General features: G+C 40.0%; 1 protein-coding gene across 3 annotated transcripts; it reads left to right on the forward strand.

Moving 5' to 3' along the window:
* The first annotated feature begins 83,549 nt into the window (after positions 1 to 83,549).
* NLK (nemo like kinase) lies at positions 83,550 to 220,242 on the forward strand. Of its 3 annotated transcripts, XR_013815055.1 has the most exons (12): positions 83,550 to 85,215; positions 152,368 to 152,497; positions 161,135 to 161,190; positions 190,595 to 190,701; positions 192,127 to 192,212; positions 196,000 to 196,209; positions 199,324 to 199,425; positions 209,302 to 209,388; positions 214,192 to 214,390; positions 215,288 to 215,381; positions 218,428 to 218,554; positions 219,680 to 220,242. XR_013815055.1 is itself a non-coding variant. In XM_079797862.1 (11 exons), exons 1-11 carry the CDS (start codon positions 84,758 to 84,760, stop codon positions 218,480 to 218,482), a joined length of 1,584 nt encoding a protein of 527 aa, XP_079653988.1. In that variant the 5' UTR covers positions 83,550 to 84,757; the 3' UTR covers positions 218,483 to 220,242. The 3 variants fall into 3 exon arrangements, 2 of the variants coding, with proteins under 2 accessions (XP_079653988.1, XP_079653989.1); XM_079797862.1 differs by having other exon boundaries at positions 218,428 to 220,242; XM_079797863.1 differs by lacking the exon at positions 218,428 to 218,554.
* Positions 220,243 to 225,319: the final 5,077 nt, after the last annotated feature.

Below are 225,319 nucleotides of genomic sequence, written 5' to 3' on the forward strand. Positions count from 1 at the left end.
TTAAAATCAAGGGCCAAGGAGTTCTTAGCTATGGAATTCTATGCTTTTATTTGGGCAGAAGACAATTCCATGTGGCAGGTATAGGATAGTAAATACATAGGGAGATATTCCCTCTTAGAACTAAGAAAGTTCCCACACAGAACCGACCATGGGCCATGCTTGAGCACAACTGTGCAATGCAGGCATCTTATCTCTGTAGAGTTTCATCTTTTCTATCTCTTCTTGTCCCTCCCTGACATTAGGTTTTTCTATCCTCTTCAGAAATTGGACTCTGGGGGGCCCAAGTCTAGAGATTGGGATTGTCTGGTTGGGCAAACAGCTCCTCTCCGTGTCAATTCCAAAAGCTACTCTCCACTTCCATACCCAGTGGCAGAGATTTATAATCCAGGCCGCATGATCCTAGCCTGAAAATTAATTTGGTGGTGCTTGAATGATACTGGTTACGCCCTGGGGTTTGGCTTCTCTCTGTCTTTATCTGTCAATGTCAGTGTCAAATTAGGGAGAGAAATAAAATAGGACAAGCCAAGGGCAGCCTTTCTGGGAGTTGTGCCAGGCTGGCAAGATGAGGCAATGGGCTGGCAGGAGGTCACGACTGGGTCAGATGACAGAGGAAGAGGTGTGTGCAGGGACAGATGTGGTTCTCTGAGTCCAGAGAACCGAGCGATGGTCAAAGGTCGGGGAGGCAAATTGGAGTCAGCATTCAGAAAACTAGCCTGCGCAGGACAGTTGTGATCGGAGCATGAAATCCAGGCTAGTCACAAGGAAAAAACAATCAAAATGCCACCACATTTCCCAGGCCTGGGGATAGAAAAGGAACGGGGTGCCTGGACAGTTACAGAACACATTTCTCTGATTCACATCCCTGTCAACTCCTTCAGAGCCACGTGGCCCCTGCGAAGACACTCCGACCGCACCTTCCGGTCATTTCCAGAGGGATTCTCAAGTGACGGCCTCTCAAATAAGTGCTATGGTGACCGGGAGGCCTTCATTTCCCCTCCCCAGGCTCCTTTCTGTAAGATTCCCTGTTGGAGCCTCCACTGCCCTGACAGCAGGAAGCACACGCTTCCACACCAGCAGACCCCCACACGCCAGGCCCGCTGCCCCGGGGTGAACACTGCTGTCCCCAGCACCTGCCATGTGCCCGGATCTCTGTCGTACCCTCTGCAGGGCTCGCCTCTCCCCTGGACCTTCCCGCTGCAGGCCACACCTGCATGTCTGCATCTTTTGGTGGGAGTGTTTTCTCTGTGGGTGGGACCCTGCTCTCCACACAGCAGGATGGGCTGAAGAGTTAACGCCACAACGGCCCTCAAACAAAGGCTGCAGAGAGTTGGCGTCAACATGCCAACTTCTTCATCCCTGGGACATGATAACTTGAAGATGCATGTTCTACCCTGGTCCCCGGAGTTCCTCAGGAGAATTAAGCTCCAGTTTTCCACAGGGGTAACTCACTTAATGCATCTCTTATTGATTGATTGTCCCTCCCTGTCCCACTTCCCTACATCTCTACGGGCATTTTTCCGGGGTCCCCTCCCAAATAAACTCGCTGCATTTAAATGCTGGACACAGGTTGTGTCTTTGGGTGAACCCAGTGTAAGACACCTTCCAGCCTATCTCCCTCTGCTCCCACTGTTGACTCCTCACATAGCAACCTGAGTGGCTTTGATAACATCAATCAGAGCAAATCACGGCCTTGCTCAAAACTTTCCAATGGTTTCTCCTTACATCTAGAATTAAAAGGCAAGCCCTAGCTGGTTTGGCTCAGTGGATAGAACGTCAGTCTGCGGACTGAAGGGTCCCAGGTTTGATTCCAATCAAGGGCACATGCCAGGGTTGCGGGTTCGATTCCCAGTAGGGGGTGCACAGGAGGCAGCCAATGAACTATTCTCTCTCATCATTAATGTCTCTCTCTCTCTCTCTCTCTCTCTCTCTCTCTCTCTCTCTCTCTCTCTTTCTCTCTCTCTCCCTTCCTCTCTGAAATCAATAAAAAAATATATATTTTAAAAAGGCAAGACCAGCCCATGTGGCTCAGTGGTTGAGTGTCAACCTAGGAACCAGGAGGTCACGGTGCAATTCCCAGTCAGGACACATGCCCAGGTTGCAGGCTCGATCCCCAGTGGGGGTTGTGCGGGAGGCAGCCGAGCAATGATTCTCTCTCATCATTGATGTTTCTATCTCTCTATCCCTCTCCCTTCCTCTCTGAAATCAATAATAATAATTTTTTTTAAAAAAATATGAAAAAAGCAAGACCAGCTAGGGAGCTGGAAATGCTCGTCTGTATCTTGACCTGGGAGTGGTTACATGGGCATACATATATGTAAAAGTGCATCAAGCTGTACATTTAAGATGCGTATATGTATATAATGTGTGTGAATTAGACCTAGTTTTTTTAAAAAGTGAGAAGACAATAGACTGAGAAGGAGACTGGGAGTTTCTTCCAGAACCAGCATAGTTCCCCCATTAGGCTTAATATCACAGCTGCTGTGGACATTTGGCAAAGAAGAAAAAGCAGAAACTAAAAAAGGCTATCACAATTATTTATTTATTTATTTTTCAGTTTTAATTAGGGCAGTGATGGGCAACCTTTTGAGCTTGGTGTGTCAAACTTTGCCAAAAAAACAGCATAACTCGGGTAGTGTGTCACTTTGAGGAAAAAACTAACTCCAAGACTCTAGTCGCAAATGTTTCATCCTCAGGAGCAGCAAATGTTTCATCCTCGGCATGCGGCCACGTGTCATCAGAAATGGCTACGCGTGTCAGTGCTGACACGCGTGTCATAGGTTCACCATCACTGAATTAGGGTTTTTAAATTTTTTTTTTTACATATTTTTATTGATTTCAGAGAGGAAGGGAGAATTCAAGAGAGACAGAAACATCAATGATGAGAGAGAATCATTGATCGGCTGCCTTCTGCATGCCCCACACTGGGAATTGAGCCCACAACCCAGGCATATGCCCTTGACCAGAATCAAACCTGGGACCCTTTAGTCCGCAGGTCGATGCTTTATCCACTTGAGCCAAACTGGCTAGGGCCACAATTATTTATTAATTACAAAGTGAAAATGGTAACTTTATAGTAAAAACACTCAAATATCCAAAGCTAATATCACCAATACTGGAACAAACCAAACCAACGTCATGTGCCCACTGATATGAGGCACTGAGAAAGACACTATATCACTTCAGTGACATTTCTGCCAAAAATGTAGAGCCTGAATCTAATCATGAGAAAACACCAGAGAAGTACAGATTTAGGTACATTATACCACAAAACAGGCCTTTAATCTTCAAAAATGTCAAGGTAAAACCACAAAAGAAGGCTGAGGAACCATTCCAGATGAAAGAGGCATAATAATTTCATGCAGTAAGAAATTCTAAAGGAGTTATAGATCTGGAAAAATATCCATAAAAAACATTATTGTAATAATTGGGGAAAAGTTTGAATATGAATGATCAATTAGATAATACTTTTGTATCAATGTAAAATTTCTTGATTTTGATGACTACTGAGGTTATGTTTTTAGGAAACATACACTGAAATATTTAGGAGTAAAAGAGACATGATGTCTCCAATTTGCTTGTTTTAAAAAATAATTTTATTTATTGATTTTTTGAGAGAGAGAGAGAAATATTGCTTTGTTTTCCCGCTTATTTATTCATTCTTTGGTTGCTTCTTATATGTGCCCTGACCGGGGATTGAACCTGCAACCTTGGGGTATCTACTAGGTAAATTATGCTCTAACCAACTGAGTTATCCTGCCAGGGCTATCCAGCATGCCTTTCAATAGTTTAGAAAAAAATAAAGAGAGAGAAAACAAGGGGCAACATGCGAACTACTGGTGCATCTGAGTGAAGGTTACGTGGGAATTCCTTGCACTATTCTTGCAACATATCGGTAAGCTTAAATTTACATCTAAACAAGATGTTATTCAAAAACTACAGCAAAGCAAATTAATAAACAAATTAACATCTGTCTATATAAATTTTCTAAATAAGGGAAATGTGAAGTATCTGTCCCTTTCCTGGTGAAGCAAAGGGCCAAGGCCAAATTTGTGAGAGACAGAGGGAAGGGCACACCCTTTCTGCCCAGCTTAACATGCCTTTCTTGGTTTGAACCAGGAAATGAAAGAGGCACTCTTGTTGCAGCATATCTGGGCGAACAAGCAGAACACACCAGACAGTTAAAGGATCATGGGGAGTTCCTGGTTAACCTAACATGACATTACAGAATTTTCTTAAGTCTAAAAAAAAGAAAAATCCTGCAGCAAGGGACTGGCTGTGTTCAACCTGAAGTGAAAACATATATCAGAGCAGTTAAGGTCACAAGCGTTGGAGTTTGTTTGTCTTGGGTTCAAACCCTGACTCCACCACTTACCAAAAGGATGACCTTGGGAAAGTCCAATTGATCTCTATGGAACTCACTTTACTCAACCTTAAACCAAGCCTTTCAATAGTACCCACCTCATATTGTGAGAAATAAATAAGATAATGAATGACAGGTACTTAGGACTATGCCTGGCATATAGAAAGTATTCAAAAAATGGAAATAAACATTTAGACAACAACAATAATAATATAACCCTAAGAGTCAGATAGGTTCAGAAAACTGGTTAGATGCTGAAGCGTCTAAATATGCCTATTGCATATTTATTCCATACCTGGCACTGCAATACTTGATTTCATTTAATTTCCACAACCACCCAGTAGGACAAGTATTATTCCCATTTTACAGATGATAAAATAAGACCCAGAATGGTTAGGCTGCTTGCTGAAACTCATCCAGCTAACAAGAGCTGAATCTACTACAGAGAGTTAAGGCAACCCCGCTTGATTCAACGATAAAGAGGCAGAAGGGTGAGCACAGCCAAGTGTCCGTCTCTGAGGTTGCCCTTCAGCTGGTTACCTGGAAAGTCCTGACCCTTTGGATGGGGATCAAGTGAATCCCAGGGTCAAGGGAGTTTCAGTTAAAGGAAGCCAACAAAAGCTATTGCCTAAGATAACCCAGCCTGAGTCCTAGAAGCTTACACCACAACAGTGATGACTCAGAAATGGGTCTGGCTGTCATAGGAAACAGGACCCTTGGCACAAATAGAGCAGCTTTCAACCCTGGGCACTGGCAGCCTCAGCATAGAAGTTGACGGGCATCAGCAGTCATGCATCTTCTGTTGGTATCAGCAGGAAACACCTAGTGACAAGCTGGAGTCAGAGCAGGAATGTGGAGTTGGGGTGGAGGGTGGGGGACAAGAGGACCAGACCCAGGGACACATGTTAGCACCACTGCCAGGGACTGTCATCACAGTGGCAGAGGAATTAGCCAGAGGGTGGACTTCCTAGGGGAAGTGGAAGCAGAGAAAGACTACTTGATAAGAGGACTATTTTTATTCTCTAGACTAAAGAGGCTGGAGGATTGATTATAGTTTACATGTCAGAGAAGGATTCTGATGCTCACATTATGTTCGCTAGCCAGACAGTAGACAATACCTGGAAAATTTATTTTCTTGTTTCTTACTTTAGTGAAAGATTGGGGGGTTTGTTTGTCTAATAACAACTTTCATTTAGATCTTTGCAAACAGGCTTGAATGAGAAATATCCTTATCTGTCTAGGAATATGCCAGATCTGGAAGGGGCTTTCTTGGGATAAGACTCACCCACTGAACTTCAAAGGCACTGACTCCTGCCTCCGCTGTGAAGGGGGAGAAGGGGAATCCCAGACTAAATTTTAAAACAGGATTTCGCTGTTTTTAAGACCTGCATTATAGGGAAGAAGGAGGAAAATGCTTACCAGCTAGGGCCCGGGCATCCTCATACCAGCTTCTAACACACTTATTTTACATGCAACCTTTCTTATGTACCTGAGTATCCCTAAGACCCACCCTCTAAGTCCCAACCTCCCAGAAATTGCTTTGTGGTCCACAGGAAAGAGAGGCACAGTGCTGGGGGAGAGAAGAGAAAACTGATAACTTGCATTTGCAAACAAGTCAAATATACATTGAAAACAAGGGCAGTCGGCGTATTCTGAAGAAGCCAAGGGGAGTGTGTCATTGAAGATCTATGAAGTGATCATGATGGTGGATCAGAGGAATAAAATATTAAGGATTATTTCTGTGGGTTTAGTTTTAATTGAATATGTGACCTGAATTGCTGATTTTGGAGAGGTTGGTGCCCTCAACACCTTCTGTGATTCTGCACAACCAAGGATCTGTTTTCAGGCTGGATTCTAGCAGAGAGTGACTCCTGGAGGGAATAAGGGCCTGACATGTGGGTCCAGCCCCCTTCCCTGCCACCTGGCTACCTGCAGATGAAGCAGTAGAGAGTCCTTTGCTTAGGAGCAGAGCATTGCAAACCTCTTCGCCCCAGCTAGGAAGATGCAAAGAGGAAAACAGGTGGACTAATAGCAATCTAGTTCTTAAAATCTGAGCATTGAGCAAGTAAAGAACCACATTTTTGGCTTTAATGATGAAAGTCCGGGAGGGAGAGGCAGGCTGGGCACCAGCTCCAAGAGCTCACGGTAAAGCAGTGGGAACCCAGGGAGAAGCCCTAGCTGACCAGCAACTGCTGCCAAAGTCATTCCAGGCCACAAGAGCCACCACTCCTTCTGGAGGGGGGACCTGCTGCAGGAATCACTGTGAGGTCATTTATAGCCCATGAATATGTGTCACACTCTCCACCTATGTCTCATTTCAGAATGTACATCAACTCCACATCCAGACCTCAGTTATCCTTAACAAATCCTTTTATCACTTTCAGAAAGTCCCAGCTTAGGCCCTGGCTGGAGTGTGCTCCTGATATGCCAAGGCTTCAGGTTTGACCCCAGGTCAGAGCATATACAGGAGACAATGAATGCATAAATAAGTGGAACAACAAATCTCTCTCTCTCTCTCTCTCTCTCTCTCTCTCTCTCTCTCTCTCTTTCTCTCCCCCCTTTTTCTCTCTCTCTCAAATCAATAAAAAAATTTTTTTAATGAACCTGCTTTTGAAGAAAGAAACAAACAAACAAACAAAGTCCCAGCTTAGAGAAACCTACTGTTATAAATAGGCACCCAGACCCAGGGAACCATGCTCATTAGAGTCAAGATGCTGGTGGTGAAAGAGAGCAAAACCCCTACTGTCTAGCTTATAGGATATTGTTGTGTAAGAACATATATATATGCCTAAGCGACCATTACGACCGGTCGACCAGTCGTTGTGATGTGAACTGACCGCCAGGGGAAAGATGCTCAATGCAGGAGCTGCCCCCTGGTGATCAGTGCACTCCCACAGCCAACCTCCCACAGCCGGCCAACCTCCTGCCATCCCTCCCCTCAGCTGGCTGGCCCTGATCGCCAGCCAAGCCAAGGGAACCCATCCATGCACGAATTCGTGCACTGGGCCTTTAGTATTGTTCTATAATTTTGGTCAGCATGTGCTATATACAAATATATCACATTTTTCTTATGTTTATTTTGTCATTGGTTAGTGTGTATAGTTAGAAATCTTTCAGTTACCAATGATAGAAACCCCAATTTAAACTGGCTTACCCAATAAAGGAACTTTATTACCTCATGTATTCAACAAATATTTATTGGTAGCCTATTATGTGTCAGGCAACTAAAAAGTTTGGAGGAAGTAGTAGCTTCAGGCAAAGCCTGAACCAGCAGCTTAAACAGTTTCACTAATGACTTGATTTATCTGTCTCTCTGCTCTGCCTTCTACATGTTCATTCTTAAACGTCACATGATAGCTGTTCCACTCTCACTTCACCACAGCTCATCTTCCTCACATTACACTGTCAAGTAGAAGAGTCTCCCCAAATATCTCCCTCAGAATCTTAAGGACTTATGTTGCGTGGTCATGTGCTTGTCCCTGACCAATCAGACATGCTGATTGGCCTAAACTGATGAAGACCCACCCCTGAAGCTACGCCCACCGAAACCACTTGGAGGAGAAAATAAGGATGCTGTTGACAAAGGAAGGGTGAATGAATGCTAGAGAAGCAATCAATAGTCATTATTGCATCCTATCATTCTTCCAGCTACATGGAAAGTCCGCATAGTGGTTGAGAGCACAGACTGGAGCCAGACTCCCTTAGTTAGAATCCTGGCATCACGATTATGAGCCGTGTGACCTTGAGCGAGTTGCTTAACTTCTCAGTGCCTCCGTTTCCTCGTCTGTAAAGTAAGGATAATGATAGTACCTGCCTCATTGGATTGTGATGAGGATTAAATGAGGTAGTATTTGTAAAACAGAACAGTGGCTGCCACTTAACAAGCATTTATAAGCATATGTTAAATAAATGTGTTCAAAACTAGTAGAAGGAAATTGCGCATACAGTAGGGAGTCCAATAAAAGCTTACAGAGTGAATGGAGTGAGAGACAAAGCTGAGAGCAGGCCTCTACTGTCTAGACTCACGCCCCCCACCCCCACCCCACCCCGCATCCAGCCACTACATCTCTCTGGGCTGGTCCCCCCTGGCCTTCATCCATTGTTTAGGAGCTGTTTCCCAGGAAGCTGGCAGCTGGGTAGAGATGAGTGTACCCCCTCCACCCATGATTAAGATGGCACTGCCCTAGAAGGCATCATTCAAGCAGCATCTTTTCCTACAAACTGACAAATCCTTAGGGTGGATCCTGGGGGGCCGTTAAGGCGCTTCTGGAATAAATGATCTATGTGTTTCACAATCATCTGGTTGGCAATTTAGAACTGGTTTATCCCCGGCCTGTGACTTTTCACGCTTCTCAAGCTGTATAAAAATGAACTGCAATAAGGCTGATCTATAGATAGACGGTTCCTGTTTCTGAGCATCCTGAATGAGGGTGGGTGTGTTTATACATTTGCATAAAGCTGATGGATGTAGAAGGCGATGTGTGTGTGTGTGTGTGTGTGTGTGTGTGTGTGTGTGTGTGTGTGTGTTTAAAGAGGGGGTAGGGCATTCTCTCAGAAATGGTGCCAGAAAAGGTGAAAAGAAGGGAGGTGAAAATAGGGAAGAATCACAGCTTTTCTAAATGAAGAGGAAGGAAGGAATAAATACAAGATAAAGGTTATCAATTCTTTCTCTGTAAGGAACAAATGAGAGAGTTAAAAACACACACACACACAACTGACTAACAGGTGAATGTGAGGAACAGAGGAAGGAGTGTGTGAACCGACTTTCCTGTCTGCCTCCTCCCTGCCCTTTTCCTGTATATACATAAGCGGAAGATGTACTCGGCTCTGTTTTCTGTGTTCAGGGATGTTTAGATATGCAAATGAGCACAGCTTGTTAATGAGCTGAGGGCAATTACACTGCGGGAGCTGCCAGCCCCGGCAGAACAATAGGTAAAGGGAAGCCAGGTGTCTGCAAAGGGGGGAGAGGATTATTCTGAGCAACCCCCCCCCCCCCCCCCCGCCGGCCACCCTCTTCCCCAGCCCTGCCTCAGTGCCATGGATCTGTCTGCAAAAACGAAAAGTTGGGTCAGGTTCTTCCTGATGTTCCTTCTAGCTCCCAGATTCTAAATCAAATGAGTTAAGATGAGAAGTGGGAGACCAGCTAAGACCTGGGTCTTGTCAGGGAACTGCCCTAGAGGCTACGGAACGTAACCAAGGGCAGGAAGGGTGGGTGCGCAGCCTCCTCAGGTGGCACGCATCACCTGGCAAGCGCAGTGGAACTGGGACCCACGCAGGAGAAGTGGGACCCTGTGGAGTGGACAGGTCACTTTGTAAGCATTTGATGGAAAGATGCTAATTGGGAATCTGCATGCTTTTCAGAAGTCAGGGCAACGCTTTCCTGTGGGAAACAGGAAATAGAAGAGTCTGACCTGGATGTCTAGGATGCGATGCTCAGTATTTTTAAAAGGGTGTGGATCCGTCATTGTACAGACCTGCGTTGGTTGAGCCAGTTCCACCCGCCCTGTTTTACCTATAAACCCTGGCTAACTAGGTGTGCATCTAACCTTTCCCTACTGGTAAGATAGAGGACTTGGCCTGTCACACATCACTGTCCTGACAAACCCTTGAGGGTTACCTGGCAGAGGAGGCAATGACGAAAGAATCTTATGAATACTTTTGTTTTGCTCAGGCAGATGCCTGGCCTGGACATCCTGGGTTTGGAGAAGTGGTACAAACCCAGCCAGCTCAAGCAGGATCTGCAGTGCACTTTCTGAATGGCTGTTCTGCGAGCCACAAAATAGGACACTGTCATTTCCTGTCAGCCTCCGGCTGTCTGTGACACCCAAATAAAGAAGCATGGGCTTTTCTCCCAAAATGAGATGTCTCTGGCCGAACTTTTATAGATTCCAATGAAAGGCTTGAAGCTGTCTCAAACAGCTCAAGTCTTTGTTAAGTCCCCTGAAATCCCCTCCATCTGCTGTGTGACTGAATGGCTCCAGGATGAGGACATGTCCCTAACCTTCTATTAAGGGCACTCAACTTTGCACCATGTCACTACAGCATCACTCAACCCTGTCTATAAATATGGATGTTATGCTAACAGGACATTGCTAATTTAATGGCTGCACACATACACAAGAATGCTATTGAAAATGTAATTAGAGAGTTTAATAAATGGTAATTTGCTCCTCCTCGCTGCTGCCTCTGTCGGGGTTGGGACAGATGAAATAGACTGGGGCCCTTCCGGAAAGTGAAATGTAGGTAGCGGGTCTGCCACGGCAACTTAATTTTGATTGTAATATTGCCCAGGATTGACGTTAATGCTCATTTACCTATAGATCCTCTTCCCTAAAAATACTTCTTGGGGAATATGAGTGAAGGAAACAATTAGATCTGAAATATTTATCACTGAGACCAAATTTTAACTAGGGCAACAGACGAAGAGGCCAGGGCTCCAGAGACAAAGTGAAGGTGAGAATTAAAACAATTATCTGGATCATTCAGGAGGGGAAGAAATCATTTTTTTTGCTTGAATGAGTGTCTGAATTATCTGAATAATTGTTCCCACTCTCCTTTTTGGTCTGATGGTGAAGAGCTGGCCAATAGATCCAATAACAAAGAATGGAAATTGTGCCCTAACTGGTTTGGCTCAGTGGATAGAGCGTCGGCCTGCGGACTGAAGGGTCCCAGGTTCGATTCCCATCAAGGGCATGTACCTTGGTTGCGGGCACATCCCCAATAGGGATGTGCAAAAGGCAGATGATTGAGGTTTCTCTCTCATCGATGTTTCTAACTCTCTATCCCTCTCCCATCCTCTCTGTAAAAAATCAACAAAATAAAATAAAATAAAGAAGAATGGAAATTGTGATATGTGGAGAGAGAGGATTGGTTAAGCCTGGCCCCCCAAAGGGCGGCAGGCAGAGGCTAGTCCAGTCAGGAACTGGGGATTCTTTGGAGCTAGTGGCAAGAAAGTAAGCAAAACTGAAAATCACATGGAAAAACAAGGTTCAACCAACCAGAAATGCAGCCTGAAGGGAAGTGGATTTGGCATGTGAAGCCAGGAAGCTGGAAGCTGGAACAAAACATAATCAGGAGCTACATGTGTTTCTAGGAAGAGTAAACCTGCACCAAGGGTTCTCAAACCTGCTGCACATCACAGCCACCTGCCGAGCTTCTAAATGCAGAACCTTGGGCTCCACTGGGAGACCAAACCAAGAGAAGTGGAACTTCCTGGGGCAGGGGTGAATGTGACTTTACTGGGAAACAGTCTTTGTAGATGGGATTAAGGTAAAGATCTTAAGATCATTCTAGATTTAGGATGGACTCTAGATCCAATGAGAAGGAGAGAGAGATTTGAGACAAAGAGACACAGGAAAAGCCATGTGAAGACAGAGTCAGAGATTGAAGTTATATAATATAAGCTGAGGAACACCAAGGACAACTTAAGACAACAAATATGTATTAGATAACTCAGTTTTGAAGGGTTAGGAACCAGGAGTGGCTTAGCTGGGTCATTCTGGTCCAAGGTCTCTCATGAAGTTGCAGTCAAATGTCAGCCGGGGCTGCAGCCACCTGAAGGCTTGACTGGGGCTGGAGGGTCTACTTCCGAGATGGCTCCCTCACACGGCTGGTGGCAGGAGGCCTCAGCTCTTCCTCAGGTGACCATCTTCATAGCCAGAGCCACAGAAGCTGGAAGAGAGGCATGGAAAGGATTCACCTCCAGAACCTCCAGAAGGTCCAGCTGCCAACACCTTCATTTTAAACTTCTGGCCTCCAGAACTATGAAACAATAAGTTTTTGTTGTTCTATCTCCACCCCCACTCCCCAGTTTGCAGTAATTTGTTATGGCAACCTCAGGAAACAAAGGCATACCTCCCTTCAGAGGACCCTGGTTCATCTCAACCCCCAACTTCTGCAGTAGAGTGAGACAGGGAATTACAAAAGCCATATAGGCCCTAGCCGGTTTGGCTCAGTGAGTAGAGCATCGACCTGCGGACTGAAGGGTCCCAGGTTCGGTTCCAGTCAAGGGCACATGCCCAGGTTGCCGGCTCGATCCCCAATGGGAAATGTGCAGGAGGTAGCCAAATCAATGATTCTCTCTCATCATTGATGTTTCTCTCTCTCTCTCCCTTTCCCTTCCTCTCTGAAATCAATAAAAAATATATATATTTTATAAGCCGTTATTGTTTACCAAGCACACCTTTATCTCACTTGGGTCTACCCACAACCTTGCGATGGTACATTCTTTCCTAGGTAAGGCAGTATTATTATCCTTTATCATTCTTCTTCTTCTTTTTAACAGCTGAGGGAAAGGACCCAGAAAGTGTAAGTGATTTGTCCCTCCATTGGATGGCATAGAGCCCAGAATTTGGGTCTCCAGATTCCAAATCCTGGCCTCTTTAGTCCACAAGAGGAGGAATACAAGGACACTAGTAAAGGCTCCTCGTTCACTGCTATGTAGGTACTTGGGAGGATTGGAGGTTGGGGGAGCAGGAAGGTGAGATCAAGCTTAATACCCTTCTGCCTTGCTCAGAATTACAATAGACCGTTGATAACAAGTATCTCCTATAAATTGCAGCCGTAAAGTCTTAGACATTTAAGTGACACCTTCATATCCTTGAAGATGCTATAAATGAAATCCTGGTGTGATTTATAAAGCTACTAAAAGAAATGTTTCTACTCAAATAAACATTGCTACCTCTCAGTATTTGTTTACTTGCATAATATAAGCACAAATTTACCTGAGTATGTGGATGGGCACTATACACAAATGAACTGGTGTGCACATGTCTTGAGGGTACTTTCCTTTGAAGAGAGGTGATCTTTCAGCCTTGAAGCCTTCACCTTGCTTCTCAGTTTGAAGAAATGCCTCCACAGTCTGATGCCACTCCATCCATGAATTTCACGTTACGCACAGAAAAGCACTTCTTAAAATGCTCTCCCCGGCCTTGCTATGTGCCTCAGCTTACCAGCTGGACCTGGATCTTTACCATTTCTCATGTCCCGGAAATGTCTGTAGGCCCTGGACCGCCAGAGGTTTTGGAACAGGGGAGGGGTGTGATCAGATTTATTAATCACATCTTTGAACCATGAGCTTTTGGGGCTTTATCAAAGGAGGAATAAACCCAGGGCCTGAATTTAATTCATCTTCAACATCACAGCTCTTTGATCTGCTACATTTGTTCATTATGTGAGAGAGAACATTTGAGAAGAAATTGAGTAGGTTTGAGATGATGCTCAGGGGTCATAGGACTCCGTGAAAGAGTGATGGGAAAGAGTTTGCACCTGTCCATCTTATTCACTATGACATCCTTCGTGTTTGTGTTGGGTCCCTGGCACATGTAGCATGATGGAAATAAGTGCAGAAGGAAGGGAGACAGAGAGGAAAAAGGGGAGGGAAGTAGAGGAAGAGAAAGGGAATTCTAAATAATCTAGGCCACTAGGGACCCCAGCTTCAAGTCCTGATTCCACCACCTATTAGTTCTGTGACTTTGGAAAACTTTCTTTAATTTCTCTAATCTCCAGTTCCTCATTTTGAACTGAGAATAATACTAATTTCATATTATGAGTCTTACACAACACAGCTCATATAAAAATACCTAGAACAGTATCTGATTAGGTACTTTGTTCTCAGTATGTTTGTTGATTGAAAAAAAGAGGGAGGGAGGGAAGGAGGGAGGGAGGAGAGAAGGATGAGTGGTTATTTCCCAGTGCATGAATGGCCCTGGAGCTTGGGCACATAGAGTATGGCACATGGGATCAAGTTGATCACTTCCTGAGGGGTGTCAGTGGAACACTGCCTGCTTTCTTATTTTTGTGCCAACTTTTCATCATTTACCATCCACACTTAGGGGGTTTATTCCATGGGAAGTGTAGCTAGTAACATGGCAGCTAGTCAAACAACACAGATAACAGCCTTTCAATGAAAAGAGGAAAAATGGAGCAGTTGAAAACTTCCACTCAAAATCAGTTATGATAAGTTACAAGTGACTGTGTGTATGGAGGACAAGTGAGACATGGGCAGGAGGAGGGTGGAGAGCCAGCCCCCACTCTCTGCACTAACTGTGGAACAGGGGTTCCAATCAGGCTGTGCACCAAAAGTGTACTTAGAGTAAGTAAATAATTTAAAAATTTCAATTTAGAAAACAGTAGTTTAAGAGAATATTTTTTTCTTCTTTTGTACCCAATATCTTTGGAACCTTTAAAATTGTATTGCTTGGAATGTAAAAGTTTCAGTTGCTGTGGAAAACAGTTTGGTGGTCCCTCAAAAAGTTAAACATAGCCCGGCCAGTGCGGTTCAGTGGTTGAACGTTGACCATAAACCAGGAGGTCACCGTTCTATTCCCAGTCATGGCACATGCCCAGGATACAGGCTCGATCCCCATTAGGAGGCATACAAGAGGCAACCAATCGATGATTCTCATCATTGATGTTTCTAACTCTTTCTCCCTTTCCCTTCATCTCTCTGAAATCAGTAATATATATATATATACATATATATATATATATATATATATATATATATATATATATATATTAAAGTTAAACATAGAATTACTACATGATAATTCAAAAGAATTAAAAACAGATACTCAAACAATTATATGTACATGCGTGTTCATAGTAGCACTATTCACAATAGCCAGATGTCCATCAACAGATGAATGGACAAAGAAATTGTGGTATATTCATACAATGGAATATTACTTGGCCATAACAAGGAAAGAAATATTGATATGTGCCACAACATAGATGAACCTCAAAAACATTATGTCAAGCCGAAACCGGTTTGGCTCAGTGGATAGAGCGTCGGCCTGCGGACTCAAGGGTCCCAGGTTCGATTCCGGTCAAGGGCATGTACCTTGGTTGCAGGCACATCCCCAGTGGGGGGTGTGCAAGAGGCAGCTGATCCATGTTTCTCTCTCATCGATGTTTCTAACTCTCTATCCCTCTCTCTTCCTCTCTGTAAAAAAATCAATAAAATATATTAAAAAAAAAAAACATTATGTCAAGTGAAAGAAGCCAGACACAAAATATATACTGTATGATTCCAGTGATATGAAATCATATAAAAATGAAATTAAATATCCAGAAGAGACACATCTATAGAGACAGAACAAAGATTGGTGGTTGCCAGAGACTGGCAGGAGGAGGTGGTGGGAGAAACTGCCTAATGGGTAAGGAAATTTATTTTGGCATAATGGAAATGTTTTGGAACTAGATAGAGTTGTTGGTTGCACAACATTGTGAATGTACTAAATGGCAGTGAATTGTTCACTTTTAAATGGCTAATTTTATGGTATGTAAATTTTACCTCAATGAATTATGTTTTAAATTATATTAATGGATGTAACTGTTTTAATACATACACATGATAAGGAAAATTCCAACCCCACAGAGGGGTATAAATGAAAATAAGTCTCCTTCATGCACCTTACCTTCAGTTATCCCTATAAACAATTACTAGAAGTTTTTGTAAATTTGTTCAGAGTGTTTCAAGCATATACATATATATACATATATATTTTTTAAATATATATATTATATTACATATCTTACTACACATACTATTCTATAGTGAAGAATGTTTGAAAAACACAATTTCATAGGTCTCAACCCAGATCTACTCCATGAGAATTTTCAAGGATGGCCCCAGGAATCTGTGTTTACAAAACTACCCAGGAGTTATGTGCAGATGGTTGGTGAGGCTGGGACTGGTCCAGCCTGTGGCTTCCCTATCATTCCTGAGTACCTAGGCCTCCTGTTCGGGTTGGTTGGTCTCCTGGGGTCTTCTCTCAAGCCTTTAGTTCTCCTTCTCACATACTCCTCTGTGCTCACCAACTGCCAAAGACCACCAACTGCCAAACACCACCTCCCGCCCCTCCAGGCTTCTCTCAGGGTATTTCCAAGGGCCGGCATCTTAGAATCTGGATCTCTAGAACTCAATGGAATTCTCACCTTGACTTTATTGCTACCCATGATTGCAAGACCAACTCACAAAAAACTGCTTGACAAACCAGAATGTTAATGTGTTTCAAAAATATCTGCCATTCATTGAGCCCCTATAGCAAAGCAGGTACTGGGTTCGGTGTTTGTCTGTTTTACAATAGCTCCCTCAGGGTAGATTTTATTAAACCCCATTTTACAGATAAGGAAGGCAACGGAAGCTTACAGAGGTTAAGGAACTTGCAGGCTAATGAGTGGAGCCAGCCGGACTCTGAAATCTATATTCTTTTCTTTATCCCGCACTATCCAAAACCTGTCAGTCATGATGGGAAGTGGGCCTTGCCAGGAACAGGAACAAGTAAGTCTATATCTGGGACACCTCTTCCTGCTAACAAGATCCCTGGGAACTAAATTTAATCTGAAGATGAACACAGAATGAGAGTCAAGGGCACAGAGCATCTGGAGGCATCGTCCACAAAACCACAGCACACAAACCTTGACCCACAACAGAACTCTCTTCTCTGGGAACCTGAGTATTGGCGTCTCCCCAACACAATGAACCCTCCCTTAGCAGAATGCCAAGTAAACCTTGGAAGGTTTCTGTTTTGGCTGTGTTCCCTCAAGGTACTGACCAGCACCATCAGTTGGGAAAACAGGCTCTGGAACCCACAAACCTAGGTTCAAAGCCCACCTTCTCCATTTATAAGCCATGTGACTCAAACACCATTTCTGCTCCATCCTCCCAGGGTTTCCATGCATAGTGAATGTATGTAAAACTCACAGCCCAGTTATGGCTGGTTCCCCTCTCCCTCCTGCAGACACAGCTTTTTTCCAGGTACTTTTCTTATGTCACACTCTCATCCTGAGGCCTGTTTCCGGTCATGTTTCTGGGACTTGGGTAATTCTTAATCCTCTCCCTCCTGGCCCTCTCTCCCCTTTGCCCTCAATCCAAACAGGCATATGATCAGGTGCTGGCCCAGGCACTGGATAGATATAAAAAGGACATTGTCTTTGAAACTGGGAGCCTGGGTCTACTTGGGGGAGGATTTCTACCTCTCACGGCTCACTAAGCAGGCTCTGGGAGTCACATGAGGACCCGTGACCCTGCCTGGGCCAGATGGCTTTCCATCTCATGGCAGACTGACTGGACAAGCTCCTCGGGACAAAGCAGTTGCCCACTCCCCGACTCCCAGGCAACTCTAGCAGGCTTACCTTGCTCTGCTTGACAGCCATCTTCCTGCCAAAAGTTAGGTAGACTATTAATTCATAAATCAAGCCCCCTTTTACTCATAATGATTATCATTAATTCAGGGGATCCTTACCCTTGGCTTATATTCAACAGGCTGTGTCTCCTTAAGCTGTGGGTACAACTGATACCTATTGAGTGTTTACATCACACTAGGTGGATTTCCAAGGGCCGGCATCTTAGAATCTGGATCTCTAGAACCCAATGGAATTCTCACCTTGACTTTATTGCTACCCATGATTGCAAGACCAACTCACAAAAAACTGCTTGACAAACCAGAATGTTAATGTGTTTCAAAAATATCTGCCTCCGGCTCTGAAAGGCCTGGTGCACCAGCAGACAGGCACCCAGCTCCACCGAGATCGAAAGAGAAAGCGTGTAGGGGACCCTACACGTGCATGATTCAATCATGCACTGGGCCTCTAGTGTCCTCATAACAATCTTAGGAAGTGGGTACTGTTTCTATCCCCAGTCCAAAAATAATAACAATAACTAACATATAAATATAGCACTATGTTGTAGGTGTCATTCTCCTGCTTTACATTTATTAACTCATTCTGTCATTACTACAGTCCTATAGGGCAGATACTCCAGAGGTTGAACAAGTGGCCCAGGTCATGTGGCCGGCAAATGACAGAGACTACGATTCAAGTCTAGGCAGTCTGGCTCCCGAGGCTCCTGACTACTCCGCTATACTGCTTCCCATTTTCTCAAAGAGGGTTCTACACATAATGTCACCAGCCCACAGATACCATTACAAATCAATGGGGTGTGAGCCAGACAAGGCCTGGCTCAGCCACACAGGTTCCTGAGGCGCTGAAGGACAGATCACACTGATTGATTTCTCAGCTGGGTCTTTAAATGTCAGCGTGTGCGTGACCACCTCAGACCTTGGGCACAGAAATAAAATGCAGAAGGAAAGGGCATCCTAATGCGTGGATGAAAGGGAGGCAGGGCAGCAGAAGAACAACAGCCCAGAGCATGCATGCTTCCTGGGCAGCAGGGAGGGGCTCCCTGTTGGTAGTGGGGGATGGGAGTGGGGTTGCACCCTTGACCTTGGGCTGCTGGGAAGCCATTTATGGCATGACACCAACCGGGGAGAGCTGGGTCTTAACCTGATTTAGCTCCTCTATCAGTATTGATTGGTCACTGCTAGGAACTGCTCATTTAGGCCAGCCTGGCCACTTGAGCACAGCTCATCACCACATATACAGTGTGGAAGAGCAAAGACAGCTCGCCCTTCCTCCCACCCCCAGAATTCACCAGGACCCACTCCTGTCACCAGGGCCTGCTACATGACCCTCGTTCAGTCATTCATTGATCTGGGAGCTGAAGGGACACACACACATGGGAGAGATGAACCTACCTGATCCCATGCAGCCTAGAAGGGGAGACTGACAGGATAGGAAGGACTTGAGAGAAATAGACCTAAGATGAATTTCAAATATGTTCTGTGCAATAAAGAAAATAAAATGAGGGACTGCGAGAGAGACTTGTGGGGAGAGAAACGAGGAGAAGGAAGGTAGCCCAGGAGGGCCTCTCCCAGGAAGTGGTGTTTGAGCTGAATTCTGAGCGATGGGGAAAAGGGGGCCATCTGAGATCTGAGAAAAGAGTTCTCAAGGCAGGGGAACAGCAGAGACAAAGCCTTGGAGCAGGCGCAGACTTAGCCCTCTGGACCAAGAGAAGCTAATGCTGTGAGCAGCAGAGAGGTGGGTGGTGGTGAGGGAGCCCACCAACCCCTGGCACTTTGTCCTGGTGGGATGGCTCTCCTTCAATAAGCTGCCCAGGTTCACTGTCAGGACTTGACATCAATGGACCTCTTTCTGCCCTTTCCACCCGTGTCCGGTGATGTGACTTTGGGTTGGCCCCTTGCCCTCACAGTCTGGAAAAGATTACAAAGAGGAAAAGACCCTTGCCCAACCATGCCTAAAAAGAGATCCAAAGTGGGAGGCTAAGGAAGGACCGTGGGAGACAAGGAACTTCCTGATCTCCAGGGACTGTCTCAGCCTACCATCCACCTCCTCTAGCCCTAAGCTCACATCACATCCCCGCTGACCACTCACTCATCCAAATCTGCCCTCGACTCTGTCTCTGGGCCTCTGCTCTGGCTGGTCCAACACCGGCAATGACCGTGCCCCACATCTCCAGGAGGGAAATCCCTCTCGCCTCCCATAACCGATTCCAACTCACGCAGCCGTTCCTGATTCCCCATGACATTTAGTCGTAGGGCTGGGTTGTTAGGGGTTTTTGTTTGTTTGTTTGTTTCTTTGTGTTTTTAAATGTTCCTCTAGCATTTGTTTGAACATCTATTTGACCTTTCATTTCTCTTTGTCTTATGTTATAGTTTTCTGAATACCTGTTTCTTCCATTGTACCACAAAGTCTGTGGCGAGCAGGACTCCACACGTTGGCTCTGCCGTGTCCTGGCTGTGAGGCTTTTGGCAAGATGCCTAACCTTTCCAGATCTTAGCTTCCTTTGGTTCCCACAGAAGCGGACCCTAAAACCAGGATTCAATATCGAAATGTATTGGGAGGTAACCCCAGAAAGTTCTAGGAGGCAAATGGGGAAGTGAGACAGGGAAAGGAAGGAACCCCAAATAGGGTGCATTATCAAGCAAGTTACCACATCGGGTAACTAGAGTTCAATCCTTCTGGGAGACTCTGGTCGTCGATGCGGACTGTAGGTTCACAAGTTGGTTGAAAATTGCAATTACCTGAGAGCTTTAAGATTCAGATTTAATTGGTCTGGGATGTGACATGGGCAAACAAATTTTTTTAATATTTCCCAGGGGATCTTAGATGTAGCAAAGTTTGAATCATTGGTGTAGAATACATCTCAGAGCTAATCCCAGCCGAGAGGTGTAAAAACTGGGGTGCTTATCCACCAACTCTCCACCCATCATTGGTTGAAGATGTTTCCAGCTTATTCTATGAGTGGTTGCCTCCTGCATGTGCCCTGGCCGGTGTGGTTCAGTTGGTTGGAGCATCACCCCATAAATGTGACGAGTTCGATTCCAAGTCAGGGCATATACACAGGGTACATGCAGGAGGCAACCAATCGATCTCTCTCTCTCTCTCTCTCTCCCTCTCTCTCTCTCTCATTCACTAAAAAAAAAAAAAAAAAGCTCAGGTTCCTTGACCACAAATGAATCCCAAACTCACAGATGTGTGTAATAAGCAGTCTTGGGCGTATGAGGGTGAAATTGAGCACGGTAACGATAACATCACTAATCCTTCATCTCTAAAATGGGGGTAAACAATTTGTGAATTTTTGTGAGGATTAACAAATGTCTGTTAAGTGCCAGACGCACAATAGGCACGTCATAAATGTTGTTATTATGATCTTTGCTGTGAGTTATTGGCATACTCCCTTCAACACCCAGCCAGGGGCTTTGTAGTAGAGGATACCCAGTAAACATCAGTAACTCCCTGCATCTCCCTCTAAGACAGCAATGCTGGAAACCTGGATCGATGGGGCTACTGAGACACATCATTCAATCCTGCAGTTCTTGAGACTCTGAAACAGTGTCTCTCCTTAGCCGATCTGATATTTTTAACCTTGGTGACACACTGGATTCACCTGAGGATTTGACAAGAAAATATGTACGCCTGGGTCCCATCCCTGGGGAGTTCTGATTTAATTGGTCTGAGATGAGGCCCGGGCATTCCACGTTTGTAACAGCTCCTCTGGAGATTTTAATGTTGCAGATTTGGTGATTAACTAAGGGTGGAGGATTGGGTGGAGGGTTGGAAGATGAGCAGGGACAGGGGGATAGTTGCATAATTTCCCTCTCTGTTCCATCCCAATTCTTTCCCCTGCATGTCCTAAGGATTTTGGGAGAATCCAGTGTCTCAGAAATAGGCAGGCCTGGGCCCTTGGTGGGCATGAGCCCTGCTGCTCCCAGCTCATAGGGCAGCCACTCATCAACACAGGCACCTTCTCGCTCATCTGGTCATATGTCCTCTCCCACATCCAGATAACATGGCCCTCACGCCCACCCTGCAGGCCCTCCCTCTGTTTCCCCCACAACCCAGGTGCTAGGAGAGGTGTAGAGACACAAGAATGCCTCAGTCCTCACAGTCCCCACTCCCGAGAAGAAAATAACCACCAATGCTCACAAGTTAAAGGGTCGTATGGAAGTCTACATCCTTGCAGTGGTGCTCAAGGGGCAGCTCATTTTCTTCTGGGTTGGGAGGAGAGTGCTTACGACAGGTTTTCTGGAAGACCCATGCAGAGACCCTATTAGATAGATAGGGGTTAATATCTCTATTTAAAAACAAGGCATTTAAGTCACTGGGGAGAGGGATGGGATAAATCATCAGAGTCTTCATGATGTTTCTTCCAAGCAGGGTGCTGGGCATGCTACACACATCATCAATAAAAGTGATAATAGTTTACATGCCTGGTGCATCTCCTGAGTGCCAGCACCCTCCTCCTCCTCCTCTCCCTCCTCCTCCTTCCCCCCCCCTCCTGTTTTTTTTAGTATATTGATTTTTTTTTTAGAGAGAGAAAGGGAGAGGGAGAGGGAGAGAGAGAGAGAAGCATTGATCTGCCTCCTGAATGCCCCCTACTGAGGATCGGCCTGCAATCCCGACATGTGCCCTCACCAGAAATCGAACCAGCAACCTCCCAGTGCACTGGACAACATCCAACCAACTGAGCTGCACTTGGCCAGGGCTCCTCTACTAGTAAGTGCTCATTTAATCCTCGCAACACTCCTATGAGGTAGGTACTATTGTTATCCCCATTTCACAACTGAGGAAACTGAAGCTTGAGCTGAGAGATGAAGTGACTTGCCCAAGGTGGCACAGGGGTGGAGCAAGGACTGTAACCCAGGCTGTCTGGCTGCTGAGCCTCCTCCCTTAACCATCATATTGGAGACCTCCTGACACCCCATTTTGTTCTCACAATCCAAAGAAGGAGGTATCATTATCTTGCTCTTCATCAAAGACAATAAAGCTCAAGGAGGCCACAGTCACAGCAGGGGTCAGGCATGGCTATGAGTCCTGTCCCAGCCTGCCTGATTCTGAAATTCTTCCTAGTCCTTTGCCCCAGCCTGCTCCCATGGCCCAGCACTCTTTCATGAGCGAACCCTATTTAGGCAGGTCCTGGCTCTCTTACGCGTTTCCTCTCCACTGAAAACCAAGCTCTTTATAAAGTGGACCCCACCCCCTGCCCTGCTGGGTCTTGGCCACAGCTAGGGCCTTCCTTTCCCCCAGGGCCCTGCAGGAACTCCTACAGTCATCAAGATGGGCCCACTTGCAGTGGCTGGTGTGGCTCAGTTGGTTGAGCATCATCCCATGCACCAAAAGGTTGCTGGTTCAATTCCCAGTCAGGACACATGCCCAGATTGTGGGCTTGATCTCCAGTAGGAGACGTGCAGGAGGCAGCTGATCAAATGTATCTCCCTCACATTGATGTTTATTTCTCTCTTTCTCTGTCTCTCTCTCCCTTCCTCCCACCCTCTCTAAAAATAAATGGAAAAAATATCTTTGGGTGAGGATTAACAACAACAAATCAATAAATAATAATAAAAGATGGGCCCACGGAGCACAGAACTGACATCTCTGGCCCCACAAGGATGGCGCCGATTGGTAGGCCCCAAGGGTGGCCCGATGTTCCTGCTGGGGTGTCTTGCCACGTCCCCATTGCCATCATATTTTTAACTAGGACTGTGTGGGCACCAGGAAGGATGGGTTTTGCTGGAGTGAGCACAGCCCAGCCTGTCTCAAGCACCCACCAGCTCCTTGGTACCCAACTGGGCAGATAAGCAGCCCTCTCTCCCCTCTTACACTCAGAGCCTTGTCCCTTTGAGGATATCCAGGAAGGCTGCTCTGTGCTCAGAGAAAACGCTGTTCCAATCCAAGGGCTTATAACGAACCAAATTATCCCGAATTAATTGGATGTCGTTAGCAGCACCAGGGAGGGGGCTGGGGAGCAGCAGCATCCACCAAGCCTGGGAAAGGGAAAGCGGAGGCAGGACAGCCCACAATACAAAACGCTCTGCACAGCTTGTGCGAGAGAGGCATTCCTTACTGTCAGCTCTCGCCGAAATAGCCAAGGCACCCACTCTCGCCCCTGAGAGCACCTCTACCCTGAAACTCGACTCTCAGCCTTCGGCTTTGAACATTGTGCCGCCAGGTGCATCTGCCCGGGTTCACAGGAGCGATAACACAGCCTGGATAAGAATGAGCCTGTAGCAGCCCCCATTGCCCCACCGAGCTTCAGGGTCAAATTACAAAGGAATCAGGAGGCCCCATCTCTTGGCCGTACATCCTACTTCCTGCCTTGATAGGACAGGCGAGGGCGGAGTCTCCAAGCTGAGAATCACATCTGGCTAGGTAATTGCAGGAAACAGAAGAGGGAGGCTCAGAATAGCGCCTGTGGTCTTCAGCCAGCGCAGAACAGAGAGGGTGCAGAGACAGGAGCACCTGCTAGAGGGATCTGAGCCCAGAGTCTGATCCTGGCTGTTACAGACCAGCTCTCTGACCCTGGACAAGACACTCCTCTCTCTGAGCTTCAGTGTCTTCAACTGAGGGTGCTGGAATGAAGAGTTCATCTCAATGGTGGGTCACAGACATTGGGAAGAGGCAGGGGGTCTTGCAGGCATTGCTAAGGTTTAGGAATCTTTGCATGTACCGTAAGCAGTCTGTTTGTTGGGAAAAGAATAGCTCTCACGCTCACATGAACTATGTGTTTTCCAAATGAACATAGAACCTATTAACAAAATAAAACTTTATTCTAAAGCAGTCACTGAGTTCACAGGAATTTTTGTTATTCTTTTCTTTTCTTTTTTAAATGACACTTTTATCTTTTTTCATTTTTTGGTGGTAAATATGCATAACATAAAATTTACCATAAAATTTACATTCACATTCACTTTTTCATCTTCCCAAACTGGAACCCTGTACCCATTAAACACTAATTCCCCATTATTTCCCCTCTACCTAGTCCTGGGAACCACTGGTCATTATTTCCTTAATCAGAAGACACTAAAAAGGAGCAACTCTTCTCTGTGGAATAAATTAATGATGAGAAGTCCTACCTCCTGAAAAGGAAGACCTAGATAGGCCAAAACCCAGCCTGAGCTGACGTTTAGTGATTCTATGTTTCCTAATGTTGGAAGGGATAAAACCAATCTGTTACATTTTTTTATGCCCTAGTTGGTTTGGCTCAGTGGATAGAGTATCAGCCTGAGGACTGAAGGGTCCCGGGTTCGATTCCGCTCAGGGGCACATGCCCAGGTTACGGGCTCGATCCCCAGTAGGGGGCGGAGGACACCGATCAATGATTCTCTCTCATCATTGATGTTTCTATCTCTCTCTCTCTCCCTTCCTCTCTGAAATCAATAAAAATATTTTTAAACATTTTTTTTTTTTACTAAAATGAAGATGAATTTACCTTTGAAAACTTGTCTTTTCACACAGGCTGGGAAGGTGGAGGTAGACTCTACAGAAAGCGTTAGCAGAGCCATCGGAGCAGTGGTTTCCCCTGCAGGGCTGCAAAGGGCACGGAGGAGCCTGGCCTGGAGCAGGTAATGGTGTAGACCCGTGGTCGGCAAACTGCGGCTCGCGAGCCACATGCGGCTCTTTGGCCCCTTGAGTGTGGCTCTTTCACAAAATACCACGGCCTGGGCAAGTCTATTTTGAAGAAGTGGCGTTAGAAGAAGTTTAAGTTTAAAAAATTTGGCTCTCAAAAAAATTTCAATCGTTGTACTGTTGATATTTGGCTCTGTTGACTAATGAGTTTGCCGACCATTGGTCTAGATCTTGACCTGCTGATGGTTACACGGGTGTGGACATATGGAAAAATTCACTGAGATGTTTGATTAAGATTTATGTACTTTGCAGCATGTATATTATACCCTGAGTAGCATCGTTTTAAAAAGGAAGTGAGCCATCAGTTCAAAAGGATACAAGTAACAACATCAGACCAGAAAGAGCCATATCTTTCCCCCGCCATGTTGTTAGGTAAGTGTGCGCCTTGCCTGTACAAACAGGGCAGGGTCCATTCGATCCTGAAATAACACCAGGCAATGGACCATTTCTTTGTTTGTTAAAGAACACTATGGAGAGCACCTTCTTCGATCCAGGCCTCCTGTAAGGTCCTGGAGGTAACAGGGGAAGTCTCTGACCTTAGGAGCTACATCGACCATCGCTGTCTCACTGGTCCACCTACAACAGGCATGGTCGGGTTCTGTTTTATCTCACCTAAGTAGCTCTGGCTGCAGCCTAAGCTTCTTTCCTCTACTATTCTTTCAGCAGAGGTCATCCTAAAGACTCTCTCAGAGGACACATTGGCCAGATGATCATTAGTAGGAGTAATCCTCTTTGTCAGGCAAAACAATCTCTATTCCTTTATAAACCTGTCCCTCTACAAACCCTGTGATCAAAGCACCTTGGTTTAACACTAACAAGGTGGTATTGCAAGCTATCTGTTTATGTATCTTTGATCTGGAATTTCTTGAAAACAGGGAATTGCTATATTCATCTTTGTACTGATTATATTTAGTGAACACCAAATATGTGTCTGGCACATAGTATCACAAAGTTAATTGAACGGATAGGTGAATTTGTAAGTGGATAGATGAATGGAAAGCAGTAAGCCCATGGTGGTTAAATGAGAGCCACACAGGAATGGCTGGACTGTAAGTCACATTGTCCCAGACTTAGACCCACCCTTTCCCCTTGGCAGATAACAGCCTACATCATAAAACTTCCTGTCTATCCCTTTGAAGAGATGGGTTTGATTTACATCTGGCATCAGGCAGCAAAAATATGGGCCTTCAAACTTTTATTGCCTTTTTATTATTCCTGGTGACGCACAGAAATATCATCCAAAACATTAGCAATTACTTTGAAGGTGCAAGTTCCAAAGGTTTGGAAATGGGGTGTTTTCTAATTTAATAAGTCAGGTTGTTTCTGCCAGGCAGGCCCAGGGGCATGAGCAGGACTGGAGCTGATTTAAAAGCAGAATTGATCTTTCAAGCCTCATTTTCATTTCCATCAGCACACTATCAGACACCTTATGCCCGGGCCAGTTCCTGTCCATGTATAATTTATACATTTGATTTCAATAGATTAATCTCTGTCTAGTTCACACTGGGTGGAACAGGGAGAACTCCCTCTTTTATTTTCTATGGGGAGTGATCCTGTAGAGCTCCATATATTTTATTCTGTTTCTGCCCGGAGAATTCTTTTTTTAAAGACTAATTCCAGACTCACTCTCATATTTATTAAGTCTTTAGGAATAGGTTGAATGGTAGACATGTGTGGTGGTTTCTATTTATACCGGACATGGGCTTATCCCAGGCATATCAGAGAAGAGACCAGCCTATCATCTCTTGATAGAAATGCCCATCCACTTTGGGGTGGAATTGGGATTTTGGGAAAAAGGCTGACGCTACCCCCACCTGATGCCAGTGTCGGTGCCACCAACCTCTGATCCCAGTGTAGCTCCCCTTCCTTTGAGTTCCCAGGATCCTCCTCAAGTAGCTTAAGTAGGTCTCCTGTAAGAAGTGGGGAACACCAGAGAAAAACTAGTTGCTCTTTCCTAAACCTAACAAATTCCCATAGCACCAGGCTATGTTGTTCTTCCCTTTTTCCCTTTTTCTGCCCTATTGCCTTCTGGGATAATCTGATCCAATTCTGGAATCCCAAAGTTTCAAGAACTATCTTGGCAGTGTCTGAATCCTTCTCCCACCCCCAACCTCATACCCAAAGCCTTTTATCAAGGAACCTGATCTTCTCCGTGCATTAGCAATTTCACCCCTGGGAGTCAAGCCACAAGCCTTCCTTCAGGAAGTTATTCCTAGCTGGGCGGTGTGGCAGATTGTATTTTGTAAGGTGGCTGCAACAAGATCCCTCATCCCACGTGTTCTGAATGTGACACTGGTGGTTTTCCCATTAAGAGATACCGTCTACATTTCCTCCACTTGAAACTAGGCAGACTTGTGACTATAGCAGAAGTAATATTTTTGTTTCCACCTGGTTCTCTGGGAACTCTCATTCTTGGAACAGCTGCCATGCTGTGAGGAAGCCCAGAGCACATGGAGGGGCAACATGTAGGTGACTGGGTGACAGCCCCTGCAGAGATCCTAGACAAAGGCCAGCATCAATGCCAATCATGCAAGTGAGGAAGCCTTTGAAATGACTCTAACTCCAGCTACCATCTGACTGCAACTGCCCAAGGGATCCATAGTGAGAACCACCTACCCACCCAATTAATCTGCAAAACCATCAGAGTTAACAATAAAATGATTGTTGTTAGTTTTTGGCCACTATTTTTGGGAACAATTCATTATGCAGCAATAGATAACCAAAACAGGCATGGTTAGCAGAGCAAGTGAAGACAAAATTGGGCCTCTGGCAGCTTTTCACCTCCTCAGCTTAAAAGACACCCCACATTTACATAAAATCACATGCAAATGAGTGCTGGCAGCCTCCGATCCTCCTTCTCTCAGCAAACATTTGGAAAGGAGGACAAGGTAGGGAAGAAAGAGAAACAATATTCACTGAATGCCTGCTGTATGCCAGGCAGGTGACTTCTTACCTATTATATAAGAAACTGATGTCCGGAGAAGTTAAGTGACTTGACTAGGGTCACACTGCTAGTAAGTGTGCTGTTGGTAAAGTGAGGCCTGGCCCTAGCCGGTTTGGCTCAGTGGATAAAGCATCAACCTGTGGACCGAAGGGTCCTGGGTTTGATCCCGGTCAAGGGCACATACCTCAGTTGCAGGCTCCTCCCTGGCCCGGGCCCTCATCAGGACTCATGCAGAAGGCAACCAATCCATGTGTTTCTCTCACATCAACATTTCTCTCTGTCTTTCTCTCTCTTTTCTACTCTCTCTAAAAATCAATGGAAAAATATCCTCAGGTGAGGATTAAATAATAAATAAATACGTAAATAAATAAACTGAGGCCTGCATAAGTAACCTATGACCTGGGAAACATGGGGAGGAAATACAAGCTCAATAAAGATTAGTTGAATAAATGAATGAATGAATGCACTCCACTTGCCTTCTCTCTCTAGCCATTTTTCCCCCCCAGTGGCTAAGAGGGTAGGTTGAGCAGCCAATGGGGCAACCCACCTGGTTTGCTTTTCCCAGGAAGAGCAAGAGAAGGGAGAGAGTTGCTGTGAGCTAAACCTAGGATCCCACTGTGGCTGTCTCCTGAGATAGACTGGCCTTCCTGCCAGGTGGGAGTCACCATCCTACCCTCCCTCTCAGGTCAGAGCCTTAGGGCTACCTCCTCTGGTCTCAGCCCTCTGAGGTACAGCTCCCGGCCCAGATTCCCAGATGTCCCTTCGGGCCCACACAGCCCCTTCCTGCTTGTGTGTGCAGTCTCTGGTGTCAGTTCCCGGGTCAGAATCGGTGTCATGGTGATGATGACCACTGAGAAGCAGCCGGACAGGGCCAGAGGGCGTCTCTTTGCACCCTTGTCGTCTCCAAGCGCAACTAGAATCAGAAATAGTTTTCTCCTTTGCTATGGGCATTTGAGGAGGGCTGCAGGTCCTGCAGCTGTAGTGCCTTTCCCTTGCTCTTTTTTTATTCGTCCTAGAAAATCATACGTTTTTCCAGGAAAGAGGGAGAAGAAGGCAAGCCTGCCAATGAACCTACACTGACCAGGCAGGCACCTACCATGCCCCAAGCACTGTATGATGGGCAGTGATCATCTCATTGAATCCTCATAACAATGCCATGGAGGTACATATAATTACCCCTATTTAACAGATGACAAAACTGAGGCTCAGAGAGGTTAAATAACTTCCCCAAAGTCACACAGTTACTGCGATTTGGAACTGGATTTCAAGCCCTGTCAAGCCTATATAGCTCTAAAGCCTGTGCTTTTTTCCTTCTTCCCGGGAATCAGAAGCCTCTTGCCCTGAAGCACGTGGGACCATCGCAGGGCCAGGAGATAGCCCACCTCCACCACCCGGATATCACACATGGAGCTGGGGCAGTAAACCCTAGCAAAGACCACAAGCAACTTGCTCAGTAAAACAGATCTGAGCTGCCTCTGTGGTGCTTTGCTTTTGTCTGCAAGACATTTGTACTTCAGATATTTGATTCTGGTGTGAACTTGTTCCTGAGCCAGGCACCTATCCCAGCCCTGCCTCCCAGAGCTCAGAGGAGGTCATACTTCTTCCTAGGTATCTCACCTAGCCCACGACTGAATCCCATTTCTGCTAAATCCCGCGATGACACAGTGGTTCAGCACCTACGTTCAGGAGCTATACTGCCTGGGTTCAAATCCTGGTTCTTACTACTAATAGGACCTCTAGCAAGTTACTCAACCTGTCCTTGGCTCAGTTTCCCCACTTGCAAAATGGGGCTAATGAGAAAACTTACCACCTAGGGTTGTGAGGACCCAGCGAGTTAGCATGTGGAAAGAGGCTCATAAAATAGTACGTTGGCTATTGGTGCTATTTCCATCCGGTGTGATTTAAACACCATCCAAGTGCACATCCTCCACACCCAGAAAGAGCCCTATTCAGGGTCTGCAGCACAGGCCATTCTGAGGACCATAGTAAACAGCCTGCCAGCACCCTCACCTCACCCATCACCCCTCACAGAACCAGGCAAGGACTGGCCGGGAGCCTTTGCACATCAAGGAGGATGGTCTTTGAAACTGGCTAGATGTAGCCTTAGTAACTCACAAGCCAGCTGCACCCCATTTCCCTTCATGTGGTACAAACTACTTCACCACATTCAGGACTCACCTTAACCGTAAGATCATTTCCTCAAATTGCCTGTGCGTGGCCTGGAGGCAGCACCATACAAAGAGAGCAGGAGAAGCAGCTGCTCATTATCTCGGCTCCTCCCTTCCATTAGGATAGGAATCACCTCTTGAGATGGGACTCCACAGCCAGAGGGTGAATTGGTGACCTCGTTGCTTGGTTCACTAGGTTCCAGCCATCCCAAATGCCAGTGACCTTTTCTTTCCCTTTGATGAGTTGAGGCCAGGCTTCCAGGGGCAGAGGTCCCTTCCCTGGCCTGCACCTGCAGCCCCACTGGATGTCAAGGGATTCTAGGCTCTAAATGGCACAGGTTAGAGCCTACTGCGCGTGTCACTGGTCCTCCCACCCCCACCCCCCACCTCCGCCACTGGTACACTGACTGCGGGTAGCAAAGCCAAGTTGAAGCCAGGTTGGTCCAAGTTGCAGAAAACTAATTCTATGTTATGCCTCTTTTCTTCTCTCAACTCAGCCATCCTGAAGGCACCAAGGTAACTGCCCCTGTCTACCTGCCTTCTGTGTACACTCATTCCCTGGTCCCTTCTGTCAGCTGACATATATTTGTTCCTGCATTCCTGCCTCAGAACTTTTTAGAAAGACATTCATTGAGCTCCGGGTTTTGGCAGGTCATATGCTAAGTGATTAACAGGCATTGTCTCGTTTATTCCTCACAAAGACCCTGGGAGGTAGGTACTATTATTGACCCCATTTTACATATGTGAAAACTAAGGCTCAGAATGACTAAGAAACTTGCCTGGGTTACACATCCAATGAATAGATGAGCCAGGACTTGAATGAGGTCTATCCAAATCTAGAACCCAATCTGTTACTACCGCTCTGTATTGCTCCCTCTCGCTCAGCCCTGCGATGCTACCTCACACTCCTTGCAGATTCATCTTCACGCTGGTCCTGCCCTCTCTGTTGTTCAAGTCTGAGGTCATTTACCACTGGCATTCCCCACTACTACAGGCAGCCATCTACTCTTAGCTACTTCTCCTACTTCACTACCTTAAGTCACTTGCACAATTCTGAGCAAAGCAGCTTAAAATCCTTAGTCTAGTTTTAATATCAAGAGTTCTGTGTTCATTGACCAGTATTATAAGAAGTACCATTGAGCCCTGGCCGGTTTGGCTCAGTAGATAGAGCGTCGGCCTGTGGACTCAAGGGTCCCGGGTTTGATTCCGGTCAGGGGCATGTACCTTGGTTGCAGGCACTTCCCCAGTAGTGGGTGTGCAGGAGGCAGCTGATTGATGTTTCTCTCTCATCAATGTTTCTAACTCTCTATCCCTCTCTCTTCCTGTCTGTAAAAAATCAATAAAATATATTAAAAAAAGAAGTACCATTGAGTAGCCCCACCAATAGCTGGATTCAAAATCCACCATCCTGGAACCAGGATCCAAGCACCCAGCCTGGTCACATAAACTCAGTATGCAAGGAAAGCACAGGCAGTGTTTCCCAAAGTATGTTCTATGGGACCCTTACCCCAAGAGATGCTACACCCCCAAATGGTCCCATAGTCAAACAGGTTAGGGAAACATTATCTATTCTAATCCCTGCCTACAGGTTTACTACACTCCTTGGCAAATTGTAAGTTTGAAAAGTTTTTCAGTGAAGAGACCCATTTCTCTTTATGTAACTCAGTGTTTCTTTAATTTATATAATCCCAGAACCCTTTCATCCTTTTTAGGTTCCATGGAATCAAGGTTCAGTGGAATAAGACTTTGGGAAATGCTGTTCTGATGTCACCACCCTTGCTGGAATCAGACGAGGCTCACCTGCAGCTCACCAGCCTGCCCACAATCCCCACCCACTCCACAGACAGTGTCAACGAGGCCAGCAGCACATGGCCTGGGCTGGTGGAGCAGAGTTCACACTCTCACTACTAGTGGGGCCTTCTGACCCACTTCTGTGACCCACCCCTGGACTCTGGAGCCAGCTGCCAGCCCAGCCCACAGCTGACCAACCTTGACTCATTCCCTCACCTTCAGGCACCTCCTGCCTCCCCAGCTACTGGTGCCAGTCCTGTCAAAACAGCCCTTGCAATTTGCACACCTGCTCCCTGCCAGAGAGGGCATGCTGGAGAGAGTCTGGATGACAAGTCTGTCTGCAAAGGAAACATCCCCCACGGCAGCACTTGAACAGAGCCTTGGGCTGAGGAATTGGCCTCTGTTTGAGCAGAGGCATCCAACAGCTTGCAAGGTGCAGACACAAACAGCTCCCAAGCACAAAACGCCTTCACAAATGTATGGCGTGTGAAAGAACCCACCTGTCTCTCCACCACCCCACCCACCAGGTAACACCCACAGCAGCCACCGCTGCCTCCACCCCCAGCTGCCAAAGTCATGTGAATGCTCCCAGCCTTTGTCTGTCAGCTCCTAAGAACGGGGCCAGCAATAATGGTACATTCTGTCCAGTCAAAGCCCAGGACAAGATTTCAAGAAACAGAAACAACAGCAAGAGTCCCAGGGCAGGGTGGGGTGGGGATGTGGGGTGTGTGAAATCAATATAGTCATCTATACTTTGTCATGAAATTTGTTTGCTCAAGCCAGGCATCCTCTTTTTAAAGGACCTGGATTGGTAATGTCCATGACTACGAACCCTGTGTGGATACATGCATCTAAATCAAAGACCAGCCCAAAGCTTTGTTGAATGGGTCCATATGTGTGTCTGCTTTGATGATGGGTACACATGGGTACGAGTGACTGGGGGAAGGGAGTAGAAAACACAGGAAGAAGCCAAAATCATAGGGTTCTGTTAGACAGCACTGCCTAAAAAGATACGTATTTCCCATGATTGATAATTAACCTCAGCATCAATAACTGGCTCACCTCCACCCCACCCCATCAGAGGTCCCCCCTGCCATGAAATTTATAGCCCCTCTCCTGGAAAGCTACACGCTACCATAAGCACAGAACCATCACAATAACTAGAGGGCAAAGCAATTAACCATTTCCCCAGGCGGAAGTCCCAGCCTCTTATTACCTTGATAATTTACTCTGTAAAGTGGCAGGCACCTTGGCTCAGAGTCACTTTCCAAATCTATTTAAAAGTCCCCAAATTCTGCTGAGTAAAAAAAAACAACACAATAAGATCTTCAACACCTCATTGTTTGGTGCTAAATATCACCCATGATACTTACTTAAAAGCTTATAATTATAACACAAGTTGGTTTTCCTTCAAAGCTTCCATTTCCTGGTGTAAGGAGACAGAATAAGTGCTTTCATTGATTAAGTGAGTCTTTGGAGCAGTGGACCAAAAATCGTATCACTTGGTGTCATCCTTCTCTACCACGTCTTCCGATTTCTGCAGAGATCTTGGAGCCCTCAGACCTAGCCTCCCTGGTTCTCATTGATGAGTTGTGGAGGTTCTGAACTTTCAGGGAAAATACAAGAAATGAGAATGCCAAGGCCAAAAGGAGCCAAAATTATATCACAGTCTATCCAATTATGAATCTATGATCTCATCGTCTTCTCTGACCTCTCCTCCTCCCTCCCAACCACACTTCCTCCTGTTTCCTATGCAGGGAATGGTTCCACCATCCTCCACCAGCTGAAGTCACAAGCAGGGGGGTCACCCATTCTCTCACCACTCCCCTCATGCCATACCCAACCAGTCCCCTAAGTTCTGTCAGGGCCATTCTTTCTTCTCCAGCCCCACTGCTGCCACCTTTCTTTAGAGCACTACCCCTCCTCTGGCTTAAAAACAGGCTCCTACAGATGCAGCTCAATGTCATTGTAGTATATTTACGCTGTTTGTGAAGTACTGTAATATTAAGTGTACAAAAAGATTTAGAAAAAATAAAAAAATGTACATGCTAAAAAATTAAATTAAATAAAAACAGGCTTCTAAATGGCCATGTTTTTCTTCCTTCTATCGATTCTCCAGACTACAGCCAGAATGATCTTTTAGAAAAAAACAAAATAGGACCATGTCACTGACCTGCTTAAAACCCCTCAGAAAATGTGTTCATTAGGATAGAATTCTAAGCCCAACCTTGGTATTTAATGCCCTTCATGTTGGCACCTCAGGCCAGTTTTCCAGCTTTTCTCACCACTCCCTCTCTTACCAAATATTAAACTACTTGTATCTGAACACACCCATGCCCTTTTATGTCTCTAGCTTCTGCATGTCCACATTCTGGAATAATTTTCCATCTTTCTCCTGGCTAAGACCTATTCATTCCCCAAGACTCAACTTATGTATACCTTCCTCTGGAAAATTTTCTGAAAAGGTAAGAAGCCCATCTTCCCCCCTACACTCTCCAAGTGTTCAGATAAAAACATGCTGTTCTCTTTACCTTAGTCTTATCCTTCTGGTACGTGAAGAAAGTGATACAGACCCTTGAGCAACTCCTGACCCAGAACACCTTCCCAGCATCCATTCTCCCTTTCCTCCTTCCTAACAGAGTCCCAATCTGTTCTGATATCCATTCTGCTATAAGCAGCTCTGCACCTCAGGGAAAGTTGACCACAGCCCCTGACCAGGAACGCACCTGATTGGTTCAAGGATAATTCAACTTCCCTCCACAATGATTGGCTCAAGGATGTCATGTGACCCTGTTCTGGCCAATGAGATATGATGTTTCCTAAGAGAAATACCAGAGAGAAATACCAGATGGCCTCCCTTCTTCCACATCAGGAATTATAACTATTTATTTATTTATTTATTTATTTATTTATTTATTTATTTATTTTTATTTGTGTGTGTGTGTGTGTGTGTGTGTGCACATGTGTGTGAGAATGCCTTTGGCAGTCAGGTGAATTCTATGGAAAACTTCTTAGAATAATATTTTTACATACATAAAAAAATTATATACAAATAATGATCATGTAACAGGTATTAAAATATTAAAACATATTTATGCCCTAGCGGGTTTGGCTCAGTGGATAGAGCGTCGGCCTGTGGACTGAAGGATCCCAGGTTAAATTCCAGTCAAGGGCACATGCCTGGGTTGCGGGCTTGGTCCCCAGTGGGGGGCATGCAGGAGGCAGCCGATCAATGATTCTCTCTCAACATTGATGTTTCTATCTCTCTCTCCCTCTCTCTTTCTCTCTAAAATCAATAAAAATTATTTTTTAAAAAAACAAACATATTTATGCTATAATGTATGTAAACTTAATTAACACATTCAATATCAAGATCTAGTGGCAGGTCTAAAACTACTATAATTTAAAAGTGGGGTTAAGCATCAATGGTATTTCACAATATAGTCACAATTATAATGTTATGTGAAAATACTTGTGATATCCATTGGTGGCAAAACAGCACACTACTGCTTTAGTTTGTTGCCTGCATCCATAATGGAGGAAATACCGAATTTCAGTGAGAGGTTAGTGATGTAATTCTTTTTCCCATTCAGGTTCATGGCTCCCTGAGTTTGTCCATGGAACCAGCTAAGAACCCCTATGCTGGCTATGCTGTTTGGAGCCACTGCAGCCATCTTTGCTATCAACGTATGGGTTGGCATAACAGAGAAATGAAAAAGAAACCTGGATCCTTGATGCTGATGCTGAGCCTCAGTCTAAACCAACCACTCCCATTGCCCAGGGACTTCAGTTATGAAAAGCAATAAAATTACTTATTGTTTGAGGCCATTTGACCCAGGATGTCTGTCACTTCAGCTAATTTACAGTGAAGGCGGAATGTTGAACTTTATGTCAGAGTCAGTGCTACAGGATAGCACAAACAGGGCATCTACATTGAGCCTCTCTCCTGACTAAAGGCAATTTCAACTGCCCCTGCTGTGCTCCCCGTGCAGGAGAATGCTGATCCCAGAGAGCATGGATGCACTGAGCCCTGGGACAGAGAGGCCAGAGGAGCACCTGGCCCATAGCCCTGTTTTGCAAAGCAAATTGGATGGAGGTGAAGCCTTGCCCAGGGACCAATTGATGAAAACTCTTTTCCTAACCACTATACTTCGAGTGCACCTAGAAGAAACAAGGACTCTGAATTTAAAAGCTGACACTCCATCACCCACAGCATGCTCCATCACCCACAGCAGGGGAAAGAACACTGGGGCACATCAAAGAGCAGTTCTACTCAAACTGTACACCTCAGAAAAGAAATCAAACTTGAGGGTGCATCAGAAATACCTTGAACATGCATCTAAAACATTGGAAACAGACTGCAGAGCCCTATACCTGAAGTTCTGATTCATTAGGTTGCCAATAGGCCCTATAATTTGCATTTCTAAAACGTTTTGTATTATGCTGAGGCTGCTGGTCCTGGGACCACACTTTGAGAAGCACTGGCCCAGAGGATCCACAACAGCCTGGAATTACTCCCTCAGCCACATGGCTATTGATATCACATAGGAAAACAGAATTGGCCTAAAAGTTTGTCAGGTATTAATTAGTATGCTGAGCAATTCATTTAGTTCTCTCTCTCCTTTTTTAATCTTTATTGTTGAAAGTATTACATATGTCCCCTTATTCCCCCAATTGACCTCTTCTAGCCTTCCCCCACCCCCCTCCCCAGGCCTTCACCACCCTATTGACTGTGTCCATGGGTTATTCTCTTTACCTAATGTGGTTTGAGCTGGGAGTGTGGTTTGTCACTATCTCTGTCAGTAGAGTATTAGAGCCAGCTTGTACTGGCTCACAGAGCCAATTGTTAAAGTTTCAGGAATTTTGCAAGCTGGTTATTAATACAGTCATTAATAAAAATTAAATTACATATACTTATCCTATATAATAAAAGGCTAATATGCAAATTGTCCCCTCGACTGGGAGTCTGACTGGGAATTCAACTGGGAGTTTGACGAGGAGGCAGGGCCAGCTGGCCAACTACCCACAGCCTCTCTCGCCAGCTGGACCCCACCAGTGCACGAATTTGTGCACCAGACCTCTAGTAGTGAAATCAATTACATTAAAAACAAAGATAGTAGACACACAAAACTCATCACTTTCTAATTATTTTACTACATTTTATCATCCTCTACGCTCTTGAGGTTATTTATGTCGATTGTGTCTGCATGGCAGAAGTACCATTTGCAATGTTGTGTTATTAGTCATCTCCTTCGAGTTCCACATTCAGTGACTTAACATTGGTAAACTAAAATCAGTCTTGGTGGAAGTATTTACACCAATATTTCCATGGAAAATGTTAATTATGCAGATTCAATTTAAACCTATGTTGTGTCTACAACTATTACATTGTGACTACCAGCAAAAATAAGGAAATATTCTTTCAGCAGTCAAATACTACTACCTGATTCAGCAAAGAAGTCACCATGTCACTGATGAACAAATAACATTCCAATATACATCTTTGTTGTTTCACTTTGTCTTACTCCTTAATGTAAATAAAAATATCAACTGACATTCACATTGGAATTATACTCATTCATTTAGTGACAAGAGTGCCTTCTTTGATGAATGGGATAATAATCAAGCATTTATTCGTAGTCTGATCCTGTCAAATCATGGTTGAATTGCAACTGTAGTTTGGCTATGGACATAAGAGTTCAACAAAGGTCAATGAGAGCCTTGTGAGAATCAATTGGCTATATGGAATTTACAATGAAGCATTGTGTCTTTTATAATTTGTAAATTGTGTAATACATACTCTTCCTACAAATAAAATTTTATAATAAATATATAAATTACATTCAATTTATAATAAACACTTTTTTTCTGGAGAGGTAATTTTTACACATTTACCAACACCATCTTTATACCCTGAATCTGGTGATTATCAGTGTTATGATTCTATTACCCAAAGTGAGCAAAACAGGGCGAGCAGCTCCCTTGCAGAACTCTGTCCTACCAGGTTTATTTTCTTTGAATGTGCTGCCTATAACATTAGTATCTTTCACACTTGTTGAAATTGTCCCTGGGTGGGGACACTGGATCTTTCATCCTCCTGTGTATAGCCTAGGCAGGGAGATGCTGTGGGGAAGCACGGGACTTGGTTGGAATGCATGGGACTTGGTCTGTAAGGAGGACGCTCTGAAAGGTCGGGGGCCTCTGAGGGGACCTTGTGGAAGGCAGCAGCCCCTACCTTGACTTTTCCAAATACATCTGGTCCCCCGGGGTGTTTTGCTAGAATCTCTATGTTTAGTCGTTAATGACCTGACCTTGTAGAAGCATATACTTTCTCAAGGATACTTGCCCTGCTGATTGTATCTAGAGGTTAATTTAAGTTCAAGCTGTTGTTACAATAAAAAGCCAACGAGGCAGGCGAACAGGACTGCTTTTACTACTGAAGTAAAAGAGTCCCTTAGCCCTCTCTTTCACAGAAACCTGTCAAAGTAATCTGTTCATCCATCGCTCAGGGTCTGCTGGTCAGCCCCGGCAAGATGCCCTGAAAGTGACAAAACTTGCAGAACCAGGGCCACACCCAGCCTCCCACTTTCTTTTCCTACAAGTTTACCGTGATACAAAAAGCAGAAAGCTCCCTGGAGAGTTTCTCCATAAGAAGAGGACCAGGGAAGGGATCTCCTTTCCTCATCGGAGGTCCAGGGCAGTGGGCAGTCCAGAGGCAGGCTGTGACACAGACAGAGGGCATTATGGGTAGTGATGACTGTGTGGGCAACACAAAGCCTTGAGCTGGGGGGAGAGGGGGCAGAAGATCTTTCGAGAGCAGCGGAGATGATGTAAGACTGGATTTATTCACAAACACCCTCGAGGACTCCCAAATAGAAGAGGCCCGGTCCTGCAGTTACTCAGGTGGGACTACCCAGAAGCCACCTTTCGGTTTAACAACTTACAATATCTCATTTGTACCTCATTTGTCAAGCTTCATTCTGCAGATGAGAAAGCCCATCTCAGTTGGGAGATGACTCAACAAAGAGGTCACATGATGAGTCGAGTCCAGTGCTGTAAAAGTGTCCCTGACTGTTCCCATCCAGCCTCTGCTCTAGCAAGATTGCTCCTTTAAATAGGCAAGGGAAGCATCAGCTCCTTGCATGGAAACCACAGAGGCAGCTGGCATGTCTGTGAATCAGCATTTGAGCATCTCCCAGACCACTTACAGATCCTGGGGAGGAGAGTACAGGGTGAGGGTGTTCCAGAGGCACTACGCCCCCAGCTTTTCCACAATGGTCAGGCTGTCCCCACTTTGGCTCCTTATCCACCAGTTTTACTTGTCTCCATCTGACACCCCAACTACAGTTCAAGTTCCTACAGGCAGGGAACATGACATAACGGGCTTTAGGGCCAAAGCCGGTTCAAAAATTGATGCTGCCCCTTACTAGCCATGACAAAAATTTGTTGAATGCCTTATATAAATTAGGATCTTTTTAAGGGTAAGTGAATGAAACCAACTCAAACAGAATTAGCCATAAAGAAAATTCATTGGCTCAGCAACTGAACTATCATGGAACAGATCTTGTTGGCTTCAGGTGTGGCTTGACCCAGAGAAATGATGCACACTCAGGACCCATTTTCACTCTTTCCATCTCTAGCCTCCACATTCTCTTGTTGGCTTCATTATCAAATGGATTCTCTACTCGGAGTAAGAGGCTAGCTGCTCAAGTTCCAGTCACACGTGTGGTCAGCTCTGGCTTAGCAGTAAAGAGAACAAATCTCCTCCTCCTCCTCCTCCTCCTCCTCCTCCTCCTCCTCCTTCTCCTCCTCCTCCTCCTCCTTCTTCTTCTTCTTCTTCAAGTCTCTTCTTAATTATACCTACACAAATCCTAGGATGCACTTTGTTTGAACAAATCAGGTCACATGGTGTACCCTTGAACCAATTCTTGTGGTTAGGCAAACACAGAGCCCTGATTGGCCATGCTTGAGTCACATGCTCCTCCTCTAGCATAGGGGATGAAGCCTGGCCTGGAGCACATGAACTACACGTTCTGTAGGGAGTAGAGGTTCCCAAAGAGAAATAAAGGGACAGTTCCGGAAAGGGCATTGAAATCGGTAGCCAAAAAGAAATCAAATGCCTGTTACACCTACTATCTGCTGGTCACTGGTTCATGATTTTCATCAAATTCTCACAACTTAACCTTTCAGAACTGCAGTTTCTTCCTTTTAAAATGAGAATAATGATCCTTAATAAGAAAAATAGCTACCACTTATTTAGTACTTACTGTGCCAGGCACTGGGCTAAGTGCTCTATGTGTTTCAACTCATTTAATATTTATGTCATAAGATTGTTGTTGGGCATAAATTAAAATAAATGACATAAAAGGTCCGAGGCATAGTACCTGCTATATGATAGGTGATAAATGTTTAAGTGTATTTTTTTTATCAGCCATTCATCTACTACAGTATTAGGCATCTAACAGGTGCTTATTTTACAAGTTGAATTAATAAATGAAAGTGTGAATTATTTCTGCATTTAGTTATTTATACTCTACCTAGTTGCACAAATGATTTGATATAACATACAGGATATACATTCAGCAATACAGTGCAATATAAATAAAAAATATAATCATTCCTGGCCAGGTGACTCAGTTGGTTGGAGTGTCATCCCATACACCAAAACTGCAGGGGTCCTCAAACTTTTTAAACAGGGGGCCAGTTCACTGTCCCTCAGACCGTTGGAGGGCCGGACTATAGTTTAAAAAAAACTATGAACAAATTCCTATGCACACTGCACATATCTTATTTTGAAGTAAAAAAACAAAATGGCAAAAACACCCGCATGTGGCCCGCGGGCTGTAGTTTGAGGACGCCTGACCAAAAGGCACCATTCCCAGTCAAGGCACAGACCTAGTTTCAGGTTGTTCCCCGGTTGAGGCATGTACGGGAGGCAATCAATCGATGTTTCTCTCTCACATGGAAGTTTCTCTCCCTCTCTCTCTCCCTTTCTCTTTCTCTTTTTAAAAAGCAATAAACATATTCTCAGGTGAGGATAAAAATACTACTACTAATAAAATCAGAATATATAAATTAAAATAGAATAACAAGGTAGGTGAAAAAATAAAATGCATTCATGAAGACCATGGAATTCGTTTGTGAATTTGGCTCTGAGCTTCCTGGCAACCAAAGAGAAAAGGGAAACCCCTTTAATTGCAATTGTACAGTTCAAGAGTGCAGGGAGGGGGGGGGGCGAATATCATTCCTCAGGGAAAAGAATTTAACGCATTGGCTTTTGAGAATTATTTGGGGGATATGGAGCTGGTAACAAGGACAGCTACTGATAGATCCTGTTTGGGGACAGAACTGCAGTATAGAGTCTCTAGCACAGAAAGTAATTGGCAAGACAGCACTTCATCTTGGTGGGGAAAATACCTGAGGTACTTTTTAAAAAACATATATATTTTATTGATTTTTTTACAGAGAGGAAGGGAGAGGGATAGAGAGTTAGAAACATCGATGAGAGAGAAACATCGATCAGCTGCCTCCTGCATACCTCCTACTGGGGATGTGCCCGCAACCCAGGTACATGCCCTTGACCGGAATTGAACCCGGGACCCTTCAGTCCGCAGGCCGACGCTCTGTCCACTGAGCCAAACCGGTTAGGGCCTGAGGTACTTTTGATAACAGAATGAAGTGCCATTTTTAGCCTCCGATCAGAACTCAACCCCGGAAGCACAAGGCCTCCCTTCGGGGGGACTTTCCTCTGACGGAGTCCCAGTTCAAAAGGGAGGTAAGAGCCTTGTCTCCAGCAAGAGGCCTGAGCTCCCTCCTCAAGAAGAGGCTCCAGAGATGCTCTCTCTGAGGCTCAAGGAGGAGAAACCAATGGGGTTCTCACCTAGTCTCTTCCCTAGGCAGGACACCTCTTCTTGGCGCCGAGGCTCCAGCCTACAGCCGGGAAAGAGTTAATTGCAGTGACCCAAATCTGCAGTCCCAGTTTCAGCAGGCTGAAAATTACTTTTTAATCCTGGCTTTCAAGGCTTGCCTAGGGAACCATCTGCCGCACCCTCCCCCGCCTCAGGCAATGGGATTACCCCCACCTGCCCCGCCTAACTTGCTTTTGTGGGGCCTAATTCTGTCCCTGCCCATCCAGATAATAATAATTTGGAGGATGACAATTTCATGTGTGGGGTGGGAAGAAAGGCTCAATTTTAAAACGACAAAAATCAGGGTCTTCCAGCCCAGATTAAACAGAAAGCAATTTGAAAGGCCAGAATCCACAAACCATTTGCAGGTCTAAGATAATCGGGCCTCCCAGCCTCAGTGGTGCGATGCCATCTGCTGCAGGCTTCTGGGGCTGAGCAATGTGGGGCTTGGGTTTTGTCTGGGCTCCAATACCTGGGTGCCAGACGGTTATAAAAGTGGGTGATGTACCCAGGATTCTCAATAGCCAATGGAGGACAGAGATGAATCAACAAAGAGGATCCAGTATGAAGTATGATGTTTGCTGTGAAAAGAGTTCTCTGGGAGCAGTGAGAAAGCACCAACCTTAAACCCGGGCTTGGTAGGGGGGTTGAGCTTAGCCTTAAAGACTAGGAGTTCACCAGAGGGTCAAGGTGAGACAGGACATTCCCAAGAAAGGGGAATTGCACAGACAGAGGTCTGAGAGGGGATATTGCTTCTGAGGAGGGTACAGGGAGAGTAGTTCACACCCACCTGGCTGGTGGAAGTACCAGTGGCTTGAGTACCACCTCTGAGAAGGACAATCCGCAATAATTTGTGAAGTTACAAACACACATACCCTTTCACCCAGAAATTCCACTTCCAAGAATTTATCTTACAAATATACCCCCACGGGTGCAAAGTGGTGTACTTACAAGGTTATTCAACACAGCATTGTTTGTAATAGTAAAAGGTTCAGAACGGACTAAATGTCCACCAACAGGAGCCTGGTTGAATGAATGATAGGACATCCATACAAAGAGTACTCTGCAGGGGAAAAAGAATAAAGTCGTTCTAGTTCTTCATGTTCTGGTATGAAATGATCTGCAAGAGTATTGTTAGGCGATAAAAAAGCAAAGGGATCGGCCAAATGCAATGTGTGGACCTTGCTTGAATTTTGATTTGAACAGAGTAGCATCTGTTAAGAGAGAGAGAGAGAGAGAGAGAGAGAGAGAGAGAGAGAGAGGGACCATATTATCAGGGAATCTGAATGCAGACTAGACATTTTATTGTGTTTTTTTTACATGTGATAGATGTTGTGGTTATGTTTTTTAAAGTCATTTTTTAGAGATATTCTGAAGTACTTATAGATGAAATTATATGATGTCTGGGTTTGCTTTAAAATTGTCAGGGGAAGGGGCAGGACTGGGGTGTAGAAAAAATAAGACTAACCCTGTGTAGCTGATTGTTGAAGTGGGCTGATGGCTATATGAGAGTTCATATTATACTCCCTATTTATACTCCCTGTATGTGTGAAAATTGTCCTATAATAACAAGTTTTTTAAAAAGCAAGAGGCAGAACAGTGTACTTAATATGCTGCCCCTTAAAATAATAAACAGCAGAACCTCACCAAAAATATGTATTTGTTGAATGAATGAATGCCCTCCTGGGATTTAGCATGGTAATGTTGTGGAGTTAAGTGATAAAATGTATTAAATAATATATTTTTAATAATATTTTAAATTAAAAGATGTAATAGATTAAGTTCCACACAAAGGGCATTCTTATGAACATCAGCTGACACTAATGGCAAGGCCAGGGCTCAACCCATGACTATTGGATCCACAGTCCATGTTCTTTCCACTCTTAAAGTTAAACACCAAGTCGAGTTGAAGAGGGACTGGCCATTGAGGAAATGGTCCCCAGGTTGAATACAGGAATAGAGTCAGTGGAGTCTTTCTAAAGCTTAGATGTTGTGACCTCATGGGCCTTTATTATGGGTGATCTGCTCTGCTAAGAAACGCACGGATGCTCTTCATCAGTTCTCAGATATTTTCACTGGTCTTATCTCCCCCATGAAGGGTCATTGAAAGTCAAGTGGATGAAAGATGTAGTCTTGTTTGTAGGACCAGGACCAAATCTTCCTCTCTGCAAGAAGAGATTCTTCCCAGAGCTGCTCACAGGCATCTGGGTCAGCAAAGAACCCTGGCTTGGAAGTCAGGAGGTTCGAGACCCAGGGCTGGGAGTCAAGAGGTCTTGGACTCTATTAACAAATCAGGGAGCCTAAATTATATATATATATATATATACCTTTATCTCACTGGGCCTCAGTTTTCTCACCTATAAAATGGGAATAAAAACGCTTGCCCTACCCTAGCCAGTTTGGCTCAGTGGATAGACCGTCGGCCTGTGGACCAAAGGGTCCCAGGTTTGATTCTGGTCAAGGGCACATACCTTAGTTGCAGGCTTCTCCCTGGCTGGGCTTGTGCAGGAAGCAACCAATCGATGTGTTTCTGTCTTTCCCTCTCTCTTCTACTCTCCCTAAAAATCAATGGAAAAAATATCCTCGGATGAGGATTAACAAACAAACAAACAAAAAATGCTTTTCCTAGCTACCTCTCCAGGTTGATGTGAAGAGTTAATGAAAAGAGATATATGAAATGGTATCTTCTAACTCAGACTCTAGATATTAGGATCTTTTACAATCCACCTTACTTATATAGGAAATATATTTGGCTTACTTTTCTCCAACTGTATGATGGCTTCCTAGACATATATTTCCTATATAAGTTAAAAAATGTGGTCAAAGGGAAGTTGAAAATGCTGACCCTGCATTAGCAAGCCAGAGTTGTCACCTTGAAGTTTCCTCAACTGTCCTTTCTGTTAAGGAGACTACAACACACCCACAGGTGGGTGGGAAGGATCATACACCCCATAAATACACGAAAGCAAAATCCATCTATTTCAAAAGTTTGTCCTTGGCAAGAGCTGCAGCTGTCTTAATGTGGCTAAATGAAGTGGAGGAAAATCAGAAAAATGCAAATGAATTCTTATTTTAGGCAAATCAATCTCAGCAATGCTCATATCTGATCAAGCTTATCTTTAGGATGATAATTAGGATAATGGATTAATGCAAAGCTTATTTTTGCCCTGTCTGCTCTCAACCCTTGAGATCCCTCAAATAAAAAATAAAATAAAAATCCTTCAGATCACATCTTGACTCTGCCAGACACCCCCAAGCTCCTTTAAAGTCCATTTGCGGATGGTACCCCAGCATTAGCACCGGAGAGGACCCTGGTAACCCCAGGGTCCTGCTCACCACAAGGTCGCCAGCCCCACACCTCTCATCACAGCACAGGAGCCCGTGGCAGCCATCCTCACACTGCAGGGGTTTCCCTTAGGAAGCCCCAGAAAGGCTGAGGAAGACATTTGGGACTTTCTGAGGGATGGTGCAGTGAGGAGGTTAAGAGCATGAGCCTCCAAGACAGGCAGTCCTGATTGAATCCTCGCTCTCTCACTTACTTGCCGTGTGACCCTAACTTCCAAAAGCCTCATTTTCCTCATCTGTAAAATGGAGATAATGATAGCATCTATTTCAGAGGGTTGTTGTCTAAAGCACTCCGTGAAGTGTCTGACATGCAGTAAAAATGATGGTTACTGAGCTCTTACACTCAGCACCACCCCACATACTATGTGTGTATTCATTTATTTTTTTAAATATGTTTTATTGATTTTTACAGAGAGGAAGGGAGAGGGATAGAGAGTTAGAAACATCAATGAGAGAGAATCATTGATCGGATGCCGGATGCCTCCTGCACACCCCCCACTGGGGATGTGCCGGCAACCAAGGCAGCATGCCCTTGTCCGGAATCGAACCGGGGACCCTTCAGTCAGCAGGCTGACGCTCTATCCACTGAGCCAAACCAGTTAGGGCTGTATTAACTAATTTAAAACCAGCAACAGACTTAGAACTCAGGTGTTATTAGCCCTTCCTTTTAAAAAAATGTTTAAAAGAGGAGGAAACTAAAGACCCTGAGAGGCTCAGTGACACAGCAAAATGGCAGACCCAAAATTTGAACCCATAGCCCTTAGAGCCCAAGCTCTTACTCCTACACTGCTGCCACCGCCAGCTCACTCTTTGAACTGGCAAAGACAGAGAAGGGGTCTCCCTGCCTGGAAAAGCTGGACTTTGAGTAAACCCTTCTGGAATTCTGTATAATGAGAAAAGGAGGCCCCAGGTCTGCATGGAAGAGACAGGGAAAGGAGAGGACACGGGGGGGGGGGGGGGGGGGGGGTGGAGAGCAGTGCTTTTGCCATGCAGTATGGAGAGAGGGGCAGCAGCGTTTCATCAGCAGGCAGCCACCTTCTGGTGTGGAAGGGCCATCACCCAGTCGGAGCCCCCGGCACCCCGGTCCTGAGCCTGAGGACTTAGCTAAGGCTCTCCCTCTGAATGCTGGGAAGATTGCTGGAGAAATAGCCCAGGCCGCTGTGGAGATGGAAGTCACAGCACACTCCCAAAGCTTTTCTCACGTCCAGCATGAGGTCACTTTGAACCAGAGCCACAGTGGCGCTAGGAGGTGGGAGTTAGCCCAAAGGTAATGGTATTTGGAAATATCCTCCCTCTGAGTCCAAAAATGTCTGGTTATGGAAAAGCCCAGATTCTTAGAAACCACATAATGACTGAGACTGAAGACTCAGAATACCGCCCTACTTCAAATTCCAGTTCTAAAACTCACTAGGTCCATGACCTAGGGAGTAGGGAGATCATCTTAACCTGGGGGGTCTCAGTTTTCTCATCTGTAAAATGGGGCAAATAATATCTAGAGCTTTGAGAAATAAGAGAATATGTACAGAGCCTAATCTGGCATAGAGCAAGTGGTTAATCAGTAGTAACTAGTTATTATTATACATGTAGTTTCAAATTTCTAAAAGGCAAAAATATACATTTAGTTGATTATAAGTGAAGTTGGGGATGTGTGCATACATACATATAAACATGCATTTACATACTTCCCCAGACATGTCACTGAGAAACCAGCACATTCTTAAGTCAAAATTGGACATATTTCACATACTCCTCAGTCCAGCAAAATGCCCAAGACAGTGATTATTATCTCCATTTTAGGACTTGAAGGGACTTAGCAACATCTAGCTTATTCAAGGACTCCAGCTAATCCAATGTCCAGCCTACTCTTTTCCTTAGGCTTCCTGACAATTTGTGTCCATTATCCCCATCCCATACAAATTCTCTGTCAAGCTAAGGAATTATGGATTCCCCTCCCCCCCCGCCCCCCGCCCCGCCCCGCAAACACAGCCTGATCATGGGAAGGAGATGCCTGAGAAGAAGTGAGAGGAAAAAGAAAGAAGAGGAAGATGGAGGAGGGTGTGATAAAAAGACCTGTGCTGTCTTCCTTACTGAGATGGAATTTTCTCCTCAAGGCCATGAGCCAGCACCCACCCACTCTGCCCCACCCTCCAGCCGTGTGTCTGCCCATGCTTCCCTGCCCTGTTCTCCCAAGGGCTGCAGGGCCCAAGTGTCCCCTCCACAGCGGGGTCCCTGTGCAGGCGCTGGGCTCTAAGGACCCTGACGTGCCTGCGGGGCCTCTCTGCCACCCTAATGCTGGCTCCACGCATGGCCTGCCTGCCTCCGGGCTGTGACGAGGCAGCAGTGCACATGACACTCCAGGAGGGAGCCGGCCTCCAGAGAGCTACCCTGGGCTGGCTCCTGCAGTATTTTCTTCTTGGGCACCCGCAGAGCCTTTGCATGGGTCATATGTTCACCAAGGTGCCGCTCATGGGGTTGATTTTCTCCCTGAGGGAATGCAGAAGCTGCCAATGAAAGCAAAAGTGAAGGTGCTGGAGAGGATGATCAGTATGAGAATTACATGGAACAGGGTGTGCAAAGCACCCATCACAGCCTGGCACACAGTAGGACTAAGCAAACAGGAGGACCATCCTCCTCCCCCACCGGACCCCCGCCTGCCAAAGCTGCATTTCACTTCCTCTCATACATTCAGGCTGCACTCCATCACGCATGGAAATTTGGCTTCATTGATATGAAGGGGCTAATTACTACAAGAGACATAATTACAAGACAGGAAGTGGATTTATAGATGCTGTCAGTGGGAGGGGAAGCCACCACGGCTGCGCAGGCTGCTCTGCTCCCCTCGGAGGGAGCAGACTAGGCTTCCTGCCCTGGGAGGTCTGGTTTTCCAGAGAAAAGTGCTCCTAGCGAGGTCCACGCACTCCAATTACTGGAAAGCAATCCCAGTTTTTCCTCCGAATTAGTTCCACAATTGCTGATACGTTCCCACAGGATTCCTCGACATAATAAAAATCATACTCATAGGGCTAGTCTTAAAGGAAGCATTTAAAGAGGAAAATGACAGGAAATGATAGCACATAAAACTAACAAAAGGCAGAGATGCTGTGTAGTACGTGCTTTCCTCTGCTGCCTGCTTTCCTCTGGGGTGAGATGAACCCTGAGAAAGAGCTATATGACCAGTGGGTTGCCTGATAAATATTTCGTTTCAGAGTCCCTTATTGTTTAGGTGTGTGTTTTTTTCCAGTCTAAAATAATGTCTTAATTCACACACACACACACACACACACACACACACACACACACACACACATAAGCAGACAAGCATTAGGGAAGGTCCATCCTTGCTGATAATCAAAGATAGCCAAACTAATTGTGACTAATATTTATGTAGCACACTCTACGTTTAAGCACTACACTTTGCGTATATTCCTTGCTCATTTTCACAGCATCCCCATCCCTAACTTACAGCTAAGGAACTGAGACTTAGCAAGGTCAACCAAGGCACCCAAATTTATACAGCTTACTGCCAGAGCAAGAGTTTGCATTCAGCCTATTTGAGTCCAGAGCCTGAATTCTCAAGAACAGAGATAAATTCCCACAAATTAGCAATTTCCTCTGGGATCCAGCATTCAACTTCTGATCTCCTATCTCTAGGACATAATCTCAAATATAGAATAAGTTTAATGCACATACATCTTTGCAGAATTACTTGGTTATAAAAGGGAAAAATTGGCAACTAAATGAGCAACAATAGGGAAATAGTTAAATAAAGTATGGTACATCTATAAAATGGAGTATTATTCAACCACTAAAACTGATATTCATAAAGACTTTATAATAACATAGAAAATGTTTTTATGTTTTGTGGAATAAAGAATAGCAAGATGCAAAAAATTTATATGCATCACAATCGCTACGAAAAAGACACATGCAAAGAAAGACAACTGGAAGAAAACATACCAAGTCCTAGCTGGTTTGGCTCAGTGGAAAGAGCATCGGCCTGTGGACTGAAGGGTCCTGGATTCCATTCCGGTCAAGGGCACATGCCTGGGTTACGGGCTCAATCAGTGTGGGAGGCGGTTGATAGATGGTTCTCTCTCATCATTGATGTTTCTATCTCTCTCTCCCTCTCCCTTCCTCTCTGAAATTAATAAAAATATATTTTTAAATATTGCAAAACTTAAAAAGAAAAAAAAATACCAAAATTTTAGTTGTTTTTTTAAAAGCATAAATGTGACTGTAAGAAATAATTTTCTGTCTTTTGTGACAGTCCTTTATTGTTTGTATTCTTTTTTAAATATTTTTTTTATTGATTTCAGAAAGTAAGGCAGGGAGAGAGAGAGAGAGAGAGAGAGAGAGACATCAATGATGAGAGAGAATCATTGATTGGCTGCCTCTTGCATGCCCCCTACTGGGGATTGAGCCTGCAACCGGGGCATGTGCCCTTGAGTGGAATCGAACCCAGGACCCTTCAGTCCGTAGGCTGACACTCTATCCACTGAGCCAAACCAGCTAGGGCTATTGTTTGTATTCTTAAGAGCCTTTCCCAGGCCATGCCCACAATTGTAAGATCTTTTTGGTGAGGTCTTGCTTATCTTTCCTCACAGATGTCTGTTTAAAAGAACCACCATCATCATAATTTATTATTCCCATAACTCTAAGTTTCCATACAATAGGCTTTTCTTAAGCAGAAGATATTGGTGCCAAAGCTGTCTCCTTTGTCCTGGCTGATGACATCAGGTGCAGAGTAAGGGACCTTTATAAGACCAGAGGGGGGGATACCTAAGTGGGCAGAGCTGCAGATACCTATGAGTCTCCTCAAACTCAAACAGATCATTGGTTTATTCATTGATGCAGCCAATACATTTTTGCTGGATGCCTGCTATGTGTCAGGCATCATGCTAGGATCTAGGAATATGGAAATAAAAAACATGTCAAGAAGTTTAAGTTACACTGGCTCAAGGAGCACCTCTGCTGATCTCATAAGAAAATGGGAGGAAACCAAGGCCAAAACAAGCAACTGAGACTGTAGCAAATCATTGGCCTGATAAACAACTAAAAACCAACTCACCCAACCCCAGCTGGTTTGGCTCAGTGGATAGAGCACCAGCCTTCGGACTGAAAGGTCCCAGGTTCAATTCCAGTTAAGGGCACATGCCCAGGTTGTGGGCTTGATCCTCAGTAGGGGGTGTGAAGGAGGCAGCCGATCAATAATTCTCATCATTGATGTTTCTATCTCTCTCTTCCTCTCTGAAATCACTAAAAATATCTCTATATATAAAAGCCTAAGTGACTGTTCGACTGTTTGACCAGTAGCTGTGACGTGCACTGACCACCAGGGGGCAGATGCTCAAAGCACAGGCATGGAAACATAGAACAGACTGATGAATCTCAGAGGGAAGGGGGAAGGAGGGAGAAGGGAAAGAAGGGAGAGGGGAAGGCGGGAGGGGGGAGGGGGAAGGGTGGGAAGAGATTAACCAAAGATCTCATATGCATACTAGAGGCCAGGTCCATGGATTTGTGCACCAGTGGGATCCCTTGGCTTGGCCTGTGGGGATGGAGCCAAAACCAGCAGTCTGACATCCCCCAAGGGGTCTCAGATTGCGAGAGGGTGCAGGCCAGGCCGAGGAACCCCACCGGTGCATGAATTCATGCACTGGGCCTCTGATACATATTTTTTTTTTTTTTAAGTCACCCAGCACTTTATATTTACTCCTTTCTTGATAGAAGGAGGAGAGCTGGGGAATATAAATTCTCTTTGATGGTCTGGGATGGCAGGCTCTTTGTAATAACAACCAGTTCTGTCAGTAGTTTCTGCTGCCTACAGTAGCATGACAAGGACACTAGCATGAATAGTTTGTCTTCCATGGGCCAGGCTTGTGTCTAGGTACTCACAGACTGGGATAACTTATGTCCTGGTCTTCCTAAGACAGATGCCTGTGGCCCACCCAAGGTGATTGATAGGCATGGTCTTTCTAGAAGCACCATGATGCTTCTGCATTTGTAATCCATATCCCCCACTACCCATGGGTTTTCTACCCCTACTCCACCACTTACTAGCCATGTTACCTTGGGCAAGTTGCCTTTTCTGTAATTCAGAGTCCTCAGGATTGGAGCTGTGGGATAATGAAGAAAAAGCCTGAAGCCACAGCATCATTTGAGGAAAGCTCAGCCTGCTTATGGGTCCCACGGCTTTTCCCCAGGCCTCTGAATAGGATCTCCAGGGAGCGGCTCAGGATCTGTACATTTAATGAGCATCCCAAATGACCTCATGGTAAATGTTCAATAAGTGGTAATTTTATTTTGTTTTATTATTTTTAAGTGGTAATTTTATAGAGTTATAACTTACATTATCAATATTTACAGTCAGTTTAACAATGATGTCACCATTTCTTTCAAGAACAATGAGAACAATGTTTTACATCTGGATAATTAAAGGGCCATTCTGAGATTTTTCTTAAAGCAGCAGTCTTCCCCAAAGGTGAATTAAGGTCTCTAAATCAAGATGCAGAAAATGATGATCCATAAATTGTAAATGAGCACTTTTTATGCTTCAATATGCTAATATTTCAAAAACTTTAGAGCCTGGTCATATACAGGCAACCTAATCATGTCATATACTCTATAGGGGCTTGTATATAATATTCCATCCTCAGAATTATGTTAATTCTCATATGCATCTTCAATACATGTTTAATTTTCTAAATAGAGCATACTCAGAAACATGACCCTTGAAAACCTTGGGAAGTAGTCAGATATGTTCTTATTACTTGCTTTATTCATCCTTTTAAATCTATAGCCAACTGTGATCAATCACTTCTATCCTTTATAATTATATTTTCTGTAATCTTTTCTACAAATATGTTGGTATTATTTCTGAAGCATCACTTCTTTTCTACTATTACCATGGAATTTCATTGTTAGACTGATCCTTTCTTCTCAGTGTAAAATTACTGACATTAATGATGTCTGTATATACCCTCTCAGGTTTTGCTCCCATGTGAATTCTCTGGAGAATCATGAGTCATAACTTCTAGATAAGAATCTTTGCCCATTTTTGCTCATTGACTCCTTGGAATAAGTTATCTCTAAGAGTTTCTTTATGTCAAAGTTTTCAGCTCTATCTGAATGCTTATCCTGTGTTCAGTAAAATACAGGGCTTTTTCATATGAATTCTCTGATGTGTCGACTTCCTTTTGAGGTGGCCTTTTATTCCTACATTTATTTTTTAAATATATTTTTATTGATTTCAGAGAGAAAGGGAGAGGAAGAGAGAGATAGAAACATCAATGGTGAGAGGGAATCATTGATTGGCTGCCTCCTGCACGTTGGACCGAGCCCGCAACCCAGGCATGTGCCCTTGACCGGAATCAAACCTATGATACTTCGGTCCGCAGGCCAATGCTCTATCCACTGAGCCAAAGCTAGGGCTTCCTACATTTATGTTTTTAGGGAGAGGCTCACCTCACTGCCTCCACAACACTGCTTTGGAAGGCACTGCTGGTTCCTACCATCCACCCAGACCCCAGTCGACCTTCAATGTGGGCCCCTAACAGGAATAATGCAATATCAACTATTCACCTGCATTCTGCTAAAAGCTTTCCCTGCAATATCCCATTTCCTCTTAAAAATAATCCTTCAAAGTGACTATTATTATAATCTCTATTTAAAATGTTTGGTTCAGAGATTTTAAATAACTTGTTCAAAGTCACACAGGTAGTAAGTAGCAGAGCCTAATCCTTGGGACTCTAATGACAGTGCTTCCATTCTTTATGCTGCTGCCCCAATTTCCTCTCACTTTTTACCCCATCACTTGTGCCCTGCTGTGAGCCCAACTTTGCCCTATGAGAATTCCACCACCTTTAACACTTTCAGCCCAAGCTTGGCACCAGAGCTTAGCTAGCCCAGCTGGACTTGCATCCACAGAGAAGCTTTATTCTCCAGCCTCTATGTTCCTCCACAACCATTCTCTGAGAGATGAGATCATCATGGAATTACTTTCTGCTGCTTATGGCACTCTCCTGCAATGCCAGTGCCCTCCACACATTCCAGTCTCCCATTTATAATCCTCACCAGGTTGAATGGGTCCCTGGAGAAGCCCCAAGGAAGAAGGAAACTAAATTAAAAGTCCAGATGTATTATGTTTCTATATAACAAATTATCTCACAGCTTAGCAGTTTAAAACAAAAACAATTATTATCTCACAGTTTCTAGGGATCAGTAATCTGAATGTGGTTTCAATGGGTACCTCTGGTTCAAGTTCTCTCAAGAGGTTTTCGTCATACTGTTGACCATGGATGTGGTCTCATCCGAAAGCTCGACTGGAGCTGAAGGATCCAATTCCAAGCTCATTCACATGGTTGTTGGCAGGCTTCAGTTCCTCATGAGCTGTTGGACTAAGAACCTTAGTTATTTACCATGACAATGGGCCTCTCCATAGGGCTGCTCACATGGCAGCTTGCTTCCCCCAGCACAACTGATCTGAGAGAGAGAGAATACACCCAAGGTATAAGCCACAATGTCTTTTTTAAAATATATCTTATTGATTTTAGAGAGGAAGGGAGAGGGAGAGAGAGATAGAAACATCATCAATGATGAGAGAGAATCATTGATCAGCTGCCTCCTGCACACCCCACACTGGAGATTGAGCCTGAAACCCAGCATGTGCCCTGACCAAGAATTGAACCATAATCTCCTGGTTCATAGGTCAATACTCAACAACTGAGGCATGCTGGCTGGGCTAAACTACAACCTAATTTCAGAAATGCTAGTCTATCATTTATGCTGTATTCTATTTTTTATAAATGAGTCACTAATCACTCAAAGAGAGAGGATTACACAAGGGCATGAATACCAGGAGATGGTGATCATTGAAGCCATCTTGGAGATATACTGGACAGATTTAGTGGAATTCATTCTTTACCACCACTAACCCCTGTAAAACCATAAACATGTTGTTCCTCTCTTCATGAAGCTTAATTTTTTCTCAGACAATAGCTTTTACCACCTCTCCTGCTTGACTTTTGGAGTCCTCTACCAACAGGATAGTACAATACTTGACATCTATCATTTGCTTAGCCCCTTCTAAATGCTGGGTCAGACACTTCACAAAACCTGAAAGATACAGAAACTGAGGCTTAGAGAGGTGAAGAAACTTGCCCAAGATCACATAGCTCATTAAAAACAGAAGCATGAAAAGTAATAATAATAATTTAAAAAAAAAACAGAAGCATGATCCACTGCCAAAGCCATCTGACTCCAGAACCTTGTTCATGAAGCAGTGAAGCAGTGTGTCTGAATGCATGATTCATAGACCACCAGCACCAGATCAGCCCAGCCCTATGAACTAGAATCTTTGGGGATGAGGAGGGAATAAGAGTAGGAAAGTTGGCTGGTTTTGCTCAGTGGATAGAGCATCGGCCTGCCGACTGAAGGTTCCCAGGTTCGATTCCGATCAAGGGCATGTACCTTGGTTGCGGGCACATCCCCAGTAAGGGGTGTGCAGGAGGCAGCTGATCGATGTTTCTCTCTCATCGATATTTCTAACTCTCTATCCCTCTCCCTTCCTCTCTGTAAAAAATCAATAAAATATATATATATATATATTTTTTTTTTTTAAAAAAAAGAAAGAGTAGGAAAGCTGTGCAGTGCTCCATTGGTAGGAAGGTGGCAAAAGGGTCAGAAAAGACCTGTGCATGATCAGTTTCCAGCCAGGTAGGGTATTATCTGAAGCTGACTGACTGGAGAGGCAGGCCTGCCCTTGAGACTACAAAAGGTCAAACTAAAGATGCTGAAGGCCATCTTTAAATTCCAACAAAAGAGCAGGGCTGAAAGCAAGAGACAAAACCAATGGGCCAGGAACTCAAAAGATTCTTCATTAGTCAAAAGCAGAACCAGGTAGGAGGCCTAGACGAAGACTGATAGCAGAATGGGGATTCTTATTTGCCATGCTGGTGTGGTCCATGAGTGAGACAGCGTAGTCTAAAGGTTTTTTGTTCATTGTTGCATACACAAGAGGAATGCTGTTCTGGCCCATCATTTCCCCTCTGTCACCTTCCATGACTCTAACTCACATTTGCTGAGATTCACAGAGCTGCCAGAGGAGCTAGCCCAGCTGTCTGGTATGTGTAGTTAAAAATAATCTTCAGAGTTTTCTAAGCTAGCTTTTGAATATCTGTGGCTCTAACTGATGGGTTGTCTTCATGCTTCAATACAACAGTGCATTGTTGCCCTGGCTGCTATCTGCCATGCTTCACCATACTATCCCTATCACCTGCTGGCCTCAGCCCAACCAATCTGTCACCTCCAGTGGCTACAACCTGTGCTTTGATCTACTGGGTTCTGAGTCTTCACCTGTTTACCAAAAGATACCCTGAAAAACAGCTTGAAATTAGACAATAACAATGGGACTTCATCACAGCTTCTTATTTTATATATTCCTTTTTCTCAGGGATTCTCTGCTTCAGCTGCCTCAGGGGGCCGGTACAACAAAGTGACAGAATTGAAAACACTAAACCACATTAAAATGCTTTACCAGCAACTGCAAAATCCTGAGCCTGTGGAGAATAAGCTAATGGAAAGTACAGCTGTCTCTCTGCCAGTGACAGGGAATATAGGCTCAGACTGGTGGCTTTGGGCTTAAGCCCAGGAGTCTAATGATATGATAATGATAATGATGATAACTATTATAATAATAACTAACTTTTATTGAGTACTCTCTATGTGCCCTACATAGTACTATGCATTATGTATAGCTATATCTCTATGGATAGAATCTCATTTAATTCTTACAACAGTCCTGTGAGGTAGGTAATACTATTACCCCCATTTTACAGAGGAGAAAACTGAGGCACAGAGTTTCAATAACTTGAACAGAAACCCAACTCAACCTAGCTCTTTGATTAGGTAGGGATTCTGCTCCTGGTTCAGCTCCTCCCCTTAATATCACCCACTTCACACAGACCACAATCAAGAGAGCCTACTCCATGGATTGAACCATGACCATCAGGGTAACTTGTGAGTCTTCAGGGCCCTGCAATAGTGGGGAGAATGAGCAAGTGATGTGGCCAGGATAATAATAACTATGAGGACCTCCAAACCTGTGGTTCTGAATTCCCACAGTAAAATCCTAGGTTGCCCCACCTTCTTTCTTCTTCTGAAGCCTTCCTCTTCCTCCCTTCCTCATCCCCACTCATGCCCCAGCCCCAGCCAGCCCAGGAGAGTTCCTAAAGGGCTCACTGGCTCTCTTTACCTCAAAGATGTGAGGGCTTCTGCAGAGGACACGCCTGAGAGGCCAAGGTCAGATACTGAGCTCCAAGAGCAGGAACCGGGGCAAGCAGCTCAAGTCGGTCATTCTTTTTCTTTCACTGAATTGATCAGTATTTTGAGCTCCATCTAAGAATAATAATAATTCTTTACATTTCCAAAGTGATTTTGCAGTCATTATTCCAAGAGGTATGTAGGATATGTCCATTTTACAGATGAAGAAGCTGTGGCTCAAGAGGGTAAAGGATTGCCTGAAGGTACCCAACCAATTGTGAAGAGTCCAGGATCAGAAGCTGGTCTCCCCCTCTTGGACCTGGCACCCCTGTTAGCTGCTATCACTGATGGTTCCCCAGTAAGAGTGATCCCCAGTCTCTCAGTGGAAGGCAGGGAAGCTCGGGTTCAGAATACAGAGAGTTTCCCAAATGTCAACATTTTAGCTTTAACAAATCTATTTGAAAACACATTTCTCCAAAATAATTTATTCCTAAACAGTTAAAGCAAGGAGGGAAAGGCAGTTGTCAAAAAAATGAATTGAACAGACTGGATAACAGACAGGTTAAAGGGAATAATTAGAGGCTTTTTTTTTTCTTTGTTATTCAACAGCTTCTTTTTCAGGCCTGTCAATCACTGTTTATCACACTTGAACCAAAACAATGATTTTTTGCCCCCCTCTCTGAGGCCAGAAGAACCTAGTGGGGAGATGATAGTCACTAATACCAGCGTAACATACAGCCTGGAGCTAGGGCAGCTTAAAGTGTTCACAGCAGCATGGAAACCAGGAGGCCTGTGCCAATGAGAAGGTCCCATGCCAGTGTGGCTCAGTGGTTGAGCATTGACCTATGAACTAGGAGGTCAGGGTTTGATTCCAGGTCAGGGCATATGCCTGGATTGTGGGCTAGATCCCCAGTGTGGGGCATGAAAGAGGCAGCCGATCAATGATTCTCTCTCATCATTGATGTTTCTATTTCTCTCTCTCTCTCCCTTCTTCTCTGAAATCAATAAAAAAAATATTTTTAAAAAAGGAATACACTTGGCAGAAGGGAGAGTATTTTCCAAGCTCCTGCTGTGGGCTGGCATTCTTTATTTAAACTTCTCAACAACCCTGTCAGGTAGATACTCATCCCCATTTCACAGATGAGAATGCTGAGGCTCAGATATGTTAAACAGTGTGCACAGAAAAGAAAATGCACAAGGCTAAATGCAAGACAATGCAATGTTAAATAGAACTGCATCCTGCTTCCAGAAGAAACGTTTGTTTACACAACTAAGATGAGTATAAAGATCCCAATAGCAGGCTATGGTTCAGGCAAGTCCTTGTCCTACTGGGACCGTGGGGACTAAGACAAAACCTGGCTCTAGATAAAGCGTGAGGCAGAGGAAGAGCAACTACTCAACTCAGGGACCAGAAGGCTATAAGTAGCTACACTGGTTGGTGGTACAGACACATTCCAAATCCCACCAAATGAAATCCTGGGCCTTTGGATGGAGCTCAGTCGTGACCCACCTTGGAAAAACTGGGCCTAATAAAAGAAGAGGGTGTAGGTAACAGAGGGGATAATGTGACTCAGGAGGCACAGAGAAGACTTCCTAGAGCAGGGGCTATTGAGTTGAGTGGTAGCCATGTAAGTGCAAGTGGAGGAGATAAGAGAATTCCCTGCAGAGAAAATAAGCAAAGACACACATGCTAGCAATGTCAGAAACTGGAGAGAAAATAAGGATGTAACCTGAGTGTTAAATTTGAAGCAAGAGGAGGTCACCAATAAGACAATAGATGATAATAGCTAGCTTTTATTGAATGCTTACCACATGCCAGATACTTCTAAGAGCTTTACATATAATATTCATTCCTTTCACAAATATTTATTGAGCATTGCAGGGCTGGCTACAGAATGTGCAGGGCTCAATACAGTGTGAAAATGGGGAGGCCCTGTTCAAAAGCAAGAAAAAGCTTCTTATCTTTCTCTGCATTCTCTCTCTCCATCAGTTTTCATATGTTTTATTTGCTATTTAATGCTTCATTTCTGGATCACAGAGATACTGCAGGGCAAGTATAGTTGAAGGTGTCCAATGCCCTATCCTGCACCTTGGACTATGGGCATCCATACCCTTGCTGTGACCCTCCCCATGCCTATGTGGAAGGCTCCTCTGGGGCATAGGTTGGCAGTGGTTGCTGGGTAGGGGAAGAGGAGCAGGTAGGCAAGAAACCATCCCAGAGAGGTGGGGCATGGCAGAGGCAGAATCACATGTGAACTGGGGCTCCAAACCCCCAGAGCTTGCTCCATTGTTCCATTAGACTACACTTATGAAACACAGATTCAAAGATAAAAGTATTAAGAATTTCAGGATGGTGACCACAGAGCATTAAACTCCAACTAAGGGCCCCCCTTCTGAGAGTGGGCCATGTGCAACTACACTAGTTGCACACCCATGAAACCATGAGTACCACCATGTTAAGTTCTATTTTTTCCCGTAAATATATTTTTATTGATTTCAGAGAGGAAGGGAGAGGGGGAGATAAATAGAAACCTCAATGATGAGAGAGAATCATTGATCAGCTACCTCCTGCACACCCCACACTGGGATCAAGCCTGCAACCTGGGCATGTGTCCTGCCCAGGAATCAAACCATGACCTCATGGTTAATAGGTCAACACTCAACCACTCAGCCATGCCACCCGGGCATAGTTCTATTCTTGACTATGGGATAAGGCAGTGAGCAAAACAAAAGAGATAAAAATCCTGCTGTCTTGCAGCTTACATTCAAGTAGGGGGAACTGAATAAATGAGGTAAATAGTATATGGTACGTTCAGTGGTGATAAGTACAATGGAGAACAATGATTCAGGAAGAAGGCATAATGGTGTTAGGGAAGGTGCCATTTTTAAAAGGGAGGTCAGGAATAAGTTCATTGAGAAGGTGATTTTTGAGCAAAGATTTGAAGGATGTAAGAGAGTAAGCCAAAAGCACAGGAAGGAGAAGACTGTTCCAAGCAGACAAAACAGCAAATACAAAGGCCTTAAAACAAGAGTGCTTTTGGCTTGTTCAAGGAGGTCAGTGTGGTTAGAATGGGGCAAGTGAGAGGAGGCTGATAGAAAATGAGGTCAGAGAAGAAGCAAGAGGTGCAGACTAAGCAGGGCCTTGTAGGGCATTGTAAGGACTTTGGCTTTGTGTATGATGGAAATCTTTAGAGGATTTTGAAGAGAGAAGTGATATGATCTGATATATTATTAAAGGGTCACACAGTCTGCTGTGTGAAGAAGGGATGACTGAGTTGAGTCTCAAATTTTGAGTGGTAGCAATGCAAGTGAAAGTGGAGGATAAGGTCAGGGAAGACAGCATGAACTGGAGGCTATTACAGTAATCCAGGTGTATGATGGTGTCCTGGACCAGAATGGTAGCAGTGGAGGGTATAAGAAATGATCTGATTCTGTATATATTTTGAAAGGAGAACCAACACATTTCCTCACAAACTAGATATGGAATATGAGAGAAAATGAGGACTCAAAATTACTGCAAGAATTTTGGCTAGAGCAATTGGAAAGATGTTGCCATTAATGAAAATGGGGAAATATGTGGATGAAACTGGTTTTAGGAGAAAATTGGGAGTTAGGCTTTAGACAGGTTAATTTAGAGATGCCTATTAAACTTCTAAGTAAATATATCAAGTAGACAGTTGTATGTGAGTCTGGAGTTTGAGGATGATGAATGGGCTGGAGATATAAACATGGGATAAGTTAGCATATAAATGGCATTTTAAAATTATGAGATTAGATGAGATCTCTAAGGGACTTGTGTATATAAATAGAGACAAGGTTTGAAGACAGCTTAAAGGTATTTCAATATAAGAGTCTAGGGAGATAAGAATGAACCAGCAAAGGAGATTGAAAAAGGGCGGCCAATGGAATAAGAAGAAAACCAGGACAGAGCAGTGTTCTCAAAGCCAAGTGAAAAAAGTCTTTCCAGGAGGAGAGTTTGATCCTCAATGTTAAATGCAGGTGATCAGTTATGAGGAATGAGAACTGACCTTTGAACTTATCAACATAGAGTTAATTGGTGACCTCAACAAGAGTAGATTCAGTGGTGTAGTTGGGGAGAGGGTATGAAATCCTGATTAGAGTGAGTGTAGAAGAAAATGGGAATTAACCAACTCCTTTTTTGAAAATCAGTAAATAAAAGGGGAAAATTATAAATTTGTCCTCTTATTCCTTGCAGGGGTAGGGAATGTCTGGCCTGTGGGCCATATAAGGCCTGTGAAATTATTTGATCTGGCCCTGCCAAGGCATTAGGGGTGAGTTAATTAAATGTTTGACCAAATATAGTGGCTAATTTTTAAGATTATAATTTTGTATGGCTCTCAAATGATGTTATAAATATCCAAATGGCCCTTAGCAGAAAAAAGGTTCCCCACCTCTGTGGGCTTTGAGTAACCAAATAGTTAATGAGGAGACGTTTCTTCAGCTAGTACATAAGAAAGAAATTATGGAATATCGTCATTTTGCAGCCCTGATGAATGAATGAATCCTGATAATGCTCACCACTGGCATTATGAAAAGACATGTACTCCTGAATAAAAAGGCATCTAAATATGGTTAAGCCTCTAGATATATCAATTTACAAAAACCACAGGGAGAGAGAAACCCACTTAGCAACACCACAAGGAGGCAATCAGGAAAATCTAGTCTATGGAAAACTCTATAGGAAAAATGGCTGGTTTCCTCAACAAAAACATTGAAAAAAAATTTTTTTTTAAAGATGAAGGGAACTAACTGGTGTGGCTCGGTGGTTAAACATCGACCTATGAACCAGGAGGTCAGGGTTCAATTCCCGGTCAGGGTACTTGCCTGGGTTTCAGTCCCCAGTTGGGGCGAGGCAGTTGACCAATGATTCAGGTGCATCCACCCTGATCTAGGAATCACCCCCATTTGGGGTGCATAAATTCACTAGGTAGGATTTTAAGATGGTCTCATACACTGCTTCTGCCTATAACTTTTCGGTGTAACCTTACTGGGGGTGTCAGCACCAAGTGCATGGACAGCTCCTTCCCCAGGACTCCTCTCATTCCAGAACCTGGCTTTAGCCAGTGGTTCTCATCAGGATTTTCCTGCTTTTCTTGCCACAGCTTTAAGCACTCAAGTTAGACTCCACAGGTTCAGTGTTTAGTAATACCAGAAAGTGCCTGCTTCCAAAACAAATGAGACTAAATAACATTTTTAAAAAACCTGCTCAGATAAACTTTCTAAACCTGTCTTCAACTTTTTAGGAAATGTTGCATTGTTATCTATTGAGGTTGAATTCTGACATAAAGTTGATGTTCTGCAAACAGTATAACTTTTTAAAGTTTTTAAGTGAGCTCCTACTGGGTTGAAATGAATGTCTTTTATAGCTGCATTCTCTCTTGCTTTGTTTTCAATGTTTTGGGAGAATGCCTGTGTAGCTGCTTCAACTTCTCACAAATATTGAGGGATTAAGGGCACATTTCAAGAGACTTCATCTTTTAAAATTATATTGAAAGTATATAGCTTAAAAAAAAGTATATACCTTAAATTCTTTTTCTCTGTCTTCTCCCCCAGAGACATTCAGGAGGAGAATAATAATTGTTGCCATAGGGAATAGTTTTTGTTTGGTTTAAGGGAACTGAATCATACATACATTAACAAAGAGAGTAGATTCTGAAGTTTTACTACATAAAGCCAAAATGTCAAAAGCTGCATATTCTCTTCAGATCTCCTTAAGTTGGGGTCTTTCACCTCTTCACTCTGGTCTTAGAGTGCCCGGTGGAAGAGTCCTGATTAAAACTTCCTAAGAGTACTCAGCTGATCCCACTTCTGGAAAGTGAGCCAGTATTTACTACGTAATTGCCATCCACCCACGTCTTAGTCAGATGCTTTACACATGCTCTCTCAACATGTCCTTACAGCAACCCTAGGTATTAATATTCCCATTTCACAGATGTGGAAGCTAAGGCTTGAGGAGAGATCAAAACTTACTCAAGACCAATCAATACAAATGGCAGAGATAAGATTCAAACTCGGGTTAGCATTAATCCCAGACTATGCTAACTATCTGTGACTTCGGGGACTCCAATAAGGGAAGAAGTATAATAGGGACTGACTGTTGAGTACAGGGCTGCTGGTTACAGGATGAATGTGGGAGACTCAGGGACATCCTCCATATCTGTGACCCCATGCCTCTCCGAAGTCCTTCTTAGAAGCACGGGCTGGTGTGCTGGCATAGCTGCATCAGAATCGCCTGGTGGATGTACTGACAATGTCAATAGTTGGACCCCATTCCCAAAGATTCTAATTCGGTAGGTGTGGAATATAGCCCAGGGATCTGATTTTTTAAAGATGTCTAGGGAGCTCGGGTGCACAGACAAATTTGGGAAGCACTGCTCTTGGCAACCTTTATAAGCCTCAGGCTTCCTCCCTCTGCCTTTAGTCGTGAAACAATCCTCAGGGATTCAGAGATAAGGCACAGTTCTATAGGAAGAACAATAGTCCCCATGGCAGTGATCACACAGCTCCTAGAGACTGGCTGGGATGGCGGTTTTCAACCAGAAGGCATGTGCCAACACCAGGGACACTTTCTCAGCCCCAACACACTCACTTCAGTTGTGAGCTACAGCCTATCCAATGAGCCCAGAAATGAATGAATTGGGAGCAAGAGATAACTGTTTCCCTGGGATTAATGCTAACCTCTTCTGCATTATCGCAGAGCAGCCACTACATTCTCCACCACCTGGTTTATCTTCCAGGAGGACTTCTAACTTATCTCCAAGGGACTCCCCATGTATTTCCCCCATTACAACTTGAGGGGGTTTGCATTTGAAGGTTGTCTTTGGACTTTTCTGGCGAGGGGTCTGATGTTTCCTCCTTTCGGTGTTGAGTGTTCTGGGACACATTGGCTGCTGCCTGCACACTGAAGGAGGTCTGAGCTCAAATGACCTTGAGTATAAAAGCACATCACGTGCTGTGTGAGTGGTGAAGACTATGACAAACTGTTTAAAGGAAGAGGCTGCTTCTCAGTTCTAGCCACTCCTTGCCATATAGAAATGCAGGCTCAATATTTCCAGGACTTCTGACTTTAAAAAAAAAAAAAAAAAAAAGGCCAGAAATCAGGTTTCCTAAATGTTGGTCCAGCCCTGACCGCTTTGGCTCAGTAGATAGAGCGTCAGCCTGCGGACTGAAGGGTCCCAGGTTCGATTCCTGTCAAGGGCATGTACCTTGGTTGTGGGCACATCCCCAGTAGCGGGTGTGCAGGAGGCAGCTGATCAGATGTTTCTCTCTCATCGATGTTTCTAACTCTCTATCCCTCTCCCTTCCTCTCTGTAAAAAATCAATAAAATATATTTTTTTTAAATGTTGATACAGATTAAAATGTAGCCCTAGCTGGTTTGGTTCAGTGGATAGAGCATCGGCCTGTGGACTGAAAGGTCCTGGGTTCGATTCTGGTCAAGGGCACATGCCTGGGTTGTTGGCTTGATCCCCAGTAAAGGACATGCAGGAGGCAGCCGATCAATGATTCTTATCATTGATGTTTCTACCTCTCTCTCTCTCTCTCTCTCTCTCTCTCTCTCTCTCTCTCCCCCCCCCTTCCTCTCTGAAATCAATAAAAAGATATATATATTTTTTAAATGTAAAAATACCATGTGGGCCAAACAATAAATTTCTGTGGGTCACATCTAGCCAGTTTACAAACCAAACTCAGCAGAAAACAATGCCTTTTTTGGTTGGCTTGAGAACAAGCTGCCACAGCTGGCCATGTCTACCAAAGGACCTAGTTCCATTTGGAAGCTGCAATTCTAAAGCACTGGTCACCCCCATGCTGTGTTGATGTGGTCACCTGTCAGGATGAAGCTCTCAGTGTGACCTTGGGTTTTAGGGAGATAAAATGAGGGAGAAGGCCTGGGACAGAGCCAGTTCTTACTATCACCAAACATGCTCTGGTAAAATGTTCTAAAGCATCTTACTTACATGCTGACAGACTTAAAATTCCACTGCTAAAAACCACTCATATCTTAACTGGTGTATGATATGGCCAACTCAATGCTGCTAGAATCTCAACAGTAATACTGCTTCCTTTTCCTCTTGTATATATCCCAAACCTCCCACGGAAAAGCATCACTTCCATTGACAAGCACTTACTTACGCAATTGGAACAATTTGATGTTGGCATCACACTCTGCTTATCTTGCTAACCCACATTTCCAATTGAGTATGGGGTCTTTGACCATTTCTAAAGAAGATTCAAACTACATCTTTACTCTCAACCACCACAAAAGTGATTGTGAAATCATTCACTTTCCTTCAATTTACAAAACCCATTAGTCATTTTTTCCTGTTGCAAAGTAGTGAATTGGGGGTGGGCTCAGTTGTTGCCTGTGACTCCCACTTCCACCAGTGCTGTTCTTTCCCACTCTCTGGTGGGTGAGAACTCTGGTGGATAAATGCCTTTCCTGATAAAGAAAGCCTCAACTAGGTGGGTGGTTCTGAACAAAAATAGTGGCAAACACCTGGCTAAGGGAGAAGTATCCAAGGAAGTCTTGTGGGATCTTCCTGCTTTTCAAATCACCTAGACTCAGGATTCACAGATGAAAGGCACAGTTCCTTTGATACAAGGGTCTGTGTGTCTCAAGTTCCCAGCCACAATCAGTGGCTCCCTCGAAGTATATGAGAGTTCTCACAAGAATGAGGGAGGAGGAAAAAGATTTTCAGAATCACCTGTAAAGCTTATCCAAAACACTCATGCTTATCCTCTCCACCTACCCTAACCCTCTGGTCTATCAGAGCTGTCAGTGAGGTTGGGTGACAACCACATTAAGTTCAGAAAAGCTTCCCAGATTATTTTGATTCGCTGCCCTATGCACTTCCACAATATCCTTGCATCTGTCCTAACTGAGATCCATGAACTGAGAATTACCCAGCCACTTGAGTTACTTTGGGAGTATCGTGGCCACAAGGAGTTTATATATGAGATGCCCATTAAAACACACACATACAACTTGCATCTTAAATAAGATGGGATTAGAAATACGTACAATCACCTAAAGGACACAGGTGTAGCTTCTCTGTATAATTAAAGATATTAACAGGCCTAAAGAATGTGTCAAATTGAATTGGTAGAAAATACAGATGAAAGAGAAAGTTGGTCGTGAGGAAAACATAGACAAAAGAAAGTTGCTGAAGCAAAGACGTGTTAGTCCCCATCCCCAAGGGAGCCTCAGCAATCCGATCTGAAACATCATAGACCACTGACAAACCATCCCTATCAAGAGAAGGATGAGACAGGCCACCCGAGGCTGATGTCAGTGGGCATCCATCAATCTATTATCCCCAGGGGCTAGTTCCTTGCTCCTTTAAGCAATTGCTGATATCCTCCCTTATAGGGAAAGTGGTGGTCTATATTTCTGGCCTCTAAGATCGTGGCTTTTGATGGTCATGATTTGGCATCCTATGAAGAGTGATCCTAAGATCCTGCCTTATATAACTCAAACTGACTCTTGAACCTCATCTAAAACCATTAAAGGTGACATAATACAACTTCCTTTATAAAAGAACTTTAAAAAGTGAAATTCTCATAACATAAAACAAACCATTTAAAATTGAACAAGTAAGTGGCATGTAGTACATCCACGATGTTATACAACCATCATCTTCAAAACATTTTTATCACCCATACCCATTATGCAGTTGCTCCCCATTTTCCCTTTCCCCAGCCCCCAGTCTCCATTCAGTCTCTATGGATTTAATTATTCTGAATATTTTATATAAATATATAAATGCAGTGTATGAACTTTTGTGTCTGGCTTCTTTCATTTAGCACAATGGTTTCAAGATTCATTAACATTGTAGTATGTATCAGTACTTCATTTTTATGGCTGATTAATAATGCATTGAATGTTTAATACATAAACAATACATAATACATAAACCAGTGATGGACATTTGGGCTGTTTCTATCATTTGGCCACTGTGAGTAGTACTGCTATAAACATGTTTGTATGTGTATTTGAGTACTAGTTTTCAATTAGGTTCAGTAAATACCAAGTAGTGGAATTCCTCATATTGTTATTCTATGTTTAACTTTTTGAGGAAACATCAAACTGTTTTCCACAGTGGCTGAACCATTTTACATTCCCACCAACAATGTAAGAGTATTCTAATTTTTCCACATCCTTGTCAACATTTATTATCTTTTTATTGTATCCATCTAGTAGGTGTGAAGTGGTACTTGATTGTGATTTTTATTTGCATTTCCCTAATGACTAATGATATTAAACATATTTTCATGGGTTTGTTGGCCATTTCTATTTTCTTTGGATAAATACCTATTTAAGTCTTTTGCACATTTTTAAAATTAATTTTGTCTTTCTGCTTTTGAGCTGTAAAAATTTCTTTATATGTTGTGGATATTTGATCCTCGTTAGACATATAATTTGCAAATATTTTTACCATACTATAGATCAGGCGTCCTCAAACTACGGCCCATGGGCCACATGCGGGTGTTTTTGCCGTTTTGTTTTTTTACTTCAAAATAAGATATGTGCAGTGTGCATAGGAATTTGTTCATAGTTTTTTTTAAACTATAGTCCGGCCCTCCAACGATCTGAGGGACAGTGAACTGGCCCCCTGTTTATAAAGTTTGAGGACCCCTGCTATAGATTGTCTTTTGATGTGCAAAAGTTTTTAATCTTAATTAAGTTTTACCTATTTTTTCTTTTGTCGTTAATGCTTGAGGTGTTATAACTAAGAATCCATTGCAAAGTTCAAGATCATGAAGACTTATCCCTGTTTTTCTTTTAAGAGTTTTATGACTTTAGATCTTATATGTAGTTCATTTATCCTTTTTTTATATTAGTGAGACAATTTTTATTTTTTACTGAATTACATGTGAAATATCCATGAATACCCATTGAAGATATCTTTTGTTTTTGTTTTTTGTTAATCCTCACCTGAGGATTTTTTTTTCATAGATTTTTAGACAGTGGAAAGGGGTGGGAGAGACAGAGAGAGAGAAACATCAATGTGAGAGAGACACATCGATTGGTTGCCTCCCACATAGGATTGAACCTGCAACTGAGGTACATGCCCTTGGTCAGAATTGAACATGGGATCCTTTAGTCTGTGGGCCAACACTCAATCCACTGAGCCAAACCAGCTAGGGCTGTAGATAATCTTTTTACTGTTTTGTGGAAACTATGCTGTTTATTGTCCTAACTTTTTTCTTAGCATTCTAAACAGAATTTAGTTTTACTCTGTAAAGTCTTACTCTAATTATTTATCTTACTGTTCAATGTTAAATCTGCTATTTGGAATTTATGGTTTCTTTTTTTCTTTTTATTTAATTATTTATTATTTAAAGTATTACATATAGTATTACATATGTCTCCTTTTTCCCCCATTGACCTCTCCCCTGCCACCCCAATCTCCAGCACATGCCCTCACCCCACTAGTGTCCTTGTCCATTAATTATGTTTATAATCATATGCTTGATCTCTTACACACACTCCTCCCCTGCCTTTTTGAGTTAATTTATCTTTATTGTGTGAGGTAAGGATCCAACTTCTTATTTTTTATTTGCATATAATTATCTAGTGTTCTAGCACCATTTGTTGAAGATACTATTCTTTCCTTATTGTATGAACTTGGCATCCTTGTAAAAAAAAAATCAGCCAGCCATAAATGAGTTTATTTTTGGACCCTTAATTCTCTTTCATTGGTTTATATGTCTATCCTTATGTCAGCACTATACTGTTTTGATGACTGTATCTTTGTAGTATATTTTGAAATTGGAAAGTGTAAGTTTTCCATTTTTTCTTCTTTTTCAATATTGTGTTAGCTATTCAGAGCTCTTTTCAATTCCATCTGAATTTGAGGATTGGCTTTTCGATTTCTGCATAAAAGGTCATTGGAATTATGATGAGGATTGCATTGAATGTGTAGATCACTTTGGGTAGTATTGCCATTTTAACAAAATTAAGGCTCTAATCTATGAACATGGGCTATCTTTCCATATTTCTAAGTCTTCCTTAATTTTTTTTTTTAGCAGTGTTCTATAGTTGTCAGTGTGTAAGTCTTTCATCTCCTTGGCTACACTTATTCCTGGGTATTATATTTTGGGGAAGAGGCTAAAGTGACCACTTTAAGTCATAAGTAAGATGACTTCTTGCTGCTGTGTGTATAATACTGTAGACTTCATAGAAGACAGGGTAGAAACAGGAAGATGTATTGGATAATCCTGGTGAGAGATTATGGTAGCTTTGACAATGGGGTAGTCTTGGGAATGGCAAGAAGAGGTTGGATTCAGGATACATTTTGAAAGTAAAGCCCAAAGACGGGATTGGCTGGGATATAAGAAAGAGCTGAGTCAAAGATCACGTCAAGATTTTTGACTAAGTAACTGGTGAATAGTGGTGCCATTTATAGAGATGGAGAACGCTGGACAGAGTACAAAGAATTCTACTAATATTTGGATAAGCTGAGTTTGAGTTATCTATTAGACATAAGTAATATTCATTACAATTTGTAGTTACATATTCATTTGTTTGCTTCTTTATTAACTGCTGTCACAGTTAACAGTAAACAGTAGATAGTAAACTATGTGAGGGCAAGAACCAAATCTTTCTTATGGTATTCATTGTTGCATCTCCAACAGCTAACACAATGCTTGGCACTTGGTAGACTAGCATGAAATATTTTAAAATAAATAAATCCAAATACAATTTAGGTCTAGTTAGTCTTTCCTATATACTTGGTTTATAACACTCCTTTCAGATGCACATTCTTATGCTTTACTCATTGCTGCATTTCTAGCACTTTCTCTATTTTTATAAGACGTGGGATTCTTCTACTTATCGTTTAATAGATCATGAAATGCCTATCACCCCATCTTTTTACTCTCTCTTTACCTTTCCATCCATGCAATCTCTGGCACAATGGCATAGCTTTAATAAATGCTAAGAAAAAAAAATAAAGATCTGCTTCTTTTCAAAAACAATGGCTAATATTTATTGAGTGCAAACTATGTGCCAGGTGCCATGTAAAATGCTTTATATCATCTCATCTCATGCTCACAACAAATGTATCAGCATAAAGCCTGAATCATCTTTTTTTTTTTTTTAGTATTAGGGTCACATACTTTGGAATATGAGCTTGTCCATATAGCCAAGAGAACAGTTGCGATGGGTACATTAATTTACTTAAGTGAATATATATCAATGTCATTAAAAAAAAAAGATGCTGACTTGTGCCAGCATAAATAAAGCCTTGGAGAATTTGCAATTGGGCAAATGAGTACCTTCAGGTTTAAAAAAATCTGTCAGTCAGTTAATAAATATTTACTGAGCCCTGCTATATATAGCTATTGGTGGGGGTGAAACACAAGATAGAGGATATGGACTTGGCTGGGAGAGTTGGATGACCCTCTACATCTGAGTATGATTTGTAAAGACTTTTAAATAGCACCCTCCTAAAAATTTCTAATAGCCAACCCACAGAGCAGAGGCTCCAAAAGTGGTTGCTATTCTGAGGTGACAGTGCCTTGCTAAGGAATGCAGGAAGCTATGTCCAAAGGGCACTGACAATTCCCTTCCACCCTATGCTTGGTGACTTAGTCTCAAAGAGTACAGTTGGAAGGAAGGGGTGTGGGGAGTAACTTTACAATGGAGAAATCTGGCAAATACTACTTCAAGGTGACCAAAGTCAACATCAATGTTGATATGTCATCTTGATAGCATGTGCCCTGGATATGATATCATGAGAATGGAACTTTACCTCTCTGGTCTTCTACCAAAAACCCATAGCCCCAGTCTAACCATGAGAAAAATGTCAGGCAAACATAAATTGGGGGACATTCTAAAAGTTCCTTACCAGTACCCCCTCAAAACCTCAAGAACAAGAGAAGAGGAACTGTCATTAAGAACAAGAGAAGTCTGAGAACTGTCCAGGGGAGGTTAAGGAAACATGACACCTAAATATTTTCTTTCAGTGGTAATTCTTCTGTGGCTCAAGGGCTTAAACTCTTTACTGAGAGGTGCTATAGTGTAGCATTTAAGAGTAAGAGTTATAGCGCTAGCTGGTTTGGCTCAGTGGATAGAGCATCAGCCTGTGGACTGAAGGGTCCTGGGTTCAATTCCAGTCAAGGTCACATGCCAGGATTGCAGGATCAATCCCCAGTAAGGGGGCATGCAGGAGGCAACCAATTAATGTGTTTCTCTCACATTGATATTTCTCTCTGTCTTTCCCTCTCTTTTCCACTTTCTCTAAAAATCAATGGAAAAATATCCTGGGGTGAAGATTAAAAAATAAAAAAGTAAAATAAAACTACAAGTAGCATACATACTACCATGATGTTTTTATGGTTATTTTTATTCAAAATATGGAACAACTTCTATATGGATCATTTTATAAGTTTAGTAAAAGGGGTACTGGAATTAGAGGACATGAGTCTCTGCAATGAAGTGTGTGTGTGTGTGTGTGTGTGTGTGTGTGTGTGTGTGTAAAGAAAGAAAGGATGACTGATTTTTCCATTAGACATTCAAAAACATTTCATGAGGCATTCAAAAACATTCTCATGCTAGGCATAGTGTTTGGTTCTGGAAATACAGGCTGAAGAAGACATGGACTCGGCTCTCAAGGGGCCTTCAACATAGAGCCAGAGACAAGACCGTGATTCTATACGGAATAATTGTAGAGAATGCTATGGGTATGTGACAACTGATATGAGTTTTGAAGGATAAAACTGAGTTGGTAAAGAACAAGAAAGGTGAAGGTAGCAGGGGCTCAGTGGGAGGGCCCTCTAGGAAAGAGAACAGAATGTGTGAAGGTATATCAATTTGAGGAAAAGGCCAACTTGCTCAATATGACTGAAGGGGATGAGGGGTGTAGGGGATGGACTGGATGGAATGTATACACATAAAATAACTCCAGAATATTTAAAGGGCAATTTCACTGCCTAAGTTCTAGCTGATGTCCTTTCTTCTCCCTGAAGTTTTCAGCACACTCCGATTCACAAAGATATTATCAGTCCAGTTTACTGAGGAAGAATCATGTGATATTTTGTGACATCTCTTGTTCATTTTCATTTCATTTCCATTCCTTTGCCTTGAAGGCAGATTCTAAATATATTTACTTACCCAGCTGGCATGGCTCAGTGGTTGAGCATAGACCTATGAACCAGGAGGTCACAATTTGATTCCCGGTCAGGGCACATGACTGGGTTTCAGGCTTGGTCCCCAGTGTGGGGCCTGCAGGAGGCAGCTGATCAATGATTCTCTCTCATCATTGATGTTTCTATCTCTCTCTACCGCTCCCTTCCTCTCTGAAATCAATAAAAATATACTTTTAAAATAAGTAATAAATAAATGTATTTACTTGCCAGGCCCTCCTTTAGGTTCTGGGATATAAAATAAACAAAATGAAAACCCTGCCCTCACAGAGTTTATTGTTTCAGTAGAGGGATACAGATAATAAATAAACAAATAAATATGTAGTTTGTTAAATGGGAATAGGAATGCTTTGGAGGAAAATAAATCAGGTTGAGAGAATAAGTATGTCTATTGTAGAACTTACTAAGTTGTGTTTTAATTACCTGTGCCTAGATTGTTTTTCGAGGCCATAATTTGATTTTATTAATCCCTATAGCTTACTGGTCCTATGCCTAGAACCAAGCATCTATATATATAAAAGCCTAAGCAACCTTTACCAAAGAACAACTGGAATGACCGGGACAACAGGAACGACTGGTCAGCCAGTCACTATGATGTGCACTGACACTGCCAAACTCCTGCGGCCCCTCCCCCTGGCCGGCCAACCTCCTGTGGCCCCTCCCCTCAGCTGGCCAGCCCCCCAATAGGCCTCAATTGCCGGCCAGGCCGAGGGACCCCACCTGTGCGTGAATTCGTGCACTGGGCCTCTAGTGTATTTAATAAAAACAGAAGAGCAGTATTAGTTGACCCTGAGATGAGACTTCCTGGTTTAAATCAAATCTCTGACACTTATCAGCATGACCTTGGATGAGGTACTTAGTTCTCTGTGCATGGCTTTCTTCATCTTAAAAAAGAAGACAAAGATAGTACCTTCCTCATAGGGTTGTTGGGATGATTAAATGAGATAATATATTAAAGCACCTAAAATAATACCCCTGCATAGGTAGTACTTAATAAATGATAACTGTTATCATTAAAAAATTGTGATCTGAATATATTCTAACAGTATAGACTTTAGGGCAATTAAAATAATGTATTGTCATTTGAAAAACCTGTTTATGCTAAGCGAGGTCTTCAGATGAACCGTCTTCTGAATTTACACCGGCGTATCATTGCAGCCCAAATGTGATCTGAGAGGTTTACCCAGAATATACAGACGTGAGCACCTGACACAGGCCCTGGCTATCCTTTTGTGAACCTCAGACCCCACCTTGCATCCAGCAGCTCCCCAGAGCTGCCTAATTGCTAGGTTTGGGAACATGGTGTTAAAAATACAATTGTCCGGTTTATTTGATGATAATATGTTCTGACAGTATTTAGCCTACAGGCCATGTACATTTCCATCATCTCTTCTCAGTGAAGAGATTGCCTGGAGCTATGTCATGTGTCTAGAAATATTGTCTTCTCAATTGTCAACAAAGTAAAAAAGAGTCATTTCTCAAATTTGTCTGGGATACTGTAGTTGGCAAAGCACTCTCCTACCCATTATCATTCAATCCACAAGCAAACACTTCATAGAGACAAGAAAGGGTGATCATTTCCACTTAGCAGCTATGAAAACAGAGGCTTACAAAGTTAAGCCTCAGCCAAGTTGGCTGAGCCATTCTTCTAGCTCATGATTCTGTCTCTATGCCCTCCACCAGGCTTCCCACAAATCCTGGGATCCCCCAAACATTCAACATGTTGATATGGGCCCTTTCCCTTGGTGTTTATCCATCACTGTATCTTTTTTAAATTTGTCCAATACATACTCTTGTTTACAGCCACAAAATTCACAACTATACTTTTTCAGGTCAGGTGAGGCTCACCTCAGTCCACTAGACATCATAGGCCTTCTGCATCCAGTCCCTTGTGGTTCTATCACTGGGGCCAACACTCCATGGTTGGAGGATGGAAGGTGAAATTCTGAAGTGACTCCAAAAAGGTTCATAGTTGCCATAAATGTAACAGTGATAGACAATCTGTTACCATGGCACAAATCTAGGCAAACTGAGGTTCTCTTGGAAAATATACTCTACTATTTCTCAGGCCAGTAACATTTTTTTAAATTAGTAGTGTGTGGTAGATTTAGATAATTTTGCTAACTTATTTTACCAAATAAGAGTAATAAATAGTAATCATCATAAATAATAATATAGGAACATTTTCACACCGAAAAGGTAGGAGAGGTGGAATCTCAAAATAAGGAACAGTATACATTTAGCTTTGTGAAGAACTCAGAAATCTTTTTTTTTTTTTTTTTAGAAATCATTCTTATGTTTCTTATTTTATAGAGGTCTGTGTGAAACACTTCACAGGCACTTGCTCTGGGGCTGGCATTTGGAATCACTGCTCTGGGACTTATAACATTGTTTTGCCCTAGTATCGTTGACTCCTGCTGTGTTCAGAACTGGAGAATTCCAGGCCTAAGAAGCATGTGTATGGACTAACAATAAAATTTGTCTGTACCTCTGAATTGGAGCCAAGACTTGTGAATTGTTCTTTCTGGATATACTATTAAAAGCAGTGAACATGATATAATTGGGTATCATTTGGAACAGTGCATTTGTTTTGTAGTGGTTAGGACAACATGTTAATCCTAGGAATAATTATGGAATCTGCAGTCAGCAGAGGGAAGCACCTGATTGAATGTCACATGTTACTGCAACATAATATGTTCAAGACCTGTACACTAAAAAGTACAAAACATTGCTCAGGGAAATTAAAGAAAAAAGCCTAAGTAAATGGAGGGGTATACTGTGTTCATGGGTTGGAAGGCTCAATGTTAGTAAGGCTGACCCTTGAATAATGTGGTTTGAACTGCACAGATATTTATGCCTGGATTTTTTTCAGTAAATACAGTCAGCCCTTTCATATCACAGGTTTCACAACCCCAGATCAACCAACCACAGATCAAAAACATTTTTTGCATTCTCAACTGCAGTTTCCCAACCATGAATCAAAAATACTGTTTTCAATCTGTGGTTGGTTGAAACTGCTGATGCGAAGGGCCAACTGTCATTAAATTTGGGGGGAGTCAAAAGTTATAAGCAGATTTCAGCTGCGTGGGGGTTGGCACATTTACGTCCAACGATGTTCATGGGTCAACTGTAGATATCCACACAAAAACCTGAACACACATATTTATAGCAGCTTCATTTATAATTGCCAAAATCTGGAAATAACCCAATCTCCATCAACTGGCAAATGGATACATAAATTGTGATTCACCTCTACAATGAAATACCCAGCAGTAAAAAGAAAATATCTATTGACAAATGAAACACCATGGGTGAATCTCAAACACATTTTGAGTGAGAGAAACATCACATATGAGTACATACTGTATAATTCCATTGATAAGAAATTTTAAAACAGGCAAGCAAATAAGTGGTTCCTTGCCTCGAGACTGGGAAGGATTGATTAGAAAGAGACAAAGATAGAAACGTTCTCTATCTCCATTGGAGTAGTGATTACATGGGTGTATATGTTTGTCAAAACTCAATAAACTTAAAATATTTGTTGGCTGAAAAGTACAGTTCAATAAAGATTATTTTGAAAGTAAAAATAAATTTTTGAATTAACTTTTTTTTATAAATTCCTAACTGTGTCCTTGTGCTAGCTACCATGCATATAAAGGATTGCACAGATGCAGTCTCAGGTTGTTGCAGATATGAGCTCTTCATTTGGAAATAATGGCCTGCCTAGATAGGTATATAGAGGTGAAGTATCTAACCAAATAAAAGCAGGCCATTGCTCCAAAATGTGATTTTTATTATTAGAGTACTACTTACAATCTGAATATATAAGCAGCAATAGGTTTTGAAGGCAGAAGACAAAGGTAAAGTCATAGGGATGACTTGTGGAGAAAGAAAAAAGATAAGGCTATGGGACTTCCTTCCAGGGCAGTGGGAAAGTCATTAGAGGCTCTCATCTCTTCAATCTTGGAAGAATTCCTGAATCAGCAATATTGAAGATTAAGGAAGAAAGGGGATGTTCACACTCCAGCAGCCTGGAGTTCAGAGTGGATCACAGTAGGCATCCCTCGGCCAAAGTAAAATGAGAGAGAAACATTGTGTAAAGGATGGACCCACTTATAGGTACATGTGCAGAAGGAGGCATGGATGGGAATACGTTGAAGCCTTATTTGTAAAAGCTAGAAAATGTAAGCAAGTTAAATGGGGAATGATTTAATAAATAAGACACATCAGGCCCTATCGGCGTGGCTCAGTGGTTGAGCATCAACCTATGAACCAGGAGGTCATGGTTCGATTCTGGTCAGGGCTTTAACATGTTCCCATCCATGCCTCCCTCTGCACAGAACACAAATGGTTTTCAATGAAGGGTCATGACATCCCTGGAGCCGTGTCCTGGAGCAGAAATTTATCAATGTTTCCAGAACCACCAAGAATTTCCAGCCAGACAGTTACATTGACGCAATGATTCTGGCTCTTTAGATCTCCCACCAGCCTCTTCGCCATCTCTCCACCCCACTCCCACAAGCCCATGCTCTGAGACCATGCCCATCCAGCAACCTCCTGCTGATGATTTAGTTTCCCATGGAGGCTTGCCTAGTGGGAGAAAATGTGCAGAGGGGAGGAGGCAAGTATTACAATCTAGTTGTTGGTTGTATTTGTCACTGAAAGGCAATCAAGTGGCCTGCTTCTTGCTTCCAGGCCTTTATTATGAGGCCCCTTATCCTAGTGTTGCAAGTTTTTTGTGTGCATTGGAATCTACCGGGAAGCTTTTACAAATCCTAATGTCCAAGTCGTACCCCCTGTCAATCAAATGGGGTGGGGCACCAGACAATGGTCAGCTGCCACTGGCTTGGGAGACCCTATTGTGTATCTCTTCCCAACTCCAGCTTCATTGAAATCAACCGTGGTGGAAGTTTTTGTACCACTGAATTAGGCCAGACATTAGGTGTGTGTGTGTGTTTTTCTTTCTAAAGAGCCAGTTATTAAGCACTTACCAGCACACCACTGAAGCCAGGAATCCAGGGTTTTTAAAGATCCCCAGGTGATTCCCACGTACAGCAAGATTTGGGAGCCAGTCTCAGTTTCTGCCTACGCGGTGCTCAGTGTGGTCTTGGAGAACTTGATGTCACCTGCTAACTCTAGGAATGGGTATTTGAGCCTGCAGCTTTCTTTCTAACCTGCGGCCACTGTCTCTGAAAACTTTCAGAGAGGGCAACCTTCATTCTGTTCCAGAAGCTGAACTCTGTAATTTGATGTGTTGGGGTTGGATCGCTGGAAGTTTTGTACAAGGCTTACTACGGCCCTTTTAGTGAAAAGGGTCTTGCTTGTCACATTTGGAGTCCAAGCTGAAAATGGTTCCACAGGACATTTCCCGTATAACAAGATGAAACGTCCCTTATTTTATTGTATGCTCAATGCCTGTGTTATGCTTTCATTTATTGACTTCAGAAGTCAAAGTAATCAAGGGCATCTGTAAATATTAAGAATAATGCTTTTCTTATATTTTTAAAAAAACATTTTAAAAAATGAACTTTAAGATAAAATGTTTATCACTGATTCACCTGGGAAGGGGGAAAGTGTGGGACATTGCCTGACTCTCATGGCCAAGGACGTGAGTGAGGGCTAAGATTTGGTCCCGGAGTTCGGAGCTGAAGGGCAGAGAGGGGTTAGGCGAGGCCAACGCCCTCAGATAGTACTGCAAAGGGAACACTCAGGCTGTGTCATTGAGTTGGATGGAGGCCCAGCTGTGCGGGGAAGAAGACCCAGGGCCTCAGCAGAAGGCCTGGACAGCACGTGAACTTGGATTTGCCTGCCCTTACCCAGTCCCCAGCTTGTTACCATATTCCATCTCTATCTGAGTTCTCTTGACTCCTGACATTGTATTGCCCCCAAACGGATCCTTCCACTGTCCTGTCTGGCTTCCCTTATTATGCATCCCTGTAGCTGAGCATGGGCATGCCCTTTGTCCCACAATACTGCCAAATGCTCAAAGGTTTGCAGCCTGACACTGTCTTGTTTTTAATATATTTTTTATTGATTTCAGAGAGGAAGGGAGAGGGAGAAAGAGATAGAGACATCAATGATGAGAGAGAGTCACTGATCGGCTGCCTCCTGCAAGCCCCCTACTGGGGATCAAGCCCACAACCCGGGCAAGTGCCCTTAACCGAAATCAAACTGGGGACCTTTCGGTCCACAGGCTGACGCTCTATCCACTGAGCCAAACCACCTAGGGCCTTACACTGTTTGATCAAGCTTCCAGCTTTACTTTGGCACTGACTGCTATGTTATGCCCTGTCACAAGGCTGATAGAGAGCCTGAAGGGGCACTAGAAAATAAATGAGGAAAAATAGGAGAAGCAATTTATAATTTATTAAGATTTAAGTATCACATTTCATCTCCCCCTCCCCCCAACACTCACACACACCCAACTCTCCAAATAGAAGGGCACTGGAAATGGAGACACCAGGAAAAAAATTGATCAGAAAACCACACATATAAGACACTACCTGTATTAACTGGCTACTCTGTGTCAGGCACTATACCTGGTATTTCATATATTAACTAGAGGCCTGATGCACGAAATTCATGCAAGAATAGGCCTTTGCAGCCACAGTGGCTGCCTCGATCCCTCCCTTACAGTCGCGGCTGCAGCCCTGGCTTTGTCCAAAAGGTCATCCGGAAGAACGTCTGGACAGCCGTTCGGTCGATTGACATATTACACTTTTATTATTATAGATATGTGACCTTATTTAATCCTGTCAATATCCCTTCAAAGGAGATATTACTTTCTACTTCAAAATAGGTATTGCTATCCCATTTCACAGATGAAGAAACTAAAGCTCAAAAGTGTTAAGTGCACAAAATCGTGTCTTAGAAAATTTTTTCATAGCATCGCATTTCAGTTGAAGACATTGAATGTCTAAGTTCTTCAGGGGAGGGAGACATCCAGAGGGCCTAGTATCAGAGAAGGCTTCATGAAAGCTCTGAGGTTCCAGGAGCAGAGCCTTGAAAAAATGAATAGAACTTGGGGAGAAGAGGTAGAAGGAATTCCAGGTCTGCAGGGAGGAGTCAGAGCATGGAGGAAGCATGATTCAGAAGGGTGTCTGATGAAAGGCCAGAGGTGGTCCTACCTGCCTGGCACTGAGGATTTGGTTTAAAAATGTTGAAAAGGGGAGACTTACTAGTATGTAATACTTTAAACAATAAAGAATTTCTATTTTAAAAAAATGTTGAGCGAAACCGGTTTGGCTCAGTGGATAGAGCGTCAGCCTGCGGACTGAAAGGTCCCGGGTTTGATTCCGGTCAAGGGCATGTACCTTGGTTGCGGGCACATCCCCAGTGGGGGGTGTGCAGGAGGCAGCTGATCGATGTTTCTGACTCTCTATCCCTCTCCCTTCCTCTCTGTAAAAAATCAATAAAATATATATTTTTAAAAAATGTTGAAAAGGTATCATAGACCCAGTGAGGGAGGCCCATGGGCTGTGAGGATTGAAAGTGGAAGAATTTCCTGCCCACTCTTCCCTGTACTCCATAGCATCACTTCCTTGGCCAGGCCCTCCAGCTGTGTGATGCTGTGGGAAGACTATACAGTATGAAGCTGGCCACTCCACAGCTAGGTGAGGTTCAAGTTACTTTGCCTTCCTGAGTCTGTTTCTTCACTTCTCTTCCACAAAATGGAATGTAGTGATGATTTATCACATAAGATAACATCCATTGAGTGCACAGCACCGTTGAATAGGTTGCTCCCTTGCTTGTCCTTTAACGCTCATGGTCTGGCTCAAGTTCTACAAAGTCTCCACAGGCAACTCAAGATGGAGCCAGTTCTTGGAAAAAAGGCAAGATCACCCCCGTTTCCTGCACAGTCTATTCCTGCTTATGCATTCTGATGTCCTGCTTGCTTTTTTAGGCTCTAAGTGCTATCCTGCTGACTCACTTCCGACTTCTCCTTCATCATGCTCAGCTCCTGAAAATGGAACAGAATGGAAAGGGCCGGATATTGTGCGGTCTGGCAATGTGGTTAAGAGGAATTGGGTGGCTGTCAGGCCAGCCCAAGTGGATGGAATGCTGGGGACATGAACTGAGCAATGCCCCAAGTGTTTTTCCCATCTGACACATAGGACACTCTGCCTGGACTGTAATACTAATAATAACCACTCCACTCCCTGCCACTGATGAGGAGCCAGGCAGGCCCTGGGCTGTGTGCTTTCCATGACTGTCTATTTGAATCATCACAATAACTGAAAAAGTCAGGGATTCTCTCTATTTTATGGACAAGGAAATTCAGACTATGACGGGTGAAGGAACCTTCCCAAGATCACAGAGCTAGAAAGGGGCAGAGCAGGGATTCAAACCCATGATCTAGATCTATACTGTCTAATACGGTAGCCACTAGCCACATGAAGCTAATGAGCACTTGAAATATGACTAGTGTAACTGAGGAAATTGAATTTTTAATTCAATTGAGATGTGTTGTAAATGCAAATATATGTCAGATTTCAAAGACCTAGTATCAAAATATATATAAATTTTTATATTGATTACATGTTTAAAATGATAATATTTTGGATCTATTGAGTTATATAAAATATATTAAAATAATTATATCTGTTTCTTTTCATTTTTAATGTGACTACTAGAATATTTAAAATTTCATAGTGGCTCTCATTCTATTTCTATCATATACAGAGTGTCCCAAAAAATGTATACACACTTTAACAGCTGTAGATTCTATTACATTTTGAAAATGAAATGTATTTTCATAAACACTCCCTTTGAAGAGTGTATACATTTTTGGGGGGACATCCTATATATATTTAGACAGAGCTGATCTAAACCATGAACATTAAATGGTCATCGGGCCAGTGATTTATCAATTGATAATTTGATAAATTAAATTTTGATAATTTGGGGGGCCATGAATCCTCAATTTATGTATTCTTATTTATAAATTATATACATGTACATTACTCTGCATATTCTGTATATTATAAAACACTGACAAAATGGACATTTTAAAAAGATGAAATTAAAAATAAGCAGAATTCGTTGTATTCATTTCCTCCTAGAGCCTAATAGCTTAGTCAACTTGGAGTATGTTCACAACATTTTGGAAACTCCTGCGCTACACTTAGAGCTCTTAGAGGGCAGAGGTTTTAATTCATGTATCCCCTCCCACATTACTGAATGTAGCACCAAATCTACATACACTTCATGCTCAAAAAATGTTTGTGTCAGGAATCAATAGCTCTTAATATGCAATAATTTTTTGGTGGATTGGATTATTTCTTTATTTCACATGTATTGAGCACTTTTTAGGTGCTAGGTACTATAATAGGTGCTGAAGAGTAAGTTTAAGAAGCCCTGGCTCGTGTTGATCAGTGGTTACAGCATCGGCCCGCACACCAAAGGGTGTCAGGTTTGGTTCCCAGTCGAGTATCTGGGTTTCAGTCTCTCCCTGCCCCTGGTTGAGGAGCATGTGGGAGGCAACACATCGATGTTTCTCTCTCTTTCTCTTCTTCCTCCCTTCCTTCCCTTCCATTCTCTCTGAATAAGCAATAGAAAAAATATCCTCAGGTGAGGATTAACAAAACAAAAAAACAAAAAGTTTAAGAAAATTCAGCCCCTTTCCTCTAGACCAGTGCTTCTCAAACTTGAGCATGTGTAAGAATCACCTGCAGGGCTTGTTAGACAGATTCCTGCCTGCACCTCCACGAGATTCGGATTCAGTAGGCCTGGGATAGAACCTGAGACTCTGCATTTCTAAGAAGCTTCTATGAAACTACCCTTTGGAGGAGACTGATATGCATTGGGAAATTGGAAAAGCATCCCGAATATTATGTGAGGATGGGGCTAGGGAAAGAGAATGAACATATATTAAACTTTTACTGTTTGCAAAGAACTTTTAAATATATAACCTCATTTAACCCTCACCACAACTTGGTGAGGCATATATTATCTTCATGTTCAGTTGAGGCAACTGAGATGCAGGTTAGTTAAATTACCTAAGTCATAGAGCTAGTATTGGTACCTACTTCTCTGCACTGAAAAACTCATGCAAATATTTAGTGTGTCTTCATGTTTTAGACTCTGCCCTGGGAACCAGGCATGCAACATTGAGTGGGACAAACTCTCTGTCTTGGTCGAACTCAGTAAACAATTTTAAAATACAGAGTTTTCAGTGCTATGAGGGAGGCAGTGCAATGGAGCTTTATAACAGAGACACAACTCTACAACAGGGTTGGGAAAGCTTTCCAGAAAAAAAAAAAAAAGTAAAATTTACAGGAAGAATTGCATGGTAAGTTAGAAAGTGGAGGGTGAGTGAGGAGTGTTTTGAACTGAAGATATTCAAGAAGGCTTGGAGAGACTGAAAGAAGTTTGGAATGTCTGAAGAGGGTGGATATGAGAGATAAGGCCCTTGAGGAAGACGGGAACCAGCTAGTGCTGGGTCATTTAGACTTACTGACTTTAATCAAGGGTAGGAGCATGGTCAGACTTGAATTTTTAAAAGATTGCTATCCTCTCAGTGGAGGATGGATTGGAGAAGAGCTAGCCTGTAAGCAGGGAGATGCACTGAAGATGCTAGTAGTGAAAAACTTGGTAATACTGTGGCAACTGGGAATGGGAAGGTGGTTAGAAGTGGTTCAAAGTATTGAAAACTTTATGCTTGATTAGAAGGGGAGAAGTGGGTAGGCAAAAGAGAAATCAACGATGATCTTCAGGGTTCTGAGTGCACATTTTTAGCAAAAGAAGGTTCTGTAAGCTTATTATTTCATTTTTTTAAAATTCAGATAAGTCAAGTTATGTGAAAGTGAAAGAAAGATGATGTTTTAATAAGATTTCAATGACTAGAATTTGTTGACTTAGAAAATATGGGAGAAAATTACGATCTTTATGGTTAAGTTTATTATTTTTATTGTTTTAAATTTGCATTTGTATGATAGGGTTACTGTCCATTGAGAGTTGAGTTGTGAATGCTGGACATAACCTCTTTTTGCCAAGATCAAGATGGGCCATGAAGGACCAGCCATAGGTATGAACTGTCAGTATACTGAGTTTCTTCTGCGACAGTGTGTTGAGTAACCTTGAACCTTGAATTTCTGGAGCCCCACTTCCCTTTTTGCTCCCCCTAGTTTTTCACACCTTATGCCTTTAAAAGGGATAGTAAAGGGCTCCTATCAATGGACCAGCGAAGACTTGGACTCCGCCTTCTTCTTCTAGGTCCCGCCCCCTTTCCCTTAAACCACACCCCCTTCACTGATCCCGCCTCCTAAAAAAGTCGTCGCTGATATGACAGCGAATTCTCCACAATCCTGACCTATAGGAAATCTGAAAGGTGGGACCGCGATCAATGTTTTTGTCCATTTGTTAAATCAAGTGTCTATCTGGCACCAGTCCCAGCCCACTTCATCTTCAAGCCAAGGATTGGTTGCTCTGTTCTTGGTCCCCGGCTCATGATTGGTTCTTTCATTCCACCCTCTCTTCCAGTTTTGCAGGCGGGATTAGCACGCAGCTTCCTGCTCCTGCCAAAAAAATAAAAGAAGAAAAAGAACAGAGGAGAGAGGCGAAAGAAAATGTCACAGAGATCTTTGGGTTTTCATTCGCTGTTAGCCTTGTCGGTCAGGCCAAACTCTGCCTTTTGATTGGTTTTCCTATCTGCCCATCCCAGGTAGGGGCGGGATTTCCCCAGGAGACCCACATCTTGTTGCCACTGGCCGAACTGTGCGCCTGTCTGAAGCTCCGGTCCCAGGATTGGGAGCGGATGCGGACAGGTGGGCGTGGATTGGCTAGGGAAGCCGGTCAGTGTGAGACGGGGGCGGGGCCTCGGCGGCTGGTTGCGCGTGTCCGCCGCTGGCTCCGCTCTATCCGGCTTTGCTAGGGGAGGTGAGTCTGGCCGCGGCTGCACCGGCGGCTGAGGAGGCGGCGGCGGCTGAGGAGACTACGGCCGCAGCGACTGAGGAGGAGAAAGCGGCCGGAGGGACTGAAGCCGGGTGGGGGGGGAGGGGGGGAGACGGAGCAGCCTTGAGCCCTGCGGGGGCCGTCGCGCGGGGGGACCCACCCGCTCTCCCCCCCAACCCTCCTAGCAGAAGCAGCCGGCGGCGGGGGTAGGAAATCTGCCCGCTTCCGACTGCACCCCGCCCGCCTCCCGGGGCTGCTTTTCTTTGGCCCCGGGACCCTCACCTCATCCCGGGGCGGTTCCCTCTGTCTGGGCGTCCGAGTGCTCCCCACCTCTCTTTCATTCCTGCCTGCACCTCCTTCCCTTCACTTTGCCCTGCTTCTCTTTCTCCTCGCGGTCCTGCCGGTCGCCTCCTCGGCTTACTCTCTCCTGCCTCCTTCCCTGGCTCTTTTCTGTTCGGGAAAGTTTAGTTACACCCCCCCCCCACCCACACACACACCACCACCACCACCACCACCACCACCACCAGGTCAGCCTGACTGAGAGTAGGGGGAGATGTAGGGAGGCCTGAGAGTTCGCGGGGGGGCGGCTGGTTTCCCTGAACATTTCCCCCCATCTTTTTATTTTTGGGGGGCGGTTGGGAAATTTTTAAATTGTATTTTTGAGGAGGTGGTAGGTGTTTAGAAAAGGATGTGGGAATGGAAGGGGTAGATGAGTCAACTCTCTTACAAGATTCCAAGGGTGGTGTGTTACCTGATCCTTTTCGCGTGTGGAGTTCAGGGGGTCAGGAGGTTTGGCCTTTATTCCCACATTCAAAGTTGGAACCTCCCCCAAATTAAGGATGGAGTTTTAGTACCCACTTGTGGCAGGAAACCTGGGGGGCACGGGGGGGTTCCTTTTCCCTTTTCTTTTCTTTTTTCTTTTCTTTTTTTTTTTTTTTTTTGGCAATCCACACCCTTCCACACACACCCCAAAATCAAACACCAAGATCCTCTTAACTTGTTTGGATTGACTGATGAAGACATAAAGCCCGTTGCGCTCCATGGTTTTTGAGGTGGCGTGAGTGGTTTTGCTTCATTTTTTAAATGGCCACATGACAGCTTGACCTAGTTTGCTTTCCAGTCAAAGGGCATTTTTTTATTTTTTATTTTTGAATGTCTCTTTGTGGCGCGAGAGCCAACGCAAAAATGATGGCGGCTTACAATGGCGGTACATCTGCAGCAGCAGCAGGTCACCACCACCACCATCACCACCACCTTCCACACCTCCCTCCTCCTCACCTTCACCACCACCACCACCCTCAACACCATCTTCATCCGGGGTCGGCGGCTGCTGTCCACCCCGTCCAGCAGCATACCTCTTCGGCAGCTGCGGCAGCCGCAGCAGCGGCCGCAGCTGCAGCCATGTTAAACCCTGGGCAGCAGCAGCCATATTTCCCATCACCGGCACCTGGTCAGGCTCCTGGACCAGCTGCAGCAGCCCCAGCTCAGGTACAGGCTGCCGCAGCTGCTACAGTGAAGGCGCACCATCATCAGCACTCGCATCATCCACAGCAGCAGCTGGACATTGAGCCGGATAGACCTATTGGATATGGAGCCTTTGGTGTTGTCTGGTGAGTATCAAGAGAAAAACACAACTTCTCATGGTTTCTTCTCGCGGTTGTGATTGGGCGAGTCACCTCTTAACGGTTTTCTCCATGTTGACCAAAGTGGAGCAAGACACCCTCACTTCACATGGTAAAGAGGCCTAATGCATTGGCTATCTAAGCTTATACTTTTTACTTTTTTTTTTATTGTTAATCCTCACCTGAGGATATTGTTCCACTTGATCTTTTAGAGAGAGTGGAAGAGAGAGGGAAAGACAGAAACATCGATGTGAGACAAACACATCGATTGGTTGCCTTCTGCAGGCCGGACCAGGGCCCAGGACGAGGAGGAGCCTGCAACCAAGGTACGTGCCCTTGACCGGATTCGAACTCGGGATCCTTTGGTCCACAGGCCAACTCTGTATCCACTGAGCCAACCGGCTAGGGCTGAGCTTATGCTTTTGAGTCATGTCAAATTTTGGTGGAGAACCTTCTGAGGAGGAACCACACCTAAGTTTGCCGTCTGCCAAACTTTTTGTTTAGAATCTGACCAAGCCACTAAGTGTGGGATCAGTAGATGAATGTGTGAAACGTTTTTCCTGCGAAAACCTTGGGCATCTCTCCTGTTTGATTTAGAGTGAATCAGTTGCCCAGTTGCAGCAAATGTCACAACAGACCCAAACTCGATTCCTTTTAATCATTGTACCATTGGGCTATACCTTGCAAAACTACTTTGCTGTCCTTCCCGTCTTTTCAGTCCTTCATTTGAGATCTTGATCCCCAGGAAGAAGATAGGGTTCATATTTGAACCAGTTAAGTCACTTCGTGCGTGGTTTATTTTAAACCGTAAGGCTACAGTTGGGAAGTATTTCGCTTCAGCCTTTTGATAAGAATGCATTAAATATAGCATCACACATGAGTACCACAAATGAGGTCAGTAGATGGTAGCTATACTGTGGCCCACATTTGGTGTAATGTTTTAGTGTCATTTAGTGCCTCTTAATTTGCTCTTATCCCTTGGTTGGTTGCAGTAGTAGGAAGTATACTTTTTAAACATATGAAACTGCTCTACTTTTGCTAGTGCTAAGATATTTCTCTAAGCCCAAGGGTTTCTTAAACGCAACATTGTGTCTGTTCTTAGGAAGATTGGTAGTTTATAATACAATGTATTTATCATTGTAGGCTTCTATTTGTATCCAAACTAGAGTGAACTGAGTTTTTCCACCAAGGATTCAGTACTGTGGTGTGGATTGATGAATTGATGTTTTGAGTGCATTCAAAAATAGATTCTTGTTAATGTCTAGAAAAGCCCCATCACCACAGGAAAATGAACGAACTCTTTGGAACTAGCCTGGTAAATGTCTCCTTTCGTCCTTGTTTTTCAGGCTATAATTGATGAATATCATTTTTGCATTGTATCTGGCCATCTTTATATATATTTAAGGTTTTATAATGTAGGCTGCTGCAGTGATCGGATCTGTTTGTGTTCTTTTTTTGTTTTTGTTTTAAACTAGTAGTGTTTTCCCAGCTAACTCTCCCAGGAGATTGCAGCGGTAGTGCTCCCTTCTCTAAGGTGTGGGATTCCTGGTGGCAGAGTATAGCCATTAATGGTGCCTCTTTGGTTGTTCTGCTCAGGGACCTGCCTGTTCCTGCCTTCCTCTTCTCTTCCATATCCTACCCTCAGGGATTGCACTGTGAACTTCCTTCCATTTCTTGCCCGACCCTTGAGGATTTCAAAGCTTGATTGGGGGAGGGGGGCAAGGGGAAGGCAGGAAAAAAGTTGTTCCTTGCTTTAAATTTTGTCATTGATTTACTGAGAATTTGTGTGGATTTTCTTAGCCATGGATACTCTTTCATTTTAGTGCTTTGCATACAATGCTAAGAACTAGAGATACTGAAAGGGAAATGAGTTGTATTTCCTATACTATAAAGGTGTTACTTACATTTCCACCAAATGGTGATGTTACCTGTAGAAATTTTAACTTCAAGTTGGTGCTAAGGGAGAAGTTTTTATTTTTAAGGGAGAGGGAGGTGAGGAATTGGAGTGCTGAAACATCACCCACAGTGAACATTCTGATAATAGGTATTCTGAATTAGTGATATATTAAAATCCCAGTATGTTTGATTTGAATTCATTCTAGATTCTTTCATTCATTGATGCCTTCTATATACTTTTTTCCATATACTTGAAGTGCCTCCTCCTGTGCACCATCTTCTGTTGTAGTACATCGGTTGTTTTGTATTTGCCTGTCTCGCTGACTACATTTGTAAGCCCCTTAGGGTTAAGGACTGTGGTCTACAAAAAGACATTTTTTTGTCCTAACCGGTTTGCTCAGTGGTAAGAGCATAGGCCTGTGGACCGAAGGGTCACGGGTTCAATTCCAGGTCAAGGGCAGGATCCTTGGCTGCAGGTTCAATCCCCAGGGCAGGGCGTGTATTGGAGGCAACCAATCTATGGTGTCTCTCTCATATCTATGTTCCTCTCTCCTCCCTCCCTTACACTCTTCTCTAAAATCAATAGAAAAATATCCTCGGGTGAGGATTAAAAAAACACAAAAGATACACTTTTTCTCCCCAGCACTTAGCACAGTGCTGTGGCATCTTTGCTGCTTGGTTACTTGATCTGCTCAAGTCCCTTCTTTGTTCTTTAGCCAAGTTTTTCTAGTTATTGTATTGAGTGTTTTTATCAGCTGTTACAGGTGAAATAAAATTTGGTATGGAAAAAAAGAAGAGTTCCAGGTGTGTGTTTTAGTATGCAAATACTTTTCTATTTTTATATTTCCATATTGTTGACTTGCTGGCTGAATTGCTTATTATATTTGGAATTTAACTGCTATGTGACCTAAGATTGTTAAAACCAGAGATCTGAACACCAAACTAGAGTGAAGTGCACTCATAATCTGAAACCCAAGCTAAAAATATTGATAAGGTGTTACACTTTTCAACTAACTGAACCAGAATTTTTCTTTTTAATTTAGAAAGGACCCAATAGAAACAACTATTTTCTAAAATGATTACAATTTAACATAAAATATTCTCCCAATGATATATCATTTGATTCATAGCACCATATACCTACTTGGATATTATAAGATTCAAATATATTTAATGCATTTTTCAAGTATTTTTCTTCTGGCATGGCATAAGAAAGGAAACTATATCTGCTTTCATGTTATTTTTTTCTGGACATGTACCCAGTTGTCATAAGTGGTGGCTAAAAATGCTGCATGCAATTTTTTTTTCAATTCTTAATCAAGAGCACTTTCTTCATTGATTCTAGAGACAGAAAGGAAGGGAGAGGAAGAAGGAGAGAGAGAGAGAGAGAGAGAGAGAGAGAGAGAGAGAGAGAGAGAGAGAGAGAGGCGTCAATGTGAGAGCGATCAGTTGCCTCCTGTATGTGCCCTGGCCAGAGGTTGACCCCCCAGCCTGAGTATGTGTCCTGACCAGTGACCCTTGGGTTCACGGGATGGCGCTGAGCCACACCAGCCAGGGAAACTGCTGTATGTAATTTTGAGGGATATTGTTCCTCCATGTAGACAAGGAGAGATTTTTACACAAGTGATGTAGCATTTTACCATTCAGATTTATCACTGAATAGTTTAGTCTGCCAGGCTTGATTTCTCTTTCTGCTGAATTTAACTAGTGGAATAACTTATCAGTATTGGACGATTGTGTAAAAGTAATGAATTACCTATTAGCTTGCTGGTTAAGATGGTGCTTTGACAGTTCAATTGAGGTTTCATTAACAACTGTCTGCTGTGCTTTCTCTCTAAGTAGGAGTTCCAGTTTATCTGGCAATATGATCATGGGTAGCATGAGATACATTCATTGCCTATGATAGAATATTGCTCATGGGTTATCAAAGCATCATATATAATTTGACCTTTATCAGATGCCAAGGCTTCCATATACTAGTCTACGGTCATTTTCATAATGCAAAACCAAAACACAAAGCAGTGCACAAAAAGAAACCTGAGCCTGTTGGCGAGGCTATCGTAAATACCTTTTTGTCTGTAGTTCATTGTTGCCAGAAGAAAGTATGTTGTGCTTAGAGATATGACAACTATGGGACAAAGAGTATTACAGTATAGGTTTCAGGGTCTTATGAGGTATATACTTTTGACAGTTGGAGGAAGTTGACTACATGAGGGAGGTTTGAGAACTGCTAAACCCAGGCAGTTTTGATATTGGCAACCTGAACTATTACAGATTGAACTAATGGCACATATTGCCATTTTGATAAAAGTGTGTCTGGGAAAAGTTGTTTTGTTTGCTTGTTTTGTTTTTTTACTTATCTGATTAATTGAAAGGTAAAGACCCTGGGATTCATTTGGTCTGGTGCCTTTGTACTCCAAGTAAAGTTGGAGAACTTTGAATTTTATTCTAATACCTTCTGCTTGAATTTTATTCTAATACCTTCCGCGGGTTGCTATTATTTAAGTCTTTCAAAACTTAAGCATCACTGTATTGATGTTTAGTTATTAGCTATGTGATATTAATAAATTATTTAACCTCTCTCTTCCTCATCCACAGAGTGAGGATAATAATAGCATCTATCTCATAGGATTAAATGAGGTAATCCTTGTAAACCAATGAATACATTGTCTAGCATACAGTAAGCACTCAAAAAATATTAGCTTTTTAAAGTGATAAATATTGTTGATAGAAATCAAACTGTTATATTAATGTGCATATAAGTGGTTTCATATATGGTCAGATTTACCAGGTGAAATCAACATGCAGACTATTTTTGAAGGCATGACTTTAAATACTGTAGAGTGTCCACTTAGTTGTGCTATATGCTAACAAACACATAAAAAGGTACATACTTGGTAGTATTCTAGTCATATTATCTCCACTGTTTTAGAAAGTATTATTGCTTTACATCCTGGGAAGGAAATTATTTTTTTCTTTTCAGAATGTAACATAAAGAACATCCTTATCGTCGTCAAAGTTCAGCTTTACTGGAAATTTGTTTTACTTGTGTTTGGATGAAAAAGAGTGAATTGCTAAATAAAATCCCGAGGTGGGGAAATACGTGTGATTTAATGAAAAATTATTCAGTGTAAATTCTTATGCAATGCAAAGATGGTCTAGCTTGCTCATCTTGTGAAAATTAGAGGCATCATTTTTTTTTTCCTGGTGTTTTCTGTGGTCCTCTTACTCCCCAAATAGCAAACTATAATTTGGAAAAATGGGAAATGCTTTTGGAATATGTTTGGGGGAAAACCTGGAGTTAGTTGCATCAGAAAGATGTATACTAAAGTATAGTAAAGTGTATTTCATTATTAACTTTGTTTTACAGGTTAAGAATCTGTAGTATTGAAGTTTCTCTATTAGCCAAGATTAACAGCCACAGCTGGATTCTTGGGGTATGGGGACAGGGAGGGTCTGCTTTGTGAAAAGAGCTTTGAAGAAGCAGAGCCTGCACCATAAAAGGAAATGGTTGCTCTTCTAGACATAACAAAGCATTTGTGTGAAACTAGAAATGTGGAAATCTATATTGTTAATTTTAACTACAAAAAATGTACTTTTAGAAACTGCAGGTTCATGGTCATAAAGTAAAGAAAGCAAAGAGAGTGAGAGAATAAAAGTAACAAAATCTGATACTGAGTTGGTTTCTTGGTGATAGAAACTCCATAGCCTGTAACATTGAAAGTTGTTTTGTACTTAGGATGTACTTTTAGAAACTAGGTTCATGGTCATAAAGTAGAGAAAGCAGAGTTAGAGAATAAATAAAAGTAACACAACCTAATGATACTGAGCTGATTTCTTGGTGATGAAAACTCCATAGCCTGTGATATTGGAAGTCATTTTCTACCTACTAGTAGGCTCTTGACAAGATTATCCACATTATTTTAGGAAAAACAAAAGAAACTTGTTTTATTCTTGGGGAGACATTTTATGTTATACTATTGAATATCAACTTAGAAGAAAAGAGACAAATATTTTTATTTTAAAAAGACATTTCAGAAAGAATTGCCTCTTCAAACAAGCTAAAACAACAATAGCCCTCAAAATTACATGCAACTTTTTTAACATGCAACTTTTTAAGCCATCAATTAGTACCACTGGTGCATGTCCTGAAAAAAAAAAAATGAGGGCAGATAGAGTTCCCTTTCATATGCTATGCTAGAAGAAGAATATATGTAAAATGCATTAATATATGTTTAAATCTAAGTTTTGAGGGTTTATCCTCAAAACAGACAACTGTAGAAATGTTGTTCCTTGATATAAAAGGCCATTCTCTAATGGAGTACTGAAATATTTCATTATATTCATAACTTGAAGCATTATATTGTAGAATTGTGTGGCTATTCTTGGTGGTTTTACTATTTTGTTGATGTCCTAGCACAGTGGTCGGCAAACTCCTTAGTCAACAGAGCCAAATATCAGCAGTACAACGATTGAAATTTCTTTTGAGAGCCAAATTTTTTAAACTTAAACTTCTTCTAACGCCACTTCTTCAAAATAGACTCGCCCAGGCCGTGGTATTTTGTGGAAGAGCCACACTCAAGGGGCCAAAGAGCCGCATGTAGCTCACGAGCCGCGGTTTGCCGACCACTGTCCTAGCAGTTCAAGAATCTGCTGTTTATATACGTATGTTTCCTTAGTATGCTGATTTGACTTCTTTGATGGAAATTGCCAAGACCTAAGAAACCTTTCCATTTGTTACCCAACCAAACAGAAAGAAGCCATGGGGTAGAAGCTCTTTCATTTTAAGATTATATTTGAGTTTTACTTATAATTGCTTGTACATTTAGAGTACTTCAGTGAATTATTTGTTGATTGGGTCTTAATGATTTCCTAAATAATATAATATAGCTTGTCAGTTTGATCCTGTTGTTGCTTGGGGGTAACACAGAGAATGCCTGAGGCAACAGTTGTAATACTGTCAATAAGCATGTGACAAGTCATCATAGACCTAGTCTGTGGTTCTAAGATACCCTAGTCGAAAGACATTAGAAAAAATTCTGGCACTCTGGCATTATGAAAAGATGATTTCTAAGGAAACTATATTGAGTTGAGCTTTAACAGTTCATTGTAATGGAGTGAGTAGAGGGATGTCTGCTATTGATCATGGTTGGTGCTCTTTACCTAAACCCAGTTTCACATCTGTGCTCTGAATTAGTTTGTCTAATTGAATCATATCTACTGTCAGACAGAAGGTTTGACATTGTTGGAACTCACTAGTCAGTGTATTTTTATTGTCAACCTGCTATGGACCAATACTATTGTAGTCACTAATGAGGATATTTACTTCTATAAAGAATTTTGCAAACCTCTAGCAATCTTCTCTGTTGTCTATGTTTTTGGTACTGGGATATAGAGATGTTTAGGTCATGAAGTTGCCCTGAAGGAGCTTACAGTTAAGTAAACAGTATGAAAAAATAATACATCCCTGCTTTCAGGGTATCTGGATGGAGAGTTGAAACTCAACTTGAAGCCATTAAATAAAAACTTAAAGATAGATGTTATTTTCACTTGTTCTTACAATACTCATTTATTATGTGTTGACTATTTCTCAGGCTGGATGGTAGAGATTTAAAAGAGATTATACATTTGGGGAGAAAGATTTGTAAATGGAGAATTATAATTCATTGCCATTATTGGAACAAAAGAGATATTCCCTGGATATTATGGGAACAAAGAGGAGGGATTTCTGTGGGAGGTATGGATGCTTCCTAGAAGAGGTAATAACCTCAAATGAATTTTAAGAATGAGGGAATCAACTAATGGGCAGGGCATTCTTGGTGGAGTTGCTGAAATACAGAGTGCATTGCAGGAGTGATAGAAGATAAGGGCAGAGATGCGAGCTAGGGTTAGATCCTGAAGAGTTGGAGTGTCCTGCTGAAGAGCTGAGATGCCCTTGGTACTTGGGAGATGAGTCTTTTACTCTTTTTATGACTAAAGCACATACATATATACCAACACTACATAAACTAATATGTAGCATATCTATACTATTAAAATTTCATGGGAGGATGATTAAGGGGAAAATGTTCAAAAATGCTCCTTGGGAGAGGGAGGGGGGAAGAAAAAACAATGCTCCTTGGTTGGGGAATGATAATGAAAAAATTTGAAACTGGGAATGACAACCTGTGAAGGTTTTTATTATTTTGTTGAATGGGAGAATGAGTGGTTCAAATTGATTTTTTAAAAAGATATTTAAATAGAATAATAGATGGAGCTTTAGGGAATGTACTCAGTTGTAAATGGAAGAAACTATTGGAGGCAAAATTAAAGGACGGGTAGATAGGAAAATGTGTTCACAGTGATTGACAACATACGCTTGACAGAAGACAGTTATGAAGATGGGAGTGATCTTTGGTGCAAATAAAGAAGTCAGAAAATGAAGGTGGAGAAAAGGCCATTGAATTTAGCAAATAGATCATTGATGGCCAAATACCAAGTTTTATAAAAAATATACTTTTGTTGATTTCAGAGAGGGAGAGAGGAAGAGAGAGATAGAAACATGAATGTTGAGAGAGAATCGTTGATTGGCTGCCTCCTGCATGCCCCACGCTGGGGATCAAGTCTGCAACCCAGGTATGTGCCCTGACCGGAATGGAACCGTGACCTCCTGGTTCATAGGTGAATGCTCAACCACTGAACCACACTTGCCCGGCCAAATCCCAAGTTTTTATTTCTAGTTTAATAAACCAGAGAACTTGATGTTTGTCATGTTCAAGTTGCCATTTCCTTGGAAATAATTTTTTTTTTTTTTAATGACAGGGTCATAAAGTACTAAACTAAACTTGTTAGGAGACATGGTTCTGGTCCCTGCCTTGCTGCCAACAACCCCATGACCTTGATAAAGTTACTTAAATTTTCTGAGTCTTGGTTTCCTCGTTTATAAAATCCTGTGTTTCCTAAGTTTCTATAATGAAAATGCATTAATATTTGTAAAGCATTGTGGCATTATTTGTGGGAAAATAGAGTGACCACAAGACAACTTCAAGACTACCGATGTTGAATACCTTCTGAAATTATTTAAAGGAACAAAGAGATAAATGTAACCCTGTTCCCAGTGTGACCAGCACAGTTCTGGAGTCTCTTTGGCCTTTGTTGGGTTGTATACTCATTTCTGAACCAATTACTGTCACTGGAGATAAGATTACTTTTGGAGCAGTCAGGTTCACTCCTGGACCTGGAGATGGAGTACATTATAAGTGGGAGGGATGAATTCCAGCAGTGGATGTTGGGAAGACGGTCATTACTGACCAAGAACACATTCATTTAACTTATGTCACACTCAGAAGAACCTGATCAGGTCAGGTGCATTTACAAAGCAAAGTGTAAGGCATATTCTCTGTGGAGAATTTTGTCTTGTTTGTCCTGAATTATTTGGAGTATTTTCCTTTTCTTTTCTAAAGACTCTACCTAAAGTAGTAGAGGGTAAAATTGGTACCTGATCCTTGCCATGTTTGCTTTCCTTCCCAGTTAGATCAGATATCCTCCATTGATTTCTTTTCTTTCCTCTCTCAGTGTTGTGGTTTTGTTATCTAGATGAAGTTCTCAGTCTTGTTTTCAATTTAAGTAGTATAGAGCTCAGTAGTGTCAGACAGCAAACTCCTTACAGGGGAGTGGACAACACAGAAACTTTTTGTTTATCTGTTCCTTGACCTAAAATTCTTTCTCTGAGCCACAGAGAAAAGGTGAAGAGAGACGTTTGAACAAAAAGATAAAATTAGTCATTTGACCCAGATTGCAGCTTTTTCCTCCTGTCTGTGTGGATGAAAACCATGCTCAATTTACATAAACAGGTGATTTTTCTTACATGCTAATTTTCTTAATGTACCATGGCAGAGAGCTGCAGATTTGCAAATTGTGTAAGTAAATTGAAATAAACCAGGTGACTTTATTTCACATTATTATCTTACCAGGACTGAAGTACCCAAAGGGTGCAATTATCCGGTGATTGTCTCATTGCACATTTTAAGTTAACAGGCAGCCTAGTGCAAAGTTTTAACCCCCACCTTCTTCCTCACTTCCTTGTCTTTTAAATTTTTTAAAAAGAAAAATATTGATTTCTATATGTACTTCAGTAGGCTAGAAATTTAGTAATGCAGATGTGGGGAAATTTGAGCTTTATTAAAAGTAATCCAGAATCTATAAAAGTTGGGAAATAATGTGGGTACTGTGCAGAAAAAGGGAAATAATGCATACTTGGCTTGAGTTTGAATTGCCTAAGAATTCAGTGAGGACCTTCAGCTATGTTTAATTGGTTTGCGTCCTCTGTGTTCCTTTTCTCAGGTTCTGCATGTTATAGTAATTGGGTTATTATAAAGTTAACTGGTGTGTCCTAAAGCCAGTGTTCAAAATAAATATTGATGCATATTCTTTTAAATATTAAATGAGCCCAGCCAGTGTGGCTCAGTGATTGAACATCAACCTATGATCCTGGTCAGGGCACATGCCCGGGTGGGCTGGATCCCTGTGGTGGATGTACAGGAGGCAGCCAATCAATGATTCTCTCTTATCATTGATGTTTCTATCTCTCCCTCTCCTTTCCTCTTTGAAATCAATAAGAATATATATTTTAAAAAGAAATTACCTTTTAAAATAAATACCAAATAAATTAATTGCAACATAGCTTAAAATATCATTTCAATAAAATAGAATTTTAGGAAGGTATAACAGTTGGTTTTTAGTGGCCTTTTCCCCAGATTCATGAATACAAATAATGTCAATCAATAAAGTACCTTCCTTATGAAAACATTCCAATATTAAACAGTAATTAATGCTATTTAGTTTCTCATGTTATATTATTTACCTATTGGTATGTATGGAGATTAAATTATACCCCCTGTAGCTTTGAGGTAATGACTTAGAAATGAATGGTAAATTTTAAAAGTTTGGCCACTCTTTTTATCCTAGTATTTATTTTTAGTTTCAAGAAAAGTAGTTTAGAAGAACTTTGAGGGCAAAAAATAATTCAAGAATGACCTGAGGAAGATGGTATTTTAAGTACAAAAGACAATATGTTTTAGTAGATTAGAGCCTGTATTCTGATAACAGATTGCCTGGATTTAAATCTTGCTTCTGCCACTTATTAGCTATTGTAGGCTAATTATTTAATCTGTGTGTCTCATAGGGATAGTAATAGTATATCTGTCTCTTAGGGTTGTTGTGAGGATTAAATGAATCAATACAGTATATGTAAAGTCTTAGAACTAACTATACCTGGCACTATGTTAAAGTTAGCTATCAAAATTATTATTACCAGTTTCAGTACAGGTAAAAAAATATAGTGCCTCCTTAAAGCTTACTAATATATAGGGCAAATAAACAACAGCTTTTGTATGACAGGTATCAGGTATGTGACTGTGTCCAAGAAGTTCATTTAAATTCTAGGATGCTTTCCAAATGTAAAATTTCCTTTAGAATATAAAAGGAGGGTTTTTTCTCTTTAACTACCTCCTCCCATCTCATCAAACTAATAATATGTTTAGTGTAGGAAACTTGAAAAATGCAGAAAAGCTGCTTGTCGTTTGTATCCTACAACTCAGCCACTGATAATATTTGCTGTATTTTCTTCCAATATTTTTTACCTGGAATCTGTGTGTTTATGTGTGTGTGTGTGTGTGTGTGTAATATTATTAGAGTTGTGATCATGATTATACTGTACATATACAGTTTAGTATCCTATGTGTTTCACTAAAATGACAAAGGTAGATTTTGGCCCCCCTCCCCCCTTTTTTTTTGAGGGCTATTTTTTCATTTTCACAAGCCTAGATCTTTATCTGAAAGGAATTAGAGAGTTGGAAGATAATTTAGAATGCATCTAGTATAACTGCCTCTTTTTTTAAAGGGGAAAATTGAGACCCAGAGGAGCTAAGAGATTTGTTCAAGGTCACACAGCTGGTTAGAAGCTGAGCCAGAACCTTTGCTGTTCTGCTGCTTTACCAGTAATACCTGTCCAACTTAATGCCATTGAAAGTGCAGGAAGTATTTTTATAAAAGTAAAACAAAACAAAACTCTATAAATGAAACCAGGATCAGTGCTAGAATATTTAAATAGAATATTTAAAAGACTCTGTTGGTTGCTTTTTGTGTGACAGTGACTAATGTTTCTGAGAAAAGTTTAATGTCATGAGTTACAAGGCTTTTGGTGCAAAACAACTCAATCTTTTCACATTACAAATAATTGTGTTGTGCATCTGCTCTGAGGATGTTGTGCCCTTTTATTTTTTGAAAAATTTTAAAACCTCAGAAAATTTGAAAGATACATGATATATGCATAAACCATTCTTTTAGATTAACAGTTTGTGACTTTTTGCTTTATCTACTTTGAGGCTATTTCTACAGAACTTGCTGAAATGACTTTCGATTAAATTTAGATTTACAATGTTAAGAAATTTATGGTCACTGCATCAACTCAGTGTTCCATGTAATAAGTTTTGTAAGCTCTCCAACTAGAGAAGGAACTGGAAGTTTTCAAGCTTGTGACTTTTGGAATGCTATTTATTCTCTTAATACTTAAAACAAAATTCAGTGCGAATCATGAGTGTAACTGAAACATATAAGATTCAAAACTAGGCTCGAAGCATAACAGAAATATTTCATTCTGCAAAGTTTCTTTTTTTTCTTGTGGTATTTATTTCAGGTTGGGAGTTAAAGGGGCATTTTCAAAATAAGAACCTAAGATCTGTTTTCATAATTTCGTGATATTCATTGTTGAGGCTAAATTTTAAGTTACTGTATGTGTTGTTGCTGTTTTAAGTAAATTAACCTAATACAGCCACATGAGCTGATGATGCAGTATTTGTGTCACCCAATTCACTGCTCTGTATTTTTCAGTACCAAGTAATTCCTTTGTTAAGCTCATTTTCAGTCAATGAGCCATTGTTTCCCAAAGGGTAATGATTATTTCTATACATAGCACAAATCCCTAAGAAATAGATTTTAAAGTCTAAAATATCAGTGTTTGGAAGTGGTTGAAATTGTCACTCTGTGTATCAAACCACAACTGTATATGTGAAAAGGGCAGCTGCTGTATTTGCTCCCTAGCCTACAATATGAGATATTATGCTTTTATACATACCAACTGACAGCAGGTCTTTAAAAGTGAAGTCTTTGGGTTTATTTGAAAAAATGGATTGTTTTATTGAGTCCACTCAGCTATTACATTACATAGTTTAATAACCAAAACCTAGAATGGGTAGCTGGAGTTCAAATTGCAATGGCTTGTGACAAGTAAGGAAATATTTAGGCAGCAGATATTGTTTACTTCATTCAGTTGGTAATCAGTATCTGCAAATAAATCACTGACTTCATAAAGTACCTCAGCAGGAAAGACATTAAAATAGGAACACTGATGTTTAACTGGTGTAGATGCTAAAGATCTAGTTACTAACACATAGCAGCTTATCTTTGTAGCTGGGCAAACTTTAAATAACAAATGTTTTTAAAATATATTTTTATTGATTTCAGAGAGGAAGGGAGAGGGAGATAGAAAGAAATATCAGTGATGAGAGATTCATTGATCAGCTGCCTCCTCCATGCCCCCTACTGGGGATCAAGCCCACAACCCAGGCATGTGCCCTTGACCAGAATCACACCCAGGACCCTTCAGTCCCCAGGCTGATGCTCTATCCACTGAGCCAAACCAGCTAGGGCTAAATAACTAATTTTTATACTTTGATTTTTTTTTCCTCTTAAAGTAGATCTGTTTGTCTCTCTTTTCCTCTCAATGCTAATAAAAGCAAATGTTTATAACCACTTATGACACATTCTCTACCCACTAAACCACTAAAAATGATGAGAGCTTTAAAGGTTGGGGTCATGTCTCACTTGTGTCTCCAGAGACTAATGTGGTCCTGGATAAGAAATTACTAAGTGTTTGTTGTTGAATTGAAAGTTGATAATGCTAAGTTTGTACGTGATAGTGACACTGTCAAAGAAGAGTACTAACCCTGGGTCTTGCCTTTATGTAGATCCCTATTTCTTCATGCAATGGAGTGATTTTTATGCAAAACATTTAGAGTGATATTTAAGTAACTCGATGGTAATGTTTTGTTTTCATGTGTTTGGATTTTTTTTTTTTTTTTTTTTTTTTTTTTAGAGTCAAGAGCCCTAATCTAAAAATAGTCTACAGTAACCAACTGTTCCCAAAAATAGTCCTTTATTTTGCTATTGCTTTCATTACTATACATTAAGTTAAGAATGCTGTCGAACTGCTTAGGAAAAATATATTCTTGATTCAGTCAGTACTGTGATCTCATGTTAGAAAAATAGAAACTATGTCTAAAGTCTCATCAATATATCAAAACATACTAAAGCAGTCAATGAGACTGGCACAGAAAACAATTACTAGGTGTACCAGTTAATAATGCAGATTTTTTTCCAATAGATGGAGTTACACATATGTTGATATATATGCGATTTGATATGTATGCTATTTTGTTGTATTGACAGCAAGCTTCAAAACTTCATATGTCAAATTTGCAGGAGGTGTTAACATCATAGATATTTTTACGCTTAAAAATGTCGAATTTCGTGCCAAAAAAAGATCATTTGCGGGAAGTTTTAATTCATTACTTTATTTTGAAGAAAAAGTTATCATATATTTCAGGAAGCTTTTGGTGAACATGCTCCATCTCAAGATACTTGTGAACGCTGGTTTAAACGCTTTAAAAGTGATGATTTCGATGTGAAAGACAAAGAATGTCCAGGTCAACCGAAAAAGTTTGAAGACCAACAATTACAAGCATTATTGGGTGAATGGCATGTCAAACTCAAAAACAACTTGCAGAAAGATTAAACGTTGCTCAGCAAACAATTTTCAATCATTTACAAGCAATGGGAAAGATTTTAAAGGAAGGAAAATGGGTGCCACATCAACTGAACGAAAGACAATTGGAAAGCTGAAAAGTCATCAGTAAAATGTTGCTTCAACTGCACGAAAGAAAGTCTTTTTGCATCGAATTGTGACTGGCAATGAAAAGTGGATTTGTTTTGAGAATCCTAACGTCACAAAATCATGGGTTTATCCAGGTCAACCATCAACATCGACTGCAAGGCCAAATCGCTTCGGAAAGAAGACAATGCTCTGCGTTTGGTGGGATCAGGAAGGTGTGGTGTATTATGAGCTTCTAAAACCAGGTGAAACCATTAATACTGATCGCTACCAACAACAAATAATCAATTTAAACCACACTTTGATCGTGAAACGACCAGAATGTGCCAGAAGACACGGCAAAGTAATTTTGCTTCATGATGACGCACCATCACACACTGTAAAACCAGTTAAAGACACATTAAGAGATCTTGCCTGGGAAGTATTAACCCACCCGCTGTATTCACCAGACCTTGCTCCTTCAGATTACCGCTTGTTCCGATCGATGGCACACGCACTTTCTGAGCAGCACTTCAAAACATAGGAAGAAGTGGAAAATTGGATCTCTGAATGGTTTGCCTCAAAACAAGAAAAGTTCTATTGGGATGGTATCCACAAATTACCTGAAAGATGGGGGAAATGTGTAGCTAGTGATGGACATTACTTTGAATAAAGCGCTTTTGATGTTTCTCTTGAAATTATCATGTATTAACAGGTACACCTAGTACAAAATCCGCCATTATTAACAGGTACACCTAATACATTCAATTCTAAGCTCCTTATTCTGTTCTATAAACCTAATGAATAAATGCAGACTAATATGTGCTGGAGATTTTTTTTTTAATTAATGAGGAAAGAATGGCTTACTTCAGTAGTTTGATGACATATGATTAACAATAGCATCTCTGAAAAATAAAAATACCCTAGTTTGTACGGCTTGCCAATTTATGTGGTGTATATACTCTTGTAATGGCCAATTTCAGACTACCAACATCATCAAATCACTAAATTCTGAATTGGAAAAATTTATTGAGCCTGGCGATGAAAAGTGGATTTGTTTTGAGAATCCTAAAGTCACAAAATCATGGGTTGATCCAGGTCAATTTATTGAGCCTGCCCTCTGAGAGCACACTGACCACCAGGGGGCAGCTCCTGCATTGAGCATCTGCCCCCTGGTGGTCATTGCACGTCACAGCGGCCGGTCATTCCGCCATTCGGTCAATGTGCATATTAGCCTTTTATTATATTGGATTATAGATGTCCTTTCTTTTTTCCCCCAGGGAAGTAATAATTTTTGAGTATTTATTACCTTTGTTTTAAATATTATTTATTTCATTGTAATATATAATTTAATTTTTAATAATGGCTGTATTTCACAGTCAGCTTGCAAAATTCCAGAAAATAGAATAGTCTCGCCCAGCTGGTGTGGCTCAGTGGGTGATAGTAAACCCATTCACCAAGAGATTACCAGTTCAATTCCCAGTCAGGGCACATCTCTGGAGGTGCATGAGGCAGCTAATCGACGTTTCTCTCCCATCAATGTTTCTATCTATCCGTCTCCCTTCCTCTCTCTCTAAAAATCAATAAAAACTTTTTTTTTTTTCCAAAAGAAAAGAAAAAAATTGTAACAGTCTCTTTGGAGCCGGTATGAACCAACTCGAGCAAACACACCAATGGGATATTTAGCTAGTGGGGATTGAGCCTGCAATCCAGGCATGTGCCCTGACCAGGAATCGAACTTCCTGGTTCATAGGTCCACGCTCAACCACTGAGCCACGCTGGTCAGGCCAAGGCATTCCCTTTAAATTTCTCTCTAGCTAAGTTTTTATGGTGTTTATGATAGTTTCAAAGATATTTGTATAAGTTTCACCACTTTGTTTACCTTACCAAATAAAAGTAATTCTTTTCTATTAAAATAATTTTCTCTTTAACTGTAATAAGTCTATGGGGTTTTTTTGTGGGTTTTTTTTTTAGTCTAAGTTTTGGGGGATTTTGTTAATAGGGAATACTCAAATTTCAATACTTAACACCTCCTATCATTTAAAAGCTGCGTCCTCACATAACTAATTCTTAGCAAAATGCTATGGGACCATGGTCTATAAGAGATGGTAGACGTTAAATAACCCTGAGGAACAGTTAGTTTTACAGAGACTTCCCCAGTGATTCAAATTGAGAGTTGAAGGTTAAAGTACTAGGTTTTACCCTTGCAGGTGCAGTGTTTTACCATTCTGTGATTCTATGAAGTGCTTTTAAAAGGAGAACATAATGTTATAATTAGAAGGAAATTGAAAAAAGACATTTGTAAAAAATGATTTTGAATGATCCCAGAGATGATTTTGCTATCGTCTGGGTTATGATTCAACAGTGCTAGTGACGAAAGTAGCACCAGCTAATTTGTGTGATATTTCAGTATCACTTGAGTTCCTAACTTGAATTTGAGAGTTATATAAGTTATCACATGGTGGGGGGAGGGGGAAACAGGACGGTGTCTCTGTACTTCATGGAGATGTCAAATAGGTCCATTCTTCCTCAAAACTAGAAATGAAGCTTATTTTCTTAGAAGCTTTAATTTGTGATTATAGAGGTAGAAGAGATGCAAAGATCATTTTATCCAGTACATTGAGTTAATGCTCTAATAATTAATGATTCTTTCTTTCAGTATTGTTATACAAGGAATATATTCGATTTCTCAAATTATTATAAAATTAATTTTGTAGAAAAATAATGCCTTATAATTTAGTGAGGAAGATTTGAGAAGTGATGCCTGTTGAAATTCATAAATAGAATAGATTACTGAAGCATGTGCACAAAAGAGAGAAAGAGGGAGCTATATTATAGATGGGGCAGGCTATTGGCATTTTTTCTTACGATCCTGGAGTGCTGGCTCCATAGTTTTCATTTAGTGGCTTGCCCTTCAGGTCAAAAGAGTTCTGTATCTAATACTAACTTTTTGCCCATTTCACATTTAGTTATCTTTCACTGCATGTTAATACCATTATTAATCTTTCTATAACATTTACAAAATCTCTGAGGATGACTGGGGATTCTAAAAGTGAATTTATAAATTTTTTTTTAAATCCTGACTTTTTAAAATCAAAACTTGGCACCTAACCGGTGTGGCTCATTGGTTGAATGTCCAACTCAGGAACCTGGAGATTGAGAGGTTTGTTTCCCAGTCAGGGCACATGCTCCAGTTTCGGGCTTGATCCCCAGAAGGGGGCGTGCAGGAGGCAGCCGATTAATGATGTTTCTCTCTCATCAATGTTTCTATCTCTCTAACTCTCTCCCTTCCTCTCTCTCTAAAAATCAGTAAAAACTTATTTTTAAAAATTACCAAATATTTTCTAAAAATCAAAACTTGGAATTGTACAATGTTTTAGGTAAGCATTTTAAAATTTACTAAAATGTTAGTAAAAGACACTGTGGTGTCTGGATAATGATGAGAAGTTTAATATTAAAACCATGTGTGTTGTATAATTAACACAATTAACTATGAGCTTGATACTTTTCATAAAGATTATTGATTTATGACAGATTGACAACTGTTTTATCTTTAAGACAATAATCAAGTCACTCCTTATCTTTTTTTTTTTCTGTTTGTTGCATTTTCAGTTTGGTAACATAACTGAAACAATTTATTTCCAAATAAACATCATAGTGAGGAATAGTAATGTCTTATGATAGCATATTTCCATTATAAAACCTGCAAGGAGAAAAATAATTTAAATTGAAAATCATTTATATATCTGTACCATTTTTCCTCCCGTCTACTCATTTTCTCATTTTATTTCTCAGGGTTTGGGTTCTAAAAACAAATCATTTTATTGTATCTTTCTCATTGAACTTTGTTCTTTAAAAAGTATTTGTTAAAATACTCTCCTGAAAGGGGAGATAATTTTATGGTTTGAAAGTCATTTTATGTTTTGTCTATTTGTCTATATAAAAAAAAGTTCTTACTTTCTCCAAAGATGTTGTTTGTAGAGTCAAATATATGGAAGATTCATCCCCTCACCCTTATAAAAGTTTAATTAGATATATGGAACATCTTATGCCCCTCTCTTCTGGAGCTTTAATAACAAATAGGGGGTTAGCAGAAAGGAATCATAACAAAATGAGAAACCCTGAGAAGTGCATTTAGATGCTAATAAATAAATTGGATGGAACAAGAAGAGAGTGTTTATTTACCTGTTGAAAAACTGCAAGCCTTGAGAAAAGTTAAGGCAAAATAATACTTTGTGAAAACCTGACCAAAGTAATGGGTGAGTTCTTTTAAGTAGTTTAAATAACTGATTTCAATTAAGTAGTTGGGTGAATGTCCAGATTAAAATATCAGAATAATTTTCTGAACCTAAATATAGGACCCTGGCCATTTTTATTGGTAACCTGGACAATAACATAGATGACTTTGTCAAATTTACAAATGAATAGGAGTTAGGAAAGATGGCTAACATAGTAGCTGACAAGTATTCAGACAGAACACTATAAGAATGGTGGGCAGAAATTGACAAGCAGAAATTTAGTAGGGCTAAATGTAGAGGTCTGAATTTAGAGTCATCTTTAAGTTAGCAAACATATTTATTGAAGACCTGTGTACTTGGCTTTGAGCACTGAGGGTACAGTGGGAACAAAATTAATATAATGTTAAATAGGAGAGACAGACATTAAACAAATCTCTTGAGATAATGTATCTAGATTCACATTCTGCTACTTATTGTCTGTCTGACTGTAGGCAAGTTGCTTTAGTTCTTTGTGCCTCTGTTTCCTCTCCTGTAAAACAGGGATTATAAGTACCTACCTCAGGTTCTTGTGATAATTAAATAAGATAAAACGTGCAAAACACATAGTACAGTTTTGACCATAATAAACACTCAATAAATTTTAGCTGTTTTTATTGTTATCTATTATTAGCACTTACCATCTTTGTTTTAGGGAGGAAAACAATGATTATGGTAACTAATCTAAATTGTGAGGCCAAGAAAGCTTCCCTGACCTTGAAGAAGCTAGTACTTGAGTCTTTGTAAACAAATTACAGTTAAGATATACATACAGATAGGCATAGGATGCTTACCGTGGGAAGACTAAGTGGGATACCCATGCCCTCCCTCAGTTTGTACAGTTTCAAGGGAATGCTTTTTTTTTTTTTTTAATTTAAATTCTTTATTGTCCGAAACCGGTTTGGCTCAGTGGATAGAGCGTCGGCCTTCGGACTGAAAGGTCCCAGGTTTGATTCCGGTCAAGGGCACGGACCTTGGTTTCGGGCACATCCCCAGTGGGAGGTGTGCAGGAGGCAGCTGATCGATGTTTCTCTCTCATCGATGTTTCTAACTCTCTATCCCTTTCAATTCCTCTCTGTAAAAAATCAATAAAATATATTTTTAAAAAATAAATAAATAAATTTTTTATTGTTTAAAGTATTACATAGGTCTCCTTTTTCCCCCCATTGACCTCTCCTGGCCGCTCCCACCCCTCAGCACATGCCTGCACCCCCCTACTGTCTGTGTCCATTGGTTATGCTTATATGCATGCATACAAGTCCTTGGTTTGATCTCTCACCTCCCCCCCCCCCGCCCCCACTCCTACCCTCCCCTGCCTTTCCTCTGAGGTTTGACGGTCTGTTTGATTTTGATGCTTCTAAATCTCTGGATCTATTTTTGTTTTGTTTTATTTTAATCCTCGCCCGAGGATATTTTTCCATTGATTTTTAGAGAGTGGAAGGGAGAGGGTGGGAGAGAGAAACACCAATGTGAGAGAGACACATCAGTTGGTTGCCTCCCACATGCTCCTAGGGCCTGCAACAGAGTACGTGCCCTTGACCGGAATCAAACCTGGGACCCTTCAGTCCGAAGGCCGACTCTATCCACTGAGCCAAACCAGCTAGGGCTCTGGATCTATTTTTGTTCGTCAGTTTATGTTGTTCATTATATTCCACAAACGAAGGAGATCATGCTGTAAAAAAATCAAGGGAACGTGCCCTAACCGGTTTGGCTCAGTGGATAGAGCGTCGGCCTTCGGACTCAAGGGTCCCAAGTTCGATTCCCATCAAGGGCATGTACCTTGGTTGCAGGCACATACCCAGTAGGGGGTGTGCAGGAGGCAGCTGATCGATGTTTCTCTCTCATCGATGTTTCTAACTCTCTATCCCTCTCCCTTCCTCTCTGTAAAAAATCAATAAAATATTTTTTTTTTAAATCAAGGGAACGCTTTTTAACAACATTATATTGTGAAAGGTAGCCCCTATAGTTATACAGTGTGTTTGTTTGATTTAGTAAGCCAAATTAGGAGAGTGACATCTGAGTTAAATTTTTGTTGTGAAAGGTCAAAGGATATGGGGGGAGGGCGGGGGGGACAGCTGAGACACAGGAAAGTTCATGTGCAAAGTCATGGGGACATGAAAGACCATGGTACGATTGAGAACTTAGAATTACTTCATTATGACTAGCGTGAAAGATAAAATGAATGAGAGTGTAATTTCTGAGAGATGAGAATAAGAGGACCTTGTTTGCTATTTTAATTCCTTCAGGTTTTATCTGAATCTAGGAAGCTATTAAATGAGATAAACAGACGATTAAAATGTTCAGGTTTATTTTTGTAAGATGCTCAGGCAGTGCTGAAGAGAATGGTTTGCAGGAAGAACAAATCTAAAAACGGAGAAGGCAACTATAGTCATTTAAGTTAATGCTACTGCTAGTGTGGACCACAAATTTCATTATGGGCCAGCAGTGTGAAGAAAGTACCTTTCCCCTTACTTGCTTGAGGCTCATCCCTAGACTTTGAAAAACTTTTATGGCAGTTTTACATAGTTCATGGTTTATAACCTTTGCTGGACTTCTGTGTTCTTCAGCAAGTCTTACACTTGTTTCAAGTCAGTTCTTAAATCCTCTGCCCACGGCAGCTATTTCAAACCTCTACCACACTCCTCACTCAAGTTCCTACTCCACCTCTTCCTCACTTTCCACAGATGACTTCATCCTCTATTTCAGAGGGGGAAAAGGCCAAACAATGCAGGAACTAGATAACTCCCTGTTTCACCCACAGACAAAGATATTTGTCAACATAATGTATCTTTCCTTCACTTTTCTGCCTCTGGATCCTATTCTCTTCTAGTTTTTCCTGGGTCTTTGTTCAATCTATTATCTTCTCTCAGGTTTTCAACCTCTGCCTCCCTTTAGTACCTTTCCCCATATCCTGTACACTTGTTCAAGGCTCACCCCCAAACTCAATCTTTATCATCATCTTAGATTACCAGCCTAGCTTCTTTCCTTCTTTTCTTAGCCAAGCTCCTTGAAAGATTAGTCTTCAGTTACATCTCTACAACTTAACTTCTCATTTACTCCCAATCCACTGTAGTATGTATGCTCCTTTCTTAACATATACCATACAGCTCAAACAGCTCTGACAAATAAATGACCAGTGAACTGTTATTAACTAGCAGCTACCAAATCCAATGGGCATGATTTGTTCGGTACTTAGGATTTTTGTTGCCTGTATCAATAATTTGGTCCTTTTTCTTGTTGAATAGTATTTCATTTATATATCACAACTTTCTTAATCTATTCACCTGTTGATGGACATTTGGGCTTCCAGTTTGAGTAAATAACCTAGGAGTAAATACTGTGTCAAATGATAAGTATATGTTTAACTTTATAAGAAATTGCCAGACTGTTTTCCAAAGTGATTGCAACTTTACATTTCCATCAGCAATATATGAGAGTTCCATGTGCTCCACATGCTCATGAGCACTTGCTATTGTCCCTGCCAGCTCCCTACCCCTGAATTTTAGCCATTTATTTTAATATATTTTTATTGATTTCAGAAGGGAGAGGGAGAGATAGAAACATCAATGATGAGAGAGAATCATTGATTGGCGGCCTCCTGCACTCCCTCAACTGGGGATCAAGCCCACAACCTGGGCATGTGCCCTTGACCATAATCAAACCCGGGACCCTTCAGTACATGGGCCAACGCTCTATCCACTGAGCCAAACCAGTTAGGGCTAGCATTTAAATAGATATCTAGTTCGGTCTCATTGTGGTTTTGCATTTTCCTAATGGTTAATGAGATTGAGCATCTATCTTGTCATGTGCTTATTTGCCATCTCCTTATTCTTTTTGGTGAAGTAAAAAAACAAAGCCCAAAGTGAGTATAAGGAATGAAATAAAGATCAGAGCAGAAATAAATGAAATATAATCTAAAAAGACAATATAAAAGATCATTGAAACCAACAGCGGATTCTTTGAAAAGATTAAACAAGGTTGATAAGCCTTTAATCAGGCTCATCAAGGAAAAAAAAGGGGGGAACCCAAATAAAATCAGAAATGAAAGAGAAGTATCAACTGACACCACAGAAATACAAAGGATTATAAGAAAATATTACAAACAACTCTATGCCAACAAATTGGGCAATCTGAAAGAAATGGGTAAATTCCTGGAACCATACAATATTCCAAGAATGAATCTAGAAGAAACAGAAAATCTGAATAGACTGATCACAGCCAACGAAATGGAACTAGAAAAAAAAAGATGCCCAACAAACAAAAGTTCTGGACCAGGTGGCTTTACACGTGAATTTTACTAAACATTCAAAGAAGAACTAACACCTATCCTTTTTAAACTATTCCGAAAAATTCAAGAGGAGGGGAGACTCCCAGCCTATTTTACAAGGCCAGTATTATCCTAATTCTAAAATCAGATAAAGACACTACAAAGAAAAAATATTATAGGCCAGTGTCCTCAATGAACATAAATGCAGAAATCCTCAACAAAATATTAACTAACCAAATTCAGCACTGCACCTGTCTGGCTTGTCCCCCTATGGGAGTGCACTGACTACCAGGGGACGGCTCCTGCATTAAGCATCTGCCCCTGGTGGTCAGTGCGCATCATAGCGACCGGTTGTTCTGCTCTTCAGTCAATTTGCATATTAGCTTTTATTATATAGGATAGCCAAGATATGAAAGCAACCCACGTGCCCATCAATAGAAGAGTAGGTAAACAAGTGATGGCACATACATACAATAGAATATGACTTGGCCATAAAAAAAAAAAAAAAGGAATCTTACCATTTGTGATAGCATGGGTGGACCTAGAGGGTATTATGCTAAGTGAAATAAGTCAGAGAAAGAAATACCATATGAATTCACTTACATATGGAATCTAAAGGACAAAATAAATGAGCAAACAAAATAGAAACAGACTCATGGATATAGAGAATAGACTGATGGTTGCCAGAGGAGAGGGAATTTGGGAGGCTGGGTAATAAAGGTGAAGGGGTTAATAAGTACAAATTGATAGTTACAAAATAGTCAGGGGGATGTAAAGTACAACATAAAATATAGTCAATAATGTAATAACTATGAATGGTGCCACATAGATACTAGAAATATCTGAGGGAACACTTTGGAAAGTATGGATTGTCTAACCACTATACACCTAAAACTAATGCAAAATATTAAATGTAAACTGTAATTGAAAAATAAAATTTAAATTTAAAAAAAGTGTTTTTTTGTTGTTTTCTTTTTACCCATCTTAGTGGCAAGTTTAATCCTCCTCCCACTGTGTCTGGGGATAAAAGGGGCTTAGGATGTTTTCTTTCTTAGCAAGGGCTTATCCCTTTCTTGAACTTAGTTCATTTACATTTCTTTGAATTCTCAACCTTCATTTATTCAACCAACCAACCAACAAACAAACTATGATATTGTTGTTTATTCAACCTTTTTTTGTTAGGGAGAAGTATCTTGGTAATGTCTACATCCTTATTGGAAATGGTTAAATGGCTTTCAGTTTTCTTTGTTCAGTGTTTTAGTATGCCTTTCAGCTTCTCTTTTATTATCCTTTTACTGTCAACATTTCTGTGTGCTTATATTTTATGTCTCTGGTAAACAACATATACTTAAATTTTGTATCTAGTCTGGCAATTGCTTATATCAATCATGAGTACTACTCTTTTTGGATTTATTTATATTATCTCTTGTCATATTTTCTTTATATCTTGCCTTACATGTTTCTTGTCTTTACTTGCTTTTTAATTGCTTGAGATGTCTCACCCCTTACTCTAATTTGTACGTTTCACACATGAGTTTGGTTCTTTCAGTTGCCCTAGGAATTTTAACATTCATATTTAAAGTCCATATGGTAATATACTGTATATTGTCTATTTTCAAATCTGCCAGGTCAGTTTTAATGTCTCCTATTTCGGCATTATAATTTTCTTTTTTTTTTTTCTTCAAGCATATAAAAAATACTTATTTTATACTGTGCATCTGATAATTCTGTTTTCTGCAGCTTTGCGGTTTAATTCTATAGTTTGCTAATCATTGGCTCTACTCATAGGTGTGTGTTTATTGTGAGCTCAGGGTCTTTGGAACTTTATTTGTCGTGGGGTGTGTGTGTGTGTGTGTGTGTGTGTGTGTGTGTGTGTGTGTGTTAATCCTTACCCGAGGATATTTTTTCCGTTGCTTTTTCAGAGACGGTGGAAGGGAGACAAGGGAGGAAGGAGAGGGAGAGAAACATCAATATGAGAGAGACACATCAACTGGTTGCTTCCCACAAGGAGCAAACCTGCAAACCAGTACATGCCCTTCACCAGGAATTAACCTGCAACCCTTCAGTATGTGGGTTGATGCTCTAACCGCTGAGTGACACCGGCCAGGGCATTTGTTGTAATTTTTCAGGCTATGAAACAGATTTTTTTTTCCAGAGTAATTTGAGTGTCTAAGAGTATTACCAACTTTTAAGTACATTTTTGACCTTAGTTTTCCAGGCCACATACTAGTTTGAATTCTAGCCCTACAGGGGTGCAGATTTATGGTTAAGAATTTGCAGTGAAAACATATGTCTGTTTAATTGTCTACCAGGAACCAAAGCCAATAAAGACCCTTCTTCCTATCGTCTCCCTCTGCAGAATGATTTTTTTCCTATTTTGCCACTAAGAATGCAGCCATTTGGGGAGTTTTGGCATATTTATACAAGTGTTGTTAATCCTATCTGTCTCCATAGTATGGCCAGAGGTAGCCTCGTTATTTCAGCAAGTAGCCCATTAAAGCGTAGTCCTTTGTCCCCTAAGGATTGGCCAGTAACTACAAGGAAAACTCTGGCTGTAGTGTTCCTTATTCTTGTGAATTTATGCTTTCTTCTTGTTTCTGCCCTCAGGCATTTCTTTACTCCCCCCCCCCCCCCGCCCCCCCTACCTATCAAGGTTAGTTCCTGTACCTCAGTCCTGCAATTGAGACCAAAACCTTTCCCCACACCGGTTTCCTCCCAAAGCATCTAAGCCCCCTGCAGATCCCAGAGAGGGACAGAACTGAACATTTGGGCTGTGTACAGTGTTGAAGGAACAATTTCCCTCGGCTTTGTTGAAAGCTTTTCCCTTGATAGTATTATTGGAGAAGTAAAGGAATTCACTAATTGAAACATACTTTACCCATCATTTTTAAGTACATTCTTCAACCTAATGTCCTCTTACCCTATAATACTTGGTGTATCTTTTTGGGAGTTACATCTAGTTGTTTTAGAAGTGTGGCAAGGTATAGTATAAGTAGAAAAATAAAGTCCATATTTAGTCCTATCTCCAAGTTTGGAATGTCCTTCCCTTACTTCCATACTACTCTTCACCCACTTCAGATGTCCTTCGCTCTAGGTGATTATCCCCTTCTGGTTCAACTTCCACCTCCATCTAAGCCCCCAGATAGAATGAACTAATTTATCTCTTACGTTGTTTCCATACTGATATATACATATATCTTTCTTAAAGGGGAGATATTCCTGTAGACCTAAAGCTAGAGACTAGATTTTATTTATTTCTATGTCTCTAGTATGTAATAGGTATTCACTAAAGTTTATTGAATTGCGTTCTCAAAATATTTATAGCAAATCTTGAACTTTTAAGCTTTTAGTTAGGACTGTTAAAATTTAATATGCTCTTTATCTTTAGAAAATAACTTTTATAAAGCAGTTAAACTTTATTCAACAATTAAAGATAAAATAATTGTATTTGGTTTTTGGTAAATTGCTTGGGCTGGTCATATTTAAGGAGAGATTAAAGTATGATTAAAATACCTGTCTTGCCCTGGCCAGTGTGGTTCAGTGGGTAGAGCAACGGCCCGAGCACTGAAGGGTCTCAGGTTCGATTCCTGGTCAAGGGCACATACCTGGGTTGCAGGTTCATTTTCTGGGTACCTGCAGGAGGCAACCAATCAGTATGTCTCTCTCATATCGATGTCTCTCTCCCCCACCCCACTCTATCTAAAAGCAATGGAAAAATATCCTCAGGTGAAGATTAACAAATGTGTATATATATAATCTGTCTTACCATCTCCAGAGTGGCTGGATGATATGATTTTGGAATAAATGGAGCTTTAGATCCCAATTCTAAGTTCTAGTTTCCTTTAAAATGCTGAAGTATATAGAATTTTCTGGAAGCAGAATTTTGTGCTTCCAGAAAGATCAAAGGGAATTTTTGCCTTTGGGGCATTAGTTTTAAATTTTTTTAAAGGAATTTTTCTAAATGACCTTGATTACTTTGGGAGGAGGCAGCATGGATAGTGTTGTTTCTTGTTGCCTGAATTTGTCTCTCCTTCTGTGGTAAATTACATAGTAATTTTGTGGCTATTATATATTTGTCCTGCACAAAGAAAAAAGAATGGGTATCCATTGGAGAAATTAATTTTATAAATGCATATCCCTTCTGACTAGCCTTTTTTTCCTCATATTTGAATATGTACACATGAGGAGAAGACATAGGTAGTAGTATGAAAAAGACATGGGAATAATACCTTGTAGAGAGCAGAGACAGGTTGGTGAGAAGACCAACTAGACCAGAGGTTGGGATGACGATAGAGAAGGCACAAGTCAGAGAAGTCAAGAGGAGATGCCAATATCAAAAGTTTGGTCGATGGACAGCAAGCTGGCTCATGTTGCTGAAAGGGGCATGTTTCACTTATAAACATTTTTCTAATATCCACTTTTTGTTTTAACATCTCCATAATCAGGACATTTCTTACAATCAGTCAACTCCCACTGTGTGTGTGTGTGTGTGTGTGTGTGTGTGTGTGTGTGTGTGTGTGGTGGTGTTTTTTCAGTGGTACATAAAATGGCGGCACATTTACCATTGGTGACATCTTGCAGTTAATGAAATATAGTATAACTTTAAATTGCTCTTAAGGAGGAGTATTGGCTATATTAAACTGTTTGTTTACATTATGTGCAGACAAATCAATTTTTAAAACATTCAGAAAGAAACTCTCAGCATTAAACTGTTCTACACAACTGACTCTTGATGTTATTCCACTAGAAACCTCCTTTCTTTAAGGTGATTTATGTGAAACTAGCAATTCACTTTTGTAAAAGGCCCGCAACTAAACAGACTGTGTTTGCAGTTGCTGGAAATTCGGAATCAAATGCAAGTAATCACGACAGAAATTTACCTTTTCTAATCCTTGTTAGTTGAGGGATTATTTCCCTGCTGCATCTATGTATTTATTAGGCAAGAACAACTTGTATGGCAGCTTCTTAGCATTGGTTAAGCAACAACATCTCTTTACAATTTGTGTCTCAAATTTGTTTTATATTCTTGAATGTCTTTGGAATTTTGACATAATTATTGAGCCCACAGACTGACCTGTCTTATTTGACGAAATTGGGCATTTGAGTGAAAGTGCCTCAACTTAAAAACTATTCTTAGTTTTCCTTTTTTGCTTTGGTATAAAGCTCATAGCCAGTGTACAGCTTCCTCCGTTAAGGGATGTGTAGAATATTTTAGCTTAAGTTTTGTATATGGAACACCTAGCACCACCACCACCCCTTCACTTCATAACTTTCCTACCCATCTTTCTCCTTCCCCAGACTCCTCATTTCCTCTCTCTTAAAAATATATTTTAAAAAGTAGTAAGAGAGAGGAGGTTTAAAGTATGTTGAGTGGTTCCCAGATCATTCCCCCCACTTGATAGCCAGCTTCCCTGAGAACTACTATTGCACAATGCCTAGCACAAAACAAATGAGGAAGGATGAATCATGTCATGATACAGTTGGTTAGGACTGTATAGAAGACTTATTAGCCCAGTATTTGAGAAGACTAAGGCCTATTGGGCGTAAGTGTAGTTGCTGGAATCAGGCAGCAACCTAACTTGTATCTAAGTTCTGCATTTAGTAGTTGTGTGATTATGAGCACCTTCTTAACACCTTAGTGAAAGTAACATAAGGGTAAATGAGATACTGTATGTAAACAAGTTTTAACAAATGGCAGGTAGTCAGTAAATGTTGCAGCATGCCTTCACTAGGTTATAAGAATGAAATACGTTTCTTGAGTTAGAAAATACCGTTTTGTTAAGTGTCTAACCCAAAAGCTGGTGAGTGACAGAGCTAAGAATAGAAAGAACACAGGTCCCTAACTGGGCAGTGATAGGGTCCAAGTCTTTCAGGCTTCTGAATTGTCTGGGCTGTAACTTGTCAACAGGATTATACCTTCTGTATCATTGCTTTTGCGGGGGGGGGGGGTCGTGTGTGGGGGGGATTGTGCTTTTTTGTGTGACATTCCGCAGAAGTCAATTTCAGCACATTAAAGTTCAGTATATGACTAATCAGAAAAAGTGTTTCTAGGAAAATTGCTTTATTTCAACTGCTCACAATTGTTCACTTATCTTATTTAGTAAGCAGAATGACATATCTTTTATGCTTTCTTTTTTTTTTCATTGACACTCTTCTGTTAGCAAGTTTTCTGACTGATATTCATGGAGTAATTAAAGTTTACCTCAAACTGGGAGTTTCTAATCCCTCTTCATCTCTCCCCAAAGGAACATTTTTCATAGCATCATGCATAAATAAATAAATACATTTAAACTCAAACAAAGGGGGGAAAGTATATATTTCCATTTGTTAGGTTTATTCTGGAAAATAACTAGAGTTTAATTTTTTTATTATGTGCTGAATTCAAATGCACTAATTTGTGATATGTTTTTATAACAGATAAGACTCAGAGTACTGGAATATTTACCTGGATATTGTGTTGTCTTTTTAAATTACAGATTCTTTCTGTAGAGTGGGTATATTAATTGATTAATAGAGGTAGTTTACTTGGCAGCCACAGCAAATATCTCTTCTGATAGTCTATAAATATTGAAATTGTCATTTTTCTTCACTAACCTATAATAGTTTTTAAAAGTCACCATAGTTTTTAAAAAATATATATATTTTATTGATTTTTTACAGAGAGGAAGGGAGAGGGATAGAGAGTTAGAAACATCGATGAGAGAGAAACATCGATCAGCTGCCTACTGCACACCTCCTACTGGGGATGTGCCCGCAACCAAGGTACATGCCCATGATCGGAATCGAACCTGGGACCTTTCAGTCTGCAGGCCAATGCTCTATCCACTGAGTCAAACCAGTTAGGGCTGAATATTATTATTTTATTACCTTTTACCAAACATGCATAATTGAATTTGTATAAGTTAAAGAACTTAAATGTTTTTTGCTTGAACTTTAGAATCTAATTCCCGAATAAGGTGTGACTCTAATGAAGTTAGAAAGGCCTTGGTTACATTTATATCACATTAAAAATGAGAGTTAGACTGATCCTGAGCATAGCTGCAAACAAAATACTTTTTATAAGGATTATGATTGAGTCTTATATTTAGGCAGGCAAAATAAATGAATTTTCAGAGACAGAAAAGTTAACCACCTTATATTTATGGACACCCCATTTCTAGCATGCCTAGAGTTTGTAACTTAGAAATTATCTGAGTTTATTTTTTTAACCATATATAGAGCCCCTATATGTACCAAATAAGAGATAGTTTGGGAAGAGTGGGTCAGAGATGAATTATAGCTATCTAGGCATTAATAAGTGGTATTTGAATTTAACTTGGAAAGATAGACTTGGTTATATCTTGGTTCTTTTGTGTTTTTTATACTCATATCCTCAATATCAAAGATACTGCAGAAATGCTAACTTTTCACCATATTGTTATAGAGAGTAATGTAAATCAGAAAAGAAAATCATTCATGATCCTATCAGTGGGGATATTTCAGCTCATGGAAGGGGTAGATGGGACTGTGCTGTTGATGGGAAATAGATGTAGTAAGGCCATGTAGGCATATCTGAGGAATAACTATGGCAGTGGAATAGCATATATGTAGAGGAGAAGAGAGCTAAAGCTAGAAACAGATTGGGTTTTGAGTATTAGCATTTTTGTTTTCAAACTTTTTGAACAAGAAAGTGTATTTGTTTGCATTAGATAAATATATTAGGCAGATGGTTAGAGTGGATGATCTCTAAGATTCCTTTTGATATTATGAGTTTATAACCCATGATGAGATTGGGCGTTGGACATGTCACCTTTGTGGTGTCAGCTCAAGAGATTTAGCCATCAGTCAAGGTTTTTGGCTTAATAAAGTGAATGAGGTCACCAAGGAAGAAGACTTAGAGTATGCCCATATTAAGGAAGTGGTTCCCTCTCCCTTTTCCCCCCCTTAGAATTGAATTTGAAGGAATCTAGGCGGTTTGGGGTTTAGAGCTTACTGAGATTTACTGATTGCATCCATGTGGTTCAGCATGATATTCTGTCCTGTTTCCTGTTCATTAGTAATTGGATCTAGAGGCTTGTTCGCATTCGTGTTTGGTGTGTGTGTGTGTGTGTGTGTGTGTGTGTGTGTTTCATGTGTAGGCATGACTACTTCACTAGGTAGTGATGTGTACTTAATCAGGAGGCATATATATTGAATTGCCTTTCCTTTTGTGATATTAGTAAACATTGTTGATTAATGCCTAGACCCTTTGATTCTTTAAGGTTTGCAAAATGGTGATATTCTCGTTCTACCATTCCCTCTTAGCTGCAGTGCTTCTTTAAAGTGAAGCTTCACCTTTGATTACATTTGGTAGGTATATTTATATAGGAAAGGTAGGATAAATCCTTGATTTATTCCCTTGGTCCATTTAAAAAATAATAAATTGGTTCATCAACATCTTCTACCAGTGACCAGTTATATTATTAACATGGATTTAAACATATGATATTTTTATTTCATTGCAATCACAGTCAAACCTCATTTCTTGAATGTCTCCCATCTCAGAATAATTCGGTTTGCAACCAAGTTGTTCACAGAAAACAAATGTCTCGATTGTCAACCAAAAGTTCAGTTTTCAACCTGACTACCCTTTCATGCTGATACCTCAGCATGACAAAAAGTATCTCTTAGACAACAAACAAAGCAGAGAATGCTTTTGTTGCTGGCGACAATTAGCACAATTTTAAAACATAAAGAGGCCATCCAGCGTGCTAAGGATGTGAAAGTGCTCACAAAACAGCAATCAAAGGCAATTGAATTGGTAGAAAAACTGTTGTTGATTGGATAAACTGATTTTGAGATAAGTTCTATAAGATTTTCAGATAAATTCTCGCAGTTGGTAACTTGTCTTTATTTTCTTTTCTTTTTTTTAATGAATCTTTATTGTTCAGATTACAATTGTTTCTCCTTTTTCCCCCCATATCTCCCCACCACCCAGTTCCCACCCCCCCTCTACCCTTACCTCCCCCCCGCTGTCCTTATCCATAGGTGTGTGATTTTTTGTCCAGTCTCTTCCCATACTCCCCACACAGACACCCCTTTCCCCCTGAGAATTATCAATCCACTCCCATTCTATGCCTCTGATTCTATTAAGTTCACCAGTTTATTCTGTTCCTCAGATTTTTAATTCACTTGACTTTTAGATTCACTTGTTCATAGATATGTATTTGTTGTTCATAATTTTTATCTTTCTTCTTCTTTTTCCTCTTTTTAAAGAATACCTTTCAGCATTTCATATAATACTGGTTTGGTGGTGATGAACTCCTTTAGCTTTTTCTTATCTGTGAAGCTCTTTATCTGACCTTCAATTCTGAATGATAACTTTGCTGGGTAGAGTAGTCTTGGTTGTAGGTTCCTGCTATTCATCACTTTGAATATTTCTTGCCACTCCCGTCTGGCCTGCATGGTTTCTGTTGAGAAATTAGCTGACAATCGTATGGGAGCTCCCTTGTAGGTAACTAACTGTTTTTCTCTTGCTGCTTGTAAGATTCTCTCTTTGTCTTTTGCCCTTGGCATTTTAATTATGATGTGTCTTGGTGTGGTCCTCTTTGGATTCCTTTTGTTTGGGGTTCTGTGCGCTTCCTGGACTTGTAAGTCTATTTCTTTCATCAGGTGGGGGAAGTTTTCATTCATTATTTCTTCAAATAGGTTTTCAGCATCTTGCTCTCTCTCTTCTTCTGGTACCCCCATAATTCTGATGTTGGTTCGCTTGAAGTGGTCCCAGAGGCTTCTTACACTATCTTCAACTTTCTGAATTCTCTTCTCTTCATGCTTCTCTGGAGGAGTGTCCTTGGCCTCTTTGTATTCCAAATCTTTGAGTTGATTCTTGCGATCCTCTAGTCTGCTGTTGGGTCTCTGTATAATATTTTTTATCTCAGTCAGTGTATGTTTAATTTCTAGTTGGTCTTTTTTCATATCCTCGAGGGTCTCATTGAATTTATCGGCCTTTTCCATGAAATTCTTGAAAAACCTTATAACCGTGGTTTTGAACTCTATGTCCAGTCGCTTATTCTCCTCCTTTTCTTTGGTTTGTGATCTGTTTCCTTGCCTCCTCATTTCGCTGCTTCCCTGAATTGGTAGGGTAGTTTTGTGTACTAGATGTCCTATTGGTTCAATGGGTCAGCCTCCCAGTTACTTGAGGTGGACACTCTTGGTGCACCCTTGTGTACTGTGTGTCCCCCAGCAGGAGCTACAGCAAGAACTAGTTTTCTCCTCCTTTGCTTGGGCTTTGGCAGTTTTGGAGCAGTCTGACTGGAGCTGCAGTTAATTTGGTTGAGCTGCCACAGAACAGGCCATTTATATGCAAAAGCCGCTGTGTGGAGCCTGGGCGGGTTTGTAGAATGTGCGGGGCGGGTCTCAGGGCGGGGCGGGGTCTCAGGGTGTCACTAGGCTGGGGCGTGGCCAACGGCAATGGCTGGCGTCAGCCGTCTCTGCCTTTCCACGTTTCCAAGTCCCTGCGCCCCGCGCTCCAGCACATTAAACAATGATTGCTGGGCGCACCTCTGCAAAAAAGTCACTCTCACTTTCCAACCCGATGGCCGAGAGTCCAGCTTCTCCCTGTAGGTGTCTGGGTCCCCCACGTGTCCCCAAAAACTGGATTTCAGAGTGATCGGGAGCTTGTCTCCCTTCGGGTTGAAAAAAAAGCAGCGCGCCCAGTCGCCCGCCACCAGCCCGATTCGCGCGCCTCCGTACCTCAGCTTTTCAGCGTTTGTGCTCCTTTCTCTCCTTAGTTGTAAATCTTCCACTCAGCCAGCTTTCCCGTGGTTCTGGGTGGTAGACGTTTTGTCTTTTAGTTGTATTTTTGAAATTGTTGTGTGAGGCAGCAGATTAGTTGTTTAACTATGCCGCCATCTTGGTTCCTCCCGATATTTCCATTCTGTCTTTATTTTCTTAATTGTGTCTTTTGAAGATCAGAATATCTTCATTTCAATGACTTCAATTTATCAGGTTTTTTTAATGTGGATCATGAGTATTTTTATGATTCCATAACTCTTTGCTTTGTTATTTTAGTAGTTGCTTTAAGGTTTCTTGTATACATCTTTAAATCATCATAGTGTACCTTCAGTTGCTATTATATACTACTTTATCTCTAGCATTAGAGCCTTACAGTAGTCTACTCCCATTTTGCCCCTTCTGGCCTTTGTGCTGTTATTGTTATACATTTTACTTCTACATATTTTGTTTTAAACCCCACACTACATTGTTGTTATTTTGCTTTAAATAGTCCATTATCTTTTTTTGTTTGTTAATCCTCACCCGAGGATATTTTTTCATTGATTTTTCCCTTGTGATGAGACCTTTTAAGATACTCTTTTAGCAGCTTTCAAATATACCATATAGCTGTGTTAACTACGGCTGGCAAGCGCAGCTGCAGTGGCAGGAGCCTCTCCCACCTCCAAGGCAGCACTAAGATTGTCCGACTGACAGCTTAGGCCCGCTCCCCAACAGGAGAGCTGTCAGTCAGACATCCCCTGAGGGCACCCAGACTGCAAGAGGGCACAGCCTGGGCTGAGGGGAGCCCCCCCACAAGTGCACGAATTTCGTGCACTGGGCCTCTAGTACTTTATAAAACTTGTTTTCTAACCAGACTTATATTACTAGAGCCCTTCCTTTCAACAAATAACTACTATGTAACAATCGGCAGAGAGATAAAGGTGAAACCAAACAGACTGTACTGTCTTATATAGAAACAGCTAAGTAATGAAATGGTTTGGCTTTTGTTATATTTTTTAAGTTTTCCTAAACCAGATTTCTGAGAAATGCTCTCTCTCAACTAACAAATAATAACTGGCCCATAAGGCAGTTGGGGGTGGTGGGGGGAGGGGGATAGGAGGGAACATATATTAATGAAACAAAGGGCTTTAGTTTGTTTGAAATATTCTTGTGACCAGATGCTGGGAAAATATACAATGGGTTTCTTAAATACATACTTGGCTCTGAAATATATACATACTTAATGAAACCAAAATAGAATGCTTATGAAGTAGGCTGATCTATATATAATAGCATTCCCAAAAGTAGAGTTTTTGTGGGCAGTCCCCATTAACTCTCCCTTCATGTCCTCACTGTGTATTCCCCTTAATTTACTCTATAGGCATACCAAGAAGAGTTATTTATAGTAAAAAGAACAATTCTGTGAAAGATAATTGTGGTCAAAGGGATCCTTAGAAAGGTATATAGAGAGAGATTTGTAATTGCTGCTTCATAGAACTTCAGAGTTCAGAGAGAGCAACCTGGTATTATTTGCCCTGGCCAGGGTGGCTCAGTTGGTTGGAGAGTCATCCCCGTACACTGAAAGGTCTCGGGTTCTATTCCTGGTCAGGGCACATATACTTAGGTTGCAGGTTGCCGGGAGTGCATACAGGAGGCAACCAATCATTATTTCTCTCGCTCCCTCTCTCCCTCTCTCTATAAAATCTTTTTTTTTAAGAACACATACTGTAGTGTACAACAGATTTTAATCAATCCCAGTTCTGCCATTTATTTCCTGTGACCCAAGACAAATTTGTTAACTTCTCTATGCATCGATTTTCCTTTTTGAAAAATGAAGGTAACAATCATGCCCATGAAATTGCACATCAAAGGCTCTCACTATTCATTTATTTCATTTATTCAGCTAATTTATTGATGTTGTACTAGACTCTTTAATGGTTTCTGCTAGTGTTAATAATTGATGAACATTGTGTCAGGCTTTATTCAGCTGTTAGACTGCCTAAGTCAGCATATGGTCTACATTACAACACATTAGAATTTCAACCTAACATCTCTAAAAAGAGAATGACAAGAAAGATTGCAAAACAAAAATGACTATTGTTCAGTAACAATGATAGCAGAAAGAAGCTGTAATATTTTTACTAGAATATGATAGATTCACAAGTTTGCCAGTAGCAGTGATATTCTTATGAAATGATGTGAACAAGTAAAATGATTTGTTTTTGTTTATGTGAGGTGAAATTAAGCTCTCTGAAAAAGCTATAATTTTCACAACTTCCTAGGGTTTGCTATATAGGGAATGGTTAGAATCTTTCTTCAGATTTCTGAACAAAAACACCATCAAAACCAAAGTAGTTTCAAAACTAAGAGGTTTGAAAATTGATGTCCAATTGTTTCTGTCTATACTAGGAACCTAAAAACAAGAACATATTTCAGTAATGCCACCTTTTTTCTTTTGCACCTTGAAATGACCATGGATATATGCATTTGTAAATAGTGCATTGTTAACCCAGCTATCATCACTTGTCCTTTGTTGACTGGGTCCAACACTTGCATACCAGAAAGGAAGGGAGTTCATCCATCCCCGATAGTGTATAATATAAGGCCACTAATGAAAAGATTAAGTATCTGAAAAGGATTGTTTTAAACACTGCCATCTCCTAGGAGTTTGTTGAAGGAGCACATTACAGTGTTTGTGATCTGTGAGGGGAAAAGAAGGAGAGACAAAAGCTAATATTTCTATACCAGTGGAAAATGAGCATCTAGTAAAGATTGGTATAAGAGTTGAATCTTACAAAGTTCAACTCAAACTCTAGCAAGAAGTCTTGTTGGCTCATATGACCAGACCTCAAGATGGATAGAAGTAAAACTAGTCTTAGGTATTTTTGAAATGTAAGACTTAGATATTATTAGGATTTTTGTCTCCTTTATCTTTCTCTGCAAATTGTGATTGCTTTCTCCACATGGCAAAGGCAGCTCTCAGTACACATTCTAATAGCTCTTTAACCAAAGAACAGGAACTTCTCCCAGCTCCAATTTTTTAATTTCCTAAGAAGTCTTTTTGGATAGTGAGAGTTGTGATCTGCTTATCAGAATAAGATGAGAAAGAACATTGGGAATGCACAAATAATAGCCCTTGGGAATTTCATGTGGAAATTTTTGCTGTGTGTGCTAGGAAAAAAGAGACTGAGTTTGCCGAAACCGGTTTGGCTCAGTGGATGGAGCGGCGGTCTGCGGACTGGAGGGTCCCAGGTTCGATTCCGGTCAAGGGCATGTACCTTGGTTGCGGGCGCATCCCCGGTAGGGGGTGTGCAGGAGGCAGCTGGTCGATGTTTCTCTCTCATCGATGTTTCTGGCTCTCTATCCCTCTCCCTTCCTCTCTGTAAAAAATCAATAAAATATATTTAAAAAAAAAAAAAAGACTGAGTTTTACTTATGGTGCTGTTAAATGACACACCATATTACCTGCCTCCCTGTCCTAGTCCTCCTGTTTTATCTCCCTCTCTCTCTTAAGCAGTATAGTAACCCTCCAACTCGGAGAGTAGTCAACTTGACAGTGGCCTGGACCCTAGGGAAGACTGCTGATCATTGTTCATGGCATTATATCTGATGCATTCTATTATATTAGTAGCTTCTACATGGGGTGGAAATTATTTTACTCCCCCTCTCTCCCCCTGCCTCCCCACTATAAGTCACACAGTTGTGAAAGAAATTAAGAGCTCTTTGGAAAAGAAGCATCTCTCACTTAGAGAGTAAAGGATCCTCCTTATAATTGTATCCTCCAATCTTTAGGGGTTTTATTATAAAGAAAGCGGCCAGTGAAATTCACTTCTTGATCAGAATATAAAGTATCACATAATTCCAAATTTTCTGTAGTTAAAATAATAGAGTTGCAGTGATTATCCCATTAAGCATCCCCTTCCCACCTGCTTCCCTGGGTTACATCAATCCTTAAAGTTGCATTTAAAAATTACATCAATAGTACAGCCAGATGGCATTCTGACACTATAAGTATTCCAGGATTTCCTGAAATAGCTGGCTCAAATAGAAAAGTCATCCTTCCCCAAGTATGTTCCTGTCCATTTCTCTTGGTTGTGTGGTCTGTTGCAGTTATCTGAAAACCATCAAACTAAAATGGAGAATTTAACTTTTCCAAAATTTCCCATGTGTTTCTCCAAGTCTCTCTGCACATTCATGTTGATGCCTTACTTATTACATAATGATATTCAAGAAATGGTCAGAACAAGCATTCTTTTATAGGTCAAGAATATACTTTTTAAAAAACAAATTGAAAATGCATGGTAGCTACTTAACTGATTTTAGAATAATCTAGTTTAAACAGCATTCTGGACTTCATACTGACTCACTAAAAATAGGAATTAATTTTGAAGAGGATTACAGAATGCCTAAGTCCTTGATTCTACTATATAAAGTTTTAATTACACCTATAAAAAGAAAGTACAATATAGTTTACTTCTAGCCTAGCTTAAATAATTAAGCCTAGAAAATGTAGTCTGACCACAACCTTGCAGAATTATTATTGTGACACGTTTGATATATACTTGAGTTTTTGAAATTAAATGTTCCTATATTATTTAAAATCTTCCTACAGTATGGCCTCAGATCTCTAGACCTAAGGGGATATAAACAAAGGAGTATTGGAAAAAGAGAAAATGTCTGTCAAAGATTGCATTTGGGCTGAGAAGTTTGCCTGAACTTTAACCCTTTGCACTCGCTTGCTTTTTTCTCGATTCCTTTATTCTACTCGGGATTTAATTTTTTAAATACCCCAGATTTTACAAAGTGCGGCAGTAGAATAAAAAACCGGAGTTTCTTTTCATACAAACTTATTTATTTGGATTTTTTTATATTTCAAATTATTGATACATTCAAAGAGTAATTTTAAACTCTATAATTTTTCATGGTGTGATATTTTTTGAAACATTCACCCACATGAAGACCTAGTTTACATTCACATGTTTCGCAAATATAAATCGTCTCTCTTCTTCCTCCTTTGATTTTTCTGTTAGAACAAACAACACAATCTTTGTGTTTTTTGTTAGGGTGAGGTGTGATTATATGGAGCTTTCCATCTAAACGTTGCTCTAAGTTAGTGGATAATAATCTACCCCTGGAAGTTAGTGTACCATCTCTGAATTCTCCAACAAAATCATGTACTAGTTTCCTAATAAATTTCACATGCGTTATCGGTTTTTCATTTTTTTCTTTTTTGGCATTCTTTGTACAATATATAGGAATTTACAACACTGACCTCAAGCCCCCAGAAAAACAATTTACGCCACCATTTTAGAGTCTTCCTCATAAAACAGTATGTGCCTGTATAGTGATCAGCTATATCAACACCCCCCATAAACTTTGTATAGTTGGTCACGACCTTGGGTTTGAGAACTATTTTCTTCCCACCACCACGCACTCTCCTTTCCACAGACTCAGTCTCTGAAGTGTCCCATGTACTGAGCATTGTGACTATCCTCTTGTCTTTCCACGCAAGAAGCATTACATTTTCATCCCTGAAAGCCACTATCTCTCCTTTCATTAGCTTTGGATGTTTGATAACAGGTGGATTATCTTTCCTATTGGGCATTATTGTCCCTGTCAAGTGTGTTTTTTCCTTAAACAATTCCTTTGCAAGAGTGACACTAGTGTAATACCTGTCAGTGAAGAAATGATAACCTTGAGAACCAGGTACTGAGTTCTTCAATCTTTCATGAAACTCTAAAACTATTCTGCTAGTAAAAGGGAGATCAGGTCTCACCAATGTTTCAGATGTTATTCCTCCATAATAAGGGACAAATGAATGTACGTAACCACATTTTGAATCTGAGAGGACATATAAACGAATACCCCATTTTGTTGGCTTTTTAGGATTATATGTGATGAAGTGTATCTTTCCCTTGAAACCAACAACAGCCTCATCAACAGCAATCTCTCTTCCAGGACAGAATCTCTCCCTAAATTTTATTTCAAGGTATGACAAGAAGCAGTTTACCTTCTCGGTTCTTGTTCTCAAATCTTTACTTGACTTGTGGTCGTTTTTCAAGTGTAACATCCAAAATATTTGCAAGAACCTTTCTCTTTTGAAAACAGATAGAAAAAATGGTACATGAGACTCAAAATCCATGGGCCAATAACTCTGCAAGTTGGGGTGATTCGATACACCCATATTTAGTATTACACCAAGAAAAGCCTTCATTTCCTCTATTGTCACATCTTTCCAATTATTCCAAGTGGCTCGCTGGGATAGTTCTTTCTGGCTAATTTTATGCCTAGCATACTCATTTGTCTCATCCGTTATATTTTTTATCAACGTCTCAGTAAAAAACAACTGAAAAAAGTCTATTGGTGTGGCACATCCAGAAGGAACTTGAGGTCCAACATGTAACTGACCAGTGGAGAAAGGGATTCTGCTAGGCTCTTTGTCATTCACAGATGTAGATGTCCACTTTTCTTTTTCCTGTTTTCCCCTAGAAACGTAACTTTCACTGGGTCTTATACCCGATTTCTCAATGATATCACCTATATCTCCATCACTCTCACTCGAATAAACAATTGTGCGTCTTCGTTTTGCCTTTATGAATTCAATGTCACTGTCACTGTCACTGTCACTGTCAGTACTTTCAGCCAGATCTTTGGGCAACACAAGGGACTTTTTCCTTTCTGTAGTTCCACTAGGACCAGCGATTTGTTCATCATCTCCACTCGCATCCTCGGAGAACTCACTTTCGTCACTATTACATTTTTCACTTTTTTCTTCGTTTTCGAAGTAAAATTCATCATCGCTGCTTTCTATGTCTTTGGAAAACTTATCCATCCTGAGGAGGGGAAATTCACTCAGAACGAGCGACTGCTAGGGGGCAAACCAATCATCCAACTAAACCCTGTGTCATGACAACATCTGTGATATGCTAATAGAAACCTAAACAAACCTAGGAGACGAAAAGATAAGGAAGGTTCTTTACCAAGGGAAGATGATGCAAGCTCAAAAAGGCATGATGCAACGACTCATGCCTTGGACCCTCCTACTCAAGATTGCTGCCTATGCAAAAGATAAGCTTAGGTGGTGGCATCAATTGAGACGGCATTTACATTTTACTTGTCCTTTCATGCTAATGAAAACAAGAAAAGATACTGGAAAAATAGACAAAAATCCCCTTTCTCCCACCCCACCCCCTGCGGTGAAACTACGTGTCGAGTGTGGCTCGACATACGAGCTGCTACCGATGCTAACCGTGTCGAATCACACTCGACATCCGAGTGCAAAAGGTTAATATTAGAATCCTGACATGTGGGCATCTAAAGAGAAACTTTCAATGGTCATTGATCTGAATTAGTAAAAGCCCATGTGGATCTTGAAAACATTTCTCTAGTTCCCCTCTCTCACTTAGAGAGAATATTGAAATATCTTAACTTTCCTCAATAAAGAAATGAGACCTTAATAAAAATTTGCATTTACAGATCATTGGAGTCAGGGAAACAGTTTAAGAGATCCTTTACTATTGAAAGATAAAGACATAAACAATTTGAAAGACAAAAATCACGTGATCATATCATTAGATACAGAAAAAGCATTCAACAAAATCCAACACCCATTTTTGATAAAAACTCTCAACAAAGTTGGAATAGAAGGAGCATATCTCAACATGAGAAAGGCCATATATGACAAACCTACAGCCAACATCATATTCAATGGGCAAAAACTAAAGCCATTTCCCCTAAGAACAGGAACAAGGCAGGGATGACCACTCTCACCACTCCTGTTTGACATAGTACTGGAAGTGCTAGCCATAGCGATCAAATAAGAAGAAGAAATAAAAGGCATCCAAATTGGAAAAGAAGAAGTAAAATTGTCATTATTTGCAGATGACATGGTATTGTACATAGAAAACCCCAAAGACTCCATCAAAAAACTACTAGACTTAATAAATGAATTCAGCAATGTAGCAGGATACAAAATTAACACCCAGAAATCTGTGACTTTGTTATACACCAATAATGAATTCACAGAAAGAGAAACTAAAAAAAAAAATCCTATTTACCATTGCACCAAAAAAATTAAGATACCTAGGAATAAACTTAACTAAGGACATAAAAGACCTATACTCGGAAAACTACAGGATGTTGAAAAAAGACAGAGGAAGACGTAAACAAATGGAAGAATATATCATGTTCATGGATGGTAGAATCAACATTATTAAAATGTTCATACTACCCAAAGCACTCTATAAATTCAATGCAATACCCATTAAGATACCAACAGAATATTTCACAGACTTAGCTAGAACAAACTCCAAAAATTCATCTGGAATAAAAAAAGACCCGAATAGCCACAGCAATCCTGAGAAAGAAGAACAAAGTTGGAGGGATCACAATACCAGATATCAAGCTATATTACAAAGCCACTGTTCTCAAAACTGCCTGGTATTGGCACAAGAACAGACATATAGACCAATGGAACCAAACAGAGAACCCAGAAATTGACCCAAACCACTATGCTCAATTAATATTTGACAAAGGAGGCAAGAGCGTACAATGGAGTCAAGACAGTCTCTTCAATAAATGGTGTTGGGAAAATTGGACAGATACATGCAAAAAAATAAAACTAGACCACCAACTTAAACCATACACAAAAATAAACTCAAAATGGATAAAGGACTTAAACATAAGATGGGAAACCATAAAAATCTTAGAGGAATCCATAGACAGCAAAATAGCAGACATATGTCCTAGCAATATCTTTACTGATACAGCTCCTAGGGCAATGGAAACTAAAGAGAAAATAAACAAATGGGACTACATCAAAATAAAAAGCTTCTGCACAGCAAAAGAAACCGTCAACAAAACATCAAGAAAGCCCACTGCATGGGAGAACTTATTTGCCAATGTTATCTCTGATAAGGGTTTAATCTCCAACATTTACAGGGATCGCATACAACTTAACAAAAGGAAGATAATCTAATAAAAAAAATGGGCAACGAACCTAAGTAGATACTTTTCGAAAGAAGACATACAGAAGGCCAAGAGACATATGAAAACATGCTCAAAGTCACTAATCATCCGAGAGATGCAAATCAAAACGACAATGAGGTACCATCTCACACCTGTCATAATGGCTATCATCAACAAATGACCATTGTTGGCGAGGATGTGGAGAAAAAGGAACCCTTGTGCACTGCTGGTAAGAATGCAGACTGGTGCAACCACTGTAGAAAACAGTATGGAGTTTCCTCAAAAAATTAAAAATGGAACTCCCATTTGACCCAATAATCCCACTTCTAGGAATATATCCCAAGAAACTAGAAACACCAATCAGAAAGGATATATGCACCCCTATGTTCATAGCAGCACAATTTACAGTAGCTAAGATTTGGAAACGGCCTAAGTACCCATCAGCAGATGAGTGGAATAGAAAACTGTGGTGCATCTACACAATGGGATACTATGCTGCAGTAAAAAAGAAGGAACTCTTGCCAATTGCAGCAGCATGGATGGAACTGGAGAGCATCGTGCTAAGCGAAATAAGCCAGTCAGAGAAAGATAAATATCATATGCTCTCACTCATTTGTAGAATATAATGAACAACATAAACTGATGAACAAAAATAGAGCCAGAGGGGGGAAATATTCCAGAATATAATAGAAGTTATCCTGTTATTTGCAGATTTTTAATATTTTCTACAGCTCTTGTGATATACTATGTTAGTACAGTTTTGGTAATATTATTATACTTAAAATCCTTTTATTCTTGAAATATTAATGTTTATTGCATGTAACATATTTAAGAATGTTTTTCTTGAAATATTAATGTTTATTGCATGTAACGTTATATTTAAAATCGTTTTTCTTGAAATAAAAAAAAAAACTGGGGGAAAAAAAGAAAGATAAAGAATCATTTCCTTTTTAGTTAGAAAATAAAGTATATTCCCAGCAGTTGCCTGCTGGGATACATGAGACACCGTGGGGTCTAAACAATGATAGAATGGAGCCTTTGCCTTGTTTCACACTTTGTTTTGTCTGGTAAGTTGCAACACCATATCCCATCACTACCATCTTCAGCCATACTTAATGGTAATTTTATTCTTCCATCTAATGGAACTTTGCTTGAACCAATTGCTTGTATTTCAGTTTGGTTTAAGATATAATTTAACTTAAAAATGAGGCACCAAGGTACAAGAGCCATACATGCAACAAGTTATTTTTCTTGTGTAACTTCTGAAGGCAACTGCACATAAAAAATTGCTCAGGTAGCAAAATATGTACTTAGTTACTTACAGAAAATTTTAAATTATAGTAATGTTATGTATAATGGGTCATTCTTCTAAATGTGATTGTTTCCTTTATTAAGAAGATTTAATAAATGAGTTTCATTTCTTGTGTGTGTATTTAACTTGTGTTCTTTGACTTGGCATTTAAGGAGTAAAACTCAAATCTACAAACATTTTACATAAGTTAGTCACGCTCTTCTTTGAATTAAGATATGCTGAGTTGCAGGGCAAATTTGTTAGGCATGGTTCTGTTTGCTAAGTGGAAATCCACATTGTATTTCTTTTTTTAATTATTATTATTGATTTTAGAGAGGAAGTGAGAGAGAGAATCATTGATTGGCCACCTCCTGTACACCCCACACTGGGAATCGAGCCCACAACCTGGGCCTGTGCCCTGACCAGGAATTGAACGGTGACCTGGTTCATAGGTCAACGCTTAACCACTGAGCCATGCCAGCTGGGCGTATCCATTTTTATAAATGAATTATACTTACTTGATTTGAAAACTGAACCTTGTTGGATTGTGAAACATTATTATTTTAAAGTAGACATTATTAATCTTGAATAACTAGTAGTATATTGCTCTTTCCTGTTTGAAATTACCTGTAGTTGTGGGAGTATCAGACATCGTATTACCTGATGCTAATATGGTTATAATGACAGATGCTTGTACATTTTCAATGTCTTCAAGTAAGATAATTGACTTCAATTTTAGCAACTAGGAAATCATTGAGGGTGTATCACTTTTCACTTGTGATTCTTTGTTGGTCTCTTCAACAGATTGAATTTCCATTTTATAATATAGTGAATATTTCCTAGGTTTAAATTTATCAGGATTTAATAAAGATCCTATTCTTTTGTTAAGTGAATCTTAGTTGGCAAAGACTTATTTCTTGGTACTTTGCATTTGCCAATTCTATAATTTTTGAAGATGTTGATTGATTTTTAATGGATTATTCTTCATTTAAACTAGAAATGAGCTAATTCCACAACCTGCCATTTTTCTTTTATACATTAATGTTTCTCTCTCTCCCTCTCCCTTTATCTCTAAAAAATCAATAAAAACACATTTTTTTAAAAATATTTTATTTACTACGTTGATGATCATAATAGTAGCCATTTAAAAATCTGTCTTTTTGTTTAATCTGGTTCATCTCAGATTCAAAATTGAATAAATTTTATTTTCTTTGCTGCATGTCCCCTGTTGTCTTGGTTCTTCATATTTCAGGTAATTTGGGATTGTACTGCACATTATGAATGTTGTGTTGTAGACTCTAGATTCAGTTATTTTCCTTCAATCAGTATTGTTGTGTTTTTTTTAAGCAGGTAATTTTCTCTTAAGTATTGTCCATATATTTTTTTCTGTGAAGTACCTGTTTATGCCCATCTTTTAAGTTGGGCTGTTTGTTTTTCTTATTTTTTTAACGTGTTTTTATTGACTTGAGAGAGAGAAGAAGGGAGAGGGAGAGAAAGATAGGAATATGGATGAACAGACCAGCTGCCTCCTGCATGCCCCCTACTGGGGATCAGTTCGCAACCTGGGCATGTGCCCTGACTGGGAATTGAACCGGCACTCTCTTGGTGCATGGGTCAACTCTCAACCACTGAGCTACACTGGCCAGGCTGTTTTTCTTATTGATTTTTTAAAATATATATGAAAGATAAATATTATTATATTTTTAATGTTTTTCTGGTTTCGTTATTAATAGTGCTTATAATTCTTATATAGTTAAATTTTAGACTTTTATGACTTTTGCTCCTTATACTTGGAAATGTCTTGCCCATTTGAAGAGTATATAAATATTCACCTCAGGAATTTTATTTTCTCTAGTGATTTTATGGCTTTATTTTCTACTTTCAAATGTTCAAGCTATCTGTTTTGTTTGTTTGTTTGTTTTGGCGTAAAATATATCGTAAAGATACAACTCCCCCTCCAATTAATTAGTTGTTCCAGCACCATTTATTGCATAATATATTCTTTCCCTATTGATTTGAAATGTGCTTAGCATTCTCTAAAATCTTATATCTAACTAGAGGCCCAATGCACGAAAGTTCGTGTAAGAGTGGGCCTTCCTTCCCCCGGCTGCCAACACAGGCTTCCCTCTGGCCCCAGCTTCAACAGGAAGGACGTCTGGTCTAATTAGCATATTACCCTTTTATTATTATAGATTGAGTCTGTTTCAGAATTTTCTACTTTTTAATTGATATGTATCTGTTCTAATACCATGCTATAATATTATAATTTTTGTAGCTTTTTAACTCGTAGCTTGTTACATTTTATATGTGGACATCAAAATATCTTCTTATTTGATCATTTTCTTCTCTATCAATATTTATTCTTTCAGATAAATCTTAGAACCTGTTTCGATTACCCATTGCTACATAACAACCACTCTAAACTTAGTGGCTTAAAACACAATTATTTTATTTGTTCATAATCTATGGATCAGATATTCAAGCAGGCTTGACTGGGCTTGCTCCACAGAGGTCATTTGGTGGTATTTACATATAAGCTGGTCTAGTTTGAAGGGTCCATGAAGGCTTCACTCACATGTCAGGCAACTTTAGAGGGATCACTTGGAAGCTGGAATCATCTGGGCATTCTGCTTCTCCACATGGTCTTGGGGCCTCTCCATGTGATCTTTAGAGCAGAGTAGTTGGACTTCTTCCATGGTGACTTGGGACTTTGTAAGCAGTTGTCCCAAGACAAGAAGTAGAAGCTGCCAGTATCTGAAGACCTGGGTCCCGAAACTGGTGCAGTGTTTGTTACTTTCGCCATATTCTGTTGGTCAGAATCATAAAATCTCTAAGGAGGCATTGTGGAGAGGACCTAGACCCAACTGTCAATGGTAAGAAGATATGGGTTAGTGTCCAAGAATGTATGGCCATCTTTAATCTGCCACAGAATTATTTTATCAGATTTTCTCCAAAATCTGGTTGGAGTACTCATTGTAATTTTGTGAAATTTATAGATGAATCAGTAATTTATATTCTAATTATATTTTCCCAATTAAGTATGGCTATATAATGCCACCTCAAAACTTAAGGCTAAAAAACGTAGTCATGAATCTGCAGTCTGGTGAGGAGGGCTCAGTGGGATAGCTAGTTTCTGCTCCATTTGATGTCAGCCTGGACAGCTCCAAGGCTTTCTTACATAAATGGTACCTAAGCTGAGATGCAAACAGCTGGGGCTCAGCAGCCATCTCTATCACTATGTGGTCGCTTCAGCATGGTGGCTGCAGGATAGCCTCATTTCTTACAGGGTAGCTCAGTTCCAAAGGTCGAGAGAGAAATTTTTATTTGACTGGTTTATATTTGGGAGAATTACAGCATTTGAATAACACTGTTAGTCACAGCCATCCCCCAGATTCAAGGGAAATAAAGAAATTAGGGCCATTTCTCCATGAGAGGAATGATGAGATTTTGAAGAGCATGTGGGACTGGTAATATTATTGTGGGCATTTTTGGAAAATAAAGTCTGCCACACTCTTCTCTTTTAGGAATGTGGTTTAGTTTGTTTGTTCAAGTTAATTTTTGTGTTTTTCAGTAAAATTTTACATTTATCCACCTATTACCTATCTATCCTCATCCTTTATTAGATTTATTCTTATGTATCTTAGATCATTGAGGATCTATTTTTCCATATATTTTTAATTTTTGGTATGATTTTGATATTTAAAAAGGCTTTGATTTTGCAAAGCTGAATAGTAAAGCATTTCTAATGGTATGTAAATTTATTCTACCTTCATTATGTGCTATGCTAACTCTTTAGAGAACTTTTAAGCTGCATGCTTAAGAATAGTCATTTGAGCCCTAGCCGGTTTTGCTCAGTGGATAGAGCATCAGCCTGTGGACTGAAAGGTCCCAGGTTTGATTCTGGTCAAGGACACATGCCCGGATTTCGGGCTCGATCCCCAGTAGGGGGCATGCAGGAGGCAGCCGATCAATGATTCTCTCTCATCGTTGATAATTCTTTTCCTCTCCCTTCCTCTGAAATCAATAAAATATTTAATAAAACAAAAAGAGCAGTCATTTGAAAAGGGATGAGCACTTCTAGTTTTTGGTCTTACATAGGGAGCTTAGAAGTCAACATTTTGCCCCTTAAGATGAAATGGAGGGAAGTTTTATGTGATTCCTACCCTGTTCCTTACAACACACACACACTATTTAACGGTTGTGTGAGAGTGACATGATGAGTACTATAGATTGCTCTCTGGAAGTACAGAAGTTTAATAAGCCAGCCACCATTGAGAGTATGCATTGCCTGCCTTTTTACTATGAGTTCAAATCTTTCTGCTCTTACTTTTCTGAACTTTGGAACTTTTGTAATGTGAACATTTTTGTTTGAAAGTTGTTTATATTCAGCCATATATTAATAACAGTTCAAGAAGAACTGCTTCAGGCCCTAGCCGGCTTGGCTCAGTGGATAGAGCATCGGCCTGCGGACTGAAGGGTCCCGGGTTCGATTCCGGCCAAGGGCACATGCCTGTGTTGAGGGCCTAATCCCCAGTAGGAAGTGTGCAGGAGGCATCCGATCGGTGATTCTCTCTCATCATTGATGTTTCTATCTCTCCTTCTCCCTTCCTCTCTGAAATCAATAAAGAAATATATTTAAAAAAAAGAAGAAGAACTGCTTCAGATAGTTGCTACATATTTAAAGTCCTATAGATTAAGGGAATTTATCTGGTTATCACAGTCGTGGCAAATTAATATGTGTGGCGAACTTTTGAAACCAAATTCTGAATAAATACTTTCGAAAATAGGCAAAAATCTAATAATCTTCTTGAACTTATCAGATCTGTTCTGAGGGAAATCGTTCTAAGATTGATAAGCTCTTTGAAGAATTTATTCTGGCCATTTTACCTATTAATCTTTTTGTTTTTTAATCCTCACTCAAGGATATTTTTCCATTGCCTTTTTTAGGTAGGGAGAGAGGGGAGGAGGGAGGAAGAGAAGTGGGGAAGGGGGAGAGAAGAGAGAGAAAAAAGAGACACATCGATTGGTTGCCTCCCACAAGTACCAGACCCTTGACCAGGAATCGAACCCACTCCCCTTCGGTGCTCCGTGTGATGCTCTAATCACGGAGCAGTACTGGCCAGGGCTTACCTCTTTTGATTCAGAAATTTATCATGTTGTATACTCACATTCTATTTTTATTAGTATTATTGGTTGTAGTTGCTACTTAATATGGGAAACACTTCAGAATTCCTTTTCAACCTTTTGTCTAATGATGAATAGGTTTCCTTCCTGATGTTCCCTTTATTACATTGTTTACCAAAACTACTATATTCTCTAAGAGCAGGGGATGATTTTAAGATATGGTCTTGGAATAGAAGTATGTAAAGCTGCTTTTTCTAGCCTCTTTTCAGTTAGACCTTGGGTGTTTCTTATTTCTCTGATTTGTGTCTCCTGTGGATTTGTGTGACACAGTAACAGATTGCTATATGTAAATAATCATTTTTACTTTTTCAAAGTGGGGCCAGTCAGTGAAAGACAGGGGCTGTGTTTGAGTTATCTTTATTAGATGCTGCAAGTGGTAGTTTTCAGATAGACTTTTTTTTGGGGCAGACAGACTTGACATTTCTCATCCTAATGATTTTGATGGTTAGTTTCATCTTTCCTGAGGTGAAACTGACAACAAGCAGAACAAGGCTCTCAAGGAGAGATTTAGGATCCATGTGGAAGGAATTTGCAATAGGAGGTAACAGTCTTGAAATCTTTTTGCATAGAATCCTGTAGGTTCAGGGAAGCCATGCTTTTCACTGGGATGGTGTTTTGGATATAAGTAGCAAAAGAAAGAAACTATTTAAGAACAGACTGATATCCTTGTTCTAAACCCATTTTATGGTTTTCTTATGGCCACCTCCTCTGAACTCTTACTACAAATTATTGCACCATTGGATCCAGCTTTTTAAAATAAATATATTTTTATTGATTTCAGAGAGGAAGGGAGAGAGAAACATCAATGATGAGAATCATTGATTGGCTGCCTCCTGCACGCCCCCTACTGGGGATCGAGCCCACAACCAGGGCATGTGCCCTGAATGGGAATTGAACTATGATCTCATGGCTCAGACGTTGATGCTCAACCACTGAGCAACATCGGCTGTGCTGGATCCCACTTTAATTCCACCTGACTTAGTAGCCTTCCATTCTTCGGGTGGTTTTGTTAGATGCTCCTCTCCTCAGTAAAATGCCAGGCAGAAGACCATTTTTTTGTATTCAACCCTTTTTTATGATGCCTCTGATTGCTGCCATGAATCTTCACCTTGGTTCAAGGTTTTCTGTCTTAGCTGAAGAGAAAGGAAATAGGGACCTCCTTTTACCCAACACTGTTTCAAATTTGTAGCTCAAAGGAGAATTGTAATACACACCTGAAATTGTAGCTGTGGTGTAACAGGTGGCTTCTCTAACATAGCTAATGAGCTGTGGCTGAAGCAAATGCATCCCTCTTTACCTGAGGTTTTATAGTTTTTCATTTTATAATCTATATATCCTAAATAATAAAAGGCTGATATGCAAAGTGTCCCCACGGGAGTTCGACTGGGAGACCGGGAGTTTGATCACTCGCTATGACGTGCGCTGACCACCAGCGAGCGGCGTGGAACATGGCGGGCGAGCAGCGGCAGCGCGGCACTGAGGGAGCGAGGGAAGAAGAAGGCAGGGAGGCAGGGAACCTGATCGGCCCTGATGGCCGGCCAGGCCTAGGGGCCCTACCTGTGCACAAATATCATGCACCGGGCCTCTAGTTATATTAACCCTTTGCACTTGCTTGCTTTTTTCTCGATTCCTTTATTTTAATGCTAACTGTGTCGAGTCACACTCGACATCCGAGTGCAAAAGGTTAATATTTACATATATTTAAAGTGGCAATATAAACATTTCAAGTTGTTTTATCCAAAATTGGTATGATTTAGATCTAAGCCTGGGATGGTGTTTTCATCTTCTTCCCTCCAGCTACTGTCTTTCCAAGTGTGAGAAAATATGCATTACTCTTCAGAGGGTTGCAGGTGTCATTTGCTGGTGAAAAAATGGATTTGGGAAAAAGTAAAGTCTCCGTCATCAGATATACCCCTGCCAGGTGTTTGGGGAGCCAGATCCTCCCCTTATCCCTTGTTAAGTGAGCCATGAAGATCTGGTGATTTACCCATAGATTTGCCATAGAAGAAAGCCCTTGTTATCTCTTAATAGCAACATTTGAGCCCATCCGCATTTCCCCAGGTGGATGTGAGGTAAACATTGTTAGCTAATTGTGATCACCCTGCTCATTTAGAGCCATTTTGCTCCCTGCATCATGCCAGCAGGCTTCCATGCCCAGAGCCAAGGCTGCATGCAGCCCTGTGATAGAACACCAACATGTGAAAAAAATTATTGTTTGCAAAGTTTGGTGTTCTTGTTATGGGTAATTTATTTCATTTCCTTTGTTCTATTTGCCACAATTTAAAAAAAAATCAAGAGTAAATTACAGTATTTGCCATTGCATTTTCCCCAAAAAACCTGTTTTCTAAAACTTACCCTGCATTTAAAGTGTGTGTATTGTGGTTTAAGGACCTATAAGAAATACATAAAGTAATGATTTGTGTACCTCACTGTGCCTATTTTATTGAAAGCACACCTCAAACAAGAATGATTTCTGAAATTTTTTTAGTTTTTAGAATATTTTTGCATTCACAACTTATTATCTGCAACTTAATTCTGTTATATAGTGTGCTTTATTTGTATGAACAAAGTGGTGTTTTTCTATACATTATCATTTTTAAATCATTTCAGTTCATATAATGAATATACAAGTCATTAAAGTATTTATCCCAAAACTTCCTTTTAAAATTGGTATGTGTTATACGCCATGCTTCTTTACATGTCTTGTAATTTTTTGTTAAAAACTGGATATATTTAATAATATATTGCAGTGATTTTCAACCAGTGTTCTGCAAGAAGCATCCTGGTATGCCACAAGAATTTTTAAAACATGCAATAACTGACTATTTAGTCAGGACAGTGACCTTTCTTCCTTTAGTTTGTCAAATAAAAAAGATGACAATAGCCAACACAACATTAGCTGTCCAGTATGAATGAATCAGAATTACACCTAAGTTTTTTTTGTCAGATCAGAAAAATATATAATACAGTTTTTGGTGCTGCAGAATTTTAGTAATTAGTTTATGTGTGCCAAGAGGAGGTTGAAAATCACAGATAAATTGTAACAACTCCATCTGATTTCCTTCCTAGCCCCTCTCCCATCCTGAAGGTTGTCATTATTGCTATTATTTTGTATGTTTGCTTATATTTAATTAACTTGACTGGGCTTAATATTGAGAATCTTTCTCCCCTGTGAGGTGCAATCACTGAAGTCTCTGCTCAGTTGTTTTGTTTTTTAATTATTTTTTATTTTTATCCTGGCTTTTTTGATGTCCTCCTTGTGTCTATATAGCTTAGTGGTCAGCCAGTGATTGGTTAAGGGTTGTTCTCAAATACCTTGAGCCAGTAAGGCTTCTATCTACCCTTTGTTGATTCGTCTGTGAGTGTGTTAGGAAGCTAGCTCATCTAGTTTTCAAATATGCCCCAGCTTTTATTTTCTGCTGAGCCTCTCAGTACTTTCCTTCACGTGTGGGAAGCCTCCCATTCAGCCTTGGTATGTGGAGAGCTTAGGCCCTCTTCTTTGGTCAGCTTTGAGTCTATATGCAGCCTCCACTTAGCCAGGGATGTGTGTAATTTACCTAGCCTCCCATGGCTCTCATTTCCAGGATCTCCTTATTAAATATCTTAATTTCTATTATTCTACCCCTCTTCCCAGCTGGGTCAGTAGCCTCCGGCTAGGAGAGCTGTAGGCTTTCTTTGTTCTTTTCCAGTCGAATTTAATACTTTTACTCTCAATGCCACTGGGTATGTAGTTTTTGCCCTTCACTTCAAATCACATCAGCAGCCCCTGGCAGTAAAGCTGGTTTTCCTGACCAGCCCAGCCCAGGTAAACTATTGCATTGTTCTTGGTTTGGGTTGGAAGGTAGGTAAGCAGCAGCTCCAAGCAATAATGCCAGTGACTCCCCCCTGTTCTTACCCCAAATTCCACAATTTTTCATAAATAAACACTTTAAAATTTTTTATTTGACTTTGGTTGTTTTCAGGACTGAAATGGTTGTTTTTGACACTTTTGTCGATTTTTGTAGTTGTTTTGGGAGGAGATTTGCTGACCTCTTCAGTTTACCACAGCTGGAAGTCTTGCCTCCTGTTTTGTATTTGCAATATTTTTGGTTTTGGTTACTTTTAAAAGGCTAACTAATTAAAAACCTGAAGCACATCTATATAATGTAGCTGCTTCAGCATTTTGCTTCACAATGGAAGAAGCTAGGAGATTGTGATTAGATTAGGAGTGGGTCTGTAATTCTGCTGACAGCACTCTCCTGTGGAATGCTTCTTAATAACATATTCTTGTGTAATGATGAAGAAAACATTTATTTTTTTTCTAAGCAAGCAAATTCCTTTGGAATTCTACCAAAACATAAGAAAAACATTATGTATACTCCTCTTTACAGAATGAACCAGTGGCACAAGAAAAGATATGACAAAATCCATTGGACTGGAATAGATGTATATCTTTACGGGGGGGGGGGGGAGAAAGAAAAGAAACTTCCTCTTTAAATATTAAGTCATTATACAGATTGTTATATAAAATGCTTTTTTATGCTCAACTTTAACTGGGAAGTTTGTCTTTACTTTTTTAGTTATTAACATACATACAGTAATGTCCAGTGATTTATCATCACAAAGTTTATAATTTTATAGCCACTATCCATGTGAGAAATACAGCATATCAGTACCCAGAAATTCACTTTGTTCGCCTCATTTTTATCTCTCATCACCCCTAAGATAATCACTATCCTAACATTTATGGTAGTTGTGTACTTCCTTTCTTTTAATAGTTTCTATCTCCTACACATGCATCACTAAACATTAGAGTTTAACTTTGCTTATATTTTAATATTATAGAAATAAAATCTTACAGTATCTATTCATTTGTGACTCATTTCTTTTGTTCAAAATTATATTTGTGAGATTCATCTATGGTATTTCTTGTAGTGATAGTTCATTTTAATTGCTGTAAAGTATCCCATTATATGAATGTATCACAACTTGTTTATCCATTCTATTATTTATGGATATTTGAGTTGTTTCTGGTTTTAAGGCTATTACAAATATTGCTACCTTGAACACTCCTGTTTATGTTTTAGTGTATAGGTGTGCACATTCTTTTTGAGGTATATATCTAGGAGTCTAATTGCTAGGTCACAGTGTTCACATTCTTCATTTTAGTATATAAAACCAACCTATTTTTCAAAGTGATTGTACCAATTTACATTCCTATTAGCAGTCTATAGGAATTTCCATTGCATTACATCTTCACCAAACAAGCAAACATTTGGTATGGTCAGATTTATAAATATTAGTCACTTTGGTGGTTGTATAATATGTTCTTATTGTGATTTTAATTTTTATTTCCCAAATGGCTAATCAGGTTAAGATCCTTTTCATATGTTTGGTGGCCATTTGGATTATCTTTTTTTTTGTAAAATGACTATTCAAGTCCTTTTCAAAAATTGATTTTTAGGAGTTCTGTATGTATCTGGATAAAAGCCCTTTGTTCCTTATGTGTGTGCTACAAGCATTTTCTATGTGACTTGCATTTTTACTCTTTTTTTTTAAAAAAAAATTTTTTATTAAGCTCAGAAAGGAAGGTAGAGGGAGAGAGCGATAGAAACATCAATGATGAGAGAGAATCATTGATTGGCTGCCTCCTGCCAGCGCCCTACTGGGGATCAAGCCTGCAACCCAGGTGTGTGCCCTGACCAGGAATCGAACTGTGACCTCTTGGTTCATAGGTCAATATTCAACCACTGAGCAGCACTGGCCAGGCTGCATTTTTATCTTAACAATGTACATATAAAAATTTTTTCATTATGACTAACACATTTTGTGTCCTATTGAAGATTCTTTCCCTGCTCCAATATCATAAAATTATTCTTCTATATGTTATCATCTCAATGCTATGTGATTTTGATTTTCACATTTACTAGTATATCTACAATCCATCTAAATTTATTTTTGTGTGTGAAGTAGGAATGAAGGTTCATTCTGTTTTTTTCATATGGCTATCCAATTGTTCCAGTACCATATATTGAAAAGAATATTGCATTTGTCAGGGTCCAGTCAGAAAAGAAATTATATCAGTTTAATATGGGGGGCAGTTGTTAATTGTAAAGTTGATTGTAACTAAAATTTAAAGTAAAGTTATAGGTATATAAAAAGATAGGATGAGAACAATAGGTAACACAGAAGTAGCTTTATAATAAACTAGAGGCCCAGTGCACAAAATTAGTGCACTTTGGCGGGGAGTGGGGGGCCCTTCAGCCCGGTCTGAGCCCTCTCACAGTCCAGGAGCCCTCGGGGGATGTCCAACTGCCACAGGAGGCAGGAGAGGCTCCCGCCACCACTGCTGCACTCGCCAGCCATGAGCCCAGCTTCTGGCTGAGCGGTGCTTCCCCTGTGGGAGTGCACTGACCACTGGGGGACAGCTCCTGCATTGAGCATCTGCCCGCTGATGGTCAGTGTGTGTCATAGCAACCAGTCGTTCTGCCATCGGGCCGAAACCGGCTCTCTGACATCCCCCAAGGTGTCCCGGATTGCGAGAGGGCACAGGCCAGGCCGAGGGACCTCACCAGTGCACAATTGGGGCCGGGAAGGGACGCGGGAGGTTGGCCAGCCGGGGAGAGACTGCGACAGGGCTCCAGGGCATGTCCAGCCCGTTTCAGTCCTGATCGACTGGACCCCAGCAGCAAGCTAACCTACGGGTTGGAGCGTCTGCTCCCTGGTGGTCAGTGCACATCATAGCAACTGGTTGACCGGTCGACTGTCTGCCCCCTGGTGGTCAGTGCATGTCATAGTGAGCAGTTGAGCGGCCTTAGCATATCATTCGCATATTACACTTTGATTAGTTGAACAGACGATCGGACACTTAGCATATTAGGCTTTTATTATATAGGATGTTTACATCTGAAGAGCAATGTTTCCCACTTTTTTTTTTTTAAAGAGTATCATTGCTGTCTTTGGCATATTTGCATTTCTATAAAAAACTTTCAAACTAATTTGTGGTTTCACAAAAAGAATCAAACCTGTTGGGATTTTGATTAGAATTTTATTGAATCTATAAATTAGTTTGGGGATAATGAAGATTTTTACAATATTGAGTTTTCTAATCCAAGAATATGGCATGTCTCCCCATTTATTTATGTCTTTAATTTCTCGCTAATGGGTTTGTTTGTTTGTTTGTTTGTTTGTTTTAGTCTTCTTGTGTGAGAAGGCATGCATAGCTTTTGTTAGCTTACCCTCCAATATTGGGTAGTATTTTTAAATTTTTTTATTTCAATTTTATTTTGAAAAATTTCAAACCTGCAATTCCTTTACTTTTGAATAGTTAGATCCCATTATACCCACCAGTCTATATATACAAAAGCCCAGCAACCTGCACGGCGGAACGACCAGAACACAACCGGTGGCTATGATGCGCACTGCGGCAGCCAACCAGCCTGATCCAGGCCCTGATTGGCCCCTCCCCCCAGCCAGCCCCGGCCCCACCCCCGATTGGTCCCCAACACCCTGATCAGGGGCTGGCTGGCCAACTGCCCATAGACCCTCGCCCGGCCCTATTGGGCCCCCATCAGGGGGGCCGACCGGACCCCACCCGTGCACAAATTCATGCACCGGGCCTCTAGTAATTCAATAATTACCAAGATTTGCTTTATTTGTATCAATAATACTTAATGAAGTATTTTAAAACAAATCTTAGATCTCATGTCTTTTTACCTATATATAATTAAGTATACATCTCTAGAAGATGTGGCCATTTTATTTATAATCATAGTTCCAAGCCATATCCAAATTTCACTTTTTATTTCAAAAATGAATTTTTACTGGTATTTTGGTTGGTATGTTCAGACAGTTTGCTTTTAACAGCATATTGGGACTTACATTTTATGTTAAGTAATTTAATAATTTCAACTTACCTTAATAAGCATTCAAGTTATACTAACAGTATTTACTTCCTCAGTAAATCTTTACTTCCTAAATATTTTAATAAATATTAGCTTAGCTATTAAAATACTGAATGATAAAACATTTTCTATGGTAATTAAAAATAACTTTTTCTTATTATATGAACTTTTCATTTCTAAATTCTTTACAATTTTTGACATTGGCAAAGCCTTATTGTTATAAACCATGTGAATAAAACTGTTCTTTCATTTGGTGTCTTCAATATTTATAAATCTCTAATGTACAACAAAAATTGCTATATTTTAATTTTTTATCTATCAGGAAATCATCAATGGGATTAAAAGCAAGCACATTTTTGGGTCACATTGTTTCAGTTTTGGTTACCCTTTAACATATTATTGCCGAAAGTGTTAAAATGCAAGGAGATACAGTTATGAATTATTTTCCTCTGTGGCTGAAACCTGTTCTTCATTGCAACTGGTTTTCCTACCACTACAGTATTCATAGGTCTGTTTCTAGGAGAGGGCTGTGGCTAGTGGACATCAAAACTTCCTAAACTTGGCAGAGTAGGCTGTGTCATGTTCCCTCTCTAACATGAGAACATGTTAGAACAGTGTGAAAAGAACAGTGTGGCAACTTTCCTGCAGGCTGGTCAGACTCCTCACAGAGATATTTGACAGTGACTGAGGAGAAAGAGTCTCTATAACTTCTATGGCTTCCCAGTGTCCGCAGTAAGGATGGAACTAATTAATTAGTTTGTGGTCTAAATAACAATAAAATATTCACAAGATCATAGTAGTTAGTGTAAAATGATTTTCACCTATGTTTTAACTTAATGATTATTGGTGGGGAATTGAGGAGGTCTTAAAAGTTAGACCTTACTCACTAGTAATAAGTATTTGAAAATAAATATGACAGCCTGATATTGGATGCATTGCCTGTACCTTACTCCTCCTTTTTTTAAAAATATATTTTTATTGATTTCAGAGAGGAAAGGAGAGGGAGAGAGAGAGATGGAAACATCAATGATGAGAAAGAATCATTGATCGGCTGCCTCCTGCACACCCTACTGGGGATCAAGCCCACAACCCGGGCATGTGCCCTTGACTGGAATCAAACCCGTGACCCTTCAGTCCGCAGGCCGATGCTCGATCCCCTGAGCCAAACCAGCTAGAGCCTTACTCCTTTATTAGCACCTCTAGGTGTCTCAGTACAAATCAGAATGGCCCAGTACTTGGCCTAGTACTATATCACCTGCTGGGATCATTGCTATTTCTATTTATTTAAACACATCGTTAGAGAATGTTTAAGTTCATATTTAACTCTTTCAGTTAAATGTAGATGTTTTTCTTCTTATCAGTAGTGTTAGGCTATGAGGAAAAGAATGAACTATTTCACTGCTTTGGTTTAGGTACTGTATAAGGCCTTTTTTTTTTCTTATAATTTCAGATTAACAAATTTGGGGGTCATTTTATAAGTATCTTTTTTAAAAAAGGGAAAGAATCTCTTGCCCGACCAGCATGGATCAGTGGATGAGCGTCGATCTATGAACCAGGAGGTCATGGTTCGATTCCTGGGCAGGGCACATGCCCGGGTCGCTGGCTAGATCCCCAGTGGGGAGCATGCAGGAGGCAGCCAATCAATTATTTCTTCTCTCTCATTGATGTTTCTACCTCTCTCTTCCTCTTCCTTCCTCTCTGCAATCAATAAAAAAATATATTTTTTAAAAGAATCTCTTACACTGAGTGGCCAGATTATTATCATCTCTGAACGCATAATAATCTGGCCACTCAGTGTACTTATGTATAAGGGAAAGCTTGCAAATCTTGATATGTCAAAGGATTTCTAATTACCCACAATGCAGTTCTTATACATGGAAAAACCTTATTTTAAAATCCCAACTCTGTGGTCAGTCTACACTGAGTGACCAGATTATTATGCGTTCAGAGATCATAATAATCTGGCAACTCAGTGTATGTGTAGAGCTAATTCAACAAATACCAAATTTGTATAAACATTTAAAAAAAATCAGAAACCCCCAACCGATGGAAGAAATTAAATATAAAAGATGAGAATTTTTTAAATGTATTTTTGGGTGGGCACAGGGATGCTTAGAAGATTTGTTCTCCTAAATAATATGCAGCTGGTAAATTATATCAAGAGTGTACACAAATTATAGCCTGTTAAAATTCTGATTAAAAAGACATAAAAAATAAATTACTGCCCTGACTGGTTTGGCTCAGTGGTTAGAGCGTGGCCTGCGGACTGAGGGGTCCCAGGTTCGATTCCGGTCGGGGGCATGTGCCTTGGTTGCGGGCACATCCCCAGTGGGAGGCATGCAGGAGGCAGCTGATTGATGTTTCTCTCTCACTGATGTTTCTGACTCTCTATCCCTCTCCCTTCCTCTCTGTAAAAAATCAATAAAATATATATATTTTTAAAAAATAAATTACTTATTCCCTAATCTATAGTATCCTTGAACATATAACAAACACTAAATTACAAATAAAATTTTTTAGACTTTGTTGTCAGAAATTTTGCCTCATAGTTTGCTATTTTCTCAAGCAGATTTAATCTAAATACAAGTAAATATAACTTTTAAGGAAATGAATTTTAAAATGAACACGAAAGCAATAATCTAAATATTTAGAGTCTAGTTAGGTTCTATTATTGAGATATGTACTGTATTAGTACAGTTGACATAGTAATTGTACCAGGTGTACCAGTTAATAATGCAGATTTTTTTCAATAGATGGAGTTACACATATGTTGATATATATATGTGATTTGATATGTATGCTATTTTGTTGTATTGACAGCAAGCTTCAAAACTTCATATGTCAAATTTGCTGAAGGTGTTAATATCATAGATATTTTTATGCTTAAAAATGTCGAATTTTGTGCAAAAAAAAGAGCATTTGCGGGAAGTTTTAATTCATTATTTTGAAGAAAAGTGCTGCTGAAAGTTATCGTATACTTCGGGAAGCTTATGGTTAACATGCTCCATCTCAAGATACTTATGAACGCTGGTTTAAACGCTTTAAAAGTGATGATTTCGATGTGAAAGACAAAGAATGTCCAGGTCAACCGAAAAAGTTTGAAGACCAACAGTTACAAGCATTATTGGGTGAAGATGTGTGTCATACTCAAAAACAACTTGCAGAAAGATTAAACATTGCTAAGTAAACAATTTCCGATCGTTTACAAGCAATAGGAAAGATTTTAAAGGAAGGAAAATGGGTGCTACATCAACTGAACGAAAGACAAATGGAAAACCGAAAAGTCATCAGTAAAGTGATGCTTCAACGGCACGAAAGTTGTCTTTTTTGCATCAAATTGTGACTGGCGATGAAAAGTGGATTTATTTTGAGAATTCCAAAGGCACAAAATCATGGGTTGATCCAGGTCTACCATCAACATCGACTGCAAGGCCAAATCGATTCGGAAAGAAGACAATGCTCTGCGTTTGGTGGGATCAGGAAGGTGTGGTGTATTATGAGCTTCTAAAACCAGGTGAAACCGTTAACCCTTTGCACTCGCTTGCTTTTTTCTCGATTCCTTTATTCTACTCGGGATTTAATTTTTTAAATACCCCAGATTTTACAAAGCGCGGCAGTAGAATAAAAAACGAGTTTCTTTTCATACAAACTTATTTATTTGGATTTTTTTATATTTCAAATTATTGATACATTCAAAGAGTAATTTTAAACTCTATAATTTTTCATGGTGTGATATTTTTTGAAACATTCACCCACATGAAGACCTGGTTTACATTCACATGTTTCGCAAATATAAATCGTCTCTCTTCTTCCTCCTTTGATTTTTCTGTTAGAACAAACAACACAATCTTTGTGTTTTTTGTTAGGGTGAGGTGTGATTATATGGAGCTTTCCATCTAAACGTTGCTCTAAGTTAGTGGATAATAATCTACCCCTGGAAGTTAGTGTACCATCTCTGAATTCTCCAACAAGATCATGTACTAGTTTCCTAATAAATTTCACATGCTTTGTCGGTTTTTCATTTTTTCTTTTTTGGCATCAGTTGAGACAGCATTTACATTTTACTTGTCCTTTCATGCTAATGAAAACAAGAAAAGATACTGGAAAAATAGACAAAAATCCCCCTTCCCCCTGCGGTGAAACTACGTGTCGAGTGTGGCTCGACATACGAGCTGCTACCGATGCTAACTGTGTCAAGTCACACTCGACATCCGAGTGCAGAAGGTTAATACTGATCACGACCAACAACAAATAATCAATTTGAACCATGCTTTGGTCATAAAATGACCAGAATGGACCAGAAGACATGGCAAAGTAATTTTGCTTCATGATAACGCACCATCACACACTTCAAACCCAGTTAAAGACACCTTAAAAGATCTTGCCTGGGAAGTATTAACCCACCCGCTGTATTCACCAGACCTTGCTCCTTCAGATTACCACTTGTTCGGATCGATGGCACACACACTTTCTGAGCAGCACTTCAAAACATAGGAAGAAGTGGAAAATTGGATCTCTGAATGGTTTGCCTCAAAACAAGAAAAGTTCTATTGGGACAGATCCACAAATTACCTGAAAGATGGGTGAAATGTGTAGCTAGCGATGGACATTACTTTGAATAAAGCACTTTTTGATGTTTCTCTTGAAATTATCGTGTTTTCTTTGATTACAAAATCAACATTATTAGCCGGCACACCTGGTATGTTTAGCAAAAAATAGAAGATTACTGATTGCAAACTTATTTGAATAGAATTAGAAGAATCTGATTTCTTAATCCAAGTGGAAGCATTCGCATTATAAGTTATTTATTTGCAATATAAGTTATTTATTTGCTTTGAATATAGTTAAAAACCTTATCTTGGAGATTCTTACTGAATAGTTATACTAATTTAAAGTTGTAACATTCTAGTTCGGCAATTTCCAACCTTTTTTATCTCATGGCACACATAAATTAATTGCTAAAATTCTGAGGCACACCAAAAAATTTTTGCCAACCTGACAACAAGAATTGGTATAATTTTGATTCATTCACACTGAATGGTTACTGTGTTTTGTCTGTTGACATTTTTTTATTTGACAATCTAAGGGAAAGGAGGTCATTGCTCCTGACCAAATAGTCATGTATTGCATATTTTTTTAAATTCTTGCAGCTCACCAGTTAAAAATCACGGATCTAGTGTCTGGGAAAGTATCCCCATAATAAGTTTCACTTTGTTTCCTTCCAACCCTTCTGCTTGTCAGTAATTTAAGCAGATTTGTGGCAATGGTCACAATTTCCTGGAAACAACATCAAAAATGACCACACCAGATCTAAAAAGCTTCCTGGTCTCCGTATTGTACTCTTTTGACTGACTCTGTATCTCTCTGAAGAATGGCTTGTGGATTCTCTGGCTGCTTAAAAAACAGTTGAACTTGTATTCTAGGTGTAGAGAAGGATTGATGCACTCTGAGCAGATGTAAGGAAGGATTCTTTTTCACAACCCTTAAAACTTTATTTTTAATTTAGTGTTTGTAGAATCAAACATTAATTTAAAACTTAGAAAGTAAATATTGTTAGTATAACTTGAATGCCCATGAAGGTAATCAGATGAAATGACCGATACACTGTTTTATTTAGGGCATCTAGTATTTAGTAGAGAAAGTAAGTGACTGGTAAGTGAGTTGTTGTTTGAAGGCTCTTTTTTTTCTGAAATGAAGAAATTTGCCCTAAATGTTGTTCCTTATCTCTACCGCTGGAACTTCTAACAAGTGCAGTTGGAATAACCAGGGTATTTCAGCAGCAGAGAAACTAAGCACAAGGAAGCCTTTCAGTAACAAAGAAAATAAAAGAATTCCTGTGTAATAGGCTTCCACACTTATCTGAGTTCTGTGGTACTATTTGTGCTGAATTAAAGCATCTGCTACCTCAAGTTAAGAGAGAACAAACTCAACATGGCGTGAAATTACTGCACAGCCATTCACATTCATTAGGGTTATATTGTTACCAGCCACAGGCATGACTGACTTTTGCATGAATAATAAAATAAAAGGCTGCTTTGTGAATTTTACCTTAAAACAACAAGGCACAGTACTAACCTTGTAAGAGCAAATATTTTTCGTGAGGGTATTAAAATTATTAAAGTACCACTTAGCAGTCATAGTAATAATTGATTTAGGCAAAAATCATCAATGGGTACTAAAAGCAGTAGGTCAAATTGGATCAGTAAAAGAATATTTACACAGTTAAAAGGGGGGGAAATAGTAACTTTGCAGTGGAGAAACTTGACAGACACTTCATCCAAGTAATCAAAGTTAATCACCAGTAATGGGGAAAATTGGTATCGTGTGTCTCCTAATGTGATGCACTGAGAAGACACCACTTCTGTGTTATTCCTGTTTAAAATGCATAACCTGTACTAATCATGAGAAAACACCAGACAGACCCAAGTTAAGGAACAGTTTACAAAATACTGGCCTATACTCTTAAAAAATGGCAATATCATGAAAGACAAAGAAGTGCTAAGTAATCGGTCTTAGACTAAAGAAGATTCAAGAGACATTGGCAATTAAATGCAATGCGTGATCCAAAATTTTCCTTCCTTGCCATTTCATTGACATTTTTTCATTTCTAGTTTCTACCTACAGAGATATATTTAAACAGAAAAAATATATTTTTAATGGTCTGATTTAAATAGATTCAGTTTCCTTCCTATTTTACTTTTGTAGTTTTGTATATGGATTTTAAGAAATGTTGTGGATCTTGGTTGTCTTTTTTTATTTAAATTTTTTATTGTTGACACTATTGCAGATGTCCCCCATTCCCTTCCTCCACCAAACCCCCCCCCCCCACCTTGGCCCTCACCACACTATTGTCTGTGTCCATGGGCTATGCATATATGTTCTTTAGCTAATCCTTTATTCAGTCCCCCCCGACGCCCTTCCCCTCTGACATTTATCAGTCTGTTTCCATATATCCATGCCTCTGGTTCTGTTTTGTTCGTCAGTTTATGTGGTTCATTAGATTCCAAGTGAGATCATTTGGTATTTGTCTTTCTCTGATGGGCTTATTTCACTTAGCATAATAATCTCCAGGTCCATATAAATTCTTTATATATTTTGAAGATGAACCCCTTATCAGACTGGCGAATATGTTCTCCCATACATTGGGTTCCATTTCATTTTGTTTGGTTGGTATTTTTTAAGAAACTGTCAAGAATGTTAGGTCTTCTGGGGGGTGGGGGCGGGGGCAGGCTGCAGGGGGTTAATGGGGGAAAAACATATGTAATACTTCCAACAATAAAGAATTATAAAAAATAAATAAGCTTCATTGGTGACTCAAAAAAAAAAAAAAGAATGTTGGGTTTCTTAGCCTAGTGGGATTACTTTTCAAGCTATTAAAGAGTTAAAAATAATAATATTTAATTGTTTTGCCAAATATTCAATCAATAGAAGAAAGAAGAGTCTTCATGCTATTTAAAAATACTAGAGTTCATCATTTAAGAGTTTTGTGAGCACTTGGGAAAGGAAGTAGTGGTCACGAAGATACTATGGTATTCATAAAGAAGTTTGGTATGGTTTTTAGATAGGTAGATAACAGGATTCCTTTATTTTCAGGAAAGCAATTTGATGAATGTCTGATTTCCTTGTGTACAAGGAAAATGGAGAAATAAACAGTGACTGTAGTTAATTAAATAATTCAATAACCATACCCAAGATTAATGATTAGATGTAAATCTCATGGTTTCTAGTGTTGTATCTGTTGCACAGATCTATTCTCAGTTCTATCCTAAATTTTAATAGTTTAGGTAAAGGCATTGATGACATACAGGTCCAATTTTTTTTTAACTTTGATTTATTGATTTAAGAGAGAGAGACATCGATTTGTTGTTCCACTTATTTATGCATTCATTGGTTGATTCTTTTTTTCTTTCCTTTGTTAAAATATATTTTTATTGAAGGGAAAGGAGAGAGAGATAGAAACATCAATGATAAGAGAGAATCATTGATCAGCTGCCTCCTGCACACACCCCCATCCCCACTGGGGATTGAGACACAACTCAGGCATGTGCCCTTGACCAGAATCAAACCCAGAACCCTTCATTCCTCAGGCTGACGCTCTATCCATTGAGCCAAACCAGCAAGGGCCATTGGTTGATTCTTATATGTGCCCTGACTGGGGATTGAACCCATAATCTTGATGTAATTAGCACAATGCTCTAAACAACTAAGCTACCTGACCAGGGGCTACAGGTCAGATTTTTAAATGACACAAATCTGGAAGTGATACCCAAAGCATTGGATGACTGAAACGGGAACTGAAAGATAATGGTAGCTGGAAATGATTAGCAAAATAAACCTGACAGGAATCTATAATAATAAAAGCATAATATGCTAATTAGACCGGACATCCTTCCAGACAAAGCCAGGGCTGCGAGGGAAGCCCATGCCGGCAGCCGGGGGAAGGAAGGCCTACTCTTGCACGAATTTCGTGCATCGGGCCTCTAGTGAATTATACAAGGACAAACATTCACAGATGATGGGTGAAAGGGAAGTAAAAGCTTTATGTTAATTTATGGAAAATCAATTTGCCAAATGGCCAATTGGCCATATTTACCAAATTTATTGATTAAAAAGAGAAAACACAACTATTTGTATCAATTATGTCCAGTGAGAAAAATGGAAACCACATAGTATTTTAAACATAGGGAAGGAATATACAGGGAATTGGTTTTACAGGTGTTAGAAGGCTAAATGAGTAAAAAGGGGGACTCTGAGCTATTAAAGAGATAGTAATTATAGGAAGCAGCTATCACAGCAAGAACTGAGAAACAAAAGAAAAGACCTTATCATAACCTAGAAGCTACAGCCGTAAGCTGGCACTTAGTCTTCTGATGAGGGGACAGTGTTCAACTACTGGTGGTACTGAAATTTTGAAATCCTTATTACTAAAAGCTGTTTGTTTATATGAGAAACTAAAAGATATGTTAAACTAAATGTGATAACATCTGAATGAACATTCCATATTGAATTTGGTTCTGAAAATAAAGCATATAAAACTAATTTGACCTCAATTATGTTAATGTTCTATACCTTTTTCCTTCCATCTTTAAAATGGCTTTGCCACTAATAGTCCTCCCATCGCAGATGTATTGCTAAGTAACATCTCAGAAAGAGTAACTGTTTATAAAAATTTGGACAGGGATTAAAAATAAAGGAACAAAGTGGCACTCTCCCTCCAGGAAGCCCGCCCATGCCATCTCCTTTCCCCTCTCCTTTCCCCACAAGCACGTATCTCCTAAACTTCAAGAGCCCCGCAAGGCTTGCAACCAGGGGAGCAGTGGACAGTGGCAGCTCTGTCTAACCTGCTGAACCTGTCAAACCTGTCTCCACGGGCCCCTTTTCTCTCATTTCCCAGTGAGCCAAAGCAGCCCAGTCTAGGCTCTTCTGTTGCTTCTGCTATGCCCTTCCTGTTTCACTGTCCTAAGTGTGTTTTTGCTGCTGTCAATAAATTCTTGCTTGCTTTTCTAAAAATAAAGGAGAAAGCATGGCAAATGAATTGTGTCAACTAAACATTCCCTTTGATTATAGGTGTGTACTTTTTTAAATCTTCTTTCTCACTGGCACCTTAAGCATTATTAAGTGGATTTAATGTTGAGTTTTTAAGATAAAGATATTTGTCATGCTCTGAAACATTAAAGAATAAGGTTTGGAATTGATTTCTTTGTCTTTTTTCCCCTCTCCTCCAAATATTGCTTCTTTAGGTCAGTAACAGATCCAAGAGATGGAAAGAGAGTAGCACTCAAAAAGATGCCCAACGTCTTCCAGAATCTGGTCTCTTGCAAAAGGGTCTTCCGGGAATTGAAGATGTTGTGTTTTTTTAAACATGATAATGTAAGTGAAATTGGTGTTTGGGATAAACTATTTCCTAAGCATGCTTAATTGTATTAGTAAAGAGCAAAGAGAGTTAAAAAAGAAATATGCAAGTTATTAAATGGGTTTGGAAACCTGAGACAAGTTAGATCCTTTTTGTGAACAATTAACTTATTTAAATTCTAAGACTCATTGATTGACAGATAAATATTAATTGTTGTAAAGCAAATGTTAATATTTAACTGAGGGACAGTATTAATAGGTAGAGTATAATATGTAGTCTGGGTGATTTAAATGAAAATAATTGGTCCCTGATTTTAAATGCTTTATATTTATCCTTCATATTTCTAATCAGAGATTAAGTTAAAGATATAGGGAAGCAGAGTCACCTCTTAAAAAACAGCAATCTCTTAAAGTAACTTAGGTTAGCTTTTTTGTGACTTTGTTTAAATTTGTTAAGTCTCACAGGCAAATAGAATCATTTTGTTTTGAAAGATAGCTTCACATCATCTAATACTAAATTAAAAGTTTGATACATGTAAAATTTACCTGGGGGGTATTAGCATTGGACTCTTAGTTTTCAGTTTCATGTGAAAAGAAAAACTGCCTTATATTCTGCATTTGGTATTCAACCTATAGTATTTTAATTGCTGAATTAAAATCTTTGTCAGAAAAATAGTAATAATTTCTTGTTGGCACAGGAACTTTTAGAACTTTTGCCAAAGTGTGGTTCTCTCTTTATGAGAGAAATTTGTGTAAGTTTAAAGTATTTGGTAAAACTAGGAATATCAAACTTACTTGAAACTCCTTGGTTTGACATATTTTGTTGATTGATTACCCCCCTTGAAATCTTCCTTGATCTTTTTTTTTCTTAGTTATTGCTATCTTTTAGACAATTGGAACTGCTTAGCAATGTGTTTGTTTCAGTAACTTTAAAAATATCACTCATTTCTGTTTTATGACTGGTCCCTCAAATTTTGAAAGTGATTTAGAATGATATCTGATGCTTGCTTAGTTTTTGCCTGAGTACCACCCTAGCATCAAAGAGTACAAACCTTATGTATGTTTTTTTCAGACACTCAAGTAAAGGTATTCATAGTGAAGAAATATTTTGAAGGTGGCATCAGAAATTTGCTTATTAGGGGTTTCAATAGTTTATTATATTCAGCTCTATCTTTTATAAAGGAGGGACATATATTTTTTTCTTTGTAAAGAAAAAGATATATATATATATAAAGGAGGGATGGTGTAATAGACTACTGCTGGTATTTTTTCTCATGACTTATTCCTATAGAGTAACTAATTAAGTCACATAGATAGTGTTAGAATGAGTTGTGTAAGAAAAGAAACAGAGTTCTTGAAAATCACACTTATTAAAACACAACAACCACTGTCTCAAGCTCCTAATAAGCTCTGTCATAAGAGAGTGCTTATGACTTCTGTGGGAATATTCAAAAGTGAAGCAGATGGTTGGAAATGAAGATGGCAGGGCACCACTGTTTTATACGTAATGAATTTATGTTATGCTCTGCAATTTATCTCCAGAAGCATCTCAGGGCCAGCATACCTGGTATGTGTGGAATGTCTAAGAGGCAACTGGTTTTTTATATAGTTAAGGTAACAGATATTTATTAATTGTGTCCTGTTTATAGAGTACAGTGCTAGGTCGTGCGGAGGGTACAAAAAATTTTTTTAAATGGTCTTTTTTTTTTTTTTTTTTTTTTTTTTTAGGGGAGTGGACCAGGTGTTTAATAATACTTGTTATCATGTCTCAGGGAGTTTGCTAGATGTTTTACATACATTAATTCATTTAATCCTTAAAATTTTTTGTCACGTAAGTCTTGTTATCCCTACTTTACAGAGGAGTAAACCAAAGCTTAGAATTAAGTAACTTGTCCAAGGTGAAGGTAACACAGGATGAGAGTCTAAATCTGTCGTGCTTCAGAGCCCTTGTTCACTAATTTGGTAAACTTTTATTGTACACATACTATATTCCTAAACTACATTAGCTTCTAGGGGTTCTGCCTTCAAGGAGTTTAGTAATGTGATAAGTACTGTGATAATGGTGCTATGGTAGGGCTGCCTGCATGGTTAAACATTAATACAGAACAGTTTGTGTCCTATTCATACCACACAGCTGGGAAACCAAACCTACAAGTATTTTAGAATCACCAGTGAACCTTAAAAATGCAGAGATTCATGGGTCTCATCCACACCACCTAAATTAGAATCTCCGGGTGAATATTAAGAAGGGACAAATTGTTGTGTGGACTTAGAGGCTTAAAGATACTTTAAATATGGAGAAGGTAAACCTTAAGATGAGTCTTTTGAGATTAAGATTTGATTAATAGAAGGTGAAGAAAGGAATGTCATGATGAAAATGACATTTAGAAAGATTAACCTGTCTGTCGTAGGAAGGTTGGATTTTAATTTGGATGTTTTTTGTATGTCAAAAAATAGCTACAAAGCCCCTAGGAGGGCTTTGTATTTCCTTTTGAACAGAGCCTACAAAGTCACTATATCAATTCATTGACTTCAGTTGATCTGACTGACTGAGATACACACATATGCACACAATCTTTCATTTTTTCCTTAATGTACAGGTTGTTTTTCATCTTAAAGGATAGGTTTACCTTGATATAGTAACTTAGGGAAACAGAAATGGGTTTAACTTTGTAAAGATGGATGATGTTTAGGCTTATCTCTAGTGTCTAGTCAGAATCTGAGCTATTATAAAATCTGGCAAAATATTCTTCACTTTAGCCCGCTGGCGTGACTCAGTGGTTGAGCATCAACCTATGAACCAGGACGTCACGGTTCAATTCCTGGTCAGGACACATGCCCGGGTTGCAGGCTCGATCTCCAGTACTGGGGGCATGTAGGAGGCAGTGATTGTCTCTCATCATTGATGTTTCTATTTCTCTCTCCCTCTCTTCCTCTCTGAAATCAATTATTATATACATATATTCTTTACTTTATCCATCCATGCTCTTGTGCATGCTTGTACACACACTCATTTGTCATATCATCATGGAGAAAAGGTTTTCCTTTTTTTTTTTTTTTTTTCAATCTTGTACTCCTTTGAGAATCTGATGAAAGCTATGAATCCTTTCTAGGAAAAATGTACACACACACACACACACACACACACACACACACAATTTTATGTCATTTTAGGCTTTTACTTGTTCTCTGAAGCCCATTCAGAGCCCCCTCACACCCATTGATTCCTGCAAAGAATCCCTATAATACAAGTCTTGGGCTTTTTTTATTTTATTTTATTTTTTGTCCTTGGGTAATACCACCAAACACACAGTAGGCAGTCTATTTGAAGAGTAAGTGAATGAATGAAAGTTATAGAAAAAGATAAATCTCTGGGTCTAGAATGATAACCTCAGTGATTTCTCTCTTGGAGATACTTTTTCCCAATCTTTTCGTTCTGGAGTACTCTTGAGAAGAGTGAAGGATGCAAAGAGGAGCTAGTGGAGACAAAGAAAGATCATTCGTTTTCCTTTGTATAGTCTAACCCAGTGGTCGGCAAACTGTGGCTCGCGAGCCACATGCGGCTCTTTGGCCCCTTGAGTGTGGCTCTTCCACAAAATACCACATGCGGGCGCGCACGTACAATGCGATTGAAACTTCGTGGCCCATGCGCAGAAGTCGGTTTTCGGCTCTCAAAAGAAATTTCAATCGTTGTACTGTTGATATTTGGCTCTGTTGACTAATGAGTTTGCCGACCATTGGTCTAACCTAACTCAAACAAAGCCTCTTTGGGTTCATAAGTAGGATGCCTTTCTGTGTGTCATTATTTGTTGTGCTGTAGGTGGAGATGTACGCCCTTCAGTTCCGGAAAATTTCCTCCATTTCCTGTTCTCTCTTGAATTCTGATTAAGCCTAGCATCTGTTAAATCCAGAGAGAACAGGATTTATCCTCTGATTTCCTTCTCTCTTCTCTCTTATTGTCTTTTTCTATTTTTTGAGAGATTTTTATCTTCCAGCTCTTCTCTGAAATTGTTTTTAAAATGCTATTATTTAATTCTCAACTCTTATTGTTGTTTGTTCAATCTTTCATTGTGGTGTCTTTTCAAGGATAGTTGAGCTCAACAACACCATCAATCAACTGGATATAACTGACACCTATAGACTGCCTCCACAGCTGCAAAATACACATTTTCCTGAAGCTCACATGGAACAGTTGCCAAGATAGACCACATTCTGAGCCATAGAAAATACCTTAACAAACTTAATAGAATAGAAATATACAATGTCTACTGTGAGACCAAAATGAAATTAACTGGAAAATTCAATTTTATGTAGATGTTCATTTCCCCAAAACTGATCTATAGATTCAGTGGGTGCCATTCATAGTCTCAAAGGGTTTTTACTGGTGGAACTTGACAAGCTAATTCTAAAATCTATATGGAAGTACAAGGACCAAGAATAGCTCATAGGGGATCAGACACAGGGGTAAACAAAATAACCAGTGGGGCAATTAGAAAAATAAGTTGTGTTATATTCAAAGGATCACTATATAGCAAGGAGAAGGAATGCCCTACAGCTGCACACATTAATTTGGACAAATCTCAGAAACATCGAGTGAAAAAGCAAGTCACAAAAGAATAAACACGGTATGATTCCATTTATATAAAATTCAGAAACATGCAAAACCAATACAAACGTAATAAAATTACAAAGCAAAGAGAGTGATTAAGATAGCCGTGTGTCCTCTACCAGGGAGGGGCACACCTACCCAATGACCCAGCAGTTCTGCTCCTTGGTATACGCAAGACAAATGATTACATATACCCACCAAATGACCTGTACATGAATGTTCATAGCCGTTTTATTCATAATACCTAGAAATTGGGAAACATCGCAAATGTTTGTCAGCAGTATCCTGGATAAGTACATTGTGTTGTATTCCATTCATATAATGATGTACTCTACATTAATAAAAAGGATGAACCACCGATCCACATCAACATGGATGTGTGGTTAATGGGCATGCTTTCCCAAAAATGAGCTGGATATTCAATGTCATCCAAACCATGAATCTCACAGGTATACCAGTAAGTGAAAGAAGCTATACATAAAAGACTCTGTGATTCAATTTATATAAAGTTCCGGAACAGACAAAACAAATCTGTGGTGGTAGAAATGAGAATAGTGGTAACCTCTGAGCAGGAATGGTTTTGACAGGAAAGAGGCAAAGGGGCCTTCTGGGTTGTTGAAATGCTTAAATTCTTGATCTGGATTTTAACCATGGAATAAAAATGTGTCCCATTACACATTCTGTGTGGGTAAAAAGAAATTGAATTACTGTTCACTTAGGATTTGTATACTTTACTATATCTTACAACTCTATAAAAATAATAGTAATAATATAGTTTCTACCTTAAAGAACTTAAAATCTATTAGGGGTGGAGGGATGGAGAGAATGAGGAAGAAGTAGCTCCTTTGCTAAACATGGGATTTAACTCAATTGTGTGAACAGCTAAACGTGTAGTCTTTTTTGTTAATCCTCACCTGAGAATATTTTTTCCATTGCTTTTCAGAAAGTGGGGGGTGGGAGGGTAGCAGTGGGTGGTGAGAAAGAGAGAAACATTGATGTGAGAGACACATTGATTGGTTGCCTGCTGCACGTGCCCCAACTGGGGGCAGAGAGCAAACCCACAACCCAGGTACATACCCTTGACCAGGAATCGAACCTGAGACCCTTTTATGCGCTGGCCTCTGCTCTAACCAGGGACAACACCAGCCAGAGCAAAATTTCTAGTCTTTATATTTAGGATTGAGATTATTCACAACAATTGTTTTATTGATAAAGGGCTAACTAAAAAAATAAAAAAACTAAGCCGTTTACTCATTAAGTAACCAATTTCTATGACTCGCCTAACATTCAGAGGTTAAAATTCTAAACGACGACTATCATAATGAGCTTTTGTCCAGTTCATAAGCGTTTTGAGAAATATGCTGAAACACTGTTTGGTAATGATTATTATTTAAGCTTTCATTTGTTTTTTAATTTAAAAAGTATGGCTACTTTTTTTGTATTTGAGATCCTTTGAAGGGTTGTTGGTATTTTGGGATACTTTAACTCTTAAGCATCCTCCTCTATTTACAAGATAAGGTTAATCTGACAAGTCTATTTAAATAAGGAGTCAGGCATGAAGACTGGAGTTTGAAAATCTGCTACTGTTCTTTCTAATTTACTTCCCACTTCTGAGATTCCTGGATAATTTCTCCTGGCCTTAGTTCTGTGCCACTTTGAAACACTGTGGCATACCATTCTCTGATAACATTTTTAGGTAGAACAGGAATAAAAAACAACAGGTGGTTAAAAAATTCCATCCAGAGTTTAAAATATTGCACCTTTGAAGCTAACAATCACAGCTAAATGCTTGAGTGCAAATGTCTAACCCTGTCTTATATGGCTTTTCTACAAAAAGCCTCATCAAATTTGGAGTAAAAAAGCCTCTTTCTTCTCTATCAAGGTTTAAATGTATGGTTGTCACTTTCTTCTAGATAACCTCTAATTATAGCAGATAGATTTGAAGTGTGAAATAGCTTTATCTAATGGACGCCGTCACTCATGGCATTCTGTTTTCCCGCAAGACAGGATGTATGTTGTTCAGATACAGAGTTTAGAGTCCAAAAGATGTCAAGTAAAACACTAATTTCTAGCTGCCTTCCTCAGGCATCAGATATTCATGTTAAAAATTGTTCTATCACATAATGAGAAATGAATTTGCATGTATTTTTGACACACTAATTATAGATTTTTTAAATATAGAAATGAAATCTTTTATATGATAAAAAATTATTCTTTAAAGAAACTGGAAAATCTGTTATTTTTCCTAAGTATAAACATTTTAATTCAGAAAGGAAAAATAGATATTCTTTATAATAAACATCTAAACTATTTTAAAACGTTTATGTTTAACTGGTTTTAAAGTAGGTGAAGGCTTTTTCATTACAGAAGGTTTTAGTTTAATTTAAAATTTTAAAGTGACAAATGCTTGGCTGAAAAAAGAATAACCTTTAAAATGAGCAAGGTTTTTTCCACATGTAAATTGCAAGAGGAAAAGAAAGGGAGATGAAGGAGAAATCTGTAGATTAAAAGACATAAATCAACCATAACATGTAAATCTTATTTAGCTCCTGATTTAGACTAACAAACTTTAAAAAAAAAGGAAATTGGGAAATTGAGCACTGCGTATTTGGTGGTATTAAGAAACATGCATGTATATATGGTACATTGGTCATTTCTTTGTTCTTATTCCTAGTAAACTGGTATTAATTCAGTTTAAAAAATAAAATATTAAATTTTTATATTTGATAATTGTGTTTTTTATGTTTTTTATCTTTTAGAGATACTGACCAATGTATGGCTAAAATAAACCTAGTATTTATATGTTCAAAATTATATAGGGAGAGTGGAGGATATAGATGAAACAAGAATGGATGGTCATGTATAGATCACAACCAAGCTTACATGAGTATTTACATAATTACATGAGTATTCTTTATACTATTCTGCCCATTTTATGTATTTAAAATGATCCATAATTTTAAAAAATTTTCTTAATAAATAAGCTCAAGATCAGAAAATTTGAATTTGTACTGCCACACAATTTACTTCCTGTTAAATAACTTCTTCCCTGTCCTTTGAGCCTGGTATTTTTCATTAGCAAGATAGGTTTAGATTCTTAAATGTGACATCATAATTGGGACTTAAAAGAGTAGCTAGTAGGGGAAGTAAGCCTATTTGTTATGTTTCAATGGCATACTACATTGAGAGTATGCTGCTTTTATAAAGGACTTGAATTTCAGATGCCATAAAGTATTTTTTTCCCACCTGAGTGACTTTTTGGGGGACTTGGAATAAAATTCAAAATGCTTAACACAATTTAAATAAATTTTATGTGATTATCCCCTGCCTTTCTCTTCAGTTTTATCCCAGCCTGTTTTCCTCCCACCCACTATATTCCATAAGCACTGGCGTTTCTGCTTCTAGAATCTCCTGGTTCTTTCTTGCCTCAATGACTTACATTTGCCTGACCAAATTCTATTCAGCCTTCCACTCAGAGTAATATTACCACAAGGAAGCTTTTTCTCCACACTCCTCTTTACTTTTTCCCTGCATAATAATAAATGTCATAATTATATATTTGTGTAACTGTTTAATGCCTTCCTCTTCCCTAGTCATGAGAGTAGGAATATTAGTTTTGTTCTTATAACCCAAGAGCCCGCCATAGTGCCTGCCAGGTAGAATACACTTATTGAAACATTTTTTTAACAGAAGGATAAAGGAATAAATGGTAGGTATGGCTCCTTGTGCTCTTAGAGCAATACTGATTATTAAAAGTAGAACATTTCTTTCTAACACGGTCCTATTCAGGGGTTCTGGTGGCATTTAGTATAACCCAATTGCCTCTCTCATTTGGTTTAGATAGAATTATCTTTTAGGTAGTAAATTTATAAACCCATCTTAATGTTCAGGACTATGTTTATTGACTGATAAGTTTAGTTAATCTCAGTGGGCAATTGTAACTAAACCTTAAATCATTAACGTGTTAACAGTATTTACTTGCACTTATGTCATATGTTGTTTCCTTTATAGTTCTCTAAATTTTACTTTTTTTTCCCTTTTCTCAGGTACTCTCTGCCCTTGACATACTCCAACCTCCACACATTGACTATTTTGAAGAAATGTATCCTAACCAGGGAATGTGAAAGAAGGGGACACTTTTTTTTATTAATTTGTTCTTCTAGCACCTTTTTGGGGTTCTTGCCTTGAAGTGTATTAAATTTCATCCTTGCAGAAGTGGTTGAGTACCTGGAACCAGGTAATTTTGAAATCCCAAGTATCTGGCAGAGCTTAGTATTATCAATATATCCTGAGTAATGATACCACAAAACAGGACTTCTGAGCAGAAATTTTACTTAATCTGCACAGATTCTTTAGATGGGTTATTACCATCCCCATTTTGCAGATGAAACCAGTGAGGCAGCTAAGTTGCAGTGGAACTCAATAAAGTGCTCTTGTGACTATACAATAACTGCCTGTCAGTCAAGAGGATAATATTGCCCTGTTTCCTACCGCTTGGAGTAAGGTGAAAATTAAAGAGCTAGTAATGTAATTTAAATGTCCCAAGTTCCTTGGAATAATGGCAGTGGTGATGGTGATGGTAATAGACATCACTTACGTGAGTTTTTATCAAATGCAAGGCACAATTCTAAGTTCTTTGGACAAATGAGTTTATTTAATCCCTATAACAGCCATCTGGGGAAGGTATTGTGAACATTCCCATTTAACAGAAGAGGAAATTGAGGCACAAAAGATTTAAAAAAAAAAACTTGACCAATTTCACAGAGTAAGTAAATATTGGGGATGGGGTTCAATTCCAAGCAGTCTGACTATGTAGTTCAGTCCCTACATACATGATTCAGGATAGAGGCTTTAACATTCTCCTATCACTACTACAGTTAATTTTTAAAAATAGCATATTAGGTATCATGGATAATAATAAACTGTAAAATAATGCCTGGTAATAGTTCCTGGGACTATGCATGGAAAATATTAAGACTTAAGTTAGGCCATCTGACATTCCTAGGCAAAACATCATCATTTACCATTCTGTATTTAACTTGGTAAGCTTTAAGTAAAAGACAGGAAGTCCTAAATCATTAATTTAGTGAGCTCATGATAGTACTGTTTATTCACTCAAGGCTTTTTATTAGCACTAGGCCTGTGACTCAGAATGGAAATCAATATAAAAGCAAGATGCTTTTTCTGATTGAACAGTGAGCTAAACTAAAATCTCATTCTTACTCAAGAGGTAGGTAATTCCATACTAGACACTTATCTTTGATATTTTTCTTAATAATTTGGAACAATTAAGAGCTTCCCGAGGGGAAAGAGAGCAGTTAAAGTATTAGGGAATTGGGAAACCATGTGAGGTGATAGAATTGTCACTGATCAACATTGGGATGTTTTGATCTAATAAACCAAAAGCTCTTTAATGCTGTAATCCTTGATGATATTTTAACCCATGAATCTCTTATGGAATTAATCCCTTTGCAAAGGGTTAATTCAGTGAACTTGGGGTACTCCAGCCCTGCACATTCTAAAGAAGGGACTGGCCCTTGACTGACTCCTGGCTGGTGAGAGTGTCTTTGAATACCTGAGGTCTTGGGCCATGCCAGGTGGTTCTGACACCCCTCCCTCCCGCTTTTTTTTTTAGTTCAAAATTAACTTAAAGATAGAAGAACTGAGAAAGTTCTTCTCTCCTGACTATATGTCAGTAGTAGCCACTAAGGAAAAAGCATTAACAATTCCTTTTCGTTGATGGGAAGAAAATCTACATACTAGGAGACACTCCTATGAGTGTGTACTACTAACTCTACCTCTTTGGAAATAAAGTTGCTGATACCAAACCTTGAAATAAGAAGAAATCCTCTTTAGTAAATAAGAGTTTTACTCTATTATAGGCTGTGTCAGGGGTCCGCAAAATCACCCTCAGGTTCAATGAAAGCACTCAGAGGACCCAGGAAAGCTGTTTTACTCGTGGTTAGAGATTAAAATCAGCAAAGGAAAAAGGTGCATAAGGCAGAGTTCAGGAGAAACTGGGCACAAAGTTCTAGTTCTCTCCTGTTGGAATTGCACAAATAGTGCTTAATTCTCCCAGCAACAATGTATGAAAACACAGGCAACCTTGTCAACTAGGGAGGCTCACATGAGCCTTGGCGTCCAGGGTTCTAATTCGACATTGGTAAGTAAGCATAGAGCACCCAAGAAACTGATCTTAGCTACTCAGTCTCCAGCCTTCCACCCTTCTCCCTACCCAGAGTTGAAACTAATACAACTTGAACCAAGGCTCCAAGCAAACAAAAACAGGCGTATACCATGAATCACATTGTTAGCCTAAACTGTGGTGTGGCCAAAGCCCCAGGTATACGGAGATATTCTTATGAGGCAGGATTTGCAGGAGTGCAAAGGTTATTTCCCAGGAGCCAGTCCTAAACTTTTGAAACGTATAGGATTTTGGTAGCCCAGATCTGCTGTGTTAACACTTTATTGAATATAGACCTTCAGTGGGGAAAGAATGTTTTCATATAAGATAATGAGTGAATGTGGGTATATTTAATAAATGCCAGGTATATTTAGATTCTCTTCACTGAACACTCAGCTATTCATTCTATATATATAATTTCCTGTCGTTTTTTAAAAATATATTTTATTGATTTTTTACAGAGAGGAATGGAGAGGGATAGAGAGTCAGAAACATCGATGAGAGAGAAACATCAATCAGCTGCCTCCTGCACACCCCCCACTGGGGATGTGCTCTCAACCAAGGTACATGCCCTTGACCGGAATCGAACCTGGGACCTTTCAGTCCGCAGGCCGACTCTCTATCCACAGAGCCAAACCGGTTAGGGCTATATTTCCTATCTTATATTTCAAGCATGAATTGTTTATATTAGGTTTTAGTTTCATGTACTTGGGTTTGTCATTTCTTTAAAAACCCTATATATGTTTCTATAAGCTAGGAGTTCTTAACCACTTATAATTATTGACCATAATTTAATTAAATCTGGGAGAGAATTGATTCATTATTATTGTAAACTAGCAGCCCGTTTGCACGAAGATTCGTGCAATAGACCTTCATTCACCTGGCTGCCTGCACCAGTTTTCTGCTGGCACCGGGGACCCAGGCCTTGGCTGTGGCCACCGCCTTCTGCCTTCTTTCAGGGTTGGGGCTTGGCCCCGGGCGGCGGCCTTGGCTCTGCTGCACCCCAGCCTCCCTGCTACGGATCGGATCGTAGGAGCCGACCCCTGGTCATTGCCTGCAATCCCTGCAGGCTCCCCGCTGGTGCCCAAGGCCGGGAAAACCTCCGCCCGAGGCTTTCCTGGCCTTGGGCTCCGCCACACCCCAATGTCCCTGCAGCGGTTTCCTGGTGGGCGTGGCTTGTGGGTGTAGCGAAGGTACGGTCAATTTGCATATTACTCTATTATTAGGTAGGATACTTGCAAAGCAGAGGAAGAGTTAGTACCGTTATGATTATTTTAAATCCTTGAGTGGCATAGGTGGTATAGTAGCTGTTGGTAGCTGATTTCAGTCCATTTCATTAGTTGGCAGAATGTTTCTATAAAATTCCTCTCCCCAAAATTGCTCGTGAATGTTTAAATAAAAGACTTTGCCATTATATATTTACTAGAGGCCGGGTGCACGAAATCCTTGTGGGAGCACCACTCAGCCAGAAGCCAGCTCACTGCTCCTTAGCACTTCCATGGAGGCAGGAGAGGCTTCCTCCACCTCTGCTGCGCTCGCCAGCCGTGAGCCCGGCTTCTGGCTGAGCAGCACTCCCCCTGTGGGAGCGCACTGACCACCAGCGGGCAGCTCCTGCATTGAGCATCTGCCCCCTGGTGGCCAGTGCCCATCATAGTGACCGGTCATTCTGCTGGTCGGTCCGCTGGTCGGTCAATTTGCATATTAGGGTTTATTATATAAGATGGAACCCTCTTGTATACCATTTACTTAAATGTTTTACTTTCTTATTTTTTTACCTTCAAGTTTAAAAATTGACACTTGTTTTCACAGTAATTAGCTGGCTACAGATGGAAAAATCTTTCAAACCTAAACTTCAGTATTCTTGTTTTCTCTTGTATAATATTTTGCTTTATGTAGAATGATGCACAGAAAAAAAGTGTTTTCCAGTGGTGGTGCCATTTGGAAAACACCAAATCCTTTAACATAAAAAGGAATTAAACCTATAGCTGCCACGGGATTATAAAGACTTTTTAGGAAGGCATGATTTAGCTTGGCATACAGGGTACTAAAAATAGGTTTTTAAATGGAAACATAAGAAATGCCTTAGTTACATATATGCTCTGTCTTTGCTGATTCTTTTAATATCCTAAATAGGAATTTTCTGTGTCCTGTGCTTTTTAGTATAAATATGCTGTAGCCAAAGGAAAAAAATTTTTCTGTAATTTCCATCTGAAAAATATGACAACATAATACATCAAGTATGAAAATATTGAAGATTTAAAAGGATCTTAAGTTACTATTTTATTTCAACTTAATATATTATTTATCTGTGTTAGCAGCTCCCTCTGTAGTATCTCAGTAATATGACATGCATTACATGTGGTTTTAGTTGATGGTGTGTGTTTTTTAATTGGATGATTACTCTGTCTTGGTAGATTTTAGAATGAGTAATGTTTTGTTTTCTTCTAAAATATATATCTTTTTATTGATTTCAGAGAGGAAGGGAGAGGGAGAGAGATAGAAACATCAATGATGAGAGAAAATCATTGATTGGCTGCTTTCTGCACGTCCCACAGTGGGGAGGGTAAGAATTGAGCCCGCAACCTGGGCATGTGCCCTGACCAGGAATTGAACTGTGACCTCCTGGTTCATAGGTCGACACTCAACCACTGAACCATGCCAGCCAGGCAGAATAGGTAATGTTTTGAGTTTCAAATATATATTCATGGAATTGTTCTTTGAGAAAACTTTTGATATCTGTTGGAGGCTCTGTCATTATAGGTAAATTCTAAGTATATTGCTTTGCATCTAATGGATGTTGTAATACTTAGTTGATAAAGGAATCAGTTCATAGGGTCAAAAATCTTACCTTATAAAACAGTAATATGCAAATTGACCGCACCTTCGCTACACCCAAGCCACGCCCACCAGCCAAAGCCACGCCCACCAGCCAATCAGGGCGAGTATGCAAATTACCCAACAAAGATGGCGGCGGGGGCGGAGCGCGGCGCGGCGGGGGCGGAGCACGGCGCGGCGGGGGCGGAGCGTGGCGGGGGCGGAGCGCGGCGGGGCGGGGCGGAGCGCGGCGGGGGCGGCGGGGGCCGGCGGAGCGCGGCGGGGGCGGCGCGGCGGGGGCGGAGCGCGGCGCGGCGGGGGCGGAGCGCGACGGGGCCGGCGGGGGCGGAGCGCGGCATGGCGGGGGCGGAGCGCGGCGGAGCGTGGCGCGGCGGGGGCGGAGCGTGGCTGGGGCCATTGAGAGGCACGGATCTGCTGCCACTGAGGGGGGCTACCCTGCTGTTGAGAGGCGCCCCCTGCGCCTCTCAACAGCAGGGTAGCCCCCCTCAGCGGCCGCAGACCATCAAAAGTGGGGGAGCTGGGTGCCTGTCTGCTCCGGCACCAGCGGACAGGCACCCAGATCCACCGCGAAAAGCGAAAGCGTGTATGGGACCCTACACGTGCATGATTCAATCATGCACTGGGCCTCTAGTATATATATATTTGTCATTATTTAAGCTGTAAAGGGAAAGAAGTAATCTTTTTGTTTGTTTTTTTGTATTTTATATGTTTTTTAAATTTGATTTCAGAGAGAGGAAAGGAGAGGTAGAGAAAGATAGAAACATCAATGATGAGAGAGAATCAATTTGCTGATTCTCTCTACTGAGGATCTAGCCTGAAACCCGGGCATGTGCCCTGACCAGGAATCAAACCATGACCTCCTGGTTCATGGGTTGACCCTCAATCACTGAGCAACACTGGCCGGGCAAAAGAAATAATATTCCACTGTATATATGTACCACATCATTACCCTTTTTTCTAAGATGAGAAAATTGGGATGTTATATTGCATATGCAACTTTTAAACCAGAAGATGTATTTAAAACTAATTGAATAGTTAATATTTTAGAAATATCTGAAGTCTATGGACATTTTGATAATCATTGTATACAATAAAAGTATCATCATATAGTATCATGCAGTTAATCATATATCTTTTTCTGAAACTGTAATAAAGTGATTACATTTTGCCCACCAAAAATCTAGCTTGGGTTTTGAAAGACTATGCATCTTTAAATAATTCCTTAAGCAACTTTTAAAAAGACAGTGTCTAGATTATAACTGTCTACAATCTACCTAGAAGGCACACCGGATTTAACAGAAGTCAAGTATGGAAGGAGCAATACATTCTACCACGACCTCTGTATCATATAGCTTTTGTTTTTTTCATATTTTTTAAATCTAATATATCAACCTAGAAAATATATTCTTTAATAATTAAGAAAGATTATGTATTTTTCTGAGCTGAACTGTTAGCTTGCTAAAGCATTGCATTATTCATTTTACACTTTGAGTTTCTGTTTGGAAGTCTGTATGAAAACAGTTTGGCACTTAATTACTTTGAGCCTACTGAAATTTAATCCAAGAGAAACCGGTGCTAATTGTTGATTGGGAAACATTATTTATCCTGCTTCAGTCAGGATTCTGGACTCTATACAAAAACAAGCTCCTTTCCAGAAAGTACTGGATGCCAACTGGATTAGAAATAAAAATCTGCCTTGCTTTGGGAAAAGCTTTAAAAAAGAAAAGTTTTAATTGATTTCAGAGAGGGAGAGAGAAATATCAATAATGAGAGGGAATCATTGATTGGCTGTCTCCTGCGCAACCCCTACTGGTAATCGAGCCCACAACTCGGGCATGTGCCCTTGATCAGAACCGAACCCAGAACCCTTCAGTCCGCAGGCCGACGCTGTAGCCACAGAGCCAAACCAGCTAGGGCGGGAAAAGCTTATTTTTAACTTAATCTTAGTATTTTATGGAGACGAATATAGGTGGTTCAGGTCTTATGTGCTAGAAGCAATTACAACCTAAAACCAATGGAAATGAGAAATTTAATAGAGTGACCATGGGTCCCAGTTTGCCAAGACTCGTGGATTTTACCTGATGTCCTGATATAATAAGTTCTTCCTTTCACTTTCAGAAGTGCCCCTGTTTGGATAATAGGTTTGGCTTGTGCAGGCAACGTTAAAACTGGAATCTCTTGTCATAAAGGCAGCGAGGGGAACTTACATGTCCATCTCAGCCAGTTCGAGTCCTTGGTAGGCAGTCATGTAGTTTTTGGGTCTCCAGCTATAATAGTTTAATTGATAGTATTGTACAATATTTTATAGCAACATTTTATAATTTAAAGAATATTCAGTATATGATTCTCTGGTGCTATGAAACAGCTCTAGGAGCCAGTGAAGAGCGAAAAACAAAAACAAAATGGGTGTATATACATATACATAAGTGTACTCTTTCTGCAACAACAGTACCAGAAATCTGCATCCCAGGAGCTGTGATGATTGCCATATTGTTAGGATGTCTTTCTTCATTTATTCCATAAGCATCAGCATCAACTATGTTCCTAAAACCAGGAATTTTTTTTATTATTATTTTGCTTACTGTTGTATTCCCAGTCCTTAGAACAATGTCTGACATATAGGAGGTGCTAAATAAGTACTGTATTTGTAAAAATTAATGAATAAGATAGTCTCTGCCTTCCAGGTTTGTAATCTAGTGGGGGATACAATCATACAAATAACTAGAGGCCTGATGCACGAAATTCGTGCAAGCGGCTTGGCCCTCGAAACCCTGGCTGCCTCGGCCCTCACAGCCCTGGCTTCATCTGGAAGGTCATCCAGATGGTTGTTTTGCTGTTCAGTCTAATTAGCATATTAGCTCTTTACTATATAGGATAATCATCATTTAGGTTGGAGAGTATAGCAATAGAAAAGATCTTAATGTGCCTTTAAAGGTTGGGATCCACTAGACTAAAGGACGAGTGATTATCCGCATGTATGTTGGAGGGATTTTAAATATGCAAATATAAGCCAGTTGTTTGTGCCATCTTGCTAAGATTGGGATTGTTGTGATAAGAGATTGTGGAATTAATTTCTGGTCTGTCTTTTTTTAAAGGAGAGATCTTAGAGGATTAGCCCTGAAACCAACCATAGCCTGGGAAAAGGGTAGGGGAGAAGGTAGCAGCTCTTTAAATGGAGACCAAGTTCTCCATAATCATGTTCACACTCTTCATCCATCATAAATGCTTTTTGACAACCAAATTAACTGTGATTGATCTACAAATTTTTTAAGGCCTCAAGACCTAATTCATCTTCTGTTTAAGCTTTAAGAAACTCAGACTATATCATATTTTAAGCAAAGTTCTAACTTTATTTTCATTCTGACATATCAGCAGTAGAAAGGGAAGCATTTAAAGTGAGGTGTCAAAAGTTGAAGACTGGAGGAAGTGGAGGGACGGATTAAAAAAAGAAAGAGAGCCCGGCCGTCGTGGCTCATTGGTTGACCATTGACTTATGAACCAGGAGGTCATGGTTCAATTCCTGCTCGGGGCAAATACCCAGTTGTGGGCTCGATCCCCAGTGTGGGGCGTGCAGGAGGCAGCCAATTAATGATCCTCTCTCTTCATTGATTGTTTCTATCTCTCCCTCTTCATCTCTGAAATCAATAAAAATATGTTTTAAAAAAAGAGAACTCATGGACATGGACAACAGTGTGGTGATTTCGGGGAGAGGGATGGGTGGAGGTGGAAGAGAGCATAGAGGGGATAAATGGTGATGGATAAAACAAAAGTTTAAGGCTATATGTCAGAGTCTTGAGCTAATCATCCAAATCCTGTGCTTCATTCATTCTTTGAATGATGAGTTTTTTAACTTGTAGTAGATTCAAAGTCATGCATTTAAACTGAAGCATATGCAACACAGTTATGCTGGTGTTGAGAGAGGTACTTTAACACAAGCCCTCCGTTTTATATGGGGTTCAATCAAAGAAAACAGCACTCTGTTCCAATACCAGAGAACACAGTACTGTTGAATTTAGTGGGAAGTTAATAATATTGGTCCCCAACATAGTGTCTTCCCAGTTGATTTTTTGTGATACTTGATGTTTGTTTTATGCCCTAACTTCAGAACTTTGCCCTCAGGAAAGATGTACCAGCAGATAGTGTAAAGTACAACAGTCATTGCTGTTGTTCCTTTTTTTTTTCTTTTCTTTTTTTTAATATATTGTATTGATTTTTACGGAGAGGAGGAAAAAGGGATAGAGTTAGAAACATCGATGAGAGAGAAACATCGATCAGCTGCCTCCTGCATACGCCCTACTGGGGATCGAACCCACAACCAAGGTACATGCCCTTGACTGGACTCGAACCCAGGACCCTTAAGTCTGTGGGCCAGTGCTCTATCCGCTGAGCCAAACCGATGGGGGCCATTGCTGTTATTCTTAAGTTCATGATTCAGTAGATAATTGATAATTTTCAAATAATTATAATACCAGGTAAATCAGTTTTACAATAGAGATATTAACCAGTTTTTCTTAAGTAGAAAAACTCCTCTCTCCTCTTCTCCCCCTAAAACAGGAGTTTGGGAGACTGATCTGGACTTATAATTTTCATAGAATAAGATATTTTAATAGTCCTTCCTATATCAATCCATAGAGATCAATTACCTATAAGAATAAATATATTTTCTTTTTTTATATATATTATTGATTTAAGAAAGGAAGGGTGAGGGAGAGGAGAGAGAGAGAGAAACATCAATGATTAGAGAGGATCATGGATTGGCTGCCTCCCGCACGCCCCCTACTGGGGATCAAGCCTGCAACCCAAGAATGTGCCCAGACCAGGAATCGAACTGTGACCTCCTGGTTCATAGGTCGACACTTAAACCACTGAGCCACGCCGGCTGGGCAAATAAATATATTTTCAATATTTACAGTTGTATTCTTATTTTTCCACAAAATTTTAGGTAGCATCTGATTTCTCTTGGTGGGTCCATGCATAATAGAACATTCATTCCATAAATGTTACAAAGTGGGGACTATGAATAAGGCACTATGGCAGATCTTATATCTTCTTTCAGCTTTATTGAGAGATAATTGAAATATAACATCGTAATATCTAGACAGAGAAAGCAGATCCTTTAAAATGGACCACTTTAAAAATCTTCAACAAAAATTAATTTCACTGGTGATAGGTAGCACTGGGTAGGTAAGGTAAGGAAGTATTGATAGCTTGGCATATTGAGAGATTTGTCCTTCCTTCAGACTGCTGTTTGTGGTTGTTTATACCACTGATAGTAATGTAATCTACTCTTGATTTTAATGACACCATTCTTGCAGCTTTACAATAGAACAGACTGGAGTAAATTGCTCTCAAATTCTGTTGGGCAGAAGGACATTTGAAACCAGATTGTCTGGACACAGAATTAAGTTTTTCACCAATAAGAAAGGGTGAGTGAGTCTAATTTGAGGGCTCATTGTCTATTGGTGAAAGCGTTAAGATTTGTTGTATTGGCGAGAAGAAGCATGATGCGGTTTATATGACATGTACATTCTTTATCTTTTATATGGATTAAGAGGTGATTGGAGAATTTGCCTCTGCTTTTTATGAATTAAAAAAAATTAGAGAAGTAAAATGTTTCTAAACTAGGTAGAGGCTCTTCTTTCAAATAGCTTTTTTATTAATGTTCAGAAAAAAACTAGTGACTATTCCAGTCATTTCATTTGATTTCTGTTCCTTCCTTGGGTTTGTGTATATGTGCATTTACTTTGGATGGTTATGGTGGTAGGAGATTAGTAGTCACCAGGCTCTCCCATGTACATTTGACAGACACCGAGCTTGCCTTTGCTTTCTCTGGGGTATTTTGAGAAGAAGAAGTGAGGTTTGAAATAACATCATTTTCTCTAGAATGCTCTTTCTAATTTATTACATGTGTGTTTATAGCCTTAGTGACAAGGACTCAGCCAACAGAACCTCCTGGGCTATGTCAGAGTATATGGAATGATAGCTTTCCAGTTTTCAGGTGATAGAATTGATTTTTTTTTTTTTTAGTCAGTTTTAAATTTCAAATTAAAGGTAGTTTCAATTTTTTAATTTTTACCTTGGAAAGAAAAGGGAATTTGCCTTTGCCTGGGAAAGAGATGGTTGTATTCAAACATGTTAACAATGTGACCTTTCATTCCATTGATTTCTATAGAAAAGCACAGGCATGCTTCAGAAAAGGTCAGTGATTCTGATTGAAGCACACATGGATTATTTTCTACTTGCAAAGGCGCCCATGGTTTTTGTTGCAAAGAAGATGATGAGATTTAGGGCTAACCATTTGTTACAAGAGAAAACAATTCTCTCTTGATGCATCGATGTTTTTCTTTCACGTGGAAAGCATTGTTTGAAATCAACAATATCCATAAACCAGATTTTCATTATCCATGCTATTTAATGCCCTCATTTTTATTTCAGAGGCAGTTACATATCTGAGATCTAGGTTGAAATTTCCCTTCTCAGTGGATCAGATTTTTGGAACAAAACAAACCAAAATGTGTGTGTGTGTGTGTGTGTGTGTGTGTGTGTGTGTGTGTAAGAGATACTATTAAGTCTCAAATATTTATAGTTGTGAGATTTTCTTCTTTCAAACAGGAATGGCAGGATTTCAGAATTAATGCTTTTTTGGAGGTTAAGCATGTTTTAACTGCCATTCTTGGACTTTTCATAAAAGAGAATCCATAGCTTGGGGAGCCAGACTTAAGGATCTGCTTACTACAATTCACTGTGTCCTTTTGAAAAAATAACCTGCCTCATATTTATTCAAACATGCATCACACGAAGATGAAGACTTAAAAAAAAAATTGTGAAACTGTTGACCTATATGGGCACCTACTTAATAAATATTTAATATTGCAAGATTTCTTTTTCATAATCTGGCTTAGTGTTGGTTTCTGCCCAATATTAAATGAAAGAAAGAATGAATCAGTTTTCATTATCTGAAGTCAGTAAAAACTATTTAGGGATTAAAATTGTGTTTTCAAAACTTCCCATATTTATTCTGTAGGAAATAATTCGATACAACAGGCTCTTCATTTTCTTCTCAGCTAAATCAGTTAAATACCCTGTTTTGCTATATGAAAGTTTTAACACATTAATAGCTTTTCATACAACATCAGTTGCTCATTGCACATAGAACATTAAATGTGTTGAGACTTCAGTTTCATTGAGCAGGCAGAGCAGCCTGCTATAGTTCTAAACTCCAGATGGTGAGCTTTTGAACCTGATAGGTAGCTTTTTTATATAAGACCCTATCACAAGTTGTCACACGTATACACAACTTGAGCTTTCCAGAATGACTATTGTTACTAAAGTACTTACTTAGCAGTGCTTTCTTATTGTAAAGCACCTTATCAATAGTAAGAATTTATTCCTAATCCTATATAATAAAAGCCCAGCGACCATAACGGCAGAATGACCGCTTGACCAGTCACTATGAGGTGCACTGACCACCTCTCAGTCCCTCCCTTGGCAGGGGGCGGGACTGGCAAGCAGGCAGGATGGCCAACCTCTTGGTCCTTCTCCTCGGCTGTCAGACTCTGATTGCCCGATGGTGACTGGGGACCTGGGGGGTGGGTGGCGGGGGATGCGGGCAGCACCAGGCCAAGGCCCCCATCCTGCTGATCGCCACACACACACAGAAAGCAACCCTCGGCGGGGGCAGGGCCACAATCAGGCAGGACCGGCTGACCTCTTGGTTCCTCCCCCTGGCCCACAGGCTCCAATCACCTGATGGCAAACTGGGAACCTGGGTGGGTGGGGGCAGGGCCAGCTGCTGGCAACCGAGGAAGATGGCCCTGATCACTAGGCCTAGGGACTGTACCCACGCACAAATTTTGTGCGCCGGGCCTCTAGGAGTTTATAAATTCCTCCAGTTCTTATTGACTAGCTGTAATGTATCAGTTTTATTTTTCCCTTTTGTCTGAGAGGATGGGAACAATCTAAGTCATAGACTGGATGGCAAGCTTAAATAAACATGGGAATGTGGAAAATTGACCTTCATTGCATATTCTTAGTGCAGCAATTTTTAACCTTTTTCATCTCATGGTACACATAAACTACTAAAATTCTGTGGCACATCAAAAAATATTTTTTCGCCACTCTGACAAAAAATAGGTATAATTTTGATTTATTCACACCAGACAGTTAATTGTGTTGGCTGTTGTCATTATTTTTTATTTGAAAATCTAAGGGAAATACATAGTCAAGTATTGCATGTTTTAAAAATTCTTGTGGAACACCAGTGTGCCTCTTGAAGCACACTGGTTGAAAATCACTGTCTTAGAGGGTTGTTCTGTTAGGTAACTGACAAGCGTCTCCCTATTTTCTCCTTACAAAGCCTTGGTGGCTCCTCCAATACATGTTCTTGGTATCATGCACTTGGTAGAGTGTCTAACTAATAGCAGCCTAAAACCAGTCTCCTTCTCCATTCCTTCTGCCTGCCATACTCAATATCCCTTAGTTTTGCTGCTTGACAGTAGTATTGAGTTTAGTGATTTACTATCACATCATGAGACAGGAACTAAATCCTCATCCTCTGTTTATTTCAAAATCCTTATGATTGGTTCAGGGCCTACCTAGCCAGCATATTCTTCTAGCTTGAGGTAATAGAAACAAAATCTATTATAGTGGAACCTAGAACCAGACTGCCTAGATTTGAATCCCAGCTTTGTCTTTTACTACCTGTGTGATCTTGGTTCAGTTTCCTGGTTTATAAAATGAGAATAATAATTGTACTTACTAATAGACTTATTTTGAGGATTGAACTGGAATGGGAAGATGATAGATAGACTGACAGACAGAAACTGATCGATGTAGAGGTTAGTGAAGCATAGACAATAGGAATTCCTATGAACTTTCTGATACAGAGCATGTCAAACTCACCAACAGATGTCATTAGAAAGGTCTCATCATAAACAAATGGATTTTCATAATGTCCTATCAATAACAAGCCTAGCCTGTTTATAGCGAGGTTTTTAAAAAACAACAACACACAGCCCTAACCAGTTTGGCTCAGTGGATAGGGTGTTGGCCTGTGGACTGAAGGGTCCCGGGTTCAATACCTTGTTAAAGGCACATGCCCAGGTTGCAAGCTCGATCCCCAGTGGGGGCCGTGCAGGAGGCAGCCAATCAATGATTCTCTCTCATCATTGATGTTTCTCTCTCTCTCCCACTCCCTTCCTCTCTGAAATCAATAAAAATATATTAAAACACACACACACAACATAAGATGTGAACTCTTAATGAGGAATGGGTTATTATATAGAGAGGATTTGTAAAAACAAAACAAGAAAATACCAAGATGTAAACTGTTAATGAGGAATGGGTTGTTAACCTCAACACTTCATATTCCCTTACCTGGTCTCTTCTTCCCAGAAAATATATATAATATACAACTTGTTAGCACCTCCAAGTTTTTAATTACCTTTACCAAACCTTTCTCTTTTTTAAAAAAAAAATATATATATTTTATTGATTTTTTTACAGAGAGGAAGGGAGAAGGATAGAGAGTTAGAAACATTGATGAGAGAGAAACATTGATCAGCTGCCTCCCGCACACCCCCTACTGGGGATGTGCCCACAACCAAGGTACATGCCCTTGACCAGAATCGAACTTGGGACCCCCTCAGTCCTCAGGCCGACACTCTATCCACTGAGCCAAACCAACTAGAGCTGAACCTTACTTATTAAAAGGATATACATAATTTCCTCCTTCAGCCTGCCATCCCAAGAACCACTCCCCTTTCAAGCCCCATAGTAGCAGTCACATCCCCTAGTAGTGGTCCCTTCCTGGTTGCATAAAGATTACTTAGGGTTTAGTGTATTAGCAAATCCTGAGGTTGTTTTAAGTCCAACTCACAGTTGGCATTTTTTTCACTGTGCTTTGAAGAGAGTCACTATACATAGCTGGAGCAACTTATTCACACCAGCTCTTTGAAACACCTGTGCTCCAGGTGAGGCCAAAAAATTCTAAAGCTTGAATCTAATCTTTTCACCTCTCCATTGAAAATAAATATATTTCTAAAACTTCCCAGCTGGTGGGAATGAAATGCTGTCAGACCTCCCAATTATTAGAGGGTAATATTGAATAACAACAAAGCCTCACCTGATTTGAGCTGCTGAAAAGACTCATAACCCATTATCATTCTCCTGAACTGCTTAACCTTCTGGTTAACCTTCCGATTATTAGCCTCTTGACATATTTAATTCAGGTGTGAGAGTTTAAGAACACTCGTAGGAGTATTTATTTGATCTTTTTGTTATATCCCACTGTTTTGACTTTATTTTTTGAGGTTGGTAGACACCAGGAAGCATGTGTTACGTGGAGACCCAGAAGTTTCAGAAGCTACTAAATATATTAGACCTGCCTTAATTGGAGGATATGTGGAAACAGTGGGGCTTTTAGCCACTTCATAGACCAGCTGAGTCTCCTGCTACCAACTCAATTTATTTGAGAGCAGTACTTCAGGGAACTTAATAGACCTACAGCGCACTAGCACAAACCTGTATTTTAGCGAGAGTACAGTTTATTTATGCAGTACTTATTATGTCAGTTTGTTCTCTGAATACTGTATGAATGTCATTATTAAATATTAAGAACACTGAATTATACAGTTGGTGATGGGTTTAATAATTATGTGTTTAATTGATAGTCTTTTCCTATCATTGTTACTATTGGGTCAAAGTGGCATTTTTCCAAAGGAAGTATGTCATACATGAGCCAAGCAAAGTTTTGTTTTGCATATGTGTATTTTTGTTGTTTTGAAAATATAAAATATGAATCAGTTATGGAATATCAATCTGATAGCTAATTTTTACCACCCTGGGCTCAAGACTTAAGATTACTAGCAGCCCTTTACCAAAACCAGGGGACCCCAGTGTGGAGGTTTACAGAGATCCCACAGAGATTATTAGCACTTTTAATTGCTCCCTTGAGTTTCCGGTCTGTCGAAGACCAACCCTAGGTCTCTCAAAAATAATATGCACTGTAGAAAACTTGCATTCATCTAAGAAAAGGTTTCTTTTTCCTCGTGAAAGAATGTGACTATCATGGACATACTGTTGTTTGGTGCCAATAAACCACATGAGATCCCATTAGTAAGTGAATAAAATTGTCCTCTTCACAAGTGATATCCTTTTGAGATTGTCTGATCTTTCCCTTTAAGATCAGGAACTTAAAAGAGCTTTTTAAATTAGTTACCTGTAAGTTTTGTGTTTCTTTTTACTTATATTATTTTAGCTTTTTCCTGGGAGGAAGGGGGAAGTGTTGGGAAGAAATAATAATAGTCAGTTTCAAAATATATATATTTTTTAAAAAAGAGTAGTTAGTGTAAGGCATGGACTTGGATATCAGGCAGTCCTGAGTTCAACTGTGAATCCCCTCTCGCCAACCCCAAACTAGTTTTTTTACCTTGAAAAAGTTATTTGATACTCTTCCCTGAGCCTTAGTCTCCTCAGTGATAAATAGTGATAATATTTTTCCTCAAAGAACTGTTGCAAGGAATAAATGAATTAATGTATGTAGGACATTTGGCACAGTGCCTAGCATTTTGATGTCATAAACTCAGTACCCTTCCTCCCTCCCATAACAATGATGATAGCAGCTACCATGGAAGCCCTGTTCACCATATGCGTGGCATTTGTATGTGATTCACATATATCATCTAAACCCTGGCATTAACTTGCTAATGTTATCAAGCTAGTAAGTGGCAGAGTCAAGATTCTAACCTTGTGTGTGATTCCAAAACCTACACTCTGCTGCCTTTCACTGCCTAAATCCATGTAACTCCTCATTGTAAAAATCAGCCTCCTGGCCTTCTCTCTTCTGAAGTAGAATTATTTCATTCACCTTTTTTGAGGTTTAATTAATCTTTTGAAAGACAGAGCACAGGTTAAGAACAGAGCCTGGGCTCTGCAGCCATTTCTGCAGAATACTAGCTGTGATCTTGGGCTGGTTCCTTCGCTTTTCTAAACCTCTTCACTAATTTGCATAGTGGCAATCATAATAGGATTTACTTCTTAGAGTAGTTAGGAGTAGATGAAGCTAAACACATTTAAAGCTGGATTGCCTAACAGAAAACTCAGTAAATACCAGCTATTTTTCTTTTTGCTCAAGCTTCTATGGCCATGTACATTGAAATCTTTTGCTTGTTTTCTGTATTTGAGTCTTACATATCAATCTCAGTCTTTTCTAACCTTTTGAAAGTTGCCTTGCATTCATCCATCTTTTTCCTGTGTTGTCATTGAGTTAGCATGCTCTCTACATCCACTTGGTGCCCAGTCAGTATTTATTGATGCTAATGATGATGAGTTAACAAAGATGCAGTTGGCACCAGTCCTACAGCCTCTGAGACTGCTTGAGTAATCATGACTTTCTAAAACCAGAAAAGGACTCAATCATCTTACTCATAATTGAAGGTCAGAATTTGGTGTCAGCGTTTGTTTCTCTGGTGATGGTGTAGCTTTTGTGCAGAATTACCTTTGACAGCTGGATTAGTCAGGCTTTGCGGCAGAGGCTGATGATCATGATTCTTAGATTACTTCCTAAAATAGATGCATCATCATAGAGGTGGTCTGAACAGATATTGATCACAGTACAGATTTGTTTAAATTGGAGAAAAAGGTCAGGGGAAGCTTACCATTAAGTTGTAGTTTGCTGCCGGGCTCTAGGTTCGTTTTCTGCCTGCATTTCTAGCCCATAATTCTTTTTTGCATCAAAGAAAATTGTACAAAACTGTACAGTTACACTAAACACCCCTCTGGGTTCTCTGCCTTTCTGGTCTATCTAATACATTCCACCTCATCTCTCCTCAGAAGAGTCCTTATTTTTGCTTTTTCCTGTTTCAAACGCTGTCCTCCGTGAACACATTTTCTTCCTCAGCGACCTTTGTACGGGTCTAGCAGGGTGTCCTACATATTGTATTTGGGCATTATGCACCAACTATGGTGAGCATTATTTTACAGTGAATATTGGTGTGCCTTATTTTAAAGAATGTAATGTCATCGGGGTTGGATTTATAACTCATTAATGGTGATGTGCTTCCATAATTTTAATATCCAGATTCTCAAAATAAAAGAAGGAAAGAAATAGAAAAAAATTTTAATAAAAGAGAAAAACTTTGTGCAAAGAAAAAGATTATAATCAAAAGCAAAATTAACCCTTTGCACTCGCTTGCTTTTTTCTCGATTCCTTTATTCTAATGCTAACCGTGTCAAGTCACACTCGACATCCGAGTGCAAAAGGTTAATACTCAATCTGTGGCAGATTTCCCTTAGTAGAAAGTAGAAATTGCTATTTCTTACCATATATAATGATTCCCAGATTCATATTTTCAATTTAGACATCCCACGAAAGGCTTGTCTTATATTTTCAGCAATCTCTAGTTAAGACTTTCTTTTGTTTTTGTTTTTCATGTCAAGAGCTACTAGCCCAACCCTATACCCCACACAAAAAGTTAGCTGAGGGGGTCCCTGTGATATATATATATATATATATATATATATATATATATATATACACACACACACACACACACACACACACACACATTTTTAAAGTTCTCATCCATTAAAAAAGAGAATATGAACCTAGTTCAAGTAAGCATATATACAGGAAAATGTTTATTGAATTTATTTTAGCTTTGTAATTTGACTAAAGGGTAAAAGGAATAAGACTTAAAGGAAGTAAATGCTTAGGAGGTGGAAAGAGACAGGTAGGTAAAGTGAGTGTGAGGTAGAAAAACTTTTCTTAATTTTTGTATTATTTTTTAGTTGATGGCAAAAGAAGTATTATTTGGGCTGTCATCCTGACGTTCCTTCACCCCCAGACTAGATCTGTTACATGGGAATAGTCCCAAATTGTTATGAGGGTTAAATGAGGTAATGAGGTGATCTAGCCCTGGCCAGTGTGGCTCACTTGTTTGGATGTCATCCTCTGCACGGAAAGGTTCGATTCCTGGTCAGGATGGATGTAGGAGGCAACCAATCAATGTCTCTCTCTCTCTCTCTCTCTCTCTCTCTCTCTCTCTCTCTCTCTCTCTCTCTCTTTCTCTCTCTCTCTCTCTTTCTCTCTCTCTCTCTCCCTTCTACATTCTCTGAAAATCACTGGGGAAAATGTCCTCAGGTGAGGATTAAATAAATAAATAAAACTCAAAATGAGAACAATTAATTCTTTCAAATAACCTGCCACTTCTGAGAATTCGTTGAGATAATTTATATAAAGTGCTTGGAAAGTGCCTAGCACATAGTGAGATCTCAGTAAATGTTAATTGCTTTTTTATTATTTATCGTGGTGTTGTTTTTAATTTAAGGTGAACCATTTTAGAAAACCAAATGTAAGTATGTATGTGTTTTTATAGATATAAGTAAATTGCTCATTAGAACATACATATAATTTAGAAATTCAGTAGGAATTGAAGAAATCATTATTGTTTCTCAAGATGTTTTACTAAAGGGTTAAATCTATTTACTGGAAGTTAGCAATTCTAATAACTTAGAGATTTGTCTCTTTAAAGTAACATGTCTTGGTTGTGCTTCTTTTTAAATTTTATTTCTGGTGGCAAGTCTGACATATTCAATTCCAAAGCAATACCTAAGGGGCTATATGAGATTAACAACCATAACATTGTAATCTTTTTTTTTTTAAATTTTTTATTTATTGCTTTGAGAGAGAGAACAAAACATCAATTTGTTGTTCCATTTATTTATTCCTTGATTCTTATATGTGCCCTGACTGGGGTTCAAACCCGCAACCTGTTGTATTGGGACGATGCTCTAACCAACTGAGCTAACCGGCCAGGGCACATTGTTGTAGTCTTTGAATGGCTGTATTGTAATTGCTTGTTTAATTGTTCATCTCCCTTGTTAGGCTATAAACTCAGTGCGGGCAGTGATGCTCTTGTACACCACTGCATTTCCAGTGCCTAGAACAGTGTCTGCTATTCAGAGTATTTGTTGAAGAATGAACAGTGTGACTTCCCATTTGAAAACACATGACAAAGGAGAAATGCTGAAAGCTGCCTCATGTAATGAAATACTGAACTTCTGATTCTTTTCCTTGAAACCTGGTTTTTGTAACATGAAAGTAATGTCAGCCTCATGAATTTCATTTTCTCTTTTAATAGTAAGTGAGGCAAAATTTCATGGAAAGGGTCAGACCTCAGAATCTTTACAACCTAGGTTTGAATCCAGGATCTGTGTCAGCAGCTTAACCTCTCCCAACAGTGGAGAGTTACAAATTAGGTATTATGTGAGGATTAGTCACATAGTAGCTTCAACAAAAAGTTAGCTTCCTTTTTCCTTTTCTTCTCATAGTACATAATTAAAAGTAATTCAGCTTCTCTTCATTTCAAAGTAATCTCCATACTGTTATGTTCTTTGGTTTAAAAAAAAAATGGGACTAGTAGGCCAGCTTCTATAGGAAACAACTAGACTAGCAGTCAGGAAACCTAAGGTAGTCTTGGCTTTTATTTATTTATTTATGTATTTATTTATTTTAATTTGTTTTTAATTTCAGAGAGGAAGGGAGAGAGCCATCAGTGATGAGAGAAAATTATTGATCAGCTGCCTCCTGCACGCCCCCCACTGGGGACCCAGCCCGAAACCCAGGCATGTGCCCTGACTGGGAATCCAACCGTGACCTCCTGGTTCATAGGTCAATGCTCAACTAGTGAGCCACATTGGCCAGGCAGTCCTGGCTTTTTACAGACTGGGAATGTGACCTTGGGTAAATCACCCAACTCTACCCTAAGTTTGTGTTTTTTTATTAAGTGATATTCCCTAGTAATTAATAATATTTGAGAAAGCAGCAAAAGGACTATTTTCTACCCTCTTATAAAGAAGCTTCTAAAATGTCAGTATTACCCAGAAAAATTAACTATAAAACAACACAGAAACACTTTTTCTTAGGCACCTGAGGTATCAGAGCTCCCATGCCCCCACCCATACATTACTAGTATAATTGTTCATTTGTATCATTCATTTGCATTCACTTTCCTGAAGCAAATTAGTACATTTTGAAATCCATATTTCATGGAGCTACTTAACTAATTGCTGCAATCAGCAGCAAATTATTATAGTAGGGCTGTTAAATCGCTCTTAGGTTGGCATACCATGCACAGTGTGTTTTTTGTGGTCATTTTTTAATGATGAGTTTTAATAGGGAAAAATGGTTAATTTGTTAATATTCTCCTGAAAGCCTAACTTGGGTCCTATGTTTTTTCTTTGCCCAATGGTAACTTAAAAGGCCATGGCAAAGTCATTGACCCAGCCGGTGCACCAGCTGCCGGAGAGGCTGTCCTATTTAGAAGGACAGGAAGAGAGAAAGAGCACCCTGTTTTTCCTCTTGTTTGGAGACCCTCATTAAATTACTCAGAAACAATAATCAGATAGCTGCTGTTCAAGTTAATGGCACCTCTGAGTCCCTGTCAAGAGGGCTTTATTTAATGTGCAACAGACCTGGAGTGATGCAGGTGCCTTTTCAGGCCCTCATTTAATTTAAGCTGCTTTTGTTGGCATGGCAACTAGTTGAGACATCTGGGAGACATTATGCTGGGGATTGAGACTTCAGACGATTTCTGCTAGAGCAAAGCAGAAACCTTATTATAAAGTGATATGTGTGGCTTCTAAATTTCTGCACCTACATTGTTAAGTCTTCACATTCAGGAATTGTATTTTCCAGAGAAATATATTTGTAAAAGGTCAGCCTGGTTGTTGACTTGTTTTCTATGAAGAAAAAACTGGTTTACTTGAGGAGTGAAAAATATATTTCCAACTAAACCTTGTCAAAACATAATCTCTGCTGAATGGCTATTTTAATCAGTTTGTAAAAATTACACATTTAAAATACTTCAGACTGTTCTATTTAAAAGATACTAGTGGAGGGAAAAGCATATCTGCACAAAGGTAAACCAAATGGTAAGGGTAGCCTGGCCTGTATGGCTCAGAGGTTGAGCGGCAACCTACAAACCAGGAGGTCACGGTTCAATTCCCAGTCAGGGCACATGCCCTGGTTGTGGGCTCAATCCCCAGTAGGGGGCGTGCAGGAGGCAGCCAATCAATGATTCTCATCATTGATGTTTCTATCTCTTCCTTTCCCTTGCTCTCTGAAATTAATAAAAATACAAATTTTAAAAAGACAATTATTTTAAAAATGGTAAAGATAGGCAGGGGCTTTTTGTGGTTTTGCCATAGACTTTCTGGTTAAAATAAGAGTTTATTAACTGACCCCCATTCTTTTCTAACCCAGTCTGTCATCTCAAAAAGCAGAGATATGAAAGTAGCACTCTTAAACTCTCCTTTCTTAAATATTATAACAGGAAGTTGAATGAAAGGTTTTAAGTTCACTGATCCTGAACACAGAGACATGGTGATCTAGTCATTTGTGTTTAGCAGAGGGAATACCTGCTGGTTTATATTTTGGGAAATAAAATTAAGTTATTTTGTGAGAGATATTAAGCACATAGGTATGTGGTCTTAATGTAGAAGAATTGACTTATCATGCTCTATATTTTGAACACTTCGCTTTTCAATTTTTTGATATCTGGTAATACTTTGTGTTAGGTTGAACCATATTTTTGTTGGTCAAAATGGTCCCATATTGTCCATTCAAATCCAGTAGGTCAGCAACACCCTGATCTGGAAATAATGTTTTGTAAAAAATGGCGAATAAAATGTAAGTGTTTTTTTGTTTTTTTTTGAAATGAGTAATTATTTTTAAAATATCTGGTTAGAACAGGACCATGCCAACCAGACAATGTTTTCTTTTTCCCCTTTCTTTGAGAATATAGTCACTGTCAGAAGAAAGCATATCACATTATTTTATACTTATTCTCTGTTTTTGGTTCTTGTATCAGTTTGTTTCTTTTATAAATCAAAACAAGATTTTTCCAGTACCAGCACTATGAATTCAACCTGATAACTTGAAAATTAAGGAGTTTTGTCTCTGCTGCTTGCATGCATACCAAATGTGTCTACTGACAGTAAAGATTTTGGCATCATAAGTTGGCTGCCAGTTTTGTGGATATGGGAGACAGAATAGAATCTGCTCTTCACTTCAATGCAAGAACTTTTCAATCCTGGCAGGAACAAAAAATTATCAATTAACCCACCAGACATGACTGACATCCCACAGTGCTTCATATTCTACTCTATTTAGGATTTTTTTCCCCTGAATAAAACCTCAAGTGACAACACAATACGGTGATGGCAGTTGTGAAGTGTTTCTGGTTTTGTTTTGTTGCTTTGTTTTTTCCTTGTGTAATGTTTCTTTGTCTTTGTCCCTTGAGATTCCTGGAACCAACTCAAGAATATTAGTACTTCTGATTAAGGCTTAATGGTACAAATAGAAGTTTTTTTCCTGACGCTATCATATGATTAAAATTCTAGTAGGAAATTTTTTTCACTGCAGGGTTAATATCCTTAATTTGTAAAGCACTCTTACAAATAAAAATTATCACCCCAGTAGAAAATTCCCTCTTTCTCTATCTCTCCCTCCCTCTCTCTCTCTCTCCCTCCCTCTCTCTCTCTCTCTCTCTCTCTCTCTCTCTCTCTCACACACACACACACTCTCTTTTCCTTTTTTTTCTCTCATACATATGTGGCCAATAAACATGTAATCAGTTTTTAATGTGAAAACACGGTTGATAAAACACAAATTCTTACTGCCAGTCCTTCCTGCAGGGCCCATAAAATGTCAGTAAAGGATTAAAAATTGCAAGAGGCAGAAGCCTATGCCAGCAGTAGTGAGAACCCAACAACAGGTTGGTTCTTGCTATAGAATATCAGAACAGCTCAGAAATTGGAAACATCCGGTATCTCAGAAAGTAGAGATGCAGGTAGGCCTAAATTCAGGATTGGTTGCAAGCCTCTGTAAAGTAATAAGTTTAAATCTTAGTAGAGTGGCTAGAACCTAGTAGGTGCTCAATAGTGCATTCACTCAACAGATGTTTATAGGGACTTATTTTATGCAGGCATTGTTTCTGAGAGTTTAGGATTATTATGAATGAAACAGACAAAAGCCCTTGCATGGGTTAATTGACAAAAAATAATTGTCAATTTTTTGTCAATTAACCCAGCAGACATGACTGACATCCCACAGTGCTTCATACTCTACTCTATTTAGGATTTTAGCAGGGTTGGGCAGACAAACAATAAACAAAGTAAGTAACTTACGTAGGTAAGTGCTAAAGCGTGGGGAGAGAGCAGAGCTGTGTGAAGGGTGGCAGTTGGACAAGAAGTATTAGAGTGATCAAGGTAGGCCTCACTCGAAAGATAAGATTCAAGCAAAAACACAAACAGGGTGAAATAGTTAGCCTAGTAGATGTCTGGGGAAGCATAGTCCAGGCAAAGGGAACAGCTAGAGCAAAGGCCCAAGGTCAGAGGTTGTCTAACATGTGTAGAGAATAGCAAGGAAAAAAGTGATAGGAGAGAAGGTCAGAAGGCCAGATCATTTATGGCCCTGTAAGGACATTTTTAGGACTTTGACTTTTACTCTAAATGAAATGAGAAGCTTTTGCAGAAGAGTGACATAATCTGACTTTCATTCTAAAAGATTGCTCTGTGAAATGCATACAAAAATAAGATGAATTGATGAAGGGAAGGAGCCATGGATAAATGTGTGCTAAAACAAATATGGCAAAATAGTAAGTGCAGAATCTAGGTGATGGGTATGTCAAATCTTATGTGTGTTTGAAAATTTTTATAAGAAAAAGTTTTAAACTATTAAGAAAAATTAAATCTAACCCTGCTGATCTATAATAATAAAAGCATAATATGCTAATTAGACCAGATGAAGCCATGGTGACGGGGGCCGAGCCCCTTTCACGAATTTCATGCATCAGGCCTCTAGTCCTATCTACTAATCCTATCTAATAATAGACAAATATGCAAATTGACCATACCTCAGACACACCCACAAGCCACGCCCACCATCCAATCAGAGCGAGTATGCAAATTAACCCAAACCAAGATGGCTACCGCCACAGAGGGCAAGGTTTCCTAGGTAACAGAGGAAGCCAAGCTTTCCGCCTGCCCTGGCCAGGCCTAAGCCTCCACTCAAGCTACAAAGTTTCAATTGCAGAAGGTAAACAAATTCAAACAAATGGCGGCAGAATGGAGCTTGAGAGAGCAGGCCAGGGTTGCCGCCGGCAACAGGGGAAGCAAAGCTTTCCGCACACCCTGGCTGGGCCCACCCGCTTAAGGCAACAAAGTTTCAATTATAACCCCAACACAAATGGCTGCTGGGCCTCGGAGGGAGCCCCAGGCTTGGCTCCACTCCAATCTACAAAGTTTCAATTGTAGAAGGAAAATAAATTCCAGATACCAGGGCCTCTGCTTGGGTTGCCTGGGGGCGTGGCCAGCCTGCAAACCACCACAGGCCCCTCACTCAGGCCACCCCACACTCCAAGGGAACCCCCACCTGATCCTGGACGCCCTTCAGGGCAAACCAACTGGCCCCCACCCCTGTACCAGGCCTCTATCCTATCTAATAAAAGAGTAATATGCAGATTGACCATCACTCCAACACACAATATAGCTGCCCCCATGTGGTCAAAGATCCTGCCCCCATGTGGACACAAGATGGCCACCACAAGATGGCCAGCAGGAGAGGGCAGTTGGGAGGCACCCGGCCTGCAAGGGAGGGCAGTTGAGAGGGATCAAGCCTGCAAGGGAGGGCAGTTGGAGGTGATCAGCCCTGCCGGAGAGGGCAGTTAGGGGTGACCAGGCCAGCAGAGGAGGGAAGTTGGGGGCAAACAGGCTGGCAGCAGAGTGGTTAGGGGGTGATCAGGCTGGCAGGCAGAAGTGGTTAGGGGCAATCAGGAAGGCAGGCAGGCAAGCAGTTGGGAGCGAGCAGTCCTGGATTGTGAGAGGGATCCCATTTTGGAGAGGGTACAGGCTGGACTGAGGGACAACCCCCCTCCGTGCACAAATTTCGTGCACCGGGCCTCTAGTAATATTATAAATTAGCTAATGTGTATAGGATGATCCTAACCTGTACTGAACTATAATGAAATTCTGCATGCTAAATCTCCTTTCCTCACTAACCTTCATTATGAAATAGAATGTATTTCTTTGAAAAGAATCTGGTTGCCCTGGCCGGTTTGGCTCAATGGATAGAGCATTGGCCTGCGGACCAAAGTGTGCCGGGTTCGATTCCAGTCAAGGGCGTGTACCTCGGTTGTAGACTCTTCCCTGACCTGGGCCTAGGCCCGTGCAGGAGGCAACCAATCGATGTGTTTCTCTCACATCCATAGTTCTCTCTGTCTTTCCCTCTCTCTCCTACTCTCTCTAAAAATCAATGGAAAAATATTCTCAGATGAGGATTAAAAATATAAATCAATAAAGGGGAAAATTTGATTCTTTAAAAAAAAGAAAAGAAAAGAATCTGGTTAATAAAATCTAAGATAAAAAAAATCTTACCTAAGAGTGTAAAAATCATAAAAATTATATTTTCTAAATAATAAAGTGACTGTTAATTTATAGACAAAATAAAAATGTAACAGTAAAAAAAATGTATCTGGCTGTTATATTTTAGAAATCTAGGGGTCATGGGCCAGTGTGGTAACAGTGATCATGGTAAGAAGTGCTCAAATTCTGTGGCTAGATTTTCAAAGGACCAACAGAATTTTCTGTTAAACAGTCATGTACCACATAACATGTTTCAGTCAATAATGTACCACATATATGACGGTGGTCCCTTAAGACTACAATGGAGCTGAAAAACTATTGCCAAGTGATGTCTTAGCCATCATAATGTCTTAGTGCAACACATTACTCATGTGTTTGTGGTGTAGACCAACCTACTGCACTGCCAGTCATATAAAAGTATAGCATATGCAATTATTTATAGTACATAATACTTGATAATAAACAGTTGTGTTACTGGTTTATGTTTTTACTATATTTTTATCATTGTTTTAGAGTGTATTCTTTCTACTTATAAAAAAATAATTTTGAAAAGTTGGCCGTATTATGTCAGTAACCTCATACATCTCATGTTTACCATGTCTTTTGATTGCACCATTTTCTCTTGTGCTTGATTTAATCTTGTGTTGTTTTATTCATCATGGCCCCTAAACATACAAATTCTACTGCTAATGTTGCTAGTAACAGACTATGTTGAGTGATTGACCTGGAAATGAAATTAAAAGTGATTCAGGACTACAAAGGTGGAAAATCAGGATAGTTATTGGTCAGTCAAGCATGCCCCATTCCACCATAGGTATGATCTTGAAGAACAAAGTGATGGAAGCTGTTGAAGGATCTGCTTCATTGAAGGCATCAAGACTAACAAAAAGTTGAGAAGAGCCTATATCAAACATGGAGAAACTTCTAATGACCTACATTGATGACCAAACACAGAAGCATATCCTTATAAGCCCCGTAACAATCATGGCCAAAGCAAAAAGTTTGTTTGCGGTGTTGAAAGAGAAGGCTGAACTCTACTACAGTGTTGAATTTACTGCTAACTCTGAGTGGTTTAAATGATCAAAGAATTGTTATTCATTACATCATGTGAAAGTGATTGGTGCGTCTGCAAATGCTGATGTGAAGACTTTGAAAATTCTAGATAAATGATTGAGGAGGAAGATTACTTTCCAGAACAAACACAGCTTATAAGCAAATCTATGATGGAAAAAAGCAATCAAGCAAACCACCATGGACTTAGTTCTGAACAGAAGGACACTTCCTCAAGAAGAGCCTCAGGCAGGTCCTTCAGAAGGTATTTTAGAAAACAATGTTATCAGAGGAGATGACAACTTCATGTATGTTACTGCCCCTGAAGACTTTTCAATGGGATACAGTGTGGAAGTGGAAAATAGTGACATCATTTATCCTGATCAATATAGGCTTAGGCTAATGTGTGTTTGTGTCTTTGTTTTTAAAAAAAAAAAATTAAAAATTTGTAATAGAAAAGCTTATCCTATATAATAAAACCCTAATATGCAAATCGACCAAACGGTAGAACAACCGGTTGACCCACACTGATCACCCAGGGGCAGATGTTCAACACAGGAGCTGACCCCTGGTGGTCAGTGTGCTCCCACAGGGGGAGCACCGCTCAGCCAGAATCCAGGCTCACAGCTGGTGAGCACAGCAGCAAGCAGGTGGGCGGTGTGGAGCGAGGGGTCCCGGGCTGCGAGAGGGCACAAGCCAGGCTGAGGGACCCCCCCACCCCCAGTGTATGAATGTGCACTGGGCCTCTAGTCTGAGAATATAAAGAAAAATATTTTGGTGCAGTTGTACCATGTGTTTGTGTTTTAAGCTAAGTGTTGTTACAATAGAGGTGAAAAGCTTTAAAAATTTAAGTGTATAAAATAAAAAAGTTATAGTAAGCTACGGTTAATTTATTATTGAAGAAATAAAAATGTTTTTTGGTAAATTTAGTATAGCCTTAGTGTCCACGACTCTCCCAGAGCAACTTCCAGTCCTGCAGGCTCCATGCATGGTAATGTCCTATGCAGGTGTACCATTTTTTTATCTTTTATACCATATTTTTACTGTACCCTTTCTCTGTTTAAATACACAAATACTTACCATTGTGTGACAGTTGCCAACAGTATTCGGTGCATGCTGTAAATGTTTGTAGCCTAGGAGCAGTAGGATATACCATATAGTCTAGGTATGTAGGAAGCTATACCATCTAGGTTTGTGTAAGTACACTCTGTGATGCTTACACAATGACAAAATCGCTTAATGATGCCTTTCTTACAATGTATCCCCATCAATAACTGATGCATGATTTTACTTAAATCATAAAACTCAAAGTGAGTTCTCGACTGCAGGCAGGCTAAGACATGAATCTGTTCTATTCTAGATATACCAAAAGACCTTACCTTTGCAAGAGCTCTGAATTCCACATCTCCATTGCTTCACAGGCCCCCACCTTGGATCATCTGCTGTGTGTTCATTGAGCAAAACCCTGAGAATATAACAGAATATAAAGCATGGGAAACTTAAAATTTAATAAGGAAGACATATTAAAAAGTTAAGAGAATTAATTTGTTAAGATTACATGACAACTTCGATTTGAAATAACCATTTTACACATTTTTAGGAGTACTATACTTAAAAATAACAGTTGATAAGTAGGTCATCGTCTTTCCCATTGGTGACATGGCAGCCTAGGGTGAGACCACCAACTCTCTCATTTGAAATAAATTCTAAGTCTGGTCTTCACACTCTTACTGGCCTGGCTGTCATTTAAAATGTTTACCCTTATTTTTCTCTTTTATAATGATGGTTATAGGGAAGTCACTTGGTTGTTCTGCTAACTTTTAAACTAAATTCTTAAAATTTTGCAATGTCTTATCTTCTGAGGGCTGGGTTCTCGCCTCTATTATGCTGTCTAGAAGCTTTCTTTTCCTAAGCTTTTACTAGCCTTAAAAATAGAAGTTCTTTTGACCTGGAGCCCACTTTGAGGGCATTGGGGGCTGAATTCTCTGAACTCTCCTTAACTTAATGCCTCAAGATATGTTGTCACAGAATTGATGCAGAGTGACCTACATAAAATTATCGTGTCTCCTCAACCACTCAGCTCAGATCATGTCAAAGTTTTTCTTTATCAGATTTTGCGAGGTAAGATTTTCTTTATGAAGAAAAAGATAGTGTCACTGTGTAAATGAAATGTTTTACTTTTCATTTGAACTTAATCTGACCTTCCAAGGTTTTCTTTTTTCCTAAAGACTTTTTCTTTTGACCAAGGTCTAGTTAATAATCTCTATACTTGATATTAAATAAGAGGCTTTTAAGGATAGCCAAATGGTTCTTATTTTTAGTGATGGAATAGAGTGCCCTGTCTAATTTATTAGGCAGTTGAGTAGGTCAATCTATACAAGTGAATAAGCAGGTTTGTTTGTTAAGCAGCAGTGGTTTAGTACGAGATGACTACTAGTAAATTGAAAAGTCACTGTGTGATCCCTATGGATGTCATCCTTTCTTCAAGCCAGTTTTAGGTGGTCCTGATTAGAGTGTTGGCTGAGTCCAACTCTAGGAAAACAAAATGATTATTAAAGTGAAAGCATGGAGGAGACTGATAGAAACAGCCAACTAAATAATTCTCCATTCTGGCTTATTAAAGAGCAAGGACTTGATAGAGAAGCAATTTGGGCTGACAGTGTTAGAGTTTTCTCTGGCCATCAGGTGTGTGCTTCAGAATTTTTGCTATTACAAATTGAGAATTGTTTAAAGTTGAAACAGCTTTCTGACCTAAAAAATACTCCCCCACCTCCCACTGCCAAGATTCATAGAATTAAGACATTCTTTATAAGATTGAAAAGCATCAGCCAAAAAGATTAAAACATATGCACAATATTAAAACTAGAAAGCCCACCTTCTATAGTTGTGTGTTGCTATTCAGCAGTGGGGGGAGAGGGGAGATACTGCATCTTTTTTATACTTGTAAAAAAAAAAAAGTGATTTGCTGTATTTTATTCAAAAGACAAGCCTTAAAGCTATCACCTTTATCTGGCAGTGCTAAAGCTCCCTGTCTTTTCAAGTGTAGTTTATTACCCTCTGGATTCTCAGGGGTAGAAAATACTACCAACAAACCTGGGCAAGTTTCTAAATTTGGTTGCATCAGTGAGTATCTGTCCTGGGAAAGACTCCCTGTTGGCTGATGGGAAGTATTTTGTTGGAGCATGCTCGGAATCACAGGTTGGGGGTCATCAATAGCAGAGCTCCAGTAGCCACACTTACGAGTATCTTAAGGATATTGGTCAGCATTTGGGCCAGAAAAGCTTATCTATACGCAAACCTAAATAATCTTTTGAATTGTAGGTATTATCTCTAGATTATGTAAACCTTTTATGACATTTTATTTTACTGTAGCGAAATTATATTTTTTTGAGCTAAGACTAAGTCAAGCTTTTTAATCATGATCACTATGCAGTTAGTTAGGGAACCATTTAAAATCCTGTATTCTCTGTTTCTATGGTTTTCCCCACATCAGTGGTTGAGTAAAAGGAATTAAATATCTGCACTTAAATCTGCTTGTTATTTCAGGTTTGAAATATCTCCATTCAGCTGGCATTTTACATCGAGACATTAAGCCAGGGAATCTCCTTGTGAACAGCAACTGTGTTCTAAAGGTAGCTTTTCCGTTTATTTAAATATCTGAGAAAAAAATCAGAATGTCAAGGCAGATTTAAGAAAAACATGTTTTTCTGAAAGAAATCCTTATTTTTATTTTCATCACTTAACCAAAAATTAAAGAACCCAGTTTTCTCTAGTGATATCATTAGTCATGGCCATAGTAACTAATTTGTAGTATTGCCTCATGGTTTCTTCATGATATTTTGCATATGTTTTGGAAAACATGAAATTGGAATTACTATGGAACTAAAAAACAATAATAGAGAAGGTGATTTCTTTTCAGATTATTCCATTATTAAAGGAAGTATATATTGGAGGAAATATCGAAAGACCAGTAAGGTTCTATTTATATGAAAATGAAGTATGACTTTTTTAAGAAGACTGTGTTTTTACACAGCTAACATTTTTATATGCTGTTAGAGGTAGCAAAGTAGAAAAGTGGAAACGTTTAAAAGTGAAAATACTAAGCTAGAAGGGTCAAGTGTTTATAAATACATATACAGTATTCTCTTCTGAAGGAGAATTGCTTATGGGATTAATTATAGTTAGCCCCAAATTTTCATATGTTAATTTCAGTTTTACTTTTCCTCTAGTACCACCCCCTCCCCATTGTCTTTTGTTAGAGTGACTCACAAATAGCAAAACCCACATATGTGCATTTCCCCATCACTAATAGAGATATATATTAGCAGAACTCCTAAAAAGCGAGAGATCCACCATATTTTTCCCCATCATAGGAATTACAGATAAGGGCCTTCCTGGAGCTGTGTCATCTCTGTGTGAGAAAATTAAAATTCCACTTATTTTATGAGTATCAACAGTATTTTTGGTGCTTTACCTACAATAAATGTAAAATCTTAACATTTTAACTGATATATATGAAAAAAAATTTTTTAAGTGTTTTCTACTTTAATCAACAGGGGGGAGTCAGGTGAAAAAGGTGACGGGTATTAAGAGGTACAGATTCCCAAGTTAAAAATAAAAGTAATCCAGGCTATCATTATTGCTTAGCTTGTTTGTAGATAAACTAAATGTTAAAACCAAATATATAAATGCATTTCACTTTTAATTTTAAGTGCTGTCTTTCCACTGTAGACCAGTTTTCTTTAAAAGCTGGCGTGTTATGCTGCTTTTGAATAAAAATTTTCTCTTTATACAGTTTCAAGAACTTTGTTCCTGTTTTGACCCTAGAAAGCTAAAAACCTATTTTTCATATTTTATCTGAAAACAGCTAAAGTTGTAGTTTAATCTTTTGTTTCCACAAAGAAATTAATTATCCTCAAAATCCCTTGAAGTAAATATTCCCTCAGAGGTCATTGGGTTCATTCCCCTGCTACCTATCCACATTCAAAAAACTAAAAGTATGTATAATTTAAAACCTTATAGTCAGGAATTCTTTGTTCTATTCAGACCAAATCAGTTTTATGACAACTTAGCCAGTTTCTTATTTCAGTTTCTGTTGGGAGAATTTCACAAAGCATTTTGTGTTGAGTCTGTCATGCTTGATGCCATTAACCGCTTGAGGTCCATTTTCCAAATTGTGTGTTATGGTGTTGTAACCTCTGGCTACATGAATAAGTAACTAAAGGAAAATGTCATTTATGAATAAACAACACAAATTGAAATGTTTCTCTGCTCCCTTGACTTGTCTCAGTGGCCTACTTTTAAAAGCCATAGTAGAATGCAGGCTCTCCTCAAATGTATAAATTCATCGAAAATATTATGGTAAAATATTTATTTTCTTTTTTAAACAATTTTTTAATTGATTTTTTAGAGAGAGAGGAAGGGAGAGGAAGAAAAGAGAGAAAAAGATGTGAGAGTGAAACATGTTAAAGAGCGAAACATTGATTGGCTGCCTCTTGCACGCCCTCTACTGGGAATCGAGCCTGAAACCTGGGCATGTGCTCTGACCAGGCATTGAACCTGCAGCCTTTCGGGGTACAGGACCATGCCCAGCCAAATGAGTCACACTGGCCAGGGCATGATAAAACATTTATTTTAAATTAGTATCTTCTCATTATGAATTATTTTGTTTCCTGTTAAGCACAAAATGGATAATTTTGCTGGAAATCTCAAATATCTTTTTGGTTATCTGATCATATAAACTTTTTACTTTGGGTGTAGCTTGTAGTCCAGATAAATTGCCAAAAATGACTCCATATCAGGCTGATGTTTTGTTTTGTTTTAAAATATTCTTACTGATTTTTTTAGAGAGAGGGAGAGAGAGAATGATAAACATTAATGTGAGAGCGAAACACCAATCATCTGTCTCTCACACGCTCCCCAGTGGGGAGCAAGCCTGAAACCCGGACATGTGCCCTGACCAGGAATCGAACTGGCCACCTCTCAGTGCACAGGAAAACGCCCAAACAACTGAGCCACACTGGCTAGGGCTCCAGTCTGATGTTTTTAACAAAGGACTTGCTTTATAACAGAAAACACTTGTTGGGTGGGTGGTGGGGTGTTTGTTTGTTTTTTAAATATAAGTACAAGAAAGATATAGGACAGTGGAGATATGTTCTTTCCTTTGCTTTTGTTTTGTTTTTTAAAATATGCTAAATATTCATGGCCAAGTAATAGAGTTTTTAAAATTATGTGTTATTGAACACTAGCCTTTGGTAGTATTTGAATATCCCCATACACAAACATGAATTCATTTGATGGGACCAGACATAATAAATTGAAGACAGAGAGGATTGCCAAAAATTAGGTGTAAAATTTGTTTCCTTTGAAGTAGTGGTATTTTATTTTTTCAAATAAAATCGTTTGCAAGGACCTCAACGTAGAAAACAGACAAAAAGTGTTATTTTGTCATTTAAAATATTGACTCATAAAGTTAATCAGTGAGAACACTAGAGCTTAAGATGGCCATTACTCTCTTATCCTCAATGCTCCCATTGTTTATTTTGGTTGCCCGGTATCAAGAAAATCTTAATTTCTAAAAGTAAGCAGAAGTTGCTGGCATTGCAACTGTTTACTAACATCTCACCTTGCAATCTCAGCATACTTTTTAGTTAAAAAGAAAAACCAAAAAAGATTTATTTTTAGGTCTGCATATTTATTAACCAGTCTTTCTCATTTACTGTTATGTCTCCAGGTTCTAGGATACTGACTAAAACATACAGGCACTCAATTAAATATTTATGGCATGAAGAAACGAATGAATCTAGTAGTACTGGTATTATACAGTTTACTACATTATTACATTTTCACACATTTGAGTGTGAATTAGTCTTTTAAATAGATACACGTGAAGTTTAGGTACAGTGGTTATGGAACTCCTGAAATACCTCCTGCAAACTATATTTAGCAGGATTCAATTTGAAACCTATAGCTTTAAAGAAATTTTACTACATATATTCCATAAAGATAGTGAACATAGCTCAGGAAGTCTTCAGGTTATACTTTTTTTTAATAATATCTTCCTCGATAAGCCAGCCTTGAAAATAGATAACTAGCTTCTATATTAAACTAGAAAAACGCACTCAGCTGTTTTTTTTTGTTGTTGTTTGTTTGTTTTTTTGGTTGTTATCAATTGAAAACATTAAAGGTGAGAAGCCTATTTTTAAGAGACATCATTTTATATAAAAATATGGAAGTTTGAGAATTTTCTTCCCTCTTTTCCAAATAAGGTCAAATTATATATTGACTCAAATATTCTCTACCTATATCATTGAAAACTTTTCAAAGTTCAAAGATCTATCAAGATTTTGGCTTTTTGTTGTTTTGTTTCACTTTACCATTTGTCTGTTTGACAATGTTTTGAAAATCTTTTCTATTTAGATTTGTGATTTTGGATTGGCCAGAGTGGAAGAATTAGATGAATCTCGTCATATGACTCAGGAAGTTGTTACTCAGTATTATCGGGCTCCGGAAATCCTGATGGGCAGCCGTCATTACAGCAATGCTATTGACATCTGGTCTGTCGGATGTATCTTTGCAGAACTACTAGGACGAAGAATACTGTTTCAGGCACAGAGTCCCATTCAGCAAGTATGATATCACTTTAGGCTTTAGAAACTTCCAATTCTATTAACAGACTTAAAGGAAAAACTATCTTGCATATATGTCTTGGGCTTATTCTTTGTACTGTCTAAATTGCTTTTAGAAAATTCAGGTTCACTTACAATTCAGAAAGTTACCAAGTTGCAGATTACAGAGAGACTCATTTTATAACTTACGGGCCTATTAGAGGGGGGGTTTGCTTTATTACATGCACTGGTGCATAGCAGCAGCTGCTGTAACAATTTGCACAGGTGTAATCTTCAGTTGTCAGAGGGCCTCTGTTCTTTTGGCTGACTAGGTCTGACTTGAGAATGTATTTGGTGGCTTAATGTACTTACACTTTATGCTTAGAACATAAATTTTGAGTGCTGGTTTCTTTAAATCTAAACATTTAGACACATTTCTAACCTTTATTATTGGGCTAAAATATTTCTATATGGCAGAGAACATCAGGAGCTGACTAAAATGTAGCTTTGGGGCACCCTAATGCTTTCATTGTCTGCCTTTATAGCTAATTCATTACTACACATATTTTCTTGGGATGATTTCTAATTATTTTTTATTCATAGATTTTAACAGTATTATTTGCTTGAGAATAATGTAACAGTGATGAGCTTAGGCTGTGGAATCAAATTGGTGGGTTCAGATCTTAGCTCTGTCACCTATCTATTAAATCTTGGCCAAGTTAAACTGTTCTGAGTATTGTTACACAGATTAAATGAAATAGTAAAGCTGAAAATAAGGCCTGGCATATAGTAAGCACTCAAGAAATATAATGGTGGTGGTATGCCAGGATGCTAGGAATGTAGCAGTAAATAAGACAAAATTAGTTCCTGCCTTTGTGAAACTTTCACATGATACAGAAATTAAATAAGTATATAAATAAATAATCCCAAGTAATGATAAATTCTATGAAGAAAAATTAAACCAGCCCTAGCCAGTTTGGCTCAGTGGATAGAGCATTGGCTGGCAGACCAAAGGGTCGCAGGTTCGATTCTGGTCAAGGGCACATACCTTGGTTGCAGGCTCCTCCTCGGCCCTGGCCCTGGTCGGGGTGTGTGCAGGAGGCACCCAATCAATGTGTTTCTCTCACATCCATGTTTCTTTCTGTCTTTCCCTCTCTCCTACACTCTAAAAGATCAATGGAAAAATATCCTCAGGTGAGGATTGACCCCAAAAAAAGAAAAATTAAACCAGGTTGAGATAGAAAATGCCGATGGAGCAGAGCAGCACTAAAGAATTCTCTGAGGGAATAACATTGAGGAGTGACCCAAGTGAAATGGGAGAGCACGGTCCTGGGAAAGAGTGTTCCAGGAAAAGGGACACCAGCATAATAAAGCTTCTGAGGCAGGAGCAGGTGTGGCATGTCGGGGGCATGCTCAAGGAAGAGCACGTAGGAGCTGAGGTCAGAGAGAGAAGGAGCCTGGCCGTGACAACCTGATGAGGCTTTGGATTTTTATTCTGTGCAAAGTGTGATGGGAAACGATGTGAAGGTTTTGAGCAAGGGTGTGTTAAAATTTGATTGATCACCCTGACTACTGTGTATCTTTATAAATAATTCATCTACTTGACCAAAAATGGAATCTTTTTTTTTAATTCTCTTTCTACAAAGAGTTGTTAACTGATACATTAGAAACTACATATGCTATGATTAACATTTAAATTTATTTCTCTGCTACATATTCAAAGTCAATTTTTTAAGGTTTACATCTTAAAAATTGATCCTAGTAACAAAAAACTTACATATAATTTAATGTTGGGTACTATTGACAGTATCCATTCAATATTTTTGGAAAGTAGAGTTTAATAGACTTCTCCGAAAGACTAACATTATATTTGGACATGAGGAGCTGCCATACAGAAAAGCTTAAGTAATATGATAAACAAGGATCTTGCCAGGTCATGGGCTGCTTCTGAAAAGAATATTTAAAGGAAAGTTTGAAGCAACTGGGATGGGATGCAGATTATCTCATTTTCTAGAGAAATACATAGGTCTTGAGTTTGCCAGTGTGACATAGCCACTGAAGGAGAACTCGCATCTATCTATCATCATTGTATTTTTGAGTGAAATATCAAGGTCTAAAGTGGGGAAAAGAGTCTAATTTCTAAATGGAAGTAGTTATTTTCTGTAGCATTTTTTGAGAAATAAATAGCCTAGGTTTTATAATACCAGCAGACTTCAGAAAAATGTTTCTCATCCATGGATCTGACCCACTTTAGACAATTTCCTAAATGGATCCATTTGTTTTCACGAGCCAGTCATTTCTTTCTGCCTTTAAGGGTAGTTGTCAGAGGTCCAAAAGTACCACCAACATACTTTTCCCAAAGAGCTTTGCATAGAGATCTTTACTTGTGTACATAGATACCTCCGTTATCCTGGAGGGCAGTAATACTGACGGTATCCCACAGGTCAGGTAAGTGCAGAAGGAAATGGTGCTTTATATTTGGCAACTCCGGCACCAGGAAAAGAAGTATTCTCTAGGGAAGAATTTTCCATTTTGAAGGAATTCGAATGAAATGTTATTGCTAATTAGGCTGTGAGATTAGAACAGTTGTAGCACTACAGAAAATTGTGAAGGTGCTTTGGTACATACAAAGGCTTGTTTGTGAGAAGACTGTTTTTATTGGTCTCTTTTATTGTGCCCAGTTAACTAAATGAGGCCTTATTCGACGTCATAGTTAGATTCTAAGTACCACAGTTTCCTGTCAGTGTAAGAGATTTCTAGCATAATGAGAATATAAAGGGGTGCATAGCTGGCTCAAACATTGATGGCTTAGCTTTAATTTCAGGTGTGAATGTTCTAAGTATTTACTAAATCTCAGCTGCCTGATCTGTGGATTAGCTCCTTGATGAGCCTGAGTCCATGTGAAGCATCAGAATCTATTCATTAACGTTTGAAAATAATAGTTATTAGCCATCAGCCAAAGAGCAGTTCATCTGTGCAAGGATCATAGCTGCTGTGGTATCAAGACACAGGGGTAGAAGCAGACTCCTAAATGACTACAGCCGCAGAAGGCTATGTTTGCCAAATTTCTTCCTCATCACTAATAAAAAGTTGTTTTCATGAGCTTACTTCCCATGTATTTCATGTTTCCTTGTAGTTGGATTTGATCACGGATCTCTTGGGCACACCATCACTGGAAGCAATGAGGACGGCTTGTGAAGGCGCTAAGGCACACATACTCAGGGGTCCTCATAAACAGGTAAAAGGAGAAGAAAGGAATCTGTATTTGGTAACCCTCTCTTTGGGCAGGATTTTCCTTCCAACAGAACAATGAAGTTAGATTTTCTTTTCTTTAATCCTCACCCGAGGATATTTTTTTCCATAGATTTTTTTTAGAGAGAGTGGTCAGGAGGGAGAGGAGGGGGAGAGAGCAAGAGAGAGAAACATTGACATCAATAGGTTGCCTCCCACATGTGCCCCAAGAAGGGCCAGGGAGGAACCGAACCTGTAACCAAGGTATGTGCCCTTGGCTGGGAATCAAAATCAGTGGCTAGAGAATATCGGTCCACAGGTTGATATTCTCTAGCCACTGAGCCAAACCAGTCAGGGCTGAAGTGAGAATTTTTAAACAAAAACATTACGTGTAGCCCTGCCTGATGTGGCTCAGTTGGTTAGGTGTCATCCCATGCACCGAAAGGTTGGTGGTTCGATTACAGGTCAGGGCACATGCCCAGGTTTCGGGCTAGATCTCCAGTAGGGGGCATGCAGGAGGCAGCTGATCAGTGTTCCACTCACATAAATTTTTCTCTCTCCTCCTCTCCCTTTCTCTCTCTCTAAAATCATTTTTTTAAAAAACCACCATATCACTTGTAAGTTTTATTTATCCTGTATGTCATTTGTAAGTAAGAAAATGTTAGATCCAATAAAATACAGTAATTCCTAATGCTGTAGGAGAAAGAAAATATTTTTGTAGTGCCCTTGCTAATAAATGACCCCTGGTATTTTTGTGTTTTGGTTTTTTGATGTGTCTGGTAAAAGTTACTGGGGGTGGAGCTTTAACCTCAGTGCCATAACCCAGTGGTCGGCAAACTCATTAGTCAACAGAGCCAAATATCAACAGTACAACGATTGAAATTTCTTTTGAGAGCCAAATTTTTTAAACTTAAACTTCTTCTAACGCCACTTCTTCAAAATAGACTCGCCCAGGCCGTGGTATTTTGTGGAAGAGCCACACTCAAGTTGCCAAAGAGCCGCATGTGGCTCACGAGCCGCAGTTTGCCGACCACGGCCATAACCTAATACCGTGGTCAGCAAACTGCGGCTCACGAGCCACATGCCACTCTTTGGCAACTTGAGTGTGGCTCTTCCACAAAATACCACGGCCTGGGCGAGTCTATTTTGAAGAAGTGGCGTTAGAAGAAGTTTAAGTTTAAAAAATTTGGCTCTCAAATTTCATTTGTTGTACTGTTGATATTTGGCTCTGTTGACTAATAAGTTTGCTGACCACTGACCTAATACATATATATCAGGATGTGCTTTCCAAATACTGAACCAAAATACCTAGTATCTCTTAATGCAGCTGTGAATGTGAAGCTGTTTCTATTGCACTCTTGCCACTAAGACACAAGCAGATGCACAGGCACAAAGGCAATGAGTAAAACATCCTAAAACCAGCCCGAACCAGTAAATAGGGTTGTAGATGCTGGTATTTTATATAGCCCCTGCCTGGTGCGTTCTCCCTCACCTGTCCCTCTGGGAGCACAAGAGCACACCTGCTCCTTCCCCCTCCCATGTTCCTTCCCCCAGGTGCATTACCTTTCCCTCTCCCTCTCCTAAGCTCCAAGTGCCCTTCTTTTGCCTCTGAAGCCTGTTTTCTGAGCCTACACAGCCCAGCTGGCTCACTTCTACTACCTCTGTAACTCTCTAAATAAACTATGACATAATTTGAGGCCCTAATTTCTTTAGAAGAGAACAGTAAGTCTTAACCTACAGGAAGGGTCCATGTTAATAGAAGGAACTAAAAAGATCTATTATGTTTTATATATTGGCCAGTATCAGGAATATTAAACTATTTTATCAATACCTCATGGTAAATGTGTCCTTGGAAATAGCAAAATAATTTTCCTGTTTTACTGACCTCTTTCAGTCAGATTTTAACTATTGCTAGTGGTTGCCAGTTAATTCATCCTGTGTGTCAAAGAGTTACTAAACAGCAACCAAGAGAGCCAGATTTCCTAAGGAATTTCCTGCCTGCTACCTGCAACAGCTCGAAAATGCACCAAAAGTCACTTTGCACTCCTTTGAGAATTCCTGACAAATGAGTTCTTTTTGTATTACTGATTTTAAAAATCTGTTAGTTATAAAAACCTGGAACTTTAAATTAAATAAAACATAGTAAATGTCATTATCTAAAACAAAGGGTGGAAGAAAGGAAAATGTAACTTAACTCGTTAAATAGTTTAAGATATTTAGCAAAATTCTTTCTTATACATTTTTACATGATTTGGCTTTGTAACAGTAATGCCTCTTAGAGTTTGACATTTTGCTTATCACTAAGTTTAGTGATGGCCTTAAGAGAGCACCATGGTAAAAGTTGGGGATGGCTCTGGCTAGTCTTGAGATGAAAATATTTTCATTTAGAAGTGAAGACTGGTGGGGTAAAAACTAATTAGGAGACCATTTCTGCTCAAAAGTTAGATATGCTGCCCTAACCGGTTTGGCTCAGTGGTTAGAGCGTCGGCTTACGGACTGAAGGATCCCAGGTTATATTCCGGTCAAGGGCATGTAACTTGGTTGTGGGCACATCCCCAGTAGGGGTTGTGCAGGAGGCAGCTGATCGATGTTTCTCTCTCATCGATGTTTCTAACTCTCTATCTCTCTCCCTTCCTCTCTGTAAAAAAATCAATAAAATATATTTTAAATAAATAAATCCTATCTAATAAAAGGGTGATATGCAAATTGACCATCACTCCAACACAAGATGGCCACCACAAGATGGCCAGCAGAGGAGGGCAGTTGGGAGGGACCAGGCCTACAAGGGAGGGCAGTTGTGGGGCAATCAGGCCTGCAGGGGAGGGCAGTTAAGGGTGGCCGGGCCTGCAGGGGAGGGCAGTTAGGGGTGACCGGGCCAGCAGGGGAGGGCAGTTGGGGGCAACCAGGCCAGCAGAGAAGAGCAGTAAGAGACGACCAGGCCAGCAGGGGAGGGCAGTTAGGGGTGACTGGGCCAGCAGAGGAGGGCAGTTGGGGGAGACCAGGCCTGCAGGGGAGGACAGTTGGGAGGGACCAGGCCTGCAAGGGAGGACAGTTGGGGGCAATCAGGCCTGCAGGGGAGGGCAGTTTGGAAGGACCAGGCCTGCAAGGGAGGACAGTTGGGGGCAATCAGGCCTGCAGGGAAGGGCAGTTAGGGGTGACTGGGCCAGCAGAGGAGAGCAGTTGGGGGGGACCAGGCCTGCAGGGGAGGACAGTTAGGGGTGACCAGGCCAGCAGGGGAGGGAAGTTAGGGGCAATCGGGCCGGCAGGGGAGCAGTTAGGCATCGATCAGGCTGGCAGAGGAGTGGTTAGGGGGTGATCAGGCTGGCAGGCAGAAGCAGTTAGGGGCAGTCAGGCAGGCAGGCAGGCGATCGGTTGGGAGCCAGCAGTCCTGGATTGTGAGAGGGATGTCCGATTCCCCATTTAGGCCCGATCCCGGTGGCAGGCTTGGACCCTCCAAACTGCCCTCCCCTGCACAGGCAGTCCGGCATCCCTCGAGGGGTCCCAGATTGGATACGGTGCAGGCTGGGCTGAGGGACACACACACACACCTTCCCCATCCCACCCCCCATGCACGAATTTCATGCACCGGTCCTCTAGTAAATAAATAAAAATAATAGTGTCTGGCATTCTAAGAACTTAACCCTTTGCACTCGCTTGCTTTTTCTCGATTCCTTTATTCTAATGCTAACCGTGTCGAGTCACACTCGACATCCGAGTGCAAAAGGTTAATACATATTAAAAATTAAAGTTGTCACTCTAAAATAGTAGATATAGCTTGTGATTATTTATTTATATTTATATATATATCCTACCTAATAATAGACAAATATGCAAATTGACCGCACCTTCGCTACGCCCAAGCCACGCCCACCAGCCAAGCCATGCCCACCAACCAATCAGGACGAGTATGCAAATTACCCAACCAAGATGGCGGCTAATTTGCATATCAAGACAGCGTAGAAAGAAGCCAAGAGCTGCAGAAGGGAGCAAAGCTGCGGAGAAGCAAGCAAGCGGGGGGGGGGGGGGAGGAGAAGGGAGGAGTAGAGGCAGGGCCGGGGGAGAAGGGAAAAGCAGGCGGGCTGGCGGAGAAGGCGGGCAGGGTAGAGTGCAGAAGGAAACCCTATTGCAGGATTTTTCCTGCAATGGGAACGCTAGTATATAGCTTGTGATTTTATTTATATATATATATATATATATATATATATATATATATATATATATATGATCATGTGGAGTTTATCCCAGGAATGCAAAGATGTTCACCTTAATTAATACCTTAAATACTCACAACACTATAATGTGCCATTTATTATTCCTTTTTGCAGATGGAAATGGAGGATTATAGAGGTTAAATAATATGCTTAAGTTCATAAACCAAATCTCAAAAATAGATTTCTCTAATTTTAAAACCTATGTTCTTAGCCAGTCACTGCCTGGCACATACTAGCATACCTTCACAGCAGATTCTTTTAAAATCTCAACTTGTTTATATGCAAGTAATATGTGAGTACATGTAAAATAAAAATTTTACAGAGAGTTAGTCATCCTTAGCTACCCTCCACACCATCCCAGTCTCCTCTGGATTAATTTGAAAATAACTTTCCAGACATATTTTTCTATGCATTTATTTACATATATTTGTACATACAGAAATATGTACTATTATTCGTTGGGACTTTTTGAAAAATATAGATATACAGGAGAACCTAATTTTTTTTTTAATATATATTTTTTATTGATTTTTTTACAGAGAGGAAGGGAGAGGGAGAGAAAGTTAGAAACATCGATCAGCTGCCTCCTGCACACCCCCTCCTGGGGATGTGCCCACAACCAAGGTACATGCCCTTGACCGGAATCGAACCTGGGACCCCTGAGTCCACAGGCCGACACTCTATCCACTGAGCCAAACCTGTCAGGGCCTAATTTTTTTTTAAAGTCACAAATTACTGCCTCAAATTCATTTTCTTGTGTTGGTTGATTAATATGTATATTTCCATGTTGTGTAACAATCAGGACTCTTTCTAGTGAAACTCAGTTAAAACTGGCTTAAGCAATAAAAGGAACTTACTGGCTCATGTAACTGAAAAGTCTTGAGCTACAGCTGACTTCAGGCCCTGCTGGATTCAGGTAGTCAAGTGATGTTCCATACCAGGAATCTGACTCTCTTCTCTTCCCTGTTTTTCTGTGTGTTGGCTTCATTTTCAGACAATCTTTCCCTCATGTGTTTGTAAAAACGGACCCAGTAGTCCTGGCCTATGTTCTACTAGCATATCAGTCATTTGGGAAAGAGCTTTCCCAAATAGATCCAGAAATAATATTTGGAAATTCTCTGATTTAGTTAGGAATTGTTTGGTTATAAGTAATAGAAAATCTTGTTTACAGTGGTTCAGAGAAATAGTTCATTTTTTTCCTCATCAAGTCCAAAGGTAGGCAGTCTAGAACTGATACAGCAGCTCAATTATGTCATCAAGGATCTAGTTTTTTTTCTTTCTTTCTCCTCTGCCATCTTTAGAATGTTGACTTCATACTGTCTCACTTGTCGCCTCAGGGTCACAAAATAACTGTAGCTTATCCAGAAATCATATCCACTTTCAAAGCAAGTAAAAAGAGGAAAGAGGGAGCACTAGCAGTCTCTGTCCCTTTTGTCAGGAAAGCAAAGTTTTCCAAGAAGCCTGCCTAACAAACTTTTGCTTATATGTCATTTTCCAGAGCTGTGTGATATGTGCCTTCCCAGATGCAAGACAGGCTTAAAAAATGAGAATTTTCTATCTCATATAATGAAGGTAAATAAGGGAGAAGAGGATTGGGGTATGTGTTGGATTAGCCATTCCAAGTCCCTTACATTTTTTATTTTTTAGACCATGTGCCCATCCTGGAGCCAGTCATGATGCTCGGGGAAATATGTCATTTGATTGTCCAGGCCTGGGTCACGTGCCATCCTTGGAGTTGGGAGATTGAAATCCAGGCCAGCCAAACCACTTGAGAGTGAGAAGAGAATGGTTCCCTAAAGGTCAGGGAATGCTGAGTAGACAAAAACACTGCACAGTGTTGTGTGTTTTGTTTTTTGAATACATTTTTTATTTTTTATTAATTTCAGAGAGGGAGATAAAAACATCAATGATGAGAGAATCATTGATTGGCTGCCTCATGCACGCCCCCTACTGGGATTGAGCCTGGAACTGAAGTATGTGCCCTTGACCGGAACTGAACCCAGGACCCTTTAGTCCGCAAGCCGACGCTCTAACCACTGAGCTAGACCAGTTAGGGCTGTACAGTGTTTTTTTATTTATTGTCACTTTTCTACAACTCAGAATCTTTGATGAAGAGAACCTTAGCTGCCACGGCCTACATCAGTATCTATTAAGGTAGATAGTTGTTGAGGCATTGACCTTTGGGTAGAATTGAAAAGTCTAATTTAGTCCTTTTGTTCATCTCTAATAAGGTTTTCATTTTTCCTCAGATTGTTCCCAGCTAATTGTGTCAGAAGTAGATATATTTTCACTGAAGTTAAAATGATCCTATCTTATCTTACATTTGCTAGAATCAGAGTATGTTAGAGAGTTCATTCAGTTCAAACTTACTATTTTTCAGGTGGGAGTTTCGTCTATGTAACTCCAAAGTGCTTACTGCCATGCACTGCGCATTGTGCATCCTCAGTTAACGTTGCTGACTGACGATAACAGCTTCTTTGCCACCAGGTGAAAACTAACAGGAACATCTAACAGGGTTCACACAGCCGCACTGACTTGACTCCAGGGACCAGCACTCTGCAGTTGGCTTATGATGACGTTTATCCATTTAGGGCCTCTCACCCAGTTCCAGAAGCTCATCCTTGCTTCATTTCACAGACAATTAATCACAGTCATTAATAGAGCACTTTTTATAACCCTTCCTGTCCCCACTCGCTGGCACCCACTCACTCCTGCATTGCTAAGTGACTTATAAACTTGCAAAATAAACAGAAAATGGACTGGTATATTTTAAAAGGGGAGGAAAGTAATAAGTGTAAATGTTAGGGAAATTAGCAGAAACTTTTTTCCCAATGAGATAAGTAGGGCATATTTTTAAGCATTCTATTTTTTCTCTTATTCAAGTAATTCCAGTACTTGATGAAAAATATAAATTTGTCTGGTTCTATAACATGGGCCAAATTGGTTTCAACCATAATGGCTGGTGAATTGGAGGGAGAAAAATTGAATTAGAAATGCAGCATCTCAACCTGCTGGTGTGGCTCAATTGGTTGAGCAAGGTTACTGGTTCGATTCCTGGTCAGGGCACACGCCCAGGTTGCAGGTTCAATCCCTGATTGGGATGCATAAAGAAGGCAACTGATCAATGTTTCTCTCTTATATTGACGTTTTTCTCTCTCTTTCCTCCTGCCTTCCTCTCTCTCTCTAAAAATCAATAAAAACATATTTTTTAAGAAAAGAAATGCAGCACCTCTAACATTATATTTTTCCTGTGGAGCCAGTGCTAAGAGCTAAATTATTAGTGTTTTTCTTACTGGAGAAGTATTGGGATGACTGAAGTGACTGTTCTTTCTCTCTGTGCCTCTTTTTTTAGTGATCAGAGTGGATCTGTCTTTTTTTTTTTTTTTTAATGTATTTTATTGACTTCAGAAAGGAAGGGGGAGAGAGAGAGAGAAAGAAACATCAATGATGAGAGAGAACCATTGATCGGCTGCCTCCTGCATGCCACACACTGGGGATCGAGCCCACAACCTAGGCATGTGACCTGGCCGGGAATCGAACCATGACCTCCTGGTTCATAGGTCAACACTCAACCACTGAGCCACGCTGGCCGGGCTCTATGCCTCTTTTCAACATGAGTATAAACCCAGAAAAGGAGAAGGCATATAATATGACTGTTCTAGGCTGAAATTAAACGTAGCCTTATTTTTAGTGTATTTGTTGGGATGTACTTTTGGGAAGAAAGATACAGTTTGGGGTGTGAGGGTTGTTTAAATTTTAGGTAACCTTAACATCTTCTCATTGACTGTTCATAAACTCCACGTCTCATATCCAGGCAACCTCAAGTCTTACAAATTTTGCCTTCTAATTTCTTCTCTATCCTCCAGTCAGTGGCTTCTGGACCTACTTGGTTATGTTTTCCTTGTCCACCAGAGAGATGTTACTCATCTTGGTTGCCCTAACACCTAGCCCGGGACCTGGGATTTGGTGAAGGTTAGATGATTAGCAATGATGTCAGTAGGTAGGCAGGTCTGTGCTGGTGCAGTCTAATAAATGAGAAAGCCAAGGTCCAGTGACTTACCCACGTCTAGTGATAGCAGAGTTAGAATTAAAACCCACTATTCCCTTCCCTGGGCTATAACATACCTCCTCCACAAAAATAGCATGAGGTATAGATTCATTTGAGGAGTGGAAAGGAAAGAGTTGCTTATGGTGAGATATCAGAGTCAGTAAGAATTGGCTGGAATTTGGCTGCCAACTTGCAGAGCCAGTGAAGAACAGGACAGCTATTCACAGTCAAACCAAGAATCCAAATATTTTAAGAATATCAAATAACTTAATTTCACACACAAAAAAATTATTAGAGAAAAATACATATAAATTAAGTTGTAAGTTAAAACTCTTCTTTAACACTCTCTACACTACCCCCCTTATCTTGACTAATACAAATAATTTCAGAGCTACATAGACCTACATAATTTTTAACAATACTTCTCTACCTACAAGCATGTAAATGCACCAAGGGACAATAAATTGGTCTGGAAATATGTGAATATCAACTATCTATGTGTTCTGTGTACCTAATACTTTTTATCTGTGGTAGTCCTGTCAAGTCTCACACTAAAGTAAACTGAAGAGATCATTTTGTCCAACCTTCTCATTTAATACTTAAGAATACTGAGATTCAGACATGTTGATTTATCTAATTTGTTAGTGAACTAGAACCCCCATCTCACCTTATTGCTATGACTCCTTGATCCTGAAGAAAACTTCTGTAAGTTGAATAATTACCTCCTGATGGTTCCAGGATGTCTTGTTCTTGTTGGATTTTCCTGTGTGGCTTTGTTGGAAGGAGATAGACATGTAAATCTTGTAACAAGACTCTGAGGCTGTGATTGAGATCCGACGAGACCTTTTAATGTTATTTGTGTGACAGAAAGAGCAGTGATGCTCTGTCCCCAACTCTCCAAGCTGTGAAATAGAAGCTTTATAAGCTCTGTGGCTTTTCAGGTCCTAAAAGCCAGCTCCTTGCATCAATGCAAGAATGTTAGATCTTGGCATCTGGACATGCATGCCACTTACAAAAGACAATTATTGAATGAGAAATCAGGTGGTAAAGGCAAAATAGGTGGACCCAGTGCAAACAATGGCGCACTTTCTGAGAAAATTCTTTTTCACATCTCCTTTAGGACTAGTGTTTTAGCAGCTTTATGGTAATGTTGCCATAAGACATAGTTCACAAGCTTACTTTTTGCACAGTTTACATGCTTAAGTTTGCATGTGGCCAAGGTATTAAATCCTTTTTATCTCACTCCTAGGCATGTTTGGTCTTCTCTTCCTGCTAAAGCATTTACAGTATAAGGCTAATACTAAAGCATTTACAGTATAAGGCTAATACTAAAGCATTAGCTGTATAAGGCTAACAGGAGCTCCATAGTTACAAGGTTTGCTTTCATTTTCCTAGGCTCCTTTGTGCTCTAACCTCCAATGGGTAATCATGCAATATAAAATATGCTACTGGGAGTCAATGACAGTTGTTTTTGAAGACTGGTTACGGGGGAGTACTCCTTCTCTTTGAGTTGTTACTTATGTGCATACATTTTTTGAGCTGGGTACTTACCTTGCCATAAATTAGCTATACTGCATATCTACTTACACTTCTTTACATATTTGAATTCTTTATTTTTTCACAGCCATCTCTTCCTGTACTTTATACCCTGTCTAGTCAGGCTACACATGAAGCTGTTCATCTCCTTTGCAGGATGTTGGTCTTTGATCCAGTAAGTAGTCTTTGTTTTTATACTTCGTAATGAATTAAAAATACATGTGTTCTAAGAAAAACATCAAGAGCTGGACAGTGTAAATAATGACTTTGCAAAAGATAAACTTCAGTCCCCAGTTTCACGTGTATCATGCTCACTCATCATACAGAAGTTTGATTATTAACACCTAAGAGCTGAGGGGGAAGAGAGATGAAGAACTGTACCAGCTTTATTTATCTCTATTTGTAAAAGGAGTTTGGCACCAACTTAAATCAGGAGGAAAAATATTTTAACATTGTTTGAAAAAATTTGTCCATTTTATTGCATAAAGAGTTGTTGGGATGGTAGCTTTTCCAAATGCCATTTTTGGACTTGACTCTTTTGGAACAAAATTTAGCTCATTTATTCATTCACCCAAAGAATATTTATTATTCATATCTATACCAATAACTGTTGTCAAAGAAGACTCAAAAATGGAAGCATTTAGAAAAGGAAATTTTACTTTCTAAGAGTACAAGAAAGTCACCAAATAAAAAAAAAAAAGCAGATATTTAAAGGGGGAGAAATGCCCACAAAATTAACAGTTACTACGTTTACATGGTCTGTTTGTGATGAGAAAACAGCAGCTGTCTCACATGAAGACCAAATCCACAGAGGTCAGAACTATCTTGACATCAGCATAACAAAGATTAGGGATAAAAATGTTTTGTTAGAGTCCAGGTTTGTGAGAAACAGTCAAGGTTTCATTATTTGGGGACCAGAACCAACCGGTGACCAAGTTATTTTTGTTACATCTCAGGGTGCATAGTGGATTTTTATTTGTTTGTTGTTTGTTTGTTTTCCTTTTGTTTGTTTGTCACTTTGTGAGGTGCTTAGTAATACAGAAGCAGGACAAAGTGGCCATTCTCAATTCCACAGTCCCTCCTTGTGGTCAAGTTTCTGCCATTAAGGACCGTTCCAACCACATAACTTGCTCAGTGAGCTAGTGATTTAGTGTCATTAGTTTGGTATTTTGTTTTATTTGGCAAGTCTATCTATATAGCTAACAGAAGATGTTGATTAATACATAAAGATCCTTTGTATGGTTAACAAAACTAGAGCCACATAAACTTCTAGCTTCAGAGGTAATTTCTGTCTGCCCTTCGAAGATTATAAAGACCCCGAGGTTAAAATTTCCTTATATGTGTCAGAAATATCTTGTGTTCTTTATTAGTTCTATTTAGATTAGTAACCAAAAACCATGTGATTCACCTGTACTAGGTTTTGCCTGCAGTACTTATGACTGTAAGGTATCCTCTTTCTCAGAGAGCCCATGTTTATTAAGGCTCCTGACCTGCTTAAACTCAGACTTTACAACCTTAAGGCTGGAGGGTCCTAAGCTATAAAGCAGATACCACACATATTATCCTGGGAGGCCTATTAGACATCAGTTCTATGTGAAAGGTAGTCCTTATTCCTCAATAGTGGGATTGTCACACCTAAATAAATGAAACTTTTTAAAATATATATTTTTATTGATTTCAGAAAGGGAGAGTGAGAGAGAGATAGAAGCATCAATGATGAGAGAATCATTATCAGCTGCCTCCTGCACAGCCCCTACCTACTTGGGATTGAGCCCGCAATTTGGGCATGTGCCCTTCCTGGAATCGAACCTGGAACCCTTAAGTCCATAGGCCAACACTTTATCCACTGAGCCAAACCATCTACGGCAGTAAATGAAACTTTTGATACCATATTTACAATTAATTATCTTTATCTATAAGAGGGAAGTAAGATTTATCTGGTCAAGAGAACAGATTCTTATTGAACCTAAGTAAATAACTACATGGTCATTAAAAAATAAAGGAATTTAGTTAAGGATCACTGCATAATATTTAACTATTTTTTATCATTGTCTTGTAGAACAAGTCCAACCAATAAATGCGTTGTTGTTGTTTTTTATAGAATTCTTATTTTTAAATTGGCCTGATGCTTTATTAATTTATAATTGACATTAAAAGTAGATATCATTTTTAAAGAATGTTTTATTCTGTTTTTAACCTGTTAAATTTAGGTTTGTCCATACATTAAAAAGAAAGAAGTGAGGTTTTTTTAAATATCCATTAAAAATAGAACACTAACCATAATTAAGTCAGTTTATTTAGCCTATTTAGTTACAGTAATTAATTACTTATTGCTGATATTCGGCTAAGCAGTCTGTTGCCATGTGTCTGCTCCTGGACTGAAACATTCCTGGAAGTCCTGGCTCAGTTACCTGCTTCAGTCTCAGCAGTGGTGTCTGTGGGGATGATATCAGTTACACCCATGAAGGCAGTGGTCAGCGTACCATCTGATAGCATCCTTTACTGAGGTCCTTGTGATATTTCTTAAGGAATACTCCATTCCTGATCTTTAGTTTTAGCAGGAGCCTTTAGGCAAATATAAGAAAAAAGGAGCCCTGGCCGGTGTGGCTCGGTTGGAGCGTCGTCCTATGCACCCAGTGGTCTTGGGTTTCATTCCCGGTCAGGACACACACCCAGGTTGTGGGTACAGTCCCCAATTGAGGCATGTACAGAAAGCAATCGATCAATGTTTCTCTCTCACATCAATGTTTCTCTCCGTCTCCCTTCTTCTCTCTCTAAAATCAATAAAAACCTATTTTTTAAAAAAAACAAAGACCAATAGGGAAGCCAGATTCCAGCTACTGGTGGCAGCTCATAGGAACCCAATTTCTAACATCTGCCACCTGACAGAAATGACTTAATGGTCAGATGGTAAAATTAAAACCCAGATTCAATCATAGCTGTCACCAGTGTGGACATAATCACTCATTTCAATCAGAAATAGAAACAGACTCAGCCAACAACCAGATTTAGTGAGCAAAAGCCAAAGAGCTCAATCCATATGTGAGACTGGCCAGAGACACGGGTTGAAGGGCCCTGTCTCGGGAAAGGTGCATTGCTGGCCAGCTAGTTTCTTTTGATTCTGACAGTACTTTCTTTTTTTTAACCCTTTGCACTCGCTTGCTTTTTTCTCGATTCCTTTATTCTACTCGGGATTTAATTTTTTAAATACCCCAGATTTTACAAAGCGCGGCAGTAGAATAAAAAACTGGAGTTTCTTTTGATACAAACTTATTTATTTGGATTTTTTTATATTTCAAATTATTGATACATTCAATACAATTCGACATACGAGCTGCTACCGATGCTAACCGTGTTGAGTCACACTCGACATCCAAGTGCAAAAGGTTAATATATTTTTATTGCTTTTGGAGAGGAAGGGAGAGAGAGAGAGAAACATCAATGATGAGAAGGAATCATGGATCGGCTGCCTCCTGCACGCTCCACACTGGGGATGAAGCCTGAAACCCGGGCATGTGCTCTGACTGGGAATCAAACCAGCAACATCCTGGTTCATAGGTCAACGCTCAACAACTGAGCCATGCCATCTGGGTCTGACAGTAGACCTTTATTCCAGTGCAACCTCCAGGAATAGCTGGATTTATTTAGCAAAAAAGAAAAAGTTTACTTGCTAAAAGTACCAGTGAATCCATTCAGCTGGGTCACCAAGTACGAAACAGGAGCAAAGCCAAAGCCAAGGTTGTCAAGTCTACATTTGTCTGCTCGTGGTGGAGAGACAGCAACTTTCATTTGCGATGATCGTATCCTGGAAGGGGCATGACATGCCTTTAGCATCAGCACAGCAAAAAAATCAGAGATTAAAATGTTTTTGGGGAATCTGGGTTTATGGGAAATAGTTAACAGAATGATCTGGGGTTTTTTGTTTGTTTGTTTTTATGGTTTTTTGTTGTTGTTGTTTGGTTGGAGTGCAAAATGGTTTTCTTTTTCTTTTTTTTTTTTTAGTCATGTTATGTGAAGTGCTTGATCATCTTGCAAGTAGGGCAGAGTGTCAGTTTTTATTCTATTCTCTGCTCCTGAGCCTGTCCTTAAATCCTTTAAAATTCACTTTCTCTCACTCAGTAGTACTTATATGTCCACTGAGCTCACAGGAAGGACTTTTTTTTTTTAATGGAGAAATTAGTTTAAAAGTGTATGGTTTATCAACCTGAAACTAGTATATTACGTATTCTGATCTGAAGTGTCAGGAAACAACAGGCTGCTGATATTCAGAGTGAGCTGGACAGTAAAACATGGCATTCAGGCTGTTACCTACTGCCCAACTCCAGCAGCTTCAGATACCCTAGGTTGATTTGGCATTCTAAGAGAATTAAAGTTTCCAGCAGCTTTGTAAAATTGCCACCGTGATCACATCTCTTCTAGATGCTGAGACATGTTTAGAAAATATAACTGCTATTTTAAAATGTAAACTTCTGCCCTAGCTGGTTTGACTCAGTGGATAGAGCATCAGCCTGTGGACTAAAGGGTCCCAGGTTCGATTCCAGTCAAGGGCACATGCCAGGGTTGCAGGCTCGGTCCCTAGTGTAGGGCGTGCAGGAGGCAGCCGATCGATGATTCTCTCTCATCATTGATGTTTCTGTCTCTCTCTCTCCCTCTCCCTTCCTCTCTGAAATCAATAAAAATTTATTTAAAAAAATAAAATTTAAACTTCTCCCCTCCAAAGCATTACATATTTAAATGTCATGATATTTGTAATTTTGGGCGCTGCATACATTTATTTTGAGGTAGGAATTCTTTGGGATCTTAGCAGAAAGTCACTCATACTCCCTCGACTGCTGCATTACCCACTCTGACTTCAGTTATCCCTTTACACAGGATGTACCGTAAAGTATAAGCAGTTACTGTGCCTTGAGAAAGATCCTGTGTGGACAGTCGTGTTTATCTGTAGTGTTGATGTGCTGGTCTCTAAATTTGATTTCAGTCCAAAAGAATATCCGCTAAGGATGCCTTAGCCCACCCCTACCTAGATGAAGGGCGACTGCGATATCACACGTGTATGTGTAAATGTTGCTTTTCCACCTCTACTGGAAGAGTTTATACCAGTGACTTTGAGCCTGTCACCAACCCCAAATTTGATGACACTTTTGAGAAGAACCTCAGTTCTGTTCGACAGGTTAAAGGTGAGTATCTTTTTTTGGCCTTCGGCCTGGCAGGATCACTAGGAACGTTTTTCATTACGTGGCCCTGAAGAGCTGAGATCTCATAGGTTTGTTTTACAGCCTCGCGTACAGCTCTCCATTCAGGGCATGTACCATGAAAGCTATGTGTGTGATAAAAACGCTCATTTAGTACTACATCCAGGGGAAGAACAGGCAGAGGAATAAATATTTTGTTCTTGTTTTCAAAGCTAACTTACTTGATGAGTGTGACTCAATATATTTAATATGTATTCATTGAGTGTAATTAATTGAATGGAGCATCTTGGATGTATAACATGCAAAGTTTTTAAAAAGATAAACATCCACTGAGGGATCATTCTATGGATGATGACAAGAGAAGGAAATTTCTGCTAGTCGACTCGTAATATTTCCTGACACCACCTTCTGTTGGGATGGGGTTGGGGTTTATGATATCCAGAATTCTGAATGAGTTGAGTGTCAGCTGTAGGGCATTTTAGAGAAGAGAGTCGTTCCCAAAGAAACCAGCCTAAAACTGTACCTAACCATCAAGGTATTATAAGTGATTTTCAATAAGGTGGCAATTACCAGCAATTTAGAAGAGTTCACTCATATTGCCAAACCCTATGGAGTCAACTCTCAAATTTATAGACCATTTTACTTCTCCCACTGATGGGATGTCCACTCTGAGGAAGGCACTTTGTGGGGTTTGCTTGTGTTTAGCAGCACCTGTCATTTGGTTTCAGGGAAGTTCTGCTGGAGTCTGCCTGACAGATGACATGTGTCTGATTTAACTAAACCAGCAGGAAATGCTGTTATGACACTGGCTAGCGTTAGCTGAGAACCCGCCGCTCCCAGACCTGCAAATTGGCATGCCCTGTGTGTTTGTTTTCTCCACAGAAATTATTCACCAGTTCATTCTGGAACAGCAGAAAGGAAACAGAGTGCCTCTCTGCATCAACCCTCAGTCTGCTGCTTTTAAGAGCTTTATTAGGTAACTATGCGGATGTAATTCTAACTTCCTTATTAGTATTAGGAGGCCATTGTGATTTTTGTTATTCAGCATATTTCTGTTTTTGTTTCGATTCAATAACATAGATCAGTGGTCGGCAAACTGTGGCTCGCGAGCCACATGCGGCTCTTTGGCCCCTTGAGTTTTTAGCAAAGGCCAGCTTAGGAGTACCATAATTAAGTTAATAACAATGTACCTACCTATATAGTTTAAGTTTTAAAAATTTGGCTCTCAAAAGAGATTTCAATCGTTGTACTGTTGATATTTGGCTCTGTTGACTAATGAGTTTGCCGACCACTGACATAATAAAAGGCCCAACAGAAAGTTTGTTATAAACTTTGGCTTTAGTCAAAAGCATATTAAAATGTTAGCATTAGTTTTCACACTGATGCCAATTCACTGTGGTTGCTTTGGTAGTTTTCCCCCCAAATGACCATTGTGCTGCCTGGTCATGTACATGGCGATCTCCTGCAGCGACAGTGTGGCGGCCACTGTCCTGGAGTTAGACATGATCACCGGGATTCCCACTGCCATCCCCAGCACCTTCGGAATAAGAGCAGCAAGAACATTTATTTTTATAGATGGACTGCGGGTGTGTCCAGAGCTAGAAACCTGCTTTGGAACCTAGAAGCCTCATTCTCTTTGTCCTTGCCTTCTCAGTCTCTCTTTCCCTGACTGCTTGTACCAATCAAGGCCCAGTCATGAGAAATAAACCACACCCCATAAAATTAAATAACAAGAGGCATTAACCAGGGAAAGAGTGAACAAGGAAGAAATTAAGACCTTAGAGGAGGTCCCTTCACCCAAGGCTAATAAGATTTGGAGGTGATATGGCTGCCACAGAGACACACCCATGAGGGTGGTGAAAAAACTTTCCAAACGTGGGGGCAGAACTCATCCATCAGAGAGGCCTGTCGGGTTGCAGAGCAACTTGCTGGAATGTTCAGGTAGACCAAAGCTGGGCCTTTCATGTTAAAGAAAAAAATACATAAATAAAACAAAATAAAAGGGCACACCAGAACCAGGAAGGGCAGCTGCTTCCTAATGCCATGGCCGTGCGGTGCCTCTCCAGCGCCCTCTGTCGACAAAGGCTAGCATCAAGCAGGTGGCAAAGGAGAAATGTGAACAGCATCTGGCTCCCGTATCACAAAGCAGCACAAAGAAGGGTGGGGGTTTGGATCTGAGAGGCCACACTCTGTCTCCTTTCTTCCCCACCTGCCTTTCTCCCTCTTCTTTTTCCTTCTTCTCTCTGATTCTCTTTCCCTTCCACTCATTTCTGTTTTAATTGGTCTTAACATGGTATTGAAGTTGGTTTAATTTATTGAACCAAAGTCAAGATTTTTTTGTTTAGAATTATTCCATGTATATGTTGTTAGAAAGAATTAAGTTGCATTTTTACTTCTCTGTTGTTTAAAATTACTTTGTTTTAGTGTGTTTTTTTTTCCCATAAGAGTCAGTGACCTTTCCAGGTGCAAGTTATTCATTATTCTGGGCCCCAGAGAAGCAAAGTGGTTTCACACAATCCCTAGATTATAATCTAGTTGGAAACATTAGACAGACATATGAAATAACTGATAAAACAAATCAATAGATAACAAATGCTAAATGATTATCCATTACTACTCAGTTAATACTTGATAAAGAAAGCTTATGAGGCTCATTCAAAATAGGTCCCCACTTCAGTGGATGTGTCTCTCTCACTTCCATGTTTCTCTCTCTGTCTCTCCCCCTCCCTTTCACTCCCTCCAAAAATCAATGGGAAAAAATATCCTCAGGTGAGGATTAACAAAAGAAAAAAGCCCTATCCAGTTGCTTAGTGGTTAGAGCATCGGCCCATGGACTGAAGGGTCACGGGTTTGATTCTGGTCAAGGGCATGTGCCTCAGTTGCAGGCTCCATTCAGGTCAGGGTGTGTCCCAGAGGCAACAATCAATGTGTCTCTCTCTCATCGATGTTTCTCTCTCTCTCTCTCTGTTTCTTCCCCTCCCTTCCACTCTCTAAAAATCAATGTTAATACTCAGGTGAGGATTAACAACAACAACAAAACAAAAAAACAGGTTCCCACTTAAAGGTCACTATATTTTGAGAGGCTACTTTCAAATGGATAATTCTGCACCATTTAAGGTTAGTTTTCTAATTGATTATAAGCATTATTATTTATAACTAGAGGCCCAGTGCACGAAATTAGAGCATGGGTAGGGTCCCTAGGCCTGGCCGGCAATCAGGGCCATTCAGGGCCTTCCGGCTGCCAGCCAGGGCCTTCCTTCATTCCGCGCCACCCCCTGATGGTCAGAACACGTCATAGTGAGTGATCGAACTCCCTAGGGGACACTTTGCATATTACCCTTTTATATATACAGATAACTACCATTTACTTTATATTATAAAGTAGGCACTGTGGAAAGCACTTTACATACATTATCTCATTTATTCATCACAATAGCATTATCCCTGCCCTAGCTGGTTTTGCTCAGTGGATAGAGCTTTGGCCCACAGACTGAAGGGTCCGGGGTTTGATTCCAATCAAGGTGTGTACCTTGGTTGCAGGCTCAATCCCTGGCTCAGGTTGGGATGCATGCTGGAGGCAACCAATTGATGTGTCTCTCTCACATCGATGTTTCTCTCTGTGTGTCTCTTCCCCCTCCCTTCTACTCTCTCTCTAAATCCATGGGGGGAAAATCCTTGGGTGAGGATTAATAACAACAACAAAACAAAACAAAAAATCACATTATTCCTCTCCAAGAGGAAAGATGAAGGAATCTGCTCTGTGTCACACAACTAGTAAATGACATTTTCCAAGGCCATGTATTAGCCACTGTACCATATTGCCTCACTAAACATACAGATCCTTAAGCAAACAATTTGGAACAGATGCAATTTAGAGAAGTTAAAAAATCAAAATCCACAACTGGACTTTACAGGTTTTGGTGTTTTTTTTTAAGGCAGAGAAGAAAACAGGCAACAGTGAATTGCCCTTTGCCCTTTGTGGTGCTATAAGTGTTTTCACCATGTCTCCTTTTTTTTTCTAGTTCCACTGTTGCCCAGCCATCTGAGATGCCCCCATCTCCTCTGGTGTGGGAGTGACGGTGGAAGATAATGTACTACTGAAGATGTAATGTAGCTTTCCACTGGAGTCTGGGATTTGCAATTCTGGAGGTTAATCATGCTTGTACTGTAATTTTACTAATGAAGTTTTAAATTAACAACCACTACTTGTATGATATGAATAATATTTAGAAATGTTACTAGACTTTTAATCTTGTAAAGTGGTTGTGCTTTTAGAAGAAAAATATTTTACCCAGAGTTGCACATGTTTTATGAATTTAGTGCAGCTGTTATGGCTCACCTCAGAACAAAAGAGAATTGAACCAAATTTGGAAGTTTGGGGTTTTGTGTTTTTGTTTTGTTTTTCTTTTTTTTTTTTAATGAAGTGGGATTGTTCACACACACACACACATACACACACACACAGGACAGTCATACATTTTGATATTTGAGCCATTCCTGAAAATTATGGGTTTTCTAAAATGAAAAAATCTAGAAACCTTGCCTGCGACCAATCATGGAGCCACGTGAGCTGATCGTGGCCGCACCTGGGGGAGGGGGGTGGGGCATGCCACCTAATGATCAAGCCCTATAATTAGCTTCTCATTAGAGCCGTGACGGTGATGTGTGCTGTCTAAAATCCAATGTTGTGGGTAGAAAGAATGAGTTTGTGACTAGGAGAGACTAAACTTCTGTTTTCCTTACCCAGTATAAATATATATATATATATATTTAATCTATTTTTATTAGAAGTTTTTCTGCTCTTTCTTACATAAAAGAACCCCCAAGCATGCATCTTTCATGTCTGTAAATAATTCATTTCTGGGCTAATTTCAAAAGAATCCCAACATTGCTGTATAGAGAGAGAACTAGCTTGCACATTTTAGGTCTGTGAAATTTTGTGAGACTTTTCCTGCACTGGACAATAAAAAAATAAATAAATAAAAGACAAAAACAAATTTTAAAGAAATTTAAAGCCACAAAAAAAAAAAAAAAGGCACATAGGGAATTATGTCAAATGTGTTTGTGTCCTTAGGCAAAGCTGTGGGAGTCTTGAAATGTCACAGTAGTAAATAACTTATTACTTTTTGACAAATTCTTTTTTCTGTTGGAACACTGAATTCTTCTGTGCATATGTATATATGAATACAAATTGAAGGCCTCTACCTCCTGGAGTTATACAACTTGGCTTGTTTACCTCCACATGCTGATGATGACTATTTTTTTTTTTTTAAGTTCAATGTGGAGACTTGAAACTTGAATGTCCCTTCCAACTTTTATATTAAAAATAAAAAGAGAAGAAAACTGAAGATCGTTTTTCACCTGTACAAGGAATATTAATGGATCGTCTTAAAATTGGTCTAGGAAAAAACCTTGGTGTGTGTTATGGACAATTAACTGTTAAAGTTATTGTAAGTTATCTGTATTTAGCAGAGTATTTTCATCTTGAGTGATCTGAGCTGAATTTGAAGACTATTAATAAGTTATGTTTGGAAGTTTTAACTTCAATGAAGTAATTATTTGCTGTGAAAGAAACAAACATTGAATTACTAAACAAAGATGGTGCAATATCTTTGTTTCTTTTTTTTATGAGGCTCCTGAGAATCAACCCAACTGAAGCATTTCAATTCACTTGAATGAGAAACGTGTTTAGTATCAAAAGAGCCCACGAAGACACTGGTGTGAAAGGTACAATCTCAGAGGTTGGTCAGCTGCCGTGGCACACTTACTGGTCACTTTGTACAATGTAGATTTGAAGTACAGTGGTGAAAACATTAAATGTGACATTTGAAAAAAAATGTGTCATCTGTTTATTTCAGTTCCTCTTTTTTGTTTTCTCTTCAGTACAGCTTACTGAATTTGCAAAGTTTTGAGACATTTCCTACTTATATTTCCACTTAGATCTTTGAGGAAATTAGATGAGCTTTTAAAAAACCTTCCCAGAAGCATTAGCTTGCCAAAAAAATTAACCAATATCAAAGACATAGTGATTTAAATATATACAACTTGAGCCTGGCCGGTGTGGCTCAGTGTTTGAGCATCAACCTTGCACAATGACTCATTTCAAAGCATTATGAATTGCATGTATAATACTTTGAGGTCACTGTTCGATACCTGATCAGGGCACTTGCCCAGGTTATGGGCTCAATCCCCAGTGTGGGGTGTGCAGGAGGCAGCCGATCAATGATTCTCTCTCATCATTGATGTTTCTATCTCTCTATCCCCCTCCCATCCTCTCTGAAATCAATAAAAATATACTTTAAAAATAAATAAATATACATATACAACTTGAAAGTCTTTCCAAACCTTAAGAATCTAATCTAGTGGTTTTCAAACTTTTTTTCTAAACAAGGAACCCTATTTTCATGTGAAATCAAACTCCAGTATCTATATATATAAAAACTTAATATGCAAATTGTCCCCTCAGGAGTTCAATTGCTCATCATGACATACACTCACCATCGGGGCGGCGCAGAGGGAAGGGAGGCCCTGGCTGGCAGCCGGAAGGCCCCGATTGGCCCTGATCACCAGCCAGGCCTAGGAACCCTACCCATGCCCGAATTTTGTGCACCAGGCCTCTAGTATTAAATAAAAGAGGACTGCTCAGAATGAAGGGGACTGCTGAGGGAACTTGATCCCCTCCCTCTTCCTTCCTGCTTCTGGCAGCCCAAAAATACTTCCAGCTTAGAAAGTTGTCCCACCTGGGGGGTGGTGTAATTAAGACCTGACACCAAACTGCCTAACTTCAGAATACTTTCCTGAGGCTGGATGAAGCAACATCACTTGTAGGTTTGTAGATAGCAAGTACTTCTATCTTTTCTTGGTTTAGCAAAATGAATGGATTTTTTATTCCTGACATGAAATGAGTCAATTGTTCTAACTCATGTAAATACAAGTACACGTTTTAGTTTATTCAACGAATTTTTGAATACCTACTAAGTGCTTCCAGAAAACTAGTTTTCATCACTTACAAGAAAGCATTATGAATTGCATGTATAACACTTTGAAACTAAAGTTATTCAGAGATAAATATTAGAGAAGATATACTGACCTATTTCCCACTAGAACCTGCTCAGCTAACCAAAGAATCTGTGCCTTATTTAATTAAAATTGTTGATAATTGCAAAAACGTGGAATTTCTACAGCCAGTGGAGTCAGTGTGGACAGATAAATTAGGGCTCTAACCAGCTGCACTTTGTTTGCAGTTTAATAACCCAGAAGATGAAGATAATCTCGTGATGGCTCAGAAAGTTTAGAATTTTTATTTTGTTTTTCCTATGATATCTCACTTAAATATTTTATATTAAAATAAAAATCAAGGAATAAAATGCAAGGCCCTGGCCAAGTAGCTTAGTAAGTGTCATCTCAATACACCAAGATTTCAAGTTCAATCCCTAATCAGGGCACATACAAGAATCAACCAAAGAATGTATAAATTAGACAACAAATTGATGTTTCTCTCTCCCCCCACCCTCAAATCAGTAAATTAAAAAAAAAAAAAAAAAGAGCCCTGGCTGGGTGGCTCGGTTGGTTGGAGCATCATCTTGTTCACCAAAAGGTTTTAGGTTCAGTCCCTCCCTGGTCAGGGTATGTATGGCAGGCAACCCATTGGTGTCTCTCTCTCTCTCTCTCTCTCTCTCTCTCTCTCTCTCTCAATAAAAACATATCCTTGGGTGAGAATTGTAAAAAGAAAGAAAATGTGAAATTTGCATGAATTTTTAAATTAAAGTAGCTGGAGGCTGTTTCCTACTATGCTCTAGTAGCATCCAGACCATCATGTTAGCAGATGGACACTTAGAGTCTTCTCTGCAGTATTTGACTCTACCTTTTTGTTCTTTTAATTCTCCGCTGAGGATATTTTTTACATTGACTTTTAGAGTCGAAGAGGGAGGAAGGGGGAGAGAAAGAATCATCGATGTGAGAGACACATCGATTGGATGCCTCCTGCAAGCACCCCAAATGGGGCCTGGGATGGAACCTGACCTGGAAAAGAACCCAAAACCCTTGGGTGCACAGGTGACGCTGTAACCACTCGGCACACTGGCCAGGGCTCCACCTTTCTTAAGCAGCCTTTCCTTGGCTTCTGTAGCCCAATGCTTTTCTCCTCTGGGGAACCTCAACGCCCCCTTACAGGCTCCTCTGCTTCGTCGTCACGTGTCTGTCCCCTGGGCTCGGGGTCAGTCCTGGGTTCTCTTCCCACTCCAAACCGAGGGTTCTTGACTTGGGTGCTTGGTAGAATCACCTGGAGACGTCTCAGAAACCCAGGGCCTGGGCTGCACCCCAACCCAAATTCGGTCAGACTCTGGAGGAGGGTCAGGCATCAGCCTGTGTTGTCAGTTTTGTTTTGTGCAGCCGGGCTTGAGATCCACTTTAGTCCCCATGCCCATTCCTCATGGTGTCCTTTTCCACCTCCCTTCAATCATCATTCTGCTTCGCAAAGGAAAGACATGCTTCTCACACATCTTAAATGTTACTGTTGTGCAACGTCCCTGCCTGCAAAAACTTTTTGGGTTGCCAAGTAAACGGACAATTGGAAATAGTTTTTGTTTATGAAGACCTCACCTCTTTCATCTCAGTGGTGTCAAATAATACATTGATCCTGAGAGAGAACCTTTTGAAAGTAAAGCAGGGAGCATTAGGAGGAAATATTGAGACTGGCAGTATTTTATTTCACTCAGGAAACAAATTCATGGCACAGCTCTGACTGTATTAAGATTCAAAAGAGTTTTGGTGTGTGTGTGTGTGTGTGTTTAACGGAAATGTGTAAGAATGAAGCCAGACTTTTTTCAACAGAAGATAAATCAGTTTTGACTGCTTGGTTTGCCAATGAAGATTTTCTGATTAGTTTATTTGGTAGACATTTTTCCATAATTAGAATTAGGTGGAATCTGCAGCTACAAAGTTCTGATAAAAGCATATTTAAAGGGATATATTTTAAAATTATTTAAAAGTTATTGAGTATCATGTAAGGAAAAATACCCTGTAAGTAAATTACATCTAGAAAATTTGTACTTTAGAAAATTAATTGTAAGGCTAAAAGCAAGACACCCATGAAAAACACACATGGTGTCAAAACAAGCCAGAGGAAAATCATTTGGGCAAAAAATGAAAAAGGATCCCAAGTCAATTTTATAGAAAATATCCCTTTATTAACTTTTGGTCGAGAATATGTTCGTATATTTTCATAAAAGTTATTGGTGAAAATGAGAAATTGGAACCTTTGTGCATTGCTAATGGCATGTAAAATGGTGCAGCCACTATGGAAAAGTATGGTGGTTCCTCAAAAAAATTAGAATTACCCTTTGACCCAGCAGTTTCATTTCTGGATCTATACATAAAAGAATTGAAAGCAGGGACTCAACCAGATATTTGTGCACCGATGTTCATAGTAGCATTATTCACAGTAACCAAAAGATGGAAACAACCCAAATGTCCATTGATGGATGAATAGATAAACAAAACGTATATACATACAATGGATTGTTATTCTGGCTTAAAAAGGAATGAAATGCTGATAAATGATACATGGATGAAACTTAAAATAAGGCAGACACAAAAAACAAATCTTGTATGATTCTACTTATATGAGGTACCTAAAATAGCCAAATTCATAGGAAGAAAGTAATTAATAGTATAATAGTGGTTTCCAGGGGTGGGGACGGGTAGGAGTGTTTATGAGTACAGAATTTCAGTTGGGAAAGATGAAAAAGTTCTGGAGATGGATGGTGGTAATGGGGCCCAACAATGTGAATGTACTTAATGCCTCTGAACTATACACTTAAAATGGTTAAAATGGTAAATGTATGTATATTTTACCACAATTTAAATATATAAAGCTCTACTGTCCCAATTTTGGAAAGATGTATCAATACATAATCAATCTATGTTCAGTCTCCCTTTTCTAAATAGTAAAAACATTTAAGGACATAAAATGAATTGATTGTAAATATAAGGGTTTATTTCTGGACTCTATTCCACTGATCTGTGCCACTTACTACACTGTCTTGATTACTGTAGTTTTGCAGTAAGTTTTGAAATCAGGAAGTGTAAGTACTCCAACTTTGTTCTTTTTCAAGGTTATTTTGGCTCTTCTTAGTGCCTTGCATTTATTTCCACATGAATTTTAGAGATTTTCCGCAGAAAGGCCAGCTGAGGTTTTGATAGGGACGGCACTGACTCTGTAGATGAATTTGGGGAATGTTGCCATTTTAACAATATCAAATCTTTTGATCTATGAACATGGGGCGTCTCCATTTATTTATCTCTTCTTTCATTTAACGTTTTGTAGTTTTCAGGTACAAGTCCTGCACTTTCTTTCTTAAATGCATTCCCAAGTAATTATTTTTTATGGAATTGTTTTCTTAATTTCATTTTCAGATTGTTCGTTGCTAATATATAAAAATACAATCGATTTTTGCATATTGATATTTATTCTACAACCTGGCTGAACTCTTTGATTAGTTCTAAGTTTTTTTTAATATATTCCTCTTAGGATTTTGTCATGAAGTTTAACATCTCTGGAAAACATTGTAATCTAAAAATTATATATAAAGCTTATCTGTTTTTTTCCTGAGGGTAAAAGGAATAATGAAAATGTTTCTGTTTCATTAAAAAACAAAAAGACATTAATGATGGCATTTATTAAGAAAATAATTTTTTGTTTATTGAGGGCAGTTAGGCTTGGCCAAAAACTCTTTATTGTAAAAGACATCAAACCTGTTGAAAAGCAGAAAGAAATAGTATAATGAAAATCCATATGCCCTTCCCCTAGATTCACCATTTAAACAATTGCCAAATTGCTTTATTTGTCTATATACAAATATGTATATATATTTATGTATGTAAATGTGTACTTTTTAATTTTGCTGAAACATG

The sequence above is a fragment of the Cnephaeus nilssonii genome (assembly GCF_951640355.1).
Source record: "Cnephaeus nilssonii genome assembly, chromosome: 19".
Taxonomy (NCBI): domain Eukaryota; kingdom Metazoa; phylum Chordata; class Mammalia; order Chiroptera; family Vespertilionidae; genus Cnephaeus; species Cnephaeus nilssonii.

Excerpts from the sequence above, each read along its gene's own strand:
- NLK (XM_079797862.1), top strand. The coding sequence starts at position 84,758 with ATGTCTCTTTGTGGCGCGAGAGCCAACGCAAAAATGATGGCGGCTTAC. Across the intron at positions 161,191-190,594 it reads ATTGACTATTTTGAAGAAAT|ATATGTTGTCACAGAATTGA; the intron begins GTATCCTAACCA and ends TAATGCCTCAAG. Across the intron at positions 209,389-214,191 it reads GGATGTTGGTCTTTGATCCA|TCCAAAAGAATATCCGCTAA; the intron begins GTAAGTAGTCTT and ends ATTTGATTTCAG.